The sequence below is a fragment of the Ranitomeya imitator genome, chromosome 5 (assembly GCF_032444005.1).
Source record: "Ranitomeya imitator isolate aRanImi1 chromosome 5, aRanImi1.pri, whole genome shotgun sequence".
NCBI lineage: Eukaryota > Metazoa > Chordata > Amphibia > Anura > Dendrobatidae > Ranitomeya > Ranitomeya imitator.
This window is the reverse complement of record NC_091286.1, coordinates 565524496-565812853: the sequence shown is the minus strand read 5'-3', so window position 1 is coordinate 565812853 and position 288358 is coordinate 565524496. Positions and strand designations below refer to the sequence as shown.

General features: G+C 44.0%; 1 protein-coding gene across 1 annotated transcript; it reads left to right on the top strand.

The window, feature by feature from the left end:
- The first annotated feature begins 92371 nt into the window (after positions 1–92371).
- CROCC2 (ciliary rootlet coiled-coil, rootletin family member 2) lies at positions 92372–278859 on the top strand. The gene is made up of 35 exons (XM_069726780.1): positions 92372–92576; positions 93584–93729; positions 109029–109187; positions 110480–110563; positions 145972–146078; positions 148412–148577; positions 152752–152858; positions 153389–153601; positions 163234–163309; positions 170445–170534; positions 182411–182599; positions 201311–201501; positions 203769–203951; positions 205161–205305; positions 208121–208267; positions 212410–212640; positions 216017–216210; positions 216291–216418; positions 221764–221933; positions 222056–222235; positions 224657–224791; positions 225024–225167; positions 227259–227497; positions 228694–228853; positions 229023–229190; positions 232541–232892; positions 235036–235205; positions 242489–242609; positions 257778–257941; positions 259910–260350; positions 260893–261042; positions 261624–261803; positions 264598–264729; positions 271528–271707; positions 278187–278859. The coding sequence occupies exons 1-35, from the start codon at positions 92372–92374 to the stop codon at positions 278256–278258; spliced, it is 5919 nt and encodes a 1972-aa protein (XP_069582881.1). The 3' UTR covers positions 278259–278859.
- The last annotated feature ends 9499 nt before the right edge of the window (positions 278860–288358 follow it).

The following is a 288358-nucleotide window of genomic DNA, read 5'->3' as shown; positions in this document are numbered from 1 at the left end:
CCTAGAGATAGAAAAATAAAGCCTACCTTGCCTCAGAGAAATTCCCCAAAGGAAAAGGCAGCCCCCCACATATAATGACTGTGAGTAAAGATGAAAATTACAAACACAGAGATGAAATAGATTTAGCAAAGTGAGGCCCGACTTACTGGACAGAAAGAGGATAGGAAAGGTAACTTTGCGGTCAGCACAAAAAACTACAAAAAGACCACGCAGAGGGCGCAAAAAGACCCTCCGCACCGACTCACGGTGCGGAGGCGCTCCCTCTGCGTCCCAGAGCTTCCAGCAAGCAAGACAAAATCAAAACAGCAAGCTGGACAGAAAAATAGCAAACCAGAGAAAAGCAAACAGGAACTTAGCTTCTGCTGGGAAGACAGGTCACAAGAACGATCCAGGAGAGAACAAGACCAATACTGGAACATTGACAGGTGGCATGGAGCAATGATCTAAGTGGAGTTAAATAGAGCAGCCAGCTAACGAATTAACCTCGTCACCTGTGGAAGGAAACTCAGAAGCAGCAGCTCCACTCACAACCACCAGAGGAAGCCCATGGACAGAACCAGCCGAAGTACCATTCATGACCACAGGAGGGAGCTTGACAACAGAATTCACAACAATTGCCCCAGTGTGTCCAGCATATTGCCCCCAGTGTGTCCAGCATATTGCCCCCAGTGTGTCCAGCATATTGCCCCCAGTGTGTCCAGCATATTGCCCCCAGTGTGTCCAGCATATTGCCCCCAGTGTGTCCAGCATATTGCCCCCAATGTGTCCAGCATCTCTGCTCCCAGTGTCCAGCATAATGGCCCGGGCACCCTGGATTGCCGTTCGCAATAATAAAAATAAAAAAAAAACGAGTTCTCCTCACCTGTCCGCGCTCCTTCGTCAAAGCTCCCTCCACGCTGCTGAAGCGCGCACTCACCAGCGACTGACAATAACATCAGACGCCGACGACGTGCGCGCTGCGGCTGACTTCAGCTGCCAGCCTCCAATTGGCTGGTGGCTGTTAACTATTGACGTGCGGGCGCGCGCCCGCACGTCAATATTGTTAAACTGCTGCAGCGCCGGTAGGGGCCCGGTGAGCAGATGAGACGGGGCCTGATGCGGGCCCCCTCTGCCCACCGGGCCCTTACGCCAGTCAGGGCAGTAATGCCCTGATGGCGGCGGTCAATCTGAGCAGTTGCCCAGGGCCCCCCACACCACTGGGCCCTGGGCTACCGCCCAGATTGACCTCATTATGATCCGCCACTGTATATATATGTGTGTGTCAATGACATATATATATATATATATATATATACCTATTCTATCAGTACACATTTATTTTACCTATTCTAACCTGTCAATGTGATTTTACTGTACACGGCGTATTTCTCGCAAGTCACACGCATGGTCCGTGTGTAATCCGTATTTTTCTCGCCCCATAGACTTTCATTGGTGGATTTTTTGCGCAATACGCTGACAAACGCAGCATGCTGCTATTTTCTCAGCCCGTAAAATACGCCCAAGAAATATACGACTGATGGGAGCTGGCACATAGAGAAACATTGGTCCGTGTGCAATGAGTAGTTTTTGCACCTCTCGCTCATGCGTATTCCTCTCTAGTGTGACGCCAGCCTAAGGGCTCATACCCATATGTGAGAAAAACGGACGAGGGCAATCCGATAAAAAATCGAATTGCACTCTGACCAATGTTATTCAATGAGTTACATCTCATCTGCAATTTTTTTCTTAGCTCAAATCGGACTGAGAGAGAAATCGCAACATGCTGCGATTTGCAGCATATCTCGGACAAGACTCTCCAATGCAAGTCAATGGATGCAAGGAAAAAAATGCACAGCACTCGCAAGTCCATAGAAAAGCCGCTAATTCATGTGCGGTGTACAGTAAAATCATACTTACAGATTAGAATAGAATATACACATATAATACATAGATATAAACATGTTAGTAACACACATACTATAAAATATATATATATATATATATATATATATATATATATATATATATATATATATATATAGAACAGAAAGATAGCTAGAAGAAAAGCCGGCAATTTATCTGCCGACTTCTGTAAAATCACTGCAGGAGCCAACAGGATAGAAGAGATGTATTACATACAGTAAATACATATAGAATAGGTAGATATATAGATGTCAGTGACAAATACAATTAGTACAGTGTGTGTGCAGCTGACTGTACATGTATTTATTTAATAAAAGATTAGATAGTGCACATTATGGGTGTCACGTCTGAGCATTCCTACATGAACAGTTTCCTGGAAAGTGGATTGGTCGTCGTGGGCCAGTAGAATGGCCACCAAGGTCTCCCGATCTGACCCCCTTAGACTTTTATCTTTGGGGTCATCTGAGGACAGTTGTCTATGCTGTGAAGATACCAGATGTGCAGCGTCTGAAATAACGGATAATGGAAGCCTGTGCTAGCATTTCTTCTCCAGTTTTCCTATCAGTGTGTCAAGAGTGGAAGAAGATGGTTGCATTGACAATCCAACACAATGGGCAGCACTTTGTTTTCCAATGCTTTATTATTTTTAACAAATATAAGGAACAGGGGAGGAATGAAGGGGGGGGGGGAGGGAGGTAAGGGTGGGCCAGGAAAAATAAGGGAAATGAAACAAGCAAATCACACATTAAAGTGCGGAGTGGCAACAATAGCCTTCATAAAGCAAGGGGCGCAGCCCTTGGAACAAACTATCTAATAACTGTTTGTTGCATAGAGTATAGTGTGTAACGTAAACAGGAAAGAAAATGGGTTAGGTACATTTTAACTTGTATAACGCAAGGTTCGTAGCCCTTGGACGGACTAGGCATACATAGGGTCATGTCCCTTGAACGGATTGGTATTTCTAACATCAATTGTAGTACAGAGGCAATATAAGTTGAGAGTTCCCAGACAAGGCAGATATGCTATCAGGGAGGAATAAGGTGCGAGGCAGGCACCATCTTGTGTTGCCTTATGGTGATGAAAGTGAGTTGAGGTAGCAGCAGATGTTCAAGGAGGAAAACACTGGTCCCACTTATACCATTTCTGGTAGAACTTGCTAATCTCATTATTGGATAAAGCGAATTTGAGTTCGAGATCTCTGTTTTGCGACATTAATTTGATTATAGTGGTTTCGTTAGGGAGGGTCGTATTTTTCCAGTGGTATGCTATAGAGTTTTTGGCAACCATGCATAGGTGTAAGATAATTTTTTACCAGAGAGCGATCTAAAAGGTGAGTGTCCAATGAGAGGAGAGCTACAATACCCAGATAGATTAGCGAAATTAGGATTATTTAGTCTAGAAAAAAGACGACTGAGGGGCGATCTAATAGCCATGTATAAGTATATAAGGGGACAATACAAATATCTAGCTGAGGATCTGTTTATACCAAGGAAGGTGACGGGCACAAGAGGGCATTCTTTGCGTCTGGAGGAGAGAAGGTTTTTCCACCAACATAAAAGAGGATTCTTTACTGTTAGGGCGGTGAGAATCTGGAATTGCTTGCCTGAGGAGGTGGTGATGGCGAACTCAGTCGAGGGGTTCAAGAGAGGCCTGGATGTCTTCCTGGAGCAGAACAATATTGTATCATACAATTATTAGGTTCTGTAGAAGGACGTAGATCTGGGGATTTATTATGATGGAATATAGGCTGAACTGGATGGACAAATGTCTTTTTTCGGCCTTACTATGTTACTATGTTACTATGTTAGTTGGGGAGAAAGGGTGACTGTAGGGCCTGGAAGTTTGGCTATTATCGAGGAGATGCTTGACCAGAAGGTAGTGGCAATGGGGCAGTTCCAGAAAATGTGTAGCAACTCACCCCTGAGTCCGCAATTTCTCCAGCAGAGTGGGGAGATGGACAGGTTCATGTGTGAAAGCCTAGATGGGGTATAGTACCATCTGGAGCAAGTTTTAAAGTGGGATTCTAGAAGGGACATGGAGATTGTGGAGGAGTAAGTGGTTGAAAATGCCTCTTCCCAGTCGTCTGTGGAGGCGGATAAGTTTAGGGACTTCTCCCAGGCTAGGATATAGGCATTTTTTTCAAAAGACGTGTCTTTACTAAAGCAGTCATAAATAAATATATGGCCCCAGAATATTCAGTGATTTGGGTTGGATAAGATTTTTAAAGATGGCTCCGAAAATCTAAGTTTGAGGCCTAGAAAAAGATTAACGTTTTCCCTCAATACGATGTATTCAAGGAAGGAGGACGAGGGAGCGTTGAATTTGGACTTTAGAGAACTAAAATTCAAAAGATTAGGGCCATCCGATATGTCCCCCAGAGTTAGAATTTTTAGGTCGGCCCATAAGCGGGGCAGAGGAAGATTAAGATGTGAGTAGATAAATGCGAGGGGTAGTTTATGAAGAGTGGATCTTTTTTGGCTGCGGCCCTCTACTCTGGATACTCTCGACCAGGCAAGGGAAATTGCCTGGAATATCGGGTGTTTAGGGGTGCTTAGATGGGGGATAGCTATGGCTTTAAAGATCAAAGATTTGAGTGGCTTACCCTTGTTTATTTCCAACTCCAAATCGTACCAAGCCAGGGTTTAAACCAGTGAGCGCTCTGTTTAAGAAGAAGTCAGTGGTAGTGAGCATGAATGTTAGGAAGGCTCATTCCACCATGGTTTTTCTTCTTGTATAGGGATCTAGTGTCTGTTCTAGATTTTTTATTGTTCCAAACAGAGTTATTCAAATGAGCTTGGATCACCATTAGGTAGGACGTGGAGATGGGAAGTGGGATACATCTAAAGATGTATAGAATTTTGGGGAGCGTAAATAATTTGATTGCCAGGTTTCTCCCCCACCAGGACAGGTCCCTGTTTTTGAAAGAAATACAGTCTTTTAAAATTGAGTTAGTTAATTTTTTCATATTTGAAGTGGCTGTTTTTTCTAGGTCTTTGTTGATGATGACACCTAAGTAGGGGAATTCTTCTCTGCACCAATTAAATGATACAGATGTGTTTAGGCATTGGATTTCCTTTTGGCTAACGTGTATGGGCAGGATGTTGGACTGTGAGTTATTAATCTTGAATTTAGAAAGGGCCGAGAAAGTCTCCAATTCGTTGAGGGTTTCTAGTGTGGAGGATACCGGGTTTGTGAGAGTCAAGATAATATCGTCTGCGAACAAACTGATCTTACGTTGGCGCTTGTTTGCGGTTATTCCGGTTATAATGGGGTTTTGTCTGATATGCTCCACCAGGGGTTCTAGTGCCAAATTGAAGAGTAGGGGGGAGAGGGGACAGCCCTGTCTCGTGCCGTTGCTGATGGGGAAAGCGTCCGAGATATGGTTTTTGCAAATAACTCTTGCCGTGGGACACTTGTAGAGTGTCATGAATGTGGAGACAAGTTTGTTGTTGAAGCCAAATTTAATTAGGGTTAGTTTGAGGAATAGCCAGTTGATGCGGTCGAATGCTTTCTCGGCGTCTAGGGATATAAGTACTGTTGGTGATCTAGTAAGATTTGTAAGTTTGATGGAGTTCAGAATTCTTCTCGTGGCATCATTCGCTACAAGGCTAGGTAGGAGATCCCTGAGCCTGTTGGCTAGAATTTTTGAGAAGATCTTGATGTCTGTGTTCAACAGGGAGATCGGTCTGTAATTGTTGGGGGAAGTGGGGTCACCTGTTTGTTTGGGGACTAGGATGATAGACGCCTCCAGCATTTCTTTTGGGAAGGATCCTATTTTGGCGGCATGGTTAAAAAGCTCTGTTAGATGGGGGGGCAATGATTTTGCTGAAGGCTTTGTAGTAAGCATTATTGAAGCCGTCTGGCCCTGGTGATTTGTGAGGTTTAAGGTGGTTTATGGTATCCTCTATCTCGGGGATGGAAAAGGGGCCGGAAAGGAATTCAGTCTCTTCTTTCGTTAAGGACGGCAGAGTAATGTTGGCTAGGTAAGATCTAATGTCAGATTCTTTTGGGGGAGAGGAGGTAAGATCTGAATTTAAGTTATAGAGTTTGGAATAGTATTTAGAAAACTCATTTGCTATGTCCTGGGGGTGGGTTAGAGGGGAGCCGTCTCTTAGGGAGGAGATTCTTTTTATTTTGTTTTGAGTCCTTAGTTTTTTAATTCTGTTGGCCATGTATCTGGTGGGTTTGTTCAATGACGAATAGACCTTGAATTTAGAGGAGTTGAGGGCGGCTTCATAGGGAGAAAATATAAGGGACCTGAGTTCCTGTCTTAGGGAGAGGAGGTCGGATTGTATCTTAGGTGGGGGAGAGGGGAGGCCTATTAGGGCGTTTTCGAGTGAGCGGATAGATTTTTGTAGGTTCAGAGTTTTTTCCCTTTTTTCCTTGTTTTATTTTGGTGGAGATATTCATTAGTGCCTCTGATGACGGCTTTATGAGCGCACCAATTATTAGGAGGGTTGGTATTTTCTGGGGAATTTTCGTTGAAGTAGTTGGTTAAAGTGTTCTGGATTGTGGCAGTATGGATGGAGTCATGGAGAATATGGGAGTTGCATTTCCATAGTTTAACGTTTTTTAAGGAAGGGCCTATAAGTATTTCACCGGTAACAGGGGAGTGGTCTGATAGCGTTCTGTCACCGATGGATACTTTTTTAAATTTGTCCAGGGAAAAAATGTCGGATAGGATCAAGTCGATCCTGAATGCCGAGTGGTGGACTGAGGAGAAATGGGAGAACTCTTTGGAGGAGGAGTTCAGGCATCTGAAGATATCAAAAAGTTCATTTCTGTCCAACCACAAATTTAAGTTATCTGAATTAGGTCTAGAGTCCGATGAGGAATCTAGGATTCTGTCTGGGGTGATATTGAAATCTCCCAGGATAATCAAGGTGCCTCTCTTTACTTCGTTTATCTTTTTCAGCGTACTAGAAAGGAATCTAATCTGATTTTTGTTTGGTGAATACAAATTCGCTAGAGTGCATGTCTGACCATTAATGGTACAAATTAAGATGTGATACCTGCCTCTAGTATCGGCATGCTCCTCAAGAGCCTCAAAGGGGATGGTGTTCCTGATCAGAGTGATCACCCCAGCTTTTTTACTTGAGTTGCAGGCTTCGAAGATATGAGGGAAGCTGCGGTGGTTAAAGTAGAGGTGGTTCCCCGCCAAGAACTTCGTCTCCTGGATGCAGGCAATGTCTGCCTGGAATTTAAGAAGTTCCCTCCACAGAGTGTGCCTCTTTTGGGGGCTATTTAGCCCTCTAATGTTATATGTTAGAATTTTGAATGACATTATACCCCAGATAACGAAGACGAAAAGGGTGACACTAGGATTTAGGGGTACTTGTGACCTGAAAGGAAAAGGTTAGTGTTGAGACAAGAAAGTTATAACCTGTATACTACAGAGATCTTTTTCTTGCGGGATTCTTGAGCCAGAAGATCTTGGGTAAAACCTTAAAAATAAAATAACACAATGGAATAGAACAGTAACTGCACAAGTAGGTCAACAGAGCTACCTGGAAGGAGAAAAGAAGGGGTTATTGAGAGTGGATGGAAATAGGGGAGATGTCCCATCTAGAGTTTAAGAGGGAGGCCCTCTTGATTGGATAACAGAGAAAATAAGCCAGCTGAGTGGTAGGATGGTAGTAGTTCAGCGGGCAAGAGATTTGACGAAGTTTAGGCCATCTTCGACAGAGTGGATCGGTATGATTCTTCCCCGATGTGAAATTAATAATTTTAATGGGAAGCCCTAGTTATAGTTTATTCCTTTGTCCCTGAGGGCTGATGTCACGGGTCTAAATTCTCTGCGGCCTTCTAGGGTTTCCTTTGAGAAGTCTGGGAAGACTTTTAGGTCTCCATAGGGATCTGGGAAGGTTCTTTTTTTCTTAAGATAGTTGAGAATGGACTCTTTGGTTTTAAAGAAGTGGAGTTTAAGGATGGTGTCCCTAGGTAGTTCTGCAGAGACTTTGGGGGGTTTGGGCAGCCGGTGGGCCCTGTCAATTGTGAGGTCTAGGTCTGAGAGATCCGGCAAAGCTGTTTTGAAGATATTTTTGAGGTGGGAGGACAGTTGGTCCTGGGGTATGTCCTCTGAGATGCCCTAATTTTTAGATTATTTTGCCTACCTCTATCTTCGAGGTCAGCTATTTTAGAACGTAGGTGTTTCATTTCAAAGTTGATCCTGTCTAGTTCGTCAAACAAGATAGATGACCTATGTTCCAGTCTATTCAGTCTCTCCTCGTGCTTGGACAGTTGTATGTCTATTTTGTCGATTTTGTCACAATATTTCTGAAAATTTAGGTCCATTTCACTTTTCATTGTCCTTACCAAGGAGTTTATCTTATCGTCCATTATGTTTTTTATTTTGTTTATTAGGTCCTCTTGGTCTGATTGGTTTGGGCTTACAGCATGTGTGAGTGAGTAAGTGCTTGCTGCTTTTGTGCCCCTGTTAGCCTCAGGGTCGTCATATTTTGTTTTACTCTTTTGTGGGGATTGGTTAGGGGATGTGTCGCTAGATTCAGCATCCTCTTCTGCGTCTGAATAATTCACAGAAGCGGCATATCTCTCGCTCATAGCTCCTGGATTTAGTCTCTTCAAACTGGTAGAGGAGTCAATTTTTGTAGGAGAGGATTTGCTACCAAGAGTTTTGGAGTTGGGCTCATAATCTAGTAGGTGAGGCTTTCCCTTTAACTTTTGTATTATTCATGATAGCGGTCAAGGGATCCTGACAGGGCCGTCACTAGAGTAATGGACAAATACAGCTGAGTCTCTCAGTAGAGCTTAAAGGAATTACTTTTTGTTCCTTTCTAGGAGTAGATTATTTATGAGGACCGTGAGAGGAGGGCACTCTTATTTTAGATGTTCCTTTATGGGCTTGATGCGATTAAATACTTATATTGAGTGCAGTGGCCCGGCTGTATGAACTCTGCTCTCTGTTGTCAGCTCTTAGAGCAGTTAAAATGGCGCTGGCAGAGTGATACTTATTATTAGCGGCCGGAACTACTTCCCATAGGCGCCTATTAGGGGCATCTAAAGAGTTATATAAAAGTATATTTCTGCCTGTTTCCCGCAGGAAATTGATATGGGGGCGATGTGCGCAGAGTGATTATAAGATAATCACCCCTTTTTTCTCCGCTTTTACTGCGGAGGTATAGGTGCTTTCTGGGGGATTATTTTCCTATGTTCGGGCCTCCGGGTTTCGCCTCCTTAAAGCCTGGGGCTCGATTTTTTTACACCACTGACCTTGTTTATTGTAGCCAGCGGGCTTCCTGAGGGGGTCTGAGTCCGTTTCGGGGGGGGGGCAGGGTGAGGATAGGAAACACACCAGCAGCACTTCGGTCGTGCTGCCGTCCACTGGACTCCTGGCGTCGGTGTCCGGGACCTGCCGCTCTGTTGCTGGCGCCGGTGTCCGGAGAGCAGCGGGGTGTCTTGCTGTTCAGGCGGCGCTTCACAGGTGGTGCCGCTGCAGTGTCGCGCTCGTCGCCGGCAGCTGCAGGTCTCCTCGGGCGGGCCCGCAGCGGCGCTTTGTTCAGATGGGATGTCTGACTCCGCGGCCCGCAGTCAGGGCAATGCACCTCGGGGCCGCCCGCTGTGTCGGCTTACTGGAGGGAGCGCACGGCAGGGTCCTCCGCTCTGTTGCCTGCAGGTCCTCCTGGAGGGGGTTCTTGCGATGCTTTTTCTCCTGGAGTGGAGATCTGGCAGGGGAGGAGTCCGCCTCTTCACTGCTGTGCAGGGCCTTCCTGTTCACTAGGCTTGGTGGGCCCCAGAGGCCTGCTCCGGCTGGAGCTGTTCTGGGGGACAGAGATGAGGAGGAAGTTGGTTGGAGGGGTTCCCCTTGGTATCAGGGGATGATGAAGGGGGATTATGTGGCAAGGTGCCTCCAAAATATGCTGTGGAAGTCGCGTATAGGGATTTTTCCCCTGGAGCTCCCTCTTCACACGTCTGCCTCCATAGACGTCCGAAGCCACGCCCCATGGGCAGCACTTTGAACACATTTTATAAGTGGTCATAAACTTGTAAATAACTCATTAAAGAATCAAGTTAAGTTAAAACCAAGCACACCATTGTTTTTCTTGTGAAATTCTCATTAAGTTTGATGTGTCATTTGACCCTCTACCCATTGGAAAAAATAAAGTTGGATCCAAAATGGCCAAATTCAAAATGGCCGCCATGGTCACCAGCCATCTTTAAAAGTTTTCCCCCTCCCATATACTAATGTGCCACAAACAGGAAGATGATATCACCAACATTCCCATTTTATTTAGGTGAATCTATATAAATGGCCCGCCCTGTATACAAGCTTTGAACAAACACAATTCCTCCATTATTTTTTGGGTCTTGTTTACGATGTTCATTATGTGGGGAAAATGACCAGGTGACCTGATTAAGCAGTGTCTGTACGGTTCTGATGATGCCAAACTTGCATAGAGTTTTTCATTTTAACGTAAAAAAAAATTCAGTAGTTTGTAAAAAAATAAATTTTGGTTTCTGACCCCATTTTCTGAGATGGATGACATTGTTATGTTTCTAATGCTGTAGCTGTGTGAGGGAAGGGTTTTTGTGGTGAACTGACGTTTTTATTGATACCATTTCGGGGACCATACAATGATTACCTCCATCGCATGCAGTTAGGCAGGTGAGATGACTAAAAAATGACAGTTTGGTCATTTTCTGGTGATAGTTTATCAATCTTACATAGTAACATAGTAACATAGTTAGTAAGGCCGAAAAAAGACATTTGTCCATCCAGTTCAGCCTATATTCCATCATAATAAATCCCCAGATCTACGTCCTTCTACAGAACCTAATTGTATGATACAATATTGTTCTGCTCCAGGAAGACATCCAGGCCTCTCTTGAACCCCTCGACTGAGTTCGCCATCACCACCTCCTCAGGCAAGCAATTCCAGATTCTCACTGCCCTAACAGTAAAGAATCCTCTTCTGTGTTGGTGGAAAAACCTTCTCTCCGCCAGACGCAAAGAATGCCCCCTTGTGCCCGTCACCTTCCTTGGTATAAACAGATCCTCAGCGAGATATTTGTATTGTCCCCTTATATACTTATACATGGTTATTAGATCGCCCCTCAGTCGTCTTTTTTCTAGACTAAATAATCCTAATTTCGCTAATCTATCTGGGTATTGTAGTTCTCCCATCCCCTTTATTAATTTTGTTGCCCTCCTTTGTACTCTCTCTAGTTCCATTATATCCTTCCTGAGCACCGGTGCCCAAAACTGGACACAGTACTCCATGTGCGGTCTAACTAGGGATTTGTACAGAGGCAGTATAATGCTCTCATCATGTGTATCCAGACCTCTTTTAATGCACCCCATGATCCTGTTTGCCTTGGCAGCTGCTGCCTGGCACTGGCTGCTCCAGGTAAGTTTATCATTAACTAGGATCCCCAAGTCCTTCTCCCTGTCAGATTTACCCAGTGGTTTCCCATTCAGTGTGTAATGGTGACATTGATTCCTTCTTCCCATGTGTATAACCTTACATTTATCATTGTTAAACCTCATCTGCCACCTTTCAGCCCAAGTTTCCAACTTATCCAGATCCATCTGTAGCAGAATACTATCTTCACTTGTATTAACTGCTTTACATAGTTTTGTATCATCTGCAAATATCGATATTTTACTGTGTAAACCTTCTACCAGATCATTAATGAATATGTTGAAGAGAACAGGTCCCAATACTGACCCCTGCGGTACCCCACTGGTCACAGCGACCCAGTTAGAGACTATACCATTTATAACCACCCTCTGCTTTCTATCACTAAGCCAGTTACTAACCCATTTACACACAATTTCCCCCAGACCAAGCATTCTCATTTTGTGTACCAACCTCTTGTGCGGCACGGTATCAAACGCTTTGGAAAAATCGAGATATACCACGTCCAATGACTCACCGTGGTCCAGCCTATAGCTTACCTCTTCATAAAAACTGATTAGATTGGTTTGACAGGAGCGATTTCTCATAAACCCATGCTGATATGGAGTTAAACAGTTATTCTCATTGAGATAATCCAGAATAACATCCCTCAGAAACCCTTCAAATATTTTACCAACAATAGAGGTTAGACTTACTGGCCTATAATTTCCAGGTTCACTTTTAGAGCCCTTTTTGAATATTGGCACCACATTTGCTATGCGCCAATCCTGCGGAACAGACCCTGTCGCTATAGAGTCCCTAAAAATAAGAAATAATGGTTTATCTATTACATTACTTAGTTCTCTTAGTACTCGTGGGTGTATGCCATCCGGACCCGGAGATTTATCTATTTTAATCTTATTTAGCCGGTTTCGCACCTCTTTTTGGGTTAGATTGGTGACCCTTAATATAGGGTTTTCATTGTTTCTTGGGATTTCACCTAGCATTTCATTTTCCACCGTGAATACCGTGGAGAAGAAGGTGTTTAATATGTTAGCTTTTTCCTCGTCATCTACAACCATTCTTTCCTCACTATTTTTTAAGGGGCCTACATTTTCAGTTTTTATTCTTTTACTATTGATATAGTTGAAGAACAGTTTGGGATTAGTTTTACTCTCCTTAGCAATGTGCTTCTCTGTTTCCTTTTTGGCAGCTTTAATTAGTTTTTTAGATAAAGTATTTTTCTCCCTATAGTTTTTTAGAGCTTCAATGGTGCCATCCTGCTTTAGTAGTGCAAATGCTTTCTTTTTACTGTTAATTGCCTGTCTTACTTCTTTGTTTAGCCACATTGGGTTTTTCCTATTTCTAGTCCTTTTATTCCCACAAGGTATAAACCGCTTACACTGCCTATTTAGGATGTTCTTAAACATTTCCCATTTATTATCTGTATTCTTATTTCTGAGGATATTGTCCCAGTCTACCAGATTAAGGGCATCTCTAAGCTGGTCAAACTTTGCCTTCCTAAAGTTCAGTGTTTTTGTGACTCCCTGACAAGTCCCCCTAGTGAAAGACAGGTGAAACTGTACAATATTGTGGTCGCTATTTCCTAGATGCCCGACCACCTGCAGATTTGTTATTCTGTCAGGTCTATTAGATAGTATTAGGTCTAAAAGTGCTGCTCCTCTGGTTGGATTCTGCACCAATTGTGAAAGATAATTTTTCTTGGTTATTAGCAGAAACCTGTTGCCTTTATGGGTTTCACAGGTTTCTGTTTCCCAGTTAATATCCGGGTAGTTAAAGTCCCCCATAACCAGGACCTCATTATGGGTTGCAGCTTCATCTATCTGCTTTAGAAGTAGACTTTCCATGGTTTCTGTTATATTTGGGGGTTTGTAACAGACCCCAATGAGAATTTTGTTACCATTTTTCCCTCCATGAATTTCGACCCATATGGACTCGACATCCTCATTTCCTTCGCTAATATCCTCCCTTAAAGTGGACTTTAGACAAGACTTTACATAGAGACAAACCCCTCCTCCTCTCCGATTTTTACGATCCTTTCTAAACAGACTGTAACCCTGTAAGTTAACTGCCCAGTCATAGCTTTCATCTAACCATGTCTCGGTTATTCCCACTATGTCAAAGTTACCTGTAGATATTTCTGCTTCTAGTTCTTCCATCTTGTTTGTCAGGCTTCTGGCGTTTGCAAGCATGCAGTTTAGAGGATTTTGTTTTGTTCCAATCTCCTCGCTGTGGATTGTTTTAGAAATGTTCTTACCTCCCTTCTGAGTATGTTTTCCTGGATCTTCTTTGTTCAAGTCTGTTTTTCTTCCCGTCCCCTCTTCTTCTAGTTTAACGCCCTCCTGATGAGTGTAGCGAGTCTTCTGGCGAATGTGTGTTTCCCAGGTTTGTTGAGGTGTAGTCCGTCTCTAGCGAGGAGTCCATCGTACAAGTAATTCACACCGTGGTCCAGGAATCCGAATCCTTGTTGTCTGCACCATCGTCTTAGCCAGTTGTTTGCATCAAGGATCCTGTTCCATCTCCTGGTGCCATGCCCGTCTACTGGAAGGATAGAAGAAAAAACTACCTGTGCATCCAGTTCCTTTACTTTCTTCCCCAACTCTTCAAAGTCTTTGCAGATTGTCGGTAGGTCCTTCCTTGCCGTGTCATTGGTGCCAACATGTATCAGAAGAAATGGGTGGACATCCTTGGAGTTGAAGAGCTTTGGTATCCTATCGGTCACATCCTTGATCATTGCACCTGGAAGGCAGCATACTTCTCTTGAAGTTATGTCCGGTCTGCAGATGGCTGCTTCTGTGCCTCTCAGTAGTGAGTCTCCCACCACCACCACTCTTCGTTGCTTCTTGGCTGTACTTTTTGCTGTCACTTGTTGCTGTGTGCCCTTTTCTTTTTTGCTTGCTGGTATTGCTTCATCCTTAGGTGTGCCATCTTCATCCTCTACAAAGATTTGATATCGGTTCTTCAGTTGTGTGGTTGGTGATTTCTCCATGGTCTTCTTGCTTCTTTTGGTCACATGCTTCCACTCATCTGCTTTTGGAGGTTCTCTGACACTTTTTGCACCTTCTGTGACCAGTAGAGATGCTTCTGTTCTGTCTAGAAAGTCTTCATTCTCTTTGATGAGTTTCAAAGTTGCTATTCTTTCTTCCAGACCCCGCATCTTTTCTTCTAAAAGGGCCACTAGTCTACACTTCTGACAGGTGAAATTTAATTCTTCTTCTGGTCGATCTGTGAACATGTAGCACATGCTGCAGCTCACCATGTAGGTTGTCACATCTGCCATGTTGCTCCTAGATCCTGCTGAGTTGCTGTGTGTTTTCCTTCTTGTGTAATCTACTCAGCCAAGCTCTCTTGCAATAATGTCCTACAGGCAAAAATGTTTGGTGATTCTTTCCAAGCAGCTGGTCCCGAGTGTACCCAACGATCTTCTAGCTTAGGGAGACTCTTCGCTTTCCCAGAAGGCACCTGGAATATGCAAATTAGCCTCCTCAAGCTTGAATCCCTGGTTTGGTGATTCTTTCTAAGCAGCTGGTCCCGGCTGTACCCAACGATCTTCTAGCTTAGGGAGACTCTTCGCTTTCCCAAAAGGCACCTGGAATATGCAAATTAGCCTCCTCAAGCTTGAATCCCTGGTTTTATAGATTTATTTTGATAGATCAGACTTTTATGGGCGTAGCGATACAAGCTATGGGGTTTTTTTTCTTTATTTTTAATGATGAAATAAGGAGTGTGATTTTGTTTTTTACTGACTATACTGAACTCGGCAGTCAGATCATCACCAGCTGTCGGGCTCTGCTTTATCAGTGTAATAATTGCTGCCTCTGCGGATCGCAGTCGATGAGCTGATTTTGTCATTTTGCAGAGCACAGGAGCCAGTGACATAGTCACCTCATCATCTTTGCTCTGCAGAGGCAGCAGCTAGATAAGGGCTACATGGAATTCCCATTGCATCTAAAGATTTCCTATGGTGTCGCAAAGAGGTAACATCAGCAATGAGAACAGGTTAGGCAACCTGCCACTTTACTACTAAATTGTACTAGATTGTGAGCCCCAATAGGGACAGCAATGATGATGAGTGAAAAGCGCTGTGGAATTAACGGTGCTGTATAAAAGACTACAATCAATAAATACATTAAAAAATCCCACATACAGCTATAGGCGCAGTTTTCTCTAACCAAAGCCAGGAGCTGGTACAAAAAGCAGGAATTGATTAAAGGGAATCGCCATGTTTTTGTCAAATAATCTGATAGCAGCATGTAGAGACATAGACCCTGATTCCAATGATTTGTCAATTACTGGGTTGATTGCTGTAGTTTGGATAAAATCACAATCAGCAAGTCATTACCATTAGAGAATTAGAAAACCAGGCAGCCCTCGATATTTATGAGCTATGTATAACCCTGCCCCCACAACTGATTAGCAGATTTTGTCATTTTTAACAGGACATATAGCCAAGCATGGCGCCATAGCGACAGACCCCCATTATAGGTCAGTGGGGTTCATCATGTAACAGATCTGTCCCTGCTATTAATTCATACAACTGTCCTAACAATGTGTCACCATATATTAAAAAGATGTAACAGGGGCGGCATTATGTAACTTTAATGAAAATACAATTACTTTTTTTTATCCTTTCATTTTATGGCTCAGTTGGTTTCATATTATTGTACTGTGGGCAGCAGTAAACTTCATCATGCCAGGCCCCACTTCCACCAGCAGATGGCGGTATTATCTTTGAATTGCTGCTGCCTTTGCCGCACTCGCCATCACATGAGCTGCTAGCTTTAGTTTTGTATTTATCCATATATCTATTTTGTAACTGGGTTTTATTTCTCGTCATTGTAACTGTGTAGGCTTCATGTGTCAGACATTTCAGAGCCAGGTCTGTTGGCCTTCCAGCCCAAAACAAACAGCTGTCCTCTTCTTGTCATCACTTAATCACTCATCCTGTGGATATATAACTCCATTGCTATAAATACTTTTGCCTAAAAAATGAGTTTTTTTAGGAAGTTGAACTCCATTGCATATAATTACTAGCAGGCATTCTTGTTCTTATCCTAAAGTGTTTGCTGGGATTTTTACATTGATTCCCTAAACCTAAAGGATTTTTCATCTCTTTTCCAAAAGTGGTCCGGAACTGATGACATTCCGTCCATAGAATCCAGTGACCGCGGAGGCCATTGATCAGCTGCAGGGTCAGGTCACTGATACTTGTAGATGGGATGTTATCCCCCCAGAAGTGATCCTGTTTAGTCCATCAGTCACCAGACCCTGCAGCTAATCAGTGGCCCCAATGGTCAGGTAATTGTATGGACGGGATGTCATCACTTTCAGTCCTGGCGAAAACTACTGGCGCTGGCGTGTCAATGGACCCTTTCCTCTGACCACTTTTAAAATATGGAGTATTTTTTCCATTAAGCTTTTCTTAGGAATTTTCGGATCAGAAACTGAGCGAAAACTTCTCATATCCTCCTCAAAACTTGGGAGTTTCTTCTCCAAAAATATCATCAAAATGACGTAGTGTGAGCATACCCTCAGGGATAAACCGCCATTTTTACTCAGGTTTGATATCCAGTCTTGACTATGATTATCCCTATGTAGAAACCATGTGACCTCCTTTGTTTTCACAAGCACCACAGCTCCCCCCATGTAGGTGGCTGTGCCCGGTACTGCAACTTGTCCCATTCAGTCTAATTTCACTAACAGCTGTTATGTGCTGGCTCAATTACTGTAAAAGTAAAGTTTAAGGGTCCATTTACACTGCATGATTATCGTGAACAAGCTTTCATTTCTCAATTGTCTTGCAGTCTAAACAAACTGCCACTCACCCGACGATTGAACAGAACGCTCGCACGTCTGGTGAAATGATCTTTTGCGCAGCACAAAAGGTCATCATTATCGGCAGCACATCATCCTTTGTAAAGAACTGTGCTGCCGAGAACAATGGCGGCCAATGCTTAGCGAACAATCTTTTGCGGATTGTCCAGTGCGCATTGTTTAGAGCGGTCTCCCCGTGTGAACATGTTGCTGATTGGCGGTGTTGCTGATTGGCGGCCGTATGGTGTAAACTAACCTAATTTAACTATTTTAACCCTGGTGTATTACTAAATGTTACACCCGCACCTCCTTCCTTTTTATCCCCTTTGCAATAGGGTAGATTTAAACAATCCACAAAAAGCGTATTGATTTCCTAAATTCCTCCCGATATACCATAATTATTTGGTGGTCAGTCCTCCTGAGATGCTGACGAGAAGCCGACACTTTGTCTCTGTGTCACTCTGTGGTCCAATTGCGGTAACAATTGTGGACTTTGGAAGCACAGATGTTTGTATCTATACACAACTGGAGTATTAGTTGAATTCCGGGCCACAGATCTGCGGTTCTTGTGATCTGATTGTATGTGACCATGGACGGAAGCATTTCTCCTCTGTCCTGTAGTAATCTGGACCCTCTCCTGTTTGTACTATTGCCTTTGACCATTTCCTCTTGTTAGGGTGTTCATCCCTCCTCTCTCCCACTCGGCGTCTCCTTCCTCTCCCTCCTCTCAGCTCTCGCTCGCTCTTTTCCTCGTATACTGCCTCTCTTGTTCCTGGGCTGGCACCTGCCCAGACTGTTAAGGGAAAGAAAACAGCTCAGGAACCTGCCAAATCTTTGAGCTAGGCTCCAGAGCTTGCCTGGAAGGGGTGGGGTGGCCTCCTGAGTCAACAACAGCCACCGACAGGTGCGGAAGCGATTCCGGCTAAGGTTGGGGGGTTGGCAGAACCCCGAGAATGGAATAAACGCCAATACTGGGCTCCCTCCTGTAGCCGCTGCTTGGACCCTAGGGATAGAGGAAGTCGGTGTAATTTATACATCGCTGAGTGCACACAGCGGATACACACGTCACAGGATAAATATACAGTAACACCTGTCGACAAGGTCATGCAAGAATGGGTGTACTGGGCCGAGACGCAGCAATTTACCGCAGCAGCAGCAGCTCCAGTCCTTTCACCCCAACATCTCCTTCCGCCAGGAGTAACACTGCTGCTGATTCTGGATTTAGAAGTGTGCAGCTCAATACACGGGCCGGCCTCCCGGCTGCGAAAAAACCTGTGTCAATGGAATATGGTTCTCACAGAAAGTACACAAACTGCTCTGAGGTAAAGCGAAGCAGAGCTCGACCTGATCCATGATTGTCAGCACAGAGAACCTATCACTGAAGATAGGACATGACCTTGAGTCAACTGTGACCAAAGAAGACGTGTCAATTTTATTAATATTTTATATACAATGGGGATGTTCACAATTAGTTTTTCACGTGGAGTTTTCTGACAGAATTTACCGTGGCATGAAAAAAAACCTTTTAATGGTATGGGGAATTATTTTTACACATTACAGTGGATTCAATGGGAATTTTTGGGGCTATTTCTCACCAAGAATTGACAAAACACTTTTCTCCTATGTTGAAAAAAAAAAATGAGCGGGAAAGTCACACTATGTTCACTACAGGCATGTTTTACAATTGAAATAATTAAGAAACTTATTCAGAGAGAATTTTAAAGCTAGGCTCCTGCAGCGTTTTTGAGGATGATTTTGAAGAAGTGCCTCCTCAGACATACTTTAATTACATTTTGAATACTATTCCTATTCATTTAAATATACAATTTTTTGAGCATTTTTACTGATGATTTAAAAAACAACTTGCAGAGAAAAATAAGAGGCATCTTCAGTGGTGTTACTAGAGTCTGATGGTCCCCAGTGCAAGATTTGGACCAGGTCCCCCTATCCTGATATATATGTCCTTCATCCTGGAATATATGTCCCCCATCCTAGGCCCCATCCTGGTATATGTCACCCATCCTGACTCGATCCTGGTATATATGTCACCCATCCTGGTATATATGTCCCTTATCCTAGGCCCCATCCTGGTATATATATCCCCCAGCCTAGTATATATATCCCCCATCCTGATATATAAGTCCCTTATCATGGGCCTCAGCGTGGTATATATATCCCCATCCTGGTAAATGTCCCTTCTCATGGGCCTCAGCCTCATATGTATATACAGGGCTGCCACTAGAAATTTTGGGGCCCCATACTGGCAAAATTTTTAGGGCCCCCTTGAGACTCCACGAAAACTCTACCCCAGCCCTGCCTCCACGCTCTACCCCTCGAACTGTCCACAGTCCCATCGTTCTCTCTTGGAAAAACTCCACTTCTCACCTATCGCACATTAAAGGGAACCTGTCACCCCGGTTTTTCAGTACGAGATAAAAATACTGTTAAATAGGGCCTGACCTGTGCGTTACTATAGTGTATTTTGTGTACCCTGATTCCACCCCTAAGCTGCCGAAATAACTTACCAAAGTCGCCGTTTTCGCCTGTCAATCAGGCTGGTCAGGTCAGATGGGCGTGGCGACATCGCTGGTTCTTCCCTGAGATCTTGCATATATTTCCGTTGGTGGCGTAGTGGTTTGCGCATGTCCATCTTCTGAATCCACTGGGCAGGAGAAGAAAAAATGCGCGATTGGTGCTATTTCCCTGGTGATTTGTGGGGGCGACCATCTTCCTGAGGCCGCGCGTGCGCATATGGACTCCTCTGCTGCCCGGGGCTTCAGGAAAATGGCCGTGGGATGCCGCGCGTGCGCAGATGGAGATCGCGACGGCCATTTTCCTGAAGCCGGGTTCGCATCTCAACTTCAGGAAAATGGCCGCCGTGATCTCCATCTGCACACGCGCGGTATCCTGTGGCGATTTTCCTGAAGCCCCGGGCAGCAGAGGACTCCATATGCGCACGCGCGGCCTCAGGAAGATGGCCGCCCCCACAGATCACCAGGGAAATAGCGCCAATCGCGCATTTTTACTTCTCCTGCCCAGTGGATTCAGAAGATGGGCATGCGCAAACCACTACGCCACCAACGGAAATATATGCAAGATCTAGGAGAAGAACCAGCGATGTCGCCACGCCCATCTGACCTGACCAGCGAAAACGGCGACTTTGGTAAGTTATTTCGGCAGCTTAGGGGTGGAATCGGTACACAAAATACACTATAGTAACGCACAGCTCAGGCCCTATTTAACAGTATTTTTATCTCGTACTGAAAAACCGGGGTGACAGGTTCCCTTTAACAGTTCCCATCCCCAGATCACATACATAGCCAGCAGCTTTTGTTTTGGCCAAAAGATTTTTTAAGCCGCCACCATAACACGGTAGACACTTTTGGCCGGGCCTTACTCTTCTGTAACCTATTAAATATTTGTTAAAATATGCAATACAATTTAGGTATATTTTTATTTATTTTTCAATTTTTAAAATGACCAATAATGTCACATAAAAGGAACAAATACCGCTACACCATGACCAGACCGCATATTACCACCACAGTGATCGAATAATATCACATACAAGGAACAAATACCGCAACACCATGTCCAGACCACATATTACCACCACATAGTGACTGAATACCACAATTCTGATCAGTAATAATAAAAAAAAGCACCATACTATCACCATAAGTGCCATTATACACAGGAGATCTGTACTTAGTATGCAATGTCTGTGTACAGATAATACAGTGATCACTAGTGAAATTATACACAGGAGCTCTGTATATAGTATGCAGTGTATAGTGTCAGTGTATAGGTAACACACTGACTCACCAGTGACGTCTCTAGGTGAAGTCCTTCATCTTTCATCCAGCACAGACCGCCATCACTTCTTCCAGCCAGGACTCGTCTATGCAGGAAATAACACAGTTATCTTGAGCTTCGCTTGTAGAACACATAATTTTTCCCAACTTCTACATTACATCACATGAAGAAAAAGAGGCGACATAGGTTCACTCTACACAGTAACATGACCGTCCCCTCATTTAAAACAGTATACTCAAAATAAAATAAATACATCACTGTAGTAATAATATCCCTTAATTAGCCCCTATGGAAATAATATTCCCCATCCTGGCCACCGTGTGTCTCATTCCTGGCGTCAGCCATATGTTCTCCCATCCTGCCCTCATGAGTATCCATTCTGCCCCATATGATCTCCCCATCCTGCCCCATCTGTCTCCATCATATCCATCCTGCCCCATTATCCTGCCCCATCTGTCTCCAATTCTGCCCCCACTGTCTCCAATCATGCCCCATGTCTTTCATCCTGCCGTGTCTCCATTCTGCCTCCTATGTCTCCAATCATGCCCCCATGTCTACAATCCTGCCACTTGTCTCCAATCATGCCCCCTGTGTCTCCATTCTGCCCCATCTGTCTCCAGTCATGCCCCCATGTCTTTCATCCTGCCCTGTGTCTCCAATCATGCCCCGTATCTCCATTCTGCCCCGTGTCTCGCATTCTGCCCCAATGTCCAGCATTCTGCCCCTGTCCAGCTTTCTGCCCGCATGTCTCACAGTCTGCCCCTGTGTCCAGTATTCTGCCCCAGTGTCCGGCATTCTGCCCCAGTGTCCGGCATTCTGCCCCAGTGTCCGGCGTTCTGCCCCAGTGTCCGGCGTTCTGCCCCAGTGTCCGGCGTTCTGCCCCAGTGTCCGGCGTTCTGCCCCAGTGTCCAGCGTTCTGCCCCAGTGTCCAGCGTTCTGCCCCAGTGTCCGGCGTTCTGCCCCAGTGTCCAGCGTTCTGCCCCAGTGTCCAGCGTTCTGCTCCAGTGTCCAGCGTTCTGCCCCAGTGTCCAGCGTTCTGCCCCAGCATGTCCAGCATTCTGCCCCAGCGTTTTCATAGAAAAAGACGGAGTACATATCCATAATAATATTACAAATTTATTAATTACAGAAATACAACAATCAAGTATATATTTACAATAATATTACACAAAAATAGAAGTTATTGCAAGCCAAGAGAGAGTAAGGTAGCACAGATCAAAAAAATACACAACGTGGAAAAACATGATGCCATTTATACCATTATAAAATGCATATATGTATATAGGGTCCGTATGGGTAAATAAGGTCCGTGTGGTTAGATCAAAAAGCCCTGTACACAGGCTCCGCACGATCACTATATTAGCTGTCAAAAAACCCACCCCGAGTTCTTACCCATGTGCTGGCATCAGAGGAGATCCACGCCGTGGCCCCAACGCGCGTTTCGGGTCAGCTTCGTCAGGGGTCGGTCAAGAACTCGGGGTGGGTTTTTTGACAGCTAATATAGTGATCGTTCGGAGCCTGTGTACAGGGTTCTTTGATCTAACCACACGGACCTTATTTACCCATACGGACCCCTTATGCCTGCTTACTTGTTCCACTATGCATTTTATAATGGTATAAATGGCATCATGTTTTTCCACGTTGTGTGTTTTTTTGATCTGTGCTACCCTACTCTCTCTTGGCTTGCAATAACTTCTATTTTTGTGTAATATTATTGTAAATATATACTTGATTGTTGTATTTCTGTAATTAATAAATTTGTAATATTATTATGGATATGTACTCAGTCTTTCTCTATGAAATCAATTGTGGGAGTGTCCTATATGTACTTGTGAGATATATTTCTCCTCAGTAGGCTCCCCCACTGTGGTTGTGAGCATGTTGGAGAAGTTTGGAATTATATTTTTCAGTTTGGGCTTGTTTTATTATTCTGCCCCAGCGTGTCCAGCGTTCTGCCCCTGCGTGTCCAGCATTCTGCTCCTGCGTGTCCAGCATTCTGTCCCAGCGTGTCCAGCATTCTGCCCCAGCGTGTCCAGCATTTCTGCCCCAGCGTGTCCAGCATTCTGCCCCGGGGCCCCCTGGATCGCCGCTCTCAAAAAAAAAACACGAGTTCTTACCTGGCCGTGCTCCTGCGGCAGGCGAAGCTCACTCTCTCCACGCAGGTGAAGCACGCACTCGCCGGCGGCTGACAATGACGTCAGACGCAGGCGAAGTGCGTACTGCGGCTCAAGTCAGCTGCCAGCCTCAGACTGGCTGGCAGCTGTTAACTATTGACGTGCGGGGGCAGGCCCGCACATCAATAGCATGCCGCAGCGCCTGTAGGAGGGGCCCGGTGAGCAGATGAGACTGGGCCCGATGCGGGCCCCCTCTGCCCACCAGGCCACATACGCCAGTTATGGCTGTAATGCCCTGATGGCGGCCCTAGTGGGCCCCTAGAGTCTATTCACCCTGTGGGTCCCAGACACCCCAGTCTGACCCTGCATGGACCGATCCTACCGACTACGGCAAATGTAAACTCCACGAGAGCGGTAGTCATGATCGAGTTGCTGTCTGGTTAAAGGGAACCTGTCACCCCCAAAATCGTAGGTGAGCTAAGCCCACCGGCATCAGGGGCTTATCTACAGCATTCTGTAATGCTGTAGATAAGCGCCCCGATGTAACCTGAAAGATGAGAAAAAGAGGTTAGATTATACTCACCCAGGGGAGGTCCCGCTGCGGTCCGGGGCCTCCCATCTTCATAGGATGACGTCCTCTTCTTCTCTTCACGCTGCGGCTCTGGCGCAGGTGTACTTTGTCTGTCCTGTTGAGGGCAGGGCAAAGTACTGCAGTGCGCAGGTGCTGGGCCTCTCTAACCTTTCCCGGCACCTGCGCACTGCAGTACTTTGCTCTGCTCTCAACAAGACAAAGTACACCTGCGCCACAGCCGCAGCCTGAAGACAAGAAGTGGACGTCATCGTAAGAAGATGGGAGGCCCTGAACCACAGCGGAACCGCCCCTGGGTGAGTATAATCTAACCTCTTTTTCTCATCTTTCAGGTTACATCGGGGGCTTATCTACAGCATTACAGAATGCTGTAGATAAGCCCCTGATGCCGGCAGGCTTAGCTCATGTTCGATTTTGGTGGTGACAAGTTCCCTTTAAGCTCTGGCACTTTACAGGAGAACAGTGTCCCAGTCCAAGTGTGCTGTCAGGTGTGGGGGACATCACACTCCCTTGTATATAAATATCCCAAACACTGCGGTCCCCATGAATCTGCCCAGTGGCCAGAGTAATTGATGTTGCTGGCCGGAGGTACTTTACCTCTGTTCTAAAGTTATGTGATAATTCTATGCAGTAAAGTCACAACCAGACCGAGAGATGGTAAATATTATTTATTTTAGTAATATTTTGTAATTAATGGAATATATGACAACATGATAGTCTGGGGTTGCAGCTGTTATCAGGGTCACTGCACATGATGGAATCAGTATCTCTACAAAGCAGATGAGGAATCTGTGGATCATACGGGAAATGATCTGTAACTTCTGTAGATTTCTGTAAAGAGAAGAAGTCACATTATTACATCACAGTAATAGATTCCGAATAACAAAGTAAATACAAATGAGCTGGAGACTAAAAGAAAGCTAAATCTAATATCTACTTATTATGGGATGGAGGCGTAATGGTAGACAACTTACCATCCAATGTTTTTGGGAAATCTATGTTCATAGCCTTTCATGCTTGGTGAGATGTTGACCAAAGCTGTTGGTAAGCTAAAACCAGAACAGTATGGAAATAAAGGAAGTTTTTATTTCCAGTCTTCAAAATAATGGAGATTTATGTGAAGAGAACACAAGATATTACATCACATCCATAGATTCGTATTAAAAAGTAAATATTAATGGGCTAGAGACTAAAAAATAACTAATTCTGATACCTACTTACAAGAAGTACAGGTTATTCTCATCTACTTCCTCAATGTTCTCCAGACTTGGACCCTCCTTCTACAAAAATGAGAAAATACAAATTATTTTTCATTTTACATGTAATATACATGTTATAGGACAAAAGAGAATGAGAGATGACGTACCATCTGGTGTTTTGGGGATATCCGTGCTCATAGCTCTTCAAGTTTGATGAGATGGTGACCAAAGCTGATGGTAAACTACAGAGAGACCAGAACAGTAAAAAGATTAGGTGATTTTTTTTCCAATCTTCAAAATGATGCCGATTTATTTGAAGAAATTATGACAAAATATTACCCCACATCAATTGACTAGTAAAAAAAAAGTTACTAATCAGCTGGAAAATAAAAGAAAGCAAATCTACTTACATGCATGATACAAGTCATTCTGATCTAACTCCTAGGTGTTCTCCAGACTTAGACATTTCCTCTACAAAAAAAAAGTGAAAACAATTAATTCTATGTTACATGTTATATTCATACTAGCTATTTAACCCATTCTACGCCCGGGTGGCAGCAATTATATTGGTATATGGTTTCCATCCTGGTATGTGCTGCTTCCATCCTGCGTCCTAATCTTGTCATGTGCTGCGACCATCTTGCGCCCCCATTCTGGCATGTGCAGACCCCATCCTGTGCCACATTCCTGTCATGTGCAGCCCCCATCCTGCGCCCTCATCCTGTTTTGTGCGCCTCCATCTTGTCATGTGCTACTCTCTTCCTGTGCCCTCATCCTGTCATGTGCTCCCATCCTGCACCCGCATCTTGTCGTGTGCTGCTCCTATCCTGCGCCCCCATTCTGTTATGTGCTGCTCCCATCCTGAGCCCCCATCTTGTCATGTGCTGGTCCCTTCCTGCATGCCCATCCTGTCACGAGCTGCTCCCATCCTGCGCCCCCCATTCTGTCATGTGCTGCTCCCATCCTGCGCCCCCATTCTGTCATGTTCTGCTCCCATCCTGCACCACCATCCTGTATTGTGCTGCTCCCATCCTGCGCCACCTGTTATGAACTGGTGGTTTAGGAGCAACATGGGATGAGCTCTGAAGGAAGTGGTACCTGTACTGACCGCAGTCCCTAAGCTCAACACAACACTAGAAGTAGCCGTGGGATGCTCCTGACACTCCCTAGGCACCTCGTCACAGCCTGAGAACTAACTACCCCTAAAGATAGAAACAGGAAAACTATCTTGCCTCAGAGAAAATTCCCAAAGGATAGATAGCCCCCCACAAGTAATGACTGTGAGTGGAGAGGGAAAAGACATACACAGAATGAAACCAGGATGTAGCACAGGAGGCCAGTCTAGCTAGATAGATAGGATAGGATCGAATACTGTGCGGTCAGTATAAAAACTACAAAAATCCACACAGAGTTTACAAAAATCTCCACACCTGACTAAAGGTGTGGAGGGTAAATCTGCTTCCCAGAGCTTCCAGCTTAACCGAATATATCCATACTGACAAGCTGGACAAAACATAGAAAGCACAGAACGGATAAGTCCACAACCTGTGGACAGAAAAGAGCAAGCAAGGACTTAACTTTGCTGAACTGGTCAGGATATTAGGGAAATCCAAGAGAGATGTGAATCCAACCAGGAACCATTGACAAGTGGCACAGGCTGAAGAGAAGAGCCAGGCATAAATAGCCGAGCAGAAATACAATCAGTGGAAGCAGCTGCAGACAGCTAAATCCAAGGAGCAGCCATACCACTTAAAACCACCTGAGGGAGCCCAAGAGCAGAACTCACAAAAGTGCCACTTACAACCACCGGAGAGAGCCCAAGAGCGGAATTCACAACAGCCACCATTCGGTAATGTGCTGCTCCCATCCTGCGCCCCCATTCTGTCATGTGCTGCACCCATTCTGCACCCCCATTCTGTCATGTGCTGCTCCCATCCTGCGCCTCCATTCTGTCATGTGCAGTAAAAAGTCATTGGCTTGCTGCGCTGACGTATTTTCTATATATATTCAGTAGAAAGTGGCTGGATTGCTCCGCTGACGTATTTTATATATAGATTCAGTCTAAAAATGGCGCAGCAAAGTGCACACTGCGCAAGCGCCGATTCCGGCGCCACAACCCTCCTGGGCCACAATCCTCATCCCCGGATGCGTAACTCTGTGGGGTCCAGACCGCAGGCTCGTCGCGCTTGTTCAGTCTATAGAGGCTTCGGACAGAGTGACGCTCCTAGCATTATATTATGGATTATGGGACAGATGAATGAGAGATGACTTACCATCTGGTGTTTTTGGGAGTCTCTGTTTATAACCTTTCATGGTAGATGTTGACCAAAGCTGATGGTAAACTAAAGAGAAAGCAGAACAGCAGGAAGTTAAACCATTTTTTACAGCCTCTAAATGAATGTGGTTTTAATGTATGCACAGCTCCCTTACCTGATCTGGAATTCAGAATGGTCTTTTCCACTGTCCGCACCATCACGTTGGTGCTTTATTGTAAGCATTGGTGACGGCACAGGGGGCACAGAGAGCTGGAGCGGAGCCATCTACGCACACAGCCCTTATGGAAGATGTGATTGCATGGGAGGACTGTGACCTGCTCTCCGACCTCATATTCAGTCATGCAGATGACACATGACTGGACCTCCTCCTGTGGGGTTACCACCTTTGTTGGGAGATTTGCAATTTGCAGTTTTCTCCTGCCAATCCGACTAATCCTTCCCATTTGCACAGGTACGTTTTGTGCAGGTGGAGCCTGCTCCTGTGGAGCCTGTGGCAGTGGTGGTGTCATCACACCCACTTCCTGCCGTTGAATGGGTGGGAGGGGACGGCCGCCATCCCTGCTGCTCTCTCCTGTTGACGTGGATGGCTCTGCAGGGGCTGGTCTTAGAGGAGAGCGGCTTCTTTCTCTGCTCTCTTCTTGTCCTCTAGGCCTTGGAGGATCTCTGGCCCATCTCCCTCTCCTCTCAGTGACAGCATTGTTGTCACTCTGACGTCCATGACGACTGGTAGAAGGCCTCTCCTGATCTCTTTGAGGAGACCTAGTCCGTCCATGGAGAATTATGGTTTAACCTATAAAAAATGAGAATTTATCAGAATTATTCCCAATTTTATCAAACACTTTTGGGTTATAGCGATGGGCTTGTCTGCTTCTGTGGTGTTTAGGGAGGGTAACCCTAGAAGAATTACCTTTATTTTGGACTAAGTAAACCTGCACTGTCTGCCCCAAAATGTGGCCCAGCATATCCCAGAGATAGCTCCTCTCAGGAAAGCCCTATATGATGTGAATAATGTCTATCTCCCCGGAATATTTCACTTACCTCGGTTTTCTGGTCGTCTCAGCCATGCCTCATTGTCAGCAATCAGCTGACGCAGCTCCCTGGCACTCATGGCTTAGGTACCTGAAGCTGACTGATGAAATATTGGAGAACCAAGCTCTCCGGTGGCACCGCTGTTATTGTGCTCTGATCAAAGATCAAAAAAAGCAATGGAAGTAATCACTAGATGTGTAAAACAAACTAGTTCGCTCTTCCAGAACCAAAATGAAGTCTCAGCAAAGCCTCAACTCAAGAAATGGCGCTGATATCACAGTGCCCTGAGTTTATATACCCTCAGGACATTCCATAATGCCATTATGACATCATAACATCATAATTGAGTACCAGCCTAAGCATTTCATTGTGACATCAGAGCAGCCAGGCTGCCATGTTCTTCATAATTTATAGTTGTAGGTGGTGCATTATTGCTAAACTGTACAGACCTCAGCTGCTGCAGAACCTCTTTGACAGAGGTTGATAGGAACTGAGGCATGTATTATGAAGCTCTGTAGAAGATGAGGTTTGTATTATGAAAATCTGAGGCAGCTGAGCGGAGTATTATTTTATTTTTTGGCACAGTAGAAGCCATTTTCATCAAAATTCATTTGGGTCACAATAACTCTGCAGGAAGAGCTATTCAGTGTTGAAACATAAATGTATGTCCAAACTCTTATTCAGGGCCAGTGTCAGCACCTGGGCAAGTAACAACAAAAAACTGACTGGCACATCCAAACTAGTCTCAATGGTTGCATACTAGGAGCAGCTACCTCCATATACAATATACAAAAAAAGGGTTGTGCTCTATCGTGCTAAAGCATGTCAATGTGAAATACATGAATATATGAATAGCAATATGGCACCCGGGCAAGTGTCAGGGCCCTGAGTAGGCGAGGGGCCAATTCGGCATCGAGGACACAGGCGCACGTGGAGGCCCGATATCAGCGCCCACAAGAGGGCCCCCCTGCTTGCTCAGGGCCCCGGTACATGCAATACTTACCTCTCCCCACTCCTTCGCTGCAATATATGGGGCCCATCATATACTGGAGCATTATATGGGGCCCATCATATACTGGAGCATTATATGGGGCCCATCATATACTGGAGCATTATATGGGGCCCAGCATATACTGGAGCATTATATAGGGCCCAGCATGTGTTTGAGCATTATATGGGGCCCTGCATATACTGGAGCATTATTTGGAACCTAGTAAATACTGGAGCATTATATGGGGCCCAGCATATACTGGTGCATTATATGGGTCTCATCATATACTGGAGTATTATATGGGGCCCAGCTTATACTGGAGCATTATATGGGGCCCAGCATATACTGGAGCATTTATTGGGGCCCATCATATACTGGAATATTATAAGGGGCCCAGTATATAGGCGTGGAACGCATATTCATCACCTTAACCCCTTTACCCCCAAGGGTGGTTTGCACATTAACCCCTTTCTGCCATTAGACGTACTATTCCGTCCATGTGGGGTGGGCCCTACTTCCCAAGGACGGAATAGTACGTCATAGGCGATCGGCCGCCCTCACGGAGGAGGGCGGCCGATCGCAGCCGGGTGTCAGCTGCTTATCGCAGCTGACATCCGGCACTATGTGCCAAGAGCGGTCACGGACCGCCCCCGGCACATTAACCCCCGGCACACCGCGATCAAACATGATCGCGATGTGCCGGCGGTGCAGGGAAGCATCGCGCAAGCAGGGGGCGCCCTGCGGGCTTCCCTGAGACCCCCGCAGCAACGAGATGTGATCGCATTGCTGCGAGGGTCTCTTACCTTCCTCCCTGCAGCAAAGCCCGGATCCAATATGGCTGCGGTATCCAGGTCCTGCAGGGAGGGAGGTGCCTTACCAAGTGCCTGCTCAGAGCAGGCACTTGGTAATGCTGCAGCACTCTGAGACAGATCGGTGATCTGACAGAGTGCTGTGCAAACTGTCAGATCACCGATCTGTATAGTCCCCCCCTGGGACAAAGTAAAAAAGTTAAAAAAATTTTTACAAGTGTGTAAAAAAAAAAAATCCTAAATAATGAAAAAAAAAAAAAATATTATTCCCATAAATACATTTCTTTATCTAAATAAAAAAAACAATAAAAGTACACATATTTAGTATTGCCGCATCCGTAACAACCCGACCTATAAAACTGTCCCACTAGTTAACCCCTTCAGTAAACACCGTAAGAAAAAAAAAAAAAACGAGGCAAAAAACAACGCTTTATTATCATACCGCCGAACAAAAAGTGGAATAACACGCGATCAAAAAGACGGATATAAATAGCCATGGTACCGCTGAAAGCGTCATCTTGTCCCGCAAAACACAAGCCGCCATACAGCAACATCAGCAAAAAAATAAAAAAGTTATAGTCCTCAGAATAAAGCGATGCAGAAATAATTATTTTTTCTATAAAATAGTTTTTATCGTATAAAAGCGCCAAAACATAAAGAAATGATATAAATGAGGTGTCGCTGTAATCGTACTGACCCGAAGAATAAAACTGCTTTATCAATTTTACCAAACGCGGAACGATATAAACGCCTCCCCAAAAAGAAATTCATGAGTAGCTGGTTTTTGGTAATTCTGCCTCACAAAAATCGGAATAAAAAGCGATCAAAAAATGTCACGTGCCCGAAAATGTTACCAATAAAAACGTCAACTTGTCCCGCAAAAAACAAGACCTCACATGACTCTGTGGACCAAAATATGGAAAAATTATAACTCTCAAAATGTGGTAACGCAAAAAATATTTTTTGCAATAAAAAGCGTCTTTCAGTGTGTGACGGCTGCCAATCATAAAAATCCGCTAAAAAACCCGCTATAAAAGTAAATCAAACCCCCCTTCACCCCCTTAGCTAGGGAAAAATAAAAAAAATTAAAAAAAATGTATTTATTTCCATTTTCCCATTAGGGTTAGGACTAGGGTTAGGGCTAGGGTTAGGGCTAGGGGTAGGGCTAGGGTTAGGGCTAGGGTTAGGGTTAGGGCTATGGTTAGGGCTAGGGTTAGGGTTATGGTTAGGGCTAGGGTTAGGGCTAGGGTTAGGGCTAGGATTAGGGTGGGGCTAGGGTTATGGTTAGGGCTAGGGCTAGGGTTAAGGCTACAGTTAAGGTTAACCCCTTCCCAACCTTTGACGCCACGTAGGCGTCATGAAAGTCGGTGCCAATCCGACCCATGACGCCTATGTGGCGTCATGGAAAGATCGCGTCCCTGCAGATGGGGTGAAAGGATTAACTCCCATTTCACCCGATCTGCAGGGACAGGGGGAGTGGTAGTTTAGCCCAGGGGGGTGGCTTCACCCCCCCGTGGCTACGATCGCTCTGATTGGCTGTTGAAAGTGAAACTGCCAATCAGAGCGATTTGTAATATTTCACCTATTATAACTGGTGAAATATTACAATCCAGCCATGGCCGATGCTGCAATATCATCGGCCATGGCTGGAAACACTAATGTGCCCCCACCCCACCCCACCGATCGCCCCCCCAGCCCTCCGATCTGTCCGGTACACTGCTCCGGCTCCCCTCCGTCCTGTGCTCCGCTCCCCCCGTGCTCTTGTCCGCTCCCCCGTGCTTCAATCACCCCCCGTGCTCCAATCACCCCCCCTGCACTCCGATCCACCCCCCTGCAGTCCGATCCACCCCCGATGCTCCAATGCACTCCCCGTGCTCCGATTCACCCCCCGCGCTCCGATCCACCCCCCCATGCTCCGATCCCCCCCCCCCGTGCTCCCCCCACCCCATCATACTTACCGATCCTGCCGGGGTCCATCCATCTTCTCCCTGGGCGCCGCCATCTTCCAAAATGGCGGGCGCATGCGCAGTGCGCCCGCCGAATCTGCCGGCCGGCAGATTCGTTCCAAAGTGCATTTTGATCACTGAGATATAATCTATCACAGTGATCAAAATAAAAAAAATAATAAATGTTTCCCCCCCCTTTGTCACCCCCATAGGTAGGGACAATAAAAAAATAAAGAATTTTTTTTTCCACTAATGTTAGAATAGGGTTAGGGCTAGGGTTAGGGTTAGGGCTAGGGTTAGGGTTAGGGCTAGGGTTAGGGGTAGGGTTAGGGGTAGGGTTAGGGCTAGGGTTAGGGCTAGGGTTAGGGATAGGGTTAGGGCTAGGGTTAGGGTTTCGGTATGTGCACACGTATTCTGGTCCTCTGCGGATTTTTCCGCTGCGGATTTGATAAATCCGCAGTGCTAAACCGCTGCGGATTTATGTCGGATTTACCGCGTTTTCTCTGCGCATTTCACTGCGGTTTTACAACTGCGATTTTCTATTGGAGCAGTTGTAAAACCGCTGCGGAATCCGCAGAAAGAAGCGACATGCTGCGGAATGTAGACCGCTGCGTTTCCGTGCAGTTTTTCTGCAGCGATTTTTCTTTCCCATAGGTTTACATTGAACTGTAAACTCATGGGAAACTGCTGCGGATCCGCAGCATTTTCTGCAGCGTGTGCACATACCTTTAGAATTAGGCTATGTGCACACGGTGCGGATTTGGCTGCGGAACCGCAGCGGATTGGCCGCTGCGGATTCGCAGCAGTGTTCCATCAGGTTTACAGTTCCATGTAAACATATGGAAAACCAAATCCGCTGTGCCCATGGTGCGGAAAATACCGCGCGGAAACGCTGCGTTGTATTTTCCGCAGCATGTCAATTCTTTGTGCGGATTCCGCAGCGTTTTACACCTGTTCCTCAATAGGAATCCGCAGGTGAAATCCACACAAAAAACACTGGAAATCCGCGGAAAATCCACAGGTAAAACGCAGTGCCTTTTACCCGCGGATTTTTCAAAAATGATGCTGAAAAATCTCACACGAATCCGCAACGTGGGCACATAGCCTTAGGGTTAGGGTTGGAATTAGGGTTGTGGCTACAGTTGGGATTAGGGTTAGGGGTGTGGGGGGGTTAGTGTTGGAGGTAGAATTGAGGGGTTTCCACTGTTTAGGCACATCAGGGGTCTCCAAACGCAACATGGCGCCACCATTGATTCCAGCCAATCTTGTATTCAAAAAGTCAAATGGTGCTCCCTCACTTCCGAGCCCCGACGTGTGCCCAAACAGTGGTTTACCCCCACATATGGGGTACCAGCATACTCAGGATAAACTGCGCAACAGTTACTGGGGTCCAATTTCTCCTGATACCCTTGTGAAAATAAAAAAATGCTTGCTAAAACATCATTTTTGAGGAAAGAAAAATGATTTTTTATTTTCACGGCTCTGCGTTGTAAACGTCTGTGAAGCACTTGGGGGTTCAAAGTGCTCACCACATATCTAGATAAGTTCCTTGGGGGGTCTAGCTTCTAAAATGGGGTCACTTGTGGGGGGTTTCTACTGTTTAGGCACACCAGGGACTCTGGAAACGCAACGTGACGTCCGCAGACCATTCCATCAAAGTCTGCATTTCAAAAGTCACTACTTCCCTTCTGAGCCCCGACGTGTGCCCAAACAGTGGTTTACCCCCACACATGGGGTATCAGCGTACTCAGGAGAAACTGGACAACAACTTTTGGGGTCCAATTTCTCCTGTAACCCTTGGGAAAATAAAAAATTCTGGGCTAAATAATTATTTTTGAGGAAAGAAAACGTATTTATTATTTTCACGGCTCTGCATTATAAACTTCTATGAAGCACTTGGGGGTTCAAAGTGCTCACCACACATCTAGATAAGTTCCTTTCGGGATCTAGTTTCCAAAATGGGGTCACTTATGGGGGGTTTCTACTGTTTAGGCACACCAGGGACTCTGCAAACGCAACGTGACGCCTGCAGAGCATTCCATCAAAGTCTGCATTTCAAAACGTCACTACTTCAATTCCGAGCCCCGGTATGTGCCCAAATAGTAGTTTACGCCCACATATGGGGTATCACCGTACTCAGGAGAAACTGGACAACAAATTTTGGGGTCAAATTTCTCCTGTTACCCTTGGGAAAATTAAAAAATTCTGGGCTAAATAATTATTTTTGAGGAAAGAAAACGTATTTATTAGTTTCACGGCTCTGCATTATAAACTTCTGTGAAGCACTTGGGGGTTCAAAGTGCTCACCACACATCTAGATAAGTTCCTTTCGGGGTCTAGTTTCCAAAATGGGGTCATTTGTGGGGGGTTTCTACTGTTTAGCCACATCAGGGGCTCTGCAAACGCAACATGACGCCCACAGAGCATTCCATCAAAGTCTGCATTTCAAAACGTCACTACTTCACTTCCGAGCCCCGGCATGTGCCCAAACAGTGGTTTACCCCCACATATGGGGTATCAGCGTACTCAAGAGAAACTGGACAACAACTTTTGGGGTCAAATTTCTCCTGTTACCCTTGGGAAAATAAAAAATTGCAGGCTAAAAGATCATTTTTGAGAAAATAATTTTTTATTTTTATTTTCATGGCTCTGCGTTATAAACTTCTGTGAAGCACTTGGGGGTTCAAAGTCCTCACCACACATCTAGATTAGTTCCTTTGGGGGTCTTGTTTCCAAAATGGGGTCATTTGTGGGGGATCTCCAATGTTTAGGCACACAGGGGCTCGCCAAACGTGACAAGGTGTCCGCTAGTGATTGGAGCTAATTTTCCATTTAAAAAGCCAAATGGCGTGCCTTCCCTTCCGAGCCCTGCCGTGCGCCCAAACAGTGGTTTACCCTCACATATGGGGTATCAGCTTACTCAGGACAAACTGGATAACAACATTTGGGGTCCAATTTCTCCTATTACCCTTGGCAAAATAGGAAATTCCAGGCTAAAAAATCATTTTTGAGGAAAGAAAAATTATTTTTTATTTTCCTGGCTCTGCGTTATAAACTTCTGTGAAGCACCTGGGGGTTTAAAGTGCTCAATATGCATCTAGATAAGTTCCTTGAGGGGTCTAGTTTCCAAAATGGGGTCACTTGTGGGGGAGCTCCAATGTTTAGGCACACAGGGGCTCTCCAAATGCGACATGGTGTCCGCTAACAATTGGAGCTAATTTTCCATTCAAAAAGTCAAATGGCGCGCCTTCCCTTCCGAGCCCTGCCGTGTGCCCAAACAGTGGTTTACCCCCACATATGAGGTATCGGCGTACTCGGGAGAAATTGCCCAACAAATTTTATGATCCATTTTATCCTATTGCCCATGTGAAAATGAAAAAATTGAGGCGAAAATAATTTTTTTGTGAAAAAAAAGTACTTTTTCATTTTTACAGATCAATTTGTGAAGCACCTGAGGGTTTAAAGTGCTCACTAGGCATCTAAATAAGTTCCTTGGGGGGTCTAGTTTCCAAAATGGGGTCACTTGTGGGGGAGCGCCAAAGTTTAGGCACACAGGGGCTCTCCAAACGCGACATGGTGTCCGCTAACGATGGAGATAATTTTTCATTCAAAAAGTCAAATGTCGCTCCTTCCCTTCCGAGCTTTACCATGTGCCCAAACAGTGGTTTACCCCCACATGTGAGGTATTGGTGTACTCAGGATAAATTGCCCAACAAATTTTTGGATCCATTTTATCCTGTTGCCCATGTGAAGATGAAAAAATTGAGGCTAAAAGAATTTTTTTGTGAAAAAAAAGTACTTTTTCATTTTGACGGATCAATTTGTGAAGCACCTGGGGGTTCAAAGTGCTCACTATGCATCTAGATAAGTTCCTTGGGGCGTCTAGTTTCCAAAATGGGGTCACTTGTGGGGGAGCTCCAATTTTTAGGCACGCGGGGGCTCTCCAAACGTGACATGGTGTCCGCTAAAGAGTGGAGCCAATTTTTAATTCAAAAAGTCAAATGGCGCTCCTTCCCTTCCAAGCCCTGCCGTGCGCCCAAACAGTGGTTTACCCCCACATATGAGGTATCAGCGTACTCAGGACAAATTGGACAACAACTTTCGTGGTTCAGTTTCATCTTTTACCATTGGGGAAAAAAAAAATTGTTGCTAAAAGATAATTTTTGTGACTAAAAAGTTAAATGTTCATTTTTTCCTTCCATGTTGCTTCTGCTGCTGTGAAGTACCTGAAGGGTTAATAAACTTCTTGAATGTGGTTTTGAGTACCTTGAGGGGTGCATTTTTTAGAATGGTGTCACTTTTGGGTATTTTCAGCCATATAGACCCCTCAAACTGACTTCAAATGTGAGGTGGTCCCTAAAAAAAATGGTTTTGTAAATTTCGTTGTAAAAATGAGAAATCGCTGGTCAAATTTTAACCCTTATAACTTCCTAGCAAAAAAAAATTTTGTTTCCAAAATTGTGCTGATGTAAAGTAGACATGTGGGAAATGTTATTTATTAACTATTTTGTGTCACATAACTCTCTGGTTTAACAGAATAAAAATTCAAAATGTGAAAATTGCGAAATTTTCAAAATTTTCGCCAAATTTCCGTTTTTATCACAAATAAACGCAGAATTTATTGACCTAAATTTACCACTAACATGAAGCCCAATATGTCACGAAAAAACAATCTCAGAACCGCTAGGATCCGTTGAAGCGTTCCTGAGTTATTACCTCATAAAGGGACACTGGTCAGAATTGCAAAAAACAGCAAGGTCTTTAAGGTCAAAATAGGCTGGGCCATGAAGGGGTTAAGGCTACAGAAAGGGTTGGGGCTAAAGTTAGGGTTAGGGTTTGGATTACATTTGCGGTTGGGAATAGGGTTGGGATTAGGGTTAGGGGTTTGTCTGGGTTAGAGGTGTGGTTAGGGTTACCGTTGGAATTAGGGTTAGGGGTGTGTTTGGATTAGGGTTTCAGTTATAATTGGGGGGTTTCCACTGTTTAGGCACATCAGGGCTCTCCAAACGCGACATGGCGTCCGATCTCAATTCCAGCCAATTCTGCGTTGAAAAAGTAAAACAGTACTCCTTCCCTTCCGAGCTCTCCCGTGTGCCCAAACAGGAGTTTACCCCAACATATGGGGTATCAGCGTACTCAGGACAAATTGGACAACAACTTTTGGGGTCCAATTTCTCCTGTTACCCTCGGGAAAATACAAAACTGGGGGCTAAAAAATAATTTTTGTGGGAAAAAAAAGGATTTTTTTATTTTCACGGCTCTGCGTTATAAACTGTAGTGAAACACTTGGGGGCTCAAAGTTCTCACAACACATCTAGATAAGTTCCTTGGGGGGTCTAGTTTCCAATATGGGGTCACTTGTGGGGGGTTTCTACTGTTTAGGTACATTAGGGGCTCTGCAAACGCAATGTGATGCCTGCAGACCATTCCATCTAAGTCTGTATTCCAAATGGCGCTCCTTCCCTTCCGAGCCCTCCCATGCGCCCAAACGGTGGTTCCCCCCCACATATGGAGTATCAGCACACTCAGGACAAATTGCACAACAACTTTTGGGGTCCAATTGCTCCTGTTACCCTCGGGAAAATACAAAACTGGGGGCTAAAAAATAATTTTTGTGGGAAAAATTTTTTTTTTTATTTTCACGGCTCTGCATTATAAACTTCTGTGAAGCTCTTGGTGGGTCAAAGTGCTCACCACACATCTAGATAAGTTCCTTAGGGGGTCTACTTTCCAAAATGGTGTCACTTGTGGGGGGTTTCAATGTTTAGGCACATCAGTGGCTCTCCAAACGCAACATGGCGTCCCATCTCAATTCCTGTCAATTTTGCATTGAAAAGTCTAACGGCGCTCCTTCCCTTCCGAGCTCTCCCATGCGCCCAAACAGTGGTTTACCCCCACATATGGGTTTCAGCGTACTCAGGACAAATTGTACAACAACTTTTTGGTTCCAATTTCTTGTCTTACCATTGGGAAAATAAAAAATTGGGGGCGGAAAGATAATTAATGTGAAAAAAAATGATTTTTTATTTTTACGGTTCTGCATTATAAACTTCTGTTAAGCACTTGGTGGGTCAAAGTGCTCACCACCCCTCTAGATAAGTTCCTTAGGCGGTCTACTTTCCAAAATGGTGTCGCTTGTGGGGGGTTTCAATGTTTAGGCACATCAGTGGCTCTTCAAACGCAACATGGCGTCCCATCTCAGTTCCTCTCAATTTTACATTGAAAGGTTAAACGGCGGTCCTTCCCTTCCGAACTCTCCCATGCGCCCAAACAGTGGTTTACCCACACATATGGGGTATCAGAGTACTCAGGACAAATTGTGCAACAACTTTTTGGTTCCAATTTCTTCTCTCACCATTGGGAAAATAAAAAATTGGGGGCAAAAAGATAGTTTTTGTGAAAAAAATGATTTTTTATTTTTACGGTTATGCATTATAAGCTTCTGTGAAGCACTTGGTGGGTCAAAGTGCTCACCACACCTCTAGATAAGTTCCTTAGGGGGTCTACTTTCCAAAATGGTGTCACTTGTGGGGGGTTTCAATGTTTAGGCACATCAGTGGCTCTCCAAACGCAACATGGCGTCCCATCTCAATTCCAGTCAATTTTGCATTGAAAAGTCAAATGGCGCTCCTTCGCTTCCGAGCTCTGTCATGCGCCCAAACAGTGGTTTACCTCCACTTATGGGGTATCGGCGTACTCAGGACAAATTGTACAACAACGTTTGGCGTCCATTTTCTCCTGTAACCCTTGGTAAAATAAAACAAATTGGAGCTGAAGTAAATATTTTGTGAAAAAAAGTTAAATGTTCATTTTTATTTAAACATTCCAAAAATTCCTGTGAAACACCTGAAGGGTTAATAAACTTCTTGAATGTGGTTTTGAGAACCTTGAGGGGTGTAGTTTTTAGAATGGTGTCACACTTGGGTATTTTCTATCATATAGACCCCTCAAATTGACTTCAAATGAGATGTGGTCCCTAAAATAAAATGGTGTTGTAAAAATGAGAAATTGCTGGTCAACTTTTAACCCTTATAACTCCCTAACAAAAAAAAAATTTTGGTTCCAAAATTGTGCTGATGTAAAGTAGACATGTGGGAAATGTTACTTATTAAAGGGAACCTGTCACCTGAATTTGGCGGGACTGGTTTTGGGTCATATGGGCGGAGTTTTCCGATGTTTGATTCACCCTTTCCTTACCCGCTGGCTGCATGCTGGCTGCAATATTGGATTGAAGTTCATTCTTTGTCCTCCATAGTACACGCCTGCACAAGACAAGATTGCTTTGCGCAGGCGTGTACTATGGAGGACAGAGAATGAACTTCAATCCAATATTGCAGCCAGCATGCAGCCAGCGGGTAAGGAAAGGGTGAATCAAACACTCGAAAACTCCGCCCATATGACCCAAAACCAGTCCCGCCAAATTCAGGTGACAGAGTCCCTTTAAGTATTTTGTGTGACATATCTCTGTGATTTAATTGCATAAAAATTCAAAGCTGTAAAATTGCGAAATTTTCAAAATTTTCGCCAAATTTCCATTTTTTTCACAAACGCAGGTAATATCAAAGAAATTTTACCACTAACATGAAGTACAATATGTCACGAGAAAACAATGTCAGAATCACCGGGATCCGTTGAAGGGTTCCAGAGTTATCTATATATATAATTGTCTAAGGGTTTTTCCGTCTGTCTGTCTGTCTGTCCTGGAAATCCCGGCTCTCTGATTGGTCGAGGCCGCCAGGCCTCGACCAATCAGCAACGGGCACAGCGACGATGATGTCATAAAGGACGTAGACATCCCGCGTCTCTGATTGGTCGAGGCTGCCACGCCTCCACCAATCAGCAACGGGCACAGCGACGATGATGTCATAAAGGACGTAGACATCCCGCGTCTCTGATTGGTCGAGGCCGCCAGGCCTCGACCAATCAGCATCAGGCACAGCGAGGATGATGTCATAATGGTTGCCATGGCGACGAAGATGTCATAAATGTTGCCTCGACCAATCAGCGACGGGCACAGTCTGCCGCAAATTCTGGAATCATCATTGTCCATATACTACGGGGACATGCATATTCTAGAACACCCGATGCGTTAGAATCGGGCCACGACCAATCAGAGACGCGGGATGTCTACGTCCTTTATGACATCATCGTCGCTGTGCCCGTTGCTGATTGGTGGAGGCGTGGCAGCCTCGACCAATCAGAGACCTGCACAGCATCGACGTAGCAACGGGCACAGCGACGATGATGTCATAAAGGACGTAGACATCCTGCGTCTCTGACATCCTGGCGGCCTCAACCAATCAGCAACGGGCACAGCGACGATGATGTCATAATGGTTGCCATGGCGACGATGATGTCATAAAGGTTGCCTCGGCCAATCAGCGACGGACACAGTCTGACGCGAATTCTGGAATCATCATTGTCCATATACTACGGGGACATGCATATTCTAGAATACCCGATGCGTTAGAATCGGGCCACAATCTAGTCTATATATATAATTGTCTAAGGGTTTTTCCGTCTGTCTGTCTGTATGTCTTTCTGTCTGTCTGTCCTGGAAATCCCGGCTCTCTGATTGGTCGAGGCCCCCAGGCCTCGACCAATCAGCAACGGGCACAGCGACGATGATGTCATAAAGGACGTAGAAATCCTGCGTCTGATTGGTCGAGGCCGCCAGGCCTCGACCAATCAGCAACGGGCACAGCGACGATGATGTCATAAAGGACGTAGACATCTCATGTTTCTGATTCAGCGACGGGCACAGTATCGACGTAGATGTCATAATGGTTGCCATGGCGACGATGATGTCATAAAGGTTGCCTCGACCAATCAGCGACGGGCACAGTGTGCCGCGAATTCTGGAATCATCATTGTCCATATACTACGGGGACATGCATATTCTAGAATACCCGATGCGTTAGAATCGGGCCACAATCTAGTAACCTCATAAAGGGACAGTGGTCAGAATTGTAAAAATTGGCCCGGTCCATAACGTGCAAACCACCCTTGGGGGCAAAGGGGTTAATGACTGTGCCAATTTTTACAATTCTGACCACTGTCCATTTATGAGGTTATAACTCTGGAACGCTTCAATGGATCCTGGTGATTCTCACATAGTTTTCTCGTAACATATTGGGCTTCATGATTGTGGTAAAATTTCTTTGATATTACTTGCGTTTATTTATGAAAAAAATTGAAATTTGGTGAAAATGTAGAAAATTTTGCAATTTTCCAACTTTGAATTTTCATTGCCCTTAAATCACAGAGATATGTTACACAAAATACTTAATAAGGAACATTTCCCACACGTCTACTTTACATCAGCACAATTTTGGAACTATTTGGAAGTTATAAGGGTTAAAAGTTGAGCAGCGATCTCTCATTTTTACACCATTTTTTTCAGGGACCACATCACATTTGAAGTCACTTTGAGGGGTCTATATAATAGAGAATATCAAAAAGTGACACCATTCTAAAAACCAGTGTGCTGTCAGGTGTGGGGGACATCACACTCCCTTGTATATAAATATCCCAAACACTGCGGTCCCCATGAATCTGCCCAGTGGCCAGAGTAATTGATGTTGCTGGCCGGAGGTACTTCACCTCTGTTCTAAAGTTATGTGATAATTCTATGCAGTAAAGTCACAACCAGACCTAGAGATGGTAAATATTATTTATTTTAGTAATATTTTGTAATTAATGGAATATATGACAACATGATAGTCTGGGGTTGCAGCTGTTATCAGGGTCACTGCACATGATGGAATCAGTATCTCTACAAAGCAGATGAGGAATCTGTGGATCATACGGGAAATGATCTGTAACTTCTGCAGATTTCTGTAAAGAGAAGAAGTCACATTATTAAATCACATCAATAGATTCCGAATAACAAAGTAAATACAAATGAGCTGAAGACTAAAAGAAAGCTAAATCTAATATCTACTTATTATGGGATGGAGGCGTAATGGTAGACAACTTACCATCCAATGTTTTTGGGAAATCTATGTTCATAGCCTTTCATGCTTGGTGAGATGTTGACCAAAGCTGTTGGTAAGCTAAAACCAGACCAGAACAGTATGGAAATAAAGGAAGATTTTATTTCCAGTCTTCAAAATAATGGAGATTTCTGTGAAGAGAACACAAGATTACATCACATCCATAGATTCGTATTAAAAAGTAAATATTAATGGGCTGGAGACTAAAAATAACTAATTCTGATACCTACTTACAAGAAGTACAGGTTATTCTCATCTACTTCCTCAATGTTCTCCAGACTTGGACCATCCTTCTACAAAAATGAGAAAATACAAATTATTTTTCATTTTACATGTAATATACATGTTATAGGACAAAGAGAATGAGAGTTGACATACCATCTGGTGTTTTGGGGATATCCGTGCTCATAGCTCTTCACGTTTGATGAGATGGTGACCAAAGCTGATGGTAAACTACAGAGAGACCAGAACAGTAAAAAGATTAGGTGATTTTTTTTCCAATCTTCAAAATGATGCAGTTTTTTTTGAAGAAATTATGACAAAATATTACCCCACATCAATTGACTCCTAGTAAAAAAAAAAGTTACTAATCAGCTGGAAAATAAAAAAAAGCAAATTCTAATATCTACTTACATGCATGATACAAGTCATTCTGATCTAACTCCTAGGTGTTCTCCAGACTTAGACATTTCCTCTACAATAAAAAGTGAAAACAATTAATTCTATGTTACATGTTATATTCATACTAGCTATTGAACCCGTTCTACGCCCGGGTGGCAGCAATTATATTGGTATATGGTCTCCATCCTGGTATGTGCTGCTTCCATCCTGCGCCCTAATCTTGTCATGTGCTGCGACCATCTTGCGCCCCCATTCTGGCATGTGCAGCCCCCATCCTGCGCCCTCATCCTGTTTTGTGCGCCTCCATCTTCTCATGTGCTACTCTCTTCCTGTGCCCTCATCCTGTCATGTGCTCCCATCCTTCACCCGCATCTTGTCGTGTGCTGCTCCCATCCTGCGCCCCCATTCTGTTATGTGCTGCTCCCATCCTGAGCCCCCATCTTGTCATGTGCTGGTCCCTTCCTGCATGCCCATCCTGTCACGAGCTGCTCCCATCTTGCGCCCCCCCATTCTGTCATGTGCTGCTTCCATCCTGCACCACCATTCGGTAATGTGCTGCTCCCATCCTGCGCCCCCATTCTGTCATGTGCTGCACCCATTCTGCACCCCCATTCTGTCATGTGCTGCTCCCATCCTGCGCCTCCATTCTGTCATGTGCAGTAAAAAGTCATTGGCTTGCTGCGCTGACGTATTTTCTATATATATTCAGTAGAAAGTGGCTGGATTGCTCCGCTGACGTATTTTATATATATAGAGTCAGTCTAAAAATGGCGCAGCAAAGTGCGGACTGCGCAGGCGCCGATTCCGGTGCCACAACCCTCCTGGGCCACAATCCTCATCCCCGGATGCGTAACTCTGTGTGGTCCAGACTGCGCAGGCGCCTCGCGCTTGTTCAGTCTATAGAGGCTTCGGACAGAGTGACGCTCCTAGCATTATATTATGGATTATGGGACAGATGAATGAGAGATGACTTACCATCTGGTGTTTTTGGGAGTCTCTGTTTATAACCTTTCATGGTGGATGTTGACCAAAGCTGATGGTAAACTAAAGAGAAAGCAGAACAGCAGGAAGTTAAACCATTTTTTACAGCCTCTAAATGAATGTGGTTTTAATGTATGCACAGCTCCCTTACCTGATCTGGAATTCAGAATGGTCTTTTCCACTGTCCGCACCATCACGTTGGTGCTTTATTGTAAGCATTGGTGACGGCACAGGGGGCACAGAGAGCTGGAGCGGAGCCATCTACGCACACAGCCCTTATGGAAGATGTGATTGCATGGGAGGACTGTGACCTGCTCTCCGACCTCATATTCAGTCATGCAGATGACACATGACTGGACCTCCTCCTGTGGGGTTACCACCTTTGTTGGGAGATTTGCAATTTGCAGTTTTCTCCTGCCAATTCGACTAATCCTTCCCATTTGCACAGGTACGTTTTGTGCAGGTGGAGCCTGCTCCTGTGGTGCCTGTGGCAGTGGTGGTGTCATCACACTCACTTCCTGCCGTTGAATGGGTGGGAGGGGACGGCCGCCATCCCTGCTGCCCTCTCCTGTTGACGTGGATGGCTCTGCAGGGGCTGGTCTTAGAGGAGAGCGGCTTCTTTCTCTGCTCTCTTCTTGTCCTCTAGGCCTTGGAGGATCTCTGGCCCATCTCCCTCTCCTCTCAGTGACAGTATTGTTGTCACTCTGACGTCCATGATGACTGGTAGAAGGCCTCTCCTGATCTCTTTGAGGAGACCTAGTCCGTCCATGGAGAATTATGGTTTGACCTATAAAAAAATGAGAATTTATCAGAATTATTCCCAATTTTATCAAACACTTTTGGGTTATAGCGATGGGCTTGTCTGCTTCTGTGGTGTTTAGGGAAGGTAACCCTAGAAGAATTACCTTTATTTTGGACTAAGTAAACCTGCACTGTCTGCCCCGAAATGTGGCCCAGCATATCCCAGAGATAGCTCCTCTCAGGAAAGCCCTATATGATGTGAATAATGTCTATCTCCCCGGAATATTTCACTTACCTCGGTTTTCTGGTCGTCTCAGCCATGCCTCATTGTCAGCAATCAGCTGACGCAGCTCCCTGGCACTCATGGCTTAGGTACCTGAAGCTGACTGATGAAATATTGGAGAACCAAGCTCTCCGGTGGCACCGCTGTTATTGTGCTCTGATCAAAGATCAAAAAAAGCAATGGAAGTAATCACTAGATGTGTAAAACAAACTAGTTCGCTCTTCCAGAACCAAAATGAAGTCTCAGCAAAAGCCTCAACTCAAGAAATGGCGCTGATATCACAGTGCCCTGAGTTTATATACCCTCAGGACATTCCATAATGCCATTATGACATCATAACATCATAATTGAGTACCAGCCTAAGCATTTCATTGTGACATCAGAGCAGCCAGGCCGCCATGTTCTTCATAATTTATAGTTGTGGGTGGTACATTATTGCTAAACTGTACAGACCTCAGCTGCTGCAGAACCTCTTTGACAGAGGTTGATAGGAACTGAGGCGTGTATTATGAAGCTCTGTAGAAGATGAGGTTTGTATTACGAAAATCTGAGGCAGCTGAGCGGAGTATTATTTTATTTTTTGGCACAGTAAAAGCCATTTTCATCAAAATTCATTTGGGTCACAATAACTCTGCAGGAAGAGCTATTCAGTGTCGAAACATAAATGTATGTCCAAACTCTTATTCAGGGCCAGCGTCAGTACCTGGGCAAATAACAACAAAAAACTGACTGGCACATCCAAACTAGTCTCAATGGTTGCATACTGGGAGCAGCTACCTCCATATACAATATACAAAAAAAGGATTGTGCTCTATCGTGCTAAAGCATGTCAATGTGAAATACATGAATATATGAATAGCAATATGGCACCCGGGCAAGTGTCAGGGCCCTGAGTAGGCGGGGGGCCAATTCGGCATCGAGGACACAGGCGCACGTTGGAGGCCCAATATCAGCGCTCAAAAGAGGGCCCCCCTGCTTGTTCAGGGCCCCGGTACATGCAATACTTACCTCTCCCAGCTCCTTCACTGCAATATATGGGGCCCATCATATACTGGAGCATTATATGGGGCCCATCATATACTGGAGCATTATATGGGGCCCATCATATACCGGAGCATTATATGGGGCCCATCATATACTGGAGCATTATATGGGGCCCATCATATACTGGAGCATTATATGGGGCCCATCATATACTGGAGCATTATATGGGGCCCATCATATACTGGAGCATTATTTGGGGCCTAGTAAATACTGGAGCATTATATGGGGCCCAGCATATACTGGTGCATTATATGGGTCTCATCATATACTAGAATATTATAAGGGGCCCAGTATATAGGCATATATAGGCGTGGAACGTATATTCATCACCATAACCCCTTTACCCCCAAGGGTGGTTTGCACATTAATGACCGGGCCAATTTTTACAATTATGACCACTGTCCATTTATGAGGTTATAACTCTGGAACGCTTCAGTGGATCCCGGTGATTCTGACATAGTTTTCTCGTAACATATTGTACTTCATGATAGTGGTAAAATTTCTTTGATATTACTTGCGTTTATTTGTGAAAAAAATTGAAATTTGGTGAAAATGTAGAAAATTTAGCAATTTTCCAACTTTGAATTTTCATGCCCTTAAATCACAGAGATATGTTACACAAAATACTTAATAAGGAACATTTCCCACACGTCTACTTTACATCAGCACAATTTTGGAACTATTTGGAAGTTATAAGGGTTAAAAGTTAAGCAGCGATCTCTCATTTTTACACCATTTTTTTCAGGGACCACATCACATTTGAAGTCACTTTGAGGGGTCTATATAATAGAGAATATCAAAAAGTGACACCATTCTAAAAACTGCACCCCTCAAGGTGGTCAAAACCACATTTAATAAGTTTATTAGCTGGCAGTTAATTAGTTTGGCAACTGTCACACACTAAAAGATGCTTTTTATTGCAAAAAATAGTTTTTGTGTCACCACATTTTAAGAACTATAATTTTTCCATATTTTGGTCCACAGACTCATGTAAGGTCTTGCTTTTTGCGGGACGAGTTGACGTTTTTATTGGTACCATTTACGAGCACATGACAACTTTTGATCGATTTTTATTCCAATTTTTGTTAGGCAGAAAGAACAGAAACCAGCAATTCATGAATTTCTTTTGGGGGAGGCGTTTATACCGTTCCGCGTTTGGTGAAATTGATAAAGCAGTTTTATTCTCTGGGTCAGTACGATTACAGCGATACCTCATTTATATCTTTTTTTATGCTTTGGCGCTTTTATACAATAAAAACTATTTTATTTAAAAAATAATTATTTTTGCATCGCTTTATTCTGAGGGCTATAACTTTTTTATTTTTTTGCGGATGACGCTATGTGGCTGCTCATTTTTTGCGGGACAAGATGACATTTTCAGCGCTACCATGTTTATTTATATTCGTCTTTTCGATCGCATTTTTATCCACTTTTTGTTCGGCGGTATGATGATAAAGCATTGTTTTTTGCCTCTTTTTTTCTTACGGTGTTCACTGAAGGGGTTAACTAGTGGGACTGGTTTATAGGTCGGGTCGTTACGGACACGGTGATACCAAATATGTGTACTTTTAATTTTTTTTTAGTTTACATAAGAAATGTATTTATTGGAACAATATTTATTTATTTTTTCTTTATTTAGGAATTTTTAAAATATTTTTACACAGTGTAATATTTTTTTTTAACTTTTTTACATTGTACCAGGACATCACTGTATACAGTCAAATCGCTGATCTGACACTTTGCAAAGCACTGTGTCTGATCAGCGATCTGACAGGCAGTGCAGGAGGCTTGCCGGCGCCTGCTCTCAGGAGGCACTGACAAGCCACCTCCCTGCAGGACCTGGAAGGACCCAACGGCCATCTTGGATCCAGAGGCCTGCAGGGAGGAGACAGGAGATGACCCTCGGAGCAACGCAATCACATCGCGTTGTTGTGAGGGTCTCAGGGAAGCACGCAGGGAGCCCCCTCCCTGCGCAATGCTTCCCTGTTCCTGGGGTTAAAGTGCCGGGAGCAGTTCATGACCGCTCCTGGCACAAGTGCCGGACGTAAGCGCGGCTGATCGCATATGACGTACTATCCCGTCGATGGTGATATGGGCCTAGGTCACCTCGATGGCATAGTACATCTAATGTCAGAAAGGAGTTAATGAGCGATACCACGTGACTACTCAGCACAGGAAGAGCTGGAGGCAGGCGCCGGTGGCCGGAACGAGATGCAGTGCCAGCACCCAGGGCGCGCAGGTAGGTGAGTATGATGTGTTATTTTTTTTTTTTAATAGGAAACATAGACACAGAGATAAGGGATAAGGTGGCATGTATACAGGGACAGAACAGGGGAGGCATGCAGAAAGGGGCAGGGATGGGGAGGCATTCAAACCAGGACAGGGAAGGGGGAGCCATGCATAGCAGGACAGGGATGAGGGGACAATGCATACCCGGTTTATACTCGAGTCAATAAGCAATCTAACATAATTGTAGATCCCAGCTATAGTATGTGCACAGTAGATGTGCAGGAGCCGCCTGTGCTTTAGGCCCGCACATCAATAGCGTGCCGCAGCGCCGTAGGGGGGCCCGGTGAGCAGATGAGACGGGGCCCGATGCGGGCCCCCTCTGCCCACTGGGCCCCATACGCCAGTCATGGCTGTAATGCCCTGATGGCGGCTCTGTGTATATATCCCCATCCTGGTATATGTCCTTTATGCTGGACCTCATCCTGATATATATCCTCCTTCCTGGTATATGTCCCTTATCCTGGGCCACATCTACTATATAATTGTCTAAGGGTCACTTCCATCTGTCCTTCTGCCTGTCTGTCTGTCTGTCACGGTTATTCATTCGCTGATTGGTCTCGCCAGCTGCCTGTCATGGCTGCCGCGACCAATCAGTGACGGGCACAGTCCGGAAGAAAATGGCCGCTCCTTACTTCCCGTAGTCAGTGCCTGTCGCCTGCATTCTCCCCTCCGGTCACCGCTAACACAGGGTTAATGCCGGCGGTAACGGACCGCGTTATGCCGCGGGTAACCCACTCCGTTACCGCCGCTATTAACCCTGTGTGTCCCCAACCTTTTTACTATTGACGCTGCCTATGCAGCATCAATAGTAAAAAAATGTAATGTTAAAGATAATTAAAAAAAAAAAACCTGCTATACTCACCCTCCGTAGTCGCTCGCGCCGGCCGCCATCTTCCATTGCAGGTTCCGGTGGCAAAGATGGTATGGGAGAAGGACCTGTCATGATGTCACGGTCATGTGACCGCGACGTCATCACAGGCCCTGCGCGCCTGCGCTAGAAAGACCTGCCATGACGTCTCGATCATATGACCGCGACGTCATCACACGTCCTGCGCGCCTGCGCTAGAAAGACCTGCCATGACGTCTCGGTCATGTGACCGCGACGTCATCACAGGTCCTGCGCTCATACCAACCCTGGGACCGGAAGCTGCCGTGGACTACAAGGGGCCCTCGGAAAGGTGAGTATATGTTTATTTTTTATTTTTTAAACTGTGTCAAACCTGGCTGGGCAATATAGTACATAGCTGGGCAATATACTACGTGGCTCTGTGCTGTATACTACGTCGCTGTGCAATATACTACCTAACTGGGCAATATACTACATGGCTCTGTGCTGTATACTACGTCACTGGGCAATATACTACGTGGCTGCGCAATATACTACGCCACTAGGCAATATACTGCGTAACTGGGCAATATACTACGTGGCTGGGCAATATACTACGTGGCTGGGCAATATACTACGTGGCTGGGCAATATTCTACGTGACTGGGCAATATTCTACGTGACTGAGTGGGCAATATACTACGTGACTGGGCAATATACTACGTGACTGGGCAATATACTACGTGGTTGGGCAATATACTACAAGGTTGGGCAATATACTACGTGGCTGGGCAATATACTACGTGGGCTGGGCAATATACTATGTGGCTGGGCAATATACTACGTGGCTGGGCAATATACTGCATGGCTGGGCAATATACTACGTGGAAATGCATATTCTAGAATACCCGATGCGTTAGAATCGGGCCACCATCTAGTCCTGATATATATGTTTCCCATGCTAATATATATCCATTATCCTGTTCCCCTTCCTGGTGTATATATCCCCCATTCAGATATACAGGTGCTTCTCACAAAATTAGAATTTCATCAAAAAGTTAATTTGTTTCAGTTATTCATTACAAAAAAGTGAATCTCATATATTATATAGATTCATTAAAAATTAAAGTGATCTACAGTTTTTCAGTTTTGGAATTTCCACAAAAATTTAAAATAACCAATAAATTTTGTTCAACTTCACAATTGTGTTCCACTTGTTGATTCTTCACCAAAAATTTACATTTGGTGTCTTTATGTTTGAAGCATGATATGTGGGAAAAGGTTGAAAAGTTCCAGAGAGCCGAATACTTTTGCAAGGCACTGTATTTCAAGTGTTTATTTCTGTTAATCTTGATGATTAAGGCTTACAGCCAATGAAAGCCCAAAAGTCATTATCTCAGTAAATTAGAATACTTTATAACACCAGCTTGAAAAATGATTTTAAAATCTGAAATGTTAGCCTACTAAAATGTATGGTCAGTAAATGCACTCAATACTTGATTTGGGCTTCTCTTGCATCGATTACTGCATCAATGCAGTGTGGGATGGAGCAGATCAGCCTGTGGCACTACTGAGGTGTTATGGAAGCCCAGGTTGCTTTGATAGCATCCTTCAGCTCATCTTCATTGTTGGGTCTGGTGTCTCTCATCTTCCCCTTGACAATACCCCATAGATTCTCTATATGGTTAAGGACAGGTGAGTTTGCTGTCCAATCAAGCGCAGTGACACTGTTGTTTTTAAACCAGGTATTGGTACTTTTGGCAGTGTGGACAGGTGCCAAGTCCTGCAGGAGAATGAAATTTCCATCTCCAAAAAGCTTGTCGGCAGAGGGAAGCATGAAGTGCTCTAAAATTTCCTGGTAGACAGCTACACTGACTTTGATCTTGATAAAACACAGTGGACCGAAACCAGCAGATGACATGGCTCCCTAAACCTTCACTGATTGTGGAAACTTCACACTAGACCTCAAGCAGCTTGTATTGTGGCCTCTCCACTCTTTCATCTGAAAACAACACCTTTGACCACTGAGCAACAGTCCAGTTCTTTTTCTCCTTGTCCCAGGTAAGACGCTTCTGGCGTTGTCTAGGTCATGAGTGGCTTGACACAAGGAATGCAAACCGCGCGCCGGTAGGACATTATTGCAAGAGAGCTTGGCTGAGTAGATTACACAAGAAGGAAAACACACAGCAAGTCAGCAGGATCTAGGAGCAACATGGCAGATGTGACAACCTACATGGTGAGCTGCAGCATGTGCTACATGTTCACAGATCGACCAGAAGAAGAATCCAATTTCACCTGTCAGAAGTGTAGACTAGTGGCCCTTTTAGAAGAAAAGGTGCGGGGTCTGGAAGAAAGAATAGCAACTTTGAAACTCATCAAAGAGAATGAAGACTTTCTAGACAGAACAGAAGCATCTCTACTGGTCACAGAAGGTGAAAAAAGTGTCAGAGAACCTCCAAAAGCAGATGAGTGGAAGCATGTGACCAAAAGAAGCAAGAAGACCATGGAGAAATCACCAACCACACAACTGAAGAACCGATATCAAATCTTTGTAGAGGATGAAGATGGCACACCTAAGAATGAAGCAATACCAGCAAGCAAAAAAGAAAAGGGCACACAGCAACAAGTGACAGCAAAAAGTACAGCCAAGAAGCAACGAAGAGTGGTGGTGGTGGGAGACTCACTACTGAGAGGCACCGAAGCAGCCATCTGCAGACCGGACATAACTGCAAGAGAAGTATGCTGCCTTCCAGGTGCGATGATCAAGGATGTGACCGATAGGATACCAAAGCTCTTCAGCTCCAAGGACGTCCACCCATTTCTTCTGATACATGTTGGCACCAATGACACGGCAAGGAAGGACCTACCGACAATCTGCAAGGACTTTGAAGAGTTGGGGAAGAAAGTAAAGGAACTGGATGCACAGGTAGTTTTTTCTTCTATCCTTCCAGTAGACGGGCATGGCACCAGGAGATGGAACAGGATCCTTGATGCAAACAACTGGCTAAGACGATGGTGCAGACAACAAGGATTTGGATTCCTGGACCACGGTGTGAATTACTGGTATGATGGACTCCTCGCCAGAGACGGACTACACCTCAACAAACCTGGGAAACACACATTCGCCAGAAGACTCGCTACACTCATCAGGAGGGCGTTAAACTAGAAGAAGAGGGGACGGGAAGAAAAACATTAGACTCGAACAAAGACGACCCAGGAAAACATATTCAGAAGGGAGGTAAGAACATTTCTAAAACAATCCACAGTGAGGAGATTGGAACAAAACAAAATCCTCTAAACTGCATGCTCGCAAACGCCAGAAGCCTGACAAACAAGATGGAAGAACTAGAAGCAGAAATATCTACAGGTAACTTTGACATAGTGGGAATAACCGAGACATGGTTAGATGAAAGCTATGACTGGGCAGTTAACTTACAGGGTTACAGTCTGTTTAGAAAGGATCGTAAAAATCGGAGAGGAGGAGGGGTTTGTCTCTATGTAAAGTCTTGTCTAAAGTCCACTTTAAGGGAGGATATTAGCGAAGGGAATGAGGATGTCGAGTCCATATGGGTCGAAATTCATGGAGGGAAAAATGGTAACAAAATTCTCATTGGGGTCTGTTACAAACCCCCAAATATAACAGAAACCATGGAAAGTCTACTTCTAAAGCAGATAGATGAAGCTGCAACCCATAATGAGGTCCTGGTTATGGGGGACTTTAACTACCCGGATATTAACTGGGAAACAGAAACCTGTGAAACCCATAAAGGCAACAGGTTTCTGCTAATAACCAAGAAAAATTATCTTTCACAATTGGTGCAGAATCCAACCAGAGGAGCAGCACTTTTAGACCTAATACTATCTAATAGACCTGACAGAATAACAAATCTGCAGGTGGTCGGGCATCTAGGAAATAGCGACCACAATATTGTACAGTTTCACCTGTCTTTCACTAGGGGGACTTGTCAGGGAGTCACAAAAACATTGAACTTTAGGAAGGCAAAGTTTGACCAGCTTAGAGATGCCCTTAATCTGGTAGACTGGGACAATATCCTCAGAAATGAGAATACAGATAATAAATGGGAAATGTTTAAGAACATCCTAAATAGGCAGTGTAAGCGGTTTATACCTTGTGGGAATAAAAGGACTAGAAATAGGAAAAACCCAATGTGGCTAAACAAAGAAGTAAGACAGGCAATTAACAGTAAAAAGAAAGCATTTGCACTACTAAAGCAGGATGGCACCATTGAAGCTCTAAAAAACTATAGGGAGAAAAATACTTTATCTAAAAAACTAATTAAAGCTGCCAAAAAGGAAACAGAGAAGCACATTGCTAAGGAGAGTAAAACTAATCCCAAACTGTTCTTCAACTATATCAATAGTAAAAGAATAAAAACTGAAAATGTAGGCCCCTTAAAAAATAGTGAGGAAAGAATGGTTGTAGATGACGAGGAAAAAGCTAACATATTAAACACCTTCTTCTCCACGGTATTCACGGTGGAAAATGAAATGCTAGGTGAAATCCCAAGAAACAATGAAAACCCTATATTAAGGGTCACCAATCTAACTCAAGAAGAGGTGCGAAACCGGCTAAATAAGATTAAAATAGATAAATCTCCGGGTCCGGATGGCATACACCCACGAGTACTAAGAGAACTAAGTAATGTAATAGATAAACCATTATTTCTTATTTTTAGTGACTCTATAGCGACAGGGTCTGTTCCGCAGGACTGGCGCATAGCAAATGTGGTGCCAATATTCAAAAAGGGCTCTAAAAGTGAACCTGGAAATTATAGGCCAGTAAGTCTAACCTCTATTGTTGGTAAAATATTTGAAGGGTTTCTGAGGGATGTTATTCTGGATTATCTCAATGAGAATAACTGTTTAACTCCATATCAGCATGGGTTTATGAGAAATCGCTCCTGTCAAACCAATCTAATCAGTTTTTATGAAGAGGTAAGCTATAGACTGGACCACGGTGAGTCATTGGACGTGGTATATCTCGATTTTTCCAAAGCGTTTGATACCGTGCCGCACAAGAGGTTGGTACACAAAATGAGAATGCTTGGTCTGGGGGAAAATGTGTGTAAATGGGTTAGTAACTGGCTTAGTGATAGAAAGCAGAGGGTGGTTATAAATGGTATAGTCTCTAACTGGGTCGCTGTGACCAGTGGGGTACCGCAGGGGTCGGTATTGGGACCTGTTCTCTTCAACATATTCATTAATGATCTGGTAGAAGGTTTACACAGTAAAATATCGATATTTGCAGATGATACAAAACTATGTAAAGCAGTTAATACAAGAGAAGATAGTATTCTGCTACAGATGGATCTGGATAAGTTGGAAACTTGGGCTGAAAGGTGGCAGATGAGGTTTAACAATGATAAATGTAAGGTTATACACATGGGAAGAGGGAATCAATATCACCATTACACACTGAACGGGAAACCACTGGGTAAATCTGACAGGGAGAAGGACTTGGGGATCCTAGTTAATGATAAACTTACCTGGAGCAGCCAGTGCCAGGCAGCAGCTGCCAAGGCAAACAGGATCATGGGGTGCATTAAAAGAGGTCTGGATACACATGATGAGAGCATTATACTGCCTCTGTACAAATCCCTAGTTAGACCGCACATGGAGTACTGTGTCCAGTTTTGGGCACCGGTGCTCAGGAAGGATATAATGGAACTAGAGAGAGTACAAAGGAGGGCAACAAAATTAATAAAGGGGATGGGAGAACTACAATACCCAGATAGATTAGCGAAATTAGGATTATTTAGTCTACAAAAAAGACGACTGAGGGGCGATCTAATAACCATGTATAAGTATATAAGGGGACAATACAAATATCTCGCTGAGGATCTGTTTATACCAAGGAAGGTGACGGGCACAAGGGGGCATTCTTTGCGTCTGGAGGAGAGAAGGTTTTTCCACCAACATAGAAGAGGATTCTTTACTGTTAGGGCAGTGAGAATCTGGAATTGCTTGCCTGAGGAGGTGGTGATGGCGAACTCAGTCGAGGGGTTCAAGAGAGGCCTGGATGTCTTCCTGGAGCAGAACAATATTGTATCATACAATTATTAGGTTCTGTAGAAGGACGTAGATCTGGGGATTTATTATGATGGAATATAGGCTGAACTGGATGGACAAATGTCTTTTTTCGGCCTTACTAACTATGTTACTATGTTACTATGTAACACTTGTAGCCCATGTCCTGGATACGTCTGTGTGTGGTGGCTCTTGAAGCAATGACTCCAGCAGCAGTCCACTCCTTGTGAATCTCCCCAAAATTTTTGAATGGCCTTTTCTTAACAATCCTTTCAAGGCTGCGGTTATCTCGGTTGCTTGTGCACCTTTTTCTACTACAATTTTTCTTTCCACTCAACTTTCCATTAATATGTTTGGATACAGCACTCTGTGAATAGCCAGCTTCTTTAGCTATGACCTATTGTGGCTTACCCTCTGTGTGGCGTGTGTCAATGATTGCCTTCTGGACACAAGGGAATGTGAAAGTGGACAAGGAGCCCTTTTTCAACATTGAAATACCAGGCACATGTCGCTTGTGCTACTGTGAGCATCCTGGGTAGGTTAAACGTACTACCATGGCCTGCATCGTCTCCAAACAAGCATATCTGGGACATCAGCAAATACACAGGAGCTGCCACCAGCGGATCTTGATGATTTGCCCAAGTGTAATCATCATGGCAGAATATTCCTCAGACAACCATCAATAACCTTAATGATAACAGTCAAGTCATATAAGTGTGAGGATTCCTGCATGTGGTGCTCAAACTCTTTACTGAATACATCGAGATGTTTTGAAAATTTGGTTTCCATTTTTTCTTCATTTGCATATCATTAACATGTCTATTCTGTGATTTCCATAATGCCACAGCTTTTCTTTCTTGGTGTTGCAATTTCAATGTTAAGGAGTGTATATAATAATGGATGCAGTTTGTATTGTGAAGTTTACATCTATAGGAGCAGACAGTTGGCCATATAACATGGACGACAATCGCATTGCAATGCTTGGACTGGCTGGCGGCTCTCCTAACCCGAGCGTGACAGCTGCATAGAAATACATGCTGTCACACTCGGTTCAGGAGAGCTGCTGGTCAGTCCAAGCATTGCAATGCGATCCCAATCAGTGTTATACAGCCAGCAGTCTGACTGCTCCCTATCTAGCAATACACAAATTGCTCACATCTACAGGCAGCCATTGTTCCCGGGATTAGCAGTTCAGGACATTTTGACCTGTACACAAGTATACTACAATACTGCCACCTGATAGTGTCCTGTCCATGCGACCACAAACCATTTTGCTGCGCTGCGTATATTCTGCACTTTGTGCTTCTTTACGAAGGCGTTATTAATTTTAGAAGCCAAATCAACATACCTCAGGGTCATGTTGGGTAAAGTTCTCTGCCGGGTGAATGGATGAAATTGTGTGAAACTAGAAACACCTCAAGATGAATTATCAGCAACACATGAAGTGCAGGAATGAACTTTTCCTTGTGAATTATAGTTGAGCACGTTGTAGCTTTCATCACAGGAACTGGTATGGCCTATGCTGGGAATAAATTATACTGCGGCTCTTTTAGTGATAAAGATGTACTTGGTTGACTCATAGCCTGACCATCCCCCTGATTCCATGATAAATAACACGTGTAAAGTGCAGTACAGCTCCGCTGCTCAGCATATTAGATGCCTATTAATCTATGCACATAGGTATTATCTTTATGCTTTACAACTGAATTATTTCTAAAGTAAAATAATTATTCTAGTTTTGTATTCATTGTTTAGGGGGAAACTCATGCTAGGGGTCTCACACAGGTCAGAGTTAGGCCTCATTCAGTCCTCGATTTTTTCACGTACAAGAAAAAGGACCGATTTTTCTGATCAGAGTTTGATCAAAGTGTGGTCTTAGTGTCATCCGTTTTTCTTGTATGTGGAGAAATTAAATTTTAAAAAAATTCTTCACCTTCTTCATTCCAACAGTTCATGGAAATCGGACCAATGTCATTCGAGTGCAGTTCAATTTTTTTCACAGACCCATTGACTTGCATTGCCAATTTTGAACTGGCCCTAGGATCAAAATCACACGTCTTTACGATTTTCCGCGGACCAAGCTTCACAAACATGTTTATGGCCCCATAAGCTAACACAGGTATGAGTGCTATCCTTGGAAAAACATGGCTAGCACTTGTACGCAAAAATCAGACGTCTGACTGAGCCCTTAGGCCATGTTCACACAGTGCGTTTTTTACCGCGGAACCGCGGCGGTTTTGCCGCTGCGGTTCCGCAGCTGTTTTCCATGCAGGGTACAGTACACTGTACCCTATGGAAAACAGGACACACTGTGCACATGGTCCGGAAATTGTAAAAAAAAAGCCGCGCTGAATTGCTCCCGGAAAAAAGAAGGAGCATGTCAATTCTTCTTCCTGAACCGCAGCGGTTCTGCACCCATAGACCTCCATTGTGAGGTCAAAATCGCAGTAAAACCCGCAGATCAAAAATATATCTGCGGGTTTTACTGCGATTTGATGTGCAGAACCGCTGCAGCAGGAAGTGCGGGGAAGCGGGCGGAAGTGCATGGGCGGAGTGTGGCTGCCCCCCCGTGCTCCGATCCCGCCCCCCCGTGCTCCGATGCCCCCCCCCCCCGTGCTCCGATGCCCCCCCCAGTGCTCCGATGCCCCCCCCGTGCCCTAATCTCCCCCCCTTATACTTACCCGGCGTCCCGGTGTCCGTCCGGCCGTCTTCTCCCTGGACGCCGCCATCTTGCAAAATGGCGGGCGCATGCGCAGTGCGCCCGCCGAATCTGCCGGCTGGCAGATTCGCTCCAAAGTGCATTTTGATCACTGAGCTATAACCTATCTCAGTGATCAAAATAAAAAAATAGTAAATGACACCCCCCCACTTTGTCACCCCCATTGGTAGGGACAATAAAAAAATTAAGAATTTTTTTTTTTTTTTTCACTAAGGTTAGAATAGGGTTAGGGTTAGGGGTAGGGTTAGGGGTAGGGTTAGGGTTAGGGGTAGGGTTAGGGTTAGGGGTAGGGTTAGGGTTAGGGGTAGGGTTAGGGTTAGGGGTAGGGTTAGGGGTAGGGGTAGGGTTAGGGGTAGGGGTAGGGTTAGGGGTAGGGTTAGGGGTAGGGGTAGGGTTAGGGGTAGGGTTAGGGTTAGGGTTAGGGTTAGGGGTAGGGTTAGGGGTAGGGGTAGGGTTAGGGGTAGGGGTAGGGTTAGGGGTAGGGGTAGGGGTAGGGGTAGGGGTAGGGTTAGGGTATTTTCAGCCATTTTAGCCCTAAAAAGCTTCCTAGGAAACACACAGTAAAAAAAGGATAAAAAAACGCATCAAAAAACGCATCAAAAAACGCATAAAAAACACATCAAAAAAGGACAAAAAAAGGACCTGCGTTTTCTGCCAAGAGCTGCAGTTTTTTAAAAAAACTGTCCTGAAAAAAAAAGGATGGAAATCCTGAACGTGTGAACATACCCTTAAGTTGTTTTTTTTTAAGTTGCCAGTTTTTGCCCAGAAAAAAATAGCAGATCATTTTTCTTTCTTATGGTGTTCTGTATGTCCCTTTTTAAATCCATAGAAATGCTATACAAATGGTGTCAGTACACCATTTGCGTTCCTTTTTCACATAGATGCTCGGTCTGTGTAGAAAAACGCTCATCTGAGCGAGCCCATTCAGTTACACTGATGGGCTGTCTGTGCACAATCTGTTTTGCACACAGACTGAAAACGAAGGTTTTTTTTTGCGTAGCTTAAAACATAGACAGTGTCGTTCTGGAGTACTTAGAGCCCACCAGTAACAAATGACACCAGGGGCATAACCTTTCGTTGTATAGAATTGTTTTTTATTATTCTTCAGGGCATGTGTTGTCCGGTGTCCCGGGACCAGGGGCTCCTTCCCTGCCCCTAACTCTAGGGGCTCCCTAGCTCGCCCTACTCCCTGGATTACTTCTGATGGTGAAGACGCTGGGGCCACTTACTTTGCCTTAGCCCATCAATCTGCCCTCAGTCTGTGCCTTTCCCCCAGGGAAGAGGGGAGTAGTAGTATACCGTAGTACACCAACCAGACTAACAAGGTAATACGAACAGGGGTAATGAGAAATACCAAACATACAAATATACCCACACATATATGGAGGATGGGGTGAAACCAAAGTAGGAGCAGAAAGGGAATTATCACACACTCAAAACCTAGCAACAGTCACAGATAAATCCACCAAAAGCCTTCTCCAATAATAACCCCCAGCAACCTCCTTCCATGCAGCATAAGCTACCTATGACAATGAGTGCTAGCCAGGGCCCAGATTATATAGGAGATGGGAGTGGCAAACAGTGCATAGCTGAGAGCCTAAACTCTCCAGGAAATCTCATGCAGAGCAGATTAACCCCTGCTCTACCCAAAGAAAAGCATCAATTTGAAATACATATTGATTGATTTCTAATTAAAGGTAATCAGTTAGCAATTTTTTGCTCTGTAATCTATCAACAGTATGATGTAGGGCAAGGGTGGGAAACCTTTTTCAAGGCAGGGGCCATTTGAAAATTTCTACCATCATCCGGGTGCCACATAAAATGATCACTTTGAAAATGACCCCGGTATATTTAGTCAAACAATTTTGTTATGGTAACTCACCCTTAATATGACGGCTGGAGCCGCCTCTCTTAGGTGCAGCTGTGATGTTAAGTGATGCTGATCATTTTGCTTCTCACAGTTGCTTTTCCAGGGGTGGAACGAAGATCACAGGGGGGCACAGAAATCACAGGGGGCACAAAGTTCAAAGGAGGGAACAATGCTGGGGGACACAGAGATCACGGAGGGCCACATAGCTGGGGGGCACATAGCTGGAGGGGACAGATCACGAGGCACAGATCACATGGGAGCACAAATATCACAAGGGGTATATATCAGGAGGGCACATGGATCACGGGGGGCACATAGATTAGCTGAGGGACACAGATCACCTGCAGGGCTGCCAGCACAGAGATCACTCTTGACTCTCTGGCTGCAGCAGCTCCTCTTCTGGGACAATAGGACCGGAGAGCATTTGGCGCTGGCCCCGCCCACTCCAGCGCTAGCCCCGCCCACACCGAAGACACCATTCATGTGCAGGGCAGGCAGCGTTCTGTGATGATCGCTGCGTTCCGTGCACTTGGAGTTAAAGGGCTGGCAGGATGCGGCTCTCGCCTTGACATTGCAAACTCCGGGGACCTTCCCGCGGGCCACATGAGAAGCTACCACCACAGAGGTTCCCCACCCCTGATGTAGGGGCAGAGACCCTGATTCCAGCAATGTGTCACTTGGTTTACTGGGTACAGCAGTTGTGATACAATCACTGTTTTCTCTACTGCAGATCCAGCAGTGTTCGCCGGCAGAGCAGGGGAGAAATGATGAGAGCCACCTTCAGCACCCAGTGCTGGGGAACAGCGCTTACTGTACCGCTTCTTCCTTGGCGCCCGTTCGTGTGGTACTGATCCAGCACACGAGCGGCACGGACACTGTCATCTCCGGTACAGTTTTTTTCCAGTACCGGGAAAAAACGGACATGTGAAACCAGCCTAACTGTGTGGAAAGGGCTCGGAGTTGCAGTCTCATTTCATTGGGTAGATGAAGGTTACTTTACGTAGCCAACATATTTTTCTTGCAGCAGAGAGTGGAGCTGAGCTCCAATTGCTGCTGTTAACCGCTTAAATGCCTTTATCTAAAAAAGGAACAATTGCCGATGCCTACACAAACTGACTCCTATTGGCTCTCCATGATGCAATACTGGGCCACAGATGAGTTACCGTCGCAGCTGAGGGTGTGCTAAAGTCCCCCATCACTGGCATCTTGGCACTCCTGTAAAGCTTGGCCATAGGCTGAGCTTCATATGAAACTGTGATTTGCACTGCATACTGTGGTATAACAGCATATAGCATAAGCGATAGGATGATGGCAGGTTCAAGTCCCATAAGGGGACTAAAAAATAAAGTAGAAAAAAAAGAAAAAGTGTTACAAAAATATTAAAAAATTGAAAATATGTAAAAATTTGAATTATCACCCTTTTTCACCCATTAAAATAGAGAAATGGAGAAAAAAAACATTTGGAATTGCTGTGTATGTAAAAGTCTGATCTAACAAATATGAAATGAACTAACAAAGCGTGTAAAAACAAGCTCTCACACAGCTCCATAGACAGCAAAATAAGGATGCCACAGGTCTCAGAACACGGTGACACAGGCAACAAAATGTTTTGTTTTTTTTACAAACTTTAGAATTTTCTCACCACTTAAAATAATTTTTTAAAAACTATGCAAGTTTAGTATTATCAGTATCTTGTGAGTTATTTTTACCTCAGAATGTACGACATAAACAAAACCCCCAAAAAATCAAGGCAGAATTGCATTTTTTTCTTCATTTCATTTCACTTGATATTTTTTTAAAAGTTTTCCTGTGCATTGTATAGTAAGATGAATTCAAAACTGCATCTCGTCTTGCGAAAATAATTCCTTATACGGCTCTACCCATGAAAAATTAATAAAGTTATGCCTCTTGGGAGGGTGACAAAGACAAAAGTCCAAAATAAAAAAATCACCTGGTCCTATAAGGAGTTTACAATAAACAAGTAATTTGACGATATTTTTTTTGCAGCCACATGTCCCACGTGTGCTACACACACTCCATATGTAATGTAGAATCTGAGCCTTTTACACACACAATCACACATTGATATACACATACTTCTACATACACAATCACACTATCCTATACACATACTTCTACACATTGGTAGATATTGCCATACAAATACTTTCAATACACATGCACACTTTCCCAAACACATACTTCTTCAAATACAGGCACACATTGCCATACACACACTTCTACAAACACTACACACAGACACTTTCCCATACACATATTTCTACACACACAAGCACACATTGCTATACACATACTTCTACAGACACGAGCACAGTATCCTATACACATACTTTTACAAACACAGGCACAGATACACATACTTCTACACATATAGGCACACAATGCCACCCATGACAATCCAAGGCGGGATTTAGTCATACCGTTCCCTCCCAACCTCCTTTCTTACCGACCCATTTAAATGAACACACAACTGCTCACGATTTGGGTTAAATGGCCACAGCCGCCTTTCACTAAATATTACACACACAACCTGAGGAAGCCACAGCAATGGCGCCGTAGCACATTATAAACAACAACAATGTACACATTATATAAATAATAACATCTGATAAGTCTGGTTCAGAAGGAAACCTCAACGGGTATCCCTGACCGCAACACACCAGCCCAGGTGTGAGGTGCACTCGCAAGTTACCTTGACCTGTAACAGAAACCACTATTCCCCACTAGTGACTTCCCACCAAAACGGACATTATAAATAAACCAGCCCCTAAACCAGACCTCTCCCCCGCCCCTGTGACACTAAATTTACTCCTAATCTTCCTAATCTGCAGATGTTGTCCATCTAGCAGGTTTAATGTGGCTTGTGCGGACTGTCCAACCATTAGTTGTCCAACAGCCACCTTTATATATACATATATATATATATATATATATATATATATATATATATATATATATATATGGTATATATATACAGTGCCTACAATTAGTATTCAACCCCCTGCAGATTTAGCAGGTTTACACATTTGGAATTAACTTGGCATTGTGACATTTGGACTGTAGATCAGCCTTGAAGTGTGAAATGCACTGCAGCAAAAAAGAATGTTATTTCTTTGTTTATTTTTTTTTAAATTGGGAAAAGTTTTTTCAGAGGGTCATTTATTATTCAACCCCTCAACCCACCAGAATTCTGTTTGGTTCTCCTAAAGTATTAAGAAGTAGTTCAGGCACAAAGAACAATGAGCTTCACATGTTTGGATTAATTATCTCTTTTTCCAGCCTTTTCTGACTATTTAAGACCCTCCCCAAACTTGTGAACAGCACTCAAACATGGTCAACATGGGAAAGACAAAGGAGCATTCCAAGGCCATCAGAGACAAGATTGTGGAGGGTCACAAGGCTGGCAAGGGGTACAAAACCCTTTCCAAGGAGTTGGGCCTACCTGTCTCGACTGTTGGGAGCATCATCCGGAAGTGGAAGGCTTATGGAACTACTGTTAGCCTTCCATGGCCTGGACAGCCTTTGAAAGTTTCCTCCCGTGCCGAGGCCAGGCTTGTCCGAAGAGTCAAGGCTAACCCAAGGACAACAAGGAAGGAGCTCCGGGAAGATCTCATGGCAGTGGGGACATTGGTTTCAGTCAATACCATAAGTAACGTACTCCACCGCAATGGTCTCCGTTCCAGACGAGCCCGTAAGGTACCTTTACTTTCAAAGCGTCATGACAAGGCTCGTCTACAGTTTGCTCATGATCACTTGGAGGACTCTGAGACTGACTGGTTCAAGGTTCTCTGGGCTGATGAGACCAAGATCGAGATCTTTGGTGCCAACCACACACGTGACGTTTGGAGACTGGATGGCACTGCATACGACCCCAAGAATACCATCCCTACAGTCAAGCATGGTGGTGGCAGCATCATGCTGTGGGGCTGTTTCTCAGCCAAGGGGCCTGGCCATCTGGTCCGCATCCATGGGAAGATGGATAGCACGACCTACCTGGAGATTTTGGCCAAGAACCTCCGCTCCTCCATCAAGGATCTTAAGATGGGTCGTCATTTCATCTTCCAACAAGACAACGACCCAAAGCACACAGCCAAGAAAACCAAGGCCTGGTTCAAGAGGCAAAAAATCAAGGTGTTGCAGTGGCCTAGTCAGTCTCCTGACCTTAACCCAATTGAAAACTTGTGAAAGGAGCTCAAGATTAAAGTCCACATGAGACACCCAAAGAACCTAGATAACTTGGAGAAGATCTGCATGGAGGAGTGGGCCAAGATAACTCCAGAGACCTGTGCCGGCCTGATCAGGTCTTATAAAAGACGATTATTAGCTGTAATTGCAAACAAAGGTTATTCCACAAAATATTAAACCTAGGGGTTGAATAATAATTGACCCACACTTTTATGTTTAAAATTTATAAAAATTTAACTGAGCAACAAAACTTTTTGGTTTGTAAGATTTATGCATCTGGTAATAAATCCTGCTCTTGTTTGAAGTTTGAAGGCTCTAACCTATTTGCATCTTATTAAACCTGCTAAATCTGCAGGGGGTTGAATACTACTTGTAGGCACTGTATATATATATATATATATATATATATATATATATATATAATATTGCACGCCCCATTTTTTAGTTTTTGAATTTCCACAAAAATTTTAAATAACCAATAAATTTCGTTCAACTGCACAGTTGTGTTCCACTTGTTGTTGGTTCTCTTCACCAAAAATTTACATTTGGTATCTTTATGCTTGAAGCATGATATGTGGGGAAAGGTTGAAAAGTTCCAGGGGGCCGAATACTTTCGCAAGGCACTGTATATACAGTATATATATATATATATACACCCCCTTCGCTCTGGTATATATATCCCTGATCCAGGCCTCATACTGGTATATACAGTTAGGTCCATATATATTTGGACAGAGACAACATTTTTCTAATTTTGGTTATAGACATTACCACAATGAATTTTAAACAAAACAATTCACGTGCAGTTGAAGTTCAGACTTTCAGCTTTCATTTGAGGGTATCCACATTAAAATTGGATGAAGGGTTTAGGAGTTTCAGCTCCTTAACATGTGCCACCCTGTTTTTAAAGGGACCAAAAGTAATTGGACAATTGACTCCAAGGCTATTTCATGGACAGGTGTGGGCAATCCGTTCGTTATGTCATTATCAATTGAGCAGATAAAAGGCCTGGAGTTGATTTGAGGTGTGGTACTTGCATTTGAAAGGTGTTGATGTGAAGTAAACATGCGGTCAAAGGAGCACTCCATGAAGGTGAAACAATCCATCCTTAAGCTGCGAAAACAGAATAAACCCATCCGAGAAATTGCTACAATATTAGGAGTGGCAAAATCTACAGTTTGGTACATCCTGAGAAAGAAAGAAAGCACTGGTGAACTCATCAATGCAAAAAGACCTGGGCGCCCACGGAAGACAACAGTGGTGGATGATCGCAGAATAATCTCCATGGTGAAGAGAAACCCTTTCACAGCAGCCAACCAAGTGAACAACACTCTCCAGGAGGTCGGCGTATCAATATCCAAATCTACCATAAAGAGAAGACTGCATAAAGGTAAATACAGAGGGTTCACTGCTCGGTGCAAGCCACTCATAAGCATCAAGAATAAAAAGGCTAGACTGGACTTTGCTAAAAAACATCTAAAAAAGCCAGCACAGTTCTGGAAGAACATTCTTTGGACAGATGAAACCAAGATCAACCTCTACCAGAATGATGGAAAGAGAAAAGTATGGCAAAGGCGTGGTACAGCTCATGATCCAGAGCATACCACATCATCTGTAAAACAATGTGGAGGCAGTGTGATGGCTTGAGCATGCGTGGCTGCCAGTGGCACTGGGTCACTAGTGTTTATTGATGATGTGACACAGGACAGAAGCAGCGGAATGAAGTCTGAGGTATTCAGAGACATATTTTGTGCTCAGATCCAGCCAAATGCAGCAAAACTGATTGGTCGTCATTTCATACTACAGATGGACAATGACCCAAAACATAAAGCCAAAGCAACCCAGAAGTTTATTAAAGCAAAGAAGTGGAATATTCTTGAATGGCCAAGTCAGTCACCTGATCTCAACCCAATTGAGCATTCATTTCACTTGTTAAAGACTAAACTTCAGACAGAAAGGCCACAAACAAACAGCAACTGAAAACCACCGCAGTGAAGGCCTGGCAGAGCATCAAAAAGGAGGAAACACGGCGTCTGGTGATGTCCATGAGTTCAAGACTTCAGGCAGTCATTGCCAACAAAGGGTTTTCAACCAAGTACTAAAAATGAACATTTTATTTAAAATTATTGAATCTGTCCAATTACTATTGGTCCCTTTAAAAACAGGGTGGCACATGTTAAGGAGCTGAAACTCCTAAACCCTTCATTCAATTTTAATGTGGATACCCTCAAATGAAAGCTGAAAGTCTGAACTTCAACTGCATCTGAATTGTTTTGTTTAAAATTCATTGTGGTAATGTCTATAACCAAAATTAGATAAATGTTGTCTCTGTCCAAATATATATGGACCTAACTGTATATCGCCCATTTTGAAATATGTCCCTTATCTTGAACCCCATCCTGGTATATGTCCCCCATTTTGCCGCTGTTCTTTAATGTATACAAAAAAATAAACCATTATACCCACAGAGGGCTTACATAGAAGTCATGTGGCTCCATAGCAGAAGTATAATTCACCCCTCATAGTCATCCATAGGGTATAATGCACCCCATAGTCATCCATAAAGTAAATGCACAGCCCATAGTCACCCATGCACTATTATGCACCCTCATAGTCATCCATAAAGTATAATTCACCCCATAGTCATCCATAAAGTATAATGCACCCCATAGTGATCCATAAAGTATAAAGCACTCCCATAGTCATCCATGTACTATAATGCACCTCCATAGTCATCCATAAAGTATTAGGCTCCCCCATAGTCCTCCATAATGTATAAAGCACAACCCATAGTATTCCATGTACTATAATGCACGCCCATAGTTATCCATAAAGTATAATGCACCCCAGTCATCCATAAAGAATAATGCACCCCATTGTCATCCATGTACTATAATGCACCTCCATAGTCATCCATAAAGTATTAGGCTCCCCCATAGTCCTCCATAATGTATAAAGCACAACCCATAGTATTCCATGTACTATAATGCACGCCCATAGTTATCCATAAAGTATAATGCACCCCAGTCATCCATAAAGCATAATACACCCCATAGTCATCAATAAAGTATGGCGTCCTCTTGTGAAGCCAGCAGCTGACTTTGGCATGCGACTGTGATTGTTGGACGCGATATGTCTGCGCCGCAGGACGCACATGCAGGTGAAGTTTCTGCTGGTATACGTGGACACCTGACCCTCCAGGCCCAGTAATGGTCGTTACGCCCCTGAGTACATCAACTGGTTTTATGCCATTCAGGGGGCAGACTTTACTGGCAGAGCATTCCAAAAGCTTGTTCCTTCAGGGGCCCTCCTTTTTTCCACTGATGCGCCCGTCTAAGCATGCTTGCAGAGCCAGCAGAAAATCCTATTTTTATACATGGAACCATGCAAGTTTTGTGTTTTATAACTTATAGCTATCTTCTTATACTGCTGATCTACACTAGAAAGCAAAGAGAAATCATTTGCAGGTTGATCTTATGGCGACACAATGATTAAAAGGGTATTCTCATATAAATGAATTGCTTTAGTTAGTTAGACAGCATAAAAATAAGTTGGCATTTTACTTTCTTTTTCTATCTTTTGACATTCTCCTGCAATGAGAGCTTTTGTCTTACATAGTGTAAAGTAGTTTCCATTGAGCATGACCAATAGTGCCTGTCCAAAGAATGTGCAGTAGTTACATTTATGAGTGAAATACACTTTCTTCTATGCCTTCTGAACTCCAAATATTAAAATATGTTTTTGAGATCTCAAGAAAATCAATACAGCACAACCATGTATGGTGTACAGTAGTAGATAAGACTTCTGTTTTATTAACACATGTAGGCACTTAAAATATAGCCTCAGACAAAGGAAAGGTTCCCTCTGAACTTTGAGCCTATAGGAACTTTAGGGGTGTGAATAGAAATGTGAAACTTCCCTGCTCATCAGTGTTACCTGATTACGATTATATAGGATACATAGGACAAATTAACACCATATACTCAAAATGGATACCACAGACAAAGAAAATGGATTCTTTTCTCTCAAAGATTCCAGGAGAGGAGTTAACTCTCAACATCCCAGTCAGTTCTCCCCAGCCCATTGATTTCTATACAGCAGTAAAGGTACCGTTACACTAAACGACTTACCAACGATCACGACCAGCGATACGACCTGGCCGTGATCGTTGGTAAGTCGTTGTGTGGTCGCTGGGGAGCTGTCACACAGACAGCCAGCGACCAACGATCAGGGGAACGACTTCGGCATCGTTCGTCACCGCTGTGCTCTGCTTTACGGCCGGCGCTGACAGTCAGTGCGGGAAGCTGACGCCGGGGGACGTGACAGACATCGGAATGTGAGTATGTACTGTTTTTTTAACTTTTACAATGGTAACCAGGGTAAATATTGGGTTACTAAGCGCGGCCCTGCGCTTAGTAACCCGATATTTACCCTGGTTACAAGTGAACACATCGCTGGATCGGCATCACACACGCCGATCCAGTGATGACAGCGGGTGATCAGCGACCAGAAAAAGGTCCTGATCATTCCCCAACGACCAACGATCTCCCAGCAGAAGCCTGATTGTTGGTCGCTGTCACACATAATGAGATCGTTAGCGGGATCGTTGCTACATCACAAAAAGCGTGATGTTGCAACGATATCGTTAACTAAATCGTTATGTGTGAAGGTACCTTTAGTTGCTTACCTCCCTCCCACTACTTCGCAGACCTTGCAGCTCTTGACCAATCTTCTGTTATAAATCTTGCAAATCAACACCATCTGCAGCTTTCAGAGCAGGTCTCCTACTCATGTCTCTTTGTTTTCTGTGCTTGTTCAAATGCACTGTTATCTCTATATGTAAATACTTTGATAACAATGTACACTCCAAAACAATCCACTGATATCAAAATGTGCTACAGCAGAACTTGTGCTGAGCTTTATAGTTGTATTAATACTACAGCTCTGCTGCACACCAGAACTGAAACTCGAGCTTACTTCCAATCCATTTCTTCACGTTTGTCTTTGTGGGAATGTGGAGCTCCATAACCTATTCCCACAGCCTAAAGTGAGTCCATGTACACAAATTTGGAAGTTAGTGAAATGCCCATAGTCATAAAGACATTTCATTGTCAGAAACGCATCCGTTTTTTAATCTTTTTTGGATGAATCCACTAATTTTTAACAAGTCTCAATAAATATTTTATTTTAATTACCGGGTGCGTTTAACTTCCAAATTTGCATACATGGTTTGCTTTGCTTCACCAGCGGAATGGGCACCCACCGGCTACAGATCTCTCGGCCTCAAATATTAAGCAAATGTGGTGAGCTTCCATTTTTTCTGTCTTAAGTGAGTCCATCAAAAAGCTGGTCACTAGTACATGTAGTGGAGGAAATTTGTGACCGCTTGGTTGCCCCTCCAATGATGGTTGAAGTGTGCATCTCCACCCTCTTCAAACACTGGAGCAAGAAGAAACTTTCTATACAGGACAGGAAAAGAGAAATACATAAATCTGAGTTGGCACTGCTTTATAAAGCAACGCCCTTGTCACTAAACTATACTAAAAAAAGTATACTATACTTTTTGAGCTAAAAGATTCACAGGACCCTGGTCTTTCAGCCACACTGGTAGTCTATAGCTGTCGTACCAGAGTAATGCCAACCTTCTACGTGCCCACATCCCTGGCACCTTTTTTGATTGTGCCATGCCATAACAACTGAATCTGAGATTAAGCCTTCAAAGCAGATGTGCTCGGAGCCTTAGAACTCCCCTCCACCCCCCACTCTACATTTGATTGTCTTTGATATATTTGGCCTATTATTGTATACATTAATGTTCCCCAGTGGCTGGGTGCCTTATGTGTCTCTTAATAGCCTGCAAGTGGCTTTCTGCGTGGTGGCAGCTGGAGAGATTAGTGAACACTAGGGAGTCCACACGGCATTACTAGAGTTTGATAGAATTTAAAAAAGGATTCTCTAATCTGGCACTATATAAAGAATAATGAATTTAGTATCATTCATTCTCCACTCTAAATCACTCTTATGATCCTGCTTGGGCAGACAGAAGGTGACATATTGTATAATGATACATAATCTAACAATCCATCTGGTCTTCTTGGCTTCCCATATGGACAACAGTATTGATGACACTCGTCTACTCCTGGAAATTGAGCAACTTTTCATAGTCATTCTTTTAGTTATCCTAGTGATCTAGTACTCAGCACAAGTTCGGAGTCTGATTTATTGACACAGTTAAAAATTATTGAAAGACAAATTAGTTCCAAGCATTTTTCATATTGTAGTTATTAGCTTATCATTGAACGTTCACGTAAAACATTTCTCTGGAACTAGTTAACTTTCCACACATCTGAGCTGTAAACTGAACCAGTTCTTCCACTGACTTCTACCTATTTTCTGCAGAAAGTAATGTACAATATAAATGTAGGAACATATGGATTACAGATGCTGAATGGTTGTAGCAGAAAATGACCAGCACATATTTCTGCATTCCCAAATATAACTACATATACTGTATATATACAGTGGGTACGGAAAATATTCATACTCCTTAAAATTTTTCACTCTTTGTTTCATTGCAGCCATTTGGTAAATTCAAAAAGTGTTTTTTTTTTCTCATTAACCCCTCTGTGACCTTAGACGTACTATCCCATCGAGGTGCCCTGGGCTTATCTGACCCTGGACGGGATAGTACGTCATAGCGATCGGCAGCGCTCACGGGGGGAGCGCCGCCGATCGCGGCCGGGTGTCAGCTGCTTATCGCAGCTGACATCCGGCACTATGTGCCAGGAGCGGTCACGGACCGCCCCCGGCACATTAACCCCTGGCACACCGCGATCAAACATGATCGCGATGTGCCGGCGGTGCAGGGAAGCACCGCGCAGGGAGGGGGCTCCCTGCGGGCTTCCCTGAGCCCCCCGCAGCAACGCGATGTGATCGCGTTGCTGCGAGGGTCTCCTCACCTCCCTCCCTGCTCGAGCCCCGGATCCAAGATGGCCACGGATCCGGGTCCTGCAGGGAGGGAGGTGGCTTCACAGAGCCTGCTCAGAGCAGGCACTGTGAAGGCTGCAGCACTGCTAGTCAGATCAGTGATCTGACAGAGTGCTGTGCAAACTGTCAGATCACTGATCTGTGATGTCCCCCCCTGGGACAAAGTAAAAAAGTAAAAAAAAATTTTTCCAAATGTGTAAAAAAAAAAAAAAAAATATTCCAAAATAATGAAAAAAAAAATATATATATATTATTCCCATAAATACATTTCTTCATCTAAATAAAAAAAACAAAACAATAAAAGTACACATATTTAGTATCGCCGCGTCCGTAACGACCCGACCTATAAAACTGTCCCACTAGTTAACCCCTTCAGTAAACACCGTAAGAAAAAAAAAAAAAAAAACGAGGCAAAACACAACGCTTTATTATCATACCGCCGACCAAAAAGTGGAATAACACGCGATCAAAAAGACAGATATAAATAACCATGGTACTGCTGAAAGCGTCATCTTGTCCCGCAAAAAACGAGCCGCCATACAGCATCATCAGCAAAAAAATAAAAAAGTTATAGTCCTGAGAATAAAGCGATACCAAAATAATTATTTTTTCTGTAAAATAGTTTTTATCGTATAAAAGCGCCAAAACATAAAAAAATGATATAAATGTGTTATCGCTGTAATCGTACTGACCCGAAGAATAAAACTGCTTTGTCAATTTTACCAAACGCGGAACGGTATAAACGCCTCCCCCAATAGAAATTCATGAATAGCTGGTTTTTGGTCATTCTTCCTCACAAAAATCGGAATAAAAAGCGATCAAAAAATGTCACGTGCCCGAAAATGTTTTCAATAAAAACGTCAACTCGTCCCGCAAAAAACAAGACCTCACATGACTCTGTGGACCAAAATATGGAAACATTATAGCTCTCAAAATGTGGTATTGCAAAAAATATTATTTGCAATAAAAAGCGTCTTTTAGTGTGTGAAGGCTGCCAATCATAAAAATCCGCTAAAAAACCCGCTATAAAAGTAAATCAAACCCCCCTTCATCACTCCCTTAGTTAGGGAAAAATAAAAAAAATGTATTTATTTCCATTTTCGGGTTAGGGCTAGGGCTAGGGTTAGGATTAGGGCTAGGGTTAGGGTTAGGGCTAGAGTTAGGGCTAGGATTAGGGCTAGGGTTAGGGTTAGGGCTAGGGTTAGGGCTAGGGTTAGGGCTAGGGTTAGGGTTGGGGCTACAGTTAGGGTTGGGGCTAAAGTTAGGGTTAGGGTTTAGATTACATTTACAGTTGGGAATAGGGTTGGGATTAGGGTTAGGGGTGTGTCTGGGTTAGAGGTGTGGTTAGGGTTACCGTTGAAATTAGGGTTAGGGGAGTGTTTAGATTAGGGTTTCAGTTATAATTGGGGGGTTTCCACTGTTTCGGCACATCAGGGGCTCTCCAAACACGACATGGCGTCCGATCTCAATTCCAGCCAATTCTGCGTTGAAAAAGTAAAACAGTGCTCCTTCCCTTCCGAGCTCTCCCGTGTGCCCAAACAGGGGTTTACCCCAACATATGGGGTATCAGCGTACTCAGGACAAATAGGACAACAACTTTTGTGGTCCAATTTCTCCTGTTACCCTTGAGAAAATACAAAACTGGGGGCTAAAAAATAATTTTTGTGGGAAAACAAAAAGATTTTTTATTTTCACGGCTCTGCGTTATAAACTGTAGTGAAACACTTGGGGGTTCAAAGTTCTCACAACAGATCTAGATAAGTTCATTGAGGGGTCTAGTTTCCAATATGGGGTCACTTGTGGGGGGTTTCTACTGTTTAGGTACATTAGGGGCTCTGCAAACGCAATGTGACGCCTGCAGACCAATCCATCTAAGTCTGCATTCCAAATGATGCTCCTTCCCTTCCGAGCCCTCCCATGCGCCCAAACGGTGGTTCCCCCCCACATATCGGGTATCAGCGTACTCAGGACAAATTGGACAACAACATTTAGGGTCCAATTTCTCCTGCTAACCTTGGAAAAATACAAAACTGGGGGCTAAAATATAATTTTTGTGGAAAAAAAATATTTTTTATTTGCACGGCTCTGCGTTATAAACTGTAGTGAAATACATGGGGGTTTAAAGCTCTCACAACACATCAAGATGAGTTCCTTAGGGGGTCTACTTTCCAAAATGGTGTCACTTGTGGGGGGTTTCTACTGTTTAGGTACATTAGGGGCTCTGCAATCGCAATGTGACGCCTGCAGACCATTCCATCTAAGTCTGCATTCCAAATGGCGCTCCTTCCCTTCCGAGCCCTCCCATGCGCCCAAACGGTGGTTCCCCCCCACATATGGGGTATCAGCGTACTCAGGACAAATTGGACAACAACTTTTGGGGTCCAATTTCTCCTGTTACCCTAGGGAAAATACAAAACTGGGGGCTAAAAATTAATTTTTGTGGGAAAAAAATTTTGTTTTATTTTTATGGCTCTGCATTATAAACTTCTGTGAAGCCCTTGGTGGGTCAAAGTGCTCACCACACATCCAGATAAGTTCCTTAGGGGGTCTACTTTCCAAAATGGTGTCACTTGTGGGGGGTTTCAATGTTTAGGCACATCAGTGGCTCTCCAAACGCAACATGGCGTCCCATCTCAATTCCTGTCAATTTTGCATTGAAAAGTCAAACGGCGCTCCTTCCCTTCCGAGCTCTCCCATGCGCCCAAACAGTGGTTTACTGCCACACATGGGGTATCAGCATACTCAGGACAAATTGGACAACAACTTTTGAGGTCCAATTTCTTCTCTTACCCTTGGAAAAATAAAAAAATGGGGGCAAAAATATAATTTTTGTGAAAAAATATGATTTTTTATTTTTACGGTTCTGCATTATAAACCTCTGTGAAGCACTTGGTGGGTCAAAGTGCTCACCACACCTCTAGATAAGTTCCTTAGGGGGTCTACTTTCCAAAATGGTGTCACTTGTGGGGGGTTTCAATGTTTAGGTACATCAGTGGCTCTCCAAACGCAACATGGCGTCCCATCTCAATTTCTGTCAATTTTGCATTGAAAAGTCAAACGGCGCTCCTTCCCTTCCGAGCTCTCCCATGCGCCCAAACAGTGGTTTACTGCCACATATGGGGTATCAGCGTACTCAGGACAAATTGTACAACAACTTTTGGGGTCCATTTTCTCCTGTTACCCTTGGTAAAATAATACAAATTGGAGCTGAAGTAAATTTGTTGTGTAAAAAAGTTAAATGTTCATTTTTATTTAAACATTCCAAAAATTCCTATTAAATACCTGAAGGGTTAATAAACTTCTTGAATGTGGTTTTGAGCACCTTGAGGGGTGCAGTTTTTAGAATGGTGTCACACTTGGGTATTTTCTATCATATAGACCCCTCAAAATGACTTCAAATGAGATGTGGTCCCTAAAAAAAAATGGTGTTGTAAAAATGAGAAATTGCTGGTCAACTTTTAACCCTTATAACTCCCTAACAAAAAAAATTTTGGTTCCAAAATTGTGCTGATGTAAAGTAGACATGTGGGAAATGTTACTTATTAAGTATTTTTTGTGACATATCTCTGTGATTTAATTGCATAAAAATTCAAAGTTTGAAAATTGCGAAATTTTCAAAATTTTCGCCAAATTTCCGTTTTTTTCACAAATAAACACAGGTACTATCAAAGAAATTTTACCACTATCATGAAGTACAATATGTCATGAGAAAACAATATCAGAATCACCAGGATCCGTTGAAGCGTTCCAGAGTTATAACCTCATAAAGGGACAGTGGTCAGAATTATAAAAATTGGCCTGGTCATTGACGTGCAAACCACCCTTGGGGGTAAAGGGGTTAATGTACACTCTGCACCCCATCTTGACTGAAAAAAATGTAGAAATTTTTGCATATTTATTAAAAAAAAGAAAAACTGAAATATCACATGGTCATAAATATTCAGACTCTTTGCTCAGACACTCATATTTAAGTCACATGCTGTCCATTTCCTTGTGATCCAACATGAGATGGTTCTACTCCTTCATTGGAGTCCAGCCGTGTTTAATTAAACTGACAGGACTTGATTTAGAAAGGCACACACTTATCTATATAAGACTTCACAGCTCACAGTGCATGTCAGACTAAATGAAAATCATGAGGCCAAAGGAACTGGCCAAGGAGCTCAGAGACCGAATTGTGGCAAGGCACAGATCTGGCCAAGGTTACAGAAGAATTTCTGCAGTACTCAAGGTTCCTAAGAGCACAGTGACCTCCATAATCCTTAAATGGAAGAAGTTTGGGACCACCAGAAGCTAGACCTGGCCGTCCAGCCAAACTGAGCAATCGTGGGAGAAGAGCCTTTGTGAGAGAGAGCTAAAGAAGAACCCCAAGATCACTGTGGCTGAGCTTCAGAGATGCAGTAGAGAGATGGGAGAAAGTTCCACAAAGTCAACTATCACTGCAGCCCTCCACCTGTCGGGCCTTTATGGCAGAGTGACCCAACGTAAGCTTCTCCTCAGTGCAAGACATATGAAAGCCTGCATAGAGTTTGCTAAAAAACACATGAAGGACTCCCAGACTATGAGAAATAAGATTTTCTGGTCTGATGAGCCAAAGATAGACCTTTTTGGTGATATTTCTAAGCGGTATGTGTGGAGAAAACCAGGCACTGCTCATCACCTGCCCAATACAATCCCAACAGTGAAACAAGGTGGCAGCATCATGATATGTGGGTGTTTTTCAGCTGCAGGGACAGGACGACTGGTTGCCATTAAAGGAAGAATGAATGCGGCCAAGTACAGAGATATCCTGAATGAAAACCTATTCCAGAGTGCTCTGGACCTCAGACTTGGCCGAAGGTTCGCCTTCCAACAAGACAATGACCCTAAGCACACAGCTAAAATAACAAAGGAGTGGCTTCAGAATAACGCTGTGACCATTCTTGACTGGCCCAGCCAGAGCCCTGACCTACACCCAATTGAACATCTCTGGAGAGACCTGAAAATGGCTGTCCACCAACGTTCACCATCCACCCTGACGGAACTGGAGAGGATCTGCAAGGAAAAATGGCAGAGGATCCCCAAATCCAGGTGTGAAAGACTTGTTGCATCATTCCCAAGAAGACTCATGGCTGTACTAGCTCAAAAGGTGCTTCTACTCAATACTGAGCAAAGGGTCTGAATACTTATGACCATGTGATATTGCAGTTTTTCTTTTTTAATAAATTTGCAAAAATTACTACATTTCTGGGGTTTTTTCAGTCAAGATGGGATGCAGAGTGTACAATAATGAGAAAAAAATGAACTTTTTTGAATTTACCAAATGGCTGCAATGAAACAACAAGTATATCAAAATATAGATACAAAAAGCAGAAATAGCTAATCTTAGCCAGAAGCATTCTTGTACTTGCTCCTCTATTAATAGTAACTAACCTAATACAGATTAGTGGACAAATCCATATAGCTACCAACAAAATGAGTACCAAGTACCCACAGACCACTATATCACAATACAATAAAATCAATAAAGTTTATTGAAAACAAATTTTTTTTTTTTAAAAATATACTTAACACCATGTGAGTTTTATCAAAAGAGAATCAGTCAGAAATTCCATGAGCAGCGGAGATACCGCATCCAACCATGTAATGCTAAGCATTAAGATACTTTGAAATCTATATTGGTATTACTCTCATTTAAATATAAGATCCCCAAAAAACATCCTTTAAGGTAATTTCAGCGTCTATTATTCCCGGATGATGAGAATTCAATATATAGAATGAGTGGATTCATGCTTACCCATAGTCAGTGCACCGCTGCCCCGGAACGCCCCGACGCGCGTTTCGCCCGTGCTTTTTCAAGGGGAGTGTGAAACAACAAGTGAATAATTTTAAGGGGTATGAATACTTTCCATACCCACTGTATATATACACACATACAGTTAGGTCCACAAATATTTGGACAGTGACAGAAGTTTCAGCATTTTACCTACTTAGTCAAACTTTTTCAAGATATAGTTGTATAATCAGTATTAAAGTGTAGAGTCTCATCTTTACTTTAACTCCTTCACCCTGAAATCTGTTTTCATGTTCCTGACCATGCTAAATGTTTGCAATTCTAAAAAGTGTGATTTTATGTGCTAATAACTCTGGAATGCTTCACTGTATCCCAGTGATTATAGGGTTAGGGTTAGACACATTGTACTTTACGGTAGTGATAAATTTAGGTAGATATTTTTTGTCTAACGTTTCACAGTTCTCAAACTTTAAATTTTATGCTCTTAAAGGGAACCTGTCACCCCCAAAATCGAAGATGAGCTAAGCCCACCAGTATCAGGGGCTTATCTGTAATGCTGTAGATAAGCCCCCGATGTATCCTGAAAGATGAGAAAAAGAGGTTCGATTATACTCACCTGGGGGGGCGGTCTGGTCCGATGGGCGTCGCGGTCCGGGGCCTCCCATGTTCATAGGATGACGTCCTCTTCTTGTATTCACGCTGCGGCTTCGGCGCAGGTGTACTTTGTTTGCCCTGTTGAGGGCAAAGCAAAGTACTGCAGTGCGCAGGCGCTGGGCCTCTCTGACCTCTCCTGGCACCTGTGCACTGCAGTACTCTGCTCTGCCCTCAACAGGGAAGACAAAGTACACCTGCGCCGGAGCGTGAAGACAAGAAGAGGACGTCATCGTAAGAAGATGGGAGGCCCCGGACCGCAACACCCATCAGACCCGGACTGAACCGGGACAGCCCACCCAGGTGAGTATAATCTAACCTCTTTTTCTCATCTTTCAGGATACATCGGGGGCTTATCTGCAGCATTACAGAATGCTGTAGATAAGACCCTGATGCTGTTGGGCATAGCTCATCTTCAATTTTGGGGGTGACAGGTTCCCTTTAAGTCAGAGAGTTATATCACACAAAATAGTTAATAAATAACATTTACCACATGTCTGCTTTACATCAGTATTATGTTTGAAAAAATATTTTTTTTGTTATTGAGCTAAACGTGTTAAAAGTTTATCATCAATTTCTCATTTATCCAACAAAATGTTTTAAAAAATTTTTATTTAGACACTACATCACCTTTGAAGTGACACTGAGGGGCCTATGTGACAGAAAATTAACAAAAGTGATGCCATTTTAAAGGGAACCTGTCACCTGAATTTGGCGGGACTGGTTTTGGGTCATATGGGCGGAGTTTTCGGGTGTTTGATTCACCCTTTCCTTACCCGCTGGCTGCATGCTGGCTGCAATATTGGATTGAAGTTCATTATCTGTCCTCCATAGTACACGCCTGCATAAGGCACGATTGCTTTATTATTCTTATTTGTAACATTAGATCTTTTTACTATTGATGCTGCATACGCAGCATCAATAGTAAAAAGTTGGTCACACAGGGTTAATAGCTGCGTAACCCGGAGTGCTTTACACCGCGCTTCAGTAACCCTGACATTAACCCTGTGTGAGGGCTGACTGGATGACTGGAGTGGAGTATGGAGCGGGCACTGACTGCGAGGAGGAAAGAGCGGCCATATTGTGGACTGTGGCCGTCGCTGATTGGTCGTGGCAATGGTTATGGGCATTTTGCCACAACCAATCAGCGACTTGGATTCCATGACAGACAGAGGCCTCGACCAATGAATATCCTTGACAGACAGACAGAAAGACGGGAGTGACCCTTAGACAATTATATAGTAGATTTAAAAAATGTATTTCTTTCCATTTTCCCATTAGGGTTAGGGTTGGGGCTAAAGTTAGGGTTAGGGTTGGGGCTAAAGTTAGGGTTGGGTTCAAAGCACGCGCCAGGAAGCACAGGACGCGGCGCTGCCTTTTACTGGAGCTGAGCCCCCCTATCATCTCGGAGGCGACGGTGGCCGACCGCGCTGGTGAGAGCAGCGAGACACCTGCGCGTGGAAGCAGGGAAGACACACGGAACACGGCGCTGCTCTCTGCTGGAGCCGGGTCCCTTTCATCTTGGAGGCAGCGGCGGTGGATGGTGCTGGAGAGTGCGGCGGGGTGCCTGCACGCAGGAGCGGTGAGGACTGGCAAGTGTCGGTACGTGCCTGGGGCAGCGGCCATTAACATAGCGCACACCCTGGCGGATAGGGAGTTGCGCTTTTAATCACATCAGCGGCGCTGGGCGGTGAGTGTGTGCCTGAAGAAGTAGGGGTGGTGCAGTGTGTGCCCTGAGAAAGTGGGACCTGCGCCCCCCTGTCGGGTGGACATTTTTCCTACTAGTGCCATAATACTACAGGGATTAACCCCTTTCTAGCTGCTCCCCTGGTGGTAACTGTGGAACTGCACGGCCTGTGTGTTACAGTGACTATCTCTGAGCTTCCCCATAATTGCCTCTGAGGTCGCTTTGTGTAATCCCCTTGTGAACACTCATCATGCAGCACCCTAGAGGAGCTGCAGCCACTGAAAAATTAAAAAAATATGCCAAGGATGATCCTCCTGATAATGTGCGCAGTCTTAGAAATAATCCCGCACCATCCCAGCGTAAAGGTCGCCCCTCTGATAGTAACGAGGAGAGAGGAGAGGATGAACTGACTCTTAAACAGGCATCAGAGCAGTTGATGCAGGTTATCTCTCTCACTAGATCATCTCTCACGGAGAAAATAGAAGATGTGCATACTGAGGTGGGGCGCCTGCGACATGACATGCAGGCTATGAGAGGGCGCATCTCAGAGGTTGAAACGAGGGTGTCTCATATAGAAGACACTATCACCCCTATGGAAGCTAAACTGACTAAAGCTGTTGGATCCGTGAATGCTTGGAAGCAAAAGGCAGACGACTTGGAAAATAGACTACGCCGCAATAATATCCGAATTATAGGTCTCCCGGAGCGGTCAGAGGGTCAGCAACCTGAGCAATTTCTGGAGGAATGGCTTAAGTCTTCATTGGGAGATGGATTCTCCTCGACATTTTCGGTGGAGAGAGCCCACAGGGTCCCGACGAGACCTCTTCCTCCTGGAGCCCCTCCACGACCTTTTCTGGCACGTCTCCTTAATTGTAGAGACAGAGACGCCATCCTTCGCTTGGCGCGACAGAAGGGCCTCATTAAATTCGATAATGCTACCATATCGATCTTTCCAGATTTTTCCATGGAACTTCAAAAGCAGCGGGCACGATTTATGGATGTCAAGAAACAACTTAGAGAGAAGAACATTGTCTACTCTATGCTTTATCCAGCCCGACTCCGTATTGTCTATAAAGGCTCCTCCTTATTTTTCACAGACCCAGCGGAGGCGATCGAGTGGCTGCTGTCTCGCGTGGGGTCGAATGCGGAGGACTCCTAACCTGGGTTCCCTGATTAATGGCAATATAGATAGAGCTCTCTGTCTGGGTGCAGAAAATGTCAACAATACCGGACACTGAATCCAGTGAGGGTATCCCCTTTTCAATTTGACTGTGGGAGCATGGAAATATACTCCCCTATTGTTCAAGTTTTGTTTAGTTTGGTTTTATGTACTAGATTTGGTTGTTTACTAAGTATGGTTGCCGCTAATGCTGACTCTTTGCTCTGTGCGATGCCGCTGAACTACACCCGAATAGTAATGATATGCATTAATTTTCCCTTTAAGAGTAAACATGGGGGTTGAAATTATATGTATGACCTGGAACATACGAGGTATAAAAACCCCACGAAAGAAAATTAAGGTATTTTCACAGATAAAAAGATACCACCCTCATGTTGTAGCACTAATAGAGACACATTTAACAAGAGACACAGCTCGATGTATGCAGAAACCGTGGGTACAATGGTCCTTGCATGCATTTCACACTAGCTATTCTAGAGGGGTTTCTCTGCTGATACACAAGGAGGTCAGATGGGAGGCCAGGGAGGCGAGACGTGATCCAGAGGGCCGTTTCGTTTTTGTGCATGCATTTATTAATTCATGTGAGTATGTGTTGTTGTGCATCTATAACCCTCCTCCTGCTAATGTGTCAATCCTCCGTATGGCTCTAGGCTTCTCCTTAAAATATCCAGAAGCCAAGGTTATTTGTATGGGGGACTTTAATTTAGTTATGAATCAATCCATGGATAGATTGAGATTGGATGACGTAACATCAGGGGACGCTTTACCTCAACAACCCTCTCAATTAGCATTGTTTATGGACGGGAGCGGGTGGCTAGATTTATGGAGAATAAATCATCCGGAAGTTAGGGGGTACACCTGCCACTCGTTGACTAGACAGTCTCTATCTCGAATAGACTATATATTTGGGTCGGGTGAGTTGGCATTACGGGTGGATAGCATTGAACATGGTAATCGGGGGATCTCGGACCATAGTCCAATTATTCTTAAACTTAAATATGAGCAATCCGATAACAGTAATAGGTCCTGGAAATTGAATCCCTTTTGGTTAAAATTGATAGACTCTAGTGATAGGACGGTTGATCAGTTGAATGATTTTACTCTAACACATTCGGAACTCCAAAACTCTGGTTTATTTTGGGATACCCTGAAGGCATACTTGAGAGGATGCTTGTCTTCAACTATTTCCTATATCAAGAGGGTGACGGCGAGGGAGGACGAGGAGATAGAGCAAAGATTAAAAGACTCGGAGGCCACTTATATAGCTAATCAGTCTAGCAGTAATAGAATTGAGTGGCTTACTTCCCAGAGACTATATACCCAGCATGCAGACGCTAAGTCAAAACGCAAATTATTTTTCACTCGGCAGTCCTATTTTGAGCTGGGAAATCAAGCCAGCACACTCCTGGCCTTCTTGGTGCGCCAGCATAACACCTCCAACACAATATTGCAGATCCGGGTGTCCGATGGCTCGTTGGTATCCTCTACTGATAGAATACTTCAGAGCTTTTATGATTATTACACTTCGCTGTACAAATCTAATAGTGGTTTTGATGTTGATGAATGCCTGGATTATCCATCAGATATAACATTCCCCTTGCTAAGCCCATCTCAACGAGCCCTTATGGAGGCTGAATTTACCCTGGAAGAGGTAGAACATGCAATAGCAGATATGGCTACTGGGAAGGCCCCGGGACCTGATGGGTTTCCCATTGAATTTTATAGGAAATACCGTGATAAATTGGCACCTATATTGCTGAAGGTACTTAGGGGAATATGGGAGGGTGAATCTGTACCCGAAACATTTTATGATGCTAATATTGTCGTGCTCAGGAAGGAAGGGAAGGATCCTCTAGATTGTGGATCATATAGACCAATTTCTTTGGTGAATGTTGACTATAAAATTTTTACGAAAATTCTAGCTACTAGATTGAATACGATCATATTAGATCTCATACACCAGATCAAACTGGTTTTATGCCCGGGAAAAATACTTCTATTAATATCAGACGGGTGCAATCGGTCATTCAATATAGTTCACTAGAACCGGACAATAAGTGGGCATTGGCTTCGCTGGACGCAGCCAAGGCTTTTGATTCCCTTGAGTGGTCTTTTTTAATTGCATGTCTACGGAAATATGGGTTTGGGAATAAATTTCTGAGAGGGATAGGTACATTATATGCGAAGCCTGGGGCGCGAATGGTGGTAAACGGCTCTATGTCTGCACCATTTTCTTTGCATAGGGGAACTCGCCAGGGATGCCCTCTCTCCCCAGCTTTATTTGCCTTGGCAATAGAAGCCTTGGCAATACGGATGAGGTCCTCTGTAGATATTAAAGGGATACATATTGCTGATCGGGTGGACACTATAGGTCTTTATGCTGATGATATGGTGGTGTTTATGGACCAGACAGAAGATACATTACCAAAAGTAATAACGATGATTGATAAATTTAGTAAATTTTCTGGCCTATATATAAATTGGGATAAGTCTGCTCTGATGCCTCTCTCCCATACCCCAATGACAAGCCTTGAAACCCTCTCGCTGTTGCCCATTGTCTCCAATTTTAAGTACCTCGGGATACATATGTCCCAGCGCAGTCACCTAGATTTGCATCTCAATATATATCCACTAATTGACGTGGTTAAATCTAAATATGCTACCTGGGACAAGCTCCCGCTATCTGTAGCTGGTCGTATCAACTTGATCAAAATGATTTTACTCCCAAAATTGAGCTACTGTTTTCAACATAGTGCCATTTCAATACCTAAATCTTTCTTTGCAACCCTAAACTCCCTTACTACATCCTTCATATGGGGGAAGGCTAGACCTAAACTTAAATTATCCACCCTGCAGAGACCCAAACAGGGGGGTGGGGCGGCCTTGCCGGACTTCTATCTGTATTACCTTGCTGGGCAGGCCAAAATGATAAGTGAGTGGATGCCCGGGAAATCTCTTCCCAACTCTGAAAGCCATATATTACATTCAGCTAAAGTTGATTGCCCGCTGGGTTTTTTAGAGATGGAGAAAATTGCTGTCCCTCGTTTGCTTCCTTTGCTTCGCCTGGCACGATCAATATGGAGACAAATTAAAAAAGTGACAAAATCTGTCGATATAGCGGCCGAAATGCCGCTATGGAACAATGGTTACTTTCCGGGATTATTGGGTCACCCGTCTACTGAATTTTGGATATCATATGGCGTCCTCACGGTGAGCAATATACATAGCCAGGCGATTTTTGTTTCTTTTGAACAATTACAAAATACTCATAATATACCGAAGTCTCAATTTTTCCGCTACCTGCAATTAAGATCTGCTTTCCAATCACATGTACGAAATACGGGTGCGGGTCGAGTTATTTCAACTCTACCGTTATTAGGAATTCTTAATTCACAGGGCCCTCAGGGACTCATTTCCTCTTTATACACCTATCTGATATCCATAGGCGAAGTATCTACTATAGATTCAATTAAGGGAAAGTGGGGGAGGCTTCTTCCAGATACACTAGGAGAAGAATGGCATGACATCTTGGAATCTCCAACTAAGGTCTCCCCATCAATCAATAATAAGATGATCCAACTGTATATAATTTATCAATCTTATTTGACCCCGACTCGTCTTTTTAAAATGGGCCATCTTCATTCATCAGACTGCTTGAGGTGTCACTCTAGTGACGCAGATTTTATCCATATATGGAAGTGTCCTGTTATTTTTCAATATTGGAGAGAAGTGACGGTACTATTGACATCTTTGGTGTCGATCCCTGTTCCACTTGAGCCACTGGTATGTTTGTTTGGAGTATGGGAGGCGGAGGCTTGGGATCACCACACGGGAATTTTTCTGAGGGAGTCGCTGTTTATGGCACGAAAGGTGTTGGCGCTGCGTTGGATGGGAGGTTCTGGTCCATCTCTCAGAGCATGGGTTGACTTAGTAAATTCAATTATTCCGTATGAGCGGACGCTATATCAGAATAGGGGTTGTTCAACCAAATTTGAGAAGATATGGGGAAGATGGAATTCATCCTGTCATACTGTATAAGTTAAAAGGATTCAGTATACGCATAAGAAAAGGGTGTATGATTATTTAGACACTATTTACCCACAGAGCGGAATTTATTTAGAACTCTCTCTCTCGTAAGCGGCATTATGTTAGTATTAGAGGTTTTATTAGAAGTTAATGTAGTTAAGGTTTAAAAGAAGGCATTAATGATCAACATGCACAGTTTATTATCTTTATAATATCTTATACATGGCTATGTATGGTAATTTCCTGTAATCAATGGATAATGATGAATACAAGCAAAAATGTGTATGATCTATCCTGAAATCAATAAACGAATTTAAAAAAAAAAGTTAGGGTTGGGGCTAAAGTTAGGGTTAGGGCTACAGTTGGGGTTGGGGCTACAGTTAGGGGTAGGGTTGGGGCTACAGTTAGTGTTGAGGCTACAGTTAGGGTTATGACCGGGGCTAAAGTAAGGGTTAGGGTTGGGGCTAACCCCAATGTTAGGGTTAGAGTTGGTGCTATAGTTAGGGTTAGAGCTACTGTTAGGTTTGGGGCTACAGTTAGGGTTAGGGCTAAAGTTAGGGTTGGGGCTAAAGTTAGGGTTGGGGATAAAGTTAGGGTTGGGGATAAAGTTAGTGTTGGGGCAAAAGTTAGGGTTAGGGTTTGGATTACATTTACGGTTGGGATTAGGGTTAGGGATGTGTCAGGGTTAGGGGTGTGGTTAGGGTTATGGTTGGGATTAGGGTTAGGGGTGTGTTGGAGTTAGGATTGTGGTTGGGATTAGGGTTAGGGGCATGTTCAGGTTAGGGGTGTGGTTGGGGTTATGGTTGGGATTAGGGTTAGGGGTGTGTTAGGGTTTCAGTTAGAATTGGGGGGTTTCCACTGTTTAGGCACATTAGAGGCTCTCCAAATGTGACATGGCGTCCAATCTCAATTCCAGCCAATTCTGCGTTAAAAAAGTAACACAGTGCTCCTTCCCTTCCGAGCTCTCTCGTGCGTTAAAAAAGGGGTTTACCCCCAACATATGGGGTATCAGCGTACTCAGCAGAAATTAGACCCCAAAAGTTGTTTTCCAATTTGTCCTGTTACCCTGGGGAAAATACAAAACTGGGGGCCTAAATATAATTTTTGTGGAAAAAAAAGTATTTTTATTTTCACGGCTCTGCTTCATAAACTGTAGTGAAACACTTGGGGGTTCAAAGTGCTCACCACACATCTAGATAAGTTTCTTAGGGGGGTCTACATTCCAAAATGGTGTCACTTTTGGGGGGCTTTCAATGTTTAGGCTCAGGGGCTCTCCAAACGCGACATGGCATCCGATCTCAATACCAGTCAATTTTGCATTGAAAAGTCAAATGGCGCGCCTTCCCTTCCGAGCTCTGCCATGCGCCCAAATGGTTTACCTCCACACATGGGGTATCAGCGTACTTAGAACAAATCGTACAACAACTTTCTCCTGTTACCCTTGGTATCATAAAACAAATTGAAGCTAAAGTAAATTTTTGGTGAAAAAAAGTTAAATGTTCATTTTTTCTTTTAAGCATTCAAAAAATTCCTGTGAAATACCTGAATGGTTAATAAACTTCTTGAATGTGGTTTTGAGCACCTTGAGGGGTGCAGTTTTTAGAATGGTGTCACACTTGAGTATTTTCTATCATATAGACCCCTCAAAGTGGTGTTGTAAAAATGAGAAATTGCTGGTCAACTTTTAACCCTTATAACTCCCTAACCAAAAAAAAATTTGGTTCCAAAATTGTGTAGATGTAAAGTAGACATGTGTGAAATGTTACTTATTAGGTATTTTGTGTGACATAACTGTGATTTAAGGGCATGAAAATTAAAAGTTGAAAAATTGCAAATATTTCAAAATTTTTGCCAAATTTTCATTTTTTTTTTCACAAATAAACACAGGTAATATCAAAGAAATGTTACCACTAACATGAAGTACAATATGTCACGAGAAAACAATGTCAGAATCACTGGGATCCGTTGAAGCGTTCCAGATTTATAACCTCATAAAGGGACAGTGGTCAGAATTGTAAAAATTGGCCCGGTCATTAATGTGCAAACCACCCTTGGTAAAGTGGTTAATGACCAAGCCAAATTTTTAAAGTCTGACCATTGTGACTTTATGTGGTAATAATAACTTTGAAACACTTCAACAGATCCCAGAGATTCTGACATTGTTTTTTTGTAACATATTGTACTTTATGTTAGTAGTAAATTTTGGGCAATATGATTTGCTTCTATTAATGAAAATATAGAAGATTTGACAAAAAAATTGAAAATTTCGTAATTTTCAAAATTTTAATTTTTATGCCCTTAAATCAGATAGTTACACCACACAAAATAATTAATAACATCATTTTTTTCGTTAGGAAGTTAGAAGGGTTCAAAGTTGATCAGCGATTTCTAATTTTTTCCAACAAAATTTACAAAACTATTTTTTTAGGGACCACATCACATTTGAAGTGACTTTGAGAAGTCTATATGACAGAAAATATCCAAACGGTGCACCATTTTGAAAACTATACCCCTCAATGTCCTCAAAACTTGAGATGGACAGACACCTGGATGTTCAGGTTCCGCCAAACAGTTACAAAAAGTTCAGGTTCGGTTACCAGAACAGTACCTGAACCCAGACCCCATTCACTTCTATGCGGGGCCCAAACATCATGTTTGCCACGTTATCTTGTGCATGACAGTGTTGTAAACACCACTTCTGATCAGCGGTGAAATCATCCCCGCCGGTCAGAGAGCCGCGGTTCCCATGCTGTCAAGAAACAGCGTGATCGCTCAGCTATGATCGGAGGTATAAAGTTTACCTCCGGTCACTGGTGTCAGTGGATGGGACTACAGCTTCCATCATCCAACAACTGCTGCTGCTAATAACGGCGAGAGCTCTCTGTCGTTCTGTCCCACGCCATAATCCATGTATGGGGGACCAACAATTTTCAACCTGGACGGTGCTAAAATGCGACTGTCCAGGCTGAGAACCACTGGTGACTGAGCTGCTGCGAGTGTGGTGACATCATCGAGGTTACCTCCGGTCACTGAGGTTGCTTTACCAGCCAGGTCGAACTGCCGTGACCTTGGTGAGATCGCCGCTAGCACCATAAGAAAAACCCTCAAACATGTTCTTTTAGCCCCAATTTTAGCATTTTCACAAGGGTATCAGGAGAAAATGGACCATACAATTTGTGCAGTTTCTCCTAAGTATGTGGATATGCCATATGTTTGAAAAAACTACTGTTTGGGCGCATGGCATGTCGCATTTGGTGAGCCCCTGATGGGCCAAAACAGTCAAAACCCCCTCAAGTTACCCCATTTTGGAAATGTAGTGAGTGTAGTGAGCACCTTGAACCGACAGAAGTTTTGCTTTTACCCTAATTGTTTTCATTTTCACATTGGTAACTGAGCAAAGTGGACCATACAATTTTTTGTGTAATTTCTCCTGAGCCCACCGATTCTCCATATGTGGTCTAAAACTTCTTTAGAGACACAGTGCAAAATTCAGAAGGGAAGAAGCGCCATACTGAAGTTCAGATTTTGCTGGAATGGTTCGAGGGTGCCGGGTCACATTGGCACAACCCCTGACATGTCTGAACAGCAGAAACCCCCCATATCTGATGTCATTTTACAAACTACACCTCTCAATGAATTAATCTAGGGTTGCCTAGAGCATGTTGACACCACATGTGCCTCACAGAAATTTATACCATTGGGCAGTGGTGAAGAAAGAATAATTAAATTTTTACCACTAAAATGTTGTTTCAGCTACAAATTTTTAATCTTTATAAGGGCTAATCAGGGCCAGATTTAAGAGGTGGGTGGCCCGGGGCCCATTTTGCAGGGAGGCCTATTTTTCAAGGTGTTGCAATATGTAATGCAAAAACACAAAATGAAACGAACGCAAGTTTATTTACAGAAATCATTTACGCAGAGTAATTCAGGTAAAATCATTCATTTTTTACAATCCGGGCACTTTCCTTGATTTGCTGCTGCAAAATCACTAATAATGTCACTAAAGTCCAATTCCCGCAGTATATCTGACTCGATGCTCATGATGGCCAAATTTACAAGTAGTTCCTGCTTCATGGATGTCCTTAATCAGTTTTCAAATAATTTGAGTTTTGAGAAGGAACGCTCACCACTGCAGTTTGTTACCATCAAAATTAGATATATCCTTAGAGCTATCTCAATATTTGGGAAAGTGTCTTGCACACCATTTTCAATGATATGCTTGCACATGAAAAGTTCAGTGCTGATACCTTTTGGCTCCTCGTTTGTGAATAAATTGGCAAATGTTACAAACTGACACAGTTCACCGATAAATGTAATTAATGTCCAAGTCATCTGAATAAGACCTGACGAGTTGCTCTGCTGTGGCCTTAAGCTCGTCTGAAGACAGTTCTTTCAGATGGCTAAAAAAGCTAAATTTGCTTGATATATCTTTATATGCTTGAAAAGACGTTGGTCAAGAGAAGCGATAAACTGATCAATGATAGGCAAGAAAGTTTCTGTATTTTTCAGAAGGGCTGAGTTGTACTTCTTCCGTATGGCCATAATCCAATGGATTGAGACACACGTTTCGGCGCCTGTGTCGAGTTATCGTCTGAACATACTCAGATGAACCAGACAGCTCTTCGCCTTGCTTTTCATAAATTTTGAAGGAGTCAGGCTTTGATGCGACAGTTTTTTAAGCTGGTCAGTGACGCCACAACCGTGTTTAGATCGAGTTTTGCGCGTTGTAGATTTTTACTAGTAGCATCTGTTCTTTGCAGGATATCACTCCAGAAGGCGGTGTTAATACCAATTTAAAGCTGATTCACTTGTCTTAACAGTCCTTCTGCTTCACACTGTACACAGCTTTTTTATTCAAAGTCATCAGCAATCTGTTTAAGTACACCTTTAATCTGCTGATAGTCATGCTTAAGGACCTTATTAGCATCAGCTCTGCAGGACCAACGCGTTGTTGTGACACGTTTGAGAGTCAATGCTGTTGCTGAGTCAATATTTTTCAAAAGCCTCAGTCAGGAGCTGATGCCAATGCGTTGAAACTGAAGAAGAACAGCTTTTCAAGGAAGTAAACAAAATGTACAGCACTCGAGCAGCTTTCTACAGCATTTTGAGCAACCAGATTTAAAGAGTGTGCAAGGAATCCAGGATGCAAGATTGTTCTTCTATCTCACTTTGGCTTGCAGGCCGTTGTATTTGCCACTCATTGCAGATGCATTGTCATTAACTTTGACCTCGGCAATTTCCCAGGTCTAGGTCATGTCTCTTCAAAAATTCCAACAAGGCATTGAACATGTCTTTGCCATGAATGTTACAAAGACGTATATTTTACATGTTTGAGATATTTATCCCTATATTGGTGGGAGGCCCCTGCTTGGTAGGTGGCCCAGGGCCCAGGCCCCTTGGGCCCCCCCTAAATCTGGGCCTGGGGCAAATAGGAAAAAATGGACTTCTCAGTTTGTTGTGCAATTTCTCCTGCATACACCAATACCCTGCATGTAATTGAGAATTAATTTTGGGGCACGGTGCAAAACTCGGAAGAGAAGGAGCGCCATCATTTTGTGCAGATTTTACTGTTATGGTTTGCGAGTGCCATGACCAACTGGGAGAGTGGAAATTGAGGGGCCTATATATTGGAAACTTTGCAAAAACTATGTCATTTAAAAAAATGCACCCCTCAAATACTTTAAAACTGTTGTAGGGATATTTTTTAACTCTTCAGTGGCTACACAAGAATTAATGCAAAGTGGAATTAATTATTTATTTTTTAATTTTACCTCAAATCTTACTTTATCCCCAAATTTCTAACTTTTGCAAGAGGTAACACCATAAAGTGGTCCCCACAGTTTGTTACACCCTTTCTTATGAGCACGGTGATACCCCACATGTAATAAAAAAGTTCTGTCTGGACAAACGTCAGAAGCAATATTTGAATTTTAGAACACAAATTTCGCTGAAAGATGACTGTCACCATGTCCCATTTTCAGGGCCCCTAAGGTTCCTAAACAGCAGAAACCCCACTCAACTGACTCCATTTTGGACACTACAAAAGGATTTTATCCAGGGATATAGTGAGCATTTTGAACCCAAAGGTACGACATAGAATTTGATAACATTAGGCCATCATATTGAATATGTCATTATTAACATATTCGGTGCATCTCCGAGCACTCTATGCAAACGCGGGTAGTGAGCACTTGCGCTCAACACTAGTCATGATACAGTATCATCATCATTTTTTTAACTTTTGAAAAAAACACAACCCTTTCCCTTAGCGCATCCCTAATCCTTAGCCTAACCCTAACCCTTTTCCCAACCCTAACCTTTTGCCCAACCTTAACCTGGCACTGCACCCACGCATGTCCCTCCATTTTTTTCAGGAAAAGAAGGCGGAGGGCTGGGGGACAGAGCAGGAGGAATCTGGGAATGGCGGAGGTGCTGAGGGGGCCTTGGAGACATCATTTCTCTCTCCTCTGACATGTACAGTCATGGTCAAAAGTATTGACACCCCTGCAATTCTGTTAGATAATACTCATTTTCTTCCTGAAATTGATTGCAAACACAAATTATTTGGTATTATTATCTTAATTTAATTTGTCTTAAATTAAAAAAACAAACAAAAGAGAATGAAGCAACCTTAGAAGTCTCCAGTGCTTTCTCTCAAACCATTTTCTAGTGCTTTTTGAAGTGTGTTTTGGGTCATTGTCCTGCTGGAAGACCCATGACCCCTGAGAGAGACCCAGCTTTCTCACACTGGGCCCTACATTATGCTGCAAAATTTGTTGGTAGTCTTCAGACTTCATAATGCCATGCACACGGTCAAGCAGTCCAGTAACAGAGGCAGCAAAGCAACCCCAAAACATCAGGGAACCTCCGCCATGTTTGACTGTAGGGACCGTGTTCTTTTCTTTGAATGCCTCTTTTTTTGTTCTGTAAACTCTATGTTGATGCCTTTGCCCAAAAAGCTCTACTTTTGTCTCATCTGACCAGAGAACATGCTTCCAAAACGTTTTAGGCTTTTTTAGGTAAGTTTTGGCAAACTCCAGCTTGTCTTTTTTATGTCTCGGGGTAAGAAGCGGCGTCTTCCTGGGTCTCCTACCATACAGTCCCTTTTCATTCAGACACCGACGGATAGTACGGGTTGACACTGTTGTACCCTCGGACTGCAGGGCAGCTTGAACTTGTTTGGATCTTAGTCGAGGTTCTTTATCCAACATCCGCACAATCTTGCGTTGAAATCTCTTGTCAATTTTTCTTTTCCGTCCACATCTAGGGAGGTTAGCCACAGTGCCATGAGCTTTAAACTTCTTGATGACACTGCGCACGGTAGACACAGGAACATTCAGATCTTTGGAGATGGACTTGTAGCCTTGAGATTGCTAATGCTTCCTCACAATTTGGTTTCTCAAGTCCTCAGACAGTTCTTTGGTCTTCTTTCTTTTCTCCATGCTCAATGTGGTACACACAAGGACACAGGACAGAGGTTGAGTCAACTTTAATCCATGTCAACTGGCTGCAAGTGTGATTTAGTTATTGCCAACACCTGTTAGGTGCCACAGGTAAGTTACAGGTGCTGTTAATTACACAAATTAGAGAAGCATCACATGATTTTTTGAACAGTGCCAATACTTTTGTCCACCCCCTTTTTTATGTTTGGTGTAGAATTATATCCAGTTTGGCTTTAGGACAATATTGTTTGTGTTTTTTCATTTAAGACAAATTAAATGATGATAATAATTCCAAATAATTTGTGTTTGCAATCATTTCAGGAAGAAAATGAGTATTATCTGACAGAATTGCAGGGGTGTCAATACTTTTGGCCATGACTGTATATCATGTTATAAAAGAGAGAAATGATTTCATAGCGGACACATTTTTTTAAAGTTGATCGCTGTTATTCATTTAATAACGTCAATCACGGACCAGAAAATGTGGCCCTGATCATGTTCTCCAGGGTCTCAGCTACCCTCGGTAGCTGAGTCCATGGAGATTTTCGGACTTTGGGGGGCTATACCCGTATTACCGATCAGGGAATATGGCCATTTAGTGGCCACCGTTTTAATGCATATTGCCGGTAGTTAAGGGGTTAAGTAAAGCGCTTTTATAATCAACTTTCTGCTGGACACCTGTTTAATTAATACTTAGACTTACCTGTGGCTGAATTCTTGTTTATTAGAATTCTGTAGTGTAAACTGTAGCTTTGCTCCTAAGACTTTCATTGGGGTGTACTTATTTTTCCAACATGGTCTTGAATTAATTTATTAGGAAAATTACTTTTTCGGGTGTGCAGAATAATTAATCTTATTTACAATCAATGACCCACTTTTGCGTGAGCATTTTGAAGTAATGGCATCCCATAGACAAGGTTGATTCTGAGTGGAAACTAAAGGTTTCCTTACCAATCTGTTAGGGTGTACTAATTTATGCTGAGCAGCATTTGTGTAGCTGATGACGTCACTGAAGAACTCATTTAAGTTAACCAAGTATTTTCCTGCTGTTGATGAGGGGCGTTTTTCAAAGAATCTTTGCCAATGAGTCTCGTTCAACTTGATTTGGCCCAGCAACTCCTAATCATTTAGCTATCTGAATATGGTGGATGTCAACTACGTTCAACTTAACCCATTCTGTGTATTACTTCAGCGCCTGGAACATACAGTCCTGAATCCAGAAATTGCAGCTGAAGACAGAATATTGAGTGTTCGCAGTGTGCAGGGCGAGAGGGACACACTCACTCCAGTGCCTGCTCGTATCCGAGAAATTATTACCCAGAATCTGAACGAAGACCCAAGCCAAAGTAAGTTTATCATGTCATCTGATCTTGCGCTGTGTATTCAATCCCTGGAGGTTTTAGGGACACTTTTAAGAGAACCTCTCATCACTCCTGACGTTTGTATAACTCATGAAGTATAATTTCTGGAGCAGCTTTTCTTAGAACACTGCTTGGAGCCGTTCCTCTATTGTTCCTCCAAAAATGTATTGGGCAAACTGACAACTGAGTGTTACCTTTCTCATTGTCAAATGGATTTGTTCCTACAGGGTTTGTGAATGCCCGCAATGAGTGGACATTTATACATTTGTAGGAGGAATAACAGAGGAACGGCACAACACCGAATTCTAAGAAAAGAAGCTCCAGAATTATTATTTAATTGGAGAATATACATATTTACTAAATCTAAGATGTCAGGATTGCTGACAGATCCTCTTTGAATAGACTGTCCAACTCCATGATTTTTTGGCCATGACACTGGCCAAAAAAGACGACTATTCACCTTGCCAATCCCCTGCTTCTGCTTTCCCTACGCTTCTTTGTTCCCCACTTGGTTCTGTTCAGCTAGCTCCAATGGTGATGCGTTAACATGATATCTGACCACAGAAGCCAACTCGCCACAGAAGTGACCTCAATAGTGTCAACGCATCACCGGTACAGCCAATGATTGGCTGGAGATCATTACTGGAGCCAGTAAACACAGACCAGTGGGGAACCAGGGGATAGGTAATGTCACTACTACTCCACTTGTTAGCTTTTATCTAGTTTCTACATTGTATGAACTTATGTGTGATATTTACATGACATATGTTCTCTCAACTGGAAATACTTTTTTTTTACATTTCCCATTTCCCTTCAAAGATTTCAGGTCTATATTGTCATGTGACAGCTAAGATCATTTAGCTATGATGCATGACTTGACCTAGCTAAGATAAGAAACTAAGATATTTTCTCTCTACAATTATTAAGGTCGGTTATCACGGTGCTTCTTTAATGGTAACCTTCACTCCTAAATGTTTTATAATTTCCCCTAGGCTACTCTGACACATATGCTGATGTCAGCTTGAAGGAGGAAAACAGATCTCTACAAGATGAATTGTTCCGTGTGAAAGACTTACTGGCACTAACCCGTGCTGATCGAGATGACCTGACCATCAAGAATCATGCCTTGAGTGAGAAGGTAATGAGGATAGACATATGTTTATATGGTCTGCACCACACTAAACCCTTGACAAGAAATACCTACATCTATCTGCTATTTCTCCTGACTCCACCATAAACATGGAAGCTTGACCGAGGTTTAAATAACTAAAACTTCCTGATATCATAAAAGATTCTGAAACTTTTCTTTTTGACTTTTGTTTCAATTCCTCACAAGAGGCGAGGGTGCAGGGGTTGCAGTCACACCCAGGCCTTGCAGCCCAAAAGTTCCCTTTGTTCTAATATGAAAAGACCGGTGCTATTAAAGACCTGTTCTAGTTAAGGACCTTGTTGCAGATTTTGAATTGGGGCCCACAAGCTTCAAGTTATGCCAGTGTTCCTCACCATGGTCAGTGTTTGCTGTAATTGAGGGAAACATTTTTCTCAATTCCATGCATGAGAAACCACATAGACCCAATCATTCACCCTGCGGAAATTAGCTACAGTGGCATCCAATCCTTTGTGATTTAATCAGGATGGACTTGAGGTGGAAAACGCCACCATAAACATTGCCAGGATTGGCAGTCTTATGTTTGTGAGGGCCTACCGACTGTCACCTACAAAAGAGGAATAATCCTTCAGCCTATTGCTATCGCTCCCTACTTCCCCATACACAGGAACCCACCGCTCAGTCCTGTTTTCTCTATGGGAGAGTCACTGTCGGACTCCTCTGACAGCGACCTTTCTCCCTACGGAACAAAAGGATCGGCTGTTGAAATTTTAATGGGTGATCCTTTTGTTCTGCAGGCACATAAGCCTCTGCCAGAGGGAACTGACAGCAGCTTTCAAATAGAGGAGACAGGAGAGCTTAGGCCAAGCAGCGCATTTTGTATATGGAGGAGTCGGTAGAGATAGCTACCAAACTAACCTATCTATTGTGTATGGGGGCTTTAAATGGTAAGAAGCAATTGCTGTTTAAAAGCCAAAATCTATCAATAAAAATTGATGAATGCATAATCACAAATCTGAAGAAAATATAAACAAAAAGAATATGGTTGAGAAATCAAGGTGCATCGCTTGGAAAATAATGACTTGTTTTACAAATGCCAATATTGTATACCAAAAAACTCAATAAAAAATACGTCAATCTGGGTGTGATTTTTGCCCATTCATTTCTCCGTCCACAGATTGATTGGGGCTGTGGCACCTCAGGTCTGAGGTAAAATTCCTACTTCTTTTGGTTTCTCTGGCTCCCTCTTCTATACAATACTGACATTGGTCTTATTATGTTTATTTCCAAGCATTATTTAATACTATGTGAATGGTCTATGGTTTACTGAGGGGTCTTGGATTTATGATATTGCCTCAGACCTGTGGTTCCACTATTATGGTGCTTTATTGTCTTTTCACCCATTTCGTCTGCTCTGGATTCTAGTACATTTTTTAACACAGTGTTAATATTTTGTAATAAACATTATTTTATGACTTCTTTGGTTCTCTATGTGCATCTTTCTATATATGTTCTTATGCTTTTCTTGCACTGGACCTTTTTTATGGTTTATCTCTCTTTAGTGGTAATACCAGGTTATGACAGTTTTGTCACAGTGTTTTTGTTATCTCTTTATATGTTCTTAAGATTGATTGACAGTAGAACAAAGACATTATTACCCAACGATCGTAGATCTCTACCTTTATTTCTGAGATCCTCCAGTGTCAGAATAAAGCCTAATGCTGTTCTGATGATCTGTCACATAGAAAATCTCTGCCTCTCCAAGTCGGATAGGGGGGAGCAGTTGAGTCACCGCTCTTTGGATTAAACATTAGTCCAATAATAACTCTCCGATGTTTTAACGAGACTGGCACAACTCTTTGTAAGTTCCAAACTTCTCCCATAATGCCATCTGCTTGTAATACACATTAAGCTGGGGCTCAAATCTCTGATTGTGTGCTGTGTCAGTCTTTGGCTGTCTACCATAAGGCCTTGCACACTGACGACAGGGCCCTTGACTGCTTTGTGACCTTGTCCCTCACACCAGATCTCGCATCATCCCCTCCAGCTGCACCTCTCGGTTCCCCCCAGGGGACCAGATTCCCACCTTTCCAAGCAGAATTAACGCTCTCTCATAACAGCACTAAATAAACTGTCTGGCTGTTAACAACCCAGTGGGATACGCTGCCCTCCCCACAAACACTTTCCCAGGGACGTGTGATCTCCGACTCCCATCCCTTCCCCCCACAGCTCCCCTCAAGCAACAGAGGAGACGTCAAGACTTCACACTTTCAAGCAGAAATGCTTATATAGTGACACATTTTATTGGACAACATAAATATTTCTCTACGGATTTGGTTCAACATGAATGTTTTATATCAGATTGAAAGCTGTCAAGCTAATAATTATTTCCAAACAGTTTTAGTGCCATTTAGCCAGTAATTGACCCCCGCGGCAATGTTTTTGTATCCTCTGGCACAAAAAGGTGGCTGTATATGGCTCCTTTCGCGGGCATTTCTCTTAAAGTGGATTTTTTGCTGCAAATTGCATAAAGGAGGAGGGAGGTTAAGGTATGATTCACTAAATATAAAAGTAACTATTGAGATCAGTCCGTCTCTATGTGAGCATTAAGGAACGGCACAACGTCTGGTCGATGGCGCCAGCGAGTTACTTGGAAACAGCAAAATGGACCCTGTTGGGTCTAAATTTAGATGTAAAGAGAAACAGACCAACGGAGATGTCCTGATGGGGTGTATTGAGGTGAGAGACACATTGTAGACATAGATGCCGGAGATAGGAAAGAGTCATGTGAGATACCCATCGAGCTAACATACAGATATGAATGAAAGATTCCCCCCATCTGAAGGGTACAAGCTCTCATTTATGTACCTCCTGGATAATTGTTGGGAAAAATTGGTGCCCTTTTTGCTCTCAGCATATAATGGAAAAGACACCTCACATAGCAGTACTGTTACACACCAGGGCTGGGAATCCTGGGCTTTGTTTCCTTCATCTCGGTCTGCTGCCCTCTGTTTTGCTCCACATTGAATTTTAATAATAATAATAATAATAATAATAATTTTTATTTATATAGCGCCAACATATTCCGCAGCGCTTTACAAATTATAGAGGGGACTTGTACAGACAATAGACATTACAGCATAACAGAAATACAGTTCAAAACAGATACCAAGAGGAATGAGGGCCCTGCTCGCAAGCTTACAAACTATGAGGAAAAGGGGAGACACGAGAGGTGGATGGTAACAATTGCTTTAGTTATTCGGGCCGGCCATAGTGTAAGGCTCGGGTGTTCATGTAAAGCTGCATGAACCAGTTAACTGCCTAAGTATGTAGCAGTACAGACACAGAGGGCTATTAACTGCATAAAGTGAATGAGAACATGATGCGAGGAACCTGGTTTTTTTTTTTTTATATAAATAGACCACACAGGGATCGTTAGGTTAATGCATTGAGGCGGTAGGCCAGTCTGAACAAGTGAGTTTTTAGGGTACGCTTAAAACTGTGGGGATTGGGGATTAATCGTATTAACCTAGGTAGTGCATTCTAAAGAATCGGCGCAGCACGTGTAAAGTCTTGGAGACGGGAGTGGGAGGTTCTGATTATTGAGGATGCTAATTTGCAGGTTTCCCAGAATGGCTCAGTGATATCATCTCCCTAATCCTATTTAAGTCCCATTAGGTCACCCACTTGTGTTTTAGGAGTGATACTCAAGCTTTCTTTGGTGTACTCCACCTTCTGGGCAACGCCGTGCTTTAACTTGCTCCAATATCTGCTGGGTTCCACTTGATCCTTCCTGCTTCTCAGAAGATTCTTTAGTGGGTCAAGTCCTCCGTTCCCTCATGCCTTCCTGCTTGCTGCATCAACGCTTGGGGCCAGTATTCCCACCTGGAGGTGAGGCTTAGAGGATCCACCTCACCAGATGAGCCCAACAAGTACATTGCCGTAGGCATCATACAGAAGGTTATATGTTCTTACTATGGACAAATAGGCACTCTTTATTTTGCTGTATGGTGCTCCGTGTTGCACCACATTTTGAAGTTGTTCCTCAGTAAAACTTGTAGAAGTATCCCATGCACCACTACTGGATCTCTGTGCTTACTCAGATCAGCTTCAAACCAGTTCAGTCAGAGATTTGTATTACAAAAATGATACGCACCAGAATCTCAAGAAAACTTAAATGTTTTGGCCAGATATGACTTTTATGAAGCACAAAAAGAGCATAAAATGTAAAATACTGTATTTTATTTTTTCTGTTATTTTTGTGCTTGATAAAGTTCATATGTTGCCACATCTTTGTAATGCGTTTTTAACTACTTCTAGACTTCTACATTTAACAGCAAAGCCACAAAAAGACGACTAAAATCCTACAAATATTAAAGAATACAGCAGAAAAAGGGGCAGCAGTGCTTCCCCGCCCAGGTCTCTCAACAAATGCAGGGTGTCTCTCAGGGTGTAGGAAACCCATGTAGCAAAGATGGCAGCAACACAGGTGCAAAATACTAATAAGACAATCACTCACAGCCTACCAACTAATGGAGGGGATAATTGCTCAGTATATGATTGCACAAAAGAAGCTTGAATAGGGCGCTGTTCACATGTAGGTAATGCACAGTGTCTGGGTCTCAGCCTATTAGTCACGCCCATACTATTCGATTAGGCGGGCTGCCCAGCAGTATCTAAATGCATCCCATGTGGACACCCCAGTATACAAAACCTAACGTGCTGGGCCTGACTGCACCGTGAAAAATAAAGTGAAAAAATACATATACAGTTAGGGCCAGAAATATTTGGACAGTGACACAAGTTTTGTTATTTTAGCTGTTTACAAAAACATGTTCAGAAATACAATTATATATATAATATGGGCTGAAAGTGCACACTCCCAGCTGCAATATGATAGTTTCCACATCCAAATCGGAGAAAGGGTTTAGGAATCATAGCTCTGTAATGCATAGCGTCCTCTTTTTCAAGGGACCAAAAGTAATTGGACAATGGACTCTAAGGGCTGCAATTAACTCTGAAGGCGTCTCCCTCGTTAACCTGTAATCAATGAAGTAGTTAAAAGGTCAGGGGTGGATTCCAGGTGTGTGGTTTTGCATTTGGAAGCTGTTGCTGTGAGCAGACAACATGCGGTCAAAAGAACGCTCAATTGAGGTGAAGCAGAACATCCTGAGGCTGAAAAAAAAGAAAAAATCCATCAGAGAGATAGCAGACATGCTTGGAGTAGCAAAATCAACAGTTGGGTACATTCTGAGAAAAAAGGAATTGACTGGTGAGCTTGGGAACTCAAAAAGGCCTGGGTGTCCACGGATGACAACCGTGGTGGATGATCGCCGCATACTTAATTTGGTGAAGAAGAACCCGTTCACAACATCAACTGAAGTCCAGAACACTCTCAGTGAAGTAGGTGTATCTGTCTCTAAGTCAACAGTAAAGAGAAGACTCCATGACAGTAAATACAAAGGGTTCACATCTAGATGCAAACCATTCATCAATACCAAAAATAGACAGGCCAGAGTTAAATTTGCAGAAAAACACCTCAAGAAGCCAGCTCAGTTCTGGAAAAGTATTCTATGGACAGATGAGACAAAGATCAACCTGTACCAGAATGATGGGAAGAAAAAAGTTTGGAGAACAAAGGGAACGGCACATGATCCAAGGCACACCACATCCTCTGTAAAACATGGTGGAGGCAACGTGATGGCATGGGCATGCATGGCTTTCAATGGCACTGGGTCACTTGTGTTTATTGATGACATAAGAGCAGACAAGAGTAGCCGGATGAATTCTGAAGTGTACCGGGATATACTTTCAGCCCAGATTCAGCCAAATGCTGCAAAGTTGATTGGACGGCGCTTCATAGTACAGATGGACAATGACCCCAAGCATACAGCCAAAGCTACCCAGGAGTTCATGAGTGCCAAAAAGTGGCACATTCTGCAATGGCCAAGTCAATCTCCAGATCTAAACCCAATTGAGCATGCATTTCACTTGCTCAAATCCAGACTTAAGACGGAAAGACCCACAAACAAGCAAGACCTGAAGGCTGTGGCTGTAAAGGCCTGGCAAAGCATTAAGAAGGAGGAAACCCAGCGTTTGGTGATGTCCATGGGTTCCAGACTTAAGGCAGTGATTGCCTCCAAAGGATTTGCAACAAAATATTGAAAATAAAAATATTTTGTTTGGGTTATGTTTATTTGTCCAATTACTTTTGACCTCCTAAAATGTGGAGTGTTTGTAAAGAAATGTGTACAATTCCTACATTTTCTATCAGATATTTTTGTTCAACCCTTCAAATTAAACGTTACAATCTGCACTTGAATTCTGTTGTAGAGGTTTCATTTCAAATCCAATGTGGTGGCATGCAGAGCCCAACTCGCGAAAATTGTGTCACTGTCCAAATATTTCTGGCCCTAACTGTAAATATGTGAGGTATTGGTCGATATTTTGGCCAAGATATGCAAGCTCGCAACCCACGTCAAGGGTCTTCACCCCTTCCCTGATGCGAAGGGGTTAAAAAAACCACCATATGCCACTATATAAAATTTAAAACCTGCTGGCATACAGTAGTGCCCCATAAAAATTTGGTTTTCTTTAGAGCTTAGATAGAACCATAATATGGCCACACACATGAGCCCTTAGAGTCAGAACATCTACAGAGAAGCCTAAAGATTATAAGGAGAAGAATCTAGTGCAGATAGTTTGGATCACTAAAGACAAATCCTGCCACAGCACTACCACCAGTGAATTGAAAATTCCTTGTAGAAGAATGCTTAAAGGAGAAGAACCCCTAAAATTGGGATACAAGTGGGTATAAGTATTTACTATTATTTCTCCCTAGGTGGTTATTGCCCAGCTATAGGTCTGGATGAGCAGCACAATTCTAATTAATTGGTGCAGCAAGGTACAGCAGTATGTAAGCCGGATGGCACATGGAGCTGCTGAGTTGAATATGCAGGTTGGCACCTGAATCAATGTGGAACAGTGGAGCTGGATAGGTAGGTCGGCACTTGTAGTGGCATGAAACAGAGGAGCTGAATATGTGAGATGGCAAGAGGAGCCGCAGAACTGAATACCCTGGAAGGCACGTGGAACAGTGGAGCTGGATATGCTAGAGAGTACGTGGAACAGAGGAGTTGGATAACCTGGATAGCACATGGAACACTCGAGTGTGTAGGCAGGCATTTAGGAACAGCCAAGTTGAGTGTGTGGACAAATGAGAATCTGTTTGTTTTTAATTGAAAAATAACATGTTCTTTTACTCTATATTTGACATGAACGCTCAGTATTTAATCCAGATATAAAGCTAAGCTGTATACAACTGTGTGCATATCACTGCTTTTTGCAAATGCCCCATGTGAAAAGCAACATTTTACAGGGACAGTTCCAGGACACATGGTACAAGGTAAAAAAAAAGGTGTATATACACTTGTCTCAAATAAACCAGCATGTCTGATCATTCTAAGGGCCCATATCTTTTTCCCGTCTATTTCAAGTCACATACACAATCCGTCGCATTTCTCTAAAGCCTAAACATCTGTTTCCTTGTCTAAGTCACATCAGTCCTTCAAATCTTTGCTTAAAGGGAACCAGTCACCCCCCCTCAGGCATTTGTAGCTAAAAGAGCCATCTTGTGCAGCACAAATGCTGCATTCTGACAAGGTGGCTCTTTTAGTTATGATGCCTGCACACGCTGAAATAAACTGTTACGCCCACAGGGCATGGGGAAATATAGTGGACTCACTAGACCACTGATGGAGCAGTGGCAGCTGTATACCCGGTACACAAGAGACAGGAGAATGGCTTCAAAAGGCAAAGGTATTTAATAAAATGAAGTTTTAAACAAACAGAAAGAGGTGCCTGAGAGAAGAACCCTCTGGACCACAACACTGAACCACGTAGTGGAGCACCGGGCAAGGTGTACCCCTATACAGGGATTCCCCCGTCACAACACCAGATGGCCTAAATGCCGCAGTACCCGGACCAGAGGGACGACCCGTACAGACCATATAAACAAGACGGTGGAATTCAAGCTCTATCAGTGAAGAGGATCCTGGAAGCTCTGTGTAGTTTCGGAAAGGCTGATCCAGCCGGCAGCAATATCAGGATAGTTCTGCGAGGAGCAGCTCAGTCAGCCTGGAGTGGAAACCGGGGAGTCCAGAAGGATCCAGAATAGGGAACTGCCAGCGGAGGATACTGAGGAGACAGAGGGATTAGAAAACCAAAAGTAAACTACACTTTGCAGAGCAGAGCACAGCAGAGTGTGGACTGAGCAGAGGGCCATAAACAATAGAATGAACACATTGTCCAGGCACCTCCCATAATGGGAGGATGCCTTTTATGCACAGAGCATCATAGCACAGAGAGCCTTAATAGAGAACAGGTGCTCTGCTGTTTTAAGTATGTGCAGGAAGCGGGTCGCGCCTCCTAAGAGCATTTCCAGGAGACCTGCCAAGAGGATGCAGGTTCTTAGCAGAGAAAGGAGCCGCTGATCGTCTGGAGCCACGGACAGGGTGAGTAGTACCAGTGGAGCTGTGTGAAAGGTGCCGGTCTCCCTTCACAGCAGAGACCGAACCTGCAGCTGAGGGCATGATAGTACCCTCCCCCTTACGCCCCCCCTTCCTCAAACCTTCCAGGAACTTTCTAAGAAGGACCGGGGCATTAATGTTCAACCCCGGGTTCCCAGGCCCTCTCCTCAGGACCATATCCCTTCCAATCAACCAGAAAGAGCGACCTGCCCCCTCTTTTCTTCATGGCCAATATGTCCTTCACCTCATAGACATCCTCAGAACAGACAGGAGGAGGAAAATTACCTGGATCCTGGGTAAAGCGACTGAGAACAACTGGCTTCAGCAGGGAGACATGAAAGGAGTTATGGATCCGTAAGGAGGCAGGCAACTTCAAACGATAGCACACATCATTGATCCGGTGGAGCACTTCAAAGGGACCGATGAAATGAGGAGCCAGCTTATAAGAAGGGACCTTAAGACGGATGTGCTTAGAAGACAGCCATACCTTATCTCCTGGTTGAAAAGGTGGTGGATCCAGACGTCTCTTATCCGCATGCTTCTTGGTTTGAACCGATGCCTTCACCAGAGAGGTCCTGGTCTCAGTCCAAACCTTTGTGAAGTCCTTGGCCAGGGAGTCAGCCGCAGGATTGCCGGAGGCAAGAAGCAATGGAGTCGGGATCCTAGGATGCTGTCCATAAACAATGAAAAACGGGGAGTTAGAGGAAGACTCACCAACATGATTGTTGTAAGAAAACTCCGCCCACGGCAGCAGGTCAGCCCAGTTGCTGTGGTGACCATTCACGAAGTGTCGCAGATAGTTGGTGATGACTTGATTCACTCTCTCCACTTGGCCATTAGATTGTGGGTGATAGGCCGAGGAGAAGTCCAGGGTGACCTCCAACAGCTTACAGAGGGACCGCCAAAATCGGGAGACGAATTGAACTCCTCTGTCGGAGACAATGTGCAGTGGAAGTCCGTGAAGCCGAAGGACATGCAGAATGAAGAGCTCCGCAAGTTTAGGAGCAGAAGGGAGACCAGATAGCGGAGTGAAGTGTCCTATCTTGGAGAACCTGTCCACAACAACCCAGATTACTGTACAACCAGATGATGCTGGCAAATCTGTGATGAAGTCCATGGCAATGTGTTGCCAGGGAGCAGACGGAATCGGTAGCGGGAGGAGGCGACCGGCTGGCAGTTTCTTGGGTGTTTTATTACGAGCACAGGAGGGACAGGCTGCAACGAAGTCCAAAACATCTTGGCGCAAGGTGGGCCACCAGTAGTGTCGAGATATTAATTGTAAAGTCTTCTTTTGACCGGCGTGTCCGGCAAGCTTAGAAGAATGACCCCAGTGTAGAACTCTCCTCTTGTCTCTTTCAGTTACAAGGGTCTTACCGGGAGGGGGCTGCGATAGCTTGACTGGAGCCACCGTGATCATCTTGGACGGTTCAATGATATGCTGAGGCTCCTCTTCAAGGTCGTCAGACAGGAAGGACCTGGAAAGCGCATCAGCTTTAATATTTTTTTCTGCAGGACGGAAATGGAGAGAGAAATTGAACCGAGCAAAAAATAAAGACCAACGAGCCTGGCGAGGGTTGAGTCTTTGAGCAGACTGAAGATAGGACAGATTTTTATGATCAGTGTAGATGATGACTGGATGAACTGCGCCTTCAAGCAGATATCGCCATTCCTCTAAGGCGAGCTTAATTGCCAGTAACTCTCTATCCCCAATCGAGTAGTTACGTTCACAGGGCGAGAATGCCTTAGAGAAGAAACCACAGGTCACCATCTTACCGGTAGGCAGTTTTTGTGTGAGGACCGCTCCGGCTCCAGATGACGAAGCGTCCACTTCAAGGAAAAACTGTTTGTTGATCATTGGTCTGTGCAGGGCCGGTGCGGTTGAGAAAGCTTGTTTGAGGGAGGAGAAAGCTTACTCAGCCTCAGGAGTCCAATCCTTAGGTTTGGCACCTTTACAGGTCAAGGCAGTGAGTGGACTTACCAAAGAGGAGAAGTGAGGGATGAATTGCCGATAATAGTTGGCGAATCCCAGGAACCGCTGAATGGCCTTGATTCCCTCAGGTCGGGGCCACTTAAGCACGGCAGAGACTTTCTCTGGATCCATCTCGAGACCTGTATCGGAAATGATGTAGCCAAGAAAGGGTAAAGACCTCTGTTCAAACAGACATTTCTCGAACTTTGCATAGAGACGATTCTCCCTCAATCGTTGAAGAACAAGACGAACATTCCTCCTGTGACTTGGTAAGTCGGGAGAAAACACCAGGATGTCGTCCAGATACACCACCACACAAACATAGAGCAGGTCACGGAATACGTCATTGACAAACTCTTGGAAGACGGCGGGTGCGTTGCTTAAGCCGAAGGGCATCACCAGATATTCATAGTGACCATCTCTCGTGTTGAAGGCAGTTTTCCACTCATCCCCAGATCGTATCATGATGAGGTTGTAAGCCCCACGGAGATCCAACTTGGTGAAAATTCGGGAACCTCGAAGACGATCAAAAAGCTCTGGAATTAAGGGAAGAGGATATCTATTCTTTACAGTTATTAGGTTGAGACCACGATAGTCGATGCACGGGCGAAGAGATCCATCTTTCTTCTTGACGAAGAAGAATCCAGCTCCAGCCGGGGAGGAGGACTTCTGGATAAACCCTCGAGCCAAATTCTCCTTAATGTACTCGGTCATGGCTTGAGTCTCAGTGGGAGAAAGAGGGTAGATCCTACCTCGAGGCGGAGAAGATCCAGGAACAAGATCGATGGGACAATCGTAAGGCCTGTGAGGAGGAAGAGTCTCGGCTTCCTTCTTGTCGAACACATCTGCGAAGGACCAGTAGGCACGAGGTAACCCGGGTAAAGCTGCAGGAGGCCGCAGGATAGAACCAGGCCGAACCGGTTTGAGGCAGTGATCGAAACAGGACTGACCCCAACGAAGGATATCCCCAGACAGCCAATCCAGGACAGGTTCATGGAGACGCAGCCACGGAAGACCTAGTAGAAATGGTGGAGAAAGATTCGGTAACACATAGAAAGAAATCTTCTCCCTGTGGAGTGCTCCAATCTGAAGTTCCACCTCCTCGGTGATGCCAAGAATGGAATCCTTCAGGGGTCTTCCATCTACAGAGATAATGCACTGGGTCCGCTGTAGAGGAATGATTGGGATCCCGAACCGCCTGGCCACAGTTTCTTGAATGAAATTTCCACCAGACCCAGAGTCCAGATAGGCCATCTCGGAGAACCGCACCTTTCCGTAGATCACCTGTATGGATATAGTTAGTGGAGGAGAGGAATCATTCTCACTTAGGGAGACCTCCCTTACCTGTCCTAGGCGGAAGAGTTCTTCCGGCCTCTCAGCTCCACTGCATTGCTCGGGAGCGAAGCATCCGCTATAACAATACGGATTTCTAGTGGGCATCTCCTGCAGATTCCTCTTCACCTTTACGCGATCAAGCTCCATGGGTCCATCCCCAGAGACAAGAGCATGAGAAGGCGGAAACCGGGGTTTCGGTGAAGAAGATGCTGGATGTGGAAATTGCTTCTCGAAGATCCTCTCTCTGGAGCGCTCCTGAAGACGCAGGTCAATCCGAATGGCGAGGGATATGAGATCATCCAAAGTCTTGGGTAGGTCCCTGACTGCCAACTCATCCTTAAATCTTCCAGATAGCCCTCGCCGAAAGGCTCCGACCAGAGGCTCATTGGTCCACTGGAGCTCCGAAGCTAGGGTGCGGAAACGGATGGCATACTGACCGACCGAGAGCGAGCCCTGTTGCAGATTGAAGAGAGACTCCATGGCAGATGTAGCACGACCAGGCTCGTCAAATATCTTGCGGAACGTGTCCAAGAATACCTGCAGATCAGACACGATGGGATCATTCCGCTCCATTAGGGGGTTGAACCAAGCTAAAGCCTCTCCCTCCAGATGAGAGGCAAGGAAAGCCACCTTGGCCATGTCTGTCTGAAAATGCTGAGGCAAAAAATGAAAATGCAGCAAGCATAGGTTGAGAAATCCTCTGCACAACTTGGGGTCACCATAGTAACGAGGAGGCTTGCAGAGACGAGGACAGGGTCTCATGGTGGGCTCAACCGTCAGATGCTGTACCTTAGTTAACCGGTCATCCACAGAGGTCATGAAGTCCAACAAGCGGGTCTGCGTCTCAAGTTGGCGATTGAATTCCAGACGGAGCTCTGCTAGCTGTGTCATGTTGGTGGACTCGGCAACCTGTAGAGTAGATAAGCGGGTATCCAGAGTTTGCATGAAGGAAACTAGCTGATCCTGGTCCTGACAAAGCGTAGCCAGCTCTCTCTGAACTGAGTATCGGGTATCAGTGGAGTCCATGGCCTGGACAAACTGTTACGCCCACAGGGCATGGGGAAATATAGTGGACTCACTAGACCACTGATGGAGCAGTGGCAGCTGTATACCCGGTACACAAGAGACAGGAGAATGGCTTCAAAAGGCAAAGGTATTTAATAAAATGAAGTTTTAAACAAACAGAAAGAGGTGCCTGAGAGAAGAACCCTCTGGACCACAACACTGAACCACATAGTGGAGCACCGGGCAAGGTGTACCCCTATACAGGGATTCCCCCGTCACAACACCAGATGGCCTAAATGCCGCAGTACCAGAGGGACGACCCGTACAGACCATATAAACAAGACGGTGGAATTCAAGCTCTATCAGTGAAGAGGATCCTGGAAGCTCTGTGTAGTTTCGGAAAGGCTGATCCAGCCAGCAGCAATATCAGGATAGTTCTGCGAGGAGCAGCTCAGTCAGCCTGGAGTGGAAACCGGGGAGTCCAGAAGGATCCAGAATAGGGAACTGCCAGCGGAGGATACTAAGGAGACAGAGGGATTAGAAAACCAAAAGTAAACTACACTTTGCAGAGCAGAGCACAGCAGAGTGTGGACTGAGCAGAGGGCCATAAACAATAGAATGAACACATTGTCCAGGCACCTCCCATAATGGGAGGATGCCTTTTATGCACAGAGCATCATAGCACAGAGAGCCTTAATAGAGAACAGGTGCTCTGCTGTTTTAAGTATGTGCAGGAAGCGGGGCGCGCCTCCTAAGAGCATTTCCAGGAGACCTGCCAAGAGGATGCAGGTTCTTAGCAGAGAAAGGAGCCGCTGATCGTCTGGAGCCACGGACAGGGTGAGTAGTACCAGTGGAGCTGTGTGAAAGGTGCCGGTCTCCCTTCACAGCAGAGACCGAACCTGCAGCTGAGGGCATGATATAAACGTTTATAAAATGTGTCCCCTCGTACTGTGAAACCGTCCCGGAGGCAGGTCTTTCCTTCCTAATCAGACGCAGCACAGCCATCACTCCGGGCCTGTGCGCGCCGGGCGCCGCCTCCTCTTGCTGCATTATCGTTCCTGGCACCTGCGCTGTAAGTACGAGAGGCAGTGCAACTGCGCATGCCCGAAAAAAAACTTAATGCGCCGGGAACGATAATGCAGCAAGAGGAGGCGGCGCCCGGCGCGCACAGGCCCGGAGTGATGGCTGTGCTGCGTCTGATTAGGAAGGAAAGTCCCGCCTCCGGGACGGTTTCACGGTATGAGGGGGCACATTTTATAAACGTTTATTTCAGCGTGTGCAGGCATCATAACTAAAAGAGCCACCTTGTCAGAATGCAGCATTAGTGCTGCACAAGGTGGCTCTTTTAGTTACAAACGCCTGAGGGGGGTGACAGGTTCCCTTTAACCTGTTTAATTCCCTTCTTCTTCAGTGATTGACATGGATTATATCGGGAAAACAACTGTGTATGTAGTAGTTTTCATTGGTCTATTGTATGCAAAACATTGTCTTCATACACTGTAGGAAAGAAAACTGGTAAAACTTACATTATAGAACATACGTTGAGTGTTAAAAGAAAAATGTATAACGTACATTACAAGAAAATACCAATAAGATTTCCAAATATTCAACAACAAATGGCATGGAATACCATATGAATATACACCAAATGATATGTTACAAGAAAAGGCAAAAACAATAAATATATATTCCAAAACATTTTATTAATGAAAAAGGGTAAAATAAAAAAAACACATGATAAATATTAAAAATGAGAGGAACTAGCTAAGCCATGACTGTATTAATGTAAATCAAATATCAAAATAATTAAATGTGGTCCTTGCGAACAACGCAGTTGATTAAAAAGGGGGAGGGGAGGCTAAAAATGTACAGTCAATAAAGTAATAATCCTTAAAAATACAATCGATATTAGAAAAAAAATAAAAACAAAATTTTGTACCCTAAAGCATTGTTGTTATACTAGTACAATAGATGCTCAAATGTTGATCATAGTTTACCTACATCTGCCATTTTTTATATTTTATTGCAGTATGTCCTTTTGTGTCTGTTTTTTTATTGTAGACTTTTTTATTAATACAATTTTTTTTAATATATATTTATTGTTTTTGCCTTTTCTTGAAATATTTTATTTGGTGGTAAAACAAATAATTGCCTGAAAAGATTCAGATCCAATCATATATAATTTTTATATAGTATGTATTTTTTATCCATGATATATTTTATGGGCAGCACGGGGGCTCAGTGGTTAGCACTGCAGCCTTGCCTGGGTTCTAATCCCACCTTGGACAACATCGGCAAGGAATTTGTATGTTCTCCCCGTGTTTGCGTGGGTTTCCTCCGGGTTCTCCGCTTTCCTCCCACATTCCAAAGACATACTGATAGGGAATTTAGATTGTGAGCCCCATCGGGGACATCGATGATAATGTGTGCAAAACTGTAAAGCGCTGCGGAATATGTTAGCCCTTAAAGATTATTATTATTAAAAATTACAGCTGGAAAAACGTCAGATGCAAAGATCAGGAGAAAGTGAAGCCATGCTGGATTTAAAACATCACTTCCAAGAGGAGGAGATGGCATATAAACGTAAATTATCTGCTTACCAAGAGGGGCAGCAGCGCCAGGCCCAGTTGGTGCAGAGATTGCAGAATAAGGTGAGTTACAATTCAGTTCCAGATAAATATTATGATATACAATGGGGGAAATAAGTATTTGATCCCTTGCTGATTTTGTAAGTTTGCCCACTGACAAAGACATGAACAGTCTATAATTTTAAGGGTAGGGTAATTTTAACATTATGTGATAGAATTTCAACAATGAAATCCAGAAAATCACATTGTATAAATTTATTAGCATTTTGCAGTGAGAAATAAGTATTTGATCTCTCTGGCAAACAAGACTTAATACTTGGTGGCAAAACCCTTGTTGGCAAGTACAGCAGTCAGATGTTTTTGTAGTTGATGATGAGGTTTGTGCACATGTCAGGAAGAATCAAATACTTATTTCTCACTGCAAAATGCAAATAAATATATATAGTTTATATAATGTGATTTTCTGGATTTTATTTTTGATATTCTATCTCTCTCAATGTTAAAATTACCCTACCCTTAAAATTATATACTGTTCATGTGTTTGTCAGTGGGCAAACTTACAAAATCAGCAAGGGATCAAATACTTATTTTCCTCACTCTATCTATCTATCTATCTATCTATCTATACTGTATATATACGTAAATATAAAAAGATCTAGGAGTAGCACACCAAAAGAGTGCATGAAAGTTGTTTATGTTTATTTTTAAGCCCATTGTGGCGATATTTCATTTACAGTATGTGAACCTTTTTCAAGCATATTGTTCATGTAATGGAACTGAAACGTCACCACAATTGACTAACAAATAGTCAATCAACTTTTGTATACTCTTGGTGTGCTGCCTCCAGTGTTTCTTTTTTATGTGGATGGTTTGGTGTGTAGTGCATTTATCGAACTATATGTGTATATATAGACACTATCTGTGCATTGGATAGTAGATCATTTACCTACCGAAATCAATGCACAATCGACTAATTATGACCTGAATACATATCTGTGGCCCACCCACCTACTTGTGTTCCACCTGATATGACAGCTACTGGATTCTGGCCGGGATAAAATGAAGAGGTGGCCTCTTGTGAAGACAGCTCTTTGCTTTCAGATCTATGGGAGTTTCTTACTGTTAGTTGCCTCATTAGGAATAGTCTGGGTCAGTGGATCCACGTTCTTTACATAGGTGAATTTCAGTGATTTGAAATTCCGTCAAACATTTATGACATATACTGCAAATATAGCGTAACTCCAAAGTAGAAAGCAGCTAATATTTAGTAAGTAAAGTTTGCAAAGATGTTTGTCTAAAATATGCAATTTCTGTCTTATCCATCACTTTGTCTAAGTCTTGTACTTGTTCTGCAGGTCTTACAATATAAGAGTAGGTGTGGGGAACTGGAGCAACAACTCCTAGAGAAAACATCAGAAAGTGAGCAGCAGAAATTATTGGTAAGTGAGGGGCAGCCTCCTCTTGAGAATGTATGGATCACGCTGTGTGATAAAAATAAAACAAAAAACTTTAGACATTAGTCTAGAATATCATATCAAATGCCTCCTCCAGTAGATCCTTTTTATATATTTAAATGTATCACACAGTAAAGACCAAGTGAGAGGTTTTCTGTGACGTGCCAGTGGGCTTTATACAGGACCCACTGAGAGGTTTTCTGTGACGTGCCAGTGGGCTTTATACTGGACCCACTGAGAGGTTTTCTGCGACGTGCCAGTGGGCTTCATACAGGACCCACTGAGAGGTTTGCCATGACATGACAGTGAGCTTCATACAGGACCCATTGAGAGGTTCGCCATGACGTGGCAGTGTGTATCATACAGTCTGATAAGAATGTTAATGTCACGATTCTGTTGTCGGGTGTCTCAGGACCAGGGGCTGCATCCCAGTCCCTAACGCTAGGGGCACCCTAGCTCACCCGGTTCCATGGATTACTTCTGATGGTGAAGACGTCGTGGCCATGTACCTTGCCTTAGCTCCTGAATCTGCCCTCAGTCTGTACCCTTCCCTCACCCAGGAAAGAGGGGAGTAGTAGTGTACCCTAATACACCAACCAGACTAACAATGCAATACAAACAGGGATAAAGGAAAATACCAACCATACAAATATATTCACACAAACAACAGAGGTAAATACCGTGGAGTGGAGGATAGGGTAAAACCCACAGTAGCAAGGGAATTAGCACACAACCAAGACGTAGCATCAGTCTTAGATAAATCCACCAAACTCCTTCTCAAACAGCAAACCACCATCTCCTAACCATGCAGCATGAAGCTATCTCTGGCAATGAGTGCTTGCCAGGGCCCAGAATACGTAGGAGAGGGGATTGGCCAACAGTGAACAGCTGAGAGCCTAATTGCAGGAAACATTTCAAGAGCTCTCAACTGAGCAGATTAACCCCTGCACTGCTAAAAGAAATCTTCACCGTTTAATATGAAGGTAATGGGCTTCAAAATAGTGCAGGAGTAGGGGAAATCAGACACTGCAATATTCTGGCTCCTCTCTGTCGCGTTAAACCTGTGACAGTTAAACTAAGAATCTCATGTTCAGTAATATATATTTTTGCCTAGCGGCATTAGATCAATGTATGATTTTTTGGAGGTGCTATCCATGCTCTTTTTTTAGTGTACAGTAAAGACAACCTACTTTAAAGGAAACCTGTCAAGTCATTTGTAGCATCTAAAATGTCCCCAGTGCATTGTTAGTGATGAAATGTGCGTCATTAGCACCTTTTTAAATTAAAATTGCCGCTTTAATCTTTATCAAAAAGCACTTTATATAGCTATATCTTACCTGCTCGTTTAGTAATAGGGCTGTGCTTCATTGCATTCATTCAGGGCTGTCCCCCTCACGCAATTTGAATTATGCTCATTGGTTTTCACCGACGTCACTGGAAATCCTGCGTTTGCGCAGTGTTCATTGTGTTGCAGCACATTGCGTACTGGGGAAGCCGCACCTGCGCAATATGTACTGGGGAAGCCGCACTTGCGCAAAGTGTGCATGTGTGCAGTGAAGCTGGTTGTAGTTCCCAGCTTCAATGTCACAGTCTATAAATGTTTGTGATCAGTGCAGTTGTGAGCGCAATGTGCAAGCGCAGCTCCCCAAATACACATTGTGCAAGCGCTGCTCCTCCAATACCCACTGAGCAAGTGTGGCAACACAAGAAACCATGCGATTCTAATAAAGTAAATGTGTTATTGATGCACATTGCATTACTTACAGCATACTGGGGAAACTTTAGATGCTACAAATTGACAGGTTCCCTTTAAAGGCTTTGGACTCCTTTGACATGGAAGAGTGATTTATGTATGTATATATATATTTTTTTTTTTTATTAGTGGTTAACTTTAGTTAATAAAACTGGTAAAGCTCCAGTCTGTAAACTTTATATTCAGACCCCCTGCAGTTTGCATATCCATCTAAGTTTCATATGTTTCTCTTATGGGAGTGTCCTTCCCAGTTATATAGGCTGGATATGAAATCAGTGTGTATCCAGGTTACTACTATATTCGTTAGCTCAAATATCAGCACAGCTTCAATGTTGCACTTATTTAGGCTATATGAATTTTCCTTCTCCCCGTCCATGCTGTGGAGATCTGTTTCCTGGGAGCGGGAGAGCAGAGAGTGGCCAGAACTGAGCCGGAGCTCTGATAAATTTTAACTTGTTTGCATTTACATATAGCTGGCTAACATAGAGTAAAAGTTCAAAAAAACATTTCAGAAAAGATACCACCTTCCCAACACCAGGTCAGATTATCAATGCATTAACAGAATGCAGCATGATAAAGGCGGAGGCAGCACCGGTGCAAAATACTGATGCAAACAGCCACTCACAAAGCTCCTAATCATGGAGGGGGTGTCTGTGTAGTATTAAGCATGCACCCAGATGGAGCTTGCATTGGACGCCAGTCACACAGTTACGTGTGATACAGAGTCTGGCTTATAGCCTATTGATGACGCCAATACTATTATATCACTAAGGGGACTAGTACAAGAGCACCCCAGAAGACAGATGCCTCAATTCACCCAACCAACACTAAGGGCCTGGCTGCATAAAAATGGAAAAAAGTGCAATAAAAGAATGAAAAATAATGTGTAAGATAAATACATTACATGAGGTATAGGTCGATATTTTGGCCAAAATATGGAAGCTCGCAACCAACGTCAAGGGTCCTCACTAGAGTTGAACGAATATGTTAGGAATCGGTCGCCGAATCTGAATTTGCCATATTTGTACCCTATTCATGTTAAATTTATGTTTGATGATCGGTTCCGAACATATTCGTTCATTTCTACCCCCATTGACTCCAATGGCATTTGGCTGTGTTTGGCAAATATTTGGCGCTGATCATAATCGGAACCGAATTTTGAAAAATTCGCTCAACTCTGGTCCTCACAATTGAAAGTCCTAACACTAAAATTGTGTAACATACTGTAGAACAAAATTCTATGTCCTAGGTTTGTGAGTGACTGTTTGCATCAGTATTTTGCAGTTGGTAGAAATGTTTTAATGATGGCTAGTTAGAAGGTTGTTTAACTTTGCATTGGAAGCAAATAAGCGGAAAAAAAATGTGCTAGAGTGTGCATAACCTTTAAAAGGAACCTGACAGCAAGACTTGTGTGTAAGGCTATGTGCACACGTTGCAGATTACTCCTCATCACTGATGCCCTCCACACTGGTGATTTGCTAATCACACCGCTATAGTCGTGATACCAGTAATGTGCATGGATGAGCGACTGCGCTCCGAGTATCAGCGCACCAAGGTTAAACTTCAGTTGTACAGTAAATAAATAATCCCTTGAATCTAAGGCTATGTGCGTTTTCGCGCTAAAAACGCTATAAAAACTCATTAAAAACGCATACATTATGCATTCTATCATTTAGAATGCATTCTGCATGTTTTGTGCACATGGATGCGTTTTTTTCTGCGAAAAAAACGCATCACGGTAAAAAAATGAGCATGTTCATTATTTTTGCAGATTTTCTGCGTTTTTCCCGCAATTCTATGCATTTGGGGAAAAACGCACAAAAAAGCGTCAAAAACGCATCAAAAACGCGGTAAAATCGCGGTAAAAACGCATGCGGATTTCTTGCAGAAATGTCCGGTTTTTGTCAGGAAAATTTCTGCCAGAAATCCTGACGTATGCACATAGCCTAAAAAAGACCTCATTACAAACATTATTAAAAGTCCGAGACAGCGTTCCTAACATTATATAGTAAGGCCTGCTATCCGGTTGCCTTAACCCCTTCGCGACCTTCCGATTTTCCATTTTTGTGTTTCCATTTTTTGCTCCCCTTCTTCCCAGAGCCATAACGTTTTTATTTTTCCGCCAATATGGCCATGTGAGGGCTTTTTTTTTGCAGGACGAGTTGTTCTTTTGAACGACACCATAGATTTTACCATATAGTGTACTGGAAAACGGGAAAAAAAATTCCAAGTGTGGCGAAATTGCAGAAAAGTACAATTCCACAATTGTTTTGTTAGGGCTTATTTTTTTGCACACCAATCTGACGTATTTGTTGATACCATTTTAGGGTAGATACAATATTTTGATTGCCTGTTATTGCACTTTATTGCAATTTTGCGGCTACCAAAAAAAAGTAATTCTGTTTTTTTTTTTTTTTTTCTCGTTATGCTATTTACCGATCGGATTAATTATTTTTATATAGATATTTTTTTTTAATATTTTGTGATGTACATCCTGTTTTCTTGAGTTAGATGCCGCTGTCAGAGATGACAGCGGCGTTTATCATGTAAACAGCCACAGATGGATCGCGATTCCACCCGCAGCTGTTAGGGGCATACATGACAGCAAATCAGATGTCATGTGATGGGAAAGATGCAGGCTCTGGACGGAGGGAGGGACACGTTCTATAATGTACCTATGCATCACAGGTCATGAAAGGGTTAAAGTAAACAAGTAGCATGTTAAGGTACTTTTATAGAAAATAGTACATCTGGATAGATAAATAGATAGATTTTTGAGGGTTCAGTGCAATAAACTGGGTCTGCCATTACTTAAAGAGGACCTGTCACTTGCCATAACTATGTTATTTTTTTTTACCTGGAGTAAACGCCGCTTTTCTCCTGTATCAGGCAATGTGTTTCTTTTGTTCTCGCATCTCTTTGTTCCTGAGATATGGCTCCCTCTTCACTGTATGAACATAGTCTTCATAGCCAAGTGGGTGTTGTTCTTAACTATTTTCTATGTGAGTCTTGAAAACCATGCCCAATTGGATAAAAAGACTAGCAATATATAGAGTGAAGAGAGGGCTATAGCTCAGGAACAAAGAGGGACAGAAACAAAAGAAAGAATATGCCAGATTCAGAAAAATGCTGTAGATGCGTTTACATAAGGTAACATTTACATAAAGAAAAAATGTAAAGATATTTATGACAAGTGAAATGTTCTCTTTAGGCTATGCGCGCACGTTGAGTATTTGGTTGCAGAAAATTCTGCAAGGTTTCTGCATCTCGTGGGAGGAAAAACACTGCTGAAAAAACGTACATTTTTGGTGCATTTTTGACGCATTTTTGCTTGCGTGCGTATTTGTACAGCAATGAATGTTTTTTTGCGCTAAATTAAGATATTTAAAAAAAAAAGTTTTGTGATGTAATTTCTTGGTTCAACACCACCTTTTTCATACTGATGCAGGGGAATGGGATTTGGGCTTGGTGTTAGCAGCTGTCATTGACACCTAGCTCTAGGCATAGTAATGAAAAGGTGTCAGCCCGATACCCTCATCACTTAGGCTACTTTCACACTTCCATCAAAGTGCCTACGTCGCAATGCGTCGTTTTGGAGAAAAACGCATCCTGCAAAGTTGCCCACAGAATGCGTTTTTTCTCCATAGACTTGCATTTGCGACGTATGGCCACACGTCGCATCTGTCGTGCAACAGATGCGTCGTGTTTTGGCGGACCGTCGGCACAAAAAAAGTTCCATGTAACGCTTTTTTGGGCGACGTGGCCGGAACTCCGCCCCCGCCTCCCCGGACATTACAATGGGGCAGCGGATGCGTTGAAAAACCGATGTGACTACTCTCAAAGACAGCTGGTGATACATTGACAGGAGGTAATTGCTCCCGCAGTGTATCACTGAGCTGCTGTGAAAAAGTTCTCACGCAACGGTGCCGTAAGTGAGAGCATCGGGGCTGATGAACTCTGGGTAACTCTCTCACGGCAGCTCAGTGATACACTGCAGGAGCGATTACCTCTTGTTAGTGTATCGCCGGCGGCCGGATAAAGTGGTCACATTTCCCGATGTGACAGTTCTACATGTGAGATCACCATGGGACACTCAGGATTATGTGGACTACGGCGGACCAGTGTGTATATTGTGGTTTATTATTTTTGATTATTTCTAGGAGACATGGGCGTCGTGGATTTGGCGTTAGGTGAGTATAATGGGTTTTTAGTTTTATCTGAATGTGTATGTAATTATTTTACTTTTTTTTTTCAACTGGGAGTACAGGCACCGGCAGATGAGACTACAACTCCCGTCAGCGGCACCTGCTGTCACTGTTATCAGTGACAGCAGACACGTAGCCCGATGGGAGCAGTAGTTTCATCAGCCCACGCCTGCTGACCGGCGGTAAGCTTTTTCTGCATGTCACTGCTGCGGGTGACAGTCACAGCTGCGGGGTCTTGCTGATATCTGACAGCATGATCCCGGAGGATTCTGACCGAAAGTCTTACCGATTGTAGCATTACAATGGGTCACAGTCACAGTTGCCGGGTCACGCTGACATCTGAAAGCATGACCCCGCATCGCTCTGACCGACGGTCTTACCGGCGGTAGCGTTACCACCAATAAGAACAACCGTACTGGTGTTTCCCACGCTGTCACACAGATGACAGTTTGGGAAACACCATAGGAAGCTGGTAAAACGCAAAGCAAAAACTCATCAAATCCGCAAACATTTTTATACTGTACCTTCGTTTTTGCTGCGGATTTGACTGACTCAATTGAAGTCATTGGGTGAAAAATGCTGCAGAAACACACAAAGAATTGACATGCTGCAGAAAAAAATGCACTGCAAATACTCAAGGAAATGTAGTGATTATTAGCTTGAATAAGGATACTATAGCATTTTTGGCCCATTTCCGAGTGGAAAAAACACAGCGAAGACGCATCAAAAACGCACTGTGTGCTCATAGCCTTAAAGAGGATTTGTCACCAGGTCAAAAATGGCCAGTTTTTGTTTTATTTCCGCTGCTCCCCTGGGTATTCTGTTTTCTCTGTCGGTTCATTGGGGGACACAGGAGACCATTGGTGTATGCTGCTGTCACTAGGAGACTGATACTAGGCAAAAAGTTGGCTCTTCCTCAGCAGGTTACAACCACTAACTGGCACGAAGCTAGTCAGGTTTTGCTTGTCATTAGGAGGCAGACCTTCTACCTAAGGTTTTGTTAAGTATTTTCCTTTTTCTTTCAGATACAGCTTGTGACTAGGGCAACAGAGTGTAGCTGCTTACTCTATTATCCCACTTTAAAACCGAGAGAACATTGTGGAAATTGTCACACGGTACCCTCTCTGGTCTCCCCGCCATGTCTCTATCCCCTAGAGCATTTAGGTGACCAGGTGGGCAGTCCTTGCCTTCCCCCTGCGGCCCACTCATTCTCCATAGTAAAACAGTGTTAGGATTAAAGACGGTTCACAATGTCCTAGGTAGCGCTTCCAGAGGTTGTCGATATCTCTACAGTTTCTGTGAAGTGGAGCTGGACTTCATCTTCAGGGAGTAGAAGTTACTTGCCCCTTTCCCCTTAGGTTTCGCAGGCAATAGGGGCTCTGGTTTGCTTCCCTAGGACTTTCTGACTGAGCTCCGTTGATCCACATGACCCTGCCCCCACTACGATCTTCCTTAGTAATTTAGGCCCCAAATTTGCCATTGCCTAGCCATTTGGGTGAGGTCACACCCAACCTTCCGTTCCTCCAGTCGACAGCGCACAGGTTCTTCTTATGTTAAAGAAGGAAAGGATTTCTCAGGCATTTGTGCCTGATAAATCATTTCCTTCTTTCCACTGTTCACGGCTGAGTTCACCAGCAGGATCAGCACCCACCTTGTTTCATTACCTCCAGCCTCAGCACACAGCTTTCAACACTATGGTGCAGCTCCCTGGCCCACTCTTCTGTTCTTCTCATGTGTTTTCTCTGCTCCGCCCCTGTTTTCCGCCTATCAGCATGCCTCTTATTACCAGCTAATCAGATTTGCACAGACTAATTATATGCCTTTTCTCAGCCCCATCCCTTTAGTCTCTCATGTCATCATTGTTTTCGAGAACCACACACTGTGTCACCTCACTGGGTCTCGCTGCAACATGCCGTGGATCCACTCTTTGCTCCCGGATCTGGTAACCTCTGAATGCAGCTAGCATGGCACTCTCCTCTTCAGCAGCTTCTTTTCCTCCAGGTCTTCTATTCCCTATCCTGCCTAACTCTAAGGGTGAGTGCTCTCTGACCCCCTGCTCCTCCTATAATGCATTTTGCTTGTGTGTCATGTAAATGAAAGTTTCCTTAGGGTCAGTCATCTACTCTTTTTCTCTATTGCTGTTCCGCATTCATGTTTCCCAGGAGCATCCCACTGCCCACAAGGAGAATGCTCCCTCTCCCCCAATGTGGGCCATGTTTCTTTCTCAGTCCATCGCTTACCAAACCAGGGTCTCACAGACTTTGGTCTCCATTTTGGACCATCTGCTTAACCTGCCTTCCGATTCTGGAACTCTGATCACCTCTCAGGTTGTCAGACCCCTTTCCCACTCCTCATCATTCTGTTTTCATAAGAAATCCAAGAAGCAGACCTGTTCAAGTTCTTCTTCTGGAGACTGGATCTCCCTCTCCGCCTCTATGCTGGGCTCCACTTCTCGTTCCTTCTCCTGAGCCACTCGGAGCTCTAGAGTCTGATCACAGTTCCTAGTCCGATTCTGATCTGGACTCCAACCAGGCTTCAAAATTGAAGGACATGGTCAACAGTCTAATGTCAAGGACATTGATTCCCCTCCATCGAACCATTCAGTCTGTTTTAAAAAGGTTAAAGGAGTCCCCAGATTTGTTTCTAACCATAAGGAATTTGATGGTGTCCAATCAAAGTAGTGGGACCACCCAGACAAATGATACCAGAGAAGGAAGCATTTGAATATTTTGTATCCCTCTCCTCCCAGGCTCCTCAAGAATTGGACTGCATCTCTTGCTGTGGTTCCCCTAGTATCCAGATTATCCTCCAAAACTATTCTCCCTCCAATGGAGTATCTTTTAAGGAGCCCACCAGCTGACACATGGAATTTCTGGCTAAGTCAGCCTTCGAAAGTGCAGGATCAGTCCTGTGCCCAGCTTTTGCCGCTACATGGGAGTCAAAATTGATTTTCGGACTGGGCTAAACAATTACAGCAAGGTATTTTTGCTAGTCCTCCTCGTGGCAATATGGCGGACTTGGCCGACCAGATTGCCCACACTGGAAAATAATTCCTTTCGGTTTTCCTTAATGCCGCCACTTGTTCTTCTCAAGCCTTCAGTAACTTAGTAGCCATTTGCAGGGTTATATGGCTCAAAGCTTGACACGTGGATTCGACATCTAAAAGTTCACTCACCAGCCTTCCATCTCAAAGTTTTCACCTATTCAGAGCCAAATTAGACCAGATCATATGGGAGGTTACTGGCGGGAAAAACACCATACTTCCCCAGCTCAGACCCAAGCACCCTCCTGCTAGACACAGGATTTTTTCTTTTTGTTCCTTTTCGCCAATTTCCCTCATATGAAGGATCGCACTGTTCGGGCAAGCCATCCACTCCACAGGTAAGGAAGAGACCTTCTTGCAAACCACCTCCCTTTTGGCGACCGTACAGAACAGATCATCCATAAATAGATCCATCACATTTTCTTTCGCATGACTGATCACTTCCACCTGGTAACTCTCTCAGAGTAGACGGACGTCTCCTTCTTTTTCAGGACATGTGGCTTTCTACAGTCAAAGACTCTTGGGTCAGAGAGATCGTCTCCTCCACATACAAAATAGAGTTTACCTCTCTGCCCCAGCACCCTTTTTTTGAATCTCGCCTCTCCCTCCCCAGCAGAGACCTCTCTATCATCTCAGAGTTTTTCAAGACCATATTATCGCTTCTCCAAATAGCCATTATTATGCCCATTGCTCTTCAAGAGCACTTTACAGGATTTTATTTAAATTGTTTTGTTGTCCCCAAGAAGGATGGGTCTGTCTGGCCCATCCTGAATCTCAAGTTACTGAACATATGAGCCTGTCTATGTAGTTTCAAGATGTAGGCCCTTTGTTCTGTGATAGCCTCCATGGAACCCGAGGAATTCCTCTGTTCAGTGGATATTCAGGATGCCTATATCCACATTCCCATCTTTTTTGGGTCATCAGATGTTCCTTTGCTTCACAGTTCATCAGGCTCATTTTCAGTTTGTAGTCTTTCCTTTTGGGTTGACCGCTGCTCCCACGGTCTTCGTGAAGTTCTTGGTGACTATAATGACAACCTTGCGGACCAGGGGATCATAGTCATCCCTTATCTAGACAATAGCCTCATCAAGGCTCCTTCATGCTCATCAGCTCTAGAGTGTCTACAGATCACTCTCGATACCCTCTCCTGCCTCAAGAGGATTATCAACAAACCATAATCGTCTCCCATTTCAGTGCTTGGTTTTCCTGGGAATGCTCTTCGACACAAGGCTAGCAAGAGTGGTTCTACCTGAGGACAAGATCTCTCCCTTCATCTCAGTATTTGCTCCTTAAGAGGTTCTCCTACAAGCTATGTACGTTATTGCATGGGTGTTCTGAGCATGATGGTGGCCACCTCCAAGACAATTCCCTTTGCACACTTTCATTCCAGATCTCTGTAGCATGCTCTTTTGTCCCAGTGGGACAGGACAATACCTTCCCTGGATTGGCCGACTCCCTTCTGCTTTGAGTCAAACAATCTCTGGCCTGATGCTGTCGTCCCCTATCATCCACCGCAGACGGATTCATCCACTTTCCTCCCAATTCACTGACAGGTCTTGATGACAGTCTCCTCAGCTGGGGAGCAGTCTTTCAGAACCTCACAGACCATGGTCAATGGAAAAAATAGAAATCCTCTCTTCTCATCAACATTCTCAAGATCAGATACATCTTTCTGTCTCAGCTTCATTGGCAGGACCTTCTGTCGGGCCTTTCTGTCCATAACCAGTCACAGAAACCCACAGCAGTATCATACATCAACCACAAAGGAGAAATTCGAATTTGATCAGCCATGGCAGAAGTGTCTTGGATCCTCACCTGGGTACAGTGCAGATTCCCAGCCATATCTGCAGTTCATATACCCAGGGTGGAAAATTGGGCCCCCGACTTTCTTAGTTGTGGGAGAGTGATCTTTACACCCATCTGTATCAGATATGTAGTCGGATTGGTACCCAAGAATTTGATTTGATGGAATCCAGAATGAACAACAAGATTCCTCTGTTTCAAGAGCTAGCGACCACCTCACACTCAGCTCTGATGCCCTGGCAATCCCATAGTCCCAGTTTGCTCTCCCTTATCTTTTTCCCTCTACTCCCCATACTGATCAAGAAGATCAAAGCAGAAGGCGTACCAGTCATCCTCTTAGTTCTGGACTGCCTCTTAAGATCCTGGTGAGTGGAGGTAGTGAACCTGCTCACAGATGTTCAGTGGAAACTCCCAGACCATCCAGACCTGCTTTCTTAGAGTCCTCTCTTCCATCCAAATTTTCGGTCTCTCAATATAGTGGCATGACTATTGAGGCCACAATGTTGAGAACCTCAGTTTTTTCTAATCAAGTCATCAAAATGATGATCAAAACTTGGAATCCTTTCTCTTCCTATTTGTACCACCATACCTGGAAGGCCTTTTTCTGTTGGGCCTTGAGTCTGGTCTTGCCCTCAGCTCTCTTATGGTTCAGGTTTCTGCTCTGTCCATCCTCTTCCAGAAGAATTTGCCTTCCCGCTCTCAGATTAGGACATTGCTCCAAGGCGTGGCCTATTGGGTCTCTTCTTACTGGCCCCCTGTGAACCCGTGGGACCTCAATTTTGGTCCCTCCTTTGAGCCTCTTCGGAAGATCTCTCTGCTTCTTCTCTCCTGAAAGGTTACTCTTCTGATGGCCATCACGTCCATTAGATGGGTTTCAGGACTGACAGCTATTTCTTGCCATTCTCTCTTTCTCATTCTCCATCAAGACAAGCTGGTCCTCCGTTAAGCCCTTTTCTATCATCCTAAAGTTGTATCGGCTTTTCATCCTAATGAGGAAATATCTCTTCTCGCTTTCTGTCCTCCCCCTCTCATCCTTTGATAACAATGCTTAAACAAGTTGGATCTCGTTAGAGCGGTTTGCATTTACCTCTTCAGGATAGCTCCATTCAAGCTCTTTAACTCTTCAGTCATCATTTACGAGGGTGCTCATAAGGGCCTCCAGGCCTCTAAAGCTACTATTGATCGTTGGATCCGTTCTACAATTTTGAAAGTGTATTGGACAAAGAACAGAACGCCTCCTCCCGGTGTTACAGCTCATTCCACACTATCAGTGGGGGCTTCTGCGGGTTTGCAAGGTGGCTACCTGGTCTTCTCTTAAAATGTTCTACAGTGTTCACACCTATGCCTCAGCAGATGTTAGCCTAGGGAGATGGTTTTACTGGCGGCAGTTTTTTGGTTCCCGAGGAAATTTGCCTACTTCTATGTTCACACCTTGCGTTTTTTTTCTCTGTGTATTTTTCCACAGGCAAAAAACTTTACTGCCAGTAAAGAAGCTGCTTACAAAAAGCATATTTTGCTGAGTTTTTGCTGCGTTCTTATTGCTATGATTTTGTTATCTCTTGTTCATGTTGATAAAGTTTAGTGGCCTCCAAAAAGCATGAGTTAGCTTCCTTAGGATTTTGCACCAAAAATGTATCAAAAACTGATAACTGTGGGGTTTTTTTGCTGCGTTTTTGCACTTACTCATTGTTTCTTATGGGTGAAAAAACGCTGCAAAAACACTAAATTAAATGACATGCTGCAGTTTGGAAAAATGCAACAGTTTTACAAATCAGGCAGGAAGAGAAAACCAATGTATGTGTATGAGATTTCTGAAATCTCATAGACTTTGCAACGCACCTTAAAATTTACATTAACCTATATTTGTTTTTCTTCTCCCACCTTTGAGACTGCTTTTAGATGTCCCATGGTTTCCTGTGTTCCCTAATGAAGCAATAGAGAGACTGCTGTGTGCTCCTTCATTGGGGAACACAGCACCCTTCCTTTCTATGGCTGTGTTGGTCTACTCTTTTATTTGTTGTTTCTTTTACTGCTTTCACACTAACTGATTAGCTTTGTGCCAGTCGGTGGGTCTAAGCTGCTGCTGAGGAGTCAACTTTTTTGCCTAGTGGCAGCCTCCTAGTGGCAGCAGCACACACCCTTGGTCTCCTGTGTCCCCCAATTAATGCTCCGAGAAAGAGATTTTACAGTGAGTACCCAAAATCCCTAAATTATATATCTATAATACTTAGGAGAGCAGCAGGAATAAATTAAGAGCAAAAATTGCCCACTTTTGACAGTTCACAATTGGGAATACAGAATAATGTACAAAACAACAATGATTATACACTGTGTGCAGAATTATTAGGCAAGTTGTATTTTGATCACATGATACCTTTTATACATGTTGTCCTACTCCAAGCTGTTCAGGCTTGAGAGCCAATTAAGTAAATCAGGTGATGTGCATCTCTGTAATGAGGAAGGGTGTTGTCTAATGACATCAAAACCCTATATAAGGTAATAATAATAATAATAATCTTTATTTTTATATAGCGCTAACATATTCCGCAGCGCTTTACAGTTTTGCACACATTATCACCACTGTCCCCGATGGGGCTGACAATCTAGAATCCCTATCAGTATGTCTTTGGAATGTGGGAGGAAACCGGAGTGCCCGGAGGAAACCCACGCAAACACGGAGAGAACATACAAACTCTTTGCAGATGTTGTCCTGGGTGGGACCCCAGCGCTGCAAGGCTGCTGTGCTAACCACTGCACCACCGTGCTGCCCATATATAAGGTGTGCATAATTATTAGGCAACTTCCTTTCCTTTGGCAAAATGGGTCAGAAGAGAGATTTGACGGGCTCTGAAAAGTCCAAAATTGTGAGATGTCTTGCAGAGGGATGCAGCAGTCTTGAAATTGGACTAACATATGCTAATATCTAAAACTGATAATCTTTATTGAAAAAATGTTAAAAGAACAAAAAAGGAACCCAACCCAGGGCCTACAAAATTTAAAGATTAAATTCTCTTTGGAGAACCATACACCCCTGACTGGACCTAATGGACCCTTGTGAACCCTTCCTGGAGGCTGGCACCCTAGCTTGAACGCAATGTGGCGCCCCCACTCACCGACGGCTAGCCCTATATGCACCCTAGAATTCCCTACATATATGGAGTGCAACCGGTACTTAACATATAACTTAAATCAAAGGAAATTAGTGCCGTGGTGTTTAGGAAGTGGAAAAGGGGTTTGATGTGATCCCAATGGGGGTATGTCAATATACAATGTCAATAGCTCGTAATCGGGAGCCCCAAACAGCAACAAACAATAAACCAGAACTCAAAAACATAAACATAAGAAAAAAAAAACGGATACATAACATATCAAAAGGGTTTGCAGGGTAGATGTAAAAAAGCATAGGATAAATTACCTTCCACTGACGCTAAATGTACTGTCCCTACCTTGCTGCGGAGGTTGGTACCCTAGATATAAATACGTAATTTGGCGCCCCCGCTCTCGTCGACTCCCCCTCACTTCCCCTTTAACACTCACCCTCCTTGCTCTAAAATAGTGGAACAGGAGGGAGGAAGAAGAAACCTGAAGTGCAAGATAAACTTTATCAGGGTGATAGGGAATGAATATTATTTAAGATTCCACAGTTAGGTGATAGTGCGCAAAACCAAAACCAAATAATAGTAGATCAATTACCATAAAGACAAATCTCAGACCATTAAATTTACTGTAATTTGGGATCACAACAATAGTAAGACCCCACTGGTCTGATCATAATCAGTACTTACAAAACAACACCTTAGAATATTACTTCATTATATACTAGAGCCAAGAGATTATAGGTGTCTTTCTCAACAGATCCACTTATCACATATATATTAGTGGTGTTCTGAAGATATTAGAGATTATACAGCAATATTGCACAAAATCATGTCATTGCACTATTACCCTATTGCACTATGCCCAAAATGACAAATAATAATAAATAGTGGAATCTTGTCTGGAATCCGGATGACACAAAAATGTCTTGATAGAAGAATGCCTCAACGCATTTCCCTTCCATAATACAAGATCATCAGGAGGCAAATGGATCAGCCGATACCCACAGATAAAGGACAACTGGCAGTCAAGACATCCTGGTTGCAGTCTTGAAATTGCTAAACTTTTGAAGCGTGATCACCGAACAATCAAGCGTTTCATGGCAAATAGCCAAGAGGGTCGCAAGAAGTATGTTGGGCAAAAAAGGCGCAAAATAACTGCCCATGAATTGAGGAAAATCAAGCGTGAAGCTGCCAAGATGCCATTTGCCACCAGTTTTGCCATATTTCAGAGCTGCAACGTTACTGGAGTAACAAAAAGCACAAGGTGTGCGCTACTCAGGGACATGGCCAAGGTAAGGAAGGCTGAAAAACGACCACCTTTGAACAAGAAACATAACATAAAATGTCAAGACTGGGCCAAGAAATATCTTAAAACTGACTTTTCAAAGGTTTTATGGACTGATGAAATGAGAGTGACTCTTGATGGGCCAGATAGATGGGCCAGAGGCTGGATCAGTAAAGGGCAGAGAGCTCCACTCCGACTCAGACGCCAGCAAGGTGGAGGTGGGGTACTGGTATGGGCTGGTATCATCAAAGATGAACTTGTGGGACCTTTTTGGGCTGAGGATGGAGTGAAGCTCAACTCCCAGACCTACTGCCAGTTTCTGGAAGACAACTTCTTCAAGCAGTGGTACAGGAAGAAGTCGGCATCTTTCAAGAAAAACATGATTTTCATGCAGGACAATGCTGCATCACATGCCTCCAACTACTCCACAGTTTGGCTGGCCAGTAAAGGTCTCAAAGAAGAAAAAATAATGACATGGCCCCCTTGTTCACCTGATCTGAACCCCATAGAGAACATGTGGTCCCTTATAAAATGTGACATCTACAGGGAGGGAAAACAGTCCACCTCTCGGAACAGTGTCTGGGAGGCTGTGGTGGCTGCTGCACGCAATGTTGATCGTAAACAGATCAAGCAACTGACAGAATCTATGGATGGAGGCTGTTGAGTGTCATCATAAAGAAAGGCGGCTATATTGGTCACTAATTTTTTGGGGTTTTGTTTTTGCATGTCAGAAATGTTTATTTCTAAATTTTGTGCACTTATATTGGCTTACCTGGTGAAAATAAACAAGTGAGATGGGAATATATTTGTTTTTTATTAAGCTGCCTAATAATTCTGCACAGTAATAGTTACTTGCACAAACAGATATCCTCCTAAGATAGCCAAATCTAAAAAACCCCACTCCAACTCCCAAAAATATTAAACTTTGATATTTATGAGTCTTTTGGGTTGATTGAGAACACAGTTGTTGATCAATAATAAAAATAATCCTCTACAATACAACTTGCCTAATAATTCTGCACACAGTTTAATAGAGCTTTAAGAAGCACTCCTCCCATCAAAGTTTTTATTCCCTTAATATTATGCAGTCATCATATTATATGGCACTGTATACTTAAAATTTCTCATTTTGCCCCTCAACCAAGTTCATTTTTCTGTTTTCCATTAGGTCTATGGCCACGTTCATACGTTCAGTATTTGGTCAGTATTTTATATCAGTATTTATAAGTCAAGTCCAGGAGTGGAAAAATCAGAGGATCATTGTTCGCCCACTTCTGGTTTTGGCTTACAAATACTGTTGTCAAATACTGACCAAATACTCAACGTGTGAATATGGCCTATGACATCACGAGATTAAAAACTGACTAGCTGAATCCATCTAAGCTCTATGTAGAAACAGGAGGTCAATTTTCTCGGCACAAGTCATGAGTAACTGCAAAAGTCTATGGTAGGGCCCACAGGCTTGGACTGGCCAACAGGAAAACAGGAGAATCCTCTGGTGGGCCCTGTGCAAGAGTGAGCCACTACCCCTACCCTCTTATATGAGCAGTACTTGGCACAATATGTTTGAATCATTATGTACAGGCAAAGGCAGCATCTTATTCATTTAAAAATCTACCCAGCTAATTCTTTTTATAAATACTGTATGTGTTTGATAATAATGTCACATTTGCATGTAGTTGAAAAGTGAGGCTCTGGAGTTTGTTACTGATGGGCCCTTGCACCCAGGTCCGACACTGGACAGGGGGCAGGAGGGGAACAGCTGGGTCAGGAGTTGAAGAGGGGAATGAGACATGCAGGAACAAGAGACTTTCTATTTCTACATAGAGCAGAGAAAAGAGAAGAATTAGCTGGGTAGAAAGGCAAAATAAGCAATTGTAAAATCATAGTACTATATAATATGATGAATGCAATATACTAAGACCATAAAAACTTTGGTGGGAGTGTTCTTTAAAAGTTTTTTTCCGGCAAGTTATCACTGATCAACAAAGGAATGTGACCCACTGGAATAAACAGTCCCAATTTTTGGGCTCTGAAATTCTCCATTAGAAAGAGGCCCCACATGCATGTCGCTGCTCTGTTCATTTTCTGTGGGACTGAAAGTGATACAGTTCAGATGAGGGCTCGTATATGTGACCGACTTTAGCATTACATTTAGTGGAGTAAGAACAGGATTGGAGCCAGTGCACAGGATTCAAGAATGCCTGTCCCTGGAAACTGTTTTTTGGTCTCCTAGAACAGGATCCTATCCCATCTTTGGCGCTATATCCGGCTCTTCCATAGAGCCGTAACATGGCCTTGTGCATGAATCGTAATGGTCGTGTATTTGTAAACATAGCCATTTCCTGTTCTGACGACAATGAAGCAGCTATTCCTATCGTCAGCTGTAGGCTTAGGGTATCAGTGAGAGGTGCAAGAGAATATTGTACGATGAGCCTGATCCACGGAGACTGCTGAGCTTATGTTTGCAAAATGTTAGGAATGCGAAAAATATTTAGCAATATTGTGCTAAGCAAGTCTGAATAGGTTTCTCAGACTGTCAATTACCAGGTTAAAACTATGTTTACGATTACACTTAAACGTCTCTGGAACTGCGATCCTGCTCCGCCAGCTGCAGAAACATCAATGACTTTGCTTAAATCCCATCTCGCCTTTTCCACCGAGCACCTGCGGTGACTGAGGCCGTCCATCTTTTGTCTTCTCTTGTATTGTGTATTCAGTTTGAATACCTGACTCCCACCGCTAGGCTACAGGTGTGTTCAACTTGTGTTTTTTGGCAGCAAAAAAAAAAAATCTTCCAAGGTGTTTTCAAGTAAAGAATTTTCAGTTTGTAGCAGGAAATACATGTTGGCACAAACATGTATTTAAAGGCCTTTCCACTCCAGACAAAGTTAATTAATAGGTTTAAAGAGGATCTGTCACCAGATCCTTAATATGTTTTTACTGTAGCACATACTGTGTTGTGGAAAACAAAGTATTTGCCCCCTTCCAGATGTCTTCCATTGTTGTACATTTGTCACGCTGAATGGATTCTGGTCTATACAGTACACATAATGCAATATTACAAAAAAGTGATAGAAAAGATATACTCAACAATTGTAAAGTATTACTGAATTTAGTCAAAAGACGTCAATGTGAGTCTGCCATTATCCCCTAACCATATGCATATATTCACTTCTGAACATTATGTATATATATATATACAGTGGGGCAAAAAAGTATTTAGTCAGTCAGCAATAGTGCAAGTTCCACCACTTAAAAAGATGAGAGGCGTCTGTAATTTACATTATAGGCAGACCTCAACTATGGGAGACAAACTGAGAAAAAAAAATCCAGAAAATCACATTGTCTGTTTTTTTAACATTTTATTTGCATATTATGGTGGAAAATAAGTATTTGGTCAGAAACAAAATTTCATCTCAATACTTTGTAATATATTCTTTGTTGGCAATGACAGAGGTCAAACGTTTTCTGTAAGTCTTCACAAGGTTGCCACACACTGTTGTTGGTATGTTGGCCCATTCCTCCATGCAGATCTCCTCTAGAGCAGTGATGTTTTTGGCTTTTCGCTTGGCAACACGGACTTTCAACTCCCTCCAAAGGTTTTCTATTGGGTTGAGATCTGGAGACTGGCTAGGCCACTCCAGGACCTTGAAATGCTTCTTACGAAGCCACTCCTTCGTTGCCCTGGCGGTGTGCTTTGGATCATTGTCATGTTGAAAGACCCAGCCACGTTTAATCTTCAATGCCCTTGCTGATGGAAGGAGGTTTGCACTCAAAATCTCACGATACATGGCCCCATTCATTCTTTCATGTACCCGGATCAGTCGTCCTGGCCCCTTTGCAGAGAAACAGCCCCAAAGCATGATGTTTCCACCACCATGCTTTACAGTAGGTATGGTGTTTGATGGATGCAACTCAGTATTCTTTTTCCGCCAAACACGACAAGTTGTGTTTCTACCAAACAGTTCCAGTTTGGTTTCATCAGACCATAGGACATTCTCCCAAAACTCCTCTGGATCATCCAAATGCTCTCTAGCAAACTTCAGACGGGCCCGGACATGTACTGGCTTAAGCAGTGGGACACATCTGGCACTGCAGGATCTGAGTCCATGGTGGCGTAGTGTGTTACTTATGGTAGGCCTTGTTACATTGGTCCCAGCTCTCTGCAGTTCATTCACTAGGTCCCCCCGCGTGGTTCTGGGATTTTTGCTCACCGTTCTTGTGATCATTCTGACCCCACGGGGTGGGATTTTGTGTGGAGCCCCAGATCGAGGGAGATTATCAGTGGTCTTGTATGACTTCCATTTTCTAATTATTGCTCCCACTGTTGATTTCTTCACTCCAAGCTGGTTGGCTATTGCAGATTCAGTCTTCCCAGCCTGGTGCAGGGCTACCATTTTGTTTCTGGTGTCCTTTGACAGCTCTTTGGTCTTCACCATAGTGGAGTTTGGAGTCAGACTGTTTGAGGGTGTGCACAGGTGTCTTTTTATACTGATAACAAGTTTAAACAGGTGCCATTACTACAGGTAATGAGTGGAGGAAAGAGGAGACTCTTAAAGAAGAAGTTACAGGTCTGTGAGAGCCAGAAATCTTGATTGTTTGTTTCTGACCAAATACTTATTTTCCACCATAATATGCAAATAAAATGTTAAAAAAACAGACAATGTGATTTTCTGGATTTTTTTTTCTCAGTTTGTCTCCCATAGTTGAGGTCTACCTATGATGTAAATTACAGACGCCTCTCATCTTTTTAAGTGGTGGAACTTGCACTATTGCTGACTGACTAAATACTTTTTTGCCCCACTGTATATATATATATATATATATATATATACTGCTCAAAAAAATAAAGGGAACACTTAAACAACAGAATATAACTCCAAGTAAATCAAACTTCTGTGAAATCAAACTGTCCAAACTGGAAATTATTGGCAATTATCAAGACACACTCAATAAAGGAGTACTTCTGCAGGTGGGGACCGCAGACCACATCTCAGTACCAATGCTTTCTGGCTGATGTTTAGGTCACTTTTGAATGTTGGTTGTGCTTTCACACTTGTGGTAGCGAGACGGACTCTACAACCCACGCAAGTGGCTCAGGTAGTGCAGCTCATCCAGGATGGCACATCAATGCGTGCCGTGTCAAGAAGGTTTGCTGTGTCTGTCAACGTAGTGTCCAGAGGATGGAGGTGCTACCAGGAGACAGGTCAGTACAGCAGGAGTCGTGGAGGGGGCCGTAGGAGGGCAACAACCCAGCAGCAGGACAGCTACCTCAGCCTTTGTGCAAGGAGGAACAGGAGGAACACTGCCAGAGCCCTGCAAAATGACCGCCAGCAGGCCACAAATGTGCATGTGTCTGCACAAATGGTTAGAAACCGACTCCATGAGGATGGTCTGAGTTCCCGACATCCACAGATGGGGGTTGTGCTCACAGCCCAACACCATGCGGAACACTTGGCATTTGCCACAGAACACCAGAATTGGCAAATTCACCACTGGCGCCCTGTGCTCTTCACAGATGAAAGCAGGTTCACGCTGAGCACATGTGACAGAGTCTGGAGACGCTGTGGAGAGTGATCTGTTGCCTGCAACATCCTTCAGCATGACCGTTTTGGCAGTGGGTAAGTAATGGTGTGGGGTGGCATTTCTTTGGAGGGCCACACAGCCCTCAAGGTGCTCAGCAGAGGTAGCCTGACTGCCATTAGATTAGATCCTCAGACCCCTTGTGAGACCATATGCTGGTACAGTTGACCCTGGGTTCCTCCTAATGCAGGACGATGCCAGACCTCATGTGGCTGGAGTGTGTCAGCAGTTCCTGCAAGATGAAGGCATTGAAGCTGTGGACTGTCCCGTCCATTCCCCAGACCTGAATCCGATTGAACACATCTGGGACATCATGTCTCGCACCATCCACCAACGTCACGTTGCACAACAGACTATCCAGGAGTTGGTGGATGCTTTAGTCCAGGTCTGGGAGGAGATCCCTCAGGAGACCATCCGCCGCCTCATCAGGAGCATGCCCAGGCGTTGTAGGGAGGTCATACAGGCACGTGGAGGCCACACACACTACTGAGCATCATTTCCTTGTCTTGAGGCATTACCACTGAAGTTGGACCAGCCTGTAGCTTCATTTTTCACTTTGATTTTGAGCATCATTCCAACTCCAGACCTCCGTGGGATATTAGTTGTGATTTAAATTGACACAGATATATAGACAAGATATATATATATCTATAATATAACGCTAGGAGCGTCACTCTGTCCGAAGCCTTTATAGACTGCGCAAGCGCAAGCGCCGGCGCAGTCTGGCCCCCACAGAGTGACGCTCCCAGGAGATCGCGGTATGCGTAAATACTGAACGCACACCGCGATCTCCACCGGAGAGTCAGGGACCGCCAGGAGGGTAAGTATATTCACCTGTCCCCCGTTCCAGCGCTGCATGCGGCTCCGTCTCCCGGCTCCTCTGCTGTGACGTTCACAGTTCAGAGGGCGCGATGACACGCTTAATGCGCACCGGCGCCGCCCTCTGACTGACCAGTCACAGGCAGAGGAGCCGGAGTGTGTCTTCAAGAAAATGGCGCCGGAAAGCGGGGACTGCGCAGGCGCCGATCCCAGCAGCAGGAATCGGCGCCTGCGCAGTCCGCACTTTCCGGCGCCATTTTCTTGAAGACACACTGCAGTGCGCAGGTGCCGATTCCAGCAGCAGGACAAAGATAATGGCGGCACCTGCGCACTGCAGTGTGTCTTCAAGAAAATGGCGCCGGAAAGCGCGGACTGCGCAGGCGCCGATTCCTGCTGCCGGAATCGGCGCCTGCGCAGTCCGCGCTTTCCGGCGCCATTTTCTTGAAGACACAGGACAAAGAAAATGGCGGCACCTGCGCTCTGCAGGTGTGTCTTCCGGCAGCAGGAGGACGAACAAAATGGTAAGTAACAAGTAAGTAACAAATTGCTGTGGCATGAAGCTGTGGCACTTCATGCCACAGCAATTTGTTATTTACGCCACCTGATTCCTTTCCGCCGCCATTTTCTTGGTCCTGCTGCCGGAATCGGCGCCTGTGCAATCCGCGATTTCCGGTGCCATTTTCTTGAAGACACACTGTAGTGTGTCTTCAAGAAAATGGCACCGGAAAGCGCGGACTGTGCAGGCGCCGATTCCGCCAGCAGGAGGACCAAGAAAATGGTGGCGGAAAGGAATCAGGTGGCGCAAGTAACAAATTGCTGTGGCATGAGGCTGTGGCACTTCATGCCACAGCTATTTGTTACTTACGCCACCTGATACGGGGCATATACTATGGAGCATCTTATGGAGCAGCGTATGGGGCATATGAATGGGAGCAGCAAATTAAAGAACGGTGCCGCAGGATGGGAGCAGCACATGACAGAACGGGGGCGCAGGATGGAAGCAGCACATGACAGAACGGGGGTGCAGGATGGGAGCAGCACATGACAGAACGGGGGTGCAGGATGGGAGCAGCACATGACAGAACGGGGGTGCAAGATGGAAGCAGCACATGACAGAACGGGGGCGCAGGATGGGAGCAGCACATGACAGAACGGGGGCGCAGGATGGGAGCAGCACATGACAGAACGGGGGCACAGGATGGGAGCAGCACATGACAGAACGGGGGCGCAGGATGGGAGCAGCACATGACAGGATGGCAGCAGCAAATGACAGAATGGAGGCGCAGGATGGGAGCAGCACATGACAGAACGGGGGTGCAGGATGGGAGCAGCACATGACAGAACGGGGGCGCAGGATGGGAGCAGCACATGACAGAACAGGGGTGCAGAATGGAAGCAGCACATGACAGAACGGGGGCGCAGGATGGGAGCAGCACATGACAGAACGGGGGCGCAGGATGGGAGCAGCACATGACAGAACGGGGGCGCAGGATGGGAGCAGCACATGACAGAACGGGGGAGCAGGATGGGAGCAGCACATGACAGAACGGGGGCGCAGGATGGGAGCAGCACATGACAGGATGGGAGCAGCAAATGACAGAATGGAGGCGCAGGATGGGAGCAGCACATGACAGAATGGAGGCGCAGGATGGGAGCAGCACATGACAGGATGGGGACGCAGGATGGAGCAGCACATGACAGGATGGGGACGCAGGATGGAGCAGCACATGACAGGATGGAGACCATATACCAATATAAATGCTCGCCACCCGGTCGTAGAACGGGTTCAATAGCTAGTATATATATATATATATATATATATATATATATATATATATATATATATATATACAGTCATGGCCAAACGTTTTGAGAATGACACCAAAATTATATTTTCACATGATCTGCTGCCCTCTGGTTTTTATTAGTGTTTGTCTGATGTTTATATCACATACAGAAATATAATTGCAATCATATTATGAGTACCAATAGGTTATATTGACAGTTAGAATGAGTTAATGCAGCAAGTCAATATTTGCAGTGTTGACCCTTCTTCTTCAAGACCTCTGCAATTCTCCCTGGCATGCTCTCAATCAACTTCTGGACCAAATCCTGACTGATAGCAGTCCATTCTTGCATAATCAATGCTTGCATTTTGCCAGAATTTGTTGTTTTTTGTTTGTCCACCCGTCTCTTGATGATTGACCACAAGTTCTCAATGGGATTAAGATCTGGGGAGTTTCCAGGCCATGGACCCAAAATCTCTATGTTTTGTTCCATGAGCCATTTAGTTATCACCTTTGCTTTATGGCAAGGTGCTCCATCATGCTGGAAAAGGCATTGTTGGGCGCCAAACTGCTCTTGGACGGTTGGGAGAAGTTGCTCTTGGAGGACATTCTGGTACCATTCTTTATTCATGGCTGTGTTTTTAGGCAAGACTGTGAGTGAGCCGATTCCCTTGGCTGAGAAGCAACCCCACACATGAATGGTTTCAGGATGCTTTACAGTTGGCATGATACAAGACTGGTGGTATCGCTCACCTCTTCTTCTCCGAATAAGCTGTTTTCCAGATGTCCCAAACAATCGAAAAGGGGATTCATCAGAGAAAATGACTTTGCCCCAGTCCTCAGCAGTCCACTCCCTGTACCTTTTGCAGAATATCAGTCGGTCCCTGATGTTTTTTCTGGAGAGAAGTGGCTTCTTTGCTGCCCTCCTTGAAACCAGGCCTTGCTCAAAGAGTCTCCGCCTCACAGTGCGTGCAGAAGCACTCACACCAGCCTGCTGCCATTCCTGAGCAAGCTCGGCACTGCTGGTAGTCCGATCCCGCAGCTGAAACAGTTTTAAGATACGGTCCTGGCGCTTGCTGGTCTTTCTTGGGCGCCCTGGAGCCTTTTTGACAACAATGGAAGCTCTCTCCTTGAAGTTCTTGATGCGATAGATTGTTGACTGAGGTGCAATCTTTGTAGCTGCGATACTATTCCCTGTTAGGCCATTTTTGTGCAGTGCAATGATGGCTGCACGTGTTTCTTTAGAGATAACCATGGTTAACTGAAGAGAAACAATGATACCAAGCACCAGCCTCCTTTTAAAGTGTCCAGTGATGTCATTCTTACTTAATCATGACTGATTGATCGCCAGCCCTGTCCTCATCAACACCCACACCTGTGTTAATGGATCAATCACTAAAATGATGTTAGCTGCTCCTTTTAAGGCAGGACTGCAATGATGTTGAAATGTGTTTTGGGGGTTAAAGTTCATTTTCTGGGCAAATATTGACTTTGCAAGTACAGTAATTGCTGTTAACCTGATCACTCTGACATTCAGGAGTATATGCAAATTGCCATTAGAAAAAATGAAGCAGTAGACTTTGGAAAAATTAATATTTGTCTCATTCTCAAAATTTTTGTCCATGACTGTATATATTGTGAGATATACGCTACCCGAGTGTGTTGGGGGACACTCGCTTGGCAGCAGGATAAACACTTCAGGCACGATATCTCACTCATATCAGTCTTATTTGGTTTATTACACATCATAAACCGCATGACGTAGAGTCCATTGTGTTACACAGTTCATAGAACATAGAACATCACAAGCACCAACAGTCTGTATAGTACCTGACGGGAGCTCCTGCTCCGCCTGCTGACTCCTTGTCAGTCCACTCCTCCGGGTAAGCTGCCTCACAGGGATCACCAACTTGCCTGGCCGGCACACATTAGTCAGTCCAGACCCACTGTAGCTTCCCCACACAGTAGCTGTCACTGGCTCTGCAGATCCCGGTCCTCACCTCGTGCTATTCAGGGATCCGGTCCTACTCCCAGGACCTCCCAACACCTAGGTTACACAGGATCACACAGGTGGCCAGTCCGGGTACTATTCAGGACGTTCATCCCCAGCTGGGACCGTCCAATACCCAGGCCACCAGTAGCAAAGTCCCACCATGTGCTATTCAGGATTCCTCCTCCCAGGAAATCCAACACATACTTCAGGACCTTCAGACCATGTGACCCACACCCTGGTCACATTATATACCCTGAAACCACACCCCTGGATGGGAGTGTGGATGTGTCCCTAGTTTGTCCCGCCCATCTCACACAACTAGCCTAGTAAGTCACCCTTGCCTATTATACAACACTACACCAACTGTTGAGGGACTACAGGTCCCAGAACTCCCTCTGCGACACATACCGTCCACCAATCACATGACCAGTCGTTTCAACACAATTATGTCTCCAAGTGCATCTTGAAGTGCAGTTGCAGTGCCCCCTGGCTGTAACATTGGTCACTGCACCACAATATATATATATATATATATATATATATATATATATATATATATATATATATATATATATATACAGCTCTGGCAAAAATGAAGAGACCACTGCAAAATTTTCAGTTTGTCTGATTTTTCTCTTTATAGGTATATTTTTGAGTAAAATGTAAATTGCTCTTTTATTCTATAAACTACTGACAACATGTCTCTGAATTTCCAATTATAAATTTTGTATTTATTTTCAGAAAATGAGAATGGTCAAAATAGCAAAAGAATGCATTGCTTGCAGACCTCAAACAATGCTAAGAAAACAAGTTCATAATCATTTAGAAGCAACAATACTAGTGTTTTAACTCAGAAAGAGTTTAGGAATCAATATTTTATGTAACAACCATGATTTTTAATCACAGCTTTCAAGCGTCTTGGCATGCTTTCCACCAGTCTTTCACCCTGCTTTCAGGTGACCTTATGCCACTCCTGGTACAAAAATTTAAGCAGTTCTTCTTTGTTTGATGGCTTGTGACTATCCATCTTCCTCTTGATTACATTCCAGAGGTTTTCAATGGGGTTGAGGTCTGGAGATTGGGCTGCCCATGACAGGGATTTGATGTGGTGGTCCTTCATCCACACATTGATTGACCTAGTTGTGTGGCATGGCACATTGTCCTGCTGGAAAAACCAGTCCTCAGAGTTGGGGAACATTGCCTGCATGAAGGAATCAACTGTTTTTCCAGTATAACCTTGTATGCTGCTTGATTCATACGTCCTTCGCAAAGATTACCGTATATACTCGAGTATAAGCCGACCCGAGTATAAGCCAACCCCCCTAATTTTGCCACAAAAAACTGGGAAAACTTATTGACTCGAGTATAAGCCTAGGGTGGAAATGCAGCAGCTACCGGTGAATTTCAAAAATAAAAATAGATCATTATTTCCCCATAGCTGTGCCATATAGTGCTCTGCACCGTTCATATTTCCCCATAGCTGTGCCCCATATAGTGCTCGGCACCGTTCATTTTGTCCCATAGCTGTGCCCCATATAGTGCTCTGCACCGTTCATTTTGTCCCATAGCTGTGCCCCATACTGTGCTCGGCACCGTTCATTATTGCCCCATATCTGTGCCCCATATATAATGCTCTGCACCGTTCATTTTGTCCCATAGCTGTGCCCCATACTGTGCTCGGCACCGTTCATTATTGCCCCATATCTGTGCCCCATATACAATGCTCTGCACCGTTCATTTTGTCCCATAGCTGTGCCCCATACTGTGCTTGGCACCGTTCATTATTGCCCCATATCTGTGCCCCATATACAATGCTCTGCACCGTTCATTTTGTCCCATAGCTGTGCCCCATACAGTGCTCTGCACCGTTCATTGTACCCCATACAGTGCTCTGCACCGTTCATTGTGCCCCATACAGTGCTCTGCACCGTTCATTGTGCCCCATATAGTGCTCTGCACCGTTCATTGTGCCCCATATAGTGCTCTGCACCGTTCATTGTGCCCCGTACAGTGCTCTGCACCGTTCATTTTGTCCCATAGATGCTCCACATAAATCTGTGCTGCTGCAATAAAAAAAAACAAAAAACACATACTCACCTCTCTTGCTTGCAGCTCCCGGCGTCTCGTTCCGGTGTCCGGTCCCGGCGTCTCTGCACTGACTGATCAGGCAGAGGGAGCCGCGCACACTATATGCATCATCGCGCCCTCTGACCTGAACAGTCAGAGCGCAGAGACGCCGGGAAGATGGAGGCGCCGGGAAGATGGAGCGGCGCCCGGCGGCTGAAACGCGGACAGGTGAATATTACATACTTACCTAGTCCCAGCGATCCTGACGCTCACTCTGCCTGTCACAGCTGGTCTTCGGTGCCACAGCCTCTTTCTCTATCAGCGGTCACCGGCACCGCTGATTAGAGAAATGAATACGCGGCTCCACCCCTATGGAAGGTGGAGCCGCCTATTCATTTTTCTAATGAGCGGTCCCACGTGACCGCTGAAGAGGGGAAGAACTGCAGCACCGAAGACCGTGGGACAGGCAGAGTGAGCGTCAGGATCGCTGGGACTAGGTAAGTATGCCTCAGTGCCCTCACCCCCTCACCCGCCGACCCTGCCACCCACCTTGACTCGAGTATAAGCCGAGAGGGGCACTTTCAGCCCAAAAATTTGGGCTGAAAATCTCGGCTTATACTCGAGTATATACGGTAACTTGCCCAATTCCCGCCTTGCTGAAGCATCCCCAGATCATCACCGATCCTCCACCAAATTTCACGCCTCTCCAGGTCTCCGTCTAACCATTAGACGACCAGGTGTTGGGCAAAGCTGAAAATTTGATTAATCAGAGAAGATTACCTTACTCCAGTCCTCTATGGTCCAATCCTTATGGTGTTTGGCAAACTTCAGCCTGGCTCTCCTTTGCTTCTCAGTGATGAAAGGCTTTTTTTCTAGCTTTACATGACTTCAGCCCTGCCTCTAGAAGCCTGTTACGAACTGTTCTTGCCGTGCACTTCACCCCAGCTGCCATTTGCCATTCATGCAGTTGCTGAGTGACATTCGAATAAGATGACGGTCATCCCGGTCAGTGGAGAGTCGGTTTCGCCCTCTGCCGGTCTGTAGCTTCGTTGTCCCCAATGTCTGCTGCTTGACCTTGTTGTAATGGACTGCCATCTTAGGCTAAGTACACTTTTGCGTTCGGCAGTCCTGCGTAGGGCTGTGTACTTTTTCCCTTCATATCCGTGCAGCTGCACATGCGTCCTGCATACTTATCTTTAACCTTGGGTACGCAGGGACATGTATTTGTCTGCGGATGCGTCCTCGTGCGTCAATTTGTTGTGCCGCCGACCTGTTCCCGTGCGGTCGCCGGCACGTCAAAACGATGCACGCGGATGCATCTGCCGACAAATGCATGTCCCTGTGTACCCAATGTTAAAGATAGGTACGCAGGACACATGCGCAGCTGTGTGGATATGAAGGGAAGAAGTGTGCAGGGCTGCCGAACGCAAATCTGTACTTAGCCTTAGAAATTTTAAAGATGGAGGACACCATGACGCTCACTGTAGCCACTGCTCGTAAAGCCAGAATTGAGCCCTTCTTTTCCTCACTCAAGACATTTCTTTTCAACTCCTTTGGCATGGTTAAAAGTTATTTTTTAATTCGCATTACTTTTGGGATATTACTAACACTTGTTTTGCCTTCCAGTTTGTCCTATTGCAAGAGGATTGTGAACACCACAGCAGGGTTTTTTATACTTTCCTTTGTTAAATAAGATTTGGTTCAGGTGATCACATAATCAGAAGCACATTAAGTAGAATGAGGTGTATTCTGGTTAGAATTCAACTGACACTGGAATGGAATGGCTGTCAGACATGTAGAGAAGCTGATTTTTATAAAACTGTGCAGTGGTCTCTTAATTTTTGCCAGAGCTGTATATATTCACCTCCGAGTTAATATATAAAAAGTAATTTTGTAAATACACCACAAACATCTTGTATCGATGGTACAGGTTCCAGGTTTCAGATCAGAACTGCGTACACAACTTCAAGCCATTCATTGTTCTAGAACGTAGTGTCTTTACTATGGTTACTGCACATAAAATTCTTACTGCTTTGTCTTTAGTTTTATGGTTTTATGCTCTTTGCCTTGGTTACCTCGCTCCAGTTTCTTACCTCGCTTCTAGTTTAGCAGTGCAGAACTTACACGCTCTTTCCAATAGAATTTGTAACCACTGCTCTAAAGCTGGCTGGATTGCTGAAACCAGCCAGCCTCTGTGTCCCTGTGCCTCTCCAATGCTGGAAGAAGGGCTCATGAGGACTGGAGCTCAGTAGAGATGGGTGAACCCGAACTGTAAAATTCGGTGTCCGTACCAAACACATACTGTTTGCGTACAGACATCATACATGGACTTCACCAGGAAGTCTGTTATTGTTCAGGTTCGACCCCCCAAACACTGGGTGTTTGTCATGCACATTACAGCACGGCAAACAATGCTTCTTATCGGCGGTAAAATCATCACTGCCGGTCAGACAGCCATGGTTCCAGCAGCTGTGATCGGAGGTATAAAGTTTACTTCCCCTCATTGGTGTCGGCTGATGGGTCTACTACTCCCATCAGCCGACGCCTGCTGCAACTAATAACAGTGAGTAAATAATTAACAAAAAAGCATGGGTTCTCCTGTATTTTTGATAACCAGCCAGGCAAAACTGACAACTGGGGGCTGAAACCCACGGCTGTCAGCTTCAACAAGGCTGGTTATCAAGAATAGAGGGGTCCCCACCTTGTATTTTTTAATTATTTAAATAAATAATTTTAAAAAACTGGTGTGGGATCCTCCCCATTTTTGACAACCAGCCAAACTAAAGCAGAAAGCAGGGGGCTGGTAGTTTCAGGCTGGTAAGGAGCCATGGATATTGGCCTCCTCAACCTAAATATAGCAGCCGGCAGCCACCCAGAAAAGGCACATAGTAACATAGTAACATAGTAACATAGTTAGTAAGGCCGAAAAAAGACATTTGTCCATCCAGTTCAGCCTATATTCCATCATAATAAATCCCCAGATCTACGTCCTTCTACAGAACCTAATAATTGTATGATACAATATTGTTCTGCTCCAGGAAGACATCCAGGCCTCTCTTGAACCCCTCGACTGAGTTCGCCATCACCACCTCCTCAGGCAAGCAATTCCAGATTCTCACTGCCCTAACAGTAAAGAATCCTCTTCTATGTTGGTGGAAAAACCTTCTCTCCTCCAGACGCAAAGAATGCCCCCTTGTGCCCGTCACCTTCCTTGGTATAAACAGATCCTCAGCGAGATATTTGTATTGTCCCCTTATATACTTATACATGGTTATTAGATCGCCCCTCAGTCGTCTTTTTTCTAGACTAAATAATCCTAATTTCGCTAATCTATCTGGGTATTGTAGTTCTCCCATCCCCTTTATTAATTTTGTTGCCCTCCTTTGTACTCTCTCTAGTTCCATTATATCCTTCCTGAGCACCGGTGCCCAAAACTGGACACAGTACTCCATGTGCGGTCTAACTAGCGATTTGTACAGAGGCAGTATAATGCTCTCATCATGTGTATCCAGACCTCTTTTAATGCACCCCATAATCCTGTTTGCCTTGGCAGCTGCTGCCTGGCACTGGCTGCTCCAGGTAAGCTTATCATTAACTAGGATCCCCAAGTCCTTCTCCCTGTCAGATTTACCCAGTGGTTTCCCATTCAGTGTGTAATGGTGATATTGATTCCTTCTTCCCATGTGTATAACCTTACATTTATCATTGTTAAACCTCATCTGCCACCTTTCAGCCCAAGTTTCCAACTTATCCAGATCCATCTGTAGCAGAATACTATCTTCTCTTGTATTAACTGCTTTACATAGTTTTGTATCATCTGCAAATATCGATATTTTACTGTGTAAACCTTCTACCAGATCATTAATGAATATGTTGAAGAGAACAGGTCCCAATACCGACCCCTGTGGTACCCCACTGGTCACAGCGACCCAGTTAGAGACTATACCATTTATAACCACCCTCTGCTTTCTATCACTAAGCCAGTTACTAACCCATTTACACACATTTTCCCCCAGACCAAGCATTCTCATTTTGTGTACCAACCTCTTGTGCGGCACGGTATCAAACGCTTTGGAAAAATCGAGATATACCACGTCCAATGACTCACCGTGGTCCAGCCTATAGCTTACCTCTTCATAAAAACTGATTAGATTGGTTTGACAGGAGCGATTTCTCATAAACCCATGCTGATATGGAGTTAAACAGTTATTCTCATTGAGATAATCCAGAATAACATCCCTCAGAAACCCTTCAAATATTTTACCAACAATAGAGGTTAGACTTACTGGCCTATAATTTCCAGGTTCACTTTTAGAGCCCTTTTTGAATATTGGCACCACATTTGCTATGCGCCAGTCCTGCGGAACAGACCCTGTCGCTATAGAGTCCCTAAAAATAAGAAATAATGGTTTATCTATTACATTACTTAGTTCTCTTAGTACTCGTGGGTGTATGCCATCCGGACCCGGAGATTTATCTATTTTAATCTTATTTAGCCGGTTTCGCACCTCTTCTTGGGTTAGATTGGTGACCCTTAATATAGGGTTTTCATTGTTTCTTGGGATTTCACATCTATTAGATGCACCAATTCTGGAGCTTTGCCCGACTCTTCCCACTTGCCGTGTAGCGGTGGCAAGTGGGGTTCATATTTCTGGGGTTGATGTCACCTTTGTATTCTCAGGTGACATCAAGTTCATGGATTACTAATGGAGACGCATCTATACAACACCAATCCATTACTAATCCTATAGTTATACGGTAAATAAAGACAGGGCCAGAATAACGTGTTTTATTTGAAATAAAACCAAACATTTTTTCTTTTTTAGTTAAAAATTAGCAAACACAGTTAGGCTATGTGCACACGATACGGATTTAGTGCGGATCCGCAGCGGATTTTGCCGCGCAGAAACACTGTGATTTACAGTACAATGTAAATCAATGTGAAAAAAAAAAGCTGTGCAGATGGTGCGGAAAAATCAGCAAGGAAACGCTGCGGATTAAAAAGAATGGCATGTCACTTCTTTTGTACGGATCTACAGCGTTTCTGCACCTTTCCATTATAGAAATCCGCAGTGGTAAAAACCGCAGAAAATCCGCACAAAATCCACATCAATTCCGCATAAAAACTGCACAAAATCCGTGCCAAATATGCACCTGCGGTTTCTGCCAGGAGATGCGGATTTTGTGCAGAAAATTCTGCACCCCATTCCACAACGTGTGCACATAGCCTTATACTCGCCTAACGCCCATTCCATTGAAGCGCTCATCTCCTGTAGTAAAACAAAACAAAAAAAAAAACAATAATATCCCTCACCTGTCTGTCCATCTGTCCCATGCCATAATCCATGTCTGGGCGATAAACAGTTTTCAACCTGGATGGTGGCAAGATGCGACCGTCCAGGCTGAGAACCATTGGGGAATGAGCTGCTGTGAGTGTAGCATCAGTGACTAGTGGTGATGTCATTAAGTTTGCTGCTGGTCACTAAGGCTGCATTCCCAGCTGGGCTGGACTGCGGTGACCTCAGTGAGATCCCTGCTAGTACAGTGAGAAAGTCTCACAGTGCAGCGCTGAGCTCAGAGAGTTCACTGCATATCACTGTGAGAAATTTCTCATAGTGAACTGCAATGAACTCTGAGCTCAGCACTGCACGATGAGACTTTAAATAAATAATTTAAAAAACTGACTTGAGTTCCCCTGTATTCTTGATAACCAGCCAGGCAAAACTCACAGCTGGGGGCTTTAAATTATTTAAATAGATAATTAAAAAAAACACCCCCTTTACTAATCCCATTGTTTAAGTTAAAAAACACACACACAGAGCAAAGTCCTTTATTTTAACAAAAAAGACCCTGACCCTCTTTTACTCATTTATTAATAAAAAAAAAAAAAAAGAAAGAAATCATCACCTGTTCACTGATAATCCATATGTCCCAAGACAAGCCCTACTCAGCTACATCTGGATGCATTTCTGAGCGGTGACATAAAATGCGACCTCTCAGCTCGGCATCCAAGACACACTGAGCTGAGCGTGACAACGCAGCTTCAGTGCCGAGAGCTGACATCAAAAAGGTGACTGGAGTTCATAGCGTCTCCATTACTATCCCCTGGGCTTGATATCAGCTGACATTAAAATGCTGACGTCAACTCAAATACTATATCCCTACTTGCCACCGCACCAGGGCAAGTGGAAAGAGCCGTGGCTGATCTTCTTAGTATGAGAGAGGGCCAAAATCCATGGCATTTTCTTAGGCTATTAATATCAGCTCGCAGCTGTCTGCCTTGCCTTTGCTGATTATTAAAAATAGGAGGGACCTCACGTCATTTTTGCGGTGGTCACCCTTTGTTAATAGCCAGTGAAGGTTAAGTAAACAGCTGTGAGCTGATATTAATTGCTAGGGAAGCTCCGTGTTTATTACCCCGTTCTCAGACTATAATATAAACATCAGCCCCCTGCTGTCGGCTTTCACTCAGCTGATTAAGAAAAATCTGAGGGACCCTGACGCCATTGTTTTCTTTTATTTTATCTACCGTATATGTCTATTCTGTTCTATTCCGACAGATCACGCTGTGAATTTACTGTACTTGGTTGATGAAATGTCGGGTTTCCTATGAGATGGATGTGCATGGCCTGTGTGCCGTGCATTTTTTTCCTTGCACCCATTGACTTTCATTGGTGGGTCTCGGCTGTTTTACAAGGACATACGCAGCATGCTGCAAGTTTTTCCTCATCCCAACTTACAGATGAGCTCTCCCTCATTGACATAGGCCGGTTTCACACGTCAGTGGCTCCGGTATGTGAGGTGACAGTTTCCTCACATACCGGAGCCACTGACACACGTAGACACATAAAAATCAATGCATTTGTGCAGATGTCATTGATTTTTTGCGGACCGTGTCTCCGTGTGCCAAACACGGAGACATGTCAGTGTTCGTGGGAGCGCACGTATTACACGGACCCATTAAAGTCATTGGGTCTGTGTAAAACACGTACCGCACACGGATGTTGTCCGTGTGCAGTCCGTGTGCTACATTAAGCGCTGTCCCCCCCGCTGGTGCTGAAGCCGCGATTCATATCTTCCCTGCAGCAGCGTTTGTAGAGAAGATATGAATAAATGAATAATCGTGTTTAAAATAAAGATCTATGTGCCCAACCCCTTCCCACCCCCTGTTCCCCCCCCCCCCCCCCGCTGTTCTGAAAATACTCACCCAGCTCCCTCGTTGGCTGTCACTGCTTCCTCTCCTGGCCGCACCTTCTACTGTATGCGGTCACTTGGGGGCCGCCGATTACAGTCATGAATATGCGGCTCCACCTCCCATAGGGGTGGAGCCGCATATTCATTACTGTAAATGAGCGGCCCCACGTGACCGCATACAGTAGAAGGTGCGGCCAGGAGAGGAAGCAGCGACAGCCAACGAGGGAGCTGGGTGAGTATTTTCAGAACAGCGGGGGGGCGCACAGGGGGTGGGGACATGGACCTTTATTTTATACATGAAAAACTTAAAAAAAAAGGATTATTCATATCTTCTCTGCAGCAAACGCTGCTGCACAGAAGATATGAGTCGCGGTTTCAACACGATGCAGGGGACAGCGCTAAATTTTAGCGCTGTCTCCTGCACGCTCCGTGTGGTACCCAGTGGGCACACGGGCGGCACACGTGTGCCGCACGTGTGCCACACTGATGTACCACATAAACGCAGGGGCACACGGACACGGATAATTCCGGTACCGATTTTTTCCGGAATTATCTGGACGTGTGGGACTGCCCTAACATTGTAGAAAGTGTAATGCGAGGTTTTCTAACATTGCACTCTCCGAGTTTAAATGCAGATGTGAGCGCACCCTTAAGTTTATTTTAATTTTGAGAACATTGTTCATTAGAGTCAATCTTACAATCTTGGTAAATATTTTAGAACGATTACTGTTTAACAGTATTTTGACTGTGTTTTTAATAGTTAAAGGTACAACTGGATTCAGCAGAGTCTACTCTCCACAGAATGGATAAGGATCACAGCACAGAGGTTAAGAGCGCCATGACAAGGCTGGAGGAAGAGCAGCAGAGGTATGACCAGGAGCAATCATGTAAGAAGCAATTCACACCTCACTGCTCCTCCCAAACAATGTAAAGATAAAAAACTTAAAGAAGTTATCCAGGCTAATGATATTGATGACCTATACATGGTATAAATCAGTTTGTGTCTGACACTCAATGAGGCTGCTATACTTACTTTGTAAGTAAATGTCAGAATATCTGTATAATCCTGTATAAATCCTAATTTGTTTTCAGGATTATTTTATTTATTTATTTATTTAGGATTATAAAGCCATTCTGATATGGATTTTTAAAGTAAGTACATTAACCTCATCAGGTATTAGATATCTCTTTAGAAGCTCCTGTTTACATTCGTGATAGATCCCGGATATGCGGAGGCATTGTCAATTTGGAGTCTAAGGCTACTTTTACACTAGCGTTTTTTTTAATCCGTCGCAATCCGTTGTTTTGGGGAAAAAACGGATCCTGCAAAAGTGCCCGCAGGATGCGTTTTTTTCCCATAGACTTGAATTAGCGAAGGATCGCGACGGACGGCCACACGTCGCGTCCGTCGTGCAATGGATCCGTCATGTTTTGGCGGACCGTCGTCACGAGAAAACGTGCAAGGGAACGTTTTTTCGTTCGTCGCGTCCCCCATTATCTACCGCGCATGCGCGGCCGGAACTCCGCCCCCTCCTCCCCGGACTTCAGAATGGGCAGCGGATGCGTTGAAAAACTGCATCCGCTGCCCACGTCGTGCACAAATTTCACAACGTGCGTCGGTATGTCGGCCCGACGCTTAGCGACGGACCCGTACCGACGCAAGTGTGAAAGAAGCCTAACAGTGAGAAAAAACTAATTGGTGTGTGGCCAAAGCCATAGGGGCATTTAAGGGACTGTAACTGAAAGTGAGTCAGACTCTTGTCTTGGAGGGTGGAATTATGGCACTGCTGACTGTCCTAGTAGTCAGATGGCTACAAGTAGGGGCAAAAAGAGCTGATTGGCAATCCTACCTTCAGATGGTGGGGCAGAGAGATAGTCTTGCTCCTAGCCAATAGGCCTAGGCACTGTTAAGCCTAGGTTCAGGTTCTGCTTTATGTTTGAAATAAACCAATTGACATGTCTTACACCACCACCATTTGCCACTTATTTGTTCGCTGTGAGGATCTAGGATTAGGTCTAAAGTTAGAACGAAAGATTAAAACTACAGTTAGGGTTAAAACTAGGGTTAGGATTAGAACTAGGATTAAAGATTAAAATAAGGACTAGGTTTGGGGTTAGGGATAAGGTTGGGTTTAGGGCTAGGCTAATAAAATATTACATTAAAAATATACAAAAAATGTATTAAAATAAAAATAAATAAATCATAAAGCATCTAAAGTGTTCAAGGGCAAACTGTAATCACATCAATATTTTCTTAATATACACGTGTTTCGGGGATAAGGGATTCAATACTGAACTGGTGGAAAGAACTAAGGGAGTGCTGATGTTCTACTGGTTTGGGGGTTCAAAATACTTGCCTTTCCCCAGGAACTGGCATCTCACGCTATGCCATTGTATGTAGAACACAATTTCCAACAGAAACAAATCTGAAATAAAAAAACACATATTAAAGGGAACCTGTCACCCCAAAAATCGCGGGTGAGGTAAGCCCACCGGCATCAGGGGCTTATCTACAGCATTCTGTAATGCTGTAGATAAGCCCCCGATGTTACCTGAAAAAGGAGAAAAAGACGTTAGATTATACTTACCCAGGGGGGTCCCTCTGCTGGTCAGGTCGGATGGGCGTCTCTGGTCCGCTGCGGCGCCTCCTATCTTCTTTCCATGACGTCCTCTTCTGATCTTCAGCCACGGCTCCGGCGCAGGCGTACTTTGCTCTGCCCTGTTGAGGGCAGACAAAGTACTGCAGTGCGCAGGCGCCGGGCCTCTGACCTTTCCGGCGCCTGCGCACTGCAGTACTATCCTCTGCCCTCAAGAGGGCAGAGCAAAGTACGCCTGCGCCGGAGCCGTGGCTGAAGATCAGAAGAGGACGTCATGGAAAGAAGATAGGAGGCGCCGCAGCGGACCGGAGACGCCCATCCGACCTGACCAGCAGAGGGACCGCCCCTGGGTAAGTATAATCTAACGTCTTTTTCTCCTTTTTCAGGTAACATCGGGGGCTTATCTACTGCATTACAGAATGCTGTAGATAAGCCCCTGATGCCGGTGGGCTTACCTCACCCGCGATTTTCGGGGTGACAGGTTCCCTTTAACGTACTCATTACATGTTGGAGAAATCCAAATTTATTAAATAGCCTAAAAATGTTACACACATATTAGATGGATCTGTTATATATGTCTAATTTGAGCCCACATTTTTACAGGAGCAACAGCCTAGCAGAGGTTAATATGACCCTGCGGGAGCAGATGGACCAGCTAAAGCTAACAAATGAAAAATTGAGTGAGGAGATGAGGAAACTCACCGCCGACCTGCACAGATCACAGGATGAGATGGAGAAGCAAGAGGCTGAGTGGAGGAAAGAAAGAGAGGTGATTTTCCATTTCATTCTATCACAAGATCTCACAACACATTGTTAAATAGCCAAGTACAGTAAATTTACAGCCCGAACCGTTAGAATAGCTAGAATAGAAATATAGAATAGTATCAAGGATGACACAGGAGAGATCCCACAGATCCCACCGCTGCCACCGATTTGTCAAAGATCACATTCGGGTAGGGGGGGGGAGGTCATGCTGAACCCACCTACCCTGTTACCTTTTTGTCACTAACAGCCCTCTGCAGCCCCCTATTTTTCTTGACAATTACGCAATTGACCGACAATTAATGGAGGAGGCTGCGGCTGTTACCACTAATAGACCGGTTATTGGAGAACTCACAGTGAGCATATTGTAAATATACAACCGATTCCAACGCCTGGAATATATATTTATTTACCTCGGTACAGGAGCCTCTAGTTTCAAAAGGAACTTGAATGGTTAGCTCTTTGTATCTTAATTAGCTTCTCTTACTACACCATATATTCAGTGTGGTTCAACTTCCAAAACGGTTTGAGATTGTAAGCTCTTTCTCCTTCTGCAGATTCTGTGTGAGCGGGAAGGGTAAAGCCCCCTCCATATGACAAATAGGTAGATCGGATAGATACAATAGATAGATAGATAGATAGATAGATAGATAGATAGATAGATATTTAGAAATTTAATGTCCCAAGCCCTCTACATATAATAAACTAGCACCCTTTAGTGCCTTTCATGTGGCACTAAAGGTTGCTTAGCTTTATTTAACCTATTAAATAAATACAATATTGATAAAAAAAGATGTGGGATTCCCCATATTTTTTAATAACCAGCTAAGGGAAAGCACGCAGCTGCGTGCTTATATTATTAGACTGGAAAAGGCCCAATAACCAGGGAGCTTCCCAGCCTGTTAATATAAGCTAACAGCTGTTTGCTTAGCCTTTACTGGTTATTAAAAAGGGGACCCTAAAAAAATGACGTGGGGTCACCCTATTTTTAATAACCATCAAAGGCTAAGCAGTGGGCTGATATTAATACGCTGGGAAGGTCAATGGATTGGCCCCTTCCCAGCCTAACGGTGTATCTATTAGATGCGCCAATTCTGGCTCTTAACCTTAAGTCTTCCCGATTGCCCTGGTGCATTGGCGCTGACATCAAGCCCTAGTCTGTCAGACATCCCTGTTACTAACCCAATAGTCAAAAGAAATAAACACACATACACAAAAGTTTTTTATTTATAAAAATCACTCCATGACAATTTGCCTAGTTCACCCATTTATAAAAAAAATAATAATCCAGAGCAGTCCACCGTAATCCATAAAATGGAGGTCCCACGACAATCCCGTCTTCTTTGTCCAGTTTACGGAGCCCCGCTCAGAGAACTAAGCTCCATAGACAGGAGCAGTAGCCAATGCCGTCTCTCATGCTGTGCTCTGGGAGAACCCGGCTGCTGTGACCAGCGGTGATGTCAGTAAGGTTACCGCAGTTCACGGCTGCCGGATCACACAGAGGGCAGTGCGAGAGCCACAATGATGAGTGGTAACGTTACCGCTCATCATTCCGGCGCTCGCGCCGCTTGAAACCCAGCAGCTGTGAACTGCAGTAATCTTACTAACGTCATCGATGAAACTTTGGCTGAAACTTTGAGCAATTTTAAATAGCCTTTAGGCCAGATGTAGACAAGGGTTTGTTCTCTCATCCTAGGGAATCGGGGTCACTATGCAAATTACACTCTGATCAGACTCTGATTAGAGTGTCAGCACAATGCGATCCAATTCTCTCGCATGAGGAGAAGATAGAGAGGAAAAATGTCTTCATCTTCTCCATTCTGTCAAACCATGAAAATCAGACTGCATTCAGATATCATCCCAGTTCAGTCGGATGTTTTCCACAAAGTCATTGATTTGTATGGCCGAGTGCATTCCGAATATCAGATCAAGCTTGGGCATGCTGAGATTGTTTTCTCTATCTCCGTCCAAGGAAAAAATGGGACATGTACATGTCCCCATAGACCAACATTGGTCTGAGTGTGATCTGATGATTTCTCAGATGACCCTTCGAACAATAATACGGTCGTGTGCTTGAGCCCTTATATAAATGTGGTAACACGTTCTAGCTTTCTACCATGTAAAGTTTACATAACCCTCTGCCACAGATCTAAGCAAAAATACTGGACTTACAAAAAAAAATGATGCTTTTTTTTATTTAACCCTTGTCAGGCTGCATAATTTTACAACCTTAACAGGCTGCATAGGTACAATTGTACCTTCACATATACCTCCACTGTGGGAAGACTTTACTTGGTTTCAGAAACTAAAGTTCATTCAGCTACAAATGTTATGCTGATATCTATTGTTCAGTGTTGTTACTGGTCACTTATGTTGCTGTCAATTAAGTTAATTCAAACTGGGAGTGGCTTCTACTTGTCTTCCTGCCTCCCTCCTCTCATTAGCCATTTTGCTGTTCATCTCATTGCTGTGAGCACACATTTCTAGGCTTGTGAAGTCTTCAATTTCTTGGAAACGAAGGTAGGAAAGTCTCACAGTATCTAACAGCCAGTTATACCTTTATTCTCATTATGTGGGGACAGAACAGTCAAATTGTCTTTCAGCCTGGACTTGGCTTACATATATTTTGTATGAAACTTATCACTATAGGTATAATTTTTATACGAAAAATGGATAATAATTAGTATCTACATATTGTTTTACGATGTTTTATTTATATTCAGCACAAAATACGAAGCCAAAATTCATCTAGCAAGTCATCATGAGTGATAGTAATGCTGGATCTAGTTTCCGCATCCTACATCATCTACAGAGAACACAATCCAAGCTTCAGGGCAAAGGATCAACGAAGAAAGTTCCTGAAAGATCTCGCAAATCAGCTGTGTATGATTGCAATTGAAGATAGTAGTACAAACAAAATGATAATGAGAAACCATTTTCTTCGAGGTGCAGTAGAAATGGTGCTTGGACGATGCATTGTGGTAGCATCGCAGCCAGCAGCTGGCCCCAAAATACCTCATGGTAGTCGTGGACCCTCCCCTGTTGTTGGTAGTTGCTATGTCTGCAGAGACCTGAGGCGAAAACAACGCAAGACTAGAAAGTCTTGTGTGGTTTGTGTGAAACCCATTTGCGATGAACACTCTGTAGCAAAGCCAACATGCATTACTTGCAAAGAAAATCAATAAAAAAAAGTTTCTTACATTTTCTTTTATAATGTAAATGAACAGTTTTTTACTTGTTTATAATAGTTAAATAGCATTATCATTAAAAAAAAATTTATGCTTTTTCCCTTGCATTATCTTCATTCAAAATATATGAGGTACATTTGTACCTATGCAGCTTGTTATGGATGCAAAAAGATCTCGACCCCTTATCTCGGAAGCGGGTGGAGATATTTTATTGAAATTTGGCCAATATATTCTGGACCAAAAATGTAGAGATGTCACGAAATTTCAGCCCTCTACGTCTTTTCAAAAAAAAGTTATTGCAATTTTAAAACGGAATAGTTACAATTGTACCTATTCAGCCGGATAAGGGTTAACAGACACCATGACAGAAACTCTTTTGTACACCAGCGCATACTTCAAACAAGTGCTATCCGATTTTTTGTGTTATTCATTAGGGCAGTTGTGATGCCCTTTTTTTTCAGTGACAGAATCTGTTAATGAAAAAAGTCTCACGTCACTTCATTCGCTTTGAAATTGGAGGCCACTCACCCATTCAAGTCTATGGGTGCATGGAAAACATCGTTCTGCACTCGGATGACATCTGAGTGTAGTCAGATTTCTACAGACTCACAAAATTGAGAAATGTTGTTCTCCATCTTCTCCTCACAGTGTGTTCTGCTTCGCTCATCTGGGAGAATCTGGTCACACTATGCTGACACTCAGAAGAAACTCTGCTCAGAGCTTGATCCGAGTGTCATTTGCATTATCGGACCGATTCACTTGGATGAGGGAATCTATGGCCTTCTGACCCTTGCCTTGAATTCTATTGTTCTCATTGCGGTTTGTCAAGCACCAATGGTGTCCATTTTATGAAGTATCTGGCACTACCATTATTATCATTATTCTGCTGCTATGACCAAGCAGAACAATAGAATTAGGAAACACTGGTGTGAACGGAGCCTTAGGTGGGGCATTATTGGTGGTTCTGAATTTTTCTTGTTTTTATGTTTTCAGACTTATACTTCATATCTGGGAAATGAACAGAACAGCATCCTGACCTTGTGGCGGCAGACAGCAGCACTGCGCAATCAGTTTCTGGATACGCGTTCTATGGCTGAGAGGTAAAGAACGTGCTGCACTGACATACATAAATAACATACAGGTGAATAGTGTGAGAGAAGCCTTCTGACAGTGGAATGTAGTTTACACAGCATGATATTAGAGGGTTATTGTAGGTGTATCTACAGAATAGGTGATAACTTACTGATTGCTGGCGGTCCGACCGCTCTGGCCAACCACAATCATAAGTATCCGGCTCTGATGCCCCTTCTTGGATGGAGCAGAAGTGTCTATGCTCAACGCCACGGTCTATAAGACTGCAGGAGAAAACAACGCACAAGAATCTGCTATTTGCAGCAATCCCATGGAAATTGAATGGAGGGGAGGTCGAGCATGCACACTTCTGCTCCATTCAAGAATGGGCTGTATAGTCTTGTTTGTTCTCTTGTTCCAGAACTCCATTCTTAGGATCCCAGAGGGTCCCATTGGTCAGATCTCTAATGGATAATAAGTTATAGTCATATTTTTTATATAACCCTTTAAAGTATTGATATAACTCATTTTTTGTGTAATATTTATTTGCATATTTCAGGGGTCTTGCTGAAATGAAGACAGACATTTCCCGTAGCTCACGTCGCATGCATACAGCCTGTCTGAATTTGGACTCAAATCTCCGCCTTTCCCAAAATGCTGCTGGAGCATCTCTTCATACAGCGCGCCTGGAGCAGCAGCTCCGAGACAAAGTGAGACAGATGATTCAGCTGCAGAGTCAGTGGGATGCTGAGAAAGTGGAGCTGAACTCCAGGTAGTAGCACCCGGCATTAGATTCTAGACCAGACCTTCAGTAGGATATCTCAGGACTCCTTGGTGATGTACAGGCTGTATTCTGCTTATGGGGACCAGGTCGTAACACTCACATTTAGAGTTGAGCGAATTTTTCAAAATTTGGTTCCGATTATGATCGGCTGCCAATATTGTTTGTGCAATATTCGCCGAACACAGCCGAATGTCATTGGAGTCAACGGGAGTAGAAATGACCAAATATGTTCAGAACCGATCATCAAGCATACATTCAGCACTAATAGGGTAACAATATGCCACGAATATGGCAAATTCAGGTTCAGCGACCGAATCCAAACATATTCGCTCAACTCTACTCACAATATTCCCAACATGTTCCAGTGGGGATCTGTGAGCGTTATTCTCCTTGATAAAGGGATCTATTTACTAATACTGTTTATTTTCAGACAGTGTAAACTAAGACATACAAAATGGTACCCAAACTATTATTATTATTATACATTTTTATAGCGCCATGTATTCCATAGCGCTGTACATGTGAATGGGGCAAATATAGACAATAAACATAAGTAAAACAAGGCACACACAAGTACAGGAGGAGAAAGGACCCTGCCCGCGAGGGCTCACAGTCTGCAGGGGATGGTTGAGGATACACTAGTAGAGGGTAGAGTTGGTCATGTGGCTGTTCAGCAGACAGAGGATCGCTGCAGGTTGTAGGCTTGTCAGAAGAGGTGAGTCTTCAGGTTCCTTTTGAAGGTTTCCGTGGTAGGCGAGAGCCTGATGTGTTGGGATAGAGAGTTCCAGAGTATAGGGGAAACACGGGAGAAGTCTTGGATGCGGTTGTGGGAGGAAGAGATGAGAGAGAAGTAGAGAAGGAGATCATGAGACGATCGAAGGTTGCGTGTAGGTAGGTACCGGGAGACCATGTCACAGATACAGTATATGGAGGAGACAGATTGTGAATGGCTTTGTATGTCATTGTTAGTGTTTTGAACTGTAGCCTCTGGGAAATAGGAATCCAATGAAGGGCCTGGTAGAGAGGAGAGGCTGGGGAATAACGGGGAGACAGGGGGATTAGTCGAGAAGCAGAGATTAGGCCAGAGAGTAGGAGGTTGCAATAGTTGAGGCAGGAGATGATAAGGGCATGCACTAGTGTTTTTGTGGTTTCATGGTCAAGGAATGCACGGATCTGGGAAATGTTTTTGAGTTGGAATCGGCAGGAGGAGGCAAGGGCTTGGATATGTGGCTTGAAAGAAAGGGCAGAGTCAAGGATCACCCCAAGGCACCGAGCGTGCGGGACTTGGGAAAGTGAGCAGCCACTTGTTTTAGATTGGACAACCACTTTATAGAACCCTGAACAAGAATAATGTGACTAATCAGTACATGTCTAGCCATGTCTGTTACCTCCGCCCATCTTCCCCATACTTCAAATTTATAGGCATATTTCTGATTAAAGGCATTGTCTTGTACTTTTATTTTGATGGCCTATCCTTAGGATAGGTCATCAATATTGGATCGGTGGGTGTGTTAGCCAGGCAATCATCTATTTCCAATGCCGTTAGCAGCCAGATATGATCAATTGTGGAGCACACCACTGTCAACTGTATAGTGTCTGCAGGCAGGGAATTTAGAGGGACCCCCAATCATCGCACCCCCAGCAATCTGATATTGATGACTTATCCTAACACTAGGCCATCAATATAAAAGTACTGGACAATGCCTTTAATATATAAAATGTTGTACAATAGGATCTATATGTATCCATTAACCCAATACTAGGCCTAAATAAAGAACGGCACTTCCAAAATACATAATATATCAGAAAAAAGCAATCAGGAAGCTTAAATGCCAATAAAAATATCAATTTTTATTCATAACAAAACATGATAAAAACCTTAACAATTCTAATAGTAACCAGTGGTGAGACATGTGACAGAATAATACTGTCTGCATACGGGAATATACCACAGAAAATAATACACATCAAAAAATGCCTAAGATAGTAACTCCAAAAATGTACAAAAAATATAGCAAAAAAGTACCTACATAGTAGTAAGTGTAGAGTAAAGCCCACATATAAATAATACTATATTAGAGAATTTATCATTAAATAATGGACAAATGAGGAGCCTAAATGGCTACAGACAGCATATAATACATGTACAAAATCGCTGTATTCCCGTATGCAGACAGTATTATTCTGTCACATGTCTCACCACTGGTTACTATTAGAATTGTTAAGGTTTTTATCATGTTTTGTTATGAATAAAAATTGATATTTTTATTGGCATTTAAGCTTCTATATGTATCCACTAGCCGAACCCAGTGATATAGGGACCGTAGCTACATATATTTCTCCTTCGCCTCATTGGGGGACACAGACCGTGGGTGTATGCTGCTGCCACTAGGAGGCTGACACTAAGTGATACAAAGAAAGTGATCTCCTCCCCTGCAGTATACACCCTCCTGCTGGCTCTCAGCTAACCAGTTCTTGCTTAGTGTCCGTAGGAGGCACACGGGTCTGGTTCAGACCCCAACGTTTTTATTTTATTTTTATTTTCTGTAAATTTTTATTTTTTAATTAACGGAGTGAAGGGGGCGACGGATTCCTTTCTAGGGTCCGCTCTCCCCCGAACCATCAAAAGGCGAGCACGGCGAGTATACCTCCCCACACCTTTCCTGTGACGACTGGGGCACGCCTAATCTATGCTAGGGCGACGGTTCCTATATGGTCCCGATCTCCTCCCTGTAAGATGGCAAGCTCATAGAGTATACCTCTTATGGGCATCTCCCGGGCTCCTCCACATTTAAGCCCTCACCTGTTTGCGTCATGTAGTCCCCACAGTAGCCGTAAGCCCCCTGCGGCAGGCGTATCCGTAAGTCCCCTGCGGCAGGCACATATGAAGATGGACAGAGGCTCTCCATCCCCCAGCAAAGAGAGGATCGATTGAGCATATTCCCTCGCAATAGAGGATGCATCTCTGCTCGGTGGCGGTGAGTAGTTTCCTTCCTCATGCTGCCTGCGTGGGAAGGTGTGGTCCTGGTCCCTAGGGAGAGGTGCTGCTAGCTGGATGCCAGTGGCAATCATTCGGTGCTACATCGCAGCCCGCCGACGCGCTCCACCTGCAGGCTCCATAAATTTAGTCCCCAGCTTTTTCAGCCAGAATAGGCCGCAGTTGAAATCCCCCCAGTGGACTTCGTCACTGCCGCAACCCATGGTTTCTCTGACCAAGAGATTGAATCCCTCCGTGATCCCTCTGTGGCTCGGAATGCTCGCAGGACCGATATACATGGTCCCTCTCCTACATGGGATCCGTCGGCTAGCAAGGGCCACGAGTATTCTAGAAACGTACAGGCGTCTAGAAAAGTACAGGCATCAAGAAAACGGAAGTTTTCATTTCATGATCTCTCTCCAAGGATTTGCTGAGAACAAGACTCTGAACACGGATCGGATATTGCTTTGGACCTGGACTTGCCAGAGCTTCAGTAAAGGATGAACTCGCCTATTTATATCATCAACTAATCTCTGTACATTGACGAGGACTCCGGTCCTGCTCTAGACTACGCAGTGTCCCTCATAAGGAGACTAAACCCCCTCGTAGAGCATTTGCCATCCAGTCCAGATATGCGATTCACTGGACAGAAGCCTCTACGTGGGATGCCATGCCTGGTCTGATTTTTAAGGGCAACGGACCCTTTAAAGGGCACCGATCTCCCCACACCATCAACAGATGGGCACACGGAGTGTTGCCTCCATGTCTCCTCTTCTGCATCCAGGCCTAACGCCAGACAACCTGTCCTGTCCACCCGGAGACCTGAACTCTGTGGATGTACAGAGGCACCGTCGGGCATCGGAGCACCCCCCTCTGCATCACCACTATTTATAAGAAGATGCAAGAAGGCGGATGATCCCTCTCCACTTCCCTGTTAAGAGGATGGTGGATCGAGGGTTCATATTTTTAACTCTGCACCATCAAAAGAGAGCGGCGATAGCAAGAGACTATGACCTGCTGGATGTAGCTGCGCATTCTGCCACTTGGCACATTTACTGGGTAGAATCTCCTGTGGTATACCTACCAGTATCCCTGCCCGATGTGTCATCAATTGAAAATGCCACAGTCTGTCAGATAGCAAATCTGGTTCATTCCGTTTTGCGGCTTCGGGTCCAGCGCTCTACCCTCCCTAGCTGCCGCATGGATTGCTAGAGCAATGGTCTCCTGGCTGGAGACCTTAACTACTTTGATTCACACCAGTAACCCTTTCCTGAAGACAGTACGACTGGTCAATCAAATCTTTTGAGCGGGAGACTAACAAAGGATCGTACGTTCCTACAGCCCCGACCAGCAGTGGAAGGGTTGTCCAGGACAGTCTAGATCTAAGGGATCTTGGTTCCATAAAGGGGAACGAGAAGTAGGACCGATCCTGGACCTCAAACTTCTAACAACATTTCACAAGGTTCTCCTTCTTCGAATGGAGTTCCTCCGCTCAGCCATTACTTCAACAGAAAAAGGTGGAGTTTCTGGCATCTATCGACATTCGGGATGCTTACCCTCTTCAAAAATTCCTTCGCTTTTCCATTGGTGAGCAGCATTTTGAAGTCACGACCTTGTCTTCGGCCTTGCTACCGCACCCAGAGTGTTCCCAAGGCTCATGGTGGCTGTCATGTTCCTCTTGCACCCTAGAGGCGTGGTCGTCCTGCCCTGTTTGGCTGACTGTCTAGCCGCACTTCCAGGACTGCGCTAAGTAGTCTATATCACTTGCGATACCCTCTCACCTGGGCTGGCGGCTAGACTTTGACAAGTTCTCCTCATTTCCAGCCCAGCAGATATCCTTTTTGAGGATGATCCGGTACACTTCCAGAAGGATGGTAATTCTCCCTCCAGACAAGGTCATGGGCCTTCAACAGGGAGCTCGCGCACTTGATCACTCATCCCCTCATTTCATTCGATTTGCTGGGAGGGTTCTGAGGAAAAATGGTGACGACAATGGAAGCAGTTTCCTTCGCTCTGCTCGTTTTCAGCAAGTCAAACAGACTTTCAGACGAAAGTCTCTGAGCTCCTTCATCCAGGGCCTTTCTCCCGGTTCAATGGTTACTAGTAACTACCAATGCCAGTCCTCTTCTCCCGATCATTGCTCTGGAGATCCGAACAGTAGTCCTACAGTAGGTCCACTGCCTTCTGCCGGGTCAACCCATCTGAATTTAATTGGACAATGCCACGGCTGTGCCATTCGTCAATCATCTAGCAGGTACCGACGTTCAGGCGCCATGACCGAGGTACCTCACATTCTCTGATGGGCCGAGATCTATCATTCGGTGATCTCGGCAGTACATATCCCAGGAGTATAACTCTGGGCGGCGAACATATTCAGCTGTCAGGGTTTCGCCTCAAGTGAGTGGGAACTTCACTCGGAAGTCTTCCATCAGACCTGCCTTCCCTGGAGCTCTCTAGTTGTAGTTCAGATGGCGTCCAGACTGATCGCCTATGTACTCGAGTTCGTGATTCGGCCTTGAGATCCAAGAGCCATCACACTGCATGCTCTGGTTCTTCCGTGGTACCAGTTTCCATAACTCCCCTTCCACAACTTCCGAAAGCTTTTCAGAAGCAGAAAGGGCCCCCAGTGATCCTCGGAAATCCGCACTGACCATTTCAGTTTTTTTGCTTGTGGAGCTGGTAGCTTTCCGCCTTTCTGCAACAAAACTGCAAGTAGGGACTTTCTTGCAGGGAGTTTTCACACGTAGTTCTTCCCTATCTTCCCTATCGCATACCGTTAGATCATTGGGACCTTAATGGTCCTAGGAGTCTTACAGTAGACTCTTTTTTGATCCGGACAGACCTTACTATCAGGGAAAGACGTCCCTTTTTTCTCTGCGATATCCTCATCCTGACGAGTATTCGGTGCTAACTGCTCGGTCCTTTCAGACTTTTTTTCCTTATTTCCTTCAAGGCAAGGTTGTCCTCAGGCCAAACCCGTCCCTTGTTACCAAGGTGGTATTGTATTACCACTGTTATGAGGGCATAGTTCTTTCCTCATCTCTTTCGGCACCAGTCCACAAAATGGAATGAGTTCCCTATATTTCGGACGAAGTGAGTGCTTTGAGTAGGTACGCCTCGAGGACGGCGTCCTTCCGAAGGTTGGACACTGTATCTTGGGCTTCCTGACGGTAAGAGGAAGGCTTCCTGACGTTTACAGGAAGGGTTTAGCCGTTTCATCGGCCATGTTAGCCTGGTGGATTCCTTTCACCATCCAGGAGTCCTTCCATGTTAGAGGTCAGCCTATGTCCCTGTGTATCGTGGGTTCTAGGCACCAGGCGTCGGCAAGACATGCCTGCAAGCTTGCGGATTCGTCCAGTCCGCATGCATTCTTGAAGCACTATAATTCCCACACTTCCAGAGATAGGAGTCTGGGCAGGCGGACTCTGCAGGCCACGATGGCGCACTTGTAAGTAGCGGTTACACAAGGCCTGATCTGATGTTGTCCCCATCCTGGGACTGTGTCCCCCAATGAGGCAAAGGAGAAAGAGGGATTTTTGTGTACTCACCGTAAAATCCTTTTCTCCGAGACAATCATTGGGGGACACAGCTCCCACCCTGGTATTAGCTTATGCTTGTTTTATAATCTGTTATGCTTTCATATATAATATGATATGCTGTAAGCTCATATATTGTTATTGATCTCCTACTGCTTTTGCACCGAACTGGTTAGCTGAGAGCCAGCAGGAGGGTGTATACTACAGGGGAGGAGCTAACTTTCTTTGTATCACTTAGTGTCAGCCTCCTAGTGGCAGCAGCATACACCCAAGGTCTGTGTCCCCCAATGATTGGCTCGGAGAAAAGGATTTTACGGTGAGTACACAAAAATCCCTCTTTTCATGCTTATTACCCTCCCGGTATTAAAAAAAGCAAAAATCTGAAGAAAAAAAACCTTTCTCACAAGACCCAGTAATAAAGTAATTTATAATTTACAATTAGCAGCCCAAGAGCTCATGCACAATGTGATCAGCATGAAATGTCAAAAGATGATATGAGGTCAATTTCCATTTAATTTATCTGGTAATCTGCACAGTCCGACCACATGCACACGGCAGTATTTGGGGGAATTTTTTACTTAAATATTTGTTGTAAGCCAAAACCTGGAGTGGGTGAGAAGTACAGAAGTGGTGGTGACGTGTTTCTATTATACTTTTCCTCTGCTTGTTCCACTTCTAGTTTTGGCTTACAAATACTGATGTAAAATACTGACCAAATACTGAACGTGTGACTGTATTTTCAGTTCTCCATACTTTGACTTTCTGCAGAGCTTGTGTTGGCTTTGTGATAATACATAATAATCTTTCTAAGGCTGCCGTCACACTAGCAGTATTTGGTCAGTATTTTACATCAGTATTTGTAAGCCAAAACCAGGAGTGGGTGATAAATACAGAAGTGGTGCATATGTTTCTATTATAATTTTCCTCTAATTGTTCCACTCCTAGTTTTGGCTTGCAAATACTGATGTAAAATACTGACCAAATACTGCTAGTGTGACGGCAGCCTAAAGAGAGCTGCAGTGTAAACCATGGGCGGGAGGCAGGACACCAGCCAGGACATCTGAAGAAACTAATTAAAAATGGCACCAGAAGTGACTCAGCTCCATACATTGACTAGTGGCTGTGAATGGTACTACAGGCTCTCTCATTCACATGTATAGGAGAGAGCTTGCAGTACCCCTCATGGCCACTGCACAATGTATGGTGCTGTGGCACTTCAATCAGTTGATCGGAGGTTACAAAGCCCCTTTACTATGTAAGAAATCCAAGAATCATTGCTTAGCTCTGACCTATATCTCTGTACAGCAAAAAATGTTTATTATTTTCAGTATTATACATGATGTAAGGAATGGCAAGTTGAGTACATGTGATCTATTGCGTGTGACAAAGTAATCTGTAATCCTTAGTTAGCAGCCAGGGGATTAGCCTGTGTAAGTAACAGCATTGATACTCACCTCCTAAACCCTACTGAGTGATGAAGACGGATACAGATGGGAGCATGAAGCCTTTACACATGTCTCACAAATGGGATAAATAGATCCCTTTGTGCCCTAATCATAGACTGTGCTCCGAATCCAAGAGATGGTATTATGGTCTGGTGATTCATTGCTTTAGACTGTGATTTCCACGTCACCATCATTTGTTTAGCAAGTAGACCAAGCGCCTTAATCAGAGAAGGTTAATGCCGTCTTAGGCATTTTATTTCACCGGATGCTTGAAATGAACAGAAAAATGTAGACAATGTGTTGGCGTCTGACATTCCACAAATACTTCTGTGCTAGATACTACATTTCTATAGCCCCTGCCACCTGCCACCTCTCCCTGTCCCCACAAGCCGTGGAAGCCGAGAGTTATGAGAGTTATGTATGACGGTGAGTGGAGGTTATACGGTCACATATGGATGGAGAGGACTGCACCCCTTGGTTCACCCAGTGCAACTTAGCGTACAGGTGAGCCCTCCAACAAGTAAGAATTCCTTACATGGAGTTATTAAAGGGGTTGTCCACTATTCCCCAGCGTAAAATAAATAAAGATGACCTCCTTTTCCATTCCAGCGATCTTAACGCCGGGTCTCATAGGCCTGCTGCTGCCCAACATCTTTACCGTCATTTAGGCCAGAAGCTGACACTTATTACAGTGAAAATCTGCACTAGCTAGTAGAGATTTTTGTTTCTTGTGCACGGGCAGCCCAAAAATGAAAAAAATCTGCTACGGGCATGCACCCCTTAATACATTTGGCACATCAGGCATTTCATGAAGACTGGGACTGGCGTATGATGATTTCCCCCTTATGTCGTGGTGGACTATCTGGAAGCTAAACATTCCAAGTATAAAAAAGGGAATGTCCAGGCTTAGTGCAGTGGCTTGTGAAAGTATTCACCTCCTTGGCTTTTTCCATATTCTGTTACATTACAACCTGTGTTTAAATATTTTTGTAATCCGATTTGTGTGTGATGAAGAACCTAAAAATTTCTGGTTCAAGCAATTTCCTTCATAAGTCACATGCTTAGTGACAGGACGACTCCCTGTGTGCAATGTAAGTGTCACATGGTTGGTCAGTATATACAGATATTTTCTGAAAGGTCACAGAGGCTGTAACACCATTAAGAGGCACCACTAACCAAACACCATTAAGCAAGAGGCACCACTAACCAAACACCATTAAGCAAGAGGCACCACTAACCAAAAACCATTAAGCAAGAGGCACCACTAACCAAACACCATTAAGTAAGAGGCACCACTAACCAAACACCATTAAGTAAGAGGCACCACTAACCAAACACTATTAAGCAAGAGGCACCACTAACCAAACACCATTAAGCAAGAGGCACCACTAACCAAACACCATTAAGCAAGAGGCACCACTAACCAAACACCACGAAGACCAAGGAGATCTCCAAACAAAGTTGTTGAGAAGTACCAGTCAGGGTTGGGTTATACAAAATATCCCAATCTCTGATGATAGAACCACGAATCCTGAAATTGAGCAGATTATTTCCTTCCCAAAAGTGGAAATGAAAACGGAGATGTGAACACAGCCTTACACAGCAAACACTACATGTATAGGGTAATATGAACTGAATGAATTTCACTCTGTTTTCGGGCAGAATCAAGGAGCTGTCTACGAAGGTCGACAAGTTGAAAGAAGAGAACAGTAAGATGGAAAAGGAAAAGCAAAGACTGGTAAGCTTTTTGGGTCCAAGGTAAAACGTTTCAACATTTAACGGATATTTTATTTCTTAGGCTGGATTCACACTATTTTCTTTTCTATCCTGTTAAACATCGGAACAAAAAACCCCACTCCAATAGCATATACAGGTCCTTCTCAAAAAATTAGCATATAGTGTTAAATTTCATTATTTACCATAATGTAATGATTACAATTAAACTTTCATATATTATAGATTCATTATCCACCAACTGAAATTTGTCAGGTCTTTTATTGTTTTAATACTGATGATTTTGGCATACAACTCCTGATAACCCAAAAAACCTGTCTCAATAAATTAGCATATTTCACCCATCCAATCAAATAAAAGTGTTTTTTAATAACAAACAAAAAAACCAACAAATAATAATGTTCAGTTATGCACTCAATACTTGGTCGGGAATCCTTTGGCAGAAATGACTGCTTCAATGCGGCGTGGCATGGAGGCAATCAGCCTGTGACACTGCTGAGATGTTATGGAGGCCCAGGATGCTTCAATAGCGGCCTTAAGCTCATCCAGAGTGTTGGGTCTTGCGTCTCTCAACTTTCTCTTCACAATATCCCACAGATTCTCTATGGGGTTCAGGTCAGGAGAGTTGGCAGGCCAATTGAGCACAGCAATACCATGGTCAGTAAACCATTTACCAGTGGTTTTGGCACTGTGAGCAGGTGCCAGGTCGTGCTGAAAAATGAAATCTTCATCTCCATAAAGCATTTCAGCCGATGGAAGCATGAAGTGCTCCAAAATCTCCTGATAGCTAGCTGCATTGACCCTGCCCTTGATGAAACACAGTGGACCAACACCAGCAGCTGACATGGCACCCCACACCATCACTGACTGTGGGTACTTGACACTGGACTTCAGGCATTTTGGCATTTCCTTCTCCCCAGTCTTCCTCCAGACTCTGGCACCTTGATTTCCGAATGACATGCAAAATTTGCTTTCATCAGAAAAAAGTACTTGGGACCACTTAGCAACAGTCCAGTGCTGCTTCTCTGTAGCTCAAAAGTGGCTTTAGCTGGGGAATGCGGCACCTGTAGCCCATTTCCTGCACACGCCTGTGCACGGTGGCTCTGGATGTTTCCACACCAGACTCAGTCCACTGCTTCCTCAGGTTCCCCAAGGTCTGGAATCGGTCCTTCTCCACAATCTTCCTCAGGGTCCGGTCTCCTCTTCTCGTTGTACAGCGTTTTCTGCCACATTGTTTCCTTCCAACAGACTTACCATTGAGGTGCCTTGATACAGCACTCTGGGAACAGCCTATTTGTTGAGAAATTTCTTTCTGGGTCTTACCCTCTTGCTTGAGGGTGTCAATGATGGCCTTCTTGACATCTGTCAGGTCGCTAGTCTTACCCATGATGGGGGTTTTGAGTAATGAACCAGGCAGGGAGTTTATAAAAGCCTCAGGTATCTTTTGCATGTGTTTAGAGTTAATTAGTTGATTCAGAAGATTAGGGTAATAGGTCGTTTAGAGAACCTTTTCTTGATATGCTAATTTATTGAGACAGGTTTTTTGGGTTATCAGGAGTTGTATGCCAAAATCATCAGTATTAAAACAACAAAAGACCTGACAAATTTCAGTTGGTGGATAATGAATCTATAATATATGAAAGTTTAATTGTAATCATTACATTATGGTAAATAATGAAATTTAACACTATATGCTAATTTTTTGAGAAGGACCTGTATATCACACTGTAGTAATATTGCTAAACTTTATATTGTGAAAACATCTAAAGTCCCAGGAGTCATCTGTTTTCGTGGGTCTGACTGCAACCAAGGAGTAGTTGTCCATATAATCCAGCGCAGGAGACATTTTTACAGACTGGCTCTATGTTTCCCGAAACGGTGACCCCACTTTTTGACATTCATTAATCCCGGTGGGGCATATGACAAGGGTTGCCTGCACGAAACAAAACCTTTAGGATTAATATAAAATATCCGTATGTTTATTTTCTTCGCCTTTTGGGCAGTTGCTTCTCCCTACAATCAGCAGTCAGGGGGTTAAGCACAAAAGTATTTCATATACAGAACTTTTCACTATGTACCAGGCCATTACGTTTCACCCGTCAGATGCTTGCAGGTGCGTTCAGGACCCTCATGGAGGGATCGGCGTATCCATAATAGGGTACTTCACACACGCTCTAATGAAGCAGCAACTACAAGATGGATTCCCTGTGAAGTCCTGTGAGCGATCCTCAGAGAGCCTCGGTTTTCTCAGAGCCATTACTTTCTTTGACTGACACTTTCCAACATCACTCTCCAGGGATTTTCTGTTAACACTGTCACTTGCAGACACTTAATAAAAAGGTCATAAATCTAAGGCAGTGAGTGAAGCGAGGTTTTCTGTGTAACGTTAAGTCACCCAGAGCTGACATTTCTCTCCAGATGAAGTTGTACATGGCGACTTATTAGAATCTAACGCTGGAGAAAAAGGGGGGTAATGCGTCTTTATAGCCAGACTAAAAGAGTGCAAAAAAGGAACTATGTAAAAGATATTTAGATCATTCAGAAATGAAACACACTGTAGTAAAATAATCTTAATCTACAAAACAGAAAAGGATAAATCTCGGATTTCTTCTAAATCAATGGAGATTTGGACTCCAGCTGTTACCCTTGTGAATTGGAAAGTTAAATCCGTACCTGATATCATTTAGTTGTCTTTCTAGAAATGATTTAAAGAAAATATTTTCACCTTATTCACCATATTCTTCATAGTCCAAGAACTAAGGCTCCATTACACAGCCACGTTTCACGTACATATTCTATCTGTTTGTTTTGTGGGTAGGCCAAGTGCCCACTTTAGTTTGCGGCCCTTTTTACATGTCCATAGTTTTTCTTCTTTTGCTAACAATTGGACTGAATTAAAAACCGACATATCTAAATCTTGTCTGATTTGCAGACCAAACTCCCCCAATTCAAGTGGATAACTGAAATATATGGCCAGCACATGGATGGCATTCGTGGTCCATCTTAGTGCTGCCTGTTCTTCACTGATAATGCTAGGCCTGCCTTGGGAAACCTCCATCAATTTTTTTTTTACAAGAAAAATTGATGACACATGGATGGTAAAAACAGACATACGGACCAAAAATGTGTGACAATTGGATCCTGAACACTGATCAAAATAGATCAGATTTTTCTTACATGATATTAAAAGAAACTCACTTCTAAAATTCGACCTTACAGTAAGATTTTTGGAAGTTTGTGGTGTCATTTTGTGGGAGCAGACTGCATAAGGATTCACACAGCTCCACGTGACTTTACTAGGATCTATATATGACTCAGTCTTTATACAAATTGTCTCTTCAGAGAGGAAGAGGACTAGAACTGTAGTGCCACCTATTAGAAGTAGCAATCCAAACAGTCAATGTCGACCCTTTAACGAGCCTTGTCACATGACTTCGGGTAAGAGCCAAACCAGATCTCAATTTGCAGACACTGTGTTTTGGGGTACTGCCCCTCGTCAGTGCAAAGTGGAGATCTGGTTTGGGTCGACTTTGACTTCTAGGATTGCTACTTCCAATAGGTGGCACTAGAGTTCTAGTCCTCTTCCTCTCTAAAGAGACAATTTGCATATTTCCCAGAGGAGCATTGCGGCTTTAAGTCTCCTCATCTCGACTTGCTTAACATGTCACTCTCCGCAAGGAGAAACGCTACATCTTGGATCTCAGTCTTTATAAACAGCCAAAATACACTGACGAGCAAAAGGGTAACAATGTTGGGAACTTTTCACTTTCAGCCTCCATATCTCTCCATCCACTACTGCTTTGATCGTGAGACTACTGTCATTTTATAGACAATCATTTTGGCAATCTCATACATAATTTTGACTTGCAACTATTTAGCATATGATTAGTTATGCAGATTCTTGTCATGTGACTGCATTGTTACAGTTTTGTTCCTAAAAATCACTTGATGGTTGCAGTCAATCAGTGGCCAATGACTAGTTGCAGCCTTGATTAATATGACATATTAATCAGCAGCCGCACAACAATGTCAAGTCACCCGCAGTGAGCAGCGGCGCCAACATTGCAGGTGAGTATACATTGTGTTTTATTTCCTACTAGCTGAAGAGCCCGGCGTTGCCTGGGCATAGTAAATATCTGTGGTTAGTTATAGCACCTCACTTCTCTTATTTTCCCATCACGCCTCTCATTTTCCCAATCACATCTTTCATTTTCCCCCTCATATCTCTCATTTTCCCCCTCACACCTCTCATTTTCTCCCTCACTCCTCTCATTCCCACCTAACACTTGTCATTTCGACCTCACAACTGTCATTTTCCGATCACTCCACTATTTTCCCTCACTCCTCTCATTTTGCACTCACACCTTTTCATTTTCACCTCAGTATATACATGTTTGTCATCTCCCTTATATATAGTATACACCTGTATGTCATCTCCTGTATATAGTATATACCTGTATGTCATCTCCCCTGTATATATAATATACCTGCTGTGTGTCATCTCCCCTGTATATAGTATATACCTGTATGTCATCTCCTCCTATATATAGTATATACCTGTATGTCATCTCCTTCTATATATAGTATATACCTGTATGTCATCTCCTCCTGTATATAGTATATACCTGTGTGTCATCTCCCCTGTATATAGTATATATCTGTGTGTCATTTCCTCCTGTATATAGTATATACCTGTATGTCATCTTCTATATATAGCATATACCTGTATGTCATCTCCTCCTGTATATAGTATATACCTGTAGGTCATCTGCTCCTGTATATAGTATATACCTGTGTGTCATCTCCTCCTGTATATAGTATGTACCTGTATGTCATCTCCTCTATATAGTATATACCTGTGTGTCATCTCTCCTGTATATAGTATATATCTGTGTGTCATCTCCCCTGTATATAGTATATACCTGTGTGTCATCTCCTCCTGTATTAGACCTCGTTCACACATTATTTGCTCAGTATTTTTACCTCAGTATTTGTAAGCTAAATTGGCAGCCTGATAAATCCCCAGCCAACAGGAAGCCCTCCCCCTGGCAGTATATATTAGCTCACACATACACATAATAGACAGGTCATGTGACTGACAGCTGCCGTATTTCCTATATGGTACATTTGTTGCTCTTGTAGTTTGTCTGCTTATTAATCTAATTTTTATTTTTGAAGGATAATACCAGACTTGTGTGTGTTTTCGGGCGAGTTTCGTTTGTCAAGTTGTGTGTGTTGAGTTGCGTGTGGCGACATGCATGTAGCGACTTTTGTGAGATGAGTTTTGTGTGGCAACATGCATGTAGCAACTTTTTGTGTGTCGAGTTGCATGTGACAGGTTAGTGTAGCAAGTTGTGTGCAGCAAGTTTTGCACATGGTGAGTTTTGCGCATGGCGAGTTTTATGTGTGGTGCCTTTTGAGTATGTGCAAGTTGTGTGTGAGGCAACTTTTGCATGTGCTGCAACTTTTGTACATCTGGCAATTTTTCCGCGTGTGCAAGTTTTGCGTGTGGTGAGTTTTCCATGAGGTGAGTTTTGCACTTGTGGCAAGTTTTGCGTGAGCCTATTTTTTGCATGTGGCGAGTTTTGCGCGTGGCGAGTTTTGAGCGGCGACTTTTGTGTTTCGACTTTTATGTGGCGAGGTTGGTGTATGTGTGGTGAAATGTGTGCTGAGGGTGGTATATGTGTTCAAGCACGTGGTAGTGTGTGGCGCATTTTGTGTGTGTCCATATCCCTGTGTGTGGTGAGTATCCCATGTCGAGGCCCCACCTTAGCAACTGTACGGTATATACTCTTTGGCGCCATCGCTCTCATTCTTTAAGTCCCCCTTGTTCACATCTGGCAGCTGTCAATTTGCCTCCAACACTTTTCCTTTCTTTTTTCCCCCATTATGTAGATAGGAGCAAAATTGTTTGGGGAATTGGAAAGCGCGGGGTTAAAATTTCGCCTCACAACATAGCCTATGACGCTCTCAGGGTCCAGACGTGTGACTGTGCAAAATTTTGTGGCTGTGGCTGCGACGCCTCCAACACTTTTCCTTTCTTTTTTTCCCCATTATGTAGATAGGGGCAAAATTGTTTGGTGAATTGGAACGCGCGGGGTTAAAATTTCGCCTCACAATATAGCCTATGACGCTCTCGGGGTCCAGACGTGTGACTGTGCAAAATTTTGTGGCTGTAGCTGCGACGGTGCAGATGCCAATCCCGGACATACATACACACATACACACATACACACATTCAGCTTTATATAGTAGATAGTGCCCTGATTTGATAAGGCAAGGGTTGCTCAATGACAAGCCATGTAAATGATCGTGGTAGACATGTCTATATGCAAACCTTAGTAAAGATATTTATATATACAAGTAAAGATGGAATCACTGATTCAAAAAAGTTTGTATGTTCTCCCCGTGTTTGCGTGGATTCCTCCGGGTTCTCCGGTTTCCTCCCACATTCCAAAGACATACTGATAGGGAATGTAGATTGTGAGCCCCATCGGGGACAGTGATGATAATGTGTGCAAACTGTAAAGCGCTGCGGAATAGGTTAGCGCTATATAAAATAAAAAAAATAAAAATAAAAAATTACCAAGGAAGCTGCAGAGATGGAGAAATATTACAAGGAAGTTGTTGTTTGTCCTTTATTGGACATCCCATTATTAATGGCCCCAAGGTACAGGCTGGGTCCCATTAATGAGGGTCTCAGGGTTCTGCAGAAATTTAAAAGAATCTATAATTGCTTTACGGACTGGCTCTGCTCCTCTTCTCTCAGTCTCCTGACATAATGTCACGGGACCACTGCAGCCTTCACAGTTATGACCGGGTGTAAAAACATTGTTTCTTCTGCTTGTATAGAATGTGAAGGCTGCAGCCGATCAGCAGCCACTGTTTGGCTGCAGTGGTCACGTAACTATTTCTGCTCAGGAAAAACAGGGGTCAGATTGAAGATGTGACGCCAGAAGGTAAGTGTAGATTTTTTTCATTTATGCAGGACCCCGGGGGGCCATTAATAATCTATTTCTAGACAGCGGATGTACCCTTAGCTTTTTCTTTACATTGAGCCGCATGCATAGGTTGGACTTGGAGTTGTCCTACAAGATGTTACCATATAACAGAAGTGATCGATGTCCTAATTGTTGCAGGAAAACACGGGCTGTGACACCTGGCAAGAGCTGGAAGGTGTCAGAGAGGAATGTGAATCGCTGCAGCAAATCCTGAACTCCATTACTCAGGTATGTAGCATTATGAAGCGTAATGTGCTGGATGATGCATTGTGCACAAAGTTCGGCAGAATTTAGCAAATAAGTCTTACAGAGGATCTGTCACCACTCTTGACATGTCTCTTTTACAACATAACCATTCTCTAGGACCATTTCATAGAACTCTGTTATGTCAATCCTCTGTTATTCTTCGTATTAATAAATTGTACATTTTATTGCACTTTTCACTGCCCCCTCCATACTCTCGCACCGATTGGACAGTGTTAAAGGGTGAAGAGTTAGACCCCCCCAACTGAGTTTTAAATGACATTAAAATTTGAGTTCCTCTTTAAAGGGAATCCATCCACAGGTTTTTTTATATTTAATTTTAGAGCAGTATAAAGTAGAGACAGAGACCCTGATTCCTGCGATGTGTCTCTTACTGGACGGCATCTTATTGTTTCAATAAAATCACTGTTATCTCAGAAGGAGATTATTACTATGGGACTAGTTGTCTTCCGTTATGTAGTCATCCTGTTCTTTTTAAGTCCTGCCCAATACTGATTAGCAGCTTTCTGCCTATGCACAGTGTTGTAGGCGGGGTTATACAGAGCTCAGCACTCAGAACTGGTAGATCTGCAACAGAGAAAACTGTGATTTTATCAAAACTGGGCCAAGCAGCCCTATAAGTTATACATGGCTGGAATCAGGATCTATGCCCCTACATCATGCTGCTTTAAGAATTCAACGCCAAGCAGTTTTGGTAAACACTTAGATGAATCGGGGTATATGAGTCAAATTACAAGACCTCTAAACCTTGCGCATTGACGCCCTGCTTGGTGGTATCTGTACCTACTAACCCTGCGTAGCCCTAGTGGGATCAGAGGGAAAAGAAAGACAAGATGATGTGTAAATGTGGTATAATCTCTGGTCGGTGGGCCAAAGATTTAATGTAATACAATAACAGGAATTCCTAATTGAATGTTAATATTGCACTAAACTATTTATAAAGTGCATATGTGCTTAGGGTGTAATAGAGGGAATTTGCTATTACACCCTTCGGCCCACTCCTGGTTTCTAATTTTTAAGGGTGATGGTGGTCCTTTTTCCGTTTGTGGTTTATGTCACGTTTTACTATTAATATAGGTTATATTTTAATATATTATAAAGTACAGAGGCTATTACAGTGATTTTTATTCTTATAATTCTGATGTGAAATACTGACCAAATACTCACCGTGTGCACCTGGCCTGAGGCCAAGAAGTCGTCATACAAATGCTAAAATGCATCCGCATTATTATTATTATTATTATTATTATTATTATTACCTGAATAAGGCCTTGCTCAGCCATCACTGTATGTGCACTCATACATGGAAAGCTACCGCTTACTCCTACATGGAAGCACTTAGAAGTGATTGCAAGCAGGAGTCTACTGGTATCTGTCAAGTTTAGTCTCTGGTTCTATTTTGGTCTCCGTTAAGAATTACTTACAAATCACCCGGCTAGTTACAGTCAGGGATGAAAGTGTTGGCACTATTGAAATTGTTCAAGAACGTGAAGTACCGTATCTTGCGGATTACAAGACGCATCAGTCCATAACATGCACCACAAATTTTGAGGAGGGCAATAGAAAAAAAAATGTTTGTGTGTCAAAAGGGGGTCCATCTTCTAGTCAGGATCTAGCTTACCTGGGGGGGGTGGCAGCGGTGGAACGGGGTCACAGGAGGCGAGGTCGCCGCTGCAGAAAGGTGGCAGGGTTGGGGCAATGAGTCAAGATCTCAATCTGCTCATGCGCCATCTCTGGTCGCCATTTTTCTGTAGAGCAAAGACTCTGCTCCGGCCTGCACCACCAACATTTTGTTGAAGCCCATCACCAGGACACCCCTTCTCCCAGTCCAGGGCCCACAGCATCGCCCCACTTCTGCTGCCGCCATTTTCTTGCGGCGGCGACCCTGCCTCCACTTCAACCCCCTAAGAAAGCTACATTCGGACTATAATGTTCACCCAAATTTTGGGGAAAAAAAGTGTGTCTTATAGTCCAAAAAAGGATTTTTTCCCACATAATTATTGCAATTACACATGTTTTCATACAATCGTAGAATCATAGAATGTTAGAGTTGGAAGAATCCTCCAGGGTCATTGTGTCCAACCTCCTGCTCAATGTAGGATTCACTAAACCATCCCAGACAGATGTCTGTCCAGCTTCTGTTTGAAGACTTCCATTGAATGAGAACTCACCACCTCTCGTGGCAGCCTGTTCCACTCATTCATCACCCTAACTGTCAAAAAGTTTTTTCCAATATCTAATCTGTATCTCCTCCCATTCAGTTTCATTCCATTACTTCTCGTGTTTCCATGTGCAAATGAGAATAAGGATGATCCCTCTACAGTGTGACAGCCCTTCATATATTTGTACACAGCTATTAAGTCTCCTCTTATCCTTCTTTTTTGCAAGCTAAACATTCCCAGATCTTTTAACCTTTCATCCTAGGACATAGTTTGCAGTCCGCTCACCATCCTGGTATCTCTTGTCTGAACTTGCTTCAGTTTTTCAATGTCTTTTTTTTTAAATGTGGTGCCCAGAACTTGACACAGTATTTTGTTATACACATGTTTATTTCCTTTTTGTGTATTGGAACACAAAAAAAAAGAGAAAAAAAGGCAAACTGGACATAATTTCACACAAAACCCCCAAAATGGACCAATTGATGTCACATTTCTAAAATTGTGGGTAAACAACTTTATTTCAAGCATGTGATCCTCATGCAAACTCATCTGTGGCAAGTAACAGGTGTGGGCAATATGAAAATCACACTTGAAACCAGATAAAAGGGGGAGAAGTGGACTCAATCTTTGCATTGTTTGTCTGTAGGTGCCACACTAAGCATGGAGAACAAAAAGAGGAGAAGAGAACTGTCTGAGGACTTGAGAACCAAAATTGTTGAAAAATATCAGCAATCTCAATATCACAAGTCCATCTCCAGAGATCTTGATGTTCCTTTATCCATTGTGCGCAACATAACTGTAAGGGGGTTACCTTCTCTGCTCCGTGCCTGGAGACAGTGGCCCCTAGCACCCACGATATTAGTGCAGAGCCCCTGATTCCTGTTGGGAGACCCAATAATAGACTGACATCGTTCTCCTGAGATTGGCTGCACTGTTGAGGCAGAAGACTCAGAGCACAGGGGACCCCGTTTGCCTAGCATGCCCTCTACTCACCACAGTGACCCCTCAAACCCCAGGTTGCGGGATCCCAGAGACTACACAGCTAACGGATAAGAGGGATGACAAGTGCCGCTGTTTCCCGGGAGCAACGTTGGAGAAGACGACCCTACAAGCAAGTCCTCATCAGACTGATAAGTGTTTTTCCCAAGAACTTCCGTTTACTTCTGTTATACTGCTTCCCATATATTTTGCACCGTTATTTCTGCAGTTTATATTCTACTGTTTTCTGCCTGCGAGGAGAATATCGCCCCTGTTAATAAACCCCCCTCAACAGTTGGTCTGTCTGTTCCTTGGTGACATAGTCTACCCTGCACTCTATTACACTTGGCGTAGTTGGCAGGATGTCACACGGTAGCGCGGAAAGGGCAGACCGAGCAGTTGGGGAAGCTCCCAGGTCTAGCATTTCCCTGGGAGCCATGTTGAATAATTTGCCAAGGTTCACTGGGAGCAATGTGATGCTGTGGAGCTGGACGGAGAATATCCGGTGAATGATGCGGATGCACCCCATGACACCAGCCCTGGAGGCAGAAATTGTATTGATGGCCCTGGAAGGTGGGAGGCACAGGATTCTGTCATGCATAGGTCTCCCCGGGAGAGAGATACCTTAGGCAAAGTGCTGCGCATACTGGAGGAGACGCATGGGGACCCCACTTAAGTAGGCGAACTTCGCATGCGACTGTTTCACCGGGTACAAAGAGAGGGGGAGACCGTGACTGCTATTAGACGGAAAGACGGTGTAGGTGTAGGGCCAGTTGATGTGGTGCTTAGGGATCAGCTGGTGACGGGACGGCGTGACGCAATGATGAAACAGGCGCTGCGAGAGTGCATGCGGGTGAAGCCAGACATGACTTTCTCTGAAGTTGGCAGTGAGGCACGTGTGCGAGAACAAGAGCAGGGAGTAACAGGGCCAGTGGGGAGGGTACGGAGAGGGGAGGTAACCACCACCGCAGACAATATCCCTCAATGGGTGGAGGACCTGAGAATGGAGATTAAGCAGGTCCGTGAAGAAATGGCGGCCTCAAGAAGAACTCTGGCAGTAGGGTCTGGCCCTTTGGTGCGAGGCGGAGAAGCTGCCCCCCGAAAGGAGGGTGACGCTACTAGGAGGAGAAGCCCTCTTACATGCTACACCAGTGGAGAGCCCGGCCAAATCGCCCAGTGGTGTCCCGCCAGAGCCAACCATCCCAGTGCCCTCCTTTAAACTAGGTGGCTCCGAGCTTGAGGGACATCGCTCGGAGTGTGGAGAACAGAAGAGGAGTAGTAAAAGTCCCCCCAGCCTTGTTTCCACGTGTCCCCTGGTCTGGGCAGAAATCAATGGAAAAGCGGTGCGGTGCCTGGTGGACACAGGCTCACAAGTGACCACCATGCCAGAGGGATATTTCCGCTGTCACTTCACGGAGGCGCTATAGCCCGAATGGGGCCCTGTGATCAAACTCATGGCGGCCAATCACTTGCCCATCCCGGTTGCAGGGGTGGTATGGATGAACATAGAGGTCTGCGGTAAAGATGTCGGGAGAAGATGAGTAGTATTGGTGGATGGAGAAGTAGCTAAAGACCATACCATGACCCTTGGCATGAATGTGTTAAAAGACCTCGGGAGCCTTCTTTTCAACGAGTCCCCGGAACAGTTCCTACAACAATGGAGTGACCAAACACCCCAGAAAAGGGTTTTTCAACAGCTGACATGGACAGCCCAAGTCCGGGAAGCATACAGCTTCGGAAAGGAACTCTGCAAAGTCATCGTCCCCGCCTCTGTCAATCGAGTGTTGCCCCCTGGACAGACGGTCCTTCCCCTGCCTATGCGAACTGGTATCCCGCTGGAAGGGGTGGAAGTCCAGATTGAGCCCAGCAGAGTCGACCAGCTGCCGTCAGGAATATTGGTCGCGCGGTCCCTGGCTACCGTGTGGGACAGTACTGTCCTTGTGCGCTGCATGAATTTGGGGGAGACAGATGCAACTTTACCCCCCAGGAGTGAAGTCACCCAAGTCCTGGGCCTCCCAGACGAGCTGGTCCCATCGAAAATGGTGCAGCTGACCGCTAGGCCAGAAGATCCATGGCTGGTGACTGTCAAAGCGGGGGCAGCTCCGGACCCCAGACTGCTGCAAGAAGGGCAACAGATATTGGAATGCATGAGGGCGGAGCTCTCAGAACTTACCCCACAGCAGGTACCTAAGGTGGAAGTCTTATTGGGGAAATATCGGGAGGTGTTCGCCAGAGACGAAGACGACTTTGGACGTACCACGGCCATCACCCACGAGATACCCACCGGTATGCGGCCCCAATCCGGGAACGGTGCTGCCAAATACACCCACAGATGTTCCAGGAGGTGAAGGGAATGCTGTCACTTTTGTTGAAGAAGGGAGTCATACGTGAGAGTCAGAGACCGTGGGCTGCCCCTATAGTCTTGGTGAGGAAGAAGGACGGGTCCTTGAGGTTCTTTGTGGACTATCGCAGGCTCAACGCTTGCACTGTGCGGGACTCATACCCACTGCCCAGGATAGAGGAGTCCCTGTAGGCACTGGGGAATGCCAGGTATTTCTCCACGTTAGACTTGGCCAGAGGCTACTGGCAGGTGCCCATGTCCGAGTGAGACCGAGCCAAGACGGCTTTCATCCTTCCGATGGGACTGTGTGAGTTCGACCGGATGCCCTTTGGCCTAGCCAACACCCCTGGAACATTTCAGCAACTCATGGAGAGATGTCTGGGAGACTTGAACTTTGAAGCCACTTTGATTTACTTGGATGATATCATCGTCTTTGCCCCCACCTTTGAGGAGCATCTGCAGAGACTGGGGCAAGTTCTGAGTCGGCTACAGAATTACGGCTTGAAAGTGAAACCCCAGAAATGTCACCTGTTCCGGACTGAGATTGAATACTTGGGGCACATTGTCTCCACTGAGGGGGTGAGGCCTTCCCAGGAGAAGATTGCTGCGGTACAAGAGTGGCCAACTCCAAAAACTGTGAAGGATGTGTGTGCGTTCCTGGGACTCACAGGATAATTCAGACGCTTCGTAAAAGACTTTGCTCGCCTTGCTAATCCACTCCAGGAGTTGTTGAGGGGAGTGCCCTCCTGCGCCCAAAGCAGGAACATACAGTGGGGGAAGCATCAGGAAGAGGCATTCTTAGTTCTGAAGAAGGCGGAGGCCCTTGTGCTGGCCTACGCTGACTTCACGCAGTCGTTCATCTTGCACACTAATGGGTGCCTGCAGGGCCTCGGGGCAGTACTATCGCAGATGCAGTAGAGAAAAGAGCGCGTCATTGCATACGTCAGTCGGTCTTTGCATGACTCTGAAAGGAATCCCGAAAACTGCAGTTCGTTTAAGCTGGAGTTGTTGGGCAATGACTGAGAAGTTCGTGGAATATCTGGCTAGCTCAGAAGTTCATGTACGTACCGATAACAATCCGCTGGCCCATCTCGAGACTGCCAAGTTAGGGGCCCTAGAACAACGTTGGGTAGCCCGAATGGCCAAGTTTTGATACAGAATTTCGTATAAAAGAGGTGCCGAGAATGTTCATGCAGATGCCCTCTCTCGAGTGAACTATCGCAAACCAACACCCAGCCAGGATGAAGAACTGGAGGATGTGGAAGTTCCAGATTTCGGAGAGACTGCCAGGATGATGGCAGCGGCGCGGGAAATTGAACATAAAGAGGCCTGTGTGAATTTGTTGGAGCAGCCCCGCGAAAAGTGGGTCCGAGTGCAGCAAGAAGATCAGGAACTAGCTCAGTTGAGGCGGTGGGTCGTGTCTGAACAAATACCCAATCGTAACGAGAGGAGGTCCATGTCATCTGTAGTGCTGAAGATGTTACGCCAGTGGGAGAGGCTCCAGTTGTGGGATGGTATCCTGTACCAGAAGGTATTCCTGCAAACAGAACTCGGTCCTGTATGGCAAACGGTTATTCCCTCGGGCGCATGAGAAAGGAGCACACTTTGGGCCGGAAAAAAACTTTCCAGTGGTTGCAGCGCCTATTTTATCATCCCCACCTGAGGAACATTGTGAAGAAAGTATGCCAGCAATGCAGGAGTTGTGAGCTGGTCAAAGCACCAGAACAATGAGCTCCCACAGAGATGGTGAGGTCTTCTGGCCCCATGGACCTCCTGGCCATAGATTACTTGACAATCGGACCAGCGCACCAAGGCTATGAGCATTGTTTAGTGATGATAGACCACTTTACTAAATTTGCCGTAGTGACGCCAAACGGGACCAGACTGCCGAATCTGCTGCTCACGCAATCTGCAAGCACTTCATACAGGTGTACGGGTGTCCTAAGCGCATCCATTCTGATCAGGGGCCTGCTTCCTCGGAAGAGTGATGGAGGAGTTGCATCAGCTGTACAAGATCGATAAGTCACGGACCACTCCTTACCATCCGCAGGGGAACAGGGCTTGTGAAAGATTTAACCGCACTCTGATTCAAATGTTGAGGACACTGGAAGAGGACCAGTAGGCAAGGTGATTGGCGTCCATCCCTGAATTGGTATGGGCGTATAACAATCGGAAACACAGCGCCACTGGATTCACTCCCTACTCTTTGTTCTTCGGCCGACCCGGGAAGGGGCTGGCAGAGCTGGAGCCTGAGGAGGACTACTGACGGACGGGGGTGTACTCCTGGGTTCAAGAACACCATCGTCGGCTGCGGACCATTCAACGGCTAGTGCAGAACCGTCTACAAGAATTGGAACACCCCCTGGTAGCTCCTCAAAGGGGGACAGCCCTGCGGCCTGGAGACCGAGTCTTAGTGAGGGAAAAGCGCCCACACAACAAATTGGGGTACCGGTGGGAGAAGAGGCCGTACCGAGTGAAGCGGCGGCTCGGCAACAGGAGTCCCGTTTATGAGGTTCAGCCCGAAACAGAAGAGGGGACCCCAACCCGCACACTGCACAGGAATATGTTGCGTCCATGTTTGTCTCAAGATCCTGAATCGGTTAAATTGGCCCTAGCGCCATCACCGGCTGCGCCAGTGATCAATGTTGATGTGGAAGACGAGGAAGACTCCTAATTTCTCCCAGGGAACCCGGAAACAGAGCTGGTGCCTGGAATTACCAACGTATCAGAGGAGACCTCGATCCCCACTCCTCCTACAGCGGTTGACATCACCGCCCCTGCTGATTTGAGACCCTCTGAACGTTCAACAGCTGGTGTACCCCCCGTTCGCAACAATCAGGACGAGTTCATCTGGCAGCAGATTATACAAGGACTGGAAGATTGCCAACAGGAACTTCGGGAACTCTCGCCCGTGAAATGGCGAGGAAAAAGAGAGGGGAATGTAAGGGGGTTACCTTCTCTGCTCCATGCCTGGAACCACTTAGCTGTGCAGTAGGTTTCCCTGGGGGCAGACTTAGAGGCCGGGACAGGAAGGAAGCCGGGCTGAGAGTAAAAAGAGGCGCGCTTTCCAGGGCTAGAGCAGTGTGCACAGCAGAGATAGCAGCGTGTACAGCAGAGAGAGCAGCGTGTGCAGCAGAAAGAGCAGCGGATACAGCAGACAGAACAGCAAGCAGCTGCGCTCCGGGGAGGAGAGAGAGAGCTCCCAGTCGGAGGACTGAGACCGGAAGATTGTCCAGAAAGACTCCATCTTGTGAGTATGTGAAAGCGGACTCTGCCATGACTGGAGAGGTGCACCCTGATGCTCGTGCAAAGACATTGACCCGTGCAAAGACAGTGGCCCCTAGCACCCACGGCATTAGTGCAGAGCCCCTGATTCCTGTTGGGAGACCCAATAATCGTTCTCCCGAGATAGGCTGCACTGTTGAGGCAGAAGATTCAGAGCACAGGGGACCCAGTTTGTCTAGCATCCCCTCTACTCACCACAGTAGCCCCTCAAACCCCAGGTTGCGGGTTCGCAGAGACTACACAGCTCACGGATAAAAGAGGGACGACAAGTGCCGCTGTTTCCCGGCACCTACGTTAGAGAAGACGACCCTACAAGCAAGTCCTCATCAGACTGATAAGTGTTTTTCCCAAGAACTTCTGTTTACTTCTGTTATACTGCTTCCCATATATTTTGTACCACTATTTCTGTAGTTTATATTCTACTCTTTTCTCCCTGCGAGGCAGGGGCGGACATATCATTGGTGCAACCTATGCGGCCGCACAGGGGCCCAAGAGGTAAGGTGGCCAATTTCTACCTCCAAAGCAATTGTAATTTTGCATATTTAGGAGCCTTTGGTCTGGAAAGGGCCCATATATTGTTCTTGCACGGGGCCCTTTTCTGTCTGAGTCCGCCAGTGCTGCGAGGAGAATATCGCTCCTGTTAATAAACCCCCCTCAACAGTTGGTCTGTCTGTTCCGTGGTGACATAGTCTACCCTGCACTCTATTACATAACCAAGAAGTTTATAACCCATGGCACTGAAGCTAATCTCCCTGGACATTGACGGCAGGGAAAAATTGATAAAAGGTTGCAACGCAGGATAGTCCAGATAATGGATAAGCAGCCCCAATCAAGTGCCAAAGAAATTCAAGCTGTTCTGCAGTCTCAGGGTGCATTAATGTCAGTGCACACTCTCTGTTGACATTTGAATGAAATTAAACGCTATGGCAGGAGACCCATGAAGACCCCACTGCTGACACAGAGACAGAAAAAAGCTAGTTTGCAATTTGCCAAAATGTACGTGAGTAAGCCTAAATCCTTCTGTGAAAACATCTTATGGACAGATGAGACCAAGATGGAGATTTTTTGTAAAGCTCATCATTCTACTATTTCCCCAAAACAGAATGAGGCCTACAAAGAAAAGGACACATTAATTAAGTCAAATATGGTGGAGGTACAAAGATGTTTTTGGGTTGTTTTATTGATTTTGGCACTTGGTGACTTGACTGTGTGAGTGTCACATCCTAGCAAGGAAATGCTTGACGTGTGGCGCAAACGAGGGAAAGAAGATAGAAGATTGCCCTGGTGGCAGGTAAAGGGGAAAAGGGACATCCATAAACACTCACCTGAAACTGCACCCTGCTTTCTCTATCGTCCCTATACAGACCCCTCCCCTCCGTGTACAATCACGTGTCTAAGCCCTGGCTGGCCCTTAGCTAGCCCTAACTAGTGAGAAGGGCAGCAAGATACTAGCCTTACTACTAAAGTAAGGAAACACATTGAGGGTGACAAACAGGGAGAAATCAAATAGCAACTGGAACTCCACAACTTTTCAAATCAATCAGAACCACGCAAGTTAAACGCCGGGCAGATTCTAAAGAGGACCTGCGATCTGCCAATCGCTGTAACTTTCTGATCACAGATACCCCAAAAGTCTCCGCAGGATGCGACACTTTTGACAGCAAGACATCATGAAATCTGAAGCTTACCAAAGGATTTTGGGTTGCAATGTAGTGCCCAGTGTTAGAAAGCTGGGTTTGTGTCCTAGGTCATGGGTCTTCCAGCAAGACAATAACCCCAATCATACTTCAGGAAGCCCCCAGAGATGGATGGAAAAAGGACTGGAGAGTTCTGAATTGACAGCAATGAGTCCGGATATAGATCTCATTGAACACCTGTGGAGAGATCAAAATATTGCTGATGGGAGAAGGTGCCTTCAAATAGGAGAGACCTGGAGCAGTTTGCAAAAGAAGAGTGGCCCAAAATTCCTGCTAAGAGGTGTAGGAAGCTTGTTGATCTTTATAGGAAGAGATTGATTGCAGTTATTTATGCCAAAGGGTGTGCAATCAAATATTAAGTTGAGGGTGCCAACAATTTTGTCCAGCCGTAGATCTGGGGATTCTGATGGGATATAGGCTGAACTGTATGGACAAATGTCTTTTTTCGGCCTTGCTAACTATGTTACTATGTTATTTTTGGAGTTTTGTTTGAAATTATTTCAAATTTGCCTTTTTTTTCTCAGTTCGTTTGTGTTGTTCCAATACACGCAAATAAAATAAACATGTGTATAAGAAAACGTGTGGAAGGGAGGTATGTATCACAGAGATGGTGGTTATCTGTGATGTAATCCTGGAGTATTGCTCTAGTGCACATAGCACTAAGAGGATTGTTTGGTGCATCTGGGCCAGGTTTTATGGGCATCCTGAGAGATGGGTGGGTCTGGTTGCCTACATACCCAACCTCTGGGCGTGGTTAAGATGGAGTCTGATTGACACATAGTCTGTGTGTGGAGGAACAAGGCCTCCTCTGTGTTGTATCCAGACTGAGCTGGTGTACTGGATGCTATCCAGCCTGTGTGACCAGGACAGGCTCTCAAGAGACTTTATCAAAAGAACTGTTTACTTTGTTTTACCTGCTTTGATGGCTGTATATTGTTTCTTTGCCTATGGCTGGTTTATGAAGCAGAAATAAACCTACATGGACATTTAAATGGAAACGCTTCCTGTTTTTTGCCCCCTGACACACCTAAGTGAGTAGCATTCCCACAGTATGTAATTGCAATAATTTTCTGGGAAAAATATTTCATTTTCTGGAACAGTTTCAAGGGTTTTAACACTTTCAGCCATGACTGTGTATGCATACTTTGAATATTTTATTAGCTATAATTTGTGGTGCTGCCATAATTGTGTGACCATAAATGTGTTCATATTATGTTCTCCCGGTATAGAGGAGCCCTGAAACCCATTAATTACCATTAAAAGACAAAGAATTGGTGTTTAGACACCCATTTGTTGGCCAATTTTTCCAAAACACACCGCATCCGCAAGGCGTGAATCCAGCTGTAATTGCTATAGTATTTGTATGTTTCTTCTTTTCAGGCTTGTGAAGCTGATTCACGGCCTGGTACTGTGAATGCTGAAGGAGGCGGAAAAGCGGCTGATGAAATGAGACGTTCTGTATCTCCATCCAGCAGAAGATCTCCAGCTCATCTACGTTCACCTCATAGACAAGACACAGCCCTTAAAGCCGTACAGAATGCTTTGCAGAGGCGCCAGGACAGAGAAAAAGTAAGGCGGATCATATACAAATTAATTATCGGGGCAGTTTTTCAAGGAAGCATTTTTGATGAATAAAGATTCTTTTAATATAATTTCTTCCAAACATAGATATGTCAGAGCGCCATAAATGTGCAACCTTAAAAGGCCACCTACGCTATACCTATCTCTTAAAGCCATTACTATATATATTATAAATAAATATAAATCCACTAGTATATATTATATTAATATACTTGTCAGCAAATTTATGCAGAAAAAGCATGAGGCGTAGTCAAAGCAACAAAGTGGAAGAATTGTGATGTCGACCATATAATGACTGTAGGAACCATTCTTTATGGTTTGGGCATCTCGGGCGGGGGTCTCAAACACGGGGACACCTCAGGCTGCTTCATGCAGCCCGCAGGCACTGTAGACCCATTGAAGATCGCGGCCCGGTCTAGGGGTCCGCCAACATCAGAGCTTTATTTCAGTTGAATGTGCATCCTTGGACTGGCAGAGACAATCTCTCTGTAGAGCAATACTAGTGCCAACCACCGGCCAATCAGTGGCCAGCTACTGACATCGGCGTGTCGGCGCATGGCAGTGACGTCATAAGCCGCTGTGTCGGCATGCCGATGTCAGCTGCTGGCCTCTGATTGGCCAGCAGCCAGCAGTGGTATTGCTGTGCAAAGAGCTTGTCTGCCAGGCAATACACTTCAATTGATTGTGCATCCAAGGACGCTCATTCAACTGCAATAAAGCGGCGGACCATGCACCGGACCACAATATTCAAGAGATATACAGTGCCTGCGGGCCACATGTGCAGAAAGGTTACCAAGGGTTCGGAGGACAGGTGAGAAGATTTTTCTTTTTCTTTTATGTGTATGAGAAGAACAGCAAGTAGGGGACATTACTACAATATGAGATCCAGAATGGGGAATTACTACAAGATGAGGAGGGGCACATTACTACAAGAAGGATGGGGCATTTCTACAAGATGGGGACCAGGATTGGGGGCATAACTACAAAATTGGGACCTGGATGGGTAGATTACTACAAGAAGGAGACCAGGAAGGGGCATTACTACAAGATGGGGACAAAGAAGGGGCATTGCTACAAGATGGGGATCAGGAAGGGGCATTACTACAAATAGGTGACCAGGATGGGGCATTACTACAAGTAGGGGACCAGGATGGGGCATTACTACAATATGGGGACCTGGATGGGGCATTACTACAATATGGGGACCTGGATGGGGCATTACTACAAAAGGGGATCAGGATAGGCCGCTACAACAAGATGGGGTCCAAGATGGGGGAAATAACTACAAGATGGGCACCAGGATGAGACACATTACTACAAGATGGAGACCAGGATGGGGCACTTTACTACAAGATGTTTGCTAGAACTACTATATGGTGCTAATTGTAAGACAGTATTACTGGGTGTGGCCAATTGGAGAGATAAAATTTTAAAAATGTAAAAAAAAAATCTAACTAAAGCATCAAAAAATATTTTGCCACTAAAAATACTGTTTTGTATATAAACTAAAGTAAACAAAAAAATGCACATTTATCACCACATCCATAACGACCCAAACTATAAAATTGTACCATCGCCCATACAATGAATGCAATTTTAAAAAATAAAATAAACATAGCAAAAAAGTTAAAAAAAATAATCAAAAGGTGTATAGAAAAAAATGGTATAACTAAAAATGTCCCTTTGTCTTTCAAAGAATGCACAATCCACAACATTTTTCTATGTGCGGCCCATATACCCATCTGAGTTTGAGACCCCTCCCTGATCAAGGGTTTGCATAGAATGAAAGAGATAAAATCTCCCAAAAATTTAATTAGGCAAAAAAATGGCTTTCGTAAAGGTGAGGCTGGTTCAAGCTAACATGAAAATGACAGTAATTTAAACTAGACACTGCCACAGTTAAGAAGAAAATACACTTTCAAGTATGTCATCCGTATGTGTCAGCTAAGAACTGATATCAGACCTGGGCACAAGCTCTAAAAGCAGGACAGATGAGGATTGGAAAAATATTTCCTCTGAAACATCTTATTTTCTGCTTCACCATGTAGATAGTAAAGTCAGAATTTGACCTGAACCTTAAAAATCCTTGTTCTATAAATTATACTAGGGATAAAGCTGTACCTGGTATTAAAGAAATAGACCTAAAGAGGTGCCCATAGGGGTCAAAAAGTACGGTACATTGTCAGTCATCACAATGCTCTCTTCAATCCAGAGTAAAAATTGTATCTATTTTCCCAGTTATTTCTCAGCTATCTCCATGCCGTTTATTATAAATACTGTATACTGTCTATATATATATATACAGTACAGACCAAAAGTTTGGACACACCTTCTCATTTAAAGATTTTTCTGTATTTTCATGACTATGAAAATTGTACATTCACATTGAAGGCATCAAAACTACGAATTACCACATGTGGAATTATATACTTAACAAAAAAGTGTGAAGCAACTGAAATTATGTCTTATATTCTAGGTTCTTCAAAGTAGCCACCTTTTGCTTTGATGACTGCTTTGCACACTCTTAGCAGCATTCTCTTGATGAGTTTCAAGAGGTAGTCACCGGGAATGGTCTTCCAATAATCTTGAAGGAGTTCCCAGAGATGCTTAGCACTTGTTGGCCCTTTTGCCTTCACTCTGCGGTCCAGCTCACCCCAAACCATCTCGATTGGGTATAGGTCTGGTGACTGTGGAGGCCAGGTCATTTGACGTAGCACCCCATCACTCTCCTTCTTGGTCAAATAACCCTTACACAGCCTGGAGGTGTGTTTAGGGTCATTGTCGTGTTGAAAAATACATGATGGTCCAACTAAACGCAAACCGGATGGAATAGCATGCCGTTGCAAGATGCTGTGGTAGCCATGCTGGTTCAGTATGCCTTCAATTTTGAATAAATCCCCAACAGTGTCACTAGCAAAGCACCCCCACACCATCACACCTCCTCCTCCATGCTTCACAGTGGGAACCAGGCATGTAGATTCCATCCGTTCACCTTTTCTGCGTCGCACAAAGACACGGTGGTTGGAACCAAAGATCTTAAATTTGGACTCATCAGACCAAAGCACAGATTTCCACTGGTCTAATGTCCATTCCTTGTGTGCTTTAGCCAAAACAAGTCTCTTCTGCTTGTTGCCTGTCCTTAGCAGTGGTTCCCTAGCAGCTATTTTACCATGAAGGCCTGCTGTACAAAGTCTCCTCTTAACAGTTGTTGTAGAGACGTGTCTGCTGCTAAAACTCTGTGTGGCATTGACCTGGTCTCTAATCTGAGCTGCTGTTAACCTGCCATTTCTGAGGCTGGTGACTCGGATAAACTTATCCTCAGAAGCAGAGGTGACTCTTGGTCTTCCTTTCCTGGGGCGGTCCTCATGTGAGCCAGTTTCTTTGTAGCGCTTGATGGTTTTTGCCACTGCACTTGGGGACACTTTCAAAGGTGGCCCAATTTTTCGGACTAACTGACCTTCATTTCTTAAAGTAATGATGGCCACTCGTTTTCCTTTACATAGCTGCTTTTTTCTTGCCATAATACAAATTCTAACAGTCTATTCAGTAGGACTATCAGCTGTGTATGCACCAGACTTCTACACAACACAACTGATGGTCCCAACCCCATTTATAAGGACAGAAATCCCACTTATTAAACCTGACAGGGCACACCTGTGAATTGAAAACCATTACCGGTGACTACCTCTTACAGCTCATCAAGAGAATGCTAAGAGTGTGCAAAGCAGTCATCAAAGCGAAATGTGGATACTTTGAAGAACCTAGAATATAAGACAATTTCAGTTGTTTCACACTTTTTTGTTAAGTATATAATTCCGCATGTGTTAATTCATAGTTTTGATGCCTTCAGTGTGAATGTACAATCTTCATAGTCATGAAAATACAGAAAAATCTTTGTTCAAATAAATTTTTATTAAGAATAACAGTACAATTAACATGTTTCATTTGCATTTTCAATACAGAGTATTTTTCCCCCCTCTCCCTTCAAACAGCCCCCTTCGATCCCAAAGCCCCCCTCCCCCACCTCACAAAGCAGCTCATCTTGTTAATTACTACCATCATTAAAACAATAGAGTATCTAATCCCTCAACCACTCGTATAAGCCACACTTCACATTACTATCCCATAGCAATCCATGGAGACCACATTTTATTGAACGTTTCAGTTTTCCCTTTCTTCTTATAAATCCCTTTTTCTAGTGTCAGGCCCTGTTTTACGTACTGGAGGAATTCTCCTCTTGACGGCGGCTCTTCCCTAATCCAGTTTCTAGCTATCACCTTCCTAGCCATGTACAACAATCTAGCTATAGCTATCTTTAGATGTTTATCCACCCCAATCTCATCCACGCATCCCAACAAGCATACAACTGGATCCCTTGGCACCGTGCATCCATACGCACCTTCCATACAACTTAAAACTACCACCCAAAAGGCAACCAACCTCGGACATGTCCACATCATATGGAAAATGTCTGCATCCGTAGACCTACACCTTGGACATTCAGAGTCATTACGCAATCCTGCCTTATATAGCACCATCGGAGACCTATAAACTCTGTGTACCACATAAAGCTGTGACAATCTATACGGTTCACTCAGCGACAGTCTTGGGATCCATTCCAACACCGACTCCCAAGTCTCATTATCCATTGGGCCCAGATCTCTTTCCCATTTAGCTCTCGCCATTATTGGAAACCCCAATAGGAAAGTGTGCAACAGATCCCTGTACAGAGTGGATATAACTCCTCCAGTCGTCCCGTCATTACACACATACTCCAGTACTATATCCCTTTGAATCCTAATACCTCCGTTCCTACTCTGAGCTCCAAAAGCATGCCTCATCCGCAGATACTGATACTCCCCTGCATTTCCAAGGCCAAATTCCGCCTGCAATTGGGAGAATGATTTCAGTTCACCTTGCTCAATTATTTGATACACATACTGAATCCCTTTGCCCAGCCATTCTATCAATACCCCTAATGCCTCAAATTCTTTCAGATTGTTATTATGCCATAGCGGCGAGTATCTAGTCAAGTCCGTGATCCCACGTACATGCCTCAATCTACTCCACAGCTTGCGTATCAACAGCAAAGTCGGGTATAGCTTCCCCAAACTCTCCAAGGATCCATCCTCCAAACATTGCACCACTGGCCTTCATTTTGTCACCACTTCCATCAACCGCTGTACCGCTCCAGATGACCCTTCATGCGCCCAGCCCCTTAGATGCTGACTCTGGGCTGCGAGGAAGTACAATTCAGGGTTAGGCAATGCCAGACCCCCATCATCCTTGGGTCGCTGAAGTGTCTCTAGTTTAATACGCGGATGTTGCCTCCCCCAAATCAAGTTCCTAAACAGAGAGTTGATCTGTCTAAATTTCCCACGTGGTATCCAAACCGGTGCATTGTGAAGAATATACAGTATTTTTGGCATCAGAATCATTTTGATAAGATTCACCCTACCTACCACAGACAAATGTAGCTTGAGCCAAGCATCCGCCTTTGCCTTGAGGGCACCCAAGATTGGAGTCAGATTCTCATGTATATAGTCAGTGACCGGCATAGATACCCATATTCCAGGTACTTAAATTTACTTGTCACCTCCAGTCGCCCATTCTCCAATGGCTCCCCATCCACATCGTCCACCTTAAACAAGATAGACTTACTCCAGTTTATCCTAAGCCCCGACACTGATCCAAATCGTTCAATAATCCCAATGGCTCCTTCCAAGGATGCAACTGGATCTGCCAGAAACAACAAAATGTCGTCCGCATACAACGCCACCCTTTCTTCAATCACCCCATATTTAAATCCCGTCATCTCATCAGACCGTCGAAGCTTAGCAGCCAGCGGCTCCACTGCTAGAGCAAACAAAAGGGGGGAAAGTGGACACCCCTGCCTCGTCCCTCTAGCCAATTGTATGGTCCGTGACAACTCCCCATTTACCCTAACCCTGGCCATCGGCATCGAGTACATTAATTGAATCCAGGATATGAACTGCGGTCCAAACCCCATGCTTTGCAACACTTGCCAGAGATACCCCCACTCCACACTATCGAACGCCTTGTGGGCGTCTAAAGATGCAATAACTCTCTGGCCACAGTTATCAGCTCCGAGTTGCAAGTTCACATACAATCTTCGCAAGTTGATCGCAGTTGACCTATCAGGCATAAAGCCAGATTGATCTGCGTGTACCAGGCCAGAAATAACACTTGTCAACCTCATCGCCAACACCTTAGCCAGGAGTTTAACATCAATAGTAAGTAAAGAAATTGGTCGATATGAATCCGGCTGTGTCAGGTCTTTCCCCTCCTTTGGAATCACCACTATTGTGGCCTCCCGCATAGATGCCGGCAGCCTTCCGCCAATCCTAGCCTCCTCCAAGACCACCTTCAATTTAGGGATCAACACTTCCCCCAAGTTTTTATAAATTTCAGCAGGAAATCCGTCTACGCCAGGCGCCTTCCCATTAGCCATCGACTGTAATGCCCGTCCCAGATCCTCTTCCGTAATGGGAGCCTCCAGATCCTCCCTATCCCTGTCACTCAGCCTCGGGAGCTCCAACTCCTCAAGGAACGCCACCGTGTCCTCCATTGACCCATCTACCCGAGAGGAGTATAAGTCTGCGTAAAAATCTGCAAAAGTCTCCAAAATCTCTGAAGTCTCCGAAACAGCAACACCACTCCCAGTCACCAGAGAATGAACAAAGGATGTATTTCTCTGGGCAGATGCCACCAGCGACAGTAAATGACCCACTGATTCACCCTCCTGATAATAGGCCAGATTCATGAATTCCCTCTTCCTTTCAGCCTTACTCAGCAAGACCTCCTCTAGCTGGTTTTGAGCTGCTTTCAACCTCCTCCCAGCCTCCAGAGTACCCGTTATTACCATCTCATCCTCAGCCACCCTCAGCCCATCAATCGCCAACCTCTCTGCCTCTCTCGATTTCCGCTTACACCTGCTAATATCCCTAAGCAACAGCCCTCTCAAGTACGCTTTCATGGCTTCCCACACAGTAAGCACATCTACACTTCCCTCATTTATCTCAAAAAATTCCCCTAGTTCCTTCTTAATCTTCTCCAAATCTATACTGTGTAACCAATTAGGGTGAATTTTCCACTCCCTTCTGCTCCCGTTCCGTGTCCCCACTGGTCTAAATTCCACTTCAACTGGACTATGGTCTGAGAGAGCCCTAGGTAAATATCTCACATCCCCCACCATCGTATCTAATAATCGGTTACCTAGTGCCAGATCAATCCTAGACAGCGTACCATGAGCTGGCGAGTAGCATGAATACGCCCTTCCCCCGATATGCCTAACTCTCCATAAATCAATCATGCCCACTTCCCCGACATAAGTCCCAAACGTAGTGGTATGTCCCGCCGTCCTATTCTGGGCTTTTTTGTTCTTGTCCCAAAAGTCATCACATATATTATTAAGGTCGCCGATAATTAGTAATGGTAACGGTCCCCAGCGCTCTACCCTCTCCAGCACCTCTCTTATCTTCTTGCTTGAGTATGGGGGCGGAATATACATTGCCACTATACACATCAATACTCCATTCATTTTACACTTCACCACCACATACTGACCATCCAAATCTTCCTTTACCGCTACCTCCTCATATTGCACCCCAGCAGGAATCAACACAGACACACCCCTAGAATACGTCGAGAAAGTAGAATGATATGCTTTCTGTATCCAGCGCCTATTCAATACATTCACCCTCTCCCGCACTAAATGTGTCTCCAGCAGACATATCATTGAAACCTTCTGCTCTTGAGCATACTGTAGACTTGCCGCTCGCCGTGTTTTATCCGCCAGACCTCTCACATTCCAACTCAATATCATCATTTCTCATTTTATCCAATTTCCCAAGTATGAGCTGCCCCACCCCTCCCATCCCCCCTACCCCCTCCCGCCCCCCTACCTCGTCCCAACTTACCCCCCTAACCCCCCCAGTGTAACGCATTTTTCCTCTCAGCAAGAGTGGGGCTCCACTGCCCACTGCGAACACTCTCCCTCACTTAACCCTCTCCATTCGCGTCCCGCTGCCACACTAAACATAATTTCCCCCTAACTTTAACTTTATTATAACTTAACATTGCACTTCTATGACATGTAAGAAAAATAGAAAACCAATTTACAATATCCGTCATAGCCCTCCTCCCCCACATTTGGTAGACAGTACTGTCCCCTCCGGCCAGTCCTCAACATGGCCTAGCAGAACCCTCAGCAGTTGCTCAACTTTTTTAAAACCGACGCTAACCAGCGCAAAACTCTCCGCCAACGACAGAGAAACCAATTTCCAGCCAAATCTCGCCGGCATATCAGTCTCCCACTCCTTTCAACTTTTTCTCATTGGTGTCAAGCCACTGGGCAGCGTCCTCCGGTGTCAGGAAGAAATGTGTCTTATTAAAAGCCACCAGTCTCAGCTTGGCGGGAAACATCACTGAGTACTGCACTCCCAGCTCCCTCAGTCGCCGCTTGACTCCAGTAAACTTCATCCGCTGCTTCTGAACCGCAGCGGAATAATCCGGATAAATGGCGATTTTCTGATCTCCAGCCGTCAGATCCTCCATCTCTCTAGCCTTTCTAAGGATAATGTCTCTGTCTCTGTAATTGAGTATTTTAGCAAGCATGGTACGGGGATTCGCTCCTGGGGCAGGGGGCTGCGGCGGGACCCTATGAGCCCGTTCAACAGCAAAAACTTTTGTCAACACTGTGTTCCCAATCTTCTCCAGCAGCCAGTTCTCCACAAACTCAGTGGGATTTCTCCCCTCAGTCTTTTCAGGCAGCCCCACTATACGTATGTTATTCCTTCTGGACCTATTTTCCAGATCCTCATTTTTGGCAGCGAGCTCGGCTATTGCTTGGGCAAACTTCTTTTCAGCTTTTTGTAGCTTAACTATGTGATCTTCTGCCGTGCTCACCCTCTCCTCCACCACTCCTATACGTTTGTCCATTTTCTGCAGAGCCGCATTAATCTGTGCCGTGTCCCCTTTAACTTCCTGCATCTGCTGGGCCAAGGAGTTCAGGGATTGCTGACATGAAGAGATCAGTGTGATAACATCTCTAAGGGTCGGCTCCTCTCCCTGTGATATGGCTTCAGGTCCCCCACTAGCCCCAGCCATACTGCCTCTCTCCTTCCCCCTCTGTACCTCATGCTGCTCAGCCTTGCTTGCTTCCTCCTCCTCCTGGTCAGCTCCAGCTCCAGATCCTGGTTCTGCCTCCTCAGCAGCCTCCACTCTAGCATACTGCTGCAGCTTTGCGGCCACCTCTATGTGCCGCTGACATGCGGCGTTCTCCTTCTCGGCATCCTCCCTAGCATTGGAGCCATCTTGGCCGGCTCCTGCATCGTTGGTGCCAGCGTCTTTCTGCCGCCTCCTGGTCATCGCTGCCGACTCCGGACCCGCTGCTCTGCACCGCTGCACTCTCCGGACCTTCAGCCAGCCGGATTTAGGTGAGTTTACCCGAAAATCGGGGTTAAAACAGGATTTTTGTCCTTCTGGCAGCGGGAGCACTCTTCCCTGCTTCCACTCACATGGCCAGCTAGGACACGCCCCCCACAGAAAAATCTTTAAATGAGAAGGTGTGTCCAAACTTTTGATCTGTACTATATATATATATATATATATATATATATATATATATATATATACAGTGGGGCAAAAAAGTATTTAGTCAGTCAGCAATAGTGCAAGTTCCACCACTTAAAAAGATGAGAGGCGTCTGTAATTTACATCATAGGTAGACCTCAACTATGGGAGACAAACAGAAAAAAAAATCCAGAAAATCACATTGTCTGTTTTTTTTTATCATTTTATTTGCATATTATGGTGGAAAATAAGTATTTGGTCAGAAACAAAATTTCATCTCAATACTTTGTAATATATCATTTGTTGGCAATGACAGAGGTCAAACGTTTTCTGTAAGTCTTCACAAGGTTGCTACACGTTGTTGGTATGTTGGCCCATTCCTCCATGCAGATCTCCTCTAGAGCAGTGATGTTTTTGGCTTTTCGCTTGGCAACACGGACTTTCAACTCCCTCCAAAGCTTTTCTATAGGGTTGAGATCTGGAGACTGGCTAGGCCACTCCAGGACCTTGAAATGCTTCTTACGAAGCCACTGCTTCGTTGCCCTGGCGGTGTGCTTTGGATCATTGGCATGGTGAAAGACCCAGCCACGTTTCATCTTCAATGCCCATGCTGATGGAAGGAGGTTTGCACTCAAAATCTCACGATACATGGCCCCATTCATTCTTTCATGTACCCGGATCAGTCGTCCTGGCCCCTTTGCAGAGAAACAGCCCCAAAGCATGATGTTTCCACCACCATGCTTTACAGTAGGTATGGTGTTTGATGGATGCAACTCAGTATTCTTTTTCCTCCAAACACGACAAGTTGTGTTTCTACCAAACAGTTCCAGTTTGGTTTCATCAGACCATAGGACATTCTCCCAAAACTCCTCTGGATCATCCAAATGCTCTCTAGCAAACTTCAGACGGGCCCGGACATGTACTGGCTTAAGCAGTGGGACATGTCTGGCACTGCAGGATCTGAGTCCATGGTGGCGTAGTGTGTTACTTATGGTAGGCCTTGTTACATTGGTCCCAGCTCTCTGCAGTTCATTCACTAGGTCCCCCCGCGTGGTTCTGGGATTTTTGCTCACCATTCTTGTGATCATTCTGACCCCACGGGGTGGGATTTTGCGTGGAACCCCAGATCGAGGGAGATTATCAGTGGTCTTGTATGTCTTCCATTTTCTAATTATTGCTCCCACTGTTGATTTCTTCACTCCAAGCTGGTTGGCTATTGCAGATTCAGTCTTCCCAGCCTGGTGCAGGGCTACAATTTTGTTTCTAGTGTCCTTTGACAGCTCTTTGGTCTTCACCATAGTGGAGTTTGGAGTCAGACTGTTTGAGGGTGTGCACAGGTGTCTTTTTATACTGATAACAAGTTTAAACAGGTGCCATTACTACAGGTAATGAGTGGAGGAAAGAGGAGACTCTTAAAGAAGAAGTTACAGGTCTGTGAGAGCCAGAAATCTTGATTGTTTGTTTCTGACCAAATACTTATTTTCCACCATAATATGCAAATAAAATGTTAAAAAAACAGACAATGTGATTTTCTGGATTTTTTTTTTTTCTCAGTTTGTCTCCCATAGTTGAGGTCTACCTATGATGTAAATTACAGACGCCTCTCATCTTTTTAAGTGGTGGAACTTGCACTATTGCTGACTGACTAAATACTTTTTTGCCCCACTGTATATGCATGCATACATACAGTACAAATCCAAAAGTTTGGACACACCTTCTCATTTAAAGATTTTTCTGTGGGGGCGTGGCCTGAGAGTCCATGTGAGCGGACGTGCGGCTGTGAGCTCCCGCCGCTGTATATTGTAAAATCCTGCAGAGCCGCTGCTGTTTGGTCCCTGCGGGGGCTTACTGGCTGCGGGGAGACTTGGAGAGGCCGGCGGTGCTGTTCGGTAGCGCTGGAACCGACGAACATGACCAGGAGACAGCAGAAGGACGCGGGAGCCGGGGATGCAGGCGCAATCCAAGATGGCGCCGACTTGAGGAAAAAGGCAGACAAGGAGAACGCCGCATGCAGAAAGCGCATGGAGGTAGCGGCAAAGCTCCAGCAGTTTGCGAGAGCGGAGGCCGCAGAGGAGGGAGCCGGAGCTGATACCGAAGAGGAGGAGGAGGAGGAGAGCCCAGCAGGAGAACATGAGGTACAACAGGGGAGAAAGGAGAGTAAAATGGCGGTGGCAGAAGGGGGACCCGAGGAAATGGCGCCAGAAGCTGAGCCTACCCTAAGAGACGTTTTTGCGCTAGTCTCTTCATGTAAACAATCTCTGACCATACAGATACAGGAGGTTAAGGGGGACACAGCCCAGATAAACGCAGCCATGCAGAAGATTGACAAACGTGTGGGGGAGGTAGAGGAGAGAGTGAGCACTGCAGAAGACCATATAGTGCAGCTGCAAAAAGCAGAGAAAAAGTTCACTCAAGCAATAGCTGAATTGGCTGCGAAAAATGAGGACCTTGAGAACAGGTCCAGAAGAAATAATATTCGCATAGTGGGCATCCCTGAAAAAGCTGAAGGGAGGAATCCAACGGAATATATTGAAAAATGGCTGTTAGAGACATTTGGAGATATGGCGCTAACAAAAGTGTTCGCGGTAGAAAGAGCGCATAGGGTCCCGCCGAAACCACCTGTCCCTGGAGCGAATCCCCGTACCATGCTCGCCAAAATTCTAAACTATAGAGACAGAGACATTATCCTGAGGAAGGCCAGAGACATGACGGATCTGACAGTTGAAGGTCAAAAGATTGCTATATACCCAGACTATTCTACTCTGGTGCAGAAACAACGGATGATGTTCACGGGTATCAAGAGACGGCTGAGGGAATTGGGTGTGCAGTATTCCATGATGTTCCCAGCAAGACTGAGGGTGGTGGCGTTTGATAAAATTCATTTTTTCCAGAAGCCGGAGGACGCTACCCAGTGGATCGATATTAATGCTAAAAAGCTTAAAGGAAAAGGAGACTGAAACTGTGGGAAGAGTCTGAAGTTGTTTACTTATCTGTCAGTTGGAAAAGAGTCATGTGATTGACAAGCCAAGGGGTATGGGGGGGGAAGAAGGGAGCTGGATTATATCCAGTTAAAGTTAAAGGGATGGTGTAATGGCTGCTGGGAAAGGGGGAGGAAGGGTTTGCGATATATTTTAAGTTTATGCAGACTTCTTGTGTGTGCAAATAATTCTAAGTTAAAATGTTTTGAGACACGTTATTTTTCAAAATGTCTGAAATCCTGTTATGTACAGTGGTGGGAGGAGGGTTGGGAAGGTAATGCCAAACGGAGTGTTCGCTATGGGCGATGATGCCCCACTCTTGGAAAGAGGTGGAATGGTTAGATGTGAGGGGGGAAGGGTGGGAGGGGGAGTTGGGAGGGGGGGGGGAGGGTAGTTAGACAGCCTGAGCTCAAAATTGATGATACTTATAGTGAAGATGAGCCAAGTGATGGGGACCCGTTTTAAGATTTTGTGCTGGAATGTGAGAGGCCTAGGGGAGAAATCTAGACGTGCTGCGTGTTTGCAATATGCAAGAGACCAAAGGGCCTCAATGATATGCTTGCTGGAGACGCATTTGGTAAGGGAAAAAGTGGATGTTTTGAATAGACGATGGATCCAGAGGGGATATCATTCTACCTTCTCCACGTATGCAAGAGGAGTCTCAATCTTGGTTCCAGCGGGAGTTCAGTATGAGGAGGTGAAGGTATATGTGGACGGGGAGGGACAGTATGTACTATTACGGTGTATACTGTATGGAGTGATGCTGTGTGTTGCCGCGATGTATATTCCGCCTCCCTACTCTAGCAGGAAGATTAGAGAAGTAATGGAGCGAGTGGAAAAATGGGGACCGACACCGTTAATAATTATCGGAGATCTAAATAACATCTGTGATGAATATTGGGATAAAAATAAAAATACTCAGAATAGGTCGGAGGGACACATAACAACATTTGGCACCTATATACAGGAGATAGGTTTGATTGATCTGTGGAGGGTTAGACATGTGGGGGAGAGAGGGTACTCATGTTATTCACCGGCACATGCCACACTCTCTAGGATTGATATGGCTCTGGGTAACAGGATTTTGGACACATTGGTTGGGGAGGTGAGATATCTGCCAAGGGCCTTGTCGGACCATAGTCCAATTGAAGTAGAGGTTAGATTGGAGGGGGCTCGCTCGCTAAGTGGGAGAGAATGGAAGATTCATCCTAATTGGTTACAGAGTATTGAGTTGGAAAGTATAGGACGGGAGGTGGCGGAATTCTTTCTCTTAAATGATGGAAGCGCCGACGCTCTTACAATTTGGGATGCAATGAAGGCGTACCTGAGGGGACTACTGTTTAGGGACATTAGTAGGTGTAAGCGGAGGACGAGAGAGGTAGAAAAAGCGGCAGTTGAGGAGTTGAAGGAAGCAGAGGATGGGATAGCCACACTGGGAACCCCTGAGGCAGAGAGAAGAATGAAAAACGCACAAAATCATTTGGAAAAAATTCTGCTAGGCAAAGCTGAGAGGAAACGAGATTTCCAAAGGGTATTGTTCTATCAGGAGGGAGAAACAGTGGGACATATGCTGTCGGTAGTGGCTGCTGCTCAGAGAGGTTCTTCATATATACACTCTTTGGATTCTGCTAGTGGAGGTAAAATAACGGAAACACCTGAAATTTTGAGAGCCTTTGCGGACTTCTATGCAGATTTGTATTCCTCTCGGGTTGGTGAATCGGTCGAGGATGCACTGACTTTCTTGGAAGGTCTGGATTTGCCGAGACTGAGTGAGGTAGATAGGGAGAGCCTTGAGGCCCCTATCACTGAGGAGGAATTGAGTCGGGCATTGATGTCTATGGCCAATGGGAAGGCGCCTGGGGTCGATGGGTTACCCGCTGAGATCTATAAAGGGTTGGCAGAAGTGTTGATTCCTAGATTAAAAATGGTATTGGAGGAAGCTAGGTCTTGTGGGCGCTTGCCAGCCTCTATGAGAGAGGCCATAATAGTGGTCATTCCAAAGGAGGATAAGGACTTGGGGAAACCGGAGTCGTACCGCCCAATTTCTTTACTAACAATTGATGTCAAGCTTCTGGCCAAGGTGTTGGCTCTCCGCCTCTCTAGTGTTATTGCGAGTCTGGTGCATTCGGACCAATCTGGCTTTATGCCGGATAGATCAACGGCGATCAATTTGCGGAGGTTATATGTAAATTTGCAGGTAGAGTCTGATAACTGTGGTCGAAGAGTGATTGTATCGCTAGATGCACACAAGGCGTTTGACAGCGTCGAATGGGGGTACCTCTGGCAGGTGCTGGAATGTATGGGGTTTGGCCCGCAGTTTGTGGCCTGGATACAGCTGTTGTACTCATTACCATCCGCCAGAATTAGAGTAAATGGGGAGCTATCTCGTCCTATAGGGCTGGCTAGGGGTACTAGGCAGGGATGCCCGCTTTCACCCCTCCTGTTCGCGTTGGCTGTAGAACCTCTTGCTGCTAAGATTCGGCAGTCGGATGGGGTCCCTGGGTTTAGGTATGGCAAAGTAGAGGAAAAAATAGCGTTATATGCGGATGATGTTTTGCTGTTCCTGGAGGATCCAGACAATTCACTAAGAGGGGCCGTTGAAATTGTTGAGAGATTTGGTACTGTGTCGGGACTAACAATTAATTGGGATAAGACGGTTCTTTTTAGAGTGGATGACGTAGGAGAGAATGTGAGTGAGGATGTTGGGGATGAGAGGCTGAAGGTGGTTTCCCAATTTAAATATCTTGGAATATGGATTTCGGTGCCGGTGGCGGAGTTTCTGCAAAGAAATTTGACTCCTGTTATGGGGGTACTCAAGGCAAAGGTAGACGCCTGGAATAAGCTACATCTATCGGTCGTCGGTAGGGTAAACCTTATTAAAATGGTCCTTATGCCCAAAATTCTTTATGTTCTGCATAACGCACCAATTTGGATCCCTCGGGGGAAGTTCAGGCAGATTAATGCCCTCTTTAGAAGTTTGATATGGGGTAGACAATATCCACGTATTAGCTTGGAGACGCTTCAACGACCCAAGGAAGATGGTGGTTTGGCTTTGCCCAACCCGGAAATATACTTCCTTGCGGCCCAGAGCCAGCATTTGAAGGGCTGGGCGCGAGGGGCGTCATCCAGTGCAGTACAACAGCTATTGGAAGAGGTGACGGACCGACGACCGATGGCCAGGTGTTTGGAGGATGGCTCATTGGGCGCGCTGGGGAAAATATACCCAACCCTGTTCCTGATTCGTAAATTATGGAATAGATTAAGGCAGATTCGTGGGGTTACAGGGTTGACTAAATTCACACCGATATGGTCTAACCACAACTTAAAGGATTTTGAGGCCCTGGGAGGATTGATGGAATGGCAGAATAAGGGAATTTGCTTTGTTCACCAGATAATCCAGCAGCAGGAGCTGAAGTCCTTTTCCCAATTGCAGGAAGAATTTGGTTTGCGATCCACAGGGGAATATCAGTATGCGCAGATGAGACATGCCTTTAGAGCTCAGAATAAGAAGGCTGATATCAGGGTTCAAGATGATATAGTGTTGGAGTATGTGTGTGGTGAGGGTACTACAAGGGGAGTTATTTCCACTCTGTATAAGGACCTTATGCACACATTTCTGCTAGATTTCCCTATAAAGGCGAGAGCTAAGTGGGAGAGAGAAGTGGGGCCGATGGAAAATGAAACCTGGGAATCGGTGATGGAGTGGGTTCCGCGACTATCCTTGAGTGAACCATATAGGCTCTCGCAGCTATACATTTTGCATAGAGTATATAAATCTCCAGAAGTGTTATACAAAGCGGGATTGCGTGCCAATTCTGGGTGTCCGAGGTGTGCGAGTGAGAAGGCAGGAATATATCACATGATGTGGACGTGTCCGAGACTGGCTGCCTTTTGGGTGGTGGTTTTGAGCCGAGTTGAAGCAGCGTATAAGTGCAGAGTTGTTAGAGACCCGATAGTATGTGTGCTGGGATATGTGGAAGAAATTGGAGTTGACAATACTTGGAAGATTGCAATTGCTAGGCTACTCTACATGGCCAGGAAAGTAATAGCACGAAACTGGATAAACGCGGAACCACCTGTGAGAAGGGAATTTCTCCAATATGTTCAACATGGTCTAAAATTGGAAAAGGGGGTGTACAGTAAAAGGGGGAAAATAGAACTCTTTAATAAAATATGGTCTCCTTGGCTTGATTTGGATTGAGGAGTATAGGCGTCGTGTTTCCTAAGACCTGGAAGAGGATAAATTACAAGAGGCAGATAATGCCTCGGTGGGGTGGAGATTGAGACTGAGCTGTCTTATGGGGGAGGGGGGTAGTTGGGGTAATGTTGGGGTTTATTAAAGTAAGAAAATGTGTATCTGATATAATGCAATGTAAATGGCATTCTGTTGTTCTCCTTTTTTTATATTGTTAATAAAAATCTATTTAAATTAAAAAAAAAAAAGATTTTTCTGTATTTTCATGACTATGAAAATTGTACATTCACACTGAAGGCATCAAAACTATGAATTAACACATGTGGAATTATACACTTAACAAAAAAGTGTGAAACAACTGAAATTATGTCTTATATTCTATCTAGGTCCTTCAAAGTAACCACCTTTTGCTTTGATGACTGCTTTGCACACTCTTGGCATTCTCTTGATGAGCTCCAAGAGGTAGTCACGGGAATGGTTTTCACTTCACAGGTGTACCCTGTCAGGTTTAATAAGTGGGATTTCTTGCCTTATAAATGGGTTTGGGACCATCACTTGTGTTGAGAAGAAGTCTGGTGGATACACAGCTGATAGTCCTACTGAATAGACTGTTAGAATTTGTATTATGGCAAGAAAAAAAGCAGCTCAGTAAAGAAAAACGAGTGGCCATCATTACTTTAAGAAATGAAGGTCAGTCAGTCCGAAAAATTGGGAAAACTTTGAAAGTGTCCCCAAGTGCAGTCGCTAAAACCATCAAGCGCTACAAAGAAACTGGCTCACATGAGGACCACTCCAGGAAAGGAAAACCAAGAGACACCTCTGCTTCTGAGGATAAGTTTATCCGAGTCACCAGCCTCAGATATCGCAGGTTAACAGCAGCTCAGATTAAAGACCAGGTCAATGCCACACAGAGTTCTAGCAGCAGACTCATCTCTACAACAACTGTTAAGAGGAGACTTTGTGCAGCAGGCCTTCATGGTAAAATAGCTGCTAGGAAACCACTGCTAAGGACAGGCAACAAGCAGAAGAGACTTGTTTGGGCTAATGAACACAAGGAATGGACATTAGACCAGTGGAAATCTGTGCTTTGGTCTGATGAGTCCAAATTTGAGATGTTTGGTTCCAACCACCGTGTCTTTGTGCGATGCAGAAAAGGTGAACGGATGGACTTTATATGCCTGGTTCCCACCGTGAAGCATGGAGGAGGAGATGTGATGGTGTGGGGGTGCTTTGCTGGTGACAATGTTGGGGATTTATTCAAAATTGAAGGCATACTGAACCAGCATGGCTTCCACAGCATTTTACAGCGGCATGCTATTTCATCCGGTTTCCGTTTAGTTGGACCATCATTTATTTTTCAACAGGACAGTGACCCCAAACACACCTCCAGGCTGTGTAAGGGCTATTTGACCAAGTAGGAGAGTGATGGGGTGCTACGTCAGATGACCTGACCTCCACAGTCACCAGTCCTGAACCCAATCGAGATGGTTTGGGGTGAGCTGGACCGCAGAGTGAAGGCAAATGGGCCAACAAGTGCTAAGCATCTCTGGGAACTCCTTCAAGATTGTTGGAAGACCATTCCCGGTGTCTACCTCTTGAAGCTCATCAAGAGAATGCCAAGAGTGTGCAAAGCAGTCATCAAAGCAAAAGGTGGCTACTTTGAAGAACCTAGAATATAAGACATAATTTCAGTAGTTTCACACTTTTTTGTTAAGTATATAATTCCACATGTGTTAATTCATAGCTTTGATGCCTTCAGTGTGAATGTACAATTTTCATAGTCATGAAAATACAGAAAAATATTTAAATGAGAAGGTGTGTCCAAACTTTTGGTCTGTACTGTACATACACAGTATATATTATTCATCAATATGATTTTCTTTCTATACAATTAGTGGTTGCATACAATTCACCACACTTTCTCTTGTGTAGGAGCTGCTCTCTGAGTTGGCGAGTGCTCTACAGTCTGTGGAGGAAACCAAGAGGCAACTGCTGGAGAGTCTGGAAGATTCAGAGAGAAGAGGGCATGAGTTAAGGAGGGAGAAGGATGAGATCAGCAATCTACTGGAAGGCATAAAGCTAGAATCTCAGAGGTGTCAGTCCAGTCTGGAATCTCTAAACAGGTACACTGTGTTCCCTTCTACCGAAAACAAGACGACACATGGTGAAACAGGAGGGAGAGGAAGCTCTGTCACTAGGGAAGGGTACAAAGAAGGCACGCCTGACACTTGCCCTGCGCCACTCTGAGCTCCTTAGTTGGGTTATTTCACCCCGTGAGGCAATCGCATTCCTACCCCGTCATATTAATATACTCTCAAATAATCAAGTGGGAAAATAGGGGAGGAGAAGGTGAGGCAAACCAAATGGGAATAGAGACTGGGAGACGCACACAAACCAACTACACGCAGACATCTCCTAAAACGACTCCAAATGCCTGTTCCTTTCTCAACTTGTTCTCCAGCTACTAATCATGTAGTTGCAAGCTATCACTGGCAAGTGGCAACACCTGAAGCTAAGAGGAGAGTATTTAAACTAGAGTGAAGTGATTAACTCAGCACAGCTGAGCCAACTCGGGACAGAGAGCTTCAGGAGACAAACAGTACTGTTTAACCCTTGCAAAAACAGAGCAAGGAAAAGCTGAACTGCTATAAGGAAGGTGAAGCAGGCCTAACCAGCACAGATGTGTGTGTAACCATATGCCACAATCTTCTGGCCCTATTCTATTGTGGCATCTCCGTGACACATTGGTTTGAGTTCATGATTTTTGTATGTCTGATGTTCCCTTTGGAAGAAGCCTTTTTTACTTAATTAGAGCATGATTTCTCCTCGTGGAGAGCTTGAAGTTGACATAGGGACACTTACCATTAGGTGGTAATAAAGTTCTAGTCCTCTTCCTCCCTGAAGAGGATATTTTCATATTTATTTTCCCAGGGGAGCATTGCATGGCCTATAAGTCTCCTTACATTGACTTAATACACTCAACAAGGAGAAACTCTATCCCTGACACTCCTTGTCAGAAGCCTCTCACCCAGCCAAACTAGTTCTCCTGCTTTGCACTAATTAGAGGCAAACACCCCGAAACACCTATCTACAAATTGCGTTTCTGATTTGGCTTCTTAGCCCAAGTCATGTGGCAAGGCCTTTTAAAGGGTTGATATGGACTTGTAGAATTGCTATGGTGTGTCGCTCTCCACAAGGAGACACGTTACCTAGTAGACCACAAGCTAGGAATATGGGATTTAGTCTGCCTGCTGGATATAAACCAATGCTGTGAGAGCTTATTGTGAAACAGTGTGGCTTGGTATTGAACAAAACGGACTTTTGGGATAGATTTGGAATAGTTTACATTGTCAGTAGGAGGATGAGAGGAGAACTATGGGAAGAGCCCACGGAATGATGAGCTCGTCTCATCCATTGTGTAAGCTTACAGTGATATTGGATGGGGTCTAGTACCGGGTGCCAGAGCTGATACATGATGCTCACAGATTGATAGATAGAATTCTAGCGGCTGTAGAGACAGACTCGGTGTCTGCGTTTCTACTATATTGTGAGACTCCATTCAGCCGTCCCTGAAGGAAGGAATGGTTATCTCGCTACATTGTTTCATTGTAAGTGCACCTTATTGTACAGCAGAACACATACTGTATATACATATGGCACAACGTGAAATCTTTAAGGTTAACACCACCAAAATGATTCTGTCATACCGAAAACAACTGTAATGTACAGGGAAGTGTGCTTGTCTGTTTCATGAGAGTTTGGTGACACATCTGCTTGTGTGTCCTGATATATGATGAAGGTATGGTGACGGACTGTGAGTGATATGACATTCTAGCAGGGAAATATCACATTACTGAGTTTTATAGAAAAGGTGTATATTTTATTGGAGATGTGCCGTATTCACAGGCAATCATTAACCGAGGTATAGGATGACCCACCCGCGGACTACGCTGCTTGTTCTGTGTCATGTCAGCCTGGACCATGAGTATAGGCTGCTGACAATAGGAGACAGACACTAAGCAAAAAGTATTAGTGCCCCCAGCATTAGCCATTCCCTTCCTGGAGACTCTCGGCTTAACACATCAGAAAAGTGAGGCCTATTGCTGTAATAGTGCCGGGGTTTTAATCAGTCCTGTGGCCTCCATACACATGAGATAAAAGTTGAGGTTGGATGACCATCTAATGTATGTGGGTGTTTCCCAATAGTCCATCGACAGATCGTCTCCTCGCTGGAGAGATAAGCTGCTAGGTCTATTTGACGCGGTCACCTGCATTACCTTATTTTCAAGGCACCTTTATTTTTGTGTTTTTATTTCATACATTGTACACTTTTGTAAAATGTGAAAGTAGATGTTAAATATGAGAAACATTCATTATATGCGTTCTTCAGAGAGAAGGAGGCCATAGAAGAGTCATTAGAGACAGCAAAACAGAGGGCCGAGGCATCCCTGATGGAGATAGAAAGGCTCAAGGCCGTGAATACCGAATTACTGCGGCAGAGGGAGATCCTGGAAGAGCAAAAGGAAGAACTGAACCGGGAGCGAGATCGCAACCAGAAGGAGCTGGAGAGAGGGTAAGAAAAGGAAGCAGCGTCTTCTTCTCCTTCAGTATTAGATTCTAAGAATAACATCATTATTCATCGCGCGGCACTAACATTACTATGATGAAGTAGAATATGTGGAGCGTCATGTGGGCTATCAGGATCACTTATGGATTTTGCGGTTGCAGTTTGTCATTTTCTGAATGTTTATTGTCAGTATTGTAAATGTTGCTCAAAATTGTGGCAAGTATCATGTGCTGTTTTGTTGTAGTTTTCTCAGTTTAACATGACCTGGAACCTGAGCTATAACACTGGAGTCACACTCGGCATTCCTCTGATATTTTATTTTGTTTTTGGTTTATGTCTATCTGCATGTTTTAATACTTTTTTTTTAAGCCAGGTCTTACTTGAAATATTAAACACTTTACATATCATACAATGCAGCTCGATTTGTGGTCTTTTTGGGTTCAGTGGTTTTCTCTTTTTTTATATGCTGCATGCTTTGGGTTTGGAGAGTTTTTTGGCCTTTTTCCCATTAGTTTAGAGAAGAAAGCATCATGTAACATATTTATAAGTAGAACAGGGGTTGACATAAATAAATCCAAAAAAGCAAACAGCTTCTACAACAGGGAAAACTACCATGAACTGGAGACCCTTCTCTCTGCTAACTCAGATTAGTTAAAGAGTTATTCTCATGTTCTTCAATTGGTGTGGTTTGTTAGACAGCATTAAAATAAGCAAATTGAAAAGTGACTTGCTTTCACTATCTGCTGTTATTCTCCTGCTAAGTGAACGTTTATCTTTCATTGTTTATTGCTCGTTAACATGGGGACCGACCACTAGAACATGGCGAGTATGTAAAATAGCTATATTCCAGGATGGCATCTGATCAACTAACTCTTGACTTCCCAGCAACATCTTTCCCGACCATTTATTTCTATGCAGTTTTTCATTGCTGCTCACTTCACCCTCCATCTCGGCTCCTGACCAACAGCTATTATCAGCCCTGCAAAATCACAAGCTCCCAGCCTCCACCCGTGTTATTTAGAGTGATCAGTTTTGTTATCACTGCTCAATTTCCGTATGAGTGTGCTTATTCAAAGGCACTTTTATCTCTATATCTAAATGTAGAGATAACAGTGCATACTTGCCAATATCTTTTCAGTAGTGATTGCAATAAACAGATTAGCACTACTGTGGCTCAAGAGACCACCTAATACTTAATTCTGTATTCCAATATAGGCAAAGGACTCAGGAAAAGTTGGAAGAAAAAGTCTCACTGCTGAAGAAAGACCTAGTTACTGTCAGAGAGAGCTTTAGTCAGATGGTACTTGAAAGAGACGTTCTGCAAGGCGAGAAAGATGCTGTATCCAGTGCTCTCAGAAAGGTACTTGTTGATAGAAAAAGGACATGTTTTTAAAGTTATCTGTCATGTAATGTCACTTATACTACAGTCATGGTCAAAAGTATTGACACCCCTGCAATTCTGTCAGATAATACTCAGTTTCTTCCTCAAAATGATTGCAAACACAAATTATTTGGTATTATTATCTTCATTTAATTTGTCTTAAATGAAAAAACACAAAAAGAATTGTCCTAAAGCCAAATTGGATATAATTCCACACCAAACATAAAGGGAGTGGACAAAAGTATTGGCACTGTTCGAAAAATCATGTGATGCTTCTCTAATTTGTGTAATTAACAGCACCTGTAACTTACCTGTGGCACCTAACAGGTGTTGGCAATAACTAAATCACACTTGCAGCCAGTTGACATGGAATAAAGTTGACTCAACCTCTGTCCTGTGTCCTTGTGTGTACCACATTGAGCATGGAGAAAAGAAAGAAGACCAAAGAACTATCTGGGGACATGAGAAACAAAATTGTGAGGAAGCATGAGCAATGTCAAGGCTACAAATCCATCTCCAAAGACCTGAATGTTCCTGTGTCTACCGTGCACAGTGTCATCAAGAAGTTTAAAGACAATGGCAATGTGGCTAACCTCCCTAGATGTGGACGGAAAAGAAAAATTAACAAGAGATTTCAACGCAAGATTGTGCGGATGTTGGATAAAGAACCTCGACTAACATCCAAACAAGTTCAAGCTGCCCTGCAGTCCGAGGGTACAACAGTGTCAACCCGTACTATCCGTCGGCATCTGAATGAAAAGGGACTGTATGGTAGGAGACCCAGGAAAACCCCACTTCTTACCCCGAGACATAAAAAAGCCAGGCTGGAGTTTGCCAAAACTTACCTGAAAAAGCCTAAAATGTTTTGGAAGAATGTTCTCTGGTCAGATGAGACAAAAGTAGAGCTTTTTGGGCAGAGGCATCAACATAGAGTTTACAGGAGAAAAAAGAGGCATTCAAAGAAAAGAACACAGTCCCTACAGCCAAACATGGTGGAGGTTCCCTGATGTTTTGGGGTTGCTTTGCTGCCTCTGGCACTGGACTGCTTGACCGTGTGCATTGCATTATGAAGTCTGAAGACTACCAACACATTTTGCAGCATAATGTAGGGCCCAGTGTGAGAAAGCTGGGTCTCCCTCGGAGGTCATGGGTCTTCCAGCAGGACAATGACCCAAAACACACTTCAAAAAGCACTAGAAAATGGTTTGAGAGAAAGCACTGGAGACTTCTAAGATGGCCAGCAATGAGTCCAGACCTGAATCCCATAGAACACCTGTGGAGAGATCTAAAAATGGCAGTTTTGAGAAGGCACCCTTCAAATATCAGGGACCTGGAGCAGTTTGCCAAAGAAGAATGGTCTAAAATTCCAGCAGAGCATTGTAAGAAACTCATTGATGGTTACCGGAAGCGGTTGGTCGCAGTTATTTTGGCTAAAGGTTGTGCAACCAAGTATTAGGCTGAGGGTGCCAATAGTTTTGTTTGGCCAATTTTTGGAATTTTGTGTGAAATGATCAATGTTTTGCTTTTTGCTTCATTCTCTTTTGTGTTTTTTCATTTAAGACAAATTAAATGAAGATAATAATACCATAGAATTTGTGATTGCAATCATTTTCAGGAAGAAACTGAGTATTATCTGACAGAATTGCAGGGGTGTCAATACTTTTGACCATGACTGTATATAGACAGATATTATTTTTGTAACTATATGCAGAAAAAGTCAACGGGGACATAAATATGGTGTGTAACAATAGATGGTGTTGAGAATACAGTCATACCTAAGCTGGTTTGTGAAGGCGCTCCAGTGGTTCCTATGCCTCATATGAGGACAGCTGCTTTATAGATGACATTTGGTACCCTGGTACAAAAGCGTAAGGACAGAACAGAGTACAATAAAGTATTATAAATGTAGATATATCTAACATCTTGTGAATTTTGTCATTTTCACGTCAGTTTCGGACAGATCCAACAAAATGGGCACAGCTGGGGAAGAGTCGCGGTGTAATGAAGCGTGGCAATACCCACCCAACAAATTAATTAAAAGTGTCGGCGTTCCCTGACTAGAGTAACACTCCTGAGGACATGCTTACTATTTAAAGGGGTTGTCTACTACTAGGACAACCCGATCTTATTCACCATGTTTAGCCCCGTAAAAATAAAAACATCTTCACTCGCCTCCGGTGCTGGCGCTGTCACAGCGGTGACGGCACTTGTGTTCCCAGGGCTCTCGTGCTGTTGTTATGACACGTGAGCCTGCGTGAGCATTGGCATTGCTGGCCCGACCTTCAGACAAATCGAATATCAAGGGGAAGTCAGGCCTGCGACTGCTCTCTCACTTCCTCTTGATGTTCAAAGGTGGAGACAGTAACGTCCGCTCTGATTTGGTGCGGGGCTTTCGTGTCAGTTGCGAGTACCGACACTGCTGGAACGGTGTCACTATCTGAGGCGAGTATAGGCTTTTTTATTTTATTGACCCCAAGCATTTAGATCAAGAAGGGGTTGTCCTCATAGTGGACAACCCCTTTAAAACAAAACAGCAGTCTTAATGAATCGGGACCATAGTGTTCCCATTAAAGTATCCCTAATTAATAGGGCAACGTGAATAAAAAAGGCTTGGTATTAATGCTAGCGAATCTGTTATTAAGTGTTAATCCAAGAAGCGTGATCAGCAGGCCAACCACATAGACTATCATTCTTGGTCCAGTAACTCTGCATGAGCTGCAAAATATTGATCTAAGCACAGTACACAGTGTCTCTGGTGTTAATTGTGTGTTTTTAACATGGATTTCCATGCCAGGCTGAGTCTAGCAGAGCAGAACTAGAGCTGGCAATGAACCAGATGCGCAGTGAACGGGCGGCTCTAAACGACTCGTTGGCCAAAATGGGTGCATTGAACGAAGGTTTAGCACAAGATAAAGTGGCCCTGAATCGGCTGATTTTACAGGTATTTCTTGCTCTTAAATTATTTGCTTTAAACTTACAATCACTATGTCGTTTCTAAGATATTTTATGCGATTGTATTGCTTTATCATCCACGGTGAGTATGGAAAAGTCTACACACCCCCTGCTGAAATGCCAAATTTTCATCATGTAAAAAGCATATGAAGAAGAATCATTTCAGAACATTTAATATAACCCATAATGTGTACAAATCAATTGAGAAACAAGCTGAAATTAATTTGAGGTGGAAAATAAAAATAAAGCTAAATTAATGCAGTTAGTAAGTATGAGCACCCTCTTATAAGTGGGGACGTGGTTATGCTCAGAATTAACCAATCACAATTAGGGCTCATGCACATGGTGGTTTTAATTGGACGAGTGCTATCTGTAGTTTTGAGTGCTAACACTCGTCCCCATGTTATTCTATGGGGCTGTGCACTTGTCCGATATTTTCCTCCGACACAGTGGTCCGAGGAAAAAAAAAACATAGAATGCGCGATTTGCCTCCAAGAATCAGATGTCAGTCGCCCATTCATGTCTATGGGTCCACGAGGAAAATCAGACCACACTCAGATGACAAACTTTTTTTCTTCTCTCCACCTCCAGGTAAATTAGACCCCACTCTGATCACACTCTGATCAAAGACTGCTCAGAGTGTGATTAGCACAACAGGACTGATTTTATCTGTTGGAGAGAAAACGGCCTTGTGACCCCAGCCTTAAACTCATGCTAAAGCGATCCACCCATATCTACCTATCATGTAATCATAGGATCGTATATTCAAGTCCTCTTGGGAGACTAAAAAGGTTTTTAAGTGTTAAAAAAGGAAGAAATAATCACCCTCCAAAATCCCAGTTTTCCCAATAAAAAAAAATTATTTAATCTGAAAACAGCATACATCCCTAAACAAGACATAAATTTGGTATCTCTGGGTCCATAATCACGGTGTCATTACTTATCTATCATTGTGAACACCATAAATAAATCCAAGAAACAATATCAGATTTGCTGGCCGCTCACTTCCTCTTGATTACTTATACATCCAAAATTGGGGACAGGGACCCCAGCGCTGATTGGGCTCAGGGCTCACATGTCATAACAACCGCTTGTGAGCCGCGGGAAGTCGAGCGCTGTCACCACTGGAACGGTGCCTAAGGTGAGTATAGAAGAAGTTAAAGGTAACCTGCTAGGTCCTGTAAGCCTCACACATCACCCCCATTACAACCTAGAGCCCAAATCCTTCATCCCAATGACATCCTTGGTAGCCCAGACAAGTGTTCATGTGTGCTCAAAAACAGCTTTTTATTGCCATCCTCAGCATTAGTAAATTAACCTGACTTGCATGGCAGGCATCTCCTTTAACATGGAGCAATCCTGCCTCCTTGGTTTACTTGACATCTTCCTACTTTCCACGTTATCTGTTTGTTACAGGAAATCTCTTACATGTGAAACTCTTCCTTCCTGTCTGGGCATGTGCCATGAAGCCAGGTGGACTCTTCCTGGCTTTTCTGTTGCACTGTGCATGCCCAGAATGGCCTAGTGAGCTTGATTCTGAATGTCAGTCATGCCCAGGAGGGGTAGTGAGCCTGATTCTGGATGTCAGTCATGTCCAGAAGGGCCTAGTGAGCCCAATTCTTGATGTCAGTCATGACCAGAATGGCCTATTGAGTCTGATTCTGGATGTCAGTCATGCCCAGGAGGGGTAGTGAGCCAGATTCTGGATGTCAGTCATGAACAGAATGGCCTAGTGAGCTTGATTCTGGATGTCAGTCATGCCCAGGAGGGGTAGTGAGCCAGATTCTGGATGTCAGTCATGCACAGAATGGCCTAGTGAGCTTGATTCTGGATGTCAGTCATGCCCAGGAGGGGTAGTGAGCCAGATTCTGGATGTCAGTCATGCACAGAATGGCCTAGTGAGCTTGATTCTGGATGTCAGTCATGCCCAGGAGGGGTAATGAGCCAGATTCTGGATGTCAGTCATGCACAGAATGGCCTAGTGAGCTTGATTCTGGATGTCAGTCATGTCCAGAAGGGTCCAAGTGAGCCCAATTCTGGATGTCAGTCATGCCCAGAATGGCCTACTGAGCTTGATTCTGGATGTCAGTCATGCTCAGGAGGGGTAGTGGGTCAGATTCTGGATGTCATTTCAAAAACCTGACCTGCACATCCATTGGATGTGCAGGTCAGGTTTTTGAAATGTATTCTTTAGCCTTCTGATCGTGCACTCCGCCTCCTAGCCACAGGTGTTTTAATTATAGTAGGTCCAATACCCCTCCACAGAGAGAGAGAATTTGAGTCCAAGAAGAGGTTTCACATGTACCCATTCAGATGGAGACGTTTATTCTCAGCGAGGTAGGTCAAGCGTAGGACCTCGTATAAGAGAGATGCCGTAAAGTGGCTACGAGGTACACATAAATATGGCCATTTTTATGCGCTAAAAGCTCTCATTTTTCATATTTCTAGTGCAGTAATGCAGTTCAAATTCCGTGTTTTCAAGTTTGCATGTTTTGGCGCTGCAGTGTGCTGCCCTATTTACTTAACTAGATTCTGGATGTCAGTCATGCCCAGAATGGCCTAGTGAGCTTGATTCTGAATATCAGTCATGCCCAGGAGGGCATGAGAACACGTGTCTTTACTATCAAAGACATAATTGGTATGAAGGATTAGGGCTCTATATGTTAAGTGGGAAGTTTTGGTTATTTAAACCTGTAGTCCAATGTGTCTTTTTGCCTGAAAGACAAGGTTAGTGGAAATCTTCCTCATTGAATATAATGCTCGTTATCTGAAGGTATAATGCATTCGATTTAGACAATCAAATAGTCAGTGTAGGTATATACTACTAGCACACATTTCTTTAAGGCTTATATAAAAAAAATATATATAAAAATCCAGACAAAAAAGATGATTTTTCATAAGTATGGTCATCTGTATATCATCTAATCTAAAATTTACATACACATTACGTACATTAGTTAGGACTGCTCTGATATGGGTATACCGTGAAGATTGGTAGAGCAGCTTAGTATACATTTTTTGCAAAAAACGTATCAACCAAATACCCTGTTTTTTACATCTTTTACTAGCACTTGCGGATTACTGCAACATTTTTTCAAACTGAGTGTTTTTGGTTTTACTATTCTCTTTTGTGTCTTCAGGTTTCTTGGTGGTGTGTGAACATGATCATACAGACTTGTTCACTGTGCAAGTAGCCCATGTGTTCCTGTTTCCATAATTGTTCTCTTGTGTCTACAAGACTGGGGAGTTCCACCACTCCTCTTGGGCTATCTGCACAAAAGCTGTTCTACCCTGTATGCACACATGGATTTTTCCTCTCTGAACCCTGTTCACACAGGTTATATACAGATGATCAGGTTTTTAAATACATCAGATAGGGATTGCATACATTAGTTAGGACTGCTCTGATAAGGGTATACCGTGAAGATTGGTAGAGCAGCTTAGTATACATTTTTTGCAAAAAACGTATCAACCAAATACCCTGTTTTTTACATCTTTTACTAGCACTTGCGGATTACTGCAACATTTTTTCAAACTGAGTGTTTTTGGTTTTACTATTCTCTTTTGTGTCTTCTAATCTAAAATTTGCAAGACCAAATACAGTTTTCTGTGTAGAGAATTGTAATGTATCCATAAAAATCAAATGCCATTTGGATGGTTCTGCACGGGATCCTTTTTTTATTTTGCACACCCATACACTTGAATGGATGAGTGCCATGCGAAATATGAAAGAAAAATGTACATGCTGCGGACGGACATCTGAATAGCCAAATAGAATAACTTTCAGCCAAATACTGTCCGTGTGACGTCAGTTTTCACGATGGTCAGCACTCGGACCGTAAATATAGTTGTGTGAACTAGCCCTAACAGGTTGAAGTAGCACTCACACAATTCTCAGCAGACATCTCAAAAGACACTTCTTTCACACGACCACTCCCTTATCTTATTTCACTTCCCTCTTACTTTATGCATACTGGTTATTTTCTTTGAGAAGACCATTTCATAGAAGACCACTACTCAGTACAATGTTGGGTGGTTGATGCAAAGAGGTTTCACCACAACATGTTAGAATGTTGGAAATATGTGGAACAAGAAGGATTTATTGTGCTCCCATTCTACCTCCTGATACAGCTGGAGGCTGAGCGCAGCTCGCTACAGGAGGACAGGCGAGTGAGCGAGGCTAGCTGCGCGGCATTGAGGGAGCAGCGGGAAGCACTGGAGCTCCAGGTGTCTCAGCTCCAGACAGAAAGAGCCGGACTGGAGCGGAGGTATCGGGAAACAGACGAGAAGCAGCAAAGGACTGAGGAGCAGCTGCTTATTGTGCACAGAGAGAGAGCTAAACTGAAAGAACAGCTCGCACAGGTAAAGGTGGACTCGTTGCTACTGGAGCATAGCCATTGCAAATGAACTTTTGTCGTTTCTCTAAGGCCGGTTTCACATTAGCGTTGCAGAGGGCTGCGGACTTCCTCCGTGAAGCCCCGTCCTCGGCCGCACTTCCGTCGCTAGCTCCGCCTACTTCTGCATGCGGCCGGCATGCGGCCAGCAGACCTATCTTTAACATTAGGTACACAGGTCGTGCCGCTGTATGCGGATGCTTCCGCATGCGTCGTTTTGACGATGCGGCGACCAGCGTAGAAAGCAGCTTGTAGCAATTTTTTTTCCCCGCATCGTCAAAACGACGCATGCGTTAGCATCCGCATACAGCGGCACGACCTGCGTACCTAATGTTAAAGATAAGTACGCAGGCCGCATGCCGGCCGCATGCAGAAGTAGGCGAATCTAGCGACCGAGGGCGGGGCTTCACGGAGGAAGTCCGCAACCCTCCGCAGCTCCTCAAAACGCTAGTGTGAAACTAGCCTAATATAGTTACAACATGGTGATATATTATGAATTGTGACTAGTGCTTCAATCCGCAGTATCAACCAATCAATCACTCTGAACATTCAAAGGCTATATCTCAAGATCTTTAATAGTGCTAAATAGCGGGAACACATAAAAACTCATTGCAAACATTATTTTGGTGTTTGATATACAACCCCTGGCAAAAATTATGGAGTCAACGGCCTTGGAGGATGTTTATTCAGTTGTTTAATTTTGTAGAAAAAAAGCAGATCACAGACATGGCACAAAACTAAAGTAATTTCAAATGGCAACTTTCTGGCTTTAAGAAACACTAAAAGAAATCAAGAACAAAAAATGTAGCAGTCAGTAATGGTTACTTTTTTTGACCAAGCGTAGGGTAAAAATTATGGAATCATTCCATTATGAGGGAAAAAAATGAATTATGGTATCACCCTGTACATTTTCATTCCCAAAACTAACACCTGCATCAAATTAGATCTACTCGTTAGTCTGCATCTAAAAAGGAGTGATCACACCTTGGAGAGCTGTTGCACCAAGTGGACTGACATGAATCATGGCTCCAACAGGAGAGATGTCCATTGAAACAAAGGAGAGGATTATCAAACTCTTAAAAGAGGGTAAATCATCTCACAATGTTGCAAAAGATGTTGGTTGTTCACAGTCAGCTGTGTCTAAAATCTGGACCAAATACAAACAACATGGGAAGGTTGTTAAAGGCAAACATACTGGTAGACCAAGGAAAACATCAAAGCGTCAAGACCAGAAACTTAAAGCAATATGTCTCCAAAACAGGAAATGCACAGCAAAACAAATGAGGAACGAATGGGTGAAAACTGGAGTCGACGTCTGTGACCGAACTGTAAGAAACCGCCTAAAGGAAATGGGATTTATATATAGGAAAGCTAAATGAAAGCCATCATTAACACCTAAACAGAAAAAAACAAGGTTACAATGGGCTAAGGAAAAGCAATCGTGGACTGTGGATGACTGGATGAAAGTCATATTCAGTGATGAATCGCGAATCTGCATTGGGGAAGGTGATGATGCTGCAACTTTTGTTTGGTGCCGTTCCAATGAGATTTATAAAGATGACTTCCTGAAGAGAACATGCAAATTTCTACAGTCATTGATGACATGGGGCTGCATGGCACTGGGGAGATGGCTATCATTACATCTTCAATAAATGCACAAGTTTTTGTTGATATTTTGGACACTTTTCTTATCCCATCAATTGAAAGGATGTTTGGGGATGATGAAATCATTTTTCAAGATGATAATGCATCCTGCCATAGAGCAAAAACTGTGAAAACATTCCTTGAAAAAAGACACATAAGGTCAATGTCATGGCCGGCAAATAGTCCGGATCTCAATCCAATTGAAAATCTTTAGTGGAAGTTGAAGAAAATGGTCCATGACAAGGCTCCAACCTGCAAAGCTGATCTGGCAACAGCAATCAGAGAAAGTTGGAGCCAGATGGATGAAGAGTACAGTGTGACACTCAGTAAGTCCATGCCTCAGAGACTGCAAGCTGTTATAAAAGCCAGAGGTGGAGAAACAAAATACTAGTGATGTTTTGGAGTGTTTCTTTGTTTGTTTATTTTTCATGATTCCATAATTTCTTCCCTCAGAATTGAGTGAATCCATAATTTTCCCCTATGCTTGTTTAAAAAAGTAACCATTACTGACTACCGCATTTTTTGTTCTTTTATTTCTTTTAGTATTTCTTAAAGGCAGAAAGTTACCATTTGAAATGACTTTAGTTTTGTGCCATGTCTGTGATCTGCTTTTTGCTACAAAACTAAACAACTGAATGAACATCCTCCAAGGCCGGTGATTCCATACTGTATATACATAGTATCTGGCTCACAACACCCTTCCGCATTTGATTCGCCACTTTCATCTCTAGACTTCCTGCTTGACAACCATCAATCCAATCTCCCCCAGATTTGTAACACAGTGGGAAGCCGCTTTGGGCATCACTCTTCCCATTAAACAGCGATATAAGGTGCTTCTCCTTACAGTAGATATGAGGCCTTCTATAAAACTTGGTTCTATTGGATGGAGTTCCAGCAGTCTCTGAATACGGAAGTCTCTCTGACTCTCAGACTTGATTGCCCTTAGGGTCATGATTGAATGATCTTATTTGCTTCCTTGGTTCCCTGTTTTATTCCCCCTTCCCGTCCACCACTCTCTTTTTGTCTCTTTTTCCTCCTAATGATATTCTCTTTCTTTTCTGTTCTTTTTTTCTCTACCTCTACATAAATTGAAAAACTTTGACGAAACTAATAACTGCTTTGAGGAATTCCGCTTACATTACGGATGTTGCCTTGGTATTTTAGGACTTTGAATTCTTCTATGTATCGATTGTCAAGTGACAACTCTGTAACGCAATGTTTCACTTTGCTTTTGTCTCTATCATCGTTTTGTGTATATATATATACATACATATACATATACATATATATATATATATATGTATATGTATGTATATATATATATATATATATATATATATATATATAGTTGTGGCCAATAATATTGACACCCCTGCAATTCTGTCAGATAATACTCAGTTTCTTCCTGAAAATGATTGCAAACACGAATTATTTGGTATTATCTTCATTTAATTTGTCTTAAAATAAAAAAAAACACAAAAGACAATAAAGCAAAAAGCAAAACATTGATCATTTCAGACAAAACTCCAAAAGTGGGCCAGACAAAAAAATCAGGATAAAATGTTCTAGTGTGTGCCATTAGTTTTTAGTGGAGCATCATAGTTGCACTCTCATCACGAAGAGAAAAGTGTAATTTGTGCACGCAGCTTTATGTTTGCATTCCTATTTTCTTTTTGCTTTGTCATTCCGCTATCCATAAGGCCAATACAGTCGTGCAAACACTTCAGGATGAATTGCAAGAAAATCGAAGGGAGTTGGACATACAGGCTTCAGCCTTGCAGCGTGCTGGGCAGCACATTGAGGAGCTGACCAATCAAAATGCAGAGTTTGGCGTTCAGGTAGCCGCCCTGGAGGCGGAAAGGCAGGAACAAGAAGATGAAGTTGCTGAGTTGCGGTAAGACTATTTTTGCTGTTGGTCATTACCTCTTTCTACTTTTTCTCTGTTCTTTATATTTTCTTCTCCTGGTCGCTTAGGGGACAAAAGGAATCTCTAGAGAGCACCTTGTACGATACACAGCGGAGAGCGGCACAACTGGAGGATCGCAAAGAACAACTCGAAGGAGAGATGCACACGCTAATGCTTGCTAAACAAAACCTTCAAGGTATAAATCACCGCCTGACCTTTCTGAATACCCCAGTAATGACTGTTACATGGGCACAACTACGGCTTAGACTATATTCTTATTTTCATATAGTTTATAGAGTAACTAAACTTTCTGCCTGATTTTCATATTGTTGCATTTTAATTGCTTGCAGGTCGGTGGCGGTCAAGTATCCTAAGACCCCCACCAATTCCTCAATAGACCCCCAAGAAGTGTGCAGCTCCGGAGACAGAGCGGGGTATGGATTAAAATAGAAGTATAGGTTACTAAGCCTATACTTTCTACTTAATCCTTAATTGGCTCAGTGTACACACTGTGCTCTACTGTCTCCTGAACTGTGCACTTCTACCGGGGGTAACCGAGAACCCAGAGAACATGATTCACGTCAGTTTTTACCGACCCCAGTGTTGCGATCACCGTTATTCACAGGATAACGGCGAACGCAAAGAAAAAAAAAGTCAGATTTCCCATTTAATTTCTCTCTCCTCCGATATGATCTAGCACATCAGAGGAGAGAGAAATAGGGTCCCCCCAAGCCGCCCCCCCCCCCCCCCGGTACCTCAGGTGTCCCTGGACCCTCCTGCATGCCCCGATCCTGTCCCCTGGCCATCAGCGTCGTCTTCTGGTAAGAAAATGGCATGATCCATGCGCAGTGCGCCTGCCGAGATCTGGCAGCCAGCAACAATAGGAAATTTTTCCTATTGGTTTATTTTGATCACTGTGATAAAGCCTATCACAGTGATCAAAATTTAAAAAAACGTAAATCAAACCCCCTTTATCACCCCTTTAGTTAGGTAAAACTAATAAAATTAAAAAAAATGTATTTATTTCTCTTTTTCCATTAGGGTTAGGGTTGGGGTTGGGCTAGGGTTAGGGATATGGTTGGGGCTAGGGTTAGGTTTGAGGCTAGGTTTAGGGTTGGGTCTAGAGCTAGGGTTTGGCTAGGGTTAGGGTTGGGGCTAGGGTTGAGGCTAGGGTTAGGGTTGAGGCTAGGGTTTGGGTTGAGGCTAGGGTTAGTATTGGGGCTAGGGTTAGGGTTGTGGTTAGGGTTGGGATTACGGTTTGGGTTGGGATTTGGGTTATTGGGGTGTTTAGGGTATTTTCTGTTATATTGACCCTCCAAACTCACTTTAAATGTGAAGTGGTCCCCAAAAAAAATGGTTTTGTAAATTTTGTTGGAAAAATGAGAAATCACCCATTAACCCTTCTAACATCCTAAAAAAAAAGATTATGTTTCCAAAATTTTGCTGATGTAAAGTTGACATGTGGGAAATGTTATTTATTAACTATTTTGTGTGATATGACTCTTTGATTTAAGGGTACAAAAATTAAAATTTAGAGAATTGCAAAATGTTAACATTTTTTGCCAAATTTCAGTTTTTTTCATAAATAAACACAAGTCATATCGAAGAAATTTTATCACTAACATGACAATATGTCACAATAAATGATTCTCAGAATCAGTAGAATATGTTGAAGCGTTCCAGAGCTATAACCTCATAAAGTGACAGTGGTCAGAATTGTAAAAATTGGCTTGGTCATTAAGTACTAAATAGGCTCTATCACTAAGGGGTTAATTCTCAAAATTCTCAAATCATGGGTGAAAGCAGCCTTAATTGAATACAGACTTTCCCGTTACTGAGATGTCAGTTGGAGCTCATAAAGTTCTATGGAGAATGGTAGCTGTCAAGTGTCGTTTCATGCCAACTTGTGTTATGTCTGTTGTGAGTTGTCTGTCTGTAGCTCCGCCTTCCTTCATAGAATGTTATGAGCACCAACCGTCATCTCCCATCTCAGTAATGAATACGGATTTTCCCCATGATTTGATAATTAAAGATTAATCCAGGAGGGAATAGAAGCAGATTTTTTTGATAAGATATATTACAAAGTTGCTTATTCTCATATGTACTATTGATTTTTTTTAAATAAAAATTACAAGGATGGTTATTCTTTAAATATTAATGTAGATCTGTGTTTATAAAATCACTAAGGATGAGCCACAGTGTGTTCATATTATTTAGGGAAAAGGCTTTTACCAGGCCATGCTCACCTATTGTCTGGCGGACACACAGCTATACACACAAGTCTTTATATTTGCAGAATGGTGTCCAGGAAGGGTCATGCAGTGGGGGCAGCCTGGCACAATTTTACTACATATTCTTCAGGATCCATTTACAGTAAAGCATAAGAGGTCGTAAATTATACAATAGAGTCTCCTAAAATCAGCCAGCAAAATATGACTGCATGCAAAATGAAAGGTTTTATATTATAGACATGATATTAATATGAATTATGCTATAAGACAGATAATCCGCTGAGCAGTCGGTGTAACACGATGACATGAGGCCGATAAGTCTGAAATAGCCCAAATATAATCTAGCGCATCTGTCTGTATGGGCTGACATGGGCTTAGGAGTTCTTGGACAGTTATTTTAATGTATCATTTATGAGCTGCATAAAAGTTGCTGATAAGAGCTACCAAAGAAATGTCTAAATAAAGCCGTGCTAGCATTTTCTCCCATAAATAAGAGTTTTTAAGCCCCGTTTGCTTTTTAATAGGTGTGATTTTTGGTGAAGTTATGCTTGTAAAATTGTGAATGTCTCTAAGGAAGAGACATAAAGGCGAGTTCACACTTGAGCTTGAATGACATTTTTTTTTTTTCTTTCTTGACATCAGAGAAAAATAAAAGTGTCAGTTTTATATTAAGTGTAATTAAAGGAGGTATGATCACTGGAGGAAACCACATCTGGCTGTATACATCCCCTGTGGTATTGGATAGTAGCATTACATTGCCTTGAAAAAGTATTCATACTGCGTGAACTTTTCCACATTTTTTCATGTTACACCCATAAACTTAGGTGTAAAACCGCAGGTGGAATCCGCACAAAAACCGCGGTAAATCCACAGGTAATCCGCAGTTGCAGTTTACCTGTGGATTTTGCAAAAACAGTGCCGAAAAATCCGCACACCAATCCGCAACTTGTGCACATAGCCTGAGACTGGATGGAGACGTCTGATCAACAATTTTCACATCTTGCTATCATTCTCAATGGGCTTTTGGTCTGGACTGTGTCTGGGCCATTCACAAACATGAATGTGCTTTAGTCTAAACCATCCATTGTAGCTGAATGGGTTAAATGTATTTTTTTTTTTATGTAGGCTATGGCTTTTCACAGTCTATATTGAAATAAAAATTTGCAAGTCTTACAATTTTCCACAGGCCACTGGGGCTTTTTAAGACTCATGTACGTGAGTAGCAATGAACAGATTCTGACCCTATCTTTTGTATTAAATAATTTAAAGCAAACTTGTCATTAGGATTAAACCTCGTAATCTGTCTATATAGGCATACATGCCTTAGGAAGTTGAATAAAATCATATTTTTATATCTGCGATCAAATGTCTTATTCCAGATAAATCTTCGTTTATCTTAGTATGTAAATGAGCTGTTATGGGCTGCACATAAATCTCCCTGAGAATCTGCCTCCAGAGCTTATTGTAAATGAAAGAGTTGTTACCGGTGTGAGACATGGAATGTCCGCTCTCCTGATCTACATGTCTCACACTGGAAGTGCCCTTTTTCATTTAAAGTAAGCTCTGGAGACAGATTCTCTGGAAAACATGGCTTTCTCTGGAATAAGACATTGGATCGCAGATATTAAGATATAATTTTATTCAGCTTCCTATGACCTACATGCCATATAAACGGCTTGGTAGTGTGGGGTGTTGATCCTATTGACAGATGCTCTTTAATGAGCGTGGGCAAAGGTAATCGTGAAGGTTTAACTGTGACATCGCCTACTGTGATTGATGGATCCTGTATTATCAGGTGTGTTAGAGAAGTGTTTCCTACCTCTGCTGTTAAGGAAACTGCTGTAGACTCTTCCTGAAGGGACAGGATGTATGAGTCTGAGGGTATGTGCACACGTCAGGTTTTTTTCCTGCCAAAATCCGGAGATTTCTGCCAGAAATTCGCGTTTTTTTCCGCGCGGATTTTTCGCGGTTTTTGCGCGTTTTTTGCGCGGATTTTTTGCGGAATTTTTGCGTTTGTTTTTTTTTTTTCTCCTGAAAGTCATTTTGGCTAAGAAATCCGCAAAAAATCCGCAAAAAGAATGAGCATGTCCATTTTTTTTGCGGAATGCGTTTTTTTTTTGCGGTAAAAAACGCATCCATCTGAACAAAAAATCCGGAATGCATTCTAAATGATAGGATGCATATTTTTAGCGTTTTTGATGCGGAATTATAGCGTTTTTATAGCGAAATTCCGCAAAAAAAAACGCTAAAAATCCGGACGTGTGCACATACCCTAAAAGTGCTTTCTTTAGAGCTTGTAAGTGCTGTTCTGAAGCTGACTAGATCACTAGATCCGGCCCCTGCTCTGATGCTACAGAAGTGAGCTGGCTCTATTTGCAGCATTGGAGAGAGCACATTTCACTTCAACACTCAGGAGCACAACGCTCCCCTCCCAGCAGAAAGCCAAGAGGCAGGGGAGTAGTGCACTCCTTACTTACTAAATTATGAGACACAGTTCATACTGTGTGTTTTTTTTCTAGTAATCAAAAATGTCTGTTTTTCAAGCAAAAGATGCTTCAGGAATCACTCCTTTCTTCTGGAGTTCTATAATCCTTAAGCGTCCTTTCCTATAATTTTCTTTGGCATTTCATGAGTGTGTTTTCAAATTTTTTTTCCACTTTTTTTCTGAGCATTTTTCAGCGTCTTCTTACTGGAGGCAATAAAAAAAACCCAGGCATTTTTTAACCTTCCCATTGACTTCTATTGTAAAGTATTGCATGCCTTCCTACCAGAAAAGAGCTGGATTGTGTGCGTTACTTCTTGTAATTGCTTGGCGTCTTTAAAAGATGTTCAAAAGTCTCAACATTTGACAACAAGTCTTTCTCCCATACAAATTAATAGGATCATTTTATTAGCGTTTTTTCAGAGTGGGCCCACTCCCAAAAAAGAAACAAAAGAAAAAGATGCAATGTGTTAAGGGTGAGACCACACGTGGAGCCGGTTGTACATGGCTTAACTCTTCCCAGGACAGTCATTCATTGGTCATGGGGATGGATGGAGTCTTGGTTGCATGGTCAGCAACACCGTGTGATCTCACCCTTAGGAGCTGGATGTCAATTTTTCTAAATTGACTTTATTACCCATCTGTCCCAAACCTCTTGAATTCCTGAGATCCGATTAGCCATGGAGTAATGTGCTCCCCGCTACCATATAGCTACAATATTGTCATAGGGTCTAGCACCCATCACCCAAATACCGACCCCACTAATGTGTTTTCTGTTGCTTTTTATGCTAATGAATTGCTGAGATATGTTATGATCTTCTATGATAGCTGAGGCTCAACACCAAGCCCTGGATGCTGAAGAGGCCATGGCTGAGCTGCGGCAGCAAAAGGTCAAGTTGGAGTTGCAACTAGCAAAAACGGAGCAAACAGCACAGATGTCCCTCAGTAACCAGACCCAGCAACACCAAGATACTGTAGAGCGGCTCAAGAAGGAGAAGGTGGGTGCAGATATAAGCTGCTCATCACTTTGGTATTAGTTCCCTTATAGATTGTCCTGAGCATTCCTCTGAACTCTCTACTACATGGCCTATTACTTCTCCTGCCACGTTTTACTTTTTAGGAGGCCCAGCTGCTGGCCATGATGGAGGAGAAGCAGGAGGCAGTCCAACGTATGGAGAAGGAGAAAGAGGAGCTTTTGTCCGAGTGTGAGAACATCAAGCAGAAGCTGAGTACGGAGATTGTTCGCTTGCAGGAAGAGAGGGAAGAAAGTTTGCTACGAGTGGAAAACGAGAAACAAAAGGCAAGAAGATCAAGCCAAACCAATTTTAAAGGGAACCTGTCACCCTCCTGGCATTTTTAACTAAAAGAGCCACCTTGTGCAGTACTAATGCTGCATTCTGTCAAGGTGGCTCTTTTAGTTGGGGTCCCTTCCAACGCTGAAATATTCGTTTTTAAAATTTGCCCCTCATACCTGTAGTCTGTCCGGGGGGCATGGCTTTTTTCCCCGGACACAAAAGCCTCCCAGCCATCCCTCAGCCCCTCCGGGCACCGCCTCCTCTGCAGTCATTAACGTCCCCAGCACCTGTTCTGTAAGTTCCCATAATGTGATGAGAGTCGAAGGGCAGCGCAACCTGCCGATGCCTTAGAAAAAACTTACTGCTCAGGCGCCGGGGACGTTAATGACTGCAGAGGAGGCGGCGCCCGGCGCACGGACGGGTTGAGGGACGGCTGGGAGGCGTTTGTGTCCGGGGGAAAAGACATGCCCCCCGGACAGGCTAAAGGTATGACGGGCAAATTATAGAAATGAATATTTCAGCGTTGGAAGGTACCCCAACTAAGAGAGCCACCTTGACAGAATGCAGCATTAGTGCTGCACAAGGTGGCTCTTTTAGTTAAAAACGCCTGGGGGCGTGACAGGTTCCCTTTAATGTTGCCTCATGCTTTTGGGTCCGGGGTTGCTTATTGTAATGTAACAGCGTTTTAAACCTCTTAATGACCAGTCAAGGTTTAATTTTGCTCCAAGAACCATACCTTTTTTGTTGTTTTCCTATCAATATAGCCATGTGAGGGCATGTTTATTACGGAATAACAGTTTTTGAATGACACCATTCATTTTACCATGTAATCAACTTAAAAAGTGGGAGAAAAAATACCAAGTGAAATGTAATGAGAAAAAGAAAATGTGCAAATTGTTTTTGGGTTTGGTTCTTACGGCGTTCATTGTGCAATTTGATTTTCCAGGTCAGTATGATTATAGCAATATAAATCATATGTCATTTTTATATATTATAGTGACTAAAAAATCAAAACTTTGCTAACGAAAGAATGTTTTGGTTTGTGTCACCTACTTCTGAAATGTGCAAATCCTCCTTTGAAGGACTTGTATGAGGGCTTGTGTTTTGCTTGTTAAGCTGTATTTTTCTTTAATACCATTTTAGATTACATGACATTTTATTCGCGTTTAACTTCATTTTTTTTTTTTGGGGAGAGGGGAGGTGTGGCAACTGAAAAAAGGGCAGTTCTGGTATTTCAATATTTTCTTTTACCTCTACGGCACTTACCATACAAGTTAATTAATTTTAGATTTTCATAGATCAGACTTTTACAAATGTTTCCATACCAAAGATGTTTATTTTTTACATTTCTTTATTTCTTTTTAAATGGAAAAGCGGGTTAGTTAAGCTTTTTATATGTTTTTAATATTTTTGGAAAACATTTTATAATGTTTTACTTTTTTTTTTCGTTTAATCACTTTTACTATATATTGCAATACTACAGTGTATAGGAAAATTGTAGATCAGGGGTCTCAAACAAGCATGTGCCCCTAAGGCTTTGTAGTGCCTCCCTTGGTGCCCTGGGACAACCGCGTCCAGTGAGCCAGGGGCCACCGATGTCAGTGCTTCTTTTCAACTCAATGTGCATCCTCAGGCGCACATTTAATTGAAATGTATTATAGCGCAGAGACCAACTCTCTGCACCGCAATACCAAAACCAGCCTGTGGCCAATTGGAGACCAGCAGCTGACATCGGTGTCCTTATGCGGCCGCACACGATGTCATTGCTTAGCGCCAGCCCAGCTATGGAGGAAGAGGACGCTGTTCGCCAAGGGAATGAGGTCAGGTGAGAAGAATTTTTTTTTGTGTATGTAAAGAGCTGCAGAATAGGGGACATTGTTACAAGAAGGGGACCAGGATGGGGACATTACTACAGGACAGGGGAAATTATTATTGGCTTAAATAAAAGAATAAAAAACACACCCATAAAAAGATGATGATTAAAAAGTCATATTGACCACTTTGATTATAATGGGGTCCTTTGGGTGTCCATCATAGTGGCTAAAGCTGAAGCTTGGGTTTCCTTCACCTGAACGGTATCATTCTGTGTCTATATGCCTCGATCCAGAGAGAAGCTTGTTGGTGCCACCTCCCTGAAACCCAGCAAATGCCTAGTTTGCCCCTGTGGGGCGCTGTCAATTTAATTGATATAATACTGTGCTAATTTGTCCACCATTTTGGTGTAGTTTGTGAAAGAGGCTCCATATTAAATCTTGAAGCCCAAGGATAGCCATTTTCTTGGCCCCGAGCCCCTACACATAGCTACAAAAGCATAATTTTACCCCACTCATGATAAATAAGAAAATGTGGCGCATTCGCATGCTTGTTTCTATTTTTGAGAACTGAACTCTCTTGGTAATGACTCATCTTTATTTTTTTTTGTTCAGGCTCTCCTCCAAAAGGAAACCGAGAAGAATACTGTGAGTGAGCGGCTGATGCAGACCCAGAGGGAGCTTTCTGACACCAAGCTGGAGGCTGAGAGGTTTAGACGGGAAGCTCAGATCAGGACAGACCAGGACAAGGTCCGTTTCTGCAGCGCACACAGTACACAATTACTAAATGTATTCCAAAAAGATTATGAGCTCTCATATAATGGATGTGATGTATAGATGATTACAGCATAGTTGTCTGATACTTTATACACTGGAAATATATTGCCGCAGTCTTGGCACATGTTACTGGGCATAGTACAGTACGGGGTGAATAATAGGATAATGCTTCAGAACTGAATCTGTGTCCTTGTAAATCGAGCAGGCAATGCTGGACGGGGTCTCCTCGGAGCTGAAAGCTTTGCAGGCTGAGTTTGAAGATGCTGTGTCAGCTCACGCTAAAGAGAACAAGAGTCTATGTGAGCGTGTCAAACAATTGAGTCAAGACAGGGAAAACCTGACCAAAGAGGTAAGCTAGAGTCTTTGCACTTAATGAATCAGGTATTTATTTCCATAACCGCCGCAACATGATATCCACTGTAGTCTTCGGATTTAATCACTCTTACCTCATCTATTAATGATGTGAGGGACAAAAACAAATGAAGACATTTTGGACTTAGTCTAAGGTCGGTTTCACATGTCTGGACATTACAGTCCAATTACAGACCGCAATGTTAGGACCCGTCATGGATCTCCTGACCTGAACCTAAAAGTCTCATATATGCTTATTAGGGCAGGTGCACACGAGCGTATTTCCACTCCGAATGTTATCTGACAAAACATTGGATTATTCGCAAACCAATGTTAGTCTATGGGGCCTTGAACATGTCCAATTTTTATCCTTAGACAAGGACTGTCCTAGGAATAAATCACTGCATGCCTGTGTTTGATCCAATATGTGGATCCCACTTGGCCATGCCAGTCAATGGCTGCTTGGGAAACATTGAACTGTACTCCGATGACATCTGATTTCCACAGACTGACACGATGGAGAAGATAGAGTAAAGAAATTCTCTATCTTCAATACATCTGAAAATATTGAAACACACTGTGATCAAACTGTAATCAAAGTGTGATTAGCATAATTGATCTGATTTTCTTGGATTACAAAAAATATGTTCATCTACATCAGCCCTTAGGCTGTTGAGTTTGGGTCAGGACTCAAGAGACCCGTGGCCGGTTCAAAGCGTGCACTGTGAATGTCAGATGTGAGAAGTCGGCCTTCCTCCTTTATCTATATAGAAGGTTAGCTAAGACCAATGAGAACACAGAAACACAATGCTAATGAGTTGGATGCTTAGGCACCTAGGTATTGATACCTTTAAACTAGGCTATTCAGAACAACATCAATAATATAAATGTGCAATCAATAACTAATTCTACAGCAGTCACATATCAAGGGATACATGGCATCCAGCCAAACAGTGCTGGACAGGATCAAGGTTTAGCTTCAGCAAAGGTTATTTTCTGCATATGGCAGTAACATGTGAAAGTTGCAGGATTATAGTTTCCGTACCAAAACTGTGTTACCCATGTAACGTTGTACCCTGGTCTCAGCAACCCCACAATATTACATGTGTGATAAGCAGGAGCTTTGGCTTTTACAGAGGCCAAAAGTGGCCAGATTTTGCTCCTATTTTTTCTACTTCTGCTCCGTTGAGTATTCTTTTTCTTTTTTCTGTTTCTTTTTACCCATCTTATGGTTCTAGGTTTTATTTCGTGCACCCAAGCTAACTTGTATGGTTTCTACCAAGGGGACGTGTCTTTCGGGTGCTCCACATCAGGGGTGTCAAACTGCATTCCTCGAGGGCTGCAAACAGGTCATGTTTTCAGGATTTCCTTGTACTGCACAGGTGATAATTTAATCACAAACTCATTATTTGTGTAGGTGATTAAATTATCACCTGTGCAGTACAAGGAAATCCTGAAAACATGACCTGTTTGCAGCCCTCGAGGAATGCAGTTTGACACCCCTGCCACATTATTACCCTGTGAGCAACACCCCGCTAAACACCAGAAAAAAATGCTTAGTAAGATAAAAACACCTATATCTCTAAAACTATATGGCGAGTTTGAAAAAAAATAAACAAAGGCGTTCAACAATATAAAATACTCAGGGGAGCAAATATTAGAGGATATTCTGTAAGCTAACTATATGACACCCGTGTGTTGCAGCTATGCTAATCTTCTTTCTCACTTGGTGTTACATTTGTGGTGTATAATTATTCAACCCCTCCCATTAAAGACGTTCAGTTCTCCATGTACTGAATAACCTTTCCAGGGTGGGATGATATGTGCAGGGACAGTAGGGTATTTGCCAGCATGTGGACTGGAATAAGTGATCCCTGTGACCTGCTGCCCAGAATCTGCTCGATCGCCTTAACCGGTGCCCAACAATTTTATTGCTAATGTTCCAGACTCATATCTGCACTTGTTTTCACCTCTAATCATTGGTAATTATACACATTTTGGGACCTTGGGCAGCATTGCCGACCACTTACTAATTATTAATGATTGCAAAGAGAAGCCAATTTCTGATAAATAGTTTTTCATCATGCAGGTGGAAGAGCTGAGAATGCAGTTGCGGTTGGCAGAGGATGCCCGAGATGGGTTGCGCAGGGACATCATTGAAGTTCAGCGCCTGCTGCGGGAGACAGAGGAAACATGTGAATTGCAGAGGAAGGAAGCTTTAGAGTTGCGCCGAGATCTTGGCGATCTGACACGTGAGAAAGAAACTCTGCAACGGTCGAACACAGAACTGAGAGCATCAATCAAGAAAACTGAGACAGACAGGAGCAGGTGGGTTTACAACAGTAGAGTCGATGGTGATTGCCCACCATCGAACACTATTTCTCCTGCGCCTCACTGGGGGACACAGGACCATGGGTGTAATGTGGCTGACACTAAGAAAAACACAAAAAGATTAGCTCCTCCTCTACAGTATACACCCACACACTGGCTCCAGCCGAACCAGGTCGTGCTTAGTGTCTGTAGTATTAATAGAGAACCGTGTGCACTACTAAGGAAGGTGCCGTGGGGATCCCATGCCATGAAGTAATACAAAATAAACTAGGCACTCAACTTAAGGATGATTTTTTGACTTTTTATGTAGTCAAGGCAAAATCCGGGCGATTCGGATGTCCCTGTGGCGGTTCCATCACCATCAGGTGGGTTGACCCATCCGCATATAGTTAGACAATGCTACGGCTGTGGCGTATATCAATCATCAAGGAACCATCCGCAGCAGGGTAGCAAAGTGTGAAGTGTAACACATTCTCCGCTGGGTCGAGATGTCACACTCGGTCATCCCAGCGGTTCACATCCTGAGAGTGGAAAGCTGGGCGGCAGACTAGCTCAATCCGTCGTCAACGCCCCCTGGCGGCCACTGGATTGACCAGATTGGCTCTCCCAGGCCTGATCTGCCACCAAGACCCTGTGCTTACCCGCCTGGCCGTTGAATCCTGGGTCCTAACTCGAGTGGGGTTCTCCCGAGAAGTGGTTTCCTCTATGTTTTGCTCTCAGAAACCTGCATCGGGGTGCATGTATCGGAGCACATTTTTCACCACACCTGGAAAGTGTTTTTCGCAGGGTGCAGGGATCGCAGTTGTTCTCCCCCTGCCTTTTCCGTTCCGACCTTATCGGTTTTGCTTCAGCATCGGTTTGTTTCTAAGCCACAGGTGTAGATTTACTGCAGACTTGTGAATACACACTGTGCTGTAAGGAGTCTCTGGTGCCGGCGACAGGAGCAGCAGGCACGTGACTGCAAGTATGTGATCTGCATACATGCGAATCGATCATGTGCCGGCTAGATGGGTGCGGCCATTGCAACTCCGTCATACTGTTTAGTAGCCGATGTTGATTACTGCAAATCAGCTCCTATTGAAACAATGTCAGAAATCAAGGACTGAATTTTTTATTTTATTTTCTAGTGGGTATCTTTAATCACACCTTAATTAATATATAATACAATTATATCATAACCATTACTCCTCCAGCCTGCAGGTGGCAATAGAGGAGAAACAGCAGCGCTTAGCCGTACTACTGGAGGCAAAATCATGTGCTGAGCGGGAAGCAGCACAACTGAGAACCAGTCTGCGTGAGGTGGAGCGCTCACACATTGAGGCCCGCAGACAACTTCAAGAGCTGCGCAGACAGGTACGTGTCATCTGGCCCAGTTTCTACATTTTACTAATTCTATCAGATATTGTGTACATTTAATGATGCAGTTGGTAAGTCTGCAATAACTAAAAAGTGTAAGCATAAAAAATCCCGTATATTAATGTGTTCTCTGCCAGTAACTCATTCTCCCTTCATATGTACACAGGTAAAAACACTCGGAGGAGAGAGCAGTCAGAAGGAACAAGAAGTGGCGGAGCTTCAAGCTCGGATACAGCAGGAGGAGCAGAGAGAGCAGCAGAGTCGAAGGGAGTCGCTAGAACTGAGACAGCGCATAACCGAAGGCGAGGCTGAGCGAGAGGCTGCCCGCAGAGAGGTGTGTGTCACCAATGAGACGGCGGGGTGAGATTTATCAAGACTAGTGGAAAGGAAAAGTGCATCTTGTGAGCTGGAGTCAGATTGATTTGTCAAGGCAATTTCTTGCTCTAAATCTATCGTATGCTTGGGCTACGTTGGGATTTTGGTGGCGAAACAGTCAAACAGTGCTCTATACTAATGCTGCATCACAACTTAAGGGGTTGTAGGGAGAGAACTAGTTGATAACTAATTAATCAATGGAGGGAAGACTGCTGGGAACCAATCAGCAGAGCAGGACACTTTTATCCCTATTAAAATGGAGCGGTAGTGCACATGTACAATCGCTGCTCCTTTCATTCCTCAGGTGGACGTCGAGTGCTATGATAGACTTTTTCCGGCAGCCTCATAGAGAATCAATGGAGTGGTGTTCGGGTGTCTAACCTGCTGCTCCAATTTCTAAAGGGGATAAAAGTGTCTCAACGGGGACAAAAATGCTCCAGTCTGCTGATCGGTGCAGGTCCCAGTGCTTGAACCTGCATAATTCAGTAAGTTTTCACCTATCCGGCAGATTGCTGACACTTGATTTTACTGAACAACCCATTTGAAGGGGTTGTCTGGGACTTTAACATTGATGACGTAGCTTTAGGATAGGTCATCAATGTCTGATTGACACCCCTGCCGATAAACTGTTCTCGGAATAATAATAATAATAATCTTTATTTATATAGCGCCAACATATTCCGCAGCGCTTTACATTTTAACAGTTTCAAACACAACAGTCATAAGTAACAATGCAATAATTAAAGCGAAATAAGACGACCCTGCTCGTGAGAGCTTACAATCTACAATGAGGTGGGGGAGATACAAAGTGCAGGTGTGTATTTACAATGATGTATTTACAATCATGGTCCAGCCATCTTCAGGGGGTGGGGGATAGATGGAGATAGTGAATGGGCTACACACACACACAAACATAACATGACTTTGATTAGTGAATGTGATAGGCCGCTCTGAACAAATGTGTTTTGAGCGAGCGCCTAAAACTATGCAAATTGTGGATAGTCCTAATATCTTGGGGTAGAGCATTCCAGAGGATTGGCGCAGCGTGGGAGAAGTCTTGGAGTCAGGAGTGGGAGGTACAGATTAGTGCAGAGGTTAGTCGAAAGTCATTTGCAGAGCGCAGTGGTCGGCTAGGCCGATAGACCAAAATAAGGGAGGAGACGTATGGGGGTGCCGCACTGTGGAGAGCTTTGTGGTTGAGAACAAGTACTTTAACTTGTATCCTGTAATGAATGGGCAGCCAGTGTAACGACTGGCGAAGAGCGGGCGCGTCCGAGTAATGACTAGCCAGATGGACGACCCTGGCTGCTGCATTAAGGATAGACTGGAGAGGGGAAAGTCGAGTGAGGGGGAGGCCAATTAGTAGAGCATTACAGTAATCCAGGCGGGAGTGGATCAGGGCGACAGTGAGGGTTTTTGTTGTTTCCATGGTGAGAAAAGGGCGGATTCTAGAGATGTTCTTTAGGTGTAAGCGGCATGAGCGGGCAAGAGATTGTATATGGGAGGTGAAGGAGAGATCGGAGTCAAACATAACACCCAGACAGCGCGCCTGCTGCCGGGGTGTTATTATGGTGCCACCCACGGAGAGGGAAATGTCAGATTTAGGGAGGTTAGTAGATGGCGGGAGCTGAAGTAGTTCAGGTTTGGAGAGGTTGAGTTTCAGATAAAGAGCGGACATGATGTTGGAGACTGCAGACAGACAGTCAGTGGCGTTCTGTAGTACAGCGGGTTAAAGGTAAGGGGATGACGTGTATAGTTCTGTGTCATCAGCATAAAGATGGTACTGAAAGCCAAATCTGCTGATGGTCTGTCCAATTGGGGCCATGTAGAGAGAGAAGAGAAGGGGGCCAATGACTGAGCCCTGAGGTACCCCGACAGTGAGAGGAAGAGGAGATGAAGTGGAGCCAGAGAACAGAACACTGAAGGAGCGGTTAGAAAGATAGAAGGAGAACCAGGAGAGAGCAGTGTCCTTAATGCCAAGTGACTGGAGCCTAGAGAGTAGGAGAGGGTGGTCAACAGTGTCGAAAGCTGCAGAAAGGTCGAGAAGAATGAGCAGAGAGGAATTGGCAGTGGCTGGAACTGCTCAGTTACGGAACTTCACAGCACAGCTGCTTCAACAGTATAGTGGTCACAGCCAGGTACTGCACATGCTCCCCCTAATCAATCAATAGTGGGCAGATGTGCAGTACCTTTACATGGCCACTGTTCCATTGACAGAGCTGTGCAGCCGTGTGTAACTGAGCAATTCCAGCCACCAAGACCGAGAACAGCTGATTGGCAGGAGTGCCTATTTTCATAGGATACTTTAAACAAAAATGGTTTGTCCAACATGGACCTGTCATCTGAGCTGTCACAATGCCCGATGGTAACAGGAAACAAGCAGAATGCTGAAAGCAGCTGTGGATACGAATAGAGCAGGTAATCAAGGACAGTTACTCAATAGTGCAAAAAATACATTGCAAGTCAATACTATCTCCATAGTACATAACAAAAATGATAATTTCTTGTATTGCACACCATGACATGATCCTTCAGTGGTAGGTTCTTACATCTTTTCTTCAAAATAAATACATATATCTAGAGCTACTTTCCACATTTTGCAGGTAGTCCTTTTCAACAAACAGTTTATGTACGCTTCATGGATAGTCTGTGTCCTTTAAAGAAGCCCTCCTCCTCCTACCATCAAACTTTTTATCCTCTTCATATATTGTAATCATCATATTACATAGCAATGTGTACTTACATTTGCTCATTTTGCCTTTCTACCCTGATAATTCTTCTCTTTTCTTGGCTCTATGCAGAAACGGGAAGTCTCTTTTCTCTGCATGAGTCATCCCCCTCTTCAACTCCTGACTCCGATGCTCTGCACCTCCACCCTACCAGGGACTTTTGCAGTGACTGATGGCTCATGCATGGAAAAGAGACTTCATGTTTCTGTATAGAGCATAGAAGAGTTCAGCTAGCCAGTTTTTAATCACGTGATGTCATAAACTTAAATGAAAATAGAAGAATAAACTGGGCAGAAAGGCAAAATGAGCAATTGTAAGTACACAGTACTATGTAATATGATGACTGCAATATGTTAAGAGGATAAAAATATTAGATGGGAGGAAGTTTCTTTAAATTCATTTCACTCCAGTGGACACCCATTGGTTTTACATAATCATTTGGGAAGTTAGTAAGGAGTAGCCCCAACTACTAAACGATACAAGCAGTAAAATCCACACTGTGCTTACAGTGTCAACCAATAGCAATGGCAGATTTCTATAAACTGAGGGACTACGCCTAACGCACCTCCACTTTTCTCAGATTGTGTCTCTGCAGCAGCGTCTTTCAGCTTTAGAGTCATCATCTCACCAACGTGAGCGAGATTTTGAGCAGAGGCTAAGTGAGAGCCGAGCAGGAGAGCAGCGGCTGCAGGAAGGATGCAAGACGCTTCAGGAGCAACTACAGCGGGGAACCACGGAGGCGGCTGATCTGAGACTTCAACTTGGAGCTTGTGAAACTCGGGTGCGAGCGCTAGAAGCTGAACTGAATCGGATCCAGGCAGCACGTAGGGAGGCGGAAACCCAGCTAAATAGCCTGCACTCCGCTTTAAGGCGTACTTTAGGGATCAGAGGCCACAGCCCCTCACCTCTTAGAGGCAGGTCTCCCAGTAAAGGTGAGAAAGTGACCCTCAGCATTTACAGTTCATATTAATAATTTAATTGTAAAAATAAATGTTATTTTACATTCAGTTCTATTCCCATATGATAGTATTGGGTTTGGACTTCTGCAGCATTTAATATTCATGATGTTTATTTTAAGCATGGTATCCATCCACAGACAGCTGTTTCGGGGTTTTTGCCCCTCATCAGTGTGGAGTAGGAAACTGGCTATCAGGAGCAAGTCTATAGAAAGTCTATAAAGGCACGGATGATTGACCTCGTGGAGACGAAAACATCCAACACCGCGGAGACACCATCACGTGTTTCTCAACGCAGTGATCCAGAACACTGCCCCCAAATATGCAAATGCATGTAGAGGAGCTGCAGAGACACCATCACGTGTTTCTCAATGCAGGCAAATATGCAAATGCAACCCCGAAACAGCTGTCTGTGGATGGATACCATGCTTGGCATAGGTGGTTTTCCTTTATTGGATGTTTTCCTTTATTGGATGTTGCCCTTCCCTTGGTTGTTCCTTCCCGGGGAAAGGCCTGGCTATTCACTGCCTGCGTTGAGAAACACGTGATGGTGTCTCCGCAGCTCCTCTACATGCATTTGCATATTTGGGGGCAGTTTTCTGGATCACTGCGTTGAGAAACACGTGATGGTGTCTCCGCGGTGTTGGATGTTTTGGTCTCCACAAGGTCAATCATCCGTGCCTATATAATACAAATTCTAACAGTCTATTCAGTAGGACTATCAGCTGTGTATCCACCAGACTTCTGCGCAACACAACTGATGGTCCCAACCCCATTTATAAGGCAAGAAATCCCACTTATTAAACCTGACAAGGTACGCATGTGAAGTGAAAACCATTCCTGGCGACTACCTCTTGAAGCTCATCAAGAGAATGCCAAGAATGTGCAAAGCAGTCATCAAAGCAAATGGTGGCTACTTTGAAGAACTAAGAATATAAGACATAATTTCAGTTGTTTTACACTTTTTTGTTAAATATATAATTCCACATGTGTTAATTCATAGTTTTGATGCCTTCAGTGTGAATGTCCAATTCTCATAGTCATGAAAATACAGAAAAATCTTTAAATGAGAAGGTGTGTCCAAACTTTTAGTCTGTACTATATATATATATATATATATATATATATATATATATATATATATATATATATATGTATATGTATATATATATAGGGTTGTCCAAAAGTAAGTGGACAGAAATTAATAACATTTATTTTGATTTATTATTATTATTGATTTTGAATTTTTATTTTGTTAAACCAGAGAGTTATGTGACACAAAATAGTTAATAAATAACATTTCCCACATGTCTACTTTACATTAGCACAATTTTGGAAACAACATTTTTTCTGTTAGGACGTTATAAGGATTAAAAGTTGACCAGCGATTTCTAATTTTTACAACAAAATTTACAAAACCATTTTTTTTTAAGGACCACCTCACATTTGAAGTCAGTTTGAGGGGTCTATATGGCAGAAAATACCCAAAAGTGACACCATTCTAAAAACTGCACCCCTTAAGGTCATCAAAACCAAATTCAAGAAGTTTATTAACCCTTCAGGTGTGTCACAGCAGCATAAGCAACTTGGAAGAAAAAAATGAACATTTAACTTTTTAGTCATAAAAATGATCTTTTAGCAACAATTTTTTTATTTTCCCAATGGTAAAAGGAGAAAGTGGACTGCAAAAGTTGTCCAGTTTCTCCTGAGTACTACAATACCCCATAAGTGGGGGTAAACCACTGTTTGGGCACACGTCGGAGCTCGGAAGAGAAGTAGTGACGTTTCGGAATGCAGACTTTGATGGAATGGTCTGCGGGCGTCATATTGTGTTTGCAAAGCCCCTGATGTGCCTAAACAGTAGAAACCCCCCACAAGTGACCCCATTTTGGAAACTAGACCCCCCTAAGAAACTTTTCTAGATGTGTGGTGAGAACTTTGAACCTCAAAAACCATGTTTGATAAATCTCCCCCTTCCTAACTCTATTACACATACTGTCCACCTACTTTGGGACCACCCTGTATATGTATATATATATATATATATATATATATATATATATATATTTTATTTTTTTTTTTGTATCATTTTTAAACTAACTCACCTTGTCATGTACAGTAGGTCTGGATGGCTCTGTGAGTGCCTTACTGGATGGAAGAAGGACGCCAGGTTCACGAGGAGGGTCTCCTGATCGTGGTCGTTCCCCATACCCAGAAATCGAACCTGAAGGAGTGATTGTAGCTCTTAAAGATCGTCTGAAGGAACTAAGAGAAACTCAGAGGGAGAGGGTGAGGATCTAAGGGCATTGCCTCTGCTACAGTCTGTATTAGTTTTCCTATAATGTCATAAAGGTGGAACATTCAAGAAATTAACTTGCTGAATATGTTTTGCAAGGTTACTGGGACTTTTTATTGTTCAGTAGAGCACAAAGATTGTACCTAAATACATTGTAGTTGAGCTGTAAACACTTTCTATAAGGTTAATAAATAATAATTCTTCCTAATATTCCTTGAAAGGAGTAAAAAATTAGATTTAATGCAACTGCTTAGTTGCTAAAATTCACAGGACTAAACATACTGGTGTACAGCTATTTATTACTGCGTAGTTTATTTAAATGGCTATTCCCTAAATAGTAAGGGATTACCCTGGAATAGGGGATCCGCAGCAATACTGAGAGCGGGGCTCTGTAACCCAGTCTTCAATAGAGGGAAGTGTGCATGTTCGGCTTCTGCTCCATTATTGTCCATGGGACTGCTGGAGGTAATATATAAATGCGCATGCTCGACCTCTGCTCCATTATTGACCATGGGGACTGCTGGAGATAGCATATAAATGCGCATGCTCGACCTCTACTCCCTTATTGTCCATGGGACAGCTGAAGATAATATATAAATGCGCATGCTCCATCTCTGCCTGCTCCATTATTGTCCACAGGACAGCTGAAGATAATATATAAATGCGCATGCTTGACCTCTGCTCCATTATTGTCCACAGGACAGCTGAAGATAATATATAAATGCGCATGCTCCACCTCTGCTCCATTATTGTCCACAGGACAGCTGAAGATGATATATAAATGCGCATGCTTCACCTCTGCTCCATTATTGTACATGGGACTGCTGAAGATAGTATATAAAAGCGCAATGCTCCACCTCTGCTCCATTATTGTACATGGAACTGCTGAAGATAATATATAAATGCGCATGCTCCACCTCTGCTCCATTATTGTACATGGGACTGCTGAAGATAGTATATGGATCGCCCCCACGTAAGGGCAATGGTGTACCCAGTACCGGGTCCTTCAGTTCCCTCAGCTGGGATGTCACGGTGGCCCGACCCGGACCGTGGCCCTATGAGGGGCGCCCAATATAATGGGCTAGAGTTTGTAGATAACGGTAGTGTTCGTGACGCCACCTGTGGTATTCGTTCAGGGTGACCGACGCTGCTTAGGGGTCCGCTGGGGTGATGTTATGGCAGCTAGATGGTATACCTTCCCACAGGTGAAGTATATTCCCAGGGCTTCCCAGAAGTGTTGATGTTGATGGTGGATGGTGCAAGGCGCGGTAAATAACGAGGACACAATGGGTGCAGTCTCTTTACCTTTACTGAAGGCTTCAGCATCCACAGTCCAGGGTGCCGGATGACAGGGTAGGCAGAGTCCGGCCGGTCTGATGGCAATTCCAGAGTCCCCCTATCCAGGTGGAAATCAGTAGCCTTCCCCTTGCGCACAGTAACGTAGTAGGTCCCTACGTGCATTAGCTCCCATAGGGTCCTCACTCTTGTTACTCTTCTCTCTGTCCCCCAGATGGATAGGACATACCCGTATGACGGTGGTGGCCTGAGGCTATTTTATAGGGAACTAAACAGCAAAGCGACTAGAGACTCAAGGTCTACAAAAATTCAAATTTCAACAGCAGAAAAAAAGGCAGCAACACTTACCTGCCCAGATCTTGGAACAAATGCACTGCAGGGTGCAGCCAGCCCATAAAGCATGATGTTAGCAACACAGGTGCAAAATACCAGATCAACAGCCACTCTCCACATACCCACTCCTGGAGGGGGTGACTGCCCAGTATACAATTGCACAATAAAGGCCCACATAGGGCGTTGTTCACACAATGGTACTGCATAGTGTCTGGTTCACAGCCTATTTGTCACGCCCCTACTTTTCGATTAGGCAGGCTGGCCAGTACACTCCCAATGCATCCCAATGCGAACACCCCTCATGCGAGACCGAACGTGTTTGGGCTTGGCTGCACCCCGAAAAATATAGTGCAAAAAATATACAAAAATAGTGAGGTATTGGTTGATATTTTGGCCAAAATACGCAAGCTTGTAACCCACGCCAAGGGTCCCCACGCTTACGAGTCCTACACTAAACTAAATAGCAAAGCAGTACCATTGTGTGAACAACGCCCTATGTGGGCCTTTATTGTGCAATTGTATACTGGGCAGTCACCCCCTCCAGGAGTGGGTATGTGGAGAGTGGCTGTTGATCTGGTATTTTGCACCTGTGTTGCTAACATCATGCTTTATGGGCTGGCTGCACCCTGCAGTGCATTTGTTCCAAGATCTGGGCAGGTAAGTGTTGCTGCCTTTTTTTCTGCTGTTGAAAATTGAAATTTTTGTAGACCTTGAGTCTCTAGTGGCTTTGCTATTTAGTTTAGTGTAGGACTCGTAAGCGTGGGGACCCTTGGCGTGGGTTACAAGCTTACGTATTTTGGCCAAAATATCAACCAACACCTCACTATTTTTGTATATTTTTTGCACTATATTTTTCGGGGTGCAGCCAAGCCCAAACGCGTTCGGTCTCGCATGAGGGGTGTTCGCATTGGGATGCATTGAGAGTGTACTGGCCAGCCCGCCTAATCGAAAAGTAGGGTGTGACAAATAGGCTGTGAACCAGACACTATGCAGTACCATTGTGTGAACAACGCCCTATGTGGGCCTTTATTGTGCAATTGTATACTGGGCAGGCACCCCCTCCAGGAGTGGGTATGTGGGGAGTGGCTGTTGATCTGGTATTTTGCACCTGTGTTGCTAACATCATGCTTTATGGGCTGGCTGCACCCTGCAGTGCATTTGTTCCAAGATCTGGGCAGGTAAGTGTTGCTGCCTTTTTTCTGCTGTTGAAAACTCTATTTTATAGGGACCAGGACTATCTATCTACCCCTACAGGCCTACTGCATTTTTCTCTTCCCAAAACCTTACTTTTACCTAAAGTACGTCATTAACATTCTATCACTATCTAGATACATATTATCAGCTACGTAAACATTATTAAGGTGCAACAACCAAACATTCCCTTTAAGAGAGAAACTAGTCTTTTCTGAGGTAGTGCAAACAATCAACAAGTCACTAATAAACTTTTAACACTATAGAAACTTTCACGTAGTCGTCAGGAACAGTTTCTTCGCAAAGTCTTCTTGCTTGTAAAACCAGTAGAGAGCACCCTTAAGAAGGTGCAAACTATTTACAGAGGACAGTTCGGGAACCATTCACCATCCATGATTCCAATGTTCCTTTAAAACCATGATGAACTTTGTGCAAAACTGGAACAAAATAGGGATCCCGGGTAAACTAAGGGATCCCTTTAAATGTTAACCCTGAACGGGTTCAAAGCAGCAATGAAAGAACAGTTAACTATATACAGTTTTTCAGGTTTTCAAGGTTTACTCGAGTTCTGGTGGTAGTGCCGGTGGGGGTAGCCCTGTTAGGTAGTGACGGCTACCACCGGGTACTACATAGAGTGCGTCCTCACTCTGGATTGGGGTCTGGGTGCTCACGGTTCTCCTGGCCACGGAGGTCTGCGTTCACTTTGAGCACATGGTAACCGGGGCAGAGGTCACCTGATCGGATGTGGAGTAATAGGGTGATGAGACGGTGATTTCGGGTTTGTATTTGCGGACATGCAGGGCATACCACCCCTTATCACCTCAATGCCGCGTGTACCTGACACGATCACCCGGGTACAGATCCCGGCCTGGGTGCCCTTCAATGAGGTGCGACTCCACGTTGCGCCGATTCACAAAGATTTCAAGGGCGAGGCCGCACTCCTTTATGAAGCCCCAGCCTCCCTGCATATGGAAGCTCACCACGATCCCATAATGCTGGGGGCCCCAATCATCCTCAGACATCTGCCTAGCTTTTGCTTTGGCTTGCAGGTCCCTCTTACGGTCAGCCTGACGTCGAAGCTCCTTCTTTCTAGCCCACTCCTCCTCCTGCTGACGCAGTCGCTGGCGGTATTCCTCATGGGCAATCTCTGCCAGACTCTTCTCCTCTGACTGGTCCCCCCCAGGGAACCCTATCAGGTTTGTGGTGGCGCAGGTCCACTTAAAGGTCATCACCTCTCCCTGGATGTCCACTTTCTGCCTGAGGGGCTGCAGCGGAACGTCTGAGGTCTTCATAGTCTCCCATGGCCTCTCCCACTCTAAGCGACTACACACCCGGCCGGGTGGTGGTGGGGGGGGTGAATCTATGCCCACTAGCAGGGATCCCTCGGCTACCGGGGCAGGGTCGGTGTCGTTACCTGCCTCCGTGGCGTCTCCGGTGCCGATCTCCTCTGCCGCAGGCTGGGGCTCGGACGATTGGCTGCATGGTTGCTTCTCAGGGCCAGCGGTTGCACGCTGGTACAGGTTCCGGAGCTGCAGACACAGCTCGTCGACTTCCGCTCCCAGAACCTCCTGGTTTGTGCGTCCTGGCAGGGTTCCACTCGGCTCCCATTGGCTGGAGCAGTGACGGGTGTTCTCCCCCTCTTCCGGACTACCTCCGCTCGCCATGATGCCAGCCTGGTTCTGCCGAATGGCGTCCAGCGGTTCTTGCTCCTCCTCCTCCGGAGGGCGGTTCCTTCCTCGTCCTCCACCATCCCAAACTAGGAGACGGATCTTCTTCGTTGACGGGCATATTTCCCGGACATAGTAGTATCTGTGAGGGGCTGGCTTGACTTTCGCGCCGTTCTTCCATGCTACGCCCACGATGACACGCCCCACTCCTCCAGCACGCCACATGGTGCTGTAATGGCGGCGGTTTTGGTGTGAAACAGCGCTACACAGTACTTTAAGCAATTCACAGTTCCAATATGATTCTGACACAGTTCCTAGGCGCACATGACCCGAATTCTCAGGCTTAAGTAGATCCTGTTCGTGACGCCAAAATTGATGGATCGCCCCCACGTAAGGGCAATGGGGTACTCGGTACTGGGTACTTCAGTTCCCTCAGCTGGGATGTCACGGTGGCCCGACCCAGACCGTGGCCCTATGATGGGCGCCCAATAAAAGGGGATTGAGTTAGTAGATAATGGTAGTGTTCGTGATGCCACCTGTGGTATTCGGTCAGGGTGACCGACGCTGCTTAGGGGTCCGCTGGGGTGATGGAATGGCAGCTAGATGGTATACCTTCCCACAGGTGAAGTATATCCCCAGGGCTTCCCAGAAGTGTTGATGTTGGATGGTGCAAGGCGCGGTAAATAAAGAGGAAACAATGGGTGCAGTCTCTTTACCTTTACTGGAGGCTTCAGCATCCACAGTCCAGGGTGCCGGATGACAGGGTAGGCAGAGTCCGGACGGTCTGATGGCAATTCCAGAGTCCCCCTATCCAGGTGGAAATCAGTAGCCTTCCCCTTGCGCGCAGTAACGTAGTAGGTCCATACGTGCATTAGCTCCCATAGGGTCCTCACTCTTGTTACTCTCTGTCCCCCAGATGGATAGGACAAACCCGTATAACGGTGGTGGCCTGAGGCTATTTTATAGGGACCCTAGCGTCGCCCTTCCTCCGCGTTGCCACCTTGTCTGCTTAGATTCTTAGGTCGGGCAGCCAACTTGGAATCGACTGTCCTGCCGGTCTCTGAAGTAAAGCGTAGAGTCTATTACTCACTCGGTGTTCCGGCTACCAGATCTGCGCTCAGTGGGAGGCAGCCTGCTCCTACCTGGTCTCCCACTGGTGTTTTACTCCTGTTGCTACGACTTCTGTGCTCACTCACTACGGCACACTTCCTTTCTTGTCCTTTCTTAGGAGGCTGCCGCATGGGTTGCAGGCACAGCTCCGTGTCCTTCTTTTCCCTTCCTGGGCTGAGCCCAGTCTGCTCCTCTCCTCCCCTCCTGACTATCTCTTTCTCCCTCCAGTCAGAACTGCCTAACTTCCTAGCCAACCCCCAGTTTTACCCAAGTGTGAGGAGTGGCCTAATAGATAGAACCCTTCGCTCCCCCTGGTGGCCGGCGTGTGAAGTGCATGTGTGACTGTGATACCTGGCAGGGTGAACTCCTTTGGTGCCATCAGACGTAACATCGCTCCCCCTGGTGAAAGAACGACATTACTGCAACGACAAGGACTCTGGGGCGCTGCATATATAAATGCGCATGCTCCACCTCTGCTCCATTATTGTACATGGAACTGCTGAAGATAATATATAAATAGGCATGCTCCACCTCTGCTCCATTAATTTTCCATAGAATGCTGAAGATAAAACTCATAGATAACATCTTCACGAGGTCAGGACAATGAATCAATGAATGAAGTCGAGCATGCACACTTCCCTCTATTGAAGATGGGGCTCTTTAAGTTAGAGATAGTTGATAGATAGTACATATTAACATTTTTAATGTCTTTCTGCCATGCCAATGAGGCTTTACAGGGAATATGTCAGTATGATCAACCCTCCTAAGCCATCTATATCGGCATGTAGGTCATAGAAACCTGAATAAAAGGATACCTTCATATCTGGGATCTGATGTCTTATAAGAAAAATGTAGATTTCTCTGGAATATGTAAATGAGCTGTTAAGATCTATGGGCCGGTCATAGATCTTCCTGAGAATCTGCCTCCAGAGCTTATTGTAAATGTAAATGGGGCATTACCAGTTTGAGACATGGAATGACTGACAGTCTGCTCTCCTGAGCTACATAGCTCCCTCTGGTAATGCCCATTCCATTTAAAAGGGTTGCCCAATACTTTTAAATTGATGGCCAATCCTTAAGATAGGTGATCAATGGGGGTGCATCACCCAGCACCTCCGCCGATCAGCTGTTCCTGGTACTGGCCGGATGTGCTGAGAGCTGCACAGCTTCATCATCTGCATGGCAGCCATGGCCAGTCACTACACATCCGCCCCCTATGGATTCAAATAAGAAGTGGGTCTGCAATAGTGGGCCGCTGCCACTACTTCTTTGACTGAGCTGTGCAGTTCTGCAACTAAGCACATCCGTCCGACATTGGGAACACCTGACCGGCATGGATATCTCTGGACATCGCATCGCAGATATAATTTTATTCTACTTCCTACGACCTACATGCCTATATAGACGGCTTTGGAGGGGTGATCCTATTGACAGATTCCCTTTAAGATAACTGTTCCTAATATAGAAGTTGCTTTGTTACTTTAATTATCGTTATCTATGTTGCAGAAATTAAAACAAGTTTAATATAGATAATTTCATATAATGGCTAAGTAATGCCAAAGATTTAGTAACCTTTGAAGACACAAATGCCCCTTGTTCTGTCAGCGATCTACACGTCATCTATCTATTTCCTCCTGCATATTTTTACCAAGCACTAACATCATTTTTTTCATTTTCAGGATGAGGCTGGCATACAAATTGTGTCTCTACGCAGACAACTAGATGACAGCTCTAACCATACTGAGAGATTGCAGAACCAGCTGCAGAAACTGCAGAGACAGCTGACCGAGCTCCAGGAAGGTATCGCTTGTGTCCCAACGTTACAATACAGGATCACACCAACGTATTTTCTCTGAGCCAAGAGAATTTTGATCAAAGTGTGATCTGATTTTCTCAAATGTGGCGAAGGTGGAAAAAAATGTCTCCATCTTCCCCATTCTGTCAGTCTGTGAAAATTGGTCCAATTTGTTGGACAGACCCATTAACTTACATGACCTAGTGCAGTCTGATTTATGGCTGCAAATCGTTCATGCTGCAATTCACTCCTCGGACAGACTTGGTCCGAGGAAAGAAAAAAAAATCAGACCTGTGCACGGCCCATAGAACAACATTGTTCTGAGTGCGATCCGATGCTGTGTCGGATCACACTCAGGCCGGCCTCACACTCCGCGTATAAAAATACTGTCCGTATTTTACGGACGTAATACGCCACAAAATTCAAAAAATGGTGATCCGTAAGTACTCCGTAGGCAGGGTGTGTCAACGTATTTTGCGCATGGCATCCTCTGTATGTAATCCGTATGGCATCCGTACTGCGAGATTTTCTCGCAGGCTTGCAAAACCGACATACGGACATACAATGGATCCATGTGCTCAAAAAATCGTAAAAACATATATACTGTCTATATATACAGTGGGGCAAAAAAGTATTTAGTCAGTCATCAATAGTGCAAGTTCCACCACTTAAAAAGATGAGAGGCGTCTGTAATTTACATCATAGGTAGACCTCAACTATGGGAGACAAACTGAGAAAAAAAAATCCAGAAAATCACATTGTCTGTTTTTTTAACATTTTATTTGCATATTATGGTGGAAAATAAGTATTTGGTAAGAAACAAACAATCAAGATTTCTGGCTCTCACAGACCTGTAACTTCTTCTTTAAGAGTCTCCTCTTTCCTCCACTCATTACCTGTAGTAATGGCACCTGTTTAAACTTGTTATCAGTATAAAAAGACACCTGTGCACACCCTCAAACAGTCTGACTCCAAACTCCACTATGGTGAAGACCAAAGAGCTGTCAAAGGACACCAGAAACAAAATTGTAGCCCTGCACCAGGCTGGGAAGACTGAATCTGCAATAGCCAACCAGCTTGGAGTGAAGAAATCAACAGTGGGAGCAATAATTAGAAAATGGAAGACATACAAGACCACTGATAATCTCCCTCGATCTGGGGCTCCACGCAAAATCCCACCCCGTGGGGTCAGAATGATCACAAGAACGGTGAGCAAAAATCCCAGAACCACGCGGGGGGACCTAGTGAATGAACTGCAGAGAGCTGGGACCAATGTAACAAGGCCTACCATAAGTAACACACTACGCCACCATGGACTCAGATCCTGCAGTGCCAGACGTGTCCCACTGCTTAAGCCAGTACATGTCCGGGCCCGTCTGAAGTTTGCTAGAGAGCATTTGGATGATCCAGAGGAGTTTTGGGAGAATGTCCTATAGTCTGATGAAACCAAACTGGAACTGTTTGGTAGAAACACAACTTGTTGTGTTTGGAGGAAAAAGAATACTGAGTTGCATCCATCAAACACCATACCTACTGTAAAGCATGGTGGTGGAAACATCATGCTTTGGGGCTGTTTCTCTGCAAAGGGGCCAGGACGACTGATCCGGGTACATGAAAGAATGAATGGGGCCATGTATCGTGAGATTTTGAGTGCAAACCTCCTTCCATCAGCAAGGGCATTGAAGATGAAACGTGGCTGGGTCTTTCAACATGACAATGATCCAAAGCACACCGCCAGGGCAACGAAGGAGTGGCTTCGTAAGAAGCATTTCAAGGTCCTGGAGTGGCCTAGCCAGTCTCCTTATCTCAACCCTATAGAAAACCTTTGGAGGGAGTTGAAAGTCCGTGTTGCCAAGCGAAAAGCCAAAAACATCACTGCTCTAGAGGAGATCTGCATGGAGGAATGGGCCAACATACCAACAACAGTGTGTGGCAACCTTGTGAAGACTTACAGAAAACGTTTGACCTCTGTCATTGCCAACAAAGGATATATTACAAACTATTGAGATGAAATTTTGTTTCTGACCAAATACTTATTTTCCACCATAATATGCAAATAAAATGTTAAAAAAAACAGACAATGTGATTTTCTGGATTTTTTTTTCTCAGTTTGTCTCCCATAGTTGAGGTCTACCTATGATGTAAATTACAGACGCCTCTCATCTTTTTAAGTGGTGGAACTTGCACTATTGCTGACTGACTAAATACTTTTTTGCCCCACTGTATATATATATATATATATATATATATATATATATATCAGTGAGACACATATATATATATTAACCCCTTTACCCCCAAGGGTGGTTTGCACGTTAATGACCAGGCCAATTTTTACAATTCTGACCACTGTCCCTTTATGAGGTTATAACTCCGAAACGCTTCAACGGATCCTGGTGATTCTGACATTGTTTTCTCGTGACATATTGTACTTCATGATAGTGGTAAAATTTCTTTGATAGTACCTGCGTTTATTTGTGAAAAAAACGGAAATTTGGCGAAAATTTTGAAAATTTCGCAATTTTCAAACTTTGAATTTTTATGCAATTAAATCACAGAGATATGTCACACAAAATACTTAATAAGTAACATTTCCCACATGTCTCCTTTACATCAGCACAATTTTGGAACCAATTTTTTTTTTTGTTAGGGAGTTATAAGGGTTAAAAGTTGACCAGCAATTTCTCATTTTTACAACACCATTTTTTTTTAGGGACCACGTCTCATTTGAAGTCATTTTGAGGGGTCTATATGATAGAAAATGCCCAAGTGTGACACCATTCTAAAAACTGCACCCCTCAAGGTGCTCAAAACCACATTCAAGAAGTTTATTAACCCTTCAGGTGTTTAATAGGAATTTTTGGAATGTTTAAATAAAAATGAACATTTAACTTTTTTACACAAAAAATTTACTTCAGCTCCAATTTGTTTTATTTTACCAAGGGTAACAGGAGAAATTGGACCCAAAAAGTTGTTGTCCAATTTGTCCTAAGTACGCTGATACCCCATATGTGGCAGTAAACCACTGTTTGGGCGCATGGGAGAGCTCGGAAGGGAAGGAGCGCTATTTGACTTTTCAATGCAAAATTGACAGGAATTGAGATGGGACGCCATGTTGCGTTTGGAGAGCCACTGATGTGCCTAAACATTGAAACCCCCCACAAGTGACACCATTTTGGAAAGTAGACCCCCTAAGGAACTTATCTGGATGTGTGGTGAGCACTTTGACCCACCAAGTGCTTCACAGAAGTTTATAATGCAGAACCGTAAAAATAAAAAATCATATTTTTTCACAAAAATTATATTTTTGCCCCCAATTTTTTATTTTTCCAAGGGTAAGAGAAGAAATTGGACCTCAAAAGTTGTTGTCCAATTTGTCCTGAGTACGCTGATACCCCATATGTGGCAGTAAACCACTGTTTGGGCGCATGGGAGAGCTCGGAAGGGAAGGAGCGCAGTTTGACTTTTCAATGCAAAATTGACAGAAATTGAGATGGGACGCCATGTTGCGTTTGGAGAGCCACTGATGTGCCTAAACATTGAAACCCCCCACAAGTGACACCATTTTGGAAAGTAGACCCCCTAAGGAACTTATCTAGAGGTGTGGTGAGCACTTTGACCCACCAAGTGCTTCACAGAAGTTTATACTGCAGAACCGTAAAAATAAAAAATCATATTTTTTCACAAAAATTATATTTTAGCCCCCAATTTTTTATTTTTCCAAGGGTAAGAGAAGAAATTGGACCTCAAAAGTTGTTGTCCAATTTGTCCCGAGTACGCTGATACCCCATATGTGGCAGTAAACCACTGTTTGGGCGCATGGGAGAGCTCGGAAGGGAAGGAGCGCCGTTTGACTTTTCAATGCAAAATTGACAGGAATTGAGATGGGACGCCATGTTGCGTTTGGAGAGCCACTGATGTGCCTAAACATTGAAACCCCCCACAAGTGACACCATTTTGGAAAGTAGACCCCCTAAGGAACTTATCTGGATGTGTGGTGAGCACTTTGACCCACCAAGGGCTTCACAGAAGTTTATAATGCAGAGCCATAAAAATAAAACAAAATTTTTTTCCCACAAAAATTATTTTTTAGCCCCCAGTTTTGTATTTTCCCTAGGGTAACAGGAGAAATTGGACCCCAAAAGTTGTTGTCCAATTTGTCCTGAGTACGCTGATACCCCATATGTGGGGGGGAACCACCGTTTGGGCGCATGGGAGGGTTCGGAAGGGAAGGAGCGCCATTTGGAATGCAGACTTAGATGGAATGGTCTGCAGGCGTCACATTGCGTTTGCAGAGCCCCTAATGTACCTAAACAGTAGAAACCCCCCACAAGTGACACCATTTTGGAAAGTAGACCCCCTAAGGAACTCATCTTGATGTGTTGTGAGAGCTTTGAACCCCCAAGTATTTCACTACAGTTTATAACGCAGAGCCATGCAAATAAAAAATAATTTTTTTTCCACAAAAATTATATTTTAGCCCCCAGTTTTGTATTTTTCCAAGGTTAGCAGGAGAAATTGGACCCTAAATGTTGTTGTCCAATTTGTCCTGAGTACGCTGATACCCGATATGTGGGGGGGAACCACCGTTTGGGCGCATGGGAGGGCTCGGAAGGGAAGGAGCATCATTTGGAATGCAGACTTAGATGGATTGGTCTGCAGGCGTCACATTGCGTTTGCAGAGCCCCTAATGTACCTAAACAGTAGAAACCCCCCACAAGTGACCCCATATTGGAAACTAGACCCCTCAATGAACTTATCTAGATGTGTTGTGAGAACTTTGAACCCCCAAGTGTTTCACTACAGTTTATAACGCAGAGCCGTGAAAATAAAAAATCTTTTTGTTTTCCCACAAAAATTATTTTTTAGCCCCCAGTTTTGTATTTTCCCAAGGGTAACAGGAGAAATTGGTCCACAAAAGTTGTTGTCCAATTTGTCCTGAGTATGCTGATACCCCATATGTTGGGGTAAACCCCTGTTTGGGCACACAGGAGAGCTCGGAAGGGAAGGAGCACTGTTTTACTTTTTCAACGCAGAATTGGCTGGAATTGAGATCGGACGCCATGTCGTGTTTGGAGAGCCCCTGATGTGCCGAAACAGTGGAAACCCCCCAATTATAACTGAAACCCTAATCTAAACACACCCCTAACCCTAATTCCAACGGTAACCCTAACCACACCTCTAACCCTGACACACCCCTAACCCTAATCCCAACCCTATTCCCAACTGTAAATGTAATCTAAACCCTAACCCTAACTTTAGCCCCAACCCTAACTGTAGCCCCAACCCTAGCCCTAACCCTAGCCCTAACCCTAGCCCTAACCCTAGCCCTAACCCTAACCCTAGCCCTAACCCTAACCCTAGCCCTAACCCTAGCCCTAACCCTAACCCTAACCCTAGCCCTAACCCTAGCCCTAACCCTAGCCCTAACCCTAGCCCTAGCCCTAACCCTAGCCCTAACCCTAGCCCTAACCCTAGCCCTAACCCTAGCCCTAGCCCTAACCCTAGCCCTAACCCTAGCCCTAACACTAACCCTAACCCTAACCCTAGCCCTAATGGGAAAATGGAAATAAATACATTTTTTTTTATTTTTCCCTAACTAAGGGGGTGATGAAGGGGGGTTTGATTTACTTTTATAGCGAGTTTTTTAGCGGATTTTTATGATTGGCAGCCGTCACACACTGAAAGACCCTTTTTATTGCAAAAAATATTTTTTGCAATACCACATTTTGAGAGCTATAATTTTTCCATATTTTGGTCCACAGAGTCATGTGAGGTCTTGTTTTTTGCGGGACGAGTTGACGTTTTTATTGAAAACATTTTTGGGCACGTGACATTTTTTTATCGCTTTTTATTCCGATTTTTGTGAGGAAGAATGACCAAAAGCCAGCTATTCATGAATTTCTATTGGGGGAGGCGTTTATACCGTTCCGCGTTTGGTAAAATTGATAAATCAGTTTTATTCTTCGGGTCAGTACGATTACAGCGATACCTCATTTATATCATTTTTTTATGGTTTGGTGCTTTTATACGATAAAAACTATTTTACAGAAAAAATAATTATTTTTGCATCGCTTTATTCTCAGGACTATAACTTTTTTATTTTTTTGCTGATGATGCTGTATGGCGGCTCTTTTTTTGCGGGACAATATGACGCTTTCAGCGGTACCATGGTTATTTATATCTGTCCTTTTGATCGCGTGTTATTCCACTTTTTGTTCGGCGGTAGGATAATAAAGCGTTGTTTTTTGCCTCGTTTTTTTTTTTTTTTTCTTACGGTGTTTACTGAAGGGGTTAACTAGTGGGACAGTTTTATAGGTCGGGTCGTTACGGACGCGGCGATACTAAATATGTGTACTTTTATTGTTTTTTTTTTTTTATTTAGATGAAGAAATGTATTTATGGGAATAATATTTTTTTTTTTTTTTCATTATTTTGGAATATTTTTTTTTATTTTTTTTACACATTTGGAAAATTTTTTTTTTACTTTTTTACTTTGTCCCAGGGGGGGACATCACAGATCAGTGATCTGACAGTTTGCACAGCACTCTGTCAGATCACTGATCTGACATGCAGCGCTGCAGCCTTCACAGTGCCTGCTCTAAGCAGGCTCTGTGAAGCCACCTCCCTCCCTGCAGGACCCGGATCCGCGGCCATCTTGGATCCGGGGCTCGAGCAGGGAGGGAGGTGAGGAGACCCTCGCAGCAACGCGATCACATCGCGTTGCTGCGGGGGGCTCAGGGAAGCCCGCAGGGAGCCCCCTCCCTGCGCGGTGCTTCCCTGCACCGCCGGCACATCGCGATCATCTTTGATCGCGGTGTGCCAGGGGTTAATGTGCCGGGGGCGGTCCCTGACCGCTCCTGGCACATAGTGCCGGATGTCAGCTGCGATAAGCAGCTGACACCCGGCCGCGATCGGCCGCGCTCCCCCCGTGAGCGCGGCCGATCGGCTATGACGTACTATCCCGTCCAGGGTCAGATAAGCCCAGGGCACCTCGACGGGATAGTACGTCTAAGGTCACAGAGGGGTTAATATATCATACAGCGCTACATAGCTTAAAAGCCGGTAATTCAATTGCCGGCTTTTCCTATCTCCTTCACAAACCCGACATGATATGAGACATACTGTAGTTTACATACAGTAAACCATCTCATATCCCTTTTTGTTAGTAGTGTGTATGTGAAAAATTTGGGCGCTCTAGCTATTAAAGGGTTAAATCGCGGAAAAAATTGGCGTGGGCTCCCGCGCAATTTTCTCCGCCAGAATGATAAAGACAGTGACTGAGGGCAGATATTAATAGCCTGGAGAGGGTCCATGGTTATTGGCCCCCCTGGCTAAAAACATCTGCCCCCAGCCACCCCAGAAAAGGCACATCTGGAAGATGCGCCTATTCTGGCACTTGGCCACTCTCTTCCCACTCCCGTGTAGTGGTGGGATATGGGGTAATGAAGGGTTAATGTCACCTTGCTATTGTAAGGTGACATTAAGCCAGATTAATAATGGAGAGGCATCAATTATGACACCTATCCATTATTAATCCAATAGTATAAAATGGTTAAAAAACACACACATTATTACAAAGTATTTTAATGAAATAAATACACAGGTTGTTGTAATATTTCATTATACTGGTAATCCACCTGAAGACCTTCGTTCTGTAAAAAAGGTAAAATAAAAAAACAACAATATCCCATACCTTCCGATGATCAGTCTCGTTCCACGCTGTAAATCCATCTGAAGGGGTTAACTAATTTTACAAGCAGAAGCTCTGCTAATGCAGCTGTGCTCTTGCCTGTAAAACCCCGGGGAATGAATGGAATGTAGGTCAATGACCTGTAGTGTCCTTCAGTTGCGGTGATGCGCCCTCTGCTGGATGTCCTCATATGAACTCGAGACTGGGAACTTTTCAGAATATTTTCAGTCACCTGTCATAAGCCATACAGATTAATATATAAGCAGAGCACCAAATGCATACCCCTCCACAGGCCGCCCCAGAGCACGAGCATATCATTATGGCCGGGGTCACACTTGCGAGTTCAATGCGAGAAACTCGCGCATGAAGTTCTGGCACTGTCGCAGGCACTCGGGACCGGAGCGTTCGGCTGCATAGAAATACATGCAGTTGAACGCTCCGGTCCCGAGTGCTGGCGGCTGTGCCGGGACTTCATGCGAGTTTCTCGCATTAAACTCACAAGTGTGACCCCGGCCATAATGATATGCTCATGCTCTGGGGCGACCTGTGGAGGGGTATGCATTTGGTGCTCTGCTTATATATTAATCTGTATTGCTTATGACAGGTGACTGGTCCCTCAGTCACCTGCCCCTATTTTACATAATGCATATACTATGGTGTGTTAAACAAAAAAAAAAATTAACATTGATCAAACTGGCGCCTGCGTTGTAGCATGATGCAATGACTAATATGCATATATGCATTTATGATTTAGTCATATAGTGTTGTGGGAAAAAACAGATCTTCATCAAAACAGTGGCAGCGCCATTTTGCTGGAGAAAATTTTTTTTTTGGATCCATCAAAATGGCGCCGTGGTGCCTGCGCAGTAGCATCTATTACCGATAGATCAGTTCACAAAGTTAGGCATAGGAAAACAGCAGCACCGCACCAGAGCAATGGCTTCAAGCACTGTTATAGCTGTGGATCCCCTTAATAACTGAAATATCACAGCCTAAATTCAAACAATAGATGGCGCTTCTGCTGAAGAAAAATTCATATGCATCCAAGATTGATGAAAAAGAAGAAAAACAGCGGCGCTCACCAGTTTGAAAGCAAATATTCAGTCCTTTATTACACCCTTCACGGTGTGTTCAAGCCCCATGTGGACGTGCAGGTTCAAAGAGGCATGCAGGGGAGGGACGATGGCCGTTTCGCGACTGAACGCTTCAACGGGTCCACTTTTTTTTCTTACCACACAATATTCTATACATTATGTAAAACAGAGAGCAGGTCAGTCAGTGAGGGATCAGTGACCTGTCATAAGTCATACACACGAATACCTAAGCAGAGCACCACATGTCCATGTGACTGATGTCTTCAAATCCAATCTAACCTCTTAAACTGTACAGATAATGCAGGACTGCCATTATAAGTATGATTTCTGCTTTTTAAGAAAGGTAGGGGGTGGTCAGAAAGAAGTCCAAGATCAGGCAACAGATCAAGCATACAGAACTCAAGGCACAGGAGAACAAACCTCACAAGCTGAATGTACATCTGGCAGAGTTCTGAGAGACACAGCTCAGTTAAGAAGCATGGCAATTACCTGGAATAATGAACACTTTGATACAGCCGATGCCTCCCAGTCTCAGATAGTCTTGGATAGTCAAGCTGTCAACACACTGACAGCTCAGCACACCCCTGTACCAGATTAGATGATCAAGCTGTCAATCAAAGTACTGACAGCTTCAGCACAGCCCTACACCAGATTGGATGGCCGAGCTGTCAGTAACTTCATCCTAGACACACTGAGGGGTGGAACCATGACGGAAACCTATATTGTTGAGCATGTAGTCAGGTCTGCCAGCAGAATGTGATAGAGTAGAATACAGTGAGAAGGTTTATATATAGTTTTGTGGGACGTATTTATTTATGAATAGTTAATTATCCAGGTTTTGGCCTTAGGCCGGGGTGACACTGGCGACTTAAACGGACGAGTGCAATGCGATAAAAAATCACATTACACTCGGACCAATGTTAAGCTATGGGGCAGCTCCCAGCAGCTGATTTTTTGTCGGCCGTTTTCCTCAGTCCGAGACAATCGCAGCATGCTGCGATTGTCACGGACACTCAGCTGACTGTCGGCTCACTTGCACCCATATAAGCCTATGGGTGCGAGTGAGACAGCGCACACCACTCAGATATCATCCGAGTGATGTGCGTTAAACGCTGATCCCGGCAATGGAGGAGATTAGTTTCTCCGCCTCCTCCGCAGCTGTGCTCCGATCCGCTCTGTGCAAGAAGCTCGGAGCACAGACGCACAGAGCGGATCGAGCACAGACGCATAACACTCGGCTCCTGCTGGCAGCAGAGCAGAAGCCGAGGGTCATTAGCATATCGCATCGGATGCAATATGCTAGTGTGACGCCGGCCTTAGGAGTCCAGTGGGTGATCTCATTTGATGACACAACCAAGAGGACACTGTTGTAAGTCCAGATCCCTGCCAGGTTTCCACAAACAGCTCGCCCTTACACAGTCATTGAGTGGGACTGCTCTCTGGCCACCAAGAAGGGATTTAAATCAATAAATAACATTTTATATGGAAGCTTTCATAAAGCTATTACTATTCCTAGCTCCTCCTGCTTTATGACATATTAATGGCAAATTGAATTATATGTTCATCGTGACAGGTTGTCTTTAAAGGGAACCTGACAGCTGATGCATGCTTCCCAATCCACAGGCAGCATGTGTAAGACAGTGGCTGCACGATTCCAGCCATAAATGTTTACCTCTGAAGCACTGCAGAGTTTCAAAGAAAAATATAGTTTATTAGTTGCTGGGGACCGAGCCGTGCTAGAGACTAGTAGGACAGAATAGTCCCTGGTGGCTTCCCCCGCCCGCTGCCCTGGATTGACAGGTCTTTGCCTATATGTGCACATAGAGACCTGTCATTCCAGGGCAGTGGGCAAGAAGAAGCCAGGAACTCGCCTGTCCAACTGGTCTTTAGCGTGGCTTGGTCCCAGGCGGCTTTCAAAGTATGTTTTTCTATGAAACGAAGCGTCTGGGTCAAATATACCTGTCTGAGATAATGTAGCCAGGGTCAGATACAAGTCCACTGACCGGGCAGCAAGTGTCAGCTGTCAGGTTTACTTTAATATGCTAAATGGCAAATGAGGGAACTTCTCACGCTACACTGAAATAGTCATGTGTGAAAAGTTTTCTAGACTTAGAAATAATTTCATGTCACCTTTTCTGTGCTCTCGTTTATGTTTGTGAAGTGTTCACAGCCTGGAGCTATGTTTTATAAGGGTGTGACCCTACAGCCATAACAAGGAGTTAGGAAGGGAGGGAACTTTATCCTATTTTCTGTACGAGAAGCTTCACAAGCCGTAACATAATGGCCCGGATTATCACATAAATGGGGAACATCCCTTTTTGTTCTTTAAAATCCATCTTCACTAATGAATTGTGTGAAATAAAAGACACGATGACAGCTTTTTACATTTCATGCTCACACAAGGATGACAACTCGTTTAGGTCTGTATTCAACACCCCACCTCTGGAAAACTCATGCCGAGTCACACAAGGTGATTTTTTGGGGCACAATTCTTGGTGTTCTTAGTTCAGCAAAGGATACAAGGAAACGTATGGCTGTGAAACATAAAGTATATCTGCATGTTTGTAAAGAATGTATTATTTCAGTGTGTAGTGTAATGGTCCATTTACTCTGAACGATTATCCTGATCGCACGTTCCTAGGAATGCTTGTTTTCCCGAAACGTGCAGTCTAGACGGGAAGTCAATCAAAACGACAGGTGAAATGATCATAATTCTCGGCAGCATGTCCTATAAACAGGACTTGCGCTGCCTATAACAAGGCCAACGTTTGCATTCTGATCAATGTATTACAGATCATTCAGTGTGAATCTGAAGAACGGTGTGCCCGTGTACTCAGGCTAGCATGTTGCTGGTCTCCAGCCATTTAGCACTGCGTATTGCACGTTCAATGCACTGAGTGGTAGATTAGCACTATATTCACTGCCTTCAAATCTGTAGGCTGTAGGGTCTCAGCTCTCTGGTAGCCATTTGGATATGCACATGCACAGGGGAGTTTTAGATCAAAACAGCATAAGGTTTATTGTCCATCATCCAAGAAGTATCGTTTCTCCTTGCGGAGAGTGATATGATAAGCATGTCGAGGTGAGGAGACTTAAAGCTGCAATGCTCCTCTGGGAAATATGCAAATTGTCTCTTCAGAGAGGAAGAGGACTAGAACTCTAGTGCCACCTATTGGAAGTAGCAATCCAAACAGTCAATGTCGACCCGTTAACGAGCCTTGTCGAGCCGTTAAAGGGTCAACATTGACTGTTAGGATTGCTACTTCCAATAGGCGGCACTAGAGTTCTAGTCCTCTTCCTCTCTGAAGAGACAATTTGCATATTTCCCAGAGGAGCATTGCGGCTTTAGTCTCCTCACCTCGACATGCTTATCATGTCACTCTCCGCAAGGAGAAACGATACTTCTTGGATCCCGGTCAGACGCCTCTCAATCAGCCAAACCAGATCTCCACTTTGCACTGACGAGGGGCAGTACCCCGAAACACAGTGTCTGCAAATTGAGATTCTGGTTTGGCTATTATCCTAAGTCATGTGACAAGGCTCGTTAAAGGGTTGACATTGACTGTTAGGATTGCTACTTCCAATAGGTGGCACTAGAGTTCTAGTCCTCTTCCTCTCTGAAGAGACAATTTGCATTGTCCATCATAAACTTTATAGCTCCAAAACGAAAACAGCCTTCCTTCAATACAAGTGCATTATATAAACAGTCCTTTCTTCAGGTACAATGAACAAAGTAAATGTAGCAGCCTCACTAGTCTTGGTTTTCCAGGCAGAATTAACCCAAGTAGTATTAAAAGCGGTCACCATATACCTCTGTCCACTCTGCTAAGTTAACCCAGCTGCTGTTATTAGGCCTGTAAGCCCCGGGCTGGCTTATGGGTACCAAACTCTTTTTGTTGTTCCTAAATTGCGGGTCCCAATATCCAGTCAAATTAACCCTCTCAGTAACTTGTTTCTGGTACAGATTTTTACATCACTGAGGTCAACCACCTCTGTAGCACATACTGCCTTTCAGGACCTTACCTCCTGCTTTCTTAAAGGGGATAATTATATCATGGCAGAAAGTATGTGTATCCTTCTGGTCATATGGATGTTATATTGCACTCAAGCTTTTCATTATATATAAAACATATACAAAAAGAACTACATCTGCAAAATATCAATATTATACCAAAAATGAATGCATTTAAGCACTTGAACTTGCTCTTGTTGATATCTCAGTCTGAGCAGACCCTCTGTGAACTTTGATTCTGTTCTGGAGCCATTGGAGGTACACAAGGGGAGTGGAGACCCCATAGGCAGATCTAAAATTACCCTGTCTGCCATAAATGTCCCTATATAGGTTCTGCACCTGTCGCCGAACAGGAACCTAATCCCTGCCTGACCCTAGCGATAGGCCAGACATAGAGAGGGGGATGGGGTACCACTAGTCAGTTCCCACTAAAACTAAACACAGAAAGGGTAGACGGATGGGGGTGGGAACACTTATCTTGAGAAGACAACCAAGATGTCACACCAGCAATCCTCCAGGGGTCCTCAGGGAAGACACTAACCGACTGGTAGAACTTCCAACAAGACTGAGGCAAGTATGAGCTAACACCCACATCATGCTGCAGCAATTGAATGTATTTAAACATTCATCACAGGTGTGTGATTAGCAGTAGAAGGTAGAAGTAACTATTGGGTCCTAGATGGAGAAGGATATTGTTCCAAAACAGAGATGCAAAAATCAAGAAGGTGCTCGAGTTAATCGCAAAGATCTTCTACAGTCAGATCCAGTATGACTGTCTATCACACCTGACACACTCGTGACAGGCTGGCGTTGAAAATGCCATTCTTAAAAACTGGGTAATGACAGAGTAAGAGGATCTGATTCATTAATAAGTGCACGCCATTTATTGAATCAGGGTCAATTTATAAGTTGCGTGCTCTGCTCCTCCATGCGTCTGAGACTGGAGTAAAGGTACCTTCACACTCAGCAACTTTACAACGAGAACGACAACGATCCGTGACCTTGCAGCGTCCTGGATAGCGATCTCGTTGTGTTTGACACGCAGCAGCGATCTGGATCCTGCTGTGCCATCGCTGGTCGGAGCTAGAAGTCCAGAACTTTATTTGGTCGTCAGGTCGGCGTGTATTGTCATGTTTGACATGGAGCTAACAACCAGCGAGAACGAGAAGTGAGTCGCCGTTACGTCACTGGATCGCTCCTGCATCGTTCTGGAGTTGCTGTGTTTGACGTCTCTACAGCGACCTAAACAGCGACGCTCCAGCGATCGGCTCGTTGTCTATATCGCTGCAGCGTCGCTGAGTGTGACGGTACCTTAAGATTTCTGGTGTAAGGTATTCCAGAAATTGAATTATCCATGTGAATTATTATCCACTTATCCATATGAATTGGATTGCCATACATCCTGCCCCAGCTCCGCCTATTTTGGTGGAGTTGAATGGAACATACTGTATGTGAAAACGCCATAAGTCACAATATGTTTGTGCAACGTTGTGTAGCACAAAAATGTTGCAACTTTTCAGTGTTTTACGTCAGAAAACTAGTGTAAACACTTTGATGAATCAGGGCCTGTAATTCTAGTCTTTCATACATGACTCATAAAGACAGCTGCGGTCCATAAGCCCCATTAGAGCATGCAGATATCATGGAGGCAGCTCTCTGCTCATTGAGCTAGATGTACGAGAGCAGCTCCCGTTCTGATGGACTTGATCCATCCTTGGATTACATTGACAGACATTCATCTAAACAACAACCAAGTAATATTACATTTTCTTTAAAAGTTTTTCTCTGATCAGACAACCTTGTTAAGAAATGACAGGGGCAGGGATGCTTATTTGCACCTTGTGGGGTTATTTTGTGGGTGTTAGAGCTACTGAAGGGACCCAATCAGTTTCCTTAACTGTCCCAACCGCTAATGTGATTTACTCTGTATTATTAACACTGCAGACTTTTAAAAATTATACAGCAGTGTTGCATATGCTAATGAGGCAGGACTAGTCCAGAGGGATGTCTCTTCTCCCGGACTAGTCCAGGCCTATAGACTTCTCATCAGGATTCTTGGGGTGATTGACAGACTGCATACAATACTGCGTTACGGTAGGACCATTATGCAGGCTGCCAGTTATGCCTTTGGAAGTGTAATGAAATGATCCGGGACAGGACGAGCCAGGCGGAAAAGGCACTGCGGAATAATAATCCATTCATCAAAGATTACAACATGACTAACGCACATCACACATTTTATCAGAATGAATAAATCTGCATGCATACCTCTACAGTAGCGCTTGAGGACAGTCACGGGACATTACAGATTTCCTTTAGTTTAGCCTTGAAACTGATCCTTTTATATCATCACAGCATTTTTATTGCATTAAAGGGCAACAGAAATCAGAGGAGCGTTTGGGCACCGCTCATACAGAAATGCGTCTGCTGCAGGACAACTTGCGTCAAGTGGAGATAGACCGACAAGCCACAGGAGAGCGCGCCATAAAACTGGAGCACAGTTTACGTGTTAGTGAAGATGAGAAGAGGGACATCCAGGTATGCAGGAGGGAATAGAGCGCTAATAATATGCATAGTAAAGGAAGGTTGGGCAGGCTCCAAAGCAACGTGTTATACCTAGAGTATCTCTGTTTTCATTCCAGTTCTAATGCTGTAACCTTAAGCTGGTTGTATGCTCACACCTACAGTTTTATGTTACCTGTACTGGGTTTGTCCGTAAACACGAATGTCTACTCCACCCATTAGTTGGATGTATTCTCTTAGGCTTCTTTCACACTTCCGTCTTCCAAATCTGCACAGGATCCGTCAAGACGTTGAAATGACGAATCCTGTGCAGATTGTGGAAAACGTGTGCACTTGGCCCGTCTTTCTTTTTTTTTTTTAATCAAATATTTTTATTAAACAGTAAGAAAAATATAAGTAGATTACATTGCTGTAAACAGTACATACATATGTTCTGCATTTTCAATAAACTTTTTAATCCCAAACCAGCTTCCCTCCCCTCCCCCCCACCCCCGGAGACCCAAGAAGAACCACTCCGATCCTCCCAAACGTCTATCCTTAACCAAGAACAAGAAGGTGTCATGTCAATACTGCTCCCACGGGGGCAGAGTACCCAAAAAACTAGAAAACAATCTCCAGATCACGCCGACTTGAGCCAAGGATTCCACAACTTGTTGAAAAGGTCCATCTTGTTTCTTTTAGAATAAATGCTCTTCTCCAATGCCACGATATAGTCCACTTGTGTCATGAAATCTCTTCTCGTTGGTGGCTCTACCCTTATCCAAAACTTAGCGATTGGGCCCATCTTTCTGACGGACCCGTCGAGGCTATGTGCACCCGTTGTGTATGCGTCTTCGCAGCGGTTTTCTGCTGCAAAAACGCATGCACAACACAAACCAGGTTAAAAAAAATAAAAAATCGCAGTATTCTCACCTACCGGCGTTCCCGCGCAGCTATGCTCCCGGAAGCTAGCGTTCCTAGTATTACATTGTGAAATCGAGAAGTCGTGGTCTCGCGAGACTGCGACTTCTCACTAGATATCGCAATGTATTACTAGGAAGTAACGCTAGCTGCCGGGAGCATCGGTGACGCTGCGCTGGAACGCCGGTAGGTGAGAATATTGCGATTTTTTTTTTTTTTTTTTTAACACTATATCTTGTTACTATTAATGCTGCATAGGCAGCATCAATAGTAAAAGGAGAAAGAGAGAGAGTGGGAGAGAATTTCCCTGGCGGGAAATTCTTCCACGTATGCTCTCTTTGAAAAGGCGGGACTTGTCGCTGGATTCCTGCTTTTCACAGGCAGCGACGCATCCTGCGCCTATAGGCTTCCATTGTAGCCAGTGACGGGCAGCGCAGGATGCGTCGCTGACCGATTTTCCGAGGTGCAGAAAATACGTTCCTCTGAACATTTTCTCTGCCCGACGGAGTGTTTTTTAATGCAGGATCCAGTGAAAGATGGATGAAACGTATGGCCATCCGTCACTAATACAAGTCTATGGGAAAATGCAGGATCCTGCATTCTCAAAAAGTGAAGGATTGTGATGGGAGCTGAAAGACTGAAGTGTGAAAGAGGCCTTACAGTAGAAGTCTGTTGGGAAAGCCCCCTCAGAATCCCTGTGTGACCTTCTGATGCTCCCCACAGTACCTACAGTAGGAAAGGTGTACTTAAAAATGTAAAAAAAATCTGGAAACAAGTATTCTCATAATGCACCCAGGGTCTTTCATAAGTTTAACTATATATGCCCACTTTTGACAAACGTTGTGTGCATTGGGGTTGTAATACCAGTCGTAACCTATAGATAAGAGTGGCAGTGTTTCTGGAAGAAAGCAGTCATATACTGTATTCCTATTTAACCTCTATAGTTGTATTAAAGGACCATTGTGTCTGAAATCAAACTACTTTTCTGCCGAGTCCGAAATTTATGCTAACACTTAAAGAAATGTAGTTCTTTTAGTCATGACGCAGTTGTTCTTGCGGGTGATTGCTCATTGATTCTTTCAGGAGCGACTGTGCCGGGCTCGTACTGATGAAGGAAGGCATGAGCTTGAGAGCAAGAGCCTAAGAGAAGTGCTTGAAGCCTCAGAGAACCGTGGCACGGATCTGGAGCTAAGACGCCGATCTTTGGAGGGGGAACTGGAAAGGACACGTCTTTGTCTTGCAGAGAGAGAAGCAGAAGTGCAGTCGTTGCAGGACAGAGCTCATTCTTTGCAGGAGCACCTGAAAGAGAGCGAGGATAGGGAGGCCGCTCTGCAGCGGGAGGTTCAGCGGTTAAGCCTTGCCTTGTCCAGGGCACAGGATGGCGAGCGGCAGCTGCAGGAGAAGTCACAGGGGCTGGCACAAGCACTTGGAGAAGCAGCAGCTGGTAGAGGGAACTTGCAAGATGATGTGACCAGACTACAAGAAGCATTGACAGCTGCTGAGCAAGACAGACGAGTGTTACAGGTAACAGACACAATACGGCTATGTTCACACGCTGCGGATTTTGCTGTGGGTCCACAGCAGTTTCCCATGCCTTTACAGTACAATGTAAACCTATGGGAAACGCAATCCGCAGTGCCCATGCTGCGGAAAAAAACGGCCGGAAACGCAGCGGTTTACATTCCGCAGCATGTCAATTCTTTGTGCGGAATCCGCAGCGGTTTTACACCTGCTCCATAATAGAAAACCGCAGGTGTAAAACCGCAGTGGAATCCGCACAAAAAGCGCGGTAAATCCATGATAAATTTGCAGGAAAAACGCAGTGTTTTTGCCCTGCGGATTCATCAAATCCGCTGCGGAAAAATCCGCAGTGGACCATTCGACATGTGCACAGGAATTTCAGCTCAGTAAAATGAATCATGTGAACAGATGCATACCTGGACGTGTTCCCAGTTATCATGGGACAGGCCTGGGTGTGCAGTAATTTGTTTAATTTGGAATGCTGGCAAGTGTCCTAATGGTTTTCTTTTCATGTGATCACAACATGTTATTTATGGCTTCTCCAGGAGCGGCTGGATTCAGTACGGCAGGCATTGAGTGACAGCAAGAGACAGAACCTGCGTCTTTCACAGACAGTACAGGAGCACCAACAGCAGCTGGGAGAACTGCAGCTAGCCTGCAGAGAATACCAGGCACGGTCAGAGGAGCTGCAGCAGGTGAGATGTCGTGCACATCAAAAACACCGATAGCTAGAATGCAAAAATAGCCATTTTACAAAACTAGTTATCATTCTCTTTAAAAGTCATAGAATCATAGAATGGTAGAGTTGGAACGGACCTCCTGGGTCATCTGGTTCAACCCCCTGCTCAATGAAGGATTCACTAAATCATCCCAGACAGATGTCTGTCCAGCCTCTGAAGGAAGGGTGTAGTTAATAAAGAAGGGAATCTGCTGTCAGCAACCTCTCATCTGCTGATAGCTTGACAAGATACCCACGAATGCCACCATAGAAAAGAAGATAATAAAAGCATATTAGAAAATGGTTGATATAAATCTGTGCTTCAAAGAAAACTGCAATCTAGATATGATGGAGTCCTACCTCTTCAGGTCCATATTACTGTCCTTACATGACTACTTTATAATGAACAGATAGCGATGGAGTTTATAAGGCCACCAGTCTATTGGACGGCAAGTACATGCATAAAAAAAATATCTTTTTGCCTAAATTAGAAGTCTTTGATAAAGGCAGAGTTTCCTTATGCTTTCTGTTTGGTTGAATCTATTTTTATTCCTTCAGGCTCTTCTCAAACACCAACACAGGGAGAAGGAACAGGGTGTTGTACTTGTTGACCTGCAAGAAAGAGTAAAGGCGCTTCATGGGGACAAGACACAGGTTGAGATTGATAAACAGGACATTCAGCACTCCGCCACCCTTCTAGAGAAAGGGAACAACACATTGAGAGCTGCTCTGGAAAAGGTAACACCATTCTACAGTCATCATACACCTAAAGCTTTATTCAGGTGTCCGTGATAGGCTGGTTTCACATTTGCGGTTTTTTTTTTGCGTTTTTGCAGTAAAAAACGCAAAAAAAGCATGCGTTTTTTCCCCTATATTTAACATTAAAAACGCATGCGTTCTTTTGCATGCGTTTTGACGCGTTTTTGCAACGCATGCGTTTTTCTCTGCATGCGTTGTGTTGCAGAAATGCAACATGTAGTAATTTTTGCGGCGCTTTTTTTGCCGCAAAAAAACGCATGCGTTTTCTTGCGGCAAAAAAACCTATTGATGTCTATGTAAACGCATGCGTTTTTAAGCACATGCGTTTGTTTGCATTAAAAACGCATGCGTTTTTATTTTAAAAAAACAGAAAACACACTGATATGCCACCCCCCACCATAAAGGTGATAAAGGGATCCTAACCCTAACCCTAAAGGGATCCTAACCCTAACCCTAAAGGGGTCCTAACCCTATCCCTAACCCTAACCCTACCCCTAACCCTAAAGGGATCCTAACCCTACCCCTAACCCTAAAGGGATCCTAACCCTAACCCTAATTAGGGTTAGGGTTAGGATCCCTTTAGGGTTAGGGTTAGGGTTATGATCCCTACCCCTAACCCTACCCCTAACTATTTCTGTTTATAGTGGGTTTTTTACTTTATTTTGATGATTGGCAGCTGTCACACATTTCTCAGCATGCGTTTAAAAAACGCAAACGCATGAAAAAACGCACGTAAATGCGTCAAAACGCCGCGTTTTTTTCACCACATGCAAAAACGCATGCGTCAAAAAATGCAGCGTTTGCACGCGTTTACATGCGTTTTTTTCACCATGCGTTTTTTTTTTTAAATGCATGCGTTTTAAAATGCAAGTGTGAAACCAGCCATAGACGGTCCTTGCATACTGGCTGCAGGTCTCCCGATCCCCACTTAACATCCTTATATATGCCTATGAGGATGTCAGGTTTGGGTCAGTAGACCCGTGACTGGGCCATAAATCACAATCCATACATGGATCATGTTTCACAGATATCTGAATGAGGTTTTAAAGGTGTTGTCCGGCCTTAGGCCACAGGTCTGCAGTCCCTCTATGCGACCACAGATTTGCGAATCCTCACATCATGCGCACTGTGTGCTATGAGGATTTGCTAGCGCTTGTAGCCACATGACCGCAAGTATGGGATTTGCATATATGTGGTCACGTGCAAACTAAATGGCATGGCCTTGCTCAATGCAAGTGTTTTGAACAAGGCCGGACAAATGTAGTCGGAATGTGGCCAGGAGAAGGCATATTGCATGCTTCCGGCATCGGAGAATCCTCACAGTGTGCAGTGCACCCGATATTAGGATTCACAAGTCTGCAGTCATATACAGTGACTACAGACTTGTAGACTAAGGCCGGACAACCTCTTTAAAGAAATAAAATAATACTTAGTGTAATGTATAGAAAGCAACCCAGCATAGCCAGCCACTAGATTCTAAAACTTAACATTTAATATGTATACCTCTAAAAATATTTACTTTAAAAACACAATTTGGTGCTCATGTGTAACCGTGCACTAGACAAGAAAATTGGCATGATCTCACCCAATCGCTGTCGCTCTCCTTGCTATGGATTCCTGTGCTTGTTGAGAGCACGGCGTGGGGAAGAGACCAATGGACCTTTTCCAATAGGGGGGAGAAAAGTGTGGGGGGGAAATGGTTTAAAGCTATCTTTACTGTCGTGCCCCGTGTATAAGACTCCCGCCCTAACAAGGGCAGTCCCCAAGTTTGAGCCTACTTAGTGAAGCCCTTTAATTAATATAGCCACCCTGGATAGTGTATCCTCTTTTTCTTCCCAACGCGTTTCCCTCCCCGTTACGGGGGTTCATCAGGGGAAAATTGTCCAGGTTAACGGAGGTATTCTGCAGTGGCAGACATAACCTCATTCAGCAACGTCCTCCATGTGAGGATAAGGCAGTCTCTCTAATGTATAGAAACTATGAGCACCAAGTCCAGTTGTATACATTTAATTGTTCTGGGATCCTGGAATTATCTACTGTATTTAGAATTGAGAGTCCTCAGTGGTTGATACCTTTTAATGGCTAACTGAAAAGATGGTAACAAATTGCAAGCTTTCGGACTATTTAGGTCCCTTCAGCAGGCATAGACTATTAGAAATTCTGAAGAATCGCATATTTATGCACAACACAGCACAGAAATAATGCCATAGATAAGACAGGTGACGTGAAGCAGAACTACCATTATGTGAGTGATAAACAGTTATGTCCAAAAATATTGGAACAGTTCATAGATAAGGAGTGTGAATGTTTTATTGTCCTATGATTGGGGTCTGATTGTATGTTATGATGCCCCCACACAGCCTGATGAGCAAATTCCTTAATTGATTTAAAAAGACATAAATCCATACGACATATTCATTCCTGCACTGAGAGTGTCAAAGGTCATCATCAAATTATATTCCCAGACTCTTCTGTCTCTCTGAGATTTGAAGTTACCTTTTAATACAAGTAATTTCATGTCCATAATGCTGTGATCAGGGAGACAAAAATAAATGTATTGCCACAGGTAGATCCATTCTTTTTCTCTTATTGTGTAGCGATGAGAGTTCATTCTTGTTCTAAGCTTTTGCCCTGTCTCCCCCACATACAGACCCCCAGTTGGACATGTAGTACAAATAATTAGGTACACCACATTAGATGTGATGCAGCTGGAATTATCTAGAGATTATAGGTTTGTGAGACTCCTGATGTTATTCACATTGCTCCCTTATAGGTGAAGCGTGAGCAGCTGCATTTGGAAGCTGAAACACAACGGCTCAACATAGAAAAAGAGCAACTAAACCAAATGGTGATATCCTTGAAAAAAGATCTGACTGAGGCACAGAGAAACAATCAATATTCAGAGGTAGGTTTTAACTATTTTCCACTATTGAATCTAGTTAGAGGGGTGTGTTGATGTGCTCTTGCATTAAAGGGATACTGTCACCTGAATTTGGAGGGAACAATCTTCAGCCATGGAGTTCATTCTCTGTCCTCCGTAGTACATGCCTGCACAAGACAATCTTGACTTGCTATGAAGGACAGAGAATGAACTTCGAACCTATATTGCAGCCAGCATGCAGCCAGCGGGTAAGGAAAAGGTGAATCAAAAACCCCAAAACCCCGCCTCCATGGCTGAAGATTGTTCCCTCCAAATTGAGGAGACAGTGTCCCTTTAATCTACAAAATACTCAGGCCTTAATGGGCTGTAAGTGCAATCATTTCCTGTGTATACTGAGCAGAGGCTAAAGCCACTGTCAAGGATGATTCCGGAGAGATCACACAGATCCCACCGTGCCACCAATTGTCAAAGATCACAGCCAAGGGAGTCACGCTGAACCATCCCACTGTTACCTTTTTCTCATAAACAGCCCTCTGCTGCCCCTATCATCAGGACAATTACACAATTGGCTGACAATTAACAGATGAGGCTGTGGCTGTTACACCAAATAGACCAATTATTGGAGAACAAACAATGAGCGTATGGTATATACACCTCCGATTCCAATGCATTGAATCTATATATATATATATATATATATATATATATATATGTGTGTGTGTATATATATATATATGTGTATATATATATATATATATACAGTCATGGCCAAAAGTATTGACACCCCTGCAATTCTGTCAGATAATACTCAGTTTCTTCCTGAAAATGATTGCAATCACAAATTCTTTGGTATTATTATCTTCATTTAATTAGTCTTAAATGAAAAAACACAAAAGAGAATGAAGCAAAAAGCAAAACATTGATCATTTCACACAAAACTCCAAAAATGGGCCAGACAAAAGTATTGGCACCCTCAGCCTAATACTTGGTTGCACAACCTTTAGCCAAAATAACTGCGACCAACCGATTCCGGTAACCATCAATGAGTTTCTTACAATTCTCTGCTGGAATTTTAGACCATTCTTCTTTGGCAAACTGCTCCAGGTCCCTGATATTTGAAGGGTGCCTTCTCCAAACTGCCATTTTTAGATCTCTCCACAGGTGTTCTATGGGATTCAGGTCTGGGCTCATTGCTGGCCACCTTAGAAATCTCCAGTGCTGTCTCTCAAACCATTTTCTTTTTGAAGTGTGTTTTGGGTCATTGTCCTGCTGGAAGACCCATGACCTCTGAGGGAGACCCAGCTTTCTCACACTGGGCCCTACATTATGCTGCAACATTTGTTGGTAGTCTTCAGACTTCATAATGCCATGCACAAGGTCAAGCAGTCCAGTGCCAGAGGCAGCAAAGCAACCCCAAAATATCAGGGAACCTCCGCCATGTTTGACTGTAGGGACCGTGTTCTTTTCTTTGAATGCCTCTTTTTTTCTCCTGTAAACTGTATATTGATGCCTTTGCCCAAAAAGCTCTACTTTTGTCTCATCTGACCAGAGAACATTCTTCCAAAATGTTTTAGGCTTTTTCAGGTAAGTTTTGGAAAACTCCAGCCTGGCTTTTTTATGTCTCGGGGTAAGAAGTGGGGTCTTCCTGGGTCTCCTACCATACAGTACCTTTTCATTCAGACGCCGATGGATAGTACGGGTTGACACTGTTGTACTCTCGGACTGCAGGGCAGCTTGAACTTCTTTGGATGTTAGTCTAGGTTCTTTATCCAACATCTGCACAATCTTGCATTGAAATCTCTTGTCAATTTTTCTTTTCAATCCACATCTAGGGAGGTTAGCCACAGTGCCATGGGCTTTAGACTTCTTGATGATACTGCGCACGGTAGACACAGGAACATTCAGGTCTTTGGAGATGGACTTGTAGCCTTGAGATTGCTCATGCTTCATCACAATTTGGTTTCTCAAGTCCTCAGACAGTTCTTTGGTCTTCTTTCTTTTCTCCATGCTCAATGTGGTTCACACAAGGACACAGGACAGAGGTTGAGTCAACTTTAATCCATGTCAACTGGCTGCAAGTGTGATTTAGTTATTGCCAACACCTGTTAGGTGCCACAGGTAAGTTACAGGTGCTGATAATTACACAAATTAGAGAAGCATCACATGATTTTTCGAACGGTGCCAATACTTTTGTCCACCCCCTTTTTTTATATTTGGTGTGGAATTATATCCAATTTGGCTTTAGGACAATTCTTTTTGTGTTTTTTCATTTAAGACAAAATAAATAAAGATAATAATACCAAATAATTTGTGATTGCAATCATTTTCAGGAAAAAAACGGAGTATTATCTGACAGAATTGCAGGGGTGTTACATTTTATATTTAATTCAGAACAATAGGCAGTGTTTATAAAAAAAAAAAACACTAAATATTTTACAAAGGGGACAAAACAATACAGCATATACAGTTACATAAAACAAAATGGATTAACAGATAAACTTAATTCGCTGTTCAGAGATGGGTCAGCTTGCGGATGGAAGCAATCCTATTGAAAATGTCTGGTTAACGTGGATCAAGCCTACAATAAGATGTATCGTCCTTATCATTGAACAAAGACCATAATTTGCCTTGTCCTTTTATCAGCACCTAAGTTACACCCACGCACCTCCCCTTGATAACTCACAACAGGGCTGGTTATGGGATGTGGCTTCAGTATATTCTAACATTCACAATATCTTCACTCCTAATGCACACAGACATTCGATATCGACGTCAAACTTTTAATTTGGATTTTACCTTTTCATAGATAGCTGACAGCAGCCGTGCCATGTTTTCTATCTGGCCACTGTTAATTTGTAGCTTATAGGCAGGTGTCAGTTATGAAAAAATATGCATATTCTTTCCTGATTAGTACAAACCCCAATATTCATAACTTTCCACCAGTGCCCAAATGTCTAGTTGTAGATGCAAAGGTTCCTTTAATGGTGTTACATTTTTTGCTTCTATTCCTACAATCTTCAAATCTCAGTCTTCCTCACAATAAACATTCTACTGGACACTGCAGAGGTCCTCTGCTTCAAAGAGAATTTTAATTGTTTTTGTCATTTCTCAGCTATATGTATTTTCCTCATTCCCCTATGTTAAATATTTCATTCTACTACAAGGAGAATTGTAGATTGTAAGATCTTTCTCTTAATGCAATCCTGTGTAAGAAAGGAGGATGCTGAAAGCCTCCTCACTCGAGTGGGTAATGGATTTTAATGTTTTCTATGACAGCCACATTCATTATTTGGTCAGTATTTTACATCAGTATTTGTAAGCCAAAACCAGGAGTGGAATGATCAGAGAAAAAGTATAATAGAAATGCGTCACCACTTCAGCATTTTTCACTCATTCCTGATTTTTGCTTACAAATATTGATGTAGAATAATAACCAAATACTAAAAACAAGTGAATGTGACCTGAGGAGGTAAAAGTAATCCATCCACTCATCTGTTATGGACCTGGTGGTTAGGAGCACCCGGAACGACCTGATGGTTAAACTCACACAGGACAAGCTCTGGGAAGTGGGAGCTCTGCTGACCGCAACCCCTAATCCTATCACACAACTAGAAATAGCCATGGAGCGTACCTAACTCGACCTAGACGCCTCTTCACAGCCTAAGAGCTAACTAGCCCTAAAGATAGAAAATAAAGCCTACCTTGCCTCAGAGAAATTCCCCAAAGGAAAAGGCAGCCCCCCACATATATTGACTGTGAGTTAAGATGAAAGTCACAAACACAGAAATGAAACAGGTTTCAGCAAAGGGAGGCCAGACTTACTAAACAGACTGAGGATAGGAAAGGTATCTTTGCGGTCAGCACAAAAAACTACAAAAAGACCACGCAGAGTGTGCAAAAAGACCTCCGCACCAACTCACGGTGCGGAGGTGCCACTCTGCATCCCACAGCTTCCAGCTAGCAAGGCAAAATCATGATAGCCAGCTGGACAAGGAAACCATGAACAAATAATTAACTAGCAGGGACTTAGCTTCTGCTGGAGTAGACAGGTCACCAGAAAGATCCAAGAGCGAACTGAACCAGTACAAGAACATTGACAGCTGGCATGGAATAACGATCTGAGTGGAGTTAAATAGAGCAGCCAGCCAAAGAATACGTCACCTGTGGAAGGAACCTCAGAAGCAGCAGCTCCACTCACAGCCACCAGAGGGAGTCCATGGACAGAACTTGCCGAAGTACCATTCATGACCACAGGAGTGAGTTCGATAACAGAATTCACAACACTCATCCCACACACATTTCCATGTTTTAGAGGATCACTATCATTTGTGAAAAGGTTAGGCAGACACTTTTTACCCTGGAACAGGACACAATAAAGCTTTCTTTTTGTGTGATCACCCACATGAGCTGCATGGATATATCTGTTTATCTTGTATGTGTCATCTACTATATAATTGTCTAAGGGTTACTTCCGTCTGTCTGTCTTTCTGTCTGTCTGTCTGTCACGGATATTCATTGGTCGCGGCCTCTGTCTGTCATGGAAATCCAAGTCGCTGATTGGTCGTGGCAAAACAGCCACGACCAATCAGCGACGGGCACAGTCCGGCGGCAAAATGGCCACTCCTTCCTCCCCGCAGTCAGTGCCAGCTCCATACTCCCCTCCAGTCAGCGCTCACACAGGGTTAATAACAGCGCTAATGGACCGCATTATGCCGCGGTGTAACGCACTCCATTAACGCTGCTATTAACCCTGTGTGACCCACTTTTTACTATTGATGCTGAATATGCAGCATCAATAGTAAAACGATATAATGTTAAAAATAATAATAATAAAAAAAGGTTATTCTCACCGCGCTGTATTCGGCGGTGCAAGCGGCAGGTTCCGGTGCCAAGGATGCTATGCGAGAAGGACCTGCCATGACGTCACGGTCATGTGACTGTGACGTCATCACAGGTCCTGTTCTCATACCAACCCTGGGAACAGAAGCTACCGCGTGCACCGCACACGGGCACCAGGACTTCAAGGGGCCCTCGGAAGGTGAGTATATGTTTATTTTTTATTTTAAGTCTTTTTTAAACACGCATATAGTGTCCACAGTCCTATATACTACGTGGGCTGTGTTACATACTAATAAGCAATAACTGTAAAATGCGGTTAAAAAACCACAGCCAGCTCACCGATCAGATGCAGCTGCTCGGAACTTCGTCTAGGACCAGGACGAGTGGTAACAACAGCAACAGAGGAAAAGACGTTCCAGCTCCTTAAAACATTGATTCTTTATTGATTCCTTAAAAATTCTTCCAATTCAATGGGTCCTTGCATACATACGAATGCTTAGGTACAGAGAAGTATGCGACGCGTTTCGATCGAGTCCGATCTTAAAGGGACCCTGTCACCTGAATTTGGCGGGACTGGTTTTGGGTCATATGGGCGGAGTTTTCGGGTGTTTGATTCACCCTTTCCTTACCCGCTGGCTGCATGCTGGCTGCAATATTGGATTGAAGTTCATTATCTGTCCTCCATAGTACACGCCTGCGCAAAGCAATCTTGCCTTGTGCAGGCGTGTACTATGGAGGACAGAGAATGAACTTCAATCCAATATTGCAGCCAGCATGCAGCCAGCGGGTAAGGAAAGGGTGAATCAAACACCCGAAAACTCCGCCCATATGACCCAAAACCAGTCCCGCCAAATTCAGGTGACAGGTTCCCTTTAATCAATGCTCATTACAGTGATGAATATGCGACTCCACCCCTATGGGAGGTGGAGCCGCATATTCATCACTGTAATGAGCGGTACCACGTGACCGCTCACACAGGACAAGCTGCCGGCGCTGAGAGGAGTCATCGCAGGAACTGGGTGAGTATTTCTCTGCAAGCGGGCAGGCGCAAGGGGGTTGGGGAAAGGTGGGAGGCATTAGATGACCCCCAAACTTTATTTTTAACTAAAAATACTTGATTTTTCATCCCTTCTCTCCTGCAAGCGCTGCTTTCAGCCGAGCAGGACAGAAGGGATGAATGCCGGCTTCAGCAGCACACGCAGGGGACAGCGCTGTCTATCCTGCCGCACGTGTGCCACACTGATGTGCCACGTGAGCAAACGGACACGGATAAGTCCGGTACCGGAATTATCTGGACGTGTGAGACTGGCCTTATATACTACGTGGCTCTGCTATATACTACTTAGCTGACCAATATACTACGTGCCTGTGCAATACACTACGTAGCTGTGCAATACACTACGTGGCTATGTTTTAGACTACGTGGCTGTGTTATATACTACGTAGCTCTGCTATATACTACATACGCTGTGTTACATACTACGTAGCTCTGTTATATACTACGTCGGTTGTGTTAAATACTACAACACTGTGCAATATAGTACGTAGCCTGTACTATATACTACCTACATATTCTAGAATACCCGATACGTTAGAATCGGGCCACCATCTAGTAGTTTCATAAATACCTTTAGGCTGGGACTATATGGCGACTTTGTCTGCAATGCGGATCACTTCCAGATTGCTGTATGCTGTCGTTTTATTGCTGTATCGTTCAGGTAAATGGGTTTTTTTGTGACCCACAAAGTACTGCAGCAAGCAAGTCGAAATAAATCTAAATCTCTGGTTACAACTTTTTATGATTTGCTTATCGCGGACACAATAACTTGCGGGTCGGGACCCCCCATTCACTTGCATTATGCTGGGATGTGGCAGTGGCATACAGGGATCTTTGGTAGCGCAATCTATAGTTGGTATGTAGCCTAGCCTTATAGTTAGTGTATGTAGCCAATCCTTGTATAATGTCTTATTTTATTTAAATAGACACAGATGACGGAGCTGGAACGTGCTCATTCTCAGCGACTTATGGAACTCAGCATGAGACATCGTCAGGAGCTGGATACAGAGAGTGAAAGACTGCGGATTACTCAGCAGCAGGCGGAAAGTACCCTGGAGTCTAGAGAAAGGGCTCATAGACAGAGGGTCAGGGGGCTGGAGGAGCAGGTAACTACTTCTGGGTATGAAATAACTCTGTTTCAATGGTGGGTACTGTGTAAATGCCATAAACTTAGCGTGCCCTTCCTATTGTCACACCATTGCTGAAGGGTATGTGGAGATTTGGCATATATTTGGCAGTATACAAAATCAACCCAATTATTAAATCCCCTGACCTTTAATCTTCCAATGCTTTTCGGAAAATGTTGCCAATTTAATTTTATGCACCTTTTACTCCCTTGTATATGTCTTTATTTTTTTTACATTCAGATATCGCTTCTAAAACTGAATTATTAAAGGGGATAAAAACTGTTGTCAAATTCAATACTGGAGAATTGTGTTAACAGGAGGCCCCCCACAATCTCAGGCTATGTGCACACGTTGCGGATTCTCTGCGGATCCGCAGCGTTTTTTGAGGTGCAGAAACGCTGCAGATCTGCAATTGGTTTACAGTACAATGTAAATCAATGAGAAAAAACATGCTGTGCACACTTTGCGGAAAATCCCCTGCCGAAACGCTGCGGTTTAAAAGAAGTAGCATGTCGCTTCTTTTTTGTGAATCTGCGGCGTTTTTGAATCCATTCCATTATAGAAAACCGCAGGGGTAAAAAACGCAGCAAATCCGCAAGAAAACCGCAGCAAAAATGCACAAAAAACGCTGCGGAACCACACAAAAAACGCGACAAATCCGCAGGTGCGTTTTCTGCCAGGAGAGACAGAATCCGCACGAGAAATTCCTAAGCCTAATCCGCAACGTGTGCACATAGCCTAAAGCCTCATAAAACAGCAAAAGCAGAAAGCGAGTTCAAAGAGATTCTCTCACTGATTATGGAAAGCCTATTGATTTTATTGGAACCAGATTGCTGCTGAACGCTGACGCAGCAGCCGGGCCTCCTTACCAGCTAATTATAAGGCCGGCGTCACACACAGCGTAAAACAATACGGTCCGTATATTACGGCCGTAATACGCTGAAAAGTCCCGAAAAAAGTGGTCCGTAGCTCCTCCGTAGGCAGGGTGTGTCAGCGTTTTTTGCGCATGGCATCCTCCGTATGTAATCCGTATGGCATCCGTACTGCGTGGTTTTCTCGCAGGCTAGCAAAACCAACATACCGCTATAGAAGTGATCCATGTGTCCCAAAAAGAAAAGAAAATATATATATACTGTCTATATATATATATATATATATATATATATATATATATATATATATATATATATATATATATATATATATATATATATATATATATATATATATATATATGTATATATATATATATACATATATATACAGTTAGGGCCAGAAATATTTGGACAGTGACACAAGTTTTGTTATTTTAGCTGTTTACAAAAACATGTTCAGAAATACAATTATATATATAATATGGGCTGAAAGTGCACACTCCCAGCTGCAATATGATAGTTTCCACATCCAAATCGGAGAAAGGGTTTAGGAATCATAGCTCTGTAATGCATAGCGTCCTCTTTTTCAAGGGACCAAAAGTAATTGGACAATGGACTCTAAGGGCTGCAATTAACTCTGAAGGCATCTCCCTCGTTAACCTGTAATCAATGAAGTAGTTAAAAAGTCAGGGGTGGATTCCAGGTGTGTGGTTTTGCATTTGGAAGCTGTTGCTGTGAGCAGACAACATGCGGTCAAAGGAACTCTCAATTGAGGTGAAGCAGAACATCCTGAGGCTGAAAAAAAAGAAAAAATCCATCAGAGAGATAGCAGACATGCTTGGAGTAGCAAAATCAACAGTTGGGTACATTCTGAGAAAAAAGGAATTGACTGGTGAGCTTGGGAACTCAAAAAGGCCTGGGCGTCCACGGATGACAACAGTGGTGGATGATCGCCGCATACTTAATTTGGTGAAGAAGAACCCGTTCACAACATCAACTGAAGTCCAGAACACTCTCAGTGAAGTAGGTGTATCTGTCTCTAAGTCAACAGTAAAGAGAAGACTCCATGACAGTAAATACAAAGGGTTCACATCTAGATGCAAACCATTCATCAATACCAAAAATAGACAGGCCAGAGTTAAATTTGCAGAAAAACACCTCAAGAAGCCAGCTCAGTTCTGGAAAAGTATTCTATGGACAGATGAGACAAAGATCAACCTGTACCAGAATGATGGGAAGAAAAAAGTTTGGAGAAGAAAGGGAACGGCACATGATCCAAGGCACACCACATCCTCTGTAAAACATGGTGGAGGCAACGTGATGGCATGGGCATGCATGGCTTTCAATGGCACTGGGTCACTTGTGTTTATTGATGACATAAGAGCAGACAAGAGTAGCCGGATGAATTCTGAAGTGTACCGGGATATACTTTCAGCCCAGATTCAGCCAAATGCTGCAAAGTTGATTGGACGGCGCTTCATAGTACAGATGGACAATGACCCCAAGCATACAGCCAAAGCTACCCAGGAGTTCATGAGTGCCAAAAAGTGGAACATTCTGCAATGGCCATGTCAATCTCCAGATCTAAACCCAATTGAGCATGCATTTCACTTGCTCAAATCCAGACTTAAGACGGAAAGACCCACAAACAAGCAAGACCTGAAGGCTGCAGCTGTAAAGGCCTGGCACAGCATTAAGAAGGAGGAAACCCAGCGTTTGGTGATGTCCATGGGTTCCAGACTTAAGGCAGTGATTGCCTCCAAAGGATTTGCAACAAAATATTGAAAATAAAAATATTTTGTTTGGGTTATGTTTATTTGTCCAATTACTTTTGACCTCCTAAAATGTGGAGTGTTTGTAAAGAAATGTGTACAATTCCTACATTTTCTATCAGATATTTTTGTTCAACCCTTCAAATTAAACGTTACAATCTGCACTTGAATTCTGTTGTAGAGGTTTCATTTCAAATCCAATGTGGTGGCATGCAGAGCCCAACTCGCGAAAATTGTGTCACTGTCCAAATATTTCTGGCCCTAACTGTATATATATATATATATATATATATGTGTCAGTAGACACATATATTAGAGAGAAAAGCCGGTAATTCAGTGCGGTGTACAGTAAAATCACACTGACAGCTTACAGTAGAATAGGTAGAATAAATGTGTACACATAGAATAGGTATATATATATATATATGTCAGTGAGACACATATATGTATATATATTAATATTTATTCCAGCGCTAGACAGCTTGAAAGCCGGTAATTCAATTACCGGCTTTTTCCTTCTCCTTCCTAAAACCCGACATGATTTGAGACATGGTTTACATACAGTAAACCATGTCTTCTCTCCATTTTTTTTGCAGATTCCACACTACTAATGTCAGTAGTGTGTATCTGCAAAATTTGGCCGTTCTAGCTCTTAAAATAAAGGGTTAAATGGCGGAAAAAATTGGCGTGGGCTCCCGCGCAATTTTCTCCGCCAGAGTAGTAAAGCCAGTGACTGAGGGCAGATATTAATAGCCTGGAGAGGGTCCACGGTTATTGGCCCCCCCCTGGCTAAAAATATCTGCCCCCAGCCACCCCAGAAAAGGCACATCTGGAAGATGCGCCTATTCTGGCACTTGGCCACTCTCTTCCCATTCCCGTGTAGCGGTGGGATATGGGGTAATGAAGGGTTAATGCCACCTTGCTATTGTAAGGTGACATTAAGCCTAATTAATAATGGAGAGGCGTCAATTATGACACCTATCCATTATTAATCCAATACTAGTAAAGGGTTAAATAAAACACAAACACATTTTTTAAAATTATTTTAATGAAATAAAAACAATGGTTGTTGCAGTATTTTATTCAACGCCCAATCCAGTCACTGAAGACCCTCGTTCTGTGAGTAAAAAAACATAATAAACCAACAATATACTTACCCTCCGCAGATCTGTAACGTCCAACGATGTAAATCCTTCTGAAGGGGTTAAAACATTTTGCAGCAAGGAGCTGTGCTAATGCAGGCTGCTCCTCGCTGCAAAACCCCAGGGAATGAGGCTAAAAATAGATCAATGATCTATATTTAGCTTCATTTGTGGTGAGGCGCCCTCTGCTGGCTGTTCATAGATCGTGGGAAATTACCTAGAAAGCTCCCTGGACTGCAACAACCATTGTTTTTATTTCATTAAAATAATTTAAAAAAATGTGTTTGTGTTTTATTTAACCCTTTACTAGTATTGGATTAATAATGGATAGGTGTCATAATTGATGCCTCTCCATTATTAATTAGGCTTAATGTCACCTTACAATAGCAAGGTGGCATTAACCCTTCATTACCCCATATCCCACCGCTACACGGGAATGGGAAGAGAGTGGCCAAGTGCCAGAATAGGCGCATCTTCCAGATGTGCCTTTTCTGGGGTGGCTGGGGGCAGATATTTTTAGCCAGGGGGGGGCCAATAACCGTGGACCCTCTCCAGGCTATTAATATCTGCCCTCAGTCACTGGCTTTACTACTCTGGCGGAGAAAATTGCGCGGGAGCCCACGCCAATTTTTTCCGCCATTTAACCCTTTATTTTAAGAGCTAGAACGGCCAAATTTTGCAGATACACACTACTGACATTAGTAGTGTGGAATCTGCAAAAAAAATGGAGAGAAGACATGGTTTACTGTATGTAAACCATGTCTCAAATCATGTCGGGTTTTAGGAAGGAGAAGGAAAAAGCCGGTAATTGAATTACCGGCTTTCAAGCTGTCTAGCGCTGGAATAAATATTAATATATATACATATATGTGTCTCACTGACATATATATATATATATACCTATTCTATGTGTACACATTTATTCTACCTATTCTACTGTAAGCTGTCAGTGTGATTTTACTGTACACCGCACTGAATTACCGGCTTTTCTCTCTAACAGCGCTGCGTATTTCTCGCAAGTCACACTGCTTGTCCGTGTGTAATCCGTATTTTTCACGCTTCCATAGACTTTCATTGGCGTATTTCTTGCGCAGTACGGTGACAAACGCAGCATGCTGCGATTTTGTACGGCCGTAGAAAGCCGTATAATACTGATCAGTAAAATACGGCAAATAGGAGCAGGGGCATAGAGAATAATTGTGCCGTATTTTTTGCGAGTTTTACGGACGTAGATTCTGCGCTCTTACGTCCGTAAAACTCGCATGTGTGACGGCGGCCTAAGAGAACCTCTTTAACCCCTTCCTGACATGGCTATTTTCCATTTTTGCATTTTCTTTTTTTTTTTTCCTTCCAAGAGCCATAACTTTTTTATTTTTCTGTCGACTTGTTCGTACTTTCCAATAACACAATCCATTTTAAGATGTGATGTACTGGAAAGAGGGAAAAAAATTCCAAGTGAAGCAAAATTGCAAAAAAACTGCACACAATTGTTTTTTAGTTACCATGTTCACTAAATAGTAAAAATCACTTGGCAATATAATACTCCAGGTCACTACAATTACAGAGATACAAAATATGTTTTTTTTATTTAAGTGGTAAAAAAAAAATTGAAAATTTGTGGGGAAAAAATTGCTTGTGTTGCCATTTTCCGAGACCCATAACATTTTATATTTTTGGTCGATGGAGCTGGGTGATGGCTTGTTTTTTACATTTTTATCGATGCCATTTTGGAGTAAATCTCCTCATATTGCATGTCTTTGCAGTGTTATGGCTGCCAAAAAAAGCTAATAGATTTTTTTCTCATTATGCCGTTTACCGATAAGGTTAATTAATATATTTAGTGAGATCAGATTCTTATTAATGTAACAATACCAAAAATGTGTAATTTTTTATTTCTTTATTTTTAATGGGTAAAAATTTGGGAAATTTGAACTTTCGTATATTTTTTGTTTTTACTTATTTATGTTCACTGTATTTGTTTATCCTCTTAAAGGATTTGAACCCGCGATCACCTGATCATTTGTGCTCTGTAGCAGTACCACAGTACTGCTACATCTAGGAAAATGCAAGGTCTCCTATGAACACCAGCCAGAAGCTATTGTTCAGAGGAAAACCGTCATGACAGACCCAGCTATCAAGGCAACTCAGGGGCGCATGTCATTTCATGCGCCCATAGGTGCACCTGTGACGTGATCGCAGGGTGCCGATGGGGGAATGGAATGATGCGTGCCCCAACGGTGCACTATAAATGCTGCTGTCAGACATTAACAGCAGCATTTAACAAGTTATTAGCTACGGGTGGAGCTCCTCTCCACGTGCGTCTGTTAGAGCCATCATCTGCCGGGAAAGATGCGGGCACAGTTCCTGAGCCTGCATCAAAGTCAAGAAGTTGGCATATGAGGCAACTGTACGTCATAAGTCGGTAAGAGGTTAATAAAAGGGACTGTATGAAGTGAAGAGCAGCTTTAAAGCAGATTTGTCACCTGATTTCACAATTATTCGGGGGTACGAGCTTGTAAGTCCTCTCTGCCGAGCTGATTAGGCTGAAATATAGATGGGGCGCAGCATTTTGTTTTATAAATATGTTTTACATATAATTCTAGCGAAAGAAAACAATTCTACATAATGTATAAATAAATATATATAAAAATATATTTTTGTCCTCGCAGGTAACCACACTACAAGAGCAGCTCAATCTGGAGGCGAAACGTAGACAACAGACGTTGCGTTCTGCTCATTAACCACTTCATGAATTCAGCAAGGGAGGATGGTTAAAAATTCTTAAGAACATTATAGTCTGTGAAAAAAAAGTCTATACAGAGCAAAAGGTCTCCTACCTTTTTTGAAGAAATAGTGAGCTTCCCTACAATTGGAATAAATATTTTTCAGAAAATAGATTTATGCAAAAAAAAAATTTTTTTCTCTTTGGGTGGGTGGTGAGGGGTTGAGGGTGGATGTGTAGGGAGAAATTATACATTTATGTTTTTGTATGCTTTTATATATTTTTTTTATATGGATATATCTTGAAATAAAAGGATAAAAAAACTTTTTTACGGCTAAAGAGAAAAAAATGGCCGTGCGGGAGCTACTGTACTTGTGGCTGGGATAGTCGTCACTCTTCTATCATGCACATAATAAAGTCATTTCAAGACTGGTCATGGCATCTACAAAGCACTGTCAGCTATACAGATAAATGCTCATTTTGTTTTTGATCTGTTGTCATAAAACCTATTTATGTGTGCTACGGCCATAAATTTATTACAGGGGGATGTTTTCTTATGGGACAGATTAATCATTCCATGAAATAATTTTATAGCTAGGAATAAAAATGCTATCCTGTTTGATTGATGTACTTCTTTTATTCAGCCCATGAAATATTACTGCAAATAACATTTTTTATACAAATTACACTTTGATGATAGGCAAACCCACAGCACTCTGCCTGCAACTACAAGAGATATTTCTATAGGGGGAGCAGAACATATCCCACCCTAAGGGAAGAGTCAGATGGCCGTATAACTCGGATGAGGATCACAGCGCAATGCTCGAACTGGCCCAAGTGTGACAGCCGCCTGACTCTTCCCTAAATAAAGACCATTACTACTGAACTCCTCGGGGAATGTAGTGAACTGGATAGGAACTGATCTGCGGAAACCAGGAGCAGGCACTAAACTGTATGACGGAGCGGCGGTATTCCACTCAGGGCACTGTTTCCCCCCGGCCACTGCTGGCGCTGATATCAGCTGCCTAGTGAGGGGATCAGATGTTGGACACCACCGATCAGATATTGATGACATATCCTGTGGATAACCCAGCCTAGTAAATGTCACATCACTGAAATATGGGCCTCTGCTCCTACATTATGGTGCTCTCAGATTACATAGCAAAAAAAATAATTGGTTGCAACTGGGAAAACAACTGTTTCTATTTACACTTTTTTTTTAATATTTATTTTGTTGTAAAGCAAAGCTACAGTATAGACACTGCGCTATATGACCTACACATATGCTGATTGTCCGAGCCTGTGGAAATACAACTGAAAATCATCACTATCTGGACTTTTAGATACCGCATGAATGTTTTTGCATTTCTACAATATAGTTTTTTTTTTTTAAAAGCAATGCTGACTATCCACTACAAAACAACTTGCCTCTTAGTCCAACCACTCCCCCAGCGCTGATTAGCAGCTCTCTGTAACTATACATTGTGTACAGAAAGCGGTGGTGTGGACGCGGTTATACACAGCTCAACAACTGAGCTCTGCTAGGTCTGATGCTTCAGAGAAAATGGTGATTCTAAGTGACACATCGCTGGAATCAGGGTCTCTGTCCCTACCTCACGCTGCTGTCAGATTACATAGCAGTCTCTTTAAGGCTCTCGCCTATCTACGGTAGATTACACCAACCCTGGATGCTACCTGATTTGTTGCAATGATATAATGTATCCCTTCTATCAGTTTGATTGTGTTATTATTTGCACGTATACTACCTTTATTACATGTGTTCAAGAATCAATGAAAGTTCTGATAATGTAACAAGATCTGAAATATATATGAATATTTTAGGAGAGATAATGCATTATATATTTTCTTATAACTTTTTTTTTTACCAGAATAAATGAAAGTTTTTCATATTCAAGTGTTGTTTTATTTTTTATCTGCAACCACTTAGAAAACCCATTTTCAAGTAACGATAGGGAATTCTGAGTTAAGGGCGTTGTCCGACCGTAGTCTGTGAGTCTGCAGTGGCGCTATGTGACGGCAGATTTTTGAATCCTCACTGTGAGGATTGTATGGTGCCGGCGGCGGAAGGCACGTGACCGTAAGTATGTGGTTTTCATACATGCAGTCACGTGCCGAATAGGCGTGTGTGGCCTCGTTCAATGCAAGTGTTCAGAGCGAGGCCGGATACATGACCGGAAGTATGCAAATCGCACATGACCGTCCGCTACCAGAGAATCCACACAGGGCACACGGAGAGACTGCAGACTTGTATCCAAAGGCTGGATAAAGCTATATCTATATAGCATCTATAAAGAAAATTTATCACTCTGGTTTCTGTGCAGAATACGTATGTCAACTGTATAGACAAATCATACATTTTACAGTAGTGCGCTGATAAATCAAAATGTCACAGCAGGAATGTATTATATTTATAGCATCATATTAAATATTGCACATATTTTAGGACAATACTTGATAAACAAAACGCTGTCAGCCCCTAACAGTGGGGAAGACGGAGTAGAACTCATTGATGGGCAGGGAGTTCGCTGTTTTCATGACTCCGCTTGTTTTAGAGTTCACTGCTCTGAATATTAACAGATTATCACATGTGAACAAGGTTGTACATATTTAATTCACATATCCCATAGGCCTGATAATTAAATTATCTTCAATCACCAATTGCTGCTCTGGTGCTGCCCCTCCACTGCTGCCCTGGTCTTTGTCACATGGCTGCAACGATGATGATATATCTACAGTAAGCGACCGCTGCAGCCAATCATGGACTGCCCACTAAATGTTTTGATGAGAATATGATGCTGACAATGCTAGTCGACGGTTGGTGAATATGTTCATCTGTACAGTATGCGCATTACATGAACACCACATTAACCCCATATCTGCAAGTTAATAGCGTTTTTTTTCACATGACAGGTTCCCTTTAACATCTCATGTTTTATATCCGTTCTGTTTTGTTATAGGAACAGAAAAACAAAAATGTGTCCCAGTGACAATAATATCGTCAGTTGGGTTTCTGTCATACTGGGCACAATTTTATGTAAAAAAAAAAAATACATGCCGTGCTATTTGTTCTAGGTTTTTGATTTAATCATTGAGGCTCCGATGTAGATGTGGACAAAGCCTAACACTGAATATTATTTTACTATCTGCTGGAATAATTCCCTTATATCTGACCCTTGTCTATGCAAATATTATTTGCAGGATGTAATTATGAGGAACAATGATAAAAGTTTCTGCACATAACAAGTTTTAGAGCCAAGATGATAGCAGCAGTAACCCTGACGGGAAATACTCTGATGGTTTATGTGTCATTGGTCCCTTTCTTGCAGGCTATCAGTAAGCGCAGGAAATTCAGGTCTTTAAATATGTTTGACACGTTTACAACATGCAGCAAAACCCCAAATCCACGGTTAAATAGTCAGAAATCCCTCTTGTTGCAGTGAATGGCTGTGGCATGTGAAGATGATTTAAGGAATAGCATTGCTGAGCAAATATTGACCCCAGTGCTTTACACAGTTCACACATACACAGCACTACAAAGTTGATGAGAGCTGTCAGAGACACCTTGAATAAGTCACTCTACCGACCTTCCAAAATAACACACTACTCTATTCTATTCAGCCAAAGTTCACAGCAAGGTACATTTCACATCCCATCAATTACCCTCAATGGATTTTATAGTGAATCTTGAAAAATATTTTTGCAGTATGCCAATGTGGCATACAGTGCCTAATCTCAATATCAGTAACTTATTACCAGTTTTATACTTTTAGAATAGTGTGAGCAATTTACACTTCAGGATAACAAGTGTTACATAAAGGGCTCCTTCAGTCATGTATTTATTTTTATACGCAGGTACAGTTCATTCATGTCATGTAGACACACTGCTGAGGACATTGTATTTGAATGGAGGGGTTCAACAGGAGCAAAGCCAAACAACTCCGCTACACTCAGGCTTTGGGATTGAAGGGAATCTGTCACCAGATTTCTGCTACGCCATAAGAAAGCAGCTTGATGTATGGGTAGAGATCCTGATTCCAGCAATGTGTTACTGGAATTCTTTCTGCAGTTTTGATAAAATCACTGTTTTATTTGCTGCAGATCTACCAGTTCTCTGAATGCTGAGCTCTGTATAACCCGCTCACACCACTGATTGGCAGCTTTCTGCCTATGCAAGGGGTACACAGAAAGCTGCCAATCAGTCATGGGATCCGGGTTACACAGTGATATTCTCCTCCTAATAAAATACTGATTTTATCAAAACTACAGAAAGCAACCCAATAAGTGACACATTGTTGGAATCAGAGTCTCTGTGTCACAACTCTGTTGTCGGAATACCCGTGGGTCAGGGCTCCTTCACTGTCCCTAACACGCCCTAGCTCTCCCTGCTCCCCGGATTACTTCTGATGGTGAAGATGCCAGGGCCGCGTACCTTGCTGAACTCTTGAATCAGCGCTACATCTGTCCCCCTCCGTCACCCAGTGAATTGGGGAGTAATAGTGTAAAGTTGGTGAAAAAGAGCTTGCCCCCTTCCCAATTTCCCATTGTTTTGCATGTTTGTTAAATGTTTCAAGTCACCAAATTTAAATATTAAGCAAAGATAACACAAGTTAACACAACATTCAGTTTTTAAATGAAGGTCTTTATTACCGTACATACTCGAGTTTAAGCCAAGAATTTCAGCCCATTTTTTTCGGCTGAAATTGCCCCTCTCGGCTTATACTTGAGACATTCCCAGGGTTCGCAGGGGAGGGGGAGCATCAGCCGTCTATTCATACTCACCTGCTCCTGGCGCGGTCCCTGGTTCTCCGGGCGCCGGCAGCTTCCTCCTGTGTTGAGCGGTCACATGGTACCGCTCATTACAGTAATGAATATGGACTTGACTCCACTCCCATAGGGGTGGAGCCGCATATTCATTACTGTATTGAGCGGTACCATGTGACCGCTCAACACAGGAGGAAGCTGCTGGCGCCTGGAGAACCAGGGATGTGCAGGAACCGCGCCAGGAGCAGGTGAGTATGACAGGGCAGTGCGCGATATTCACCTGTCCCCAGGGCCGTATTTGCCACTAGGCACGCGAGGGCACGTGCCTAGGGCGGCGACATTGCGAGGGGCGGCACCTGAGCAAGGTGTGTGTTTTTTTTTTTTTTTAATAAGTCCCGGCCCGGGTCAAAAACGCGCCCGACGGCCCCGCCCCCCCCCCCCCGCCCCCGCCTCTGAGTCCCCCCAGGCCCCCACCTCTGAGTCCCCCCACCCTCCCTGAAGACGATACTCACCTGCTCCAGCGATGCCTGGTCTCAGCGTCTGTAGCGCGTCCTGAGTGAGCGGTCACGTGGCACCGCTAATTAAGGTCATGAATATGCGCATATTCATTACCTTAATTAGCGGTACCACATGACCGCTCACTCAGGAAGAAGGCGCTGCGGCGCCGCGGGACAGAGCCGGAGCCGGAGGGATGTCGGCGTGGCGTGTGGGACAGACAGGCAGCTTACAGGTGAGTATGAGGGATGAGGGACGAGGGATGGGGGAGGATGGTAAGCCACCCGCGCCATGCAAGATGGCCCGGGAGAAGGAGCGGGGAGGGGGTGGAGAGATGAGCCATGCATAGGGAGGGGAGGGGAGGGGAAAAGGGGGGAGGGGAGAAGGGGGGAGGGGAGGGGAGAAGGGGGGAGGGGAGGGGGAATTATGAGCGCCATCAGCCATGCATAGGAGGGGGGGAATTATGAGCGCCATCAGCCATGCATAGGGAGGGGGGGGGATTATGAGCGCCATCAGCCATGCATAGGGGGGGGGAATTATGAGCGCCATCAGCCATGCATAGGGGGGGGGAGCGCCATCAGCCATGCATAGGGAGGGAGGGGGGGGAATTATGAGCGCCATCAGCCATGCATGGGGGGGAGCGCCATCAGCCATGCATAGGGAGGGAGGGGGGGAATTATAAGCGCCATCAGCCATGCATAGGGAGGGGGGGAATTATGAGCGCCATCAGCCATGCATAGGGGGGGGGAATTATGAGCGCCATCAGCCATGCATAGGGAGGGGGGGGGAATTATGAGCGCCATCAGCCATGCATAGGGAGGGAGGGGGGGGGAATTATGAGCCATCAGCCATGCATAGGGAGGGAGGGGGGGGAATTATGAGCCATCAGCCATGCATAGGGGGGGAGGGGGGAATTGTGAGCCATCAGCCATGCATAGGGAGGGAGGGGGGGGGAATTATGAGCCATCAGCCATGCATAGGGAGGAGGGGGGGAATTATGAGCCATCAGCCATGCATAGGGAGGGGGGGGGAATTATGAGCCATGCATACAGGAGGAGGGGAGGGGGATATGAGCCATGGCCATTATACAATATGGAGCATCATGTGGGGTCATTATACAGTATGGAGCATCATGTGGGGTCATTATACAGTATGGATCATCATGTGGGGTCATTATACAGTATGGAGCATCATGTGGGGTCATTATAAAGTATGGAGCATCATGTGCGGTCTTATACAGTATTGAGCATCATGTGCGGCCATTATACAGTATGGAGCATCATGTGTGGTCATTATACAGTATTGAGCATCATGTGAGGTCATTATACAGTATGGAGCATCATGTAGGGCCATTATACAGTATGTGGAGCACTGCGTAGCCATTATACAGTATGGAGCATCATGTGTGGTCATTATACAGTATTGAGCATCATGTGAGGTCATTATACAGTATTGAGCATCATGTAGGGCCATTATACAGTATGGAGCATCATGTGTGGCCGTTATACAGTATGGAGCATCATGTGTGGCCGTTATACAGTATTGAGCATCATGTAGGGCCATTATACAGTATGGAGCATCATGTAGGGCCATTATACAGTATGTGGAGCACTGCGTGGCCATATTTTTTTGGTTTTAATTATTGTATATGAAACAGTGTGATCAGCAGTGCTGAATGGGTGTGGTTGGGACTTGGATATGGGTGTGATTAGTTGTGAAACTACGTGCGCCGCAACCTTTACACCTTTTTCCCTTCTTCAAAAGTTGGGAGGTATGGTACCGCATTTCCCAGATCACAGCAAGTACCGCAAATCCCATAGGGAATGAAACCAAACGCAGTGTTGCCGTAAGTGATCCGTTACGCGGCAGATGCAGAAAAACTGCCCGATCTGCTGCAAAAGGCGACTTTCACATCAGCGATTCTTGCCAAAGTCACTGCGGATAGTGTCATACTCACCAATGGGGGAGGCAGCACTAAAAGTGCCTAGGGCAGCAGAAACTCTAAATACGGCCCTGCCTGTTCCCCGCTCCACCGTCGGACGCCGTTCTGTCTTCCGCGTCCACTGCAGTGACGCTCAGGTCAGAGGGTGCGATGACGCGATTAGTGCGGGCGCCGCCCTCTGCCTGAGCGTCAGTGCAGAGGACGCGGAAGACTCAGCTGCGCCCAGCGGTGGAACGCAGACAGGTGACTATAGCAAGTGCCAGGGACCTGAGCGACGAGAGGTGAGTATGTGATTTTTTTTTTATCGCAGCAACAGCATATGGGGCAAATGTGTCTATGGAGAATCTTATGGAGCCATAATCAGCATTTGTGCAGCATTATACGTGGCAAATATTTCTGCAGAGCATCTTATGGGGCCATGTGCAGCATTATATGGAGCAAATACAGTATCTCTATGGAGCATCTTATGGGGCCATAATCAGCATTTCTGCAGCTTTATATGGGGCAAATATCTCTATGGAGCATCTTATGGGGCCATAATCAGCACTTGTGGAGCATTATACGAGGCAAATGTGTCTATGGAGCATCTTATGGGGCCATAATTAGCATTTGTGCAGCATTATACGGGGCAAATATTTCTATGGAGCATCTTATGGGGCCATAATCAGCATTTGTGCAGCATTATATGGGGCAAATGTATGTATGGAACATCTTATGGGGCCATAATCAGCATTTGTGCAGCATTATATGGGGCAAATGTCTCTATGGAGCATCTTATGGGGTCATAACATTTGTGCAGCATTATATGGGGCATATTTTAATATGGAGCATCTAATGGGACCCATCATAAACTGTATGGAGCATTATATGGGGCGTATTTTGTATGGAGCATCTTATGGGGCCCATCATGAACTGTATGGAGCATTATATGGGGCTCCTGAGTCAATATGGATATTCAAAAACACTTAACCTACTGATGTCTCAATTAATTTTACTTTTATTGGTATCTATTTTTATTTATGACATTTACCGGTAGCTGCTGCATTTTCCACCCTAGGCTTATACTCGAGTCATTAAGTTTTCCCAGTTTTTTGTGGCAAAATTAGGGGTCTCGGCTTATACTCGAGTATATACCTTAAATGAAAAAGACATCCAAACCTACAGAGCCCTGTGTGAAAAAGTGATGCACCCCCACACACACTTAAAACAAATTAACAGTGGATTATCAAATCTTTGGAAAGCTAAGTTCAAATTCTGACACCCAGGCCTAATTACTGCCACACCTGTTCTCAATCAAGAAATCACTTAAATAGGACCTGCCTGGCAAAAGAGAAGTAGAGCAAAAGCTAGACATCATGCCGCAATCCAAATAAATTCTGGAACAAATGAGAAACAAAGTTTTTGAGATTTATCACTCTGCAAAAGATTGTAAAGCCATTTCTAAAGCTTTGGAACTCCAGCGAACCACAGTGACAGAGAGCCATTATCCACAAATGGCGCAAACACAGAACAGTGGTGAACCTTCCCACAAGTGGCGGCCGAACAAAATTACCCCAAGAGCGCAGCAACAACTCATCCAACATGTCACAAAAGACTCCATAACAACATCCAAAACACTGCAGGCCTCACTTGCCTCAGTTAAGGTCAGTGTTCATGACTCCACCATAAGAAATAGACTGGGCACAAATGGCCTGCATGGCAGAGTTCCAAGACCAAAAACCACTGCTGAGCAATAAGAACATTAATGCTCCTCTCAGTTTTGCCAGAAAACATCTTGATGATCCCCAAGACTTTTGGGAGAATACTTTGTGGACTGATGAGACAAAAGTTGAACTTTTTGGAAGGTGTATGTCCCAATACATCTGGCATAGAATTAACACAGCATTTTAGAAAAGGAACATCATACCAACAGTAAAATATAGTTGTGGTAGTGTGATGGTCTGCGACCTGAAAGACTTGCTGTCGTAAATGAAACCATGAATTCTGCTTTTTACCAAAAAATCCTGAAGGAGAATGTCCGGTCATATGTTCATGACCTCAAGCTGAAGAACTCTTAAGTTATGCAGCAGGACAGTGATTCAAAACACACCAGGAAGTCCACCTCTGAAGGACTTAAGAAAAACAAAATTAAGACTTTGGAGTGGCCTAGTCAAATTCCTGACCTTAATCCGATTGAGATGCTGTGGCATGACCCTAAAAAGGAGGTTCATTCTCGGAAACCCTCATTACAACAATTCTGCAAAGATGAGTGGTCCAAAATGTCTCCAGAGCGTTGTAAAAGACTCATTGCCAGTTATCTTAAATACTTGATTGCAGTTGTTGCTGCTAAGGGCGGCCCAACCAGTTATTAGGTTTAGGGGACAATCACTTTTACACATAAGGCCCTGTATTTTTGGATTTCTTTTCCCTTAATAATAATGACCTTTATTTAAAAACTGCATTTTGTGTGTATTGTGTTATCTTTGTCTAATATTGTTTGGTGATCTGAAACATTTAGGTGTGGCAAACATGCAAAAGAATAGGAAATCAAGGAAGGGGGCAAACACTTTTTCACACAACTTTATGTATATACACAAACCAGACAAACGAGAGGACTGCAGTGTGGCTAATGGACGCATGGTCGATGGGAGGTGTGCGTCACAGAGATGGCTTGTCTCTGTGATGTAACCTGGAGTATTTTTCTCTAGTGTATGAAAGCACTAAGAGGTTTGTTTGTTGCACCTGGGTCTGGGTTGCGAGTAGGTATGAGAGATGGGAGGGTCTGACTACCCACATACCTCACCCCTGGGTGTGGTTACAGCTTATTTAATGGAGGCTGTTGTTTGAAACATGCTCTGTGACTGGAGGCATGGAGGCTTCCAGTGGGTGTTTTGCTGAGGCAGTGACCTGAGCGGACGGAC

What these genes read in the sequence shown, in the direction of transcription:
- CROCC2 (XM_069726780.1), top strand. Translation starts at nt 92,372, where the DNA reads ATGGTGGATGTCAACTACGTTCAACTTAACCCATTCTGTGTATTACTT. An exon ending in GAACGAAGACCCAAGCCAAA is followed by an intron (nt 92,577 to 93,583) that starts GTAAGTTTATCA and finishes AATTTCCCCTAG; the next exon opens with GCTACTCTGACACATATGCT. An exon ending in GCTGACCGAGCTCCAGGAAG is followed by an intron (nt 242,610 to 257,777) that starts GTATCGCTTGTG and finishes ATTGCATTAAAG; the next exon opens with GGCAACAGAAATCAGAGGAG.